The sequence below is a fragment of the Salvelinus sp. IW2-2015 genome, linkage group LG18, assembly GCF_002910315.2.
Source record: "Salvelinus sp. IW2-2015 linkage group LG18, ASM291031v2, whole genome shotgun sequence".
Taxonomy (NCBI): Eukaryota; Metazoa; Chordata; class Actinopteri; order Salmoniformes; family Salmonidae; genus Salvelinus; species Salvelinus sp. IW2-2015.
This window is the reverse complement of record NC_036858.1, coordinates 32016216-32287106: the sequence shown is the minus strand read 5'-3', so window position 1 is coordinate 32287106 and position 270891 is coordinate 32016216. Positions and strand designations below refer to the sequence as shown.

Sequence of the window (270891 nt, the reverse complement as noted above, 5' to 3'; positions counted from 1 at the left end):
CATGGCGCATGGGCTATTTTGCTCATTGTAGTTTGCTTCACGTGGTAATCAGTAGATGCTAGTACCTCTTTTTTTCCACTGGGTGTCACTTGCTCCCTTTTAAAAAACAAGCAGGGCTCTTTCATATAAAAATTCATGATATCCTAAAATGGACAGATGGTTGACACATTGAGTTTGTGAGCTATTTCTCACTGACACAACAAGAAAATGTGCTTAGTACCAGAACAGGTGAATGATTCATTCAGTATTTCAAGCTTGGGCTCTATTTAGACTACTACCTTAGAGCTCTGTATTCCTATCAGGATAGATTTAATCGTGGAGTGGTGCCAGCTTGACTTGAATGTTAACAGGCAGCGGAGCTGTGGAAGGATGGCAGTGGCCTTTCTACACAGGGGAATACATTTCTGCCATATGTCCCTAAAGAGGCAGCTGCCATTGTGGCACAAGCGTTGTTGCCCACACAGACTGAGTTGTCAGTACTCTGCACTCCCATCACCTCTGAAACTGTATCATAATCCTCTCCAAGTCCTTGTTTCATTCCTAAACTGTGACAGGTGACCAAGGAACCAGCCGGGCTTTAGAGAAAGAAGAAATAGTTTTTGGTTCACACTAGGCCCGTCTCTGGCAGTCTTGAGTATCATAACCGCCTGTGTTTATTACAAAGTTAAGACATTCATTGTCATTGCTGCCAATAACAGGCCTTAGAGGAGTAATATCAGCCAAGGAGGGATGTAGCACCTCTCTCCTAAAAAAAACTTGATTGGTCTTCTCAAGTTCACTCGCTCATATTTTATGGGATCTGAATGCCATGGCTGTTTATGGACCATCAGTAAACAGTTCCCATTTGTTTCACATCAGTACCAGTTGACAGAGCACAGTGATGAGGCTGTACCCAGTTGGAGGCACACCATTAGGCTCACGTAGCAAACCATCTGCTTCAGGGATAAATCCTCATCAGCGGTGATTAGGCATAGAATATCTGGCCTTAGGTCAGTGAAAACCACAATGATAGTAAGGACAACTCCACTACCCTGTGCGGCTGCTAGTTTAGGGATTCTCATGTTGCTCCATTTTTTAAAATATAATTTTTGTATGGTCCGATCCCTGACTTTTCAATTGGTAAAATTATATAACTTTTGGTGTGTTGCAACAATGCTATCTTACTGTAACTTGTGTTGCAATGACATGCATGTTACAGAGTAGCTCTCACTCTCTTGTGTGGTGAACCTGAGGAGGGAAACTGTCTGGAGCTCTTTCTTACAGGAAGTGAGGACTCTAGTTTCAGGTTATTCTTGGGATCTCCATAACTTCCTCTGTTGGATATTATGCCATGGTGGGGTCAGGTCACATTTCACCTCTGCCAGTCATGATTTGGCAAATTAAGGGGTTTGAGAGTTGAGGAAATGTTGATGGTGGGATAAGAGCGCTGAGATTCAGGGAAGCTACACGGGTAAGTCGTGAAAATTATGTAAAAACGACTGCAGGTCACCTATTACAGTAGTGGCATGAAGAGCTGAGTCTGCACAATTGGTGGTTGTCTCCTGGAAAATAGAGTTTCAGAATTCAGTTTTTATATTTGACACTTCGTAGCAAAGGGACAGTAGCTAGATTTCCATCCAATTGGCGACAGATTTTCATGTGAATATTCTAAAATCGACAAAAACAGAATGCACATTTTCCCACCAGAAATGTTTCCATCAAATTGACTTGTGTATATCAAAGGCTGTGCGTTAATAATGTAATGCACATAAAATACGTTTTGCGCTTAAATTCCCATGTACTGAATAAAAAACATAAGTTAAATCGCATTTTCAACTCTACTGATGGTTTTGTCACAAAAAAAATGTTATGATATATAGTGAATGTGCTCGCGCGCTCTAGCCAACAGCGCGCTCTAGCCAACAGCTCGCAGATACAGTGCGGGTATAACCTACACATGATGAGATCGTTGTGGACAATTTGAGCGAGATTTTTATTTGTCAAACCGCAGCCAAGCATCTATCATCATGTCACCAGAATAAGACCATAGGTATTTATTGGAAAGGAGTATCGCGCTCACCACCGTGCACTTTCACCACCCTGTGAAATTCATTTTAACTTGTTTAATCTGTAACCTAATAAACTGCAAGCTTTCCTGAGTCGTAGTGGGCGGACCACACAGCATCCCACTTTGTCTAGCGTATTTAGTTTTGTCGACATTTGGAAAGTTTACCGATAAAATTAGCTGTTTCCATCAGGACTGTCGTGACATTTTTTTTTATCCTACATGTACTTTACTCGCATAAAAGGGTTGGATAGAAACCTGGTTTGTGTCAATGGTAAATGGACAATACATTTGTGGTTTTCAGTTGCTTGATAGAATTGAGCTGTCACGCTGTGGTCATGTAATTTAGGGATAAAGACAGGTATGGTACGTGTTCTTAGATCTTCTGTAACTGTTACCTGTTGTTTGTATCATATCTACACTGAAGTGGAAGCATTTGGGCAGTTATACCAGCACTGTGTACAGGAAATAGTTCACAACTTTATTGCACACAATTCAGTATAAAAAAATAAGACTCATTGCAAAAAAGAACACATACACATTCCACAAATAAATTGCAGACAATAAATTACATTTACAACTTCAAAATACAGTTGCGCAAATCCATATTCTTATTCGCTATTACAGATTTAGGATCTTAATTTAGGAAATGGAAGGGAATTTGATTACCCTGTTTTGGGGGAACTTTTCTGCAACGCAGGACATGTAAAACGTGTGTATTTGAAGTTTAAATAGGCGTCTGAAGTTTAATTTCCATTTAGTAATTTCAGACTTGATTTTCCCTCACAAAAATGTCCATTAATTATAATCCACATAATAATTCACATTTCTTGTTGCTGCAAGATTATTTTCCTACTGTAGCAAACTGGCTCAAATTAAGATCCTACATCTGTAACCATCATACAGCAATAGCAGATCAGAATTAGGTTTCAATGTTGACATAATAGACATTACTTTTTACAAAATAATACAATTATAATTTAACAAAGTATATGTTGCAGTTCTTTAGCCAATCATATAAAAAGTACAGTGTTGAAACATGACATGAACTCAGGTAATATTTGTTTCTGTCTGGATGTCTGAATTCTGTACACTGCAGAGCTGTAAGCAGGGAATTTGTTCAGAGGCTGTGATGTCTGAGCCCATTTGGAAATATATGGGCGAATTGCACATCTGCATTCAAGTCTAACATTTTGGCCTAATATTGTGACTACAACAGCATTGACAAATACCGGTACACCAATTTGGTTGACATGGCAAGGGCATTGTCTCGGCTAACATTCCAAAGCTGTCTGTCAGTACGCCTATCTCACATGCAGTTCATGCCAAGTAACCGCAACAGCAGATTTTGAGAATGGACAAATTACACATTAATTGTCCGTGACAAAAGTCATCAAAAAACTTGAGTATATTTTATCGTTATGCACCTCTTACCCCTGTGGTCAAGCAATAATCCGTCAAATTAGGACTATGCTCTTTTTGTTAGGAGTGTCAAACACATTCTCCTACCATTTCTCCTTGAACATACCCACTGGTCTCTTCTTGGTCCTGCGTCTTTCTAGGTATCGATACCTAGATTGGTATGTTGTCTGTATTTTGACTGTCAGTACTGAAGACAATCAGTCATGGAGGCAGGATTGGGATTTAGAGCATGGCTTTCCCTCTGCTGAAAGCAGTCTGTTCTCTGCTCCTGCCCTGTGTTCAGTGCTATGGAGATGGTAAATCTAGCCTAAATCAACTCAGTGTTCAGTTTCTTCTTCTCCAGTTCGGGGGCCGTGGGCGTGTGCAGGAAGCTGATCTTACACTCCTGCTCCACTGTGACTAGGTGGYTCTGCGGGGTCGGCTGGCAGTCTCTGTGTCTCAGCGGGTGCAGGCGGGGGTTGGGACCGCACCGGCAGCTGGCACAGCGGTCCTGCCAAWGCCCCCTCAGCACCAGGCTAGCTGTGAGAGCCACCACGCCCAGCGTCATACCCCCCAGCACCAGCAAGGTGATGAGCTGCACCTCCGACAGGCCAGACGACCCCCACTGGGTCACCACCTCCTTCACAGAGATCTTCAGCARCCTGTCTCCACTATTACTGTTACTGCTGCCCTGAGAATGGTTCCCCCCTGTTGTGATCTGGTCTGGCCTGGCCTGAGTCACCCTGCCCCAGCCCTCTCCTCCCCCAGCCCAGCCATGGGAGCTCCTGATGGGTGATTGGCTCTCTGGGCTCTGTAGGGGAACCTCGCAGGTCTTGCCAGTGAACCCAGCTTTGCAGAGGCAGTGGAAGGTGCTGGCACGGTCCAGGCAGCGCCCTCCGTTGAGGCAGGGCTGACTGGCACAGTCATCGAGGTTGATGGTGCAGAACCGGCCCGTGAAGCCCTCGGGACAGAGGCAGGAGAAGCGGTTGATGCCATCCAGGCAGGTGGCACCATTGGCACAGGGACGCATTAGGCAGTCGTCCATGTTGGTCTCGCAACGCGGCCCACTGAAGCCTGCCAGGCAGCGGCAGGAGAGTTCTGGTGCATAGCCGCTACTGTCCTCACACTGCCCTCTATTCTTACATGGAGACCTGGAAAATAAAAACAGAAGCACTAAAAACCCAGAGGGAATGTTCTGAATAGATTTTCGATGCTGAATTGATTCCTCAACCCAAGCCTTTTCATATGGACCTGGGCCTCCAACTGATTTGTAAGTAAATGTGTGGCGCTTACTCTGTGATGATCACTGTTTACATTCAATCAGGCATTAATTTGGCACCTTAAGACAAATCTACCCCAGAGTCTGTCCCTTTGGCCTGCATGGTTTCCCTGGTAACAGCCAGTGATTTGGGGACTCCATGGAGGCTGTAGTGTAGATAACTTGCTACAATGTGTTTGTTAGTACTAGAGGCCACTCACTTGGCCGACAATGAGCCCATTAACTCACATGATTGCTCTCCAGTGGATACAAATTGAACAGGCTGCTACACGGCCAGTGCCAGTCTGCATGTGTTTGACTGCCATCAGGGGACCGGCTGGGATGCCACAGTCAAAACACACACACTAACACACACACTGAAACACACTCATCGAACAGGCTCTGAGAGAAATACTGATTATCGAAATTCACACACTAGTTTCCCGTGTTATAGTCTGAAATGTCCACTCATTCCTATACACGTGTGTTTTGAGCCACTGGTTGGGATCGAACTTGTTGTTCACAGGGATTTGTTTTGATTAAGACAGAAGCAGTAGGCCTGAGAGAAAATTGTTCCATAGATTGTTTTCTGGTGTGTTGGTAATTGACCTCACCTGCCGATCTTATGACAGGGTCCTGTCTTGTGCTCACAGTTCCTCCCGTAAAATCCATTGGGGCAGAGGCAGGAGTATTCCCCTGAAATGTTTGTGTAACAAGTGGCGCCGTTCTGGCAAGGTGCCTCATTTGTACACACATGGATATCTGAAGCAGAGGAGAGAAGTGGTGAATAAGTACTGCGCTACCACTCACTCAACAAATAAGATTAGAATTGTCGGATACATACAAATGTTTTCTGTCACCTTTGTCGCAGAAGCGTCCCGTCCATCCGGGCTCGCATGTGCATTGCCAGGGTTGGTGACATGATCCATGGACACAGCCTGGCATTCTAACACAGACGTCGCACTGCTGCCCCTCCCAACCCGGGTCACAGCTGGAATACAGCACAGCCAATTAGATCAGCTCTCAACTCTGTAGCCGACACACCCTCATGATCAGGGAGATATACTCTTATATACAGTGGCATTGTCAAATAATGCGGAGCCGCTCCACGATGGACACAGGAGGGCGCCCATACTTAACAAAATAACTTCTGCAATGCCCTGCTCTGTACGGTACTTTATCTGTTATTTCGTAGAAACACTCATATATTTTGAGTGTGACCTTCTCTAGAGAGTGATAAGGATATAGGCTTGACACCAGACAATTGTGGGCCTGAATGATGGCTTTATAGGTTTGGCATATATGCTTGAGAAAGAAAAAGAGAACCGTACACTCTAGGAACTCGGATGCAATAATTGAATAACAACGTCTCGACAGCCAAGCTGTCTACAGCAGGGTATTGTCATATACTGTATGCTTGACATAGTTAACATATTCATATCTGAAATACGATGGAGTCATCACTACCAGTGTACCATCTTTTACCCTGTCAACATATTCAAATATATATTTTTAGAAACATGCTTTAGTAAGATACATATCACTGTTCAGATGCTGTTCAGCGTCGTGTTTCACCTCACCTGCACACCGCATTCTCCTCACACCGACTGTTGGTCACATTACACGTGCAATTTAGAACTGTAAGAGAAAGCAAACACTTGCTTCAGAGACAGATCCAAGATTTACCAGTAATTCCCTGACATTCAGACTTAATAGTTGTCATTAATTAGATATGCCTATTCATTGAACAGATGAATTTTCCTTATCTGTAATATTTCAGCTTTTTGTAAGCATTTACCCCACAGCTGTATTCCTCCAGCAGCAAGCTGGAAACAACAAAATGTTATGCACTATAAAGCTTAATTGAGATCATGACAGTGCTGTCTTTCAAACAGTATTTGTGATGTAGGCAGGTCGACAGAATGTTTTAATTCAGGGAGTTTATTCCTCACAATTCTACCACAATTGCTGAGAAGTATACTGGTGGTTCAGTAATTGTCAAGTCAGAATATAAGCATGTCTGTATGACAGCTGTTTGTGTATTTGAGGGATTTCAGGGCTCGATCGGATGTTAATGGCACTATGACCTCTAACCCAAGACAGATGGTCGTCCACGTGTGTGGTGTTTCCTTACAACATCATGGATTTTTTCTGCCGTTGAAATCCTTAGCCGGGCCGCCTAAGCATTTTTTTAAACATTTTTTGTTGTGTGTGTGTTTGTACAGTACCAGTCAAAAGTTTGGACACACCTACTCATTCAAGTGTTTTTCTTTATTTTTACTATTTTCTACATTGTAGAATAATAGTGAAGACATCAACACTATGAAATAACGCATATGGTATCATGTAGTAACCAAAAAAGTGTTAAACAAATCAAAATATATTTTATATGTGAGATTCTTCAAAGTAGCCACCCTTTGCCTTGATGACCGCTTTGCACACTCTTGGCATTCTCTCAACCAGCTTCACCTGGAATTCTTTTCCAACACTCTTGAAGGAGTTCCCACATRTGCTGAGCACATTTTGGTTGCTTTTCCTTCACTCTGCGGTCCAACTCMTCCCAAACCATCTCAATTGGGTTGAGGTCGGGTGATTGTGGAGGCCAGGTCATCTGATGCAGCACTCCATCACTCTTCTTCTTGGTCAAATAGCCCTTACACAGCCTGGAGGTGTCATTGTCCTGTCGAAAAAAATATATAGTCCCACTAAGTGCAAACCAGATGGGATGGCGTATCGCTGCAGAATGCTCTGATAGCCATGCTGGTTAAGTGTGCCTTGAATTCTAAATAAGTCACTGACAGTGTCACCAGAAAAGCACCATCACACCTCCTCCTCCATGCTTCATGTTGGGAACCGCACATGCGGAGATCATCCGTTCACCTACTCTGCGTCTCACAAAGACATGGCGGTTGGAACCAAAACTCTCCAATTTGGACTCCTGACCAAAGGACTCTTGCTTCTTGTCCCAAACAAGTCTCTTCATATTGATGTCCTTTAGTAGTGCTTTCTTTGCAGCAATTCGACCATGAAGGCCTGATTCACGCAGTCTCCACTGAACAGTTGATTTTGAGATGTGTCTGTTACTTGAACTCTGTGAAGCATTTATTTGGGCTGCAATTTCTGAGACTGGTAACTCTAATGAACTTATCCTCTGCAGCAGAGGTAACTGGGTCTTCCTTTCATGTGGCAGTCCTCATGAGAGGCAGTTTCATCATAGTGCTTGATGGTTTTTTCGACTGCACTTGAGGAAACTTTCAAAGTTCTTGAAATGTTCCAGATTGACTGACCTTCATGTCTTAAAGTATTGATGGACTGTCGTTTCTCTTTGCTTATTTGAGCTGATCTTGCCATAATATGGACTTGGTCTTTTACCAAATAGTCCGATCTTCTGTATTTTTTTAACTAGGCAAGTCAGTTAAGAACAAATTCTTATTTTCAATGACAGCCRCAGCAGATTTTTACCKTGTCAGCTCGGSGATTCGATCTTGCAACCATTCGGTTACCAGTCCAACGCTCTAACCACTAGGCTACCTGCCCCCGCACTGTATTTCTGATCAATTTGATATTATTGTAATAGACAAAAAAAAAGTGCTTTTCTTTCAAAAACAAGGACATTTCTAAGTGACCCCAARCTTTTGAACGATATTGTATACATTGAACTGGGTTTACATTGAACTGGGTTTACATTGAACTGGGTGAAACAGTCATCCAATATGTTGTGATAGAAATAAGGCCATGTTCATGAGGGGAAAAAATGGTCCTCCATCTTAAATGGCACCGACTGTGTGTGTGTGTGTAATAATATCACTTAGAAATTTCCTTGTTTTTGAAAGAAAAGCCATTTCTTTTCTCTATTAAAATCAAATTGATCAGAAATACAGTGTAGACATTGTTCATGTTGTAAATGACTATTGTAGCTGGAAATAGTACCCRCAAAAGCATCCAAGACCAGAGAGCTGTGTAAGGACATCAGGGATACAATTGTAGACCTGCACAAGGCTGGGATGGGCTACAGGACAATAGGCAAGCAGCTTGGTGAGAAGGCAACAACTGTTGGCGCAATTATTAGAAAATGGAAGAAGTTCAAGATGACGGTCAATTACCCTCGGTCTGGAGCTCCATGCAAGATCTCACCTCGTGGGGCATCAATGATCATGAAGAAGGTGAGGGATCAGCCCAGAACTACACGGCAGGACCTGGTCAATGACCTGAAGAGAGCTGGGACCACAGTCTCAAAGAAAACCATTAGTAACACACTACGCCGTCATGGATTAAAATCCTGCAGCGCACACAAGGTCCCCCTGCTCAAACCAGCGCATGTCCAGGCCCGTCTGAAGTTTGCCAATGACCATCTGGATGATCMAGAGGAGGAATGGGAGAAGGTCATGTGGTCTGATGAGACAAAAATAGAGCTTTTTGGTCTAAACTCACTCGCCGTGTTTGGAGGAAGAAGAAGGATGAGTACAACCCCAAGAACACCATCCCAACCGTGAAGCATGAAAGTGGAAACATCATTCTTTGGATGCTTTTCTGCAAAGGGGACAGGACGACTGCACCGTATGGAGGAGAGGATGGATGGGGCCATGTATCGTGAGATCTTTGCCAACAACCTCCTTCCCTCAGTAAGAGCATTGAAGATGGGTCGTGGCTGGGTCTTCCAGCATGACAACGACCCGAAACACACAGCCAGGGCAAATAAGGAGTGGCTCCGTAAGAAGCACTCAAGGTCCTGGAGTGGCCTAGCCAGTCTCCAGACCTGAACCCAATAGAAAATCTTTGGAGGGAGCTGAAAGTCCGTATTGCCCAGCGACAGCCCAAACAGGAAGGATCTGGAGAAGGAAGGTCTGTATGGAGGAGTGGGCCAAAATCCCTGCTGCAGTGTGTGCAAACCTGGTCAAGAACTACAGGAAACGTATGATCTCTGTAATTGCAAACAAAGGTTTCTGTACCAAATATTAAGTTCTGCTTTTGTGATGTATCAAATACTTTGATTGAGTGTGTGGACAGGTGTCTTTTATACAGGTAACGAGTTCAAACAGGTGCAGTTAATACAGGTAATGAGTGGAGAACAGGAGGGCTTCTTAAAGAAAAACGAACAGGTCTGTGAGAGCCGGAATTCTTACTGGTTTGTGGTGATCAAATACTTATGTCATGCAATAAAATGCAAATGAATTACTTAAAAATCATACAATGTGATTTTCTGGATTTTTGTTTTAGATTCMGTCTCTCACAGTTGAAGTGTACCTATGATAGAAATTACAGACCTCTACATGCTTTGTAAGTAGGAAAACCTGCAAAATCGGCAGTGTATCAAATACTTGTTCTCCCCACTGTATATACACACACACACTGGTGTACAAAATATTAGGAACACCTGCTATTTCCRTGAGATAGACTGACCAGGTGAATCCAGGTGAAAGCTATGATCCCTTATTGATGTCACTTCTTAAATCCACTTCAATCAGTGTAGATGAAGTGGAGGAGACAGGTTAATGAAGGATTTTTTTTTAAACTTGGGACAAATGAGACATGGATTGTGTATGGGTACCATTCAGAGGGTGAATGGGCAAGACAAAGGATTTGCCTTTGAATGAGGTATGRTAGTAGGTACCAGGTGCACCAGTTTSAGTGTGTCAAGAACTGCAACGCTGCTAGGTTTTTCACAATGAACAGTTTCTGGTCCACCACCAAAGGACATCCAGCCAACTTGACACAACTGTGGGAAGTRTTGGAGTCAACATGGGCCAGCATCCCTGTGGAACGCTTTCGACACTTTCTGGAGTCCATGCCCCAACGAATTGAGGCTGTTCTGAGGGCAAAGGGGTGCAACAAAATATTGTGTATATTTAAGCARTAAGACACAAGTGGGTGTGATAWATGGCCAATATACCACGGCTTAGGGCTGTTCTTATGCACCACACGACGCAACGCAGAGTGCCTGRATACAGCCCTTAGCTGTGGTATATTGGCCGTATTACATACCGCCCCAACAGATCCACAGATGATACTATCTCTATTGCACTCCACAATGCCCTTTCCCACCTGGACAAAAGGAACACCTATGTGAGAAGTGGGCCTGGGGGCTTTCCTGTCCAAACGACAAGGTAATCCACAAAAATTGTATCCATGTGCATATTACTCAAAGAAACTGTCTCCTGCAGAGGGGAACTAGCGATCGGGAGCTCCTAGCGTTGAAGTTGGCATTAGAGGAGTGTAGACACTGGCTGGAGGGCGCCAAGGACCCATTTCTCAAGTCGGATTTGAAGTCAAAATCGAGGTTAGTAACTGTCAATCTGATGTCCAGAAGTGCTTGGCGTCATATTTGATAATAGTAKGAACTTTCTGCACAAAAAAACATAAATATTAACATGAAAAAGTCACTAAATAGCATCGATGGGTTGGAACTCGTAAGATGTCGGCCTTCTCTACGTTGGCGCCATCCTGACAATACCTTCTTCTCATTGACTCTCCAGGGTTGTGTCCTCAGTCCTCTGCTGTACTCCCTGTTCACCCACGGCTGTGTGGCTTTGCACGACGCCAACTCCATCATCAAGTTTGCTGACGACGCCACGGTTGTAGGCCTGATAACCGACAACGACGAGCTGGGGGAGGTAAGTGAACTAGCATTGTGGTGCSAGGACATCAACCTCTTCCTCAACATCAGCAAAACAAAGGAATATATTTTTGCCTTCAGGAAGCAGAGGAGAGAACACRCCCGATCCACATCCACGGGACTGCATTAGAGAGAGTCAGCAGTTTTAAGTTCCTTGGTGTCCACGTCACCGATGACTTGACATGGATCATCAACACCACCACTCTAGTCAAGAGGGCGCAACAGCACCTCTGCTTCCTCAGACTGCTGAAGATATTCGGAATTCCACCCTGGGTCCTCTCCAAATATTACCCGCTGCACTATCCAGAGCCTCCTCACCAATTGCATCACKGCCTGGTACAGGAATTGCTTCGTCCACGACCGCAAGGACCTCCAGCGAGTAGTGAAGAYAGCCCAGTACATCACTGGGGCCGTGTACCCTCGCATCCGGGACAGATACTTGAAACAGTGCCTGAGGAAGTCCTGYAGCATCATCCCAGCTATGAGCTGTTCACTCCCTTACCGTCGGGCAGATGGTATTGGAGCATGAGGTCTGATATCAACAGGCTCAGAGACAATTTCTATCTACAAACCATCACTGCTGAACACTTAATTAAACTGRACTAACCACCTGCACTGACTCTCCTCACCTTAGCACACATGCACTCACACACGCACACACCCACTCATTTACTCTTTCTAATACTGTTCAATTTAAACACTTTCCCCCCAATCCCTGATACATGTACATATTGCACTGTAAATTGTGCCTTCCTGTATTATACTTATGGTAAAATGTTTCTTCTTTTCTACTGAGCCATGTTTGTATTCTTATCTTTTATTATTTCTTATTGTCGTTGCATTGTGGAGAAGGAACCTACAATAAGCACTTTGTTGGACATTGTCTACCATGTGTATCCTGTACATTCGACTAATAMAACTTGAAACTTGAAACCTTGGGAGTGGGGACGAGGATAGACGAATGCCCACATGATGAGTCACACACTTTGATTTCACTTGGGGTTTTATATGATTCTGACTATGAATTATATGCTATTGGTTTCAGAAAGGTAACTCAAGCTGCATTGCTGAGTTATTAAACATCCCCATGAACTGGCAAGCATTTACTACTAAAGGGATATGTGATTAATCTCTTATTGTCATCAGCTGTTGTTACTAGTTGATTTGGCTGGCCTTAGGCATACCTATGTACTGTCTGTACTTGGCTATAGTAAATAATGGGGGCTTGCCAGGTAGGGTGTGTGGGGTGCGTGTGGTAGCGGTGAGCCGCACGAGGGGAGCGCGTGCAGTGGGAGGAGAGGAATGCCGTACAGTCATGTCTCCGCCCGCACAAACTCTGCCCAAACACCACTGGAATTCACAATCACTCCTTGTCTCACCTCCCACACTGTAGTACTGTACCCGAACCCTGTCACTATATAGAGAGATTTGTAGAGCAGAGTTCTTGCAGTAAAACAGTTATTCTCTTTGTTACCTGAGCAGTAATTTATACAAATTCTTTCTTTGATATACAATAGTACATTTTCTCGTATAACCTAGTCTGGTAGCTTTAGTTTCTCAGCTCAACTGACTATATTTCTTATCATTGTTGCGTCTTCACATCTCAACATTTAGAATAGGGTAGCTTTGGCAATTATATGTACCGTAAGACAATAGAGATATCCTTCAGTTGTGAATGCATACAATGCTGCAGAAAGTCATTGGATTGATGTGGAATTGCAGACATTTTCCATGAACAACACGACAGTTGGCTGCAGTAAGCCCTGTGTCCGTGGCAACAAAGCGGACCTTGAACAATGAAATGCGTTAGCTCATGTATTCTAAACAGGGAAGCTATAAAAAATAAAAATAAAATCCCACAGACAATGGGAATATTGCAGTAAGCTGTTATTTTCAGAGACCTAATTTCTGTTTTTGACATGCAAAAATGAAACTGTGCTCTTTTAAAAGCACGTTTCGTTGAATATAACAACACACTTGTCACATCTTATATGACTTAAGGCTGAATTTAATTAAAACTGACATTAYATATCCGTGTCTATCTAGGAACGTTTTGCAATTTTATATGACCACCGGAAAGAAATATGTTAAAATGCTACTGTGTACGCAAAGCAAGAACAATTTAATTGAGCCTTGATCCAGCCATTTGCTTGTTCTGTACGGCGTCATTAAATGGCATGGAGGATGTCACAGTAGACACCATCAACAATCCTTCAGGTGCCATTTACCCCATGCTGCCAGTGCCTCCGGTTTAAATGAGAGAATATTTCTGTAATTTCTCATCCCTAGTGGTAAAGTTGCGTGGAGGCTCTTTTCTTTCCAACTTTTTTCTGCATGGTTTATTAGAGTAAACTTCAAAGGCTCTTGAAGCACTGTGTGAAGTGTGTTATATCTGGTAGGAAGAGAGACATATTGAGAAATTACAGGGGATGGAAGTGGAACTAGCCTGCAGTTTGAGTTGGACCACAGTGAGCATCACAATGAGTGAGAAGAGTGAGAGGGACAGAGAGGAGAAGGAGTATGCAGGATGGGCGTGCGCCAAAGGCTTGGGTAGCCATACTGCACATATCATGCACATGTCCGTAGGGAGGGAATGAGCATGCCAGGGTAGACGGACAAACAGCCGTCTGATCACTGCAGAGTGTGGACAGACTGATGAGACAAGTCAGCCTGCTCTCAGAGGTCCAGGAAAGTACAGCAGCCCTCCCGCCTGCCTCTCATTCCTGCTGCTGGCCCTGCAGCAAGTCAGAGAAGACTAGTCCCAGCCACTGTCTGCCAGGGAAGCCTGTCTGGTCAGCCCCATTCCCTGTCCCTGTTGTGGGCTTTGTGTGTTTGTAGTAGGTTCCCTCCAGCTCTGCTAAGACTGGAACCATGAAGACACACATGCCCCAACTAGACCCAGGGCTCAGTATCAGCAACAGAATACATCCCGGAAGACTTGGAATCAGGAAAAATTGTCCTAAACTAATCAGTACGAAGTCCCCCAGCTGACTGATTATTGAGCAAGATAACAAAAACTTCTATACAGTATAAACATTGCCAGAATATTAACAATGACAACTGTGTATATGCAGTATACTGTAGTATTGTAGTAACTTATTCAGTTGTCAACTTGTCATTCGTAGAATGCTGGGTGGTGATATCGTATGTATCCAGGCTTTGGACCAGGGCCTTGTCACTAGCTTATGTATCACCAGATAATCATGGGAAATAATGACTGGACCACCAACTGTTAAACACACTGTCCTTTGTTTGGAGCAGTGTTCTTTAAGAGCTTCTGGTTTACCATCTAATCATGGGGGGACAGGTGCTGTTTTCTTCCCCAGTCTGGCCCTCAGGGCCTGCAAGCTGCCCAGTGCTTCTCTGGAGGGGTACTTTACACACCGGGCTTCACTGAGTCTCTTCATGTTAAAACCAGAGGGATCTAAATTTACTCCTGGCCATGAAACTTTATCCCCCCCTCCCATCCTCCCCTGCTCATGCCTCGGCAAGTGCTTTGGTGCCAGTTATACACGCAGCACAGGTTTTGGTTTCCTCCATTTTGATCCCAAGACGGGCCGCGTGCCGGCCGCCAGCCCACGCGCACGTGTGCCCTAAGTCCAGATTAAGGAGGAAGGGGGTGAGGAGGGACGTGCGAGGGGGCACCAGCGTCTGAAGGAGCTGAGAGAATCGTAACCAGATCCTTGAGAAATTAAGGATCATTCAATCTCTGTATCCACTCCAGCTGCTTGTGCCGCTAGAAAAATATTTAGGTAGGACGGCCGAGCAGGGAGCATCAACTGCCTTATCCCATGGCTCCGAGGCTCTTGGCAAGGCTTGAAGACGTAGACAGGCCAGGATAGGCTCTATGACCCTTTATCCTTAAAGCAAACCCAATGGCTATTGACTACTGCTGTAACACAGAGGGCATTCCTGTCTTCTGACACACGTGTCACACCTTTTGTCACAATGCCTCCTACCACATCACGGCTTCCCTTCTCACCCCAGGGGGCGACGCAAAAATGAATCACATTCTTTAACCAGACAGGAATTTCACAGCGAAGGGAGGAGAGAAAAAGCACCTCTGTTTGTGATATTGCACTCCGTACTGAGGGCAGATCATGACTGATTCAAGAACATGATTCTTCATGCACAGACAGCAATGTTCAAAGTTTAAATTGAATTGCGGTTAAGAATCTCTGTACTTCATGCTTTAAACAATGTTTTATTGAGTCTACACATTCGCTGTTTCACACAACGATTTTCTTTCTTTTTTTACGATGAYGTGTGCTTGTTTCTTTTGATTTAAATGATGTATTTAATAATTCTATATCAAACTACTTCTGATGTATGTTTTGAACAGAGTTTTGTTTACTTTTATCAGCAGAAATCGTATTGATCCTTTGGCTTAAACCTGATAGTTACCCAGCATACAGTATCAGATGCACTCACATGCACAGTTGCCAGGGCTTTCTCTCTAGGAGTACATATTCCGTGGGATCCGAAATGATTGACATCCTTGATAAAGATGAGCAAAAAATGACTGGATAAAATAAATAATTCAAATACGGAGCTATATTGTATGCTAAAGAAATGGTTCATTGGCCACAAAATCAACATTTTGCAATGGCCATCCCAGGCTTCAAACCCATTGAAAACCTGTGGTTTGAATTGAAGAGGACAGTCCAGACGAAGGATATCAAGGATCTGGAAGGATTCTGTATGGAAGAATGGTCTAAGATCCCTCCCAGTGTGTTCTCAAACTCATAAAACCTTTTACAAAAAGGCTCAGTGCCGTCATCCAACAAGGTGAGGTATTGAAAGGTATTGAAAACGGGTGTGATTCATTCTGACCCCTATCTTTTTCAGATATATGTTTTTGTAATTTTTTGGACAAATGACAATCGATTTAGCATACAATCAATGTTCTCTCAAAAAAAATGTTGTCACTGAGCTAATTTCAGGTCTGCTGAGTGCAAACTTGAACGTTGTGAATATTCTGTGCAACTTCCGGGGCCCGTTTACTGTGAACACTGAGGTTGTACCTGCTTTAAGTTAGTTTAACAGTGGTCAAGTAGGCTACTGTGACTATTTGATCATAATGTAGGCCTACCAGAGTGGCCTACCATCAAAAACAATGGAAAAAATGCATCCCATAACATTTTAACATGGAAACAGCTGTTCTTTCATTCAGCCTACAGTAGCAGCCAATGTGTAGGCCTATGAGACGTTTGAAAAAAACATGCAGGGCTTGACATTAACCTGTTTATCCACTTGTCCTTCAGACAAGGAGGTGACTGAAAATGTTGTGTAGTTTGATACAAGAAACCACTTCACAAAAAGTGAATGCATCATTATTCCAAATACACTTATTACAGAGAATCAGTCAACTTATGCTACCCTCTACGTATTGGCTACTTAGCTTATTCAAGTCTGTCTCAAAATGCAACACTACCCCTTTAAGACAAAATMAAATAAAAAATACAACTCTTTACCTGACTCACTTTTCAAAGCTGTCTAGGAATTTATACGTTTTGTGATCTTGTAGGAAACAATCACTCCCCCATTGGGGACTACAAATTATCTATAACTGGGCTAATAGCTCGCTAACTACCAAAGGATAKGAACATATGTACAAATGTGCACACGTCGCTACATTTAGCTCTCGTTTTGATCTCAAAACAAGCGCATCTACTCATGACCGCTCACGCTGTAAAAACAGTCCAGTTCAAAGTGAATGGTACAGATCCATATATGGCAATGGTCTATTTGCATATAGGCCTACTGCAGCTCTGATTGGTTATGGCGCTCTGGTCTGTGTAGAGTACAGGCCTGAGTTGTGCCTGTCAATGAAATAGAATCCTACTCCGATGCGTTCTGCCTACAAAATGTTTTCTTGCATAGTTAGTTTAGCATACTACTGTAAGTCTTGCATAGTTCGTTTTGTTTTTGGTATGTTGCATTGAACGTTGATTCAATCACAATTCCCACAGTAAATGATTTATTTCATACAGTCATTTTTGCTCATCTTCATCAAGGGTGTCAATAATTTCGGAACCCACTGTATGTACCATAGGATGTAGGGTACCGATTGACATGCAGCAAATGTCTTACCTTGACCCTCGCATTGGTGGACAAGCAGTAGTACGCAGCAACTCCAGAGCAGCAGCGTGACTGAGTCTCTCAGAGGCATGGTGCAAAGGGGATCTGAAATGGAGCACAGAAGATTCCTCCTTAGGCTTTAGGAGGTTAACCTTGTGCCGATACACAGGACTCGAATGATGGGACATCTATCTTTGGCATGACATAAATCTCTACCATAAGGTAGAGCTTGGCGATATGGACAAAAATACATATCGCAATAAATTGTCTGAATTGATGCGATAACGATAAATAGAACGATACGTTTATAACATTAATGTGCACCACAGTTTTTATCCTTTAAACTACTACTTCTAGTTTGATGATTGTAGCCACCAATTGYCCCATTAACAATCACCCATATTAGCAAACTTGTTTCCTTTCAAAAGTTCACATTTCTGTAGTATAGTTCACATTTCTCTAGTTTAGGCTACTTATCGTAATGAACGATATCAGCAAAATGCCTGCAAAAAGTGATCCGTATGGTCGGTGTCGGTTTATCGTCCCAGCTCTACCATAAGGTGAACATGCTTTGTGGCCACAAAGGGGTCTCCAAAGGTTACAGAACAGGAGTGAGACATTCCGTCGCGGAGGCCTGCAGGTTTATTACATCTTGGCTCATAACTCTTATTCTGCTGTCATCGTTTCGATAAAGGACACTTAACCAGGTGTCCCAGTTATAAATCAGCTCAGACATGATGGCATTCAAGGACAAGGGTTGGTCCTGGAGAGAAACAGCTACAACTGTTGATGCCAACAAAACCTAGTATCATCTCCTTCCCCATACTACTTAGCTTTATTTCTCAGTAGTTCCAGAACTCAGAAGAGGGGCTTTGCTTAGTCAGTCTTTGCTTACTCAGTATCATGCTGTTAGTCAGGAGTAAGTCAGGAGTGCTGAAACACTCCTCCAACTCCTCCAAAGATCAAACTGAAAGAAACCCGATCACCTCGACAGGCAACTGACACTCACTCAATAATTCACAACATTGTGTGAATCTTTAATACTGGACATTTACAACAAGACCACACCACTCCAGTGCCACCTCTCTCTCTCTCAGCACCACCCAACATACAAATCTACCCACTTACCATTATGTCTTCTTGAGATTATTGCAGTGATACTGCATCCAAGGTTACTGCATAAACCTGCTCCTCCAACCGTGTTGCATCGTTGCTATTAGTTACCTATCTGACATGTGACCGTGTTCTCTTTGCTTACAGCAGTCTGCTAAACCATTTAAATGGCTAGAGTATGCAGTGACTCAGGTATATCACATTTGCATAGCCGCCACACAGCACTTGAACTTACATTTTTGATATCCACTTGGCAGTCAGCCGACTCGACCCTATCCAGCTCCATCTAAATGTCTTATCCAGATGAAGGTGCTGTTCTCACTTTTCTATGCAATGGCAAGTTGACCTTTCCAGCTTTCCCTGGAATGGAGCAAACTAAGAGCAAGGGGTCGGGAGCAATAGCTTTCAGCCTTACACTTGGCTCGAGTTTTCATATACTTCTCAGTAATCTCCCAATTGTCATTCTGGGATTCCATTGAATTGCCGTTGTGAATGTGGCTGCTGGGCAACAACTGGCCCCTTCCCTGTTCCCGCTATAGCCTAATGGAACTTTGTGAGCTGCTAATGAGAGCCAACATGGACCCTATTATTTTTTGTTACATTTTTAACCCATTTTTCTCCCCAATTTTGTGATATCCAATTGGTAGTTACAGTCTTGCCCACCACTGCAACTCCTGTACGGACTCGGGAGAGGCGAAGGTTGAGAGCCATACTTCCTCTGAAACACGACCCTGCCAAGCCGCACTGCTTCTTGACGCACTGCCCGCTTAACCCGGAAGCCAGCCGCACCATTCGCCCGGCCCACCACAGGAGCCGCTAGAGCGCGATGGGACAAGGACATCCAAACCCTCCCCTAACCCGGACGACGCTGGGCCAATTCTGCGCCACCTCATGGGTCTCCCGGTCGCTGCCGGCTGCAACACAGCCCGGGATCGAACCCGGGTCTGTAGTGACGCCTCAAGCRCTGCGGTGCAGTGCCTTAGACGGCTGCGCCACTCGGAAGGCCGGGCCCTGCTTTGAACTGGAAACCCAAGAGGAGTTTTAATTCCATAATAGGAGGGCTATTTCCCCATGCCACATTAAATAGCCGCAGTCCATTGTCTTTGATGCGCTAGATTCCATGTAAATGWTGAAGTACGCTGTCTCTTCTGGCTCAAGTGTTGACAAGAATGTGATAAATGTAAATATAAACCCAACAACTGAATCRTATGGATTTGTTTCCCACACTCACAAAAATCTCACCCACTAAACTAACGGTCAAAAGTTTTAGAACACCTACTCTTTCAAGTATTTTTCTGTATTTTGACTATTTTATACATTGTAGAATAATAGTGAAGACATAAAAACTATGAAATAACACATATGGAATCATGTAGTAACCAAAAAAGTKTTAAASAAATCAAAATATMTTTKATATTTGAGATTCTTCAAAGTTGCCACCTTTTGCATTGATGACAGCTTTGCACACTCTTGGCATTCTCTCAATCAGCTTCACCTGGAATGCTTTTCCAACAGTCTTGAAGAAGTTCCCACATATGCTGAGCACTTGTTGGCTGCTTTTCCTTCACTCTGTGGTCAGACTCATCCCAAACCATTTCAATTTGGTTGAGGTTGGGGGATTGTGGAGGCCAGGCCATCTGATGCAGCACTCCATCACTCTCCTTCTTGGTAAAATAGCCCTTACACAGCCTGGAGGTGTGTGGGGGTCATTGTCTTGTTGAAAAACTAATTATAGTCCAACTAAGCCCAAACCAGATGGRATGGCGTATCGCTGCAGAATGCTGTGGTAGCCATGCTGGTTAAGTGTGCCTTGAATTCTAAATAAATCACAGACAGTGTAACTCTAATTAACTTATCCTCTGCAGCAGAGGTAACTCTGGGTCTTCCTTTCTTGTGGTGGTCCTCATGAGAGCCAGTTTCATCATAGCACTTGATGGTTTTTGCAACTGCACTTGAAGAAACTTTMAAAGTTCTTGAAATGTTCCGTATTGACTGACCTTCAAGTCTTAAAGTAATGATGGACTGTCGTTTCTCTTTGCTTATTTGAGCTGTTCTTGCCATAATATGGACTTGGTCTTTTACCAAATAGGGCTATCTTCTGTATACCCCCCTATCTTGTCACATCACAACTGATTGGCTCAAACGCATTAAGAAGAAAATAAATTCCACAAATTAACTTTTAAKAAGGCACACCTGTTAATTKAAATGCATTCCAGGTGACTACCTCATAAATCTGGTTGAGAGAATGCCAATAGTGTGCAAAGCGGTCATCAAGGCAAAKGGTGGCTATTTGAAGAATCTCAAATATAAAATATATTTTGATTTGTTTAACACTTTTTTGGTTACTACATGATTCCGTATGTGTTATTTCATAGTTTTGATGTCTTCACTATTATTCTACAATGTAGAAAATAGTAAAAATTAAAGAAAAACCCTTGAATGAGTAGGTGTGTCCAAACTTTTGAACGGTAGTGTACGTGAAATGTAACATGTACTGGCCTTTCTGACACAAAATCTACATCTATGACAATTAGATCCTTCGATCCTTCCATTTCTCACTTGTTCTCCTTTCTGAAGATACATTTTCCATGTCCCCTATGTGTTTCCCACAGGGATTTGGATAGGGACCATCTCTCTCAGTACATTGATAGAGTCTGGCAGAGAGATGTGAGGGTATTTCCTGTGGGCTCACAGCTAGAGCAGGGGACACATTCTAACAGCAGGCAGCACGTCTCAGCCTGGCTCTTCATCAATCAGATACAGGTCCGACTTCAATAGACCTTCCACAAGATTGCTCTGTTACCTGCTTTAAGTAGATACTTGAGTGCAGCTATCTTGATTAAGACCTACCTTCTGTCCCTTTTCTCCTTTGGCTATAACATAAATGTTTTGTGATCAACGGCTGAATTAAATTCTGTTTTTCCGATCACAGTAATCAAAAACACTTTACCTGTACTTCACCTCACCCGCTCCTGTTCTCACTATATAGTATTCTTAGGTAAATGTTGCTCTATCGCTGTGGTGACTGTAAATGACTGATTGTCTTTACGCTGCGTGTGTAGGAAATAGCCGAGGTGTGAGTTTAGGATCTCCTCTGATATTCTTGGCACCATCATATTCTTTCTTCACAATTAACCCTTTATTGGAAGTGCTATTTGTGTTAGGCTATTTGGAAGTGCGTCCTTATGTCACTGAACCACCAAATGGAGTGTCTAGGATAAAACATCCAGAAAGAACCTCCCTCACAGAATTCAGAATACTGACCGTAATCCAACACTGATAATTGTTGACCATATTGCGTACATGGAAAATTAAATCATAACAAGACCACCGAGGTTGATTTTCAAATGCTAACAGTCATTGATTACTCCACCACTTTGTGTCGAATTCCATCAAACCCACACTGTGTAGGCGTCGAATCAAAATAAGGATGCACTTGGTTTTGTTTCATTCAGTCACTGCGATCTTACTTAATTACATTACTGTACTTGAAATGTGCGTTTTCCATGTAGGTTTGTGGCAAACATGTTTTTAATTCAGTTTTAAGTACAACAAGAAGAGAACAAGATGTTCTTTAAATATGCAAATTGCAGGCCACAATTTAGCATGAACATAAAATCACCATCTAACCAAGATTAGATAACTCACCAAGATGCACACACACATTTTCATGTACTGTATGCCACAACCCTAATCAGCAATTCTGATTCTGGTTTATTTGCTGAACGATACAATATATTGCCTAAAGAAGGTTAAAATTACCTAGAATTGTATACACACACACACACACACACACACACACACCTGTCTCTTATACACATCTAGATGTGTATAAGAGACAGCTGTACGTATGTTACACACCTGTGCTGAAGGTGGTCACCTCACCACTGAATAAGAGTCCTCGGATAGAGCGAGTAGGTACACGTGCTCTCACAAACAGTAAAAAACACATGTTAGAGCTACACAGACACACGTTCAGGAGCAGGCAGCACGTTCAGGAGCAGGCAGCACGGAGGAGTTTGTTGATCAAAAAGCCTGTCAGAGAAACAAGAGGCAGAATAAAGACAGGCAGGGATCCACCTCCTCACTTATCAGCACAGACCTGCCAAGGACCAACTCTTAAAGAGACAGGCACCATTAATGTCTACATCCATTAGACAGCCATCACGTCTAATAATCACCTTTCTTTCTACTCGACAATGGACTCACAAACATAGATTGAGTGATCGATTTCTGTCGCTGTTTCTCAGAATCTCAACCTCCTAGACTAGAGAAACACATTTGAGATGAGTATCGAGCAAGCTCCCTTGTGTGTGCTTCTTGGTATTCTGTACCTCCTAGAAATGGGGAGCTAGTCAGTGGATGCCTGTTGCTGTAGCGACAGATCAGGCTCCTGAGGTTGGACGGTTGCTGTGCCCACACGTTCCACTGCAGGTGATAGTAAGAAAAGGATCATTTTTCAGAGGATTATCTCCACAATATCACAACTGTGTGCCTTAGAAAACAGGCACCTACATGCCTGGATGACTGCCTTCTGCTGACGTGTGTGTGTGTGTGTGTGTGTGTGTGTGTGTGTGTGTGTGTGTGTGTGTGTGTGTGTGTGTGGTGTGCTTGTGCGTGCGTGCGTGCACGTAGTGTACGTCTGCGTGTGTTTACTGTAAATGTGTGGCTGCCTGTTGACAGTGTGTCTTTGTACTTGTGTTTTACTGCATATTGTGAAAGAAAGAACATTTACCCGAAATATGTATTTTATCTTCCATGTCAATCAGAATTCTGTTGCACCTTTCGTGTTAACTTTACTGTCTGGTTTAGTCCAGCTAACGACGGCAAATCATTGTTTTTAAGAGACAATGGTTACAGGCGGATGTTTTTACAAGTGGCTGTAGTCCCATTTCACTTGTAAGAAGCACTGAAAGCCTGATTCTAAATTAAATAAACCACATTATGAAGCTTTGCCAGTCACCCTGGGTGTGTAGCTTGCACATCTGCTGTAAATGGAATTTGACTCCTGGAGCCCACAACAGCTCCTGTGACACATCAATGAATTTCATCCATTTCACTCAACCCAAACAGCCTTCCCACTTGGCAAAAAGTTGTTGAATCAACATTGTTTCCACGTCATTCCAACCCCCAAAAATCTATGTAATGATGAAAATTGATTGGATTTGCAAAAACTTAGCAACTTAAGGTAATTGTTGTCTTTTTTTCACCCAACTTTTGACATAAATCCAATGACAACATTACATTTTTTGTTGAATTCACGTGAGTTGAAAACTCAAGCAAATGTAAATCAAAACTAGACGTTGAACTGACGTCTGTGCTCAGTGGGTTAGTGCTGTCCTGGCTCCCTCTCCGTGTACAAATAATATCCCTCCAAATTCAGATGAATGGAGAAGCGCACTCAACTGTTCTGGTTTCTGCTGCCTGCCTACATTGTGTTTATATTGGGATAATGGCTTGCCTATTGTTGTACCCATCCGACCAGGCAATTTGATATCTACAGTTGAGGGACTCTCTTTTCAGACTGCATGATTATGATGCATCTGCTCCACATGAAAAACAAAAGTAATTGCATTCACTCTGTAGCTCTCTTCAGAGAGTATATGGCTTCTGTTAGTCTTTTATTCTCTAATAAGCCTGCCAAACCCCCTCAATTCTAAATAGCCACATTTGATGTCAATGACTGCAATTTTGAAAATTGCTAAATGAACACTTGCATGCATTACACACAACAAAAAGAGAGATTACAAAAGTTTGTTGTCATTTGTTTTGTTTTTCTCAGTTGTAATGCCTCCAAATGAAAATATGGTCACTTTGTTGTCATTCCTAATCAGCTGAGATAGGAAAACACACGCATTATGTGTGTCCAATATATTGTGCTGTTACCTGCTTTAATTTGGACTTAAATCACATTGTTTTGCCCACATTTCTGGGACAAAATGTATCACTGAGAGAAGTACGAGCCTTCACATCATCAAGGGTTGAAATGTTAAGAGTTGAGCGGCTACTGTCTGTGTGCTTTTCCCATAGTTGTCTTGGAATTACAATTGTTATCATTCAGACTAGGCTGATAGAACACCAGTGGGAAAACTGGAACAGACCTTCACATGCTATTGTCCTGTTATGTAACTCGACTTCACYAGAATACTTGACTTTATTGAATACATTTTCCCGTATGTTCTTTATACATGATGAATGATCTTTCTGGTTTACTCTGGCATTTAAAGTTTTACTATCTGCCCAGAGCTATTCCAATCAAGGTGTGCTCAGGTTACACATGGCGTCAAGCTCAGGAAAATGGAAAGACATTTGTCAGACCTCTAAATCCTCCAGGCATTACAAAAGCAACAGTAATGTMAAAAAAAAAATACTGAATACAAATCAATGTTTATGGAGTTACAGTTGAAGTCGGAAGTTTACATACACCTTAGCCAAATACATTTCATCTAAGTTTTTCACAATTCCTGACATTTAATCCTAGTAAAAAATTCCCTGTCTTAGGTCAGTTAGGATCACCACTTTATTTTAAGAATGTGAAATGTCAGAATAATAGTAGAGAGAATGATTTATTTCAGCTTTTATTTCTTTCATCACATTCCCAGTGGGTCAGAAGTTTACATACACTCAATTAGTATTTTGGTAGCATTGCCTTTAAATTGTTTAACTTTGGTCAAACATTTCGGGTAGCCTTCCACAAGCTTCCCACAATAAATTGGGTGAATTTTGGCCCATTCCTCCTAACAGAGCTTTTGTACCGAGTCAGGTTTGTAGGCCTCCTTGCTCGCACACTATTTCACTTCTGCCCACACATTTTCTATGGGATTGAGGTCAGTGCTTTGTGATGGCCACTCCAATACCTTGACTTTGTTGTCCTCAAGCCTTTTGCCACAACTTTGGAAGTATGCTTGGGGTCATTGTCCATTTGGAAGACCCATTTGCGACCAAGCTTTAACATCCTGACTGATGTCTTGAGATGTTGCTTCAATATATCCACATCATTTTCCTATCTCATGAYGCCATCTATTTTGTGAAGTGCACCAGTCCCTCCTGCAGCAAAGMACCCCCACAACATGATGCTGCCATCCCTGTGCTTCACGGTTGGGATGGTGTTCTTAGGCTTGCAAGCATCCCCCTTTTTCCTCCAAACATAACGATGGTCATTATGGCCAAACATTTCTATTTTTGTCGAACCAGAGGACATTTCTCCAAAAAGTACGATCTTGTCCCCATTTGCAATTGCAAACCATGGTCTGGCTTTTTTATGGCGGTTTCGGAGCAGTGGCTTCTTCCTTGCTGAGCGGCCTTTCAGGTTACGTCGATATAGAACTCGTTTTACTGTGGATATAGATACTTTTGTACCCGTTTCCTCCAGTATCTTCACAAGGTCCTTTGCTGTTGTTCTTGGATAGATTTGCACTTTTCGCACCAAAGTACGTTCATCTCTAGGAGACAGAACGCATCTCCTTCGTGAGCGGTATGATGGCTGCGTGGTCCCATGGTGTTTATACTTGCGTACTATTGTTTGTACAGTTGAACGTGGTACTTTCAGGGATTTAGACATTTCTCCCAAGGATGAACCAGACTTGTGGAGGTATACAATATTTTTCTGAGGTCTTGGCTGATTTCTTTTGATTTTCCAATGATGTCAAGCAAAGAGGCACCGAGTTTGAAAGTAGGCCTTGAAATACATCCACAGGACACCTCCAATTGACTCAATATGTAAATTAGCCTAACAGAAGCTTCTAAAGCCATGACATCATTTTCTGGAATTTTCCAAGCTGTTTAATGGCACAGTCAACTTAGTGTATGTAAACTTCTGACCCACTGGAATTGCGATACAGTGAATTATAAGTGAGATTAATCTTGTCTGTAAACAATTGTTGGAAAAATGACTTGTATCATGCACAAAGTAGATGTCCTAACCGACTTGCCAATACTATAGTTTGTTAACAAGAAATTTGTGGAATGCTCTTGGAGCACTACCATTGGCCCAAGTGCCAATTTCCTCTACAAGGCAGAACGTGAAGAGTTTGCCACTCCTTTGTAATTTCTAACTCCATAGACCTGCCCTGTTACGCACAGATTTGTTGTGAAAGGTAACTCTACTCAGCTTTATAGTATGAGTCACTGCACTGCCACCTTTTATCCCTTTATTTTGGATTTGGAGGGAGAATACAGCGTCTGAGGGAGGAAAAGGCTTCTTGCGTAAACTGAATATCTGTCTTTATTGTTTGGGCAGTGTGGCTCATTCTCCATTTATCAGAACAGGAGTGCCTTGAAAGGCCTCTCCACATGCTATGAGCCTTGGAAGCGAATAATCCAGTTACTAGGAACCCCACCAGAACACTGGTTGATCTTCACAGGGGTCAGTGGCTGCTATGGCAACAGAGGACCGATGCTGCTAACATTTGGGAGGCAGTGCGAAAGAGAGGCCTTTCTGGCCAATCTCCACAAGGGTCTTCGGCATATTGCCTCATCGCAGGGCATGTGGTGCACGATGAGTCATTTCGCTTTCACCTGCTTAATTTTCATAAAGCTGTAAAAGTAATGTCCTACAGAYTTGGAGTCTGACATGCAGTCAATGACTGAGCCCGAGAATCCTTTGGGCCTGATATTGCCAATAACAACCCCTAAGTGTGTTACATACTCCCTGCCTTGGGTTCTGTCAGCTCCTACAAATCACTAGGAAGCATCTGTAGAGCATGGGAGATAGAGAGATGGGATTGTGTGACGGTGATGGAGGATAGAGGATATCCAGCCCTGCACTGTTTCCGMCAGCAAATAACATGATAGAGCCTTGGCAAATGAGTGTCCCTGATACAGGATTTCTGTTGATGTGCCCTGCATGTCTACGTTGGTGTTAATTAAAGGACAATAAATCAAAAGCAAGTGGGCTGACACAAGATCTGTGAGAACAGGAATTGTCCTTACCTCACGTATGCTGTAGACCAGTGGTCCAGTGGTTCTGCAGGTGGTCTGCATTTCTTTGCTGATAAAATAAATAAACTAAAATCGTCCAACAATAATAACAGTTGGTAGTAGGTATTATAAGGAGTTTTACATACTTTTCACAATGCAAATAGTTTATAATAATAACAAAAATATGCCTTTAATTTGTTACATTCACTGGAAGAATGTACTAAATTTGATCACCAAGATACAGTATTTTATGTTAAAATAATTTTGTCGTGATTTGGTTGTCCCTGGAACAGAAAAGGGAACCGCTACAGACAACTATGAAGTAGTTTCTCAAAAATACAAACTCTTTCTCTCACCAGCGCAACTCACAAACCCCCAAACAGACACGCGCACGTGTAGGCTACACACACACCTGCCTACACTAAGCCGTGTCGCCCCCCCGACTCCTAGTCTGGTTTCAGAGAATGCATTATGAGGGCCAGTGAAAGCAGATTATAGACTCGTTGCCTTTTTATTAGGAAGTATTTATTAACTGATTTACTGGCCACTGAGGTCCACTTGTTACGGACACCACATTTGTTTGCCTGTGGCTTTCGATCTGGACAATGGATCCCAAGTGAGCAGAGCAAGTCAGTGGGCTTCAAATATAACTCGACCCCAGGAACCAGAAGCATGTCTCAACAGGGTAAAATACCTGAAACATTAGCATTTTTGCGCTTCATGTCCAAATCATCTTCAAGTAACTTAATTGAGTTACACAATCAATTTCTAAATACTTTAGGATGATTTGGACATGAAGCMAAAGATGTTAATATACAGTTGAAGTCGGAAGTTTACATACACCTTAGCCAAATACATTTAAACTCAGTTTTTCACAATTCCTGACATTTAATCCTAGTAAAACATCCCTGTCTTAGGTCAGTTAGGATCACCATTATATTTTAAGAATGTGAAATGTCAGAATAACAGCAGAGAGTTATTTATTTCAGCTTTTATTGCTTTCATCACATTCCCAGTGGGTCAGAAGTTTACATACACTCAATTAGTATTTGGTAACATTGCCTTTAAATTGTTTAACTTGGGTCAAACATTTCGGGTAGCCTTCCACAAGCTTCCCACAATAAGTTGGGTGAATTTTGGCCCATTCCTCCTAACAGAGCTGGTGTAACTGAGTCAGGTTTGTAGACCTCCTTGCTCGCACCCGCTTTTTAAGTTCTGCCCACAAATTTTCTATAGGATTGAGGTCAGGGCTTTGTGATGGCCACTCCAGTACCTTGACTTTGTTGTCCTTAAGCCATTGTGTCACAACTTTGGAAGTATGCTTGGGGTCATTGTCCATTTGGAAGACCCATTTGCGACCAAGCTTTAACATCCTGACTGATGTCTTGAGATGTTGCTTCAATATATCCACATAATTTTMCTATCTCATGATGTCATCTATTTTGTGAAGTGCACCAGTCCCTCCTGCAGCAAAGCATCCCCACAACATGATGCTACCACCCCCGTGCTTCACGGTTGGGATGGTGTTCTTCGGCTTGCAAGCGTCCCCCTTTTTCCTCCAAACATAACGATGGTCATTATGGCCAAACAGTTCTATTTTTGTTTCATCAGACCAGAGGACATTTCTACAAAAAGTACGATCTTTGTCCCCATGTGCAGTTGCAAACCATAGTCTGGCTTTTTTATGGCTGTTTTGGAACAGTGGCTTCTTCCATGCTGAGCGGCCTTTCAGGTTATGTCGATATAGGACTCGTTTTACTGTGGATATAGATACTTTTGTACCCATTTCCTCCAGCATCTTCACAAGGTCCTTTGCTGTTGTTCTTGGATAGATTTGCACTTTTCGTACCAAAGTACGTTCATCTCTAGGAGACAGAACGCGTCTCCTTCCTGAGCAGTATGACGGCTGTGTGGTCCCATGGTGTTTATACTTGCGTACTATTATTTGTACAGATGAACATGGTAGGTCTACAATTTTTTTCTGGGGTCTTGGCTGATTTATTTTTATTTTCCCAAGATGTCAAGCAAAGAGGTACTGAGTTTGAAGGTAGGCCTTCAGTCAACTTCAGTCAACTTAGTGTATGTAAACTTCTGACCCACTGGAATTGTGATAGTGAATTATAAGTGAAATAATCTGTCTGTAAACAATTGTTGGAAAAATTACTTGTGTCATGCACAAAGTAGATGTCCTAACCGACTTACCAAAACTATAGTTTGTTAACAAGAAATTTGTGGAGTGGTTAAAAAACAAGTTTTAATGACTCCAACATAAGTGTATGTAAACTTCCGACTTAAACTGTAGGTACCGTTGACATGCTTTTGATTGTTGTCACACATGCTAAAAGGTTAGCATTTAACACAGTGGCCAGGTAAACAAAACTTGGATTGTTGTCATACCTTGTCCATAGACTGCGTACAGAAAACCAATACGCCATTTTGTAATTTGGGTGAACTCTCCCTTTAATATACTTAGTCGGTTGCTCTCAGCCTTTTGCCCACAGACACTTTTGCAAGCAAAACACAATGATCTACATTAAATGTGTCTTTGCATTCTATGTGAAATTATTTCAGTTCTTACCTTGTTTGGCAAATCAACTCCTCTCAGTCCTTCACTCTGTAAAAGTAGAGAAAAGCTCTCCCGTAGTGTGCTCTTACACTCCAATCTATCAGTCTGGTGGTGGGCTCCTCTCTTGAAGTGTGTCCAGTCCTYACACCCGCTGGGCAGCAGCCTCCCTCTGGTGGGTGTTGGGTTATTTTAATGTGTGGTGAGCTGCAGACAGGCTGGAGAAGCCACTGCTCCCCCTCTAGCTGGACGACAAGGAGACACACGTCCACCCCACTTCACACCCTCTCTGGCTGCTCCACGCCTCACCCTCTCCTCTGGGTGCAGACCTGACTCTCCAGGCCACACACTCTTGTCACTTCCTCATTGAGCTGAGAGAGAGAGCGAGAGAGAGAGTGAGGGAGGGTCACAGCTTTCTTTCTATCGCCTTTGCCGGATATCTTGTTTGTGGCAGTGTTAAATTAAGTTCAGATTAGATGGCAGTTCCGCACACCTGTGGCTATTTATTGCCCCTCCAAGTGGAAGAAATTGAGAGGAGAAGGAGTGAGAGAAAACAGACTGCAGCCACCAGCTCTCGGGGTCTTTGAACAGAAGTTGTTGGATTGCGCTGGTGGAAAGTTTCTGTCCCCGAGGACGGACGATAAGTGCTCACTCACTGACTCCACTATTTGCTCTCATGTAGCTCACTCACTCACTCACTCCACTATTCGCTCTCCTGTAGCTCACTCACTCACTCACTCCACTATTCGCTCTCCTGTAGCTCACTCACTCACTCTTCCTTTCCAGTCCTCAAACTCTTGCCATCCACGTTCTCTGATTGATTCTGTGTCAGACTGCTCTGGCGGCTGTATGGAATATCAGATAGCTAAGCTGGTTGTGTGGATATTTTTTTGTCCATAAAACACCCGGCAAGTGTTTTTCTGTCAGCGTCAAACCACAGAGGAACCTCAGTTTAAACCTCTAACATTTTCCAAAGCCAGGTCCAGTGTTCATTCAAGGAAAGGAAAAAGGTGCCCAGTATCACCTCAACAGAGAGACACAAGCTTGTCTGACTGGCCTTGATGTCAGGAATCAATTTTTATTACACGGGTCACTCCCCCCCAAAAAAGCAGAGGTCCCGAAGCCCTCTTAATCTGCCAGACATCTGACTATCCGCTTTGTCCCGATCCCTCTGTAAGCCCTCCTGGATAGGTGCAACCACACCACTCTGTTAACTGAAACCGAATAGATGGAGAGAGAGCAGCTGAACTCACATTCGGTTGCCCCACAGAACTCAGGTAAGGTCCTCTTCAGAGAGATGCACAGCCTGAAGTAGTCACCTGACTGTCTGAAAGACACTTGAGACACAATGGCCAACAACTTTGATGCAACAAGTCCGAGCGGCCAGATTTCGTTCTTCTTTGCTCTTTCCAGATATTTGTTTTGAAAGGAGATATCACTCTAGTCATTAACACCCTCCGTCCCCCTGTGTGCTACACGCAGGGAGCGAGAATTAACGTTCCATTGCTGGGATGCTCCGCTCCTGTCACTTTGAGGTGGGCCGGACGTGCCAGTGTCCCCCTGCTGCATTCTGGCAAATGTGTTGCCCGTCCCCTGCCCGAGGCAGAGGCGGGATGGTGTCCCAGGGGATGTGGCCTGTTTGTTGTAACCTAATCCCAGGGCTCATTGTTACGTTGGCTGAGGAGCGCTAAATTTGCTCATGCCCAGTGGTGACTTTGAAATAGCCGCTCATTTAAGGGGGGTTGAAAGGTAACACATTGAACCAGGCGGTGCAGCTGTGTGATGCTTTCTCCCTTAACCGCTAGTAATCTGCACACAATGCGGGGCGCGAGGGGCTATCTGTCAGCATGGAGAGACCTTGATAGCGGAGCTATTGAATGACTCCCGAATATGAGGGTACGGATATGCCCCCCCTGTMTAAAGCCACCTGGCCCGAAACGCTTGTCTGTTTATCTTGGGATGAGAATGGGGCTGAATGGCGGGAGGAGCAAACCACAAACATTCCACACCAGCAGCAGCCTTGACCTGGGAGCAGCTGGGGCTTGGGAACAATATTGCAGGGCCAGCAGGCATCTAAACGCCCTCGGTCTCCGGATGGCCGACATACATTCCGTTTTTTTTTTTTAACATGGCATGTTTACATGCCATGGCTGTAGAAACCCAGAATCTCTTGACTGTATGGATTCAACTCAGGTATCCAATAAGCACTAAAGTCCTCTTAAGCTCTTGTCCCAAGTGCCTCATGCATTATGTCTTTACAGTTTTCACCATTACCAGTTGGAGGGGTTTTGAAGAGCCTGCGTGTCTTTGGTCTGGGTGTCAGGATGCTTTGCGTGCATGCCTCTCTGTGTGGTACGTTGAGGTTAAAGGGATCGTTTGATATCCACAAGGTCATCTGACTCTTGGGGCGTAGATACACGGCTTCATTGCCAACATCCCAAACTATCTCTTTAAGGGCAGGGTTGTGTTATGAGGTCCGAGGCCGTGGGAATGCCATTTGAACAATAGGCTGGACGTGTGCAAAATATATAAGCAAGCTATTTGGATGGTATTTTAAGGAACCGTCTGAGGTAAACACAGTCATGTTGCTGGGCTGTTGAGTAAATCCTGGTATCGAAGATGAGGGTGAAGGTTTGCTTCTGTTCAGTGTGTGTGTACGAACATGCATAGTTGTATACAGTATGTGTGTGAAAATGAAGGAGGATCATTTGGGGCCCTCAGTGACGGGCCAGAGAGCAGTCGGCGTGGTAACTGGAGACACCGCTCCCCAAACAAGGAGACAAACGATCTGATCATCGTGTGTTTGACCTCTTCACCTTGACATGCGCCATTCCACTCCCAGGACAAACAGTGCCTTGCATGATGGATGGCCTCTTAAGACTGCAACAGTTGAGCCCACAAACCCTCTCTTGAGGCAACGAGACTGAACAGCACTATATCCAATTAATGAAACGGAATCATTAGAACAAACTAGTCTGATCCCTCAAGAACCGCCCATTCTGATGCTGTGTTTGAAATCATAATGATCGATCTTGACTTCTCCCGTCTTTTGATTTTCAATGTTCTTTACATGTCATAAACAGTACTACACACACTTGGCTAAGAACTGTCTCACAAGTACCTCTAACCACAATAAACTACGGTATGTAAAACACAGATTGTCAGCCTTTTGTTCGGAAAACACTTCACTTTCACTGTTCTCTGATACCGCTGTTTCTCCCCTAGGGCTGTATAACGACTAAAGAGTGAATAACATCAGCTTTCAATGCAGTCTTCAGCCATGATCAAATATAGATAACTTGTGTACGCTGGACAGATAGCCACTAGGGCAGTGCACAGCGGGAGTAATGTMTACACACACAGAAGAACAGCCTGCACCCTGTTGGCATCTACTATAAGGGGTCTCGAGTCGACACCCGATCCACCCCCAACACCACAATGAGCACACTCCAAGCTGCATTATTAATACCTGCCCAAGAGGTGATAAGAAAAGTGCTTCATGGAATAAAACCAATAAGCCTGTTTGTACGGTGCTGAGCGGGTGTGTGGGAGAGAACTCTGCGTTTTATCTGGATTAGAAAACGCCACGCTGTGTTACTGCTGGTGCAAACAGGAGGAGCAGCAGGACTTCCTTGCTCCCCAGCGGTGCAGAGGTCTTTCAACGTGCAATGTGTGTCTCAGTCCGCTATTACGCGTAATTCAAATTTAGTGAGATGGGTGCTGAGACAACAGTGACAGGATTGCATCATGCCAATATCAACCTTATTTCAATGGTGACTGTATATACTGGTTTGCAAATTGAGCAGAGGGTTAAGTTATTGTGCGTCCATAACATTATTGTGAGTCCAAAGTTGTATGTAGGCCTTCATTTCTTGGATACATTTTAAAATGATCTTAGCTATTATTATGAATATTAAGGCATTGCTATAGGATACACAGAACATGTATTTCAGACCATTTCTCTAACTTGCTTATTAAGGGTGACATGTCTGTGATGCTGCCACCAGGCTGATCACTCACGCAGGGCAACAGTTTTTTCAACTGTGCTCTATGACCACTAGCGATTATTAACATAATTGCAATGGTGTGCAATTACTGAGAATTGTTTCACCAAAGATGCACACAGCTCCTTCCAGACCATTCAGGCATCACAGAGACCGGAGAGGCTAAGAGAGAACACTGCAGGTTAGAGACCCATTTCCATTCATTAAGTGTCCTCCTTACAGAGAGGCTAATTGTTTCTACGAAGGAAATTAATTGATAATAGACTGGCCTTGAGCATGATGCAGTGAGTGCATTGTTGAGCTTCTTGCCATTCTCCTGTTTGCTGGTCTAAGCAAATATCCTGGGWTGGCAATCAAAGTCCACATTAGATATTCCAAATGCATAACATACATGGTCAGTTTGGTTCTTTTTCAAATACTCACTTCGATGTCTCTCAGTGGGATTCGCTCAGCGGATCACTGACTGCTGGGAGAACCAATCACACATCGTCTGTTGAAGACATACAGGTCGAGTGGTGAATGAGGTGAACCCCTTTCCTCTTTAAGGAAAGGGGAAAGGGGCCCACTGTGGAAGAGATTAAGCTCTCCTCAGCACGACTAGATCCCTTTCTTTCTACTGAATGTTCTCCATAGAACTGTGAGGTTAACGCTGCAGAACATAGGACCTCAGCTTGATAGTGTTGAGTACTGACCGAAACTAAAGTTTTGCTTCGAGTAGAATTCATGTTCTAGTCCTCAGTCTCCGTTGGTAGCTCACTGTTGCCAAATCATTTTATGTTTATTTCTCTACATTAAGCTGCCTCCAATGTCCTTTTAGAGAATTTGGCAGTACGTCCAACCAGCCTCACAACCGCCGACCACGTGTATGGCTTCGCGTGGGCGAGCAGTTTGCTAATGTCAACGTTGTGAACAGCGTGCCCCATGATGGTGCTGGGGTTATAGTATGGGCAGGCATACGCTACRGACAATGAACACAATTGCATTTTATCAATGGCAATTTGAATGTACAGAGATACCGTAGGACGAGATCCTGAGGCCCATTGTCGTGCCATTCATCCGTCACCATCACCTCATATTTCCGCATGATAATGCACAGCCCCATGTCGCAAGGATCTGTACACAATTCCTGGAAGCTTGAAAATGTCCCACTTGTTCCATGGCCTGCATACTCACTAGACATGTCACCCACTGAGCATGTTTGGGATGCTCTGGATCGACGTGTGCGACAGCGTGTTCCATTTCCTGCCAATATCCAGCAACTTCGCACATCTATTGAAGAGGAGTGGGACATCATTCCACAGGCCACAATAAACAGCCTGATCAACTCTATGCGAAGGAGAGCTGTGTCGCGCTGCATGAAGCAAATGATGGTCACACCAGATACGGACTGGTTTTCTGATCCATGCCCCTACCTTTTAATTGAGGTATCTGTGACCAACAGATGAATACCTGTATTCCCAGTCATGTGAAATCCATAGATTAGGGCCTAATGAATTCATTTCAATTGACTGATATTCCTTATATGAACTGTAACTCAGGTAAATCTTTGAAATTGTTGCATGTTTTGTTTATATTTTTGTTCAGTGGCTCATAATAGCAAGGGTTTACAGACCCTGGTGGGCCTGAGGGCTCATTCCAACAGAGGTATGGCTAAGAGATTTGCGAGGCAGCATGTTGGACCACCCCTCATACAAATAATATCAGGTTTTCCTGACTGGATGTCACTGCACCTTTGTTGGCGCATATTGACCTCAATGCCAGGGCCTCTGAGGGGTGATGCTGTTAGGACTACCCTGGCTTCGGAAAGCACGTCTGCGATACGGGAGTTGGCCATATTCCATCATGAGACATCGGAACTAGTATTTGAAATAGGACTTAGTGTTACTTGCGTAACGCCGGTTCTATGATAATATGAGTGAGATCTCTCACCGCGTTTCCCTGCTTGCAAGAGCGCAAGGAAGAGAGGCATGCTTGAGAATGACCAGTGGGTGGGCAAGTGGCGCCTTATAAGGAGAAGAGGGGCTCACCTCATTCGCCGCTCGACCTGTCCGTCTGCAACAGACGTTGTGTGATTGGTTTTTCGAGCTGTCAGTGATCCGCTGAGCGAATCCCATTGTGAGACATCTCACTCATATTACCATAGAACAGGGGTTACGCAAGTAACCCTACATTTCTTGTCATCAAAGGGTTATCCCCTCCTTATGTTCGTTCCATCTGGAAGGAAAACGTCCCATTTTACCTCACTATACGGAGCACTATCTGCAGTGTCATGGGAATTTCAGCTAGTGAAATAGATATCAATAAAGTGAGAAGTCTAATCCCTACATTTGATGGTAGACCCTTCCTCTCTTTAATAATCTCCAGGCCTAATCCGTCTACTCTCTTTTATTAATTCTGAGGGGCATTTAGCAGTGCTGCCTTACTCTTAGCTGGAGCCTGTGGTTTGTACAAAGAATTATGGACCCAGCTTGAATTTGTTAGGAGGTGATATTAGAGTTACTTTACTTGTTGTTAATTAAATCTCTATAGACTTGCTATATGTACATGTCATTATTTAATTACTGTTATTAACAGAGAAGTAGACTCTCTTTATTTATGTTTATAGCTTACAGTTTAATCGCCGTTAGTCAGCACCTCCACACAAAATATTTTTTTCTGGGTGTGCGCCAGCTCATGTTTATTTATTTTTATTTATTTAGTATTTTTTATATATATATATATTTTTTAGACTTTTTTAACCCTTTTCTCCCCAATTTCGTGATATCTATTGGTAGTTRCAATCTTGGCCCATCGCTGCAACTCCCCTATGGACTCAGGAGAGGCAAAGGTTGAGAGCCGTGGGCCCCCTCGAAACCCTGCCAAGCCGCACTGCTTCTTGACACAMTGCTYGCTTAACCCGGAAGCCAGCCGCACCAATGTGTCAAAGGAAAAACCGTCCAACTGGCGACCGGAAGTCAGCTCGCAGGCGCCCGGCCCGCCACAAGGAGTCGTTAGAGCGCGATGGGACAAGGAAATCCCGCCTGGCCAAACCCTCCCCTAACCCCCTAACCCAGACGACGCTGGGCCAATTGTGTGCCACCTCATGAGTGCCACCTCATGCTAATGTTCATGCTTTTTTTTTAACAGAGAAGGAGACAACTGTGCAGATAATAAGAAGATGGAGTGAAACTGCAGTGTCCATGAAATAAAGGTTTCAAAACAGCATTTACTTTCAGTCATGTGCAATTGTATATATGGGAGGTCTTCATTATATATAATTTGAGATATTGCACATCAATGTTACATGAGGCACTGTATATAGAGCTGAAACCCAATTACGAAGTGTTGCTTATTGACAGCTTTCCATACAACTATTCAATGCACTGCTTAGAAGTGAAAACAGGTTTCTCCGGAGGCCTAATGACTGATCCTTCATTACTCAGCCTTTGCCCTCCAAATCGTATTAATTGATAGCGTAGATCAGGGATTATCACTGTGTTGGTTAGGTTAGGAAAGTTATGAGGGGAAGGTTGTGACAACAGGTGGTCAATAATCTAATAAACAGTACAATCCCATGACTGGGACATGACAATAGTTAGTTGTTACCTCTATCCCTGTCCTTAACTCACTGTTCCCATTATAGCAGGGAACAATAGCCTACTAAACTGATTGGACTGGAGAATGTGTTAGACCTCATATAGGCGAAGGAGCAGGAGAGCGACAGGATATACATCAAGTGTCTGGTTTCATASACTGCCGAGTGCTGGCCACTTCAAACAAGAGAGAGCTGAGGGCTTTAAATGTGACTGGGAAGAGGATCCAGGAACTGTCTGAAAGAGAGTGTGTGACATAGAACACCATAGTTTGACATGACAGTACGAGGCATGTACCTTCTAAAACCATACAAAAGACCATTCTAGTAAGGGTTGTAGTGTGTTGTTTCTATATAGCGGGTATGGTAACTCACCTCTTAGACATGGGTTTAACTTTCATATGCTCCCTGGCCTGGAACAGATAGCATCAGCCTAATATTAATTTACGGTCAGCTTATGAATTGATGGTCTACGGTATTGTAGTTACTGAGGTATTGATTTYGCATAGCACCAAAAGAGTATGTTTAAAGTGACAGTATTGCTTGATTCTTTTACCTTCCTTCCCCCATGTACAGTATAGGATGAGCCACTATCACCCTCCTGCCCAGCCACCATTACCTCAGACATTAAACCAAGGCCATTTTTCATGGAGATGCACTTGTCAGCCAGTTCACATGTCAGACCTCTGATGTTTCTCTTTATAAATACCCCTCCAGCTATTTAAAAGAGGTGCCAGATTTCAAGGTGGACAGGGTGGTGAGAGGTGCTGCTGTGCTTCTCATGCGTGTTTTCTCCCCATTGACACCACAGCAAGAAGCCTGCGTCACCATCAGACGATGAGTTCCTTTAATAACTGGACACCTGATACACGACTTCTGAAGGAGGGGGCAAAGATCGCCTGTAAGACTGGGTATCAGTCATGCAGATGGTAAACGTTTGGAACAAGGGCAGGGTGACACTGTTGATACACAGAACATCAACCGAGTGAACTCTCCAGGTCTGTAACGGGTTTCGTCCTCGTCTGAAGAGGAGTATGAAATGTCGGACCAATGTGTAGCGTGGTCAGTGTCCATTTTAATTATTATAAAACTGAACACTAAACAATACAAAATAACAAAGTGCAAAATACTGAAAAACCCGAAACAGTCCCGTATGGTGAAAACACTAACACAGGAAACAACCACCCACAAAACCCAAAGGAAAAACAGGCTACCTAAATATGGCTCCCGATCAGAGACAACGACTGACACCTGCCTCTGATTGGGAACCATACTAGGCCAAACACAGAAACAGACAACCTAGACATACAACATAGAATGCCCACCCACATCACACCCTGACCAAACAAAACATAGAAACATACAAAGCAAATTATGGTCAGGACGTGACAGTACCCCCCCCCCCCCCCAAAGGTGCGGACTCCGGCCGCAAAACCTGAACCTATAGGGGAGGGTCTGGGTGGGCATCTGTCCGCAGTGGCGGCTCTGGTGCGGGACGTGGACCCCACTCCACCATAGTCTTAGCCCGCTTAAGTGGCGTCTTTGGCGCGGCGACCCTCGCTGCCGACCTAGAACTGGGGATCCTAATAAAGGGCACCACTGGACTGAGGAGCACCTCTGGACTGAGGCCTGAGCCGCCCTTCAGTCCAGAGGCGCCTGAGCTCCGGACTGAAGGGCAGCTCCGGACTGAAGGGCAGCTCCGGACTGAGGGGCAGCTCCGGACTGAAGGGCAGCTCCGGACTGAAGGGCAGCTCCGGACTGAAGGGCAGCTYAGGYGGCTCCTGACTGAAGGGCGGCTCAGGCGCCTCTGGACTGAAGGGCGGCTCAGGCGCCTCTGGACTGAATGGCGGCTCAGGCCCTCAGTCCAGAGGTGCTCCTCAGTCCAGTGGCGCCATATACAGTAGACAGCTTGATCATCTCTCACGMCGATAATAMTATGAATTGAGGATATTGAATCCTTGAAAAAATAAATTCAGCCAAGTTATTCCTCATAGCTGCTTAACCACACAAATACAAAATATCCCTTCTAACATAAACATGTCCAAAACAAAGACAGTTCTTGATTGATCTGATGATATCATAGTTTAGATGATAGGGTCTATTGTTGCCTCCAATGAACGATGAAGCAGGTGTGACTCAGTCAGTGTTCRTCACACACTGAGCATTAGCTGTCACTTCATCCTCTAGTGAGAAAACCAATTTCCGTCTCCACTCCGATAAACACCTGACGTGTGAAAAACAACACAGCCCCAAAGCATACATGAACCACCAAATATYTCGGAAGTCATGAGGTTAAAAAAACATCAAACAGAGCTGGAGAACGGGGTGTTTATTGAATAATATTCTCTCAGTGAAAAAACGTAACTCRATCGTAAACACTTTTGAGACCTTTATATTTGTCGCGTAGACGTAGTACTGGAGTTGTGGTTTTCCGGACATAGAGTTCTCTGGCTCTCTTGCTCCTGACGCTGTCTCATGGGTCGGCTGCACTCTACAGCAGGGGAGGCACCCGCTCAGTCAGTGGTAGCAGGAGGTGATGAAATGTGTCGCTATTTCAAGTCAGACGTGGGACACTGCCTTTGAAGTCTGAACTTCCCTGAGATTACACTTCTACCCGCGCTGTCATCTTCCACCACTTCACACGCTGTGACACATGCAGCACCCTGGCCTGTACTACACCAATACTCCGTGTAGTCTACTCCCTAGAGTGCTATTCCATCAATAACATGAGCATTAGACAGAAAACAGCACTGCAGACAATCTAAAATAACGGTGTCGTAGAAACCATAATGACAAGAGCAGCTGCTAAAGTCAGGAGTGATTCACTAAACTAATGCACATACTTGCCATCGCTCCCATTGCTCCAGAGAGTGGAGATGGGCTTCACATTGTTTCTAAAGCAGCTGGGGCTGGGGCTGGGCATTGTCTTTCTTCCCACACCAGGATAGTGGACATAATCTACAGCCCACCAGGTCAGGGGTGGGGTGGTAGGGGACTGTAAGGTCCTTGTCATCGTCATTTATAAAAATAGAGCATCACACCCAATCCAGGGGTCCTCACAAACCAGCTGCCTCAGAGCAGCAGAACCTTAATCAGACGGGACAATAAAGGGCAATTTAGGAGCAGATTGCTGATTAGCAGTGGGTTCTGATAACAGGCAAACAGTTGTGTAATGATTACTAATTACTCCCCCCCCACCATCGCTGTGTGGGTAATTGAGGCAAGGATAATGAGTTATTAAGGGGGATTGTGTCCTCAGGGCAATCAAAGATGTTATTGCACTGTCTGTGGGGTTTAGGGGTGACCTCTTTTTGGCTTTTTATGGTTTGGTTTGGCGCTCTGAGGGTATGGCACTTTGGCACACTCAAGAGAATGGTGTTAAGATGAAGAATCGTCAAGATCACTAAACAGAAACTTCGTGCAAATCTAATGATGCTCATCAAGAAATGGTATCAAGGTGAGTATGTGATGTGTCAATGGTGGACATATGCACCCCCACACAAATGTGAACAGTTTCTGAGAGAACTGGGGGAAACGTTTTCCCTTCATGCCAGAGCTGTCCAGCCCAATAGATGGGTTTTGAGTTGAGGAGGCATGGGTTTTGAGTTGAGGTTCTTCCACGTTTCAAGGTATTATCAAGGTCAAGATGAGGCCCTGATCACAGTAACAATTTAGTGTATTAAACTTTAGTGGTTAAGAGTAAGATTAGACAGTCTATTAACCTGGATAGAGAAGAAGAAGAACTGGGTAAGGGATCCTTGTTACTAGTCTGTTGTTTCCAGATTTAATTGAACTTTCCTTGATTTACCTAGTCGTCCTAGGCTCGCATACGCTCTTAGATAAATGGTTATTTGGCTGTCCCAATATGAGAACCCTTATTGGTTCCAGGTAGAACCCTTTTTGGTTCCAGGTAGAAGCCTTTTGGGTTCCATGTAGAACCCTCTGTGGAAAGGGTTCTGCATGAAACCCAAAAGGGTTCTACCTGGAACCAAAAATGGTTCTTCAAAGGCTTATCCTATGGTGATATCTGAAGAACTGTTTTAGGTTCTAGATAGCTCCTTTTTTCTTAGAGCTTCTTCCCACTTACTACACTTTTCGTAAAAATACCATCGGCTACACATATACCTCAAATGTAAACTTGCGTACTTGCTACATCTCGACCACTAACTCGGGAGGTAGCTCACGACGCTTGCCTGACAGTTGCCACCCTTGAAGCAGGGCAGTGTAAACAGAATTGTCTCATTGAGCCAACCCTCCTACACAGTGGCGACCAGTCATTCAGGGCATATTTAATATACCCTGTATGGGCCGATGCCTTACAGGAGAATCAGGTACAGGGAGTCAGACATTTATTCGGAAACAGACATAGAACAAGACAGGAACAGCGTCAGCACACGGGTAACACGAACATATGACAAACAATGCAGCAGTGGATAACAGAGCTGGGGAACTGACAAATATTGGGGAGGTAATAAACAGGTGATTGAGTGAGTCCAGGTGAGTCCAATATCGCTGAAGCGTGTGACGAGGGAAGGCAGGTGTGAGTAAATGATGGTGGCTGGAGTGCGTAATGCAGGGCAGCCTGGCACCCTCGAGCGCCAGGGGGAAGAGCGGGAGCAGGCATGACACACCCTTTGCCTTGATGACATCTTTGCACACTCTTGGCATTCTCTCAACCAGCTTCATGAGGAATGCTTTTACAACAGTCTTGAAGGAGTTCCCACATATGCTGAGCATATGTTGGCTGCTTTTCCATCACTCTGCGCTCCAACTCATCCCAAACCATCTCAATTGGGTTGAGGTAGGGTGATTGGGGAGGCCAGGTCATCTGATGCATCACTCCATCACTCTCCTTGGTCAAATAGCCCTTACACAGCCTGGAGGTGTGTTTTGGGTCATTGTCCTGTTGAAAAACGAATTATAGTCCCACTAAGCTCAAACCAGATGGGATGGCGTATCGCTGCAGAATGCTGTGGTAGCCATGCTGGTTAAGTGTGCCTTGAATTTTAAATAAATCACTGACAGTGTCACAGCAAAGCACCCCCACACCATCACACCTCCTCCTCCATGCTTCACGGTGAAAACCACACATGCAGAGATCATCCCCTCACCTACTCTGCGTTTCACAAAGACATGGTGGCTGGAACCATAAATCACAAATTTGGACTCAGAATTCCACAGGTCTAATGTCTGTTGCTCGTGTTTCTTAGCCCAAGCAMGTCTCTTCTTCTTATTGGTGTCCTTTAGTAGTGGTTTCTTTGCAGCAATTCAACAATGAAGGCCTGATTCACGCAGTCTCCTCTGAACAGTTGATGTTGAGATGTGTCTGTTACTTGAACTCTGTGAAGCATTTATTTGACCTGCAATCTGAGGCTGGTAACTCCAACGAGCTTATCCTCTGCAGCAGAGATAACTCTGGGTCTTCCTTTCCTGTGGCGTCCTCATGAGAGCCAGTTTCATCATAGCGCTTGATGGTTTTTGCGACTRCACTTGAAGAAACTTTCAAAGTTCTTGACATTTTCCGGATTGACTGACCTTCATGTCTTAAAGTAATGATGGACTGTCATTTCTCTTTGCTTATTTGAGCTGTTCTTGCCATAATATGGACTTGGTCTTTTACCAAATAGGGCTATCTTCTGTATACCACCCCTACCTTGTCACAAAGCAACTGATTGGCTCAAACGCATTAGGAAGGAAATAAATTCCACTTTTAACAAGGCACACCTCATGAAGCTGGTTGAGTGAATGCCAAGAGTGTGCAAAGCTGTCATCAGTGCAAAGGGTGGCAACTTTGAAGAATCTCAAATCTCAAATATATTTTGATTTGTTTCACACTTTTTTGGTTACTACATGATTCCATATGTGTTATTTCATAGTGTTGATGTCTTCACTATTATTGTACAATGTAGAAAATAATAAAAATAAAGAAAAACCCTTGAATGAGTAGGTGTGTCCAAACTTTTGACTGGTACTGTATATACGTTTATAAAATKCATTTTTTTTGTTGTTGCCTGTTTTGCATGTTATTTTGACATTAATACGTGTCACAATTTTAAAAAAAAATCCACATACAAACATGGTCTCTTTTTGCAGGTGTTTCAGCCTAGCTCAGTGCTTTCTGTGATTGATGCAACTTTCAACTTTCATCATACTTTCAAAATCTTAGCTAGCAGGCTAGCAGTCATCATCCTGCATCAAGTCGACAATCTACTGGCAAATCCTTTTCACTCCTTGTCATATGAAGAGAAATTATAGATAGAACGTTTCGGTGCTCATCGTCAATTGGACATCAACATTACACAACAAGTTGGAAATCACAAATTCAACAATGAGTGGTTTGGAAGGAATCAGTGGCTTACTTCAAGCATTGCAAAGAAATCACTAGCTTGCTATTCAATGGAGTGTATGTGTGGTCCCAGTCTGGGTTTAAGAATCTCTTTTCCAAGCTTAAAAGGATAAACATTCAACATTGGCCATGCTGTCAATCCCGCATGACGTTGGCTGCTAACAGAACAACTGGAAACTCGGAACTGGGAAATCTCAGACTTCAGTGAGTTCTAAACACCTGGGAACTTGGAAAAAAACAAGGTCCAACCTGAAGATCACTAACGTCATGATTCCTAGTTGTCTTGAAAGTACCATAAATTCAGAGAATGCCAGACTTTGATGACACAATTTGCCCATGAAGGATCATCGCGCCACTTTCCTGTTCAGGTGAGCACATCACAGCAAGGTGAGTCCAAAAATGTATTGTATGCTGTTGCCTAAATTATGTAAAAAGCCATGGAGATATGTATACTAAAGTTCAGAAAGTAATAATCAGTGTATGTTGTGTAGTAAACCGTTAGTAGACCATGTGCCTTACCCTAATAATTAGGTCTCTTTTCCCCTCATAATTTAGCCTACTGTTCTGACTTGGTGTTGCATATTTAGCCTATAGCCTGTTTTAGAGAAATGTCATCATCGAATATTGTAAGAGCTTTCATTGTCTGCTTATGTGCCCCTTTTATTTATTCTACGGTTCTGACTTGGTGTACAGGGAGAATACTGTAACAACGGCCCATGTTCTGAATTCTATCGCTGTCCATTTCTAAAGTCCTGAACAAATAGTTATATTGACTACGTCCGTCCTAGCTCGCTTATTGTCTTAATCAAAAATTAGACAAACTAACAAGGCTGAGTTCGCTGTATGCAGGGTTGCATCGTTGTCACGCCCTGACCATAGAGAGCTTTTTATTCTCTATGTTGGTTAGGTCGGGGTGTGACTAGGGTGGGTCTTCTAGGTGATTATATTTCTATGTTGGCCTGGTATGGATCATATTTAGGCAGCCATTTCCCCTTTGTGCTTTGTGGGATCTTGTCTATGTATAGTTGCCTGCGAGCACTACGTTAGCTGCACGTTTCGTTTTGCGCATTATTGTTTTTCTTTGAGWTTCTCTTCCAAATAAAGAGGATGGAAACATACCACTCTGCATCTTGGTCCACTCATTATAACGAGCGTGACAGAAGATCCCACCACAAACGGACCAAGCAGCATGGCCAGGAGGAGCAGACATCCTGGACATGGGAGGATATTTTGGATGGTAAGGGATCCTGGACGTGGGAGCAGATCCTGGCAGGAAAGGATCGCCTTCCATGGGAGCAGACGGAGGCAGCGAGGGAGGAACAAAGACGACACCGGGGTTCGCGGCCATGACGGAAGCCCGAGAGGCAGCCTCAAACATGTTTGGGGGGGYACACRGAGTGGTTGGCGGAGCCAGAGTTTGAACCAGAGCCAACTCCCCGTACTCACCGTGGGGAGCGTGTGACCGGTGATACGCACTGTGTCTCCAGTGCGCATCCACAGCCCGGTGCGTTCTGTGCCAGCTCCTCTCACTTGTCGTGCTAAAGTGGGTATCTGTCCAGGATGGGTTGTGCCGGCTCAGCGCTCCTGGTCTCCAGTACGCCTCCAGGGTCCAKTACATCCTGCGCCGGCTCTACGCACTGTGTCCCCAGTGAGCCTTCACAGCCYAGTGCGTCCTGTGCCAGCTCTCCGCACTTGCCGTGCGAAGGTGGTCATTTGTCCAGGACGCGTTGTGCCAGCTCTACGCTCCAGAACTCCAGTGCGCCTCCACAGTCCAGTAAGTCCGGAACCTCCAACGACGGTCCACAGTCCGGAACCTCCAATGACGGTCCACGGTCCGGAACCTCCAGAGACGGTCCACGGTCCGGAACCTCCAGAGACGGTCCACGGTTCGGAACCTCCAGAGACGGTCCACGGTCCGGAACCTCCAGAGACGGTCCACGGTCCAGAACCTCCTGAGACGGTCCACGATCCGGAACCACCGGCGACGGTCGGCAGTCCAGAGCCTCCTGCAAGGGTTCGCCAGTCGGAGGCCTCCGGCGACGATCCACGGTCCGAGCCTCGGCGACGAGCCACAGTCCGGAGACACCGGCGACGAGCCACGGTCCGAGTTCCTCCGGCGACGAGCCACGTCCGGAGTCCCCGGCGACGAGCCACGGTCCGGTGCCTCCGGCGACGAGCCACGGTCCGGTTCCTCCGGCGACGAGCCACGGTCCGTTCCTCCGGCGACGAGCCACGGTCGGGCTTCGGCGACATCCCCGCCAGAGCCGCCATTTGAAGATACGTATCCCAGAGCGGAGTGGGTACTTCGCCCCGCACCGGAGCCGCTCCCGACGGTAGATGCCCACCGGACCCTCCTATTGAGTCAGGTTTTGCGGTGGAGTCCGCACCTTTGAGGGGGTGGTACTGTCACGTCCTGACCATAGAGAGCTTTTTATTCTCATGTTGGTTAGGTCGGGTATGACTAGGGTGGGTCATCTAGGTGATTATATTTCTATGTTGGCCTGGTATGGTTCCCAATCAGAGCAGCGTTTATCGTGTGTCTGATTGGGATCATATTTAGGCAGCCATTTCCCCTTTGTGCTTTGTGGGATCTTGTCTATGTATAGTTGCCTGCGAGCACTACGTCGCTTCACGTTTCGTTTTGCGCTTTATTGTCTTTCTTTGAGTTTCTCTTCCAAATAAAGAGGATGTGTCACGAGAGACTAGGTGCGTGAGGAAGAATCAGGCACAGAGAGCATAAGTTCCACAGGAAGAAGTGCACTTAATTACGCACCGAAAAACAATGCCCACAACACAGGGCGCCGAAAAAATGTGGACCAATCCAAACACACAGGTACCAGGTCTGGAGTACGAACACCAAATATCATACACACGTAATCCCGCACAAAACAAGGGCGGGTAAACGTACTATAAATAAGGAAGCCCATCAAGCACACACAAAATAAACACAGGGGCAACTAATAAGACAAAACAAACAGACAACGAAAAAGGGATCGTGGCGGCTAGTAAACACGGTGACGACGACCGCCGAGCACCGCCCGAACAGGCAGGGGAGCCAACTTCGGCGGAAGTCGTGACAGTACCCCCCCCCTGACGCGCGCTCCTGCAGCGCGCTGCCACCGCCTCGAGGGCGACCCGGAGGGCGAAGTGCCGGGCGATTCGGGTGCAGGCGGTGGAAGTCTCTCAGGAGGGAAGGATCCAAAATGTCCCCCACCGGTACCCAGCACCTCTCTCCGGACCGTACCCCTCCCAGTCCACGTACTGTGTACGCCGGGGACCCTCGATGTCCAGAGGGGGCGGAGGGACCTCAGGCACCTCACCTTCCTGAAGGGGACCAGCCACCACCGGCCTGAGGAGAGACACATGAAACGAGGGGTTAATACGATAATACCTAGGAAGTTGTAACCTGTAACACACCTCGTTTATTCTCCTCAGGACTTTATATGGCCCCACACACTGCGGCCCCAGCTTCCGGCAGGGCAGGCGGAGGGGCAGGTTTCGGGTCGAGAGCCAGACCCGGTCCCCCGGTGCGAACACGGGGGCCTCACTGCGGTGCTGGTCAGCGCTCCTCTTCTGCCGTTCACCCGCCAGTCTCAGCGACTCCTGGACGGCTTTCCAGGTGTCCTTTGAGCGCTGTACCCATTCCTCTACCGCAGGAGCCTCGGTCTGGCTCCGATGCCATGGGGCCAGGACCGGCTGGTAACCCAACACACACTGAAAAGGGGACATGTTCGTTGAGGAGTGGCGGAGGGAGTTCTGAGCGAGCTCAGCCCAAGGAACATACCTCGCCCACTCACCTGGCCGGTCCCGGCAATATGACCGCAGAAACATGCCCACATCCTGGTTTACGCGCTCCACCTGCCCATTACTCTCGGGGTGAAAACCCGAGGTCAAGCTGACCGAGACCCCCAGTCTCTCCATAAACGCCCTCCAAACTCTGGACATGAATTGGGGGCCCCGATCAGAAACAATGTCCTCAGGCACCCCATAGTGCCGGAAGACATAGGGAGACCGGGCAACGGGATGAGACGGCAGGACTTAGAAAACCGATCCACAACGACCAGGATCGTAGTACTTCCCTGGGACGGGGGAAGGTYGGTAAGAAAGTCCACCGATAAGTGTGTCCACGGCCGTTGTGGAACGGGGAGGGGCTGTAACTTCCCTCTAGGCAAGTGTCGAGGAGCCTTGCTCTGAGCGCACACCGAGCAGGAGGAGACATAAAATATCACGTCCTTAGCCAACGTGTGCCACCAGTATCTCCCCCTAAGACTCCGCACTGTCCTCTCGATGCCAGGATGACCCGAGGAGGGTAGAGTATGAGCCCAACGGATTAGTTTGTCACGGACCCCCCTCGGCACGTACTGAGCCCCTGCAGGACACGGAGAGTGATGCCCTCTCTATCTCCGCGTCCACCTCCCATACTACCGGTGCCACGAGACATGAAGGTGGAATGATGGGGGTTGGCTCAACGGACCGCTCCTCGGTATCATAGAGGTGGGACGCGGATTTAGTCTCCTCGCTGCCCGGATATACTTGAGATTACGATGGTCAGTCCAGATGAGAAAAGGGTGCTTAGCCCCCTCAAGCCAATGTCTCCACACCTTCAGAGCCTTGACTACAGCTAACAACTCCCGGTCCCCCACTTCATAGTTTCGCTCCGCCGGACCGAGCTTCCTCGAAAAAAAGGCACAAGGGCGGAGCTTTGGTGGCACGCCCGAGCGTTGGTACAGCACGGCCCCGACCCCAGCCTTGGACGCGTCCACCTCCACTATGAACGCTAAAGAGGGGTCCGGATGCGCCAACACGGGCGCATTGGTGAACAGCTCCTTCAGACGACTGAAAGCTCTGCCCGCCTCTGCTGACCAATGCAAGCGCACCGGTCCTCCCTTCAGCAGTGAGGTAATGGGAGCAGCCACCTGACCAAAACCCCGGAWAAACCTCCGGTAGTAATTGGCAAACCCTAAAAACCGCTGCACCTCTTTCACCGTGGTCGGAGTCGGCCAATTACRCACRGCTGTAACGCGGTCACACTCCATCACCACCCCGGAGGTGGAAATACGATAACCCAGGAAGGAAACGGCCTGTTTGAAGAACTCACATTTCTCGGCCTTGCAATACAGGTCATGCTCCAGCAGTCGCCCAAGTACCTTACGCACCAGAGACACGTGCGCCAACTTCGGAGGAAGTCGTGACAGGATGGAAACATACCACCCTGCATCTTGGTCCACTCATTATAACGAGCGTGACAATCGTGTAGGCCTTTGCGTATGTAATTAAAAAGATACTCATACAGTATGTTATCGCTAATGTGTTGATTGATTAATTCCAATCAATAACTTTGGATTAAAATGGCCATGGTAGCCTAGCCACCCAAAGTTTCAATATAAACCAAATTTGATCAAATTCACATATTCTCAGAACACAAATAAATGGGCCCGTTTTAGGTTATAAATACATAGCTTAGGCTATAAAAACATGATGTTACGTTTCCCCTGGCGAAGCCCAGATGGACAAGAGCGCATAGGCTTCTCTAGGCTACCTGCAGCTGTGGTAGGCTACAGTTGATCAGACTTAAGCACAGACTAATTGTGCATGTTGACAAATCACAAGGCATTTTATTTAACAAATTGGTGGCGGTTATGAGCTTCCATATAAAACAGCTGGTTGAGTCACRATTTGCTTTTACCACATGTAATGATTGGCATGATATTGATACAAATGTAGCCTGGTTTGTTGGAAGGTAGGCCTATTGTACTTTTATATTCGTATGAGAGGGTTAATTGTATTTTTTTTTATAGGATAACGTGCTTTTAGCAACTGTGCTTTTGTCTTGAAGCTAAAATGTAATGACTGCATCCTATAGACAAGAAAATAAGCCCTTTAATTGTCTGCACATGCTTGTGAATTGTTGCATTATTGAAAAGTGTAATATGGTTTGGTTGCATTATTCAATAGTGTAATATGTCTTAGAAGAAATGTTTCTGTCATTATTGAATAGTTTGTGCTTACTGGCTAGTGGCTACTATGATATTTACTGTCAATTTGAGCTGTGGACCAAGAATAATGGGATGCCAGCCACAACGAAAGGTAAGGCAATTATTTAATGTGAATTAAAAAGTAGAACTCTCTTTCGCCCCGCCTCAGACTCTGTCATATCTCATAGTGGGAATAAGGGCCTAGTGTATGCTTCACATTAGAGCTGGGATGATAAACTGAAAATTAGCAATACCGATCACTTATCGCAGGCATTTTCCTGATATCGTTCATTGTGATATGTAGCCTACACTAGAGAAATGTGAAGTTTGAAAGGAAATGCATTTGCTAATTTGGGTGATTGTTAATGAGACAATTGGTGGCTACAACCATCAAATCTGTAGTTTATATTTTTTAATTTAACTAGGCAAGTCAGTTAAGAACAAATTCTTATTTTACAATGACGGCCTACCACGGCCAAACCCTCCCCTAACCCGGACGATGCTGGGCCAGTTGTGCGCTGCCCTATAGGACTCACGATCATGGCTGGTTGTGATACAGCCGGGGATCGAACCAGGGTCTGTAGTGACACCTCTAGTACTGAGATGCAGTGCCTTAGACCGYTGTGCTATTCGGGAGATCATTTTTACTATGGTGCACATTAATGTTAGAAACGTATCGTTCTTGTTCTATTTGTTGTTATCGCATCAATTCAGGCAATCTCCCAGCTCTGCTACACATAACAGTTATAGCCATAATGACTAAGGTCTACATTTTTTAAATACAATGCCAAGTCATGCTCTCTTTTAAATGGCCTCCAATGGTGTATTCGTGACTGGTACAGAATCCAATAGCTTATCAGTGTACAAAACACAAGTTGTCTAATATACTATCCCATAAAACATTGAAATAATTAGACTTTCTTTTTTTCATCTGACATTCCCTGTTTCCAGCGCTAAGGTGGAAAGCGAGTCTTTTTTAAATCCTTTAAATCAGAGGGGCCAGTGGCGGTTTGCATGTCTGTAAGTCTATGCTTGTTATTTTCACGTTGAGATTTACAACCATGTTTTTCAATGGCTGAGCAAATTAAAGCAGAGAAGTGTTACTGAGGAGTTCAGCTGATAACCTCTAATTAGTGGCTGTGTCTGACAGAAAATCTGACTTGAAAGAGAGGCATGAAGGAACATAATGAGACAGGTCTCGTCAATGAAACATTTCCTCTTACTGCGTTTTCATTAACCGTTCACATCTGAAGTGCAACATGAAGCACTTCCATGTCTCCATAATGCTTAAAGACTCTCCTCAGTTTTCGTCAAGCGAAAATGTCAGCTGTTGTTTTCATATTAATCGCCGTATTTACAGTGGTGGAAAAAATATCCAATTGTCATACCTGATTAAAAGTAAAGATAACTTCATAGAAAATGACTCAAGTAAAAGTGAAAGTCACCCAGTAAAATACTACTTGAGTAAAAGTTTWAAAGTATTTGGTTTTAAATATACTTAAGTATCAAATGTAATTGCTATAACATACTTAAGTGTCAAAAGTAAAAGTATAAATCGTTTCACATTCCTTATATTAAGCAAACCATAAGGCACTATTTTATTGKTTTTTAAATGTACAGATAGCCAGGGGTACACTCCAACACTCAGACATAATTGACAAAACAAGCATTTGTGTTTAGTGAGCCAGATCAGGGATGAACAGGGATGTTCTCTTGATAAATGTGTGAATTGGACCATTTTCCTGTCCTGCTAAGCATTCAAAATGTAATAAGTACTTTTGGGTGTCAGGGAAAATGTATGGAGAAAAACTGCATTCTTTTCTTCAGCAATGTAGTGGAGTAAAAGTTGAAGTTGTCAACAAAAAAAAAATAGTMAAGTAAAGTACAGAAACCCCCAAAAACGATTTAAGTAGTACTTTAAATTATTATTACTTAAGTACTTTACACCTCTGAGTATTTAAATGTCACTAGATCCAAATACTGATTTCTCCAATAAAAATGTCCTAGATACTGTAGATTTTTGAATTGGTATCATCTTTTGTAGAACCAAACTCTTCCCACTAAATGTCTACCATCCATCCAATGTGTCCAAGATWATAAATACTGCCTCAATCAGTAGACTGCCTAGATTGGTGTGTCAGATGAGCATATTGATCTTCAGGAGAGGAATCTCTGTCACCTATCCTCCCCTTGTGGTTCTGTCTGGTAATGCTAGATATAAAGACAAAATAGTGACTTACCTCTCATTTATTTGAAGGCTGCATAYAACTGTTGTCTCATTTAATCCTATTACAGATGTCCAGGAGTTACTTTCATTTACATTTTAGTCATTTACAGTAGTTACTGCATACATTTTCATACTTGTCCCCCATGGGAATCAAACCCACTACCCTGGCATTGCAAGCACCGTGCTCTACAAACTGAGATACTCGGGACAACTTTCAATCACTCTTCAGTGAAATGTAATGTCTGRGAGCTCTGAAACTGCAATTCAACAATCCCTCTTAGTTTACATTGGTGAATAACGCTTCAAAGAGTGAGGATTGTAAGTAGTGAGTGGCCTTGCCACCACTTAAGCGAAACGGGCATGTTGGTTTTGTGAGCAATATGACGCTCCATCAGAAGCCAACGGGGGAGAAGATCTGGCAGGCCCTATCACTCTGCCCACATTAGTGACATAAAGCTCTGCCACGCTACGCTACGCCCCAGCGGAAGAGGAGCAGATTTTCCCGCTGTGGCACGAATGGGTTTTCCAGCAGCCCAGAACACTCTCCAACCAAGGAAAACAAACATAGCCTGGGGCTGAACCTGCTGGTGTGAACAGGGGAAATGGTAGCTCGCTCTCGAGGTTCAAGTTGGCTCTTCAAAAAAACATTGTACATTTTTCATCATGAGAGTATTGGAATACAAATGTTTGTACTTTTATGTGTGGCACACTAATAGAACCCTTCCTATCCAGTTAACACAAATAACCATCATTGCCTATTGCAGAATGGCTCCTAGTTTAAGTTTGGTTATTATACGTTTGATTAGAATTTGTATTCTCTTTTAAGCATAAAGATAAATATATTGAAAGTGGATGTAAGAACTAAACCACCATTTTAGCAGCTTAGTGCAGGGTTTCCTAAACTCGGTCCTGTGGCCCTCCCTGGGTGCACGTTTTGGTTTTAGAAGTATGCACTACACAGCTGATTCAAATTATCAAAGCTTGATGATGAGTTAGTTGGTTATTTGAATCAGCTTGTGTTGTGCTCGGGCAAAAACCAAAACGAAACCGAAACACTGGCTTAGTGTATTAACACATAATATGCTTTCACCGTCAATATATTCAAAAAGTTGTTGGAGTAAAAACATAAAGCCTGGATGATGGTTCCATTATACCAACACAATGGTTTCCTCTGATGTTTGTAACTCAAACGATTGAATGACCAAAATTACAGGCTGCAGTGTCACCAACAGTGTGCTAAATGTGTGCAGAGTTTAGTTTTCAGTAATACTTTTACAGAGCTTTGTGAAAGGTTTTTGGGCAAGTTCTACCATCAAATTGCATATTGTACATTTACATTTACATTTAAGTCATTTAGCAGACGCTCTTATCCAGAGCGACTTACAAGTTGTATTTGAGAAAGGATTGACCTTTTCATGCAATTCTTTTAAATATTCCTACATAAACAATAGAGAAACTACAGTCATTGAAATGTCTAATCCGCTTCTCTCTGCTGCTCAGGCCGAGGATAGATAGGGCACCCCTCCCCCACCTGTGCAGATTTGAGAGGATTAAGTTTGACAAGGAGACGCACTGGCTACAACGCTCTGGTTTGATGGTTTTTGCATGTGTAGGGGGGAAATTATTCATGCTGACTCTGTGCTTTTAATTCATTAGATTTTTTGTAGCTCCTCCACCTAAAATGCAAATAACTCTCTCCCCAGCCAGCTCCCCGTCATGATGTGAGGCCTGCTGGAGTGCTGTGCCAGTGGACTCTGACCCCTCTGGCGTGAAATGTGTTCTCTACCTTCTGTTCTCAGGTCAGCTGTCTGCTCTTCTGACAGGCAGGTAGAGCATTAGTATGCAACCTCCTGCTGGTGAACAACTTCAACCACAGCTAGCGCATTAGAATATAGAGAGATATGTAACTGCAGGAGCATTGTTTTGTTCTGTTGAGAGATGAATGCAGATTAATACATTTTCTTACTGGAGGGTATGAGAATGTGTGGTTGACAACATTGTTTAAAACATTTCTCAACAATTACTTCTGAGAAAAAGCATAAGTGGGGGGCCTTATATAATTTACCTACTTTAGTCCTATATAATCATAATGTGATTCATAACTCAAAAACKATTTGTATTTGTCCAAATATAGCCTATGCCATTTCCAATTCCTGTGTAACAATTGAGTCAGTGTAAAAAGGTGGGGCGCCTGGAGTGAGCAATCATTGATTAAGTTCACTGAACAGTTTGTTTTGCTCTGAGGAGTGCCCGGCTTTGCTCATGGAACCACAGATGTGTCAACTAGGATCTAAGACTGCCACCTGCTGCTCAGCCTCTCTCTGTAACACAGCCCAGAGGACCCAATGCACTTTTTTCTCCCAACGCTTTGTTCTGGCTCTCTGGCTCACTTTGTCCAAAAAACAAAGATGTCTTTCCTGCTGTATTACTTGAAATATTTGGGGTTTGCTCTGTGTACCCTATCTTTTTAACAAAAGGATGAATTATTGTTTTGTCGTCCACTCTGGATCAATTGTTTTCGATGAATGAACACTAGCAGATCTGAAAGGTTTGTTTTCATTGACTGAGCATCCCTATAGCAAAAATAGCCTATGTTGGGCTTGCCAGAAGATACCGATCCTACCGTTATGCTTGTTTACACTGAGCTGCACTGGGGTCGGAATGCAATCATGGTTACATTAAGACACCATGGAGCCGGTGCAAGACATGGGTCAGAAAATGTACCTTTATCCACACTGCTCCATCGAAAAGATTGAAATACTGCTAGCCTCCTGCTGTGGCTAGCAGCCATTATAGAATGGCACATTGTGTTGAACAACAAAGAAGCTAATTGGCTGACACTGCCATTCCAAAATGGCTGCGGTGGCTACTGCTAGCTAACATGAGGACAGGGCAGTGGTCCGGGAAAACTTGCAGTATTTCAATCTTCTCGATACATGTATCAGTGTGTGGCTAAAGGTCAAATTTGGAGTACAGGTTTGTTATCCCATACCTGCATTGAGGTACGTTTTCCGATCCATTTCTGGCGCCGGCTCCACGGTGTCTTAATGTAACCATGATTGCATTCCGACCTCAGTGCAGCTCAGTGTAAACGACCATGATGGTAGGGTCAGTATCTTCTGGCAGATGTTGGGCAGGCCTCATTTATTTGACATCATGAAGTAGACTATTGGGCACTTTGCTGTAAACATTTAACATTTAAACATGTTAGCCTACTATTAAATGAATGCACTTCAATTGATATCAAAGATAGCACCTTTACTAATAGTGTGTCTAGTACCATGACGCCAGGGGAAATGTATTGAGGAGCCTCGAATGCACCACCAGCTTGATTTTGTTTCATTTGAGGGACCTACGATGTTTTTGTTTGCAATTTTACGTAGTTTAACAAAACTCTTGACATGTTTTAGGTAGGCTATTTAATAATAATAATAATAATAATGGATAAGGAAAATTTATTCTATCCCCAAATGTTATTCCGCTACCAAAAATGTTTAATTATAATAATTTATATGAACTCTCAATTTAATTATACATATTCTCTTTTACAAAAAGTAAATAGATCAAATTCTTTCACTCCTTGACTTTAGAAGGTTGTAGCACAGCTTTTGAATGTCATATATATCATACAGTATATATCCCCCATGTGAATCAGAGTCGCTTCTTGCTCTGGCTTGACTAACCTAAAGCATCGCGGATGAATGCGTTGTTTTAGATCGGTAAAAAAAATATATATATATAGAGTACCAGTCAAAAGTTTGGACACACCTACTCATTCAAGGGTTTTTCATTATTTTTGGAATTTTCTACATTGTAGAATAATAGTGAAGACATCAACACTATGAAATAACACATGGAATCATGTAGTAACCACCCAGCTAGCACATTCATACCAAATGTGATTTCATAGTGTTGATGTCTTCACTATTATTCTACAATGAATAACACTTTTTTTGCCCAGCTAGCAACGAGGCATCGGCCCAGAAGCGGCCCTCTTCCATGGGGCCGGAACTGATTGAATCGGCCCGGACTCGGGTGTCGGATTTGGCCGGGAATCAAAATGAATGACTGCCCAGAATCAGCCCAAGTACATCGGGCTGTTTCCGTCTACCGAAATTCAGCCGACTTTGCCTACATCTTACCAGAATCCCCCCAGAAGCGGCCCGATGCAAATTTAAATAAATGTATACAAAATTACCCGATGTAGTCATTTTAAATATTGCTATTATAAATGTTATACATACAAATTATACCCATCCACAAAAATACTACACAGGATTCTTAAAGAATGGCATTTAAATGTTAATTGTATTTTTTGATCACAGAAACAATGAGAAAATATGGGGAAAATAAATAATGAAATGTTAATTATATAAAGCAGCCCGTGTAATCATCTGCCAGAGTAGCCCAAATCGGCCCGAGCCCCAAGTAATACATTTGGGCCAGATAACTCTCAATGGAATTGGGCCGAGCCCCAACTAATACATTTGGGCCAGATACCTCACACCGGAATCGACCCGAGCTCAATCCCCGCATCCTAGCCATAAGTAATACTGCTGAAGGCGGCCCAGACTCGGGCCACATGACGTTGGACGAGTCTGACGCTCAGCCGAGTGCCCGACTCTCAGCCGGAATCGGCCCAGATCCACTGTGCTAGCTGGGTGGTTACTACATGATTCCATATGTGTTATTTCATAGTGTTGATGTCTTCACTATTATTCTACAACGTAGAAAATAGTAAAAATAAAGAAAAACCCTTGAATGACTAGKTGTGTCCAAACTTTTGACCGGTACTGTAATCATTTTTATTTGTTATTTTGTATCAAGGAAGGTCCCCCCCCACGAATCGTTGGCGCCCCCTAGGTTGGGAACCCCTGCACTAGGCTATAAAGTGCTGCAGCTAGTGCAATTAAGTTGTAAAAATCCACCTGCCAGTCCTTCCCTTAATAGCCTATTTTGAACGTCAGGACGCTCAGTACGTGGGGATTCCTAAGGATTACCCAGTGTACCCCGCGGGTAAAGATGGCGATAGAAGAGGGTAGGAGATCAACTTTATCCGTGAACAATCGTTGCTGAATGTCGGGTTGAGAGAGAATAAACCGTTAGTTACCGATTGTGTAGTTTAATGGCTAGCCACCTATTTCACTGTCATTCGTGAGTCCAGACTACGCAACGTGATCGAATAATCGAGTTGTGCCAGTGCACGAGCTTCCTTCCTTGCGACCAAACTGCAGAGTCCGTCCTGAGAAGAGCGGATAAAGTTTATTACGGATCTGACTCAACCCTCTGTTGACGCTGATTTTTTTGTTGTTGATTATTTGGCGTAACAGTCGGACACTAGCTAAACAGGTAAGATTGAAGTTTAACTGTCTGTTTCTAATAATGTAAACAAGCTATCGTTTTGTAGATATCTGTGAACAGAAGTCGATACAACCTTTGAAGTGGGCCACACAGAATCGAACTCGACAATGGGTATTGACATTCGCTATCGCGTGACCGTCAATAATAACACCAAATCGACGATGGTATTTCTTAGCTAGCTAAATTGTTAACAGTGATATCAGASAACATATTAGACATTTTGTTTTAACTGGATAAATCATTTGCAGCAGCTGTAAATCATTGAATGGGACATTATCGCAGGTTGTCGTGTGTAAACCAGTATCGAGAGGTGCCTGTTTGCATACCCATATAGCCTACTGTTTTTATGATTTGACCGGATCCATAAATGCACCGTTTAATGATATTGATGACCCTGAGCTTGGTGTCATGCCAGTATGTTGTCAATGCATCGCTATCTCATTTGGTTAAATAATATGCCCTCAGATTTGCTGGCTCTGATTCGGCCAAATCGTTTGATCTAAGCACCTGTCATTTTTTTCACTTTGAAGAAAACCTCATGAAATGCGAGGTCTGGAGACAATTCATTATTTTAATGTTGAAATCAGAACTTTCATGTTCATGAACGCATAAAAAAAAAAAACATTTATTCCCGAAGAAGCAATAGAGGCGCATTTGTAATTTTTTCCAATGTTGCCTACAAAATGTCAAGCTGTTAGCTTCGGGATATAGGCTAATGGACAATCCTCGAAGCGCTTTAGTTTTGTTAGATTCTCCTACCCGAGGTATAACAAAGCACAACCATGTTTTTCCATATAAGGTCTCCCATATATGAAATGGATGGTTGCAGAAAAATGTTTTACAGTAAAAGTGATTAAATGTATAAATATTAGCTGTCCCCCCTTACATTTTTCAATCTTTACTAAAGACATGTTTTGAGTAAAGCCAGTGTGTCTGTATGCATATGACTCAACACTGTACACACCAGCTACTACCAAAACTGAAATGACTGCAACAATTAAAAAAGAGCTGCAGTTAGTTTCGGAATGGGTAGCAAGGAATACGTTAGTCCTAAATATTTCCAAAACTAAAAGCATTGTATTTGGGACAAATCATTCACTAAACCTCAACTACATCTCGTAATGAACAATGTGGAAATTGAGCAAGTTGAGGTGACTAAACTGCTTGGAGTAACCCTGGATTGTAAACTGTCATAGTCAAAACATATTGATACAACAGTAGCTAAGATGGGGAGAAGTCTGTCCATARTAAAGCGCTGCTCTGCCTTAACATCACTATCAACAAGGCAGGTCCTACAGGCCTGAGTTTTGACTACTGTTCAGTAGTGTGGTCAGGWGCCACAAAGAGGGACTTAAGACAATAGCAGTTGGCTCAGAACAGGGTAGCACCGCTTGCCCTTAAAAGTACATGGAGAGCTAACGTTAATGACATGCATGTCAATCTCTCATGGCTAAAAGTGGAAGAGAGATTGACTTCATCACTAGTTGTTTTTGTAAGAGGTATTGACATCCATGTATACCCCACAAGACATGCCACCAGAGGTCTCTTCACAGTCCCCAAGTCCAGAACAGACTAGGGACATTTTGAAGAGACTATATATATATATATTATTAATAATAATAATATATATTTTTTAAATATAATAAATACTTTTTTTATATATATATTTTTGGGGGTAATAATGACAATTACAACACTGAATGAACACATATTTTAACTTTAATATAATACATCAATAAAATCAATTTAGCCTCAAATAAATAATGAAACATGTTCAATTTGGTTTAAATAATGCAAAAACAAAGTGTTGGAGAAGAAAGTAAAAGTGCAATATGTGCCATGTAAGAAAGCTAACGTTTAAGTTCCTTGCTCAGAACATGAGAACATATGAAAGCTGGTGGTTCCTTTTAACATGAGTCTTCATTATTCCCAGGTAAGAAGTTTTAGGTTGTAGTTATTATAGGAATTATAGGACTATTTCTCTCTCTACGATTTGTATTTCATATACCTTTGACTATTGGATGTTCTTATAGGCACTTTAGTGTAACAGTGTAGCTGTTTGAATGATGTCTGAGTATAACCAAACTCAAATGGCAGGCAAAAACCTGAGAGAAAATCCAAACAGGAAGTGAGAATTCTGAGACTGCTCAATGTTCAACTCATCGCCGATTCAATTCCCTGTAAGATATGGATCTGTTTGCACTTCCTACGCCTTCCACTAGATGTCAACAGTCTGTAGAACGTGGAATGAAGCCTCTAGTGTGATGTGGGGCCGGATGGGACGTGTTTCAGTCATTGGTCTGGCAGAATGCCAGTTCCTGGTCACGCGCTTTCCTCATGATATCGCCTTGCGTTCCATAACTTCTACAGACATGAAGGAATGCTCCGGTTGGAACGTTATTGGATATATATGATTACAACATCCTGAAGATTGATTTTCTACTTAGTTTGACCAGTTTATTCGACCTGTTTATATAACTTTTTCCAAAGTTTTCGTCCGAGTTTSCCTGCATCTGYGCGAGCGTTTGGACATGTGCACTAAACATGCTAGCAAAAGTAGCTACTTAGACATAAGTAATGGACATTATCGAACAAAACAACGATTTATTGTGGAACTAGGATTCCTGGGAGTGCATTCTGTTGAAGATGATCAAAGGTAAGGGAATATTTATGATGTAATTTCGTATTTCTGTTTACTCCAACATGGCGGAGAAATGTTGTTTTTATCTGAGCGCCGTCTCAGATTATTGCATGGTGTGCTTTTTACGTTAAGTTTTTTTGAAATCTGACACAGCGGTTGCATGAAGAACAAGTGTATCTTTAATTATATGTAAAACATGTATCTTTCATCAAAGTTTATGAGTATTTCTGTTATTTGACGTGGCTCTCTGCAATTTCTCCGGATATTTTGGAGGCGTTTCTGAACATGGCGCCAATGTAAACCGAGATTTGTGGATATAATGCACATTATCGAACAAAACATAAATGTATTGTGTAACATGATGTCCTATGAAGATCATCAAAGGTTAGTGATGAATTTTATCTCTTTCTGCTTTTTGTGACTACTATCTTTTGCTGGGAAAATGGCTGTGTTTTTCTGTGGCTATGTACTGAGCTAACATAATTGTTTGGTGTGCTTTCCCCGTAAATCCTTTTTGAAATCAGACATGTTGGCTGGATTCACAACATGTGTAGCTTTAATTTGGTGTCTTTCATGTGTGATTTCATGAAAGATTGATTTTTATAGTAATATATTTGAATTTGGCGCGCTACATTTCTTTCTGGCGTTTGGCCAAGTGGGACGCTACCGTCCCACATATCCCAGAGAAGTTAACTTCTTGACGCTAGGAGGCAGAATTTTTATATTTGGAAAAATAACGTTCCCAATGTAAACGGCCTATTTCTCAGGCCCAGATGCTAGAATATGCATATAATTGACAGATTAGGATAGAAAACACTCTAAAGTTTCCAAAACGGTCAAAATATTGTCTGTGAGTAAAACAGAACTGATTTTGCAGGAGAAAACCTGAGGAAATCCAACCCGGAAGTGCCTCTTATTTTGAAAAATCCCTGTTCCATTGCCTGCCTTTCCTTAATTTAAAGGGATATCAACCAGATTCCCTTTCCTATGGCTTCCTCAGGGTGTGAACAGTCTTTAGACATAGTTTCAAGCTTTTTATTCTGAAAAATGAGCGAGATTTATCAAATCGCGTCAGTGTCCTTGATTAGTTCTTGCGTGTGAAAGTTGTAGCTCAACATTTTATTTCTGTCTTCTATTGAATAGTTTACCCTCCGGTTGAAATACACTGCTCAAAAAAATAAAGGGAACACTAAAATAACACATCCTAGATCTGAATGAATGAAATATTCTTATTAAATACTTCTTTACATAGTTGAATGTGCTGACACACCAATCACACAAAATATCAATGGAAATCAAATTTATCAACCCATGGAGGTCTGGATTTGGAGTCACCTCAAAATTAAAGTGGAAAACCACACTACAGGCTGATCCAACTTTGATGTAATGTTCTTAAAACAAGTCAAAATGAGGCTCAGTAGTGTGTGTGCCTCCACGTGCCTGTATGACCTCCCTACAACGCCTGGGCATGCTCCTGATGAGGTGTCGGATGGTCTCTGAGGGATCTCCTCCAGACCTGGACTAAAGCATCCACCAACTCCTGGACAGCCTGTGGTGCAACGTGGCGTTGGTGGATGGAGCGAGACATGATGTCCCAGATGTGCTCAATTGGATTCAGGTCTGGGAACGGGCGGGCCAGTCCATAGCATCAATGCCTTCCTCTTGCAGGAACTGCTGACACACTCCAGCCACATGAGGTCTAGCATTGTCTTGCATTAGGAGGACCCAGGGCCAACCGCACCAGCATATGATCTCACAAGGGGTCTGAGGATCTCATCTCGGTACCTAATGGCAGTCAGGCTACCTCTGGCGAGCACATGGAGGGCTGTGCGGCCCCCAAAGAAATGCCACCACACACCATGACTGACCCACGCCAAACCGGTCATGCTGGAGGATGTTGCAGGCAGCAGAACGTTCTCCACGGCGTCTCCAGACTCTGTCACGTCTGTCACATGTGCGTGTGAACCTGTTTTCATCTGTGAAAAGCACTGTGCGCCAGTGGCGAGTTTGCCAATCTTGGTGTTCTCTGGCAAATGCCAAATGTCCTGCACGGTGTTGGGCTGTAAGCACAACCCCCACCTGTGGACGTCGGGCCCTCATCCCACCCTCATGGAGTCTGTTTCTGACCGTTGAGCAGACACATGCACATTTGTGGCTGCTGGAGGTCATTTTGCAGGGCTCTGGCAGCGCTCCTCCTTACACAAAGGCGGAGGTAGCGGTCCTGCTGCTGTGTTGCCCTCCTACGGCCTCCTCCACGTCTCCTGATGTACTGGCCTGTCTCCTGGTAGCGCCTCCATGCTCTGGACACTACGCTGACAGACACAGCAAACCTTCTTGCCACAGCTCGCATTGATGTGCCATCCTGGATGAGCTGCACTCCTGAGCCACTTGTGTGGGTTGTAGACTCCGTCTCATGCTACCACTAGAGTGAAAGCACCGCCAGCATTCAAAAGTGACCAAAACATCAGCCAGGAAGCATAGGAACTGAGAAGTGGTCTGTGGTCACCACCTGCAGAACCACTCCTTTATTCGGGGTGTCTGCTAATTGCCTATAATTTCCACCTTTTGTCTATCCATTTGCACAACAGCATGTGAAATTTATTGTCAATCAGTGTTGCTTTCCTAAGTGGACAGTTTGATTTCACAGAAGTGTGATTGACTTGGAGTTACATTGTGTTGTTTAAGTGTTCCCTTTATTTTTTTGAGCAGTGTATTATAGATTATTTATGTTAAAAACAACCTGAGGATTGATTATAAAAACGTTTCACATGTTTCTACGAACTTTACGGATACTATTTGGAATTTTCGTCTGCCTTCATGACCGGTGTGGATTACTGAACATAACGCGCAAACCAAATGGAGGTTTTTGGATATAAAAATCATCTTTATCGAACAAAAGGAACATTTATTGTGTAACGGAGTCTCGTGAGTGCAAACATCTGAAGATCATCAAAGGTAAGCGATTAATTTGATTGGTCACGAAAGTCAGAAAAGCAATCTACATTGCTGCTAGCTGTTCGTAATGTTTTGTCTAGTGATCGATAAACTCACACAAACGCTTGGATTGCTTTCACTGTAAAGCATATTTTCAAAATCTGACACGACAGGTGGATTAACAACAAGCTAAGCTGTGTTTTGCTATATTGCACTTGKGATTTCATGAATATAAATATTTTTAGCAATTATTTTTGAATTTGGCGCTCTGCAATTCAGCGGTTGTTGATGACAATTAACCCGCTAAAGGGAACCGTGCGCCAAGAGGTTAACTGACTTGCCTAGTTAAATAAAGGTGTAAAAAAAAAATTATCTGCAAAATCGGCGTCAAAAATTACCGTTTTCCGATTGTTATGGAAACTTGAAATCGGCCCTAATTAATCGGCCATTACGATTAATCGGTCGACCTATAATAAATACAAACTCAAACCATGAAGAASAATGCCTGACAGGAGGGACTCATGTAAACGTCTGAAATATCAATTATTAATATTTATGCTGAATGTAAACTTCACTTTTTGGTAGCTGTTCAATAGACAACTTTCCAAGTCAAATATGCTCTCATTCAGTGCTGTATGGTCCTGCCTGACAGAAATGCATAGTCTCACATGTTTTTTTGATGTTTTGGCTATTGTAATCAGGTCTATGGCAAGTGTGCTCATACTGAAAACTGTATATGCGTTATGTTTAGCCCCTACTTGCATTTACGTTAGGGGAACCCCCTAGATTTGAATCCAAATCCAATATGSTGTCTAAAATACAATATGGCTGCCCAATTGCCATTTAAATGGTGGTTTAATCACCTGTATATGTAAACATTGTAAATGGGGTGGGGGGGATTTGTGTACTGTACTTATGACCTGTACTCACGGCTATTATCGTGTACTTCAACTATGTTAGAAATCCAATATGCCCACCATATACACTCAAACACCTTTGTCTGGATATATGTATAAAAAGGCAGCAGACTGCTTGGCATGGCAACACCAAGTATTCTAAGTCACAAGCCTCTTTAGGGATCAACAATATAAACACAAAAATGATTTTACGGAGTTAGTTCATATAAGGAAATCAGTCACCTGAAATGAATTCATTATGCCCTAATCTATGGATTTCACATGATTGGGAATACAGATACCTTAAAGGTGGGGGCGTGGATCAGAAAACCAGTCAGTGTCTGGTGTGACCACCATTTGCTTCATGCAGCGCGACACAGCTCCTTTGCATAGAGTTGATCATGCTGTTGATTGTGGAATGTTGTCCCACTCCTCTTCAATGGCTGTGCGAAATTGCTGGATATTGGCGGGAACTGGAACACGCTGTCGTACACGTCGATCCAGAGGATCCCAAACATGCTCAATGGGTGACATGTCTGGTGAGTATGCAGGCCATGGAAGAACTGGGACATTTTTAGGTTCCAGGAATTGTGTACAGATCTTTGCGACATGGAGCCGTGCATTATCATGCTGAAACATGAGGTGATGGTGGCGGTTGACAATGGGCCTCAGGAGCTCAAATCAAATTTTATTGGTCACATACACATGGTTAGCAGATGTTAATACGAGTGTAGTGAAATGCTTGTGCTTCTAGTTCCGACCATGCAGTAATATCTAACAAGTAATCTAACAATTTCACAACAACTACCTCATACACACAAGTGTAAAGGAATGAATAAGAATATGTACAGTGGTGGCCAAAAGTTGAGAATGACACAACTATTAATTTTCACAAAGTCTGCTGCCTCAGTTTGTATGATGGCAATTTGCATATTTTCTAGAATGTTATGAAGAGTGATCAGATGAGTTGCAATTAATTGCAAAGTCCCTCTTTGCCATGCAAATGAACTGAATCCCCCAAAACATTTCCACTGCATTTCAGCCCTGCCACAAATGGACCAGCTAACATCATGTCAGTGATTCTCTCAAATCAAATTTTATTTGTCACATACACATGGTTAGCAGATGTTAATGCGAGTGAAGTGAAATGCTTGTGCTTCTAGTTCCGACCATGCAGTAATATCTAACATGTAATCTAACCTAACAATTTCACAACTACTACCTTATACACACAAGTGTAAAGGAATGAATAAGAATATGTACATAAAAATATATGAATAAGCGATGGCCGAACGGCATAGGCAAGATGCAGTAGATGGTATAGAGTACATTATATACATATGAGATGAGTAATGTAGGGTATGTAAACATTATATAAAGTGGCATTGTTTAAAGTGGCTAGTTATACATTTATTACATCCATTTTTTAAATTATTAAAGTGGCTAGAGATTTGAGTCAGTATGTTGGCAGCAGCCACTCAATGTTAGTGATTGCTGTTTAACAGTCTGATGGCCTTGAGATAGAAGCTGTTTTTCAGTCTCCCGGTCCCCGCTTTGATGCACCTGTACTGACCTCGCCTTCTGGATGATAGCGGGGTGAACAGGCGGTGGCTCGGGTGGTTGTTGTCCTTGATGATCTTTTTGGCCTTCCTGTGASATCGGGTGGTGTAGGTGTCCTGGAGGGCAGGTAGTTTGCCCCCGGTGATGCGTTGTGCAGACCTCACTACCCCCTGGAGAGCCTTACGGTTCTGGGCGGAGCAGTTGCCGTACCAGGTGGTGATACAGCCCGACAGGATGCTCTCGATTGTGCATCTGTAAAAGGTTGAGTGTTTTTGGTGACRAGCTGAATTTCTTCAGCCTCCTGAGGTTGARGAGGCGCTGCTGCGCCTTCTTCACCACACTGTCTGTGTGGGTGGACCATTTCAGTTTGTCCGTGATGTGTACGCCGAGGAACTTACCTTTCCACCTTCTCCACTACTGTCCCGTCAATGTGGATAGGGGGCTGCTCCCTCTGCGGTTTCCTGAAGTCCACGATCATCTCCTTTGTTTTGCTGGTTATTTTCCTGACGTCACACTCCGAGGGCCCTCACTTCCTCCCTGTAGGCCGTCTCGTTGTTGTTGGTAATCAACAGGAAGTCAGGAAGTCCAGGACCCAGTTGCACAGGGCGGGGTCGAGACCCAGGGTCTCGAGTTTAATGACGTGTTTGGAGGGTACTATGGTGTTAAATGCTGAGCTGTAGTCGATGAACAGCATTACACAGGTATTCCTCTTGTCCAGATGGGTTAGGGCAGTGTGATTGCGATTGCGTCGTCTGTGGACCTATTGGGGCGGTAAGAAAATTGGAGTGGGTGTAGGGTGTCAGGTAGGGTGGAGGTGATATGGTCCTTGACTAGTCTCTCAAAGCACTTCATGATGACGGAAGTGAGTGCTACGGGACGATAATCATTTAGCTCAGTAACCTTCACTTTCTTGGGAACAGGAACAATGGTAGCCCTCTTGAAGCATGTGGGAACAGCAGACTGCGATAAGGACTGATTGAATATGTCCGTAAACACACCAGCCAGCTGGTCTGCGCATGCTCTGAGGACGCGGCTGGGGATGCCGTCTGGGCCGGCAGCCTTGCGAGGGTTAACACGTTTAAATGTTTTACTCACGTTGGCTGCAGTGAAGGAAAGCCCACAGGTTTTGGTAGCCTGCCCATACCATAAACCCACCGCTACCTTGGGGCTCTCTGTTCACAATGTTGACATCAGCGAACTGCTCACCCACACAACTCCATACACGTGGTCTGCGGTTGTGAATACGGTTGGACGTACTACAAAATTATCTAAAATGATGTTGGAGGTGGCTAATGGTGTTGAAATTAAAATGATGTTGGAGGTGGCTAATGGTGTTGAATGTTAATTTCTTTATCTTGCAACAGCTTTGGCATTGTGTTGTGACACAGATGCACATTTTGGAGTGGCCTTTTATTGTCCCCAGTACAAGGTGCACCTGTGTAATCATGCTGTTTAATACGTTTCTAAATATGCCGCACCTGTCGGGTGGATGGATTCTTGGAAAAGGAGAAATGTTCACTAACAGGGATGTAAATAAATTTGTACACAAAATTTGAGATTTGTTTTGCTTATGGAACATTTCAGGGATCTTTTATTTCTGCTTATGAAACATGGGACCAACACTTTACATGTTACGTTTTTATATTTTTGGTCAGTGTACATTGTTCGGTGCACTGTTATCCTGTTTGGTTTGAGCTGGCACATTTTCTTCCTCCAGACAATCATGTCCACCATCCTGGCTGTCTACCCTGGAGTTGCCGTACTTGGTGACATTATGGTGTATGGGGAAGATGCAAGCACATAAGGCAGGTGTTCGCTACAACGAACCAACACAAGCACTCACTGACAAAAATGCCATCAACTTATTGGGCCTTCACATGGCATAGGAATTGCACATCTCCAATGTCAATTCCACTTTGAATCGCCCAAAATTGTCCTTGATCGGCCCACTTCACCACCAGGCTTCCCGTCAGCCAGCTACTAGAGACACCATGGAACTAGACATTTCTGGCGTGCATTGTACTCATGTACCTTTTTTGCTACCAACCATGGCTAGGGCTGTGGCGGTCAAGGTATTGATAACATTTAAAAGGGTCCTTGATCACTTTCTACTCTGAAGACGCTTTGTGAATACGGGACCGGGAAGAAAGCTGTTGCCCAATACCTTGCACAGCAGTCTTTCACCACATGACCCTAGTTATTACAGTCAATGCTTATAAACTGAGTATTTGTATGTGAATTTCCATATTTCAATGACACTAACAAAAGGGTTAAATTGTTTAAAAATATCTCTTGACCATGGCCTTATTTCTATTACAGCATATTGGATGATTCTCATTCATATTCCCTTCACCCAGTTCAATATAACATAACAGTGATATGTTTAGGCTACTACATGATACTAAAATCTTCCCTATGAGGTTGTTACAACCTAGCCTATGAATGAAGTTTACAACGTAGGTGCACACAGGTCGAGAGACAAATATGAGGTAGCAGTGACACATTCATTATCGCTTTGCACACTCTTGCCTGCACCTGATATAGGGTGTATATTGTTTTTTTTTTCAAGTCAAACAGTTTGCRATAGTTTGACTATGATTGGTGTTAAAACATTTCTAATTAAATTATTAAATGAAATCATACTCTACCTTAACCATAATGTATTTAAAAATGCATTGGTTTGTTATGAAAAAGAACGCTATTAAACATTTGCATTTAAAGTATAACTTTTGAATGTWTATAAACAAAGTGCATAAAAATATAACCATTCAAAACGAATACAATCTGAACAGCATAATAGAATATTGCACCATATCAAAGAAAAATAMCAATAACAATGTGCAAAACTGCAGCATCCCACTTAAAACATTAAACTGGTCCCTCTTTTCTCTCTTCTTTATTGCCATGTTATAACCAGCAGCACAGAGCGATGCTGACCATATTTTGCTTTTGAGAGATTAGCATTCAGAAATGCAAGCTGCCTCACTTTCGAGGGGCTGATGCGATTTCTTCTCTCAGTAATTATTTGTCCTGTTTTCGAGAAGACCCTCTCAGAGGGAACGGATGTGGCCACTATGCAGAGTCTCCCTGTCATGACTTTAACCGTGGGTAGCCTTGTTCTTCCACCAGCTCAGAGGATATGCAAATCTTTGGAGGGGCTCCTCCAAATAGGATCGGACCTCCATTATGGCATCTGCTGAGRGATTCCTTCATGCTGCATCCTCAGTTGCTCTCTCGTCAAACAGCATCCAAACAGCAGACGTTTGGGGCACTACTGCTGGTGCTTCTGCTCATCTGATCCCTCTTCCTGTTGCCCTGGTGCCTGAGCCAGCTGACTGCTGGGGATGTCCCTCCCTGCTGCTGAGCTTATTCTTTGAAGAGCCTCATCAATCGCTCTGGCATCACTGAAGGCTAAATTCTTAAACCTGGGGTCAAATGCAGCGGTTTCTGATAGCACGTGGTTATATTCCATTCTGTGGAACTTTCTGTCCATTGATGAGCATGGGGTGTCCATCAACTCTGTCACATGTCCTGTGGTTACATTTGCTTCTCTCTGGCGGCTGGCTGTGATTCGCTGCATACCCTTACACAGGAGTGTCGTTTTTGAGGCTGTCACATAGCTGAAAAGAGAACAGTAACTTATTATTTTTTTGTCTACTGATACTACATTCTCATCTACTGCTCATATACATATATAATACTGGATTAAATAATGATGTAGTAAAAAATGCTTACTCTACCTCTCTCCACTGATCTCCACAGTGACCTGCTCAAAGGGTTCCAGGACTCTGCACACCTCCACCACCACCTCCCATTCCTCTTGGGTCAGAGCATCAGCAGGTGCGTTGACAATGGCCAGGGTAGAGATGATAGCATCCTTTGACTCACAAAACCGCTTCAACATATAAAATGTTGAATTCCACATTGTAGTGCAGTCTTGTTTTAGGCCTCAGCTCAGGCATCCCCATCTGGTGTTGTGTAGACTTTTGTTTTTCAGCACCTACTGTGTTCCCGTCGAAGTATTCCACAGCTGCTTTCACTTTGTCCACAGTGGGCTTCATCACCTTCAGAGCATCTCTTACAATCAGGTTGATTGTGTGGGCTAGACATTGATGATGGGTCCATTTAATTTTTTGGTGGGGTTATGTTAGCTGCATTGTCAGACCACTTTTCCATCTACTTGCAATTCTCTGGCCACTCTTAACAGTTCCTCTGCCAAGTTCTCTGAGGTGCGTCTGTCGCTGAACTCAAAGCAGTCCAGAAGACAGCTAGACATCGAAAAATCTTCAATGAAGTGACATGTAACCGACATGTAAGAAGTGGTTACCCTTGATGTCCAGCAGTCAGTGGTAAGGCAAACTGCAGTAGCTTTTTGGAATCTTTCCCGCRCTGATGCCTGTGTGCTCTCATACAGTTGTGGAATAAGGGATTTTGAAAGGGTTTTCCTGCTTGGAATTGTGTACATTGGATTTAGATTATTGCTATAATTTCTAAAACCTCTGTCCTCCGATCAAAAATGGCTGGAAATCAGTGGCAATAATTTTAGCCAATGCAATATCAATTTGGCCTGGTTTTGCTGCAGACATACACCTTAGCATAAACTGGTCCATAGAAGACTGCGTTGCTGTGCGTTGCAGAGTAGGCCTACTTGACCGAGTGGATACATCTCCACGTGTGGGGGTGCTGGCTCTACCACTATGACTAGCTAGCTTCACAGTTGGGTGCACATTTCGCATATGCCGGTGTAGGTTGTGCGTAGAACCGGCTTTATACAATTTTGTTTTGGCAAATTCTAAGCTGTGCTCTAACATTGTCTACATTATTAAAATGCATCCAAATGCTACTTGGCTTCCGACTCATTTTCCAGCTGTTGTTTTCACAGCTGTCCTTCCTCYCTCTCCTCGGATGCTAAGTGTGTGAGTGAGTTGGCTCGGCCCTCCCTCACGCATCTTTGGTTCATTGGTTGAAACTGCGTGATTGACAGGAACAACAGGTGAGGCTGTTAGTCTGAGCAGACAGTCRGAACGAATGTGTGCGCTTGAGCATTTAGGCATATATACAGTGGGGCAAAAAATTATTTAGTCAGCCACCAATTGTGCAAGTTCTCCCACTTAAAAAGATGAGAGAGGCCTCTAATTTTCATCATAGGTACACTTCAACTATGACAGACAAAATGAGAAGAAAAAAATCTAGAAAATGACGTAGGATTTTTTATGAATTTATTTGCAAATTATGTTGGAAAATAAGTATTTGGTCACCTACAAACAAGCAAGATTTCTGGCTCTCACAGACGTGTAACTTCTTCTTTGAGAGGCTCCTCTGTCCTCCACTCGTTACCTGTATTAATGGCACCTGTTTGAACTTGTTATCAGTATAAAAGACACCTGTCCACAACCTCAAACAGTCACACTCCAAACTCCACTATGGCCAAGACAAAGAGCTGTCAAAGGACACCAGAAACAAAATTGTAGACCTGCACCAGGCTGGGAAGACTGAATCTGCAATAGGTAAGCAGCTCGGTTTGAAGAAATCAACTGTGGGAGCAATTATTAGGAAATGGAAGACATACAAGACCACTGATAATCTCCCTCGATCTGGGGCTCCACGCAAGATCTCACCCCGTGGGGTCAAAATGATCATAAGAACGGTGAGCAAAAATCCCAGAAAACACACGGGGGGACCTAGTGAATGACCTGCAGAGAGCTGGGACCAAAGTAACAAGGCCTACCATCAGCAAGGGTATTGAAGATGAAACGTGGCTGGGTCTTTCAGCACGACAATGATCCCAAACACACCGCCCGGGCAACGAAGGAGTGGCTTCGTAAGAAGCATTTCAAGGTTCTGGAGTGGCTAGCCAGTCTCCAGATCTCAAACCCCATAGAAAATCTTTGGGGGAGTTGAAAGTCTGTGTTGCCCCAGCAACAGCCCCAAAACATCACTGCTCTAGAGGAGATCTGCATGGAGGAATGGGCCAAAATACCAGCAACAGTGTGTGAAAACCTTGTGAAGACTTACAGAAAACGTTTGACCTCTGTCATTGCCAACAAAGGGTATATACAAAATTGAGAAACTTTTGTTATTGACCAAATACTTATTTTCCACCATAATTTGCAAATAAATTCATTAAAAATCCTACAATGTGATTTTCTAGATTTTTTTCTTTTATTTTGTCTGTCATAGTTGAAGTGTACCTATGATGAAAATTACAGGCCTCATCTTTTTAAGTGGGAGAACTTGCACAATTGGTGGCTGACTAAATACTTTTTTGCCCCACTGTGTGTGTGTGTGATTATATATATATATATATATATATATATTATATATATATATTTTTTTTTTTTCATTCTTTAAAAATATTTATTCAATCTTTTTGATTATATATATATATATATATAATATATATATATATATATTATATATATATATATATATATATATATTTTTTTTTTTTTTTTTTCATTCTTTAAATGAATTTTATTCAAATATTTTTGATTATTTATATCTTAATTGAAATATTTTTATAAATAGATTTGGCTCTTCTGATATGCGAGCCGGCTCCCAAAAGACTTGTTCGCGTACAACCCATCACTAAATGTAACTAATTCGTTAGTAAATCCACTACATTCATGCAGTAACGTTGGTGTATAATCAGTAAGCGGTTACACTGGCGGGCCCCGGTGGCAATAAATTAGTAATACCAAAAGCTTACCTCGACTTGGAAGAGTTCCAGTGTTGTGTTGGAAAGTCATAGCCACCTAACTAACATAGCATCCCTCTGTTTGAGCAGGGTGTTTCAGTAGGCTAAACTAGCTAGCTGTATTTGCTAGCTAAGTAACTGAAAGTGTAAAAAATGACACTCTTGCTTTTACTTCATTTTGGTAGAAATGAATTTGTTAAACTGTTCGTCTATTGTCTTTCTGAGTCAACTACTCRCTACATTTTGAWACACTGCAGTGGTAGCTAGCTGTAGTTTATACTTTCAGATTAATTCTCTGATCCTTTGATTGTGTGGACAAAAAGTCAGTTCATGTTGCAAGAGCGCTGATAGGTTGGACATTCTTTGGAAGTTTTATTGACTTACACAGTAATTATGACAAGGGGGTGAGAACCATGAGCCTCCTACAGTGGTTCCTCTTTTAAAAGTTGTGAGCTTGCACCGCGGGACTTAGAGGTACTCAGCGTCACAGCTTCATTGCTCCAGACCACCACAAGGGGGAGTTAGAGTACTCRTTATGCATTTGGGTCCCAAGGTTTTTATTTGACCAATCATATCGAGTGGTTCCAATGATGAATTTTGACGCGAGCCACCYTTSCCTTGTGGCGTTCTTCAACAAAGATGGCTGACACAACATTATGGTACCAGATGTAAGTTGTATTGTCATAATGAGTCGAGCAAAAAATKTACAATTGAGAGGAATATGTTAGTTAATGTAGAGACAAACGTTTGTGCATATTTTTTTGTCAGTTAATTTACGAAAATCACTATTTTAGCAAGTTATCTGACTAGCTAACATTAGCCTGCTACCTAGTGTTAKGAGAATGAATTTGTAATTMGTRTTTTAATGTTTTAGTGACTCTTGAGAGAACCAGCAAACCAGGCTGTCGTCTTGTGAAACAGTGGATGTAAAGAATCTAGCTAGCTAAAGCATTTACTGCARATTGAATGTACAATTGTGTAAGCTTGCCTTGCAATGCAGCTGAAGTAACATAGCTAGCTAACTATTTACTTGCTTATTGTGTAGTGGAGGATAAAAATAACTAAGCCTATGGATGTGTAGCTAGCTACAGTATGTAGCCGATCTGTGTATGGACCCTAAAACGTTTGGTATGAATATTAGTTCAGAACCTATGAACCTCAGCTATCAAAGTTGTTGTATCAACTTCAATTCTGAATGGCATAAATTAAGCATATGGATAGAGTAGAATATAATATCTTTATTGTTCCAAGGATGCAAGTCCTATTTACACATGTACTGTAGTTTACCACGCATGAGATTCCCACATTTTAGCCTGTACATTGAATATATTCATGTACTCTTCCTTGGCAACTAAAGGTGCGGTTCAGGTATGAATCTCAGACATTCTTTTTCAGTCATATCAAAATCCATTATTTGAATGCTGTGTYTGCATGTATGTATTACAATTATACACTTCAACAGTGTTTACCGCTCCTGGAACATCAATGATTACACATTGTAACTATGCAATAGACTAGAAACATGATTGATTTGTAATTCATATATACAGAAGAAAAAAAACTACGCATATCTAACTCCCTTCACCTGCATTAATCTGAGGACACAGGATAGTATTTCAATGTGATACTTAATTTCAACCAATGTGAAACGCTTTATTGAAAGAAGTTCATTATCCAGGTGTTATAAATGCATTATAATTATGATAATTGTAATATTATAAATACAAGTTCAATCTGTACTTCAATGCACATATGGTGTGCATTATTAAACGAGGACGAAAGACGAGGTGTATAAGACCGAAAGGGAAAGAGGTAAGAACAGCGGCAGACAGCATATGATTAATGAATTACAGTGCTACCCTAATATTCTCTCAGTTCATCACAATTGCGGTGTCTCCTAACCAGCCTTGAGCCCCCAGTTGGCCCAAAGGTTATCTTAAGAGCGGGTGAGGTGGCGATGACGGGACTGGCTTCCTATCTCACATCAAAACATACCTGCAGATGAGAGAGCATGATTTAAGCCTTGTTTAAAAAAAAATCTAACACGGTCAGTCATCTTAAATCAGGAGGTGAAATGCAAAACTGACCTTGGATCATTAACTCTGGGACTACTACATCTGTCTGTATTTCTATGTAAAGCATCTCTTTAATAATATTTCCTGTTGACCCGACCAAGTGACATCTCACCTATGATCATGCTGTGCCCTCTGTCAGCCAGGACAGATGCGGGAGGGGTTCACCAAAACCGCTGGGATAACCTTGAGGGTTTAGGGAGGAGAGGGATGAAGTTAAGAAGAGAGACTKTTATTGTGTGTGTGGGGGGTCTCACCTGGTGTCCACACTAAGTGGCTACAGAGCACTTTATGCTGAAAAACAGACACATGAGGACAAACAATAGAAGATAATGTCAATAGGTGTCTGCGTCACATACAGTATCTTCTATCGGAGTGTACCTGAAACATTTTAAATATAGAGGGCTATGTGTCTCAGCACTTGGTTATTGCAAGGCTAACTCCAGGGAAATTGTGACTTGGCAGCAACAGATAGTCCAGTGAAAATGGCTGTGTTTGTGGTGTAAATCTGAAAATTAGCAGCTGACATCTTAAGGGTTTTTAAATGAATGCAGGTGAGACAGGTTCCATGTACAACAAGACAGGCAGAGAGAAAGAGAGAAAAAGAACACAGAACAGTTTAATTACCTCTGCTTATGGACACTTTTGCCAGCAATAAAGCTCCCAAAGCTTCCATCTGGCAATATCTACATTTTGACCCCTTGGTCAGCTCGCTCTCTGAAAGTAAAGAAAACAACTTATTTGTTATTGATAGGAAAACAATAACTGAGATATGACCGTTCAATCTAAAGCAGCAGATGTCATTTTTAGGATACGTTAATACAGCCCAGTGCGGCTTACCTGAGATGCCATCTTCGTAGTTGTCCGCTTTGACTTCCTTTGTGTCGGAAAAAGGTTGTTTTCAGAATATTTTTAAAAAAAATTGAAGATAAAGGTTTTGCTCTCGACCAAAAAGACACAAATGTACCTCTAGCATATAACAATTTGCCTGTGAATAACCACACCTTCATACAAACATGCTACTGTATGCAGAATTCTTGACGCACAACTGAAGATGCTGCCATGTCCTGCCAGCACGCTCACAAGCGAGCCACTCAGGAGCAGAATGATGATGCGTGGAAGAGGGAAAGGAATGAGATGGGAACAGCTATTTGTTGCAAGTTGGGGAGGAGAGCTAATAGCTGTACAATAGACTATTCAACCTTTACTAAAGAATAGTGTAATAGCCGAGCTAGGTGTGAAAAAAATATATAATAATAATCACAGACCAGATTTGCCCTAACGACCAAGAGATAGCTTGCTACTCAATGTAATAATAAAGTAATTACTTTTCAAATAAGTTACCTTACACTTTATGTTGGCTGACAATTTGTTAGCTATGCTGTTCTTACGAACCACATAGAATATCATTACAGCAGTATGTACCGGTATGTTAGCTACCTAATGTTAGTAGTTATACAGTATATTAACTATAGGCTATTTAACTACCCAACGTTTATTGACTTGATTATTCTCGTCATTCTTAGCTTCGATAAATGGTATAGTCGTTGTGCTTTCTCAATGGACATTCGGGTGCTTTCGTATATTCACTCTGGCTATCTATAGGCTGGATAATAGAACGAGTCAAAATTCACCCAAGGCTGAAAAACGGCTTAAGGACGTTGGCTAAACTGGAACACTAGCGCGAGCCCATAGCAAATTAATGAAATCGAACGTTTGCAGAGTCTGTTTTGACTGGAGTGATGCTATTTCTGGTCTAGCGATCGATGACAAACGAGCTCGCTGCCCAGACTTGCATAATTACAAAGAGGAGATTATCCTGATTTTAAAATGGTGCACGTGTAACAGTTTTGCTTCCATTCCTCTCCTCATCCCTACCTGGGCTCGAACCAGGGACCCTCTGCACACAGACAACAGCCACCCTCGAAGCATCGTTATCCATCGCTCCACAAAAGTCGCGGCCCTTGCAGAGCATGGGGGACAACTACTTCAAGGTCTCAGAGTGAGTGACATCACCGATTGAAATGCTATTAGCGCACACCCGCTAACTAGTTAGTCATTTCACACCGGTTACACCTGACTTGAAAAAAATCTAAATATACACATTGCGAGATATTTGGCAAAATAGGCAGACGTGCCTATATTTCCCCCATAGGAAACAATGGGAAGACTGCAGAGTTCCAATGTTGTTTTTATAGTTAAAATGTAAACAAAAATAAAGTGAACATGTCTCATTGCCAGCAATAGCGAAGCAGGCATTGTGACATTGAACAATACGCTGGGAATAGAACGTTCGGAAGGCGAGGTGGTGCTCAATAGAACTAATAGGAGCTGTCAGGGTGAAAAATGCCCTAAAATAAGGCCTGCTTTTTCGCGATTACTTCTAAACGACGGCAAGCAGCTGGGAAATATGCTAATATTATGAAACTGAACTCTACATTGAACTAGCTTTTATCAGAAAAAGTTCTTAAATTGTGTCCAGCCTACGATCTACACAGATTTCTGAGCACTCTCGTCTGAGTGTACCAGAGCGCAGAATAATTACTTTACGAGCGCTCGACACCCGTTGAATATGGCCGGTGTCAGTAATCGTCGGGAAAAAAGCGTAATTGTTTCCAGCAGCACATTTACAGTCACCAACGCTCTGGTTAAAACAAACTGCCTTACCACCTCTGCTAGGGCGAGTAAAATGGTCAGAGTGGTCTCAGTTGTGTCTGGAAGTAGCTAGCCAACGTTAGCTTGGGTGCTTGACTGCCGTTGTAAGGCCAGAACACTCGAATCAACCCTACTTCTCGGCCCGAGCGTCCAGTGTGCGCTCCGAGAGCRAAACGGTCTGAATTTACAAACGGACAGTTTTTCTTCATAAACATTGATAAACGATACAAGTGTTAAGCATGTAATTATAGATAAACTTCTGCTTAATGCAACCGCTGAGTCAGATTTAAAAAATGCTTTACGGCGAAAGCACACTGCGATTATGTTAGGTCAGCTCCTAGCCACAGAAACCCATACAGCCATTTTCCAAACAAGAGGTGTCACAAAAGTCAGAAATAGCATTAAAATTAATCACTTACCTTTGATCTTCATCTGGTGGCACTCCCAGGTCTCCATGTTAGACAAATGTTTGTTTTGTTCGATAATGTCCCTCTATGACCAAAAACCYCCTTTTTTGTTTGCGCGTTTTGTCCAGTAATCCGAATGCAGAAGGCGCGAGCACTAATTCCAGACAAAGTTTTTATAAAGTACAATAACAGTTAGTAGAAACATGCCAAATGATGTTTAAAATCAATCCTCCGGTTGTTTTTGTCATGAATAATCAATAATATTTCAACCGGACAAAAGCTTCGTCAATAGGAAAGGAGAAACAACATTTACATTTACATTTAAGTCATTTAGCAGACGCTCTTATCCAGAGCGACTTACAAAAATTGGAAAGTTCATACATATTCATCCTGGTCCCCCCGTGGGGAATGRACCCACAACCCTGGCGTTGCAAGCGCCATGCTCTACCAACTGAGCCACACGGGATCAAGAAAGGCGCGTTCACGATCAGACGCATGGCTGATGAATGGAAATTTCCACTGGCCACTGATAGAAAGTGCTGTATGTCCCTCATTTTTCAGAGTAAAAACATGAAACAATGCCCAAAGACTGGTCACATGTTGAGGAAGCCACAGAGCTTGTGAACTGGGTCATAAGTCTTTGTATGGTGGATAGGCTTACAATGGAAAAACAGCCTTTCAAAATAATAGTACTTCCTGGTTGGATTTTCCTCTGGTTTTCGCCTGCCATATCAGTTATGTTATGCTCACAGACATTATTTTAACAGTTTTGGAACCTTTAGTGTGTTCTATCAAAATCTACTAATTATATGCATATCCTATCTTCTGGGCATGAGTAGCAGGCAGTTTAATTTGGGCACGCTTTTCATCCAAAATTCCGAATGCTGCCCCCTACCCTAGTGAAGTTAAAGGAGGAACCACTGTAGGTTTTCTATTGAAGTCAATGTACCCAGAGGAGAACAGAAGCTAGATGGCCTCCGGCGACTACACCATGGTGCTACCCTGCAGAGTGCTGTTGAGGCTGCTGTAGACCTTTGCAAAATAGTGTTTTAATCAGTTATTTTGTGACGTGATTATATTTAGTATAATTTTATCAAAAAATTGTAACTTTATTTATACTATTTTTATTTTTATGAAATTCACTGAGGTGGATGTCCTGCCCTGCTCCCCTGTGCTTGAAAAAGAGCCCCTCAACTCTGACCTACCACTGGCCAAGGGCCTCCTGCCTAACCTTTTATCGCAGTCACTCTGACAGGGAGTTACTCCAGGAGTAGGTTGTTGTATGGTGCATAGGGCTTCTCCACTTCTTATGAAAGTAGTATTAGCTCTTAAAATGGTATAATGCAATCTAAAGGAAAACATTACATCATGGCTTACTGACATGGAGTGCTCCATGTTTCCTGCTGACAGTCATACATCCTGCCTATTTAATTTTTTTTTTTTGCGGCCTGTGATTGAGGCCGGGCTGATTTTGCAGGCCAACTGCTTCAAATAGGGTGATTAGCCAAGGTAGCCTAGCTAGCTAAATGATAACCACATTAATTCTAGAAGTATTGACTCTATTGCTTAATTCAGAAAGTAGGCTTCACCTCCGAGTTACGTCGGTAGGCATTAGTTCGCTAGCTAGCTAGTGTGATCTTTCTAACCAACATGCATTGTTTCTGACATGCCACCACCCTGCTTAACATCTGACAGATTTTTCGCCACTGTAGCTAGTTAGATAATGGTTTGTGATAATTACAGTTCATTATTTAGCTAGCTAAGAGTAAAACGACTCCTTCTTGCCGACTCCAGTCTATAGGTCTTCTAGGTTCAAAACAATATGACTAGTCCGGTGCTTCATTATCAAAAGAAACCGCTCACACACTGCCATCTGGTGCAGGCAGTCAATGGCTCAGCGTTCCAAAAGTATTCACCTGAATCTACGTCAAGCCAGGACAACGTTCAATGTTGAGTAAGGACGCTCACCTGACTACGCTTAGAAGTAGGCCTATAGGCTACCTGGCCTGCGTGCAAATGTAGGCATATAAATGTGCCCGTAGTATTTCTGATTGGCTTAACGCACCACCACTAATGAGCTGTGGAACTTCTCAAAGTAATATTTTCTTCACCCCAAACAGCAAGCAAACAAAGTCCTGTTTTAACACCCATTGAAAATGACAATAGTTCCTCAGTGTAATTAAAAAAAATCTTTCCAGCTCTCCCTTTCGATAACCACTCGGCGTGAAAGGGAACAATGTCATGCTCAGATCCAGTGGAAACATCATAAAATGGGCCTATCAGTGCTTGACTTGGACTGAAATAGGTTCCTGTACTCATTTTGGGTGCTGGTACTGTTTATATTTAAGTGCAGGAGCTCCACAATACTTTTGAGTTAATGTTCTATAAGAGGAACAGGAGCTCAAGCAGTAGAACAAGCACTTCTTCTTACGCAAACAGCCTACAGCTGTGTCTCTCCCGAGCTCAATTGCATGGGAAACGCTGAGGGCCAGGAATATTTTATAAGATGTTGCAAGTTAGCTAGCACAAGGTTCGGGCTGGACTCCTCGTGTAGCCCCTTACCGGCTACTTCAGGAGAGTAATGGCAGAATTGATTGGTCGAAAGAACAGACTACTTTCGGTCAACTAAAAATGTTTTTAGTATGGGACAGCCCTACACTGCCCCAATTTCTCACTTTCCCTTATGTGTTCTTATGTCAACATGCTGGAGGAAATTAACAATTTTAAGTACTATGTATTTTTCCTGAAATCTATTTAGGTGGTGCATTTATTCAATCATGCTTGTCGCTGTAGAGAGCAGTAGTCTAGCTCTAGCAGAAGTCTAGGAAAATCCTACTAGTGGCCAATGTATCTGTTGGCTAATCATTCATCACATAGCTTTAAAAAAATGTTTTTATTATTATTTTACCCCTTTCTCTCCCCAATTTTGTGGTACCCAAATGGTAGTTAGTCTTGTCCCATCGCTGCAACTCCCGTACAGGCTCGGGAGAGGCGAAGGTAGCTTCTTGACACAATGCCCCGCTTATCCCGGAAGCTAGCCACACCAATGCGTCGGAGGAAACACYGTACACCTGGCGACCGTGTCAGCGTGCATTGCGCACATTATCTCGCTCTTCTCCATACTGCAGCGGAAAGGCACTGCAGCGAGAAGGCTGCTGTCCTTGCTGAAGCTGCAACAGAATTTCATCCGTTTAGTTGCTTTCTTGTTTCTTACTGAAAGGTTCTGTTACCGAAATCCCTAATTTGTTTCTAAAAAAAACATTCCCTCAACCCTTGCTCTCTTTATGTGAAACATGCAAGCATTGTATTCATGTGACCAATAGGGCCTGACCTATAGCCTATCATAATCACATCAATAAATTGGTTATAACAAACTCTGAACACAGTAATGTCGACAGCAAAATAGACGTGGAGGAAGTGAAGAACTTGAAATGGGCGAATGTTTACTGGTTGCTAAGGAGGGAAAGGGGAAGTCAGATCTGTAGAAGACATTTGACTTAGTAGTGGAAGCTACTGGAGATCAAGATAAAGGTGGATATAGGAGCAAACGTTGCGTGAGTATTATGTGTGCCAAACAGTTGCTGTTAGATTACATATAATTTTTTCGGACCATTTGGAGCAGTGTAAACAACACTAAATAAGTATACCAAAGAGTCTTTTCTAATGTAAAATAACCATGCAGTACCAGTCAAAAGTTTGGACACCTACTCATTCAAGGGTTTTTCTATTTAMATTTTTGTTACTATTTTCTACGTTGTAGAATAATAGTGAAGACATAAACTATGAAATAACACGCACATGGAATCATTTAGTAACCAAAAAAAGTGTTAAACAAATAAAAATGTATGTTCAAATTGCCACTCTTTGCAATGATGACAGCTTTACACACTCTTGGCATTCTCTCAACCTGCTTCAACTGGAATGCTTTTCCAACAGTCTTGAAGGAGTTCCCACATGCTGAGCACGTGTTGGCTGCTTTTCCTTCACTCTACGGTCCTACTCATCCTAAAACATCTCAATTAGGTTGAGGTTGGGTCATTGTGGAGGCCAGGTCATCTGATGCAGCACTCCATCACTCTCCTCCTTGGTTAAATAGCCCTTACACCACCTGGAGTTGTGTTGGATCATTGTCCTGTTGAAAAACAAATGATAGTTTCACTAAGCGCAAACCAGATGGGATGGCGTATCGCTGCAGAATGCTGTGGTAGCCATGCTGGTTAAGTGTGCCTTGAATTCTAAATAAATCACAGACAGTGTCACCAGCAAAGCATCCCCACGCCATAACACCTCCTTCTCCATGCTTTACGGTGGGAACCACACATGCGGAGACCATCCGTTCACCTACTCTGCATCTCACAAAGACACGGTGGGTAGAGCCCAAAATCTCACATTTGGACTCATCAGACCAAAGGACAAGTTTCCTCCGGTCTATTGTCTATTGCTCGTGTTTCTTTGCCCAAGTCAGTCTCTTCTTATTGGTGTCCTTTGGTGGTTTCTTTGCAGCAATTTGACCATGAAGGCTTGATTTCACACAGTCTCCTCTGAACAGTTTCTGTTTAGATGTGTGTGTTACTTGAACTCTGAAGCATTTATTTGGGCTGGTAACTCTAATGAACTTAACCTCTGCAGCAGAGGTAACTAGTCCTTTCCTGTGATGGTCCTCGTAAGAGCCAGTTCCATCATAGCGCTTGATGGTTTTTGCAACTGCGCTTGAATAAACTTTCAAAGTTTTAGACATTTTGAGGATTGACTGACCATGTCTTGAAGTAATAATGGACTGTCGTTTCTCTTTGCTTATTTAAGCTGTTCTTGCCATAATATGGACTTGGTCTTAGCCCTATTTGGTATATGTTCTGTATATCCACTAGAGGTTGACCGATTATGATTTTTCAATACCGATACCGTTTATTGGAGGACCAAAAAAAGCCGATACCGATTTAATCAGACTTTTTATATATATATTTTTAATAATGACAATTCCAACAATACTGAATGAACAATGAACACTTTTATTTTAACTTAATATAATGCATAAATAAAATCAATTTAGTGTCAAAAATAATAATAAATAGTTTAAATCATGCAAAAACAAAGTGTTGGAGAAGGAAGTAAAAGTGGAATATGTGCCATGTTGAGCGGTGGTAGCTGCAGCTTGCTGCTGCCTACCACCGCTCAGTCAGACTGCTCTATGAAATCATAGACTTAATTATAATATAATAACACACAGAAATACGAGCCTTAGGTCATTTAATATGGTCGAATCCGGAAACTATCATCTCAAACAAAACGTTTATTCTTTCAGTGAAATACGGAACCGTTCCGTATTTTATCGAACGGGTGGCATCCATAAGTCTAAATATTCCTGTTACATTGCACAACCTTCAATGTTATGTCATAAATATGTAAAATTCTGGCAAATTAGTTCGCAACGAGCCAGGCGGCCCAAACTGCTGCATATATCCTGACTCTGTTGCACAGAACGCAAGAGAAGTGACACAATTTCCCTAGTTAAAAGAAAGTAATGTTAGCAGGCAATATTACCTAAAATATGCAGGTTTAAAAATATATACTTGTGTATTGATTTTAAAGAAAGGCATTGATGATTATGGTTAGGTACACATTGGTGCAACGACAGTGCTTTTTTCGCGAATGCGCTTGTTAAATCACCCGTTTGGCGAACTAGGCTATTCAATGATAAATTAACAGGCACCACATCGATTATATGCAAAGCAGGACAAACTAGTAATATCATCAACCATGTGTAGTTAACTAGTGATTATGTTAAGATTGATTGTTTTTCATAAGATAAGTTTAATGCTAGCTAGCACTTTACCTTGGCTCCTTGCTTCACTCGCATAACAGGTAATCAGCCTGCCACGCAGTCTCCTTGTGGAGTGCAATGTAATCGGCCATAATCGGTGTCCAAAAATGCCGATTACCGATTATGAAAACGTGAAATTGGCCCTAATTAATTGGCCATTCCGATTAATCGGTCGACCTCTAATACCCATCCTACCTTGTCACAACATAACTGATTGACTCAAACGCATTAAGAGGGAAAGAAATTCCAACAAATTAACTTTGAACAAATCTCACTTTTTAATTCAAATCCATTCCAGGTGACTACCTCATGAAGCTGGTTGAGAGAATGCTAAAAGTGTGCACAGCTGTCATCAAGGCAAAGGATGGCTACTTTGAACAATCTAAAATTAGATTACAATATTATTTTTCTACCTGTTTTGAACAGTGTAAACACGAAATCAATTATAACTAATACCAGCCTGTTCTAATGCATTTTCTTTGTAAAACCATTATTACAGCATAGCAAAGATCAATTAAAAACAGCCAAGTCTGTAATTGCTTCATCCAAGATTTTGCTGTTGCATGAGTCTTGGTGCACACGGAATCAGTAGGATATTAAACAAACACTCAAACAGGCAACAGAATCAAGATCAGGATGATTTGTAAAGCCAGGCACATTTTAAGTTAGGCTATTGATTATAGACCTAAATAAGTTGTTTTGCTCTTAATTTTCTTAAGCCCCATTTGCACGGKTCTAGTATTACTATAGAACGTCGGTTTTGTAGTTATTACCCCACCATGTCCGTTTTTCCAGTGGATGCTTCGACGGGATTGTTTTACCAAAACTGCTCCTGTAATTATTTTTTTTCCTTTTTCAAAATGGACCATTATGACAAGCCTGGAGGCTGTTGTAGGCGTGAAAATATTTCAAATGTCTAGGGATAGCCTAATGGCCTTAAATTCAGAGAAAATTTAAATAATAATAATACATATCAATAAGAACCATGAACTGTAACCTATGGAGACATTTTAATTACCTGATGTATTTGGAAATGTATCAATTTATTGGCACAATATCATCCACTTCATCTTTTACAAGAGATGTCACTAGGAATATTGATATTTGATAAAACACTTCATTCATCTGTTTTAAGTATACATTCCTTCCCATGTTCTGGGTGCAGCACCTGTTAGTCTGTAATATCCCTCAACACAGGGATGACGATTCACACGGGATACGTATTATCAGAGTAACGTTACCTGGGCGTTTGCAGAAAAGCAGTAGGTTTTTAGGGCTGGGGGGATAACCTTCCTGCCAAATAAAAATTACTGACGTGGCAGATTTGGATGGGACTGAAATTACGGATGTGGTGATTTGTGCTCGTGCAAGTAATTACGTTACTTGAGCTCCCCCAGTAAAACGTATCCCTTCCGAATAGGGTTTAAGACAATTAGGGTAAATCGTATTCGCACAGGACTAGTATTACTAGAGGACGCTGGTTATGTAATTTGTACCCTAGAATGTCCATTATTCCAGAGGACGATTCGGATGGGATTAGTTTTTTCCGAACTGCCCCCTGTAATAAAAACAAAATCCCAGTAAATTGACAGGAATGACGGAAGCCTGGAGTTTCTATTTCTAGGCGTGAAGATATTTAAACAAGTCCAGGCGATAACAAAACATCTTTGGTGTAGTGTCGCCGTAATATTTGAATTGAGGAAGTGTGATCATTAGGCTATTTTAGCGATCCGCAGTAGACGTCCTAAATGGATGCGAAAGTGAATTTATCATTTCCAAAGGTTTAGGTCAGTTGTATGCTGCTTTGCGATCTATTAACAGCAAGAGTTACATATAAATATGCGCCGTTTATTTTTTATTTTTACTGATGCATTTGGCAATATTAAATTAATACGCACAAAACCTATGAACAAAAGCATTCACTGTGAAAGTTGAGATATGAAGGGCCGAAATGTAAAGGCTACGCGCAGCACTTCGTTAAATTGATCGAATCTGTTTTCATGCTCAAACCGTGAGCAACACCTGTCAAACTCACACATTTCTATTAACCCAGGGATGTCGATTCGCACGGGACTAGTGTTATCAGAGGACTTTGGAGTTTGTCAAAAAAACAGTAGGTTATTCTGGCTGTTTTTTTTACTCTCCTGCCATGTACAAATTACTGACCTCGCAGATTTGGATGGGACTAAAATTACAGATGTGGTGTTTTGCGCTTGTGCACATAATTACATTACCTGACCACCCCCAATAAAACTAATCCTGTCCGAATAGGGCTTAAGGTCAGGGCTGTTAACTCATCTCTGCTTCTGGTGCTGCTTTATTGTCATAAATCCCAATATGCTGGTTCATTTTGCGATTTATTCGAATTAGCACTTTTCCATATGTTTGCTAAGGCGCACTGAAGATTGTTTAAGAACTGCGGTCAGCGACCATATGCATCGCGGGAGAAAGTGCATTTGTTATAAAATAATATTCGATTTATTAGTGTTGCACCATTATTTGTACATAATATAACCTTATACAGTTTCTGTATCATGTGTCTGAGTGATGGACTGTGCCATCCCCATGGCCTCGCAATGGATTAGTGCACTGAGACTGGCGCCAATCAGACGTGTCCTGTCCACCATGATTATTTTTTTTACAATTGCGACTGCTCAACGAAAAATCTTGGTTGACCAACAGCCTATCACCCAGTCGACTAAATGGGGTCTATAACATGGATCGGATGCACACTTCATGTGGTGTGCTGAAGGATGTATCTGACAGTGTGGTTTTGGCTGGCTAGGCTAATGCCATACAAATTTTATTAAATGGTTAGCGGATACAATTTTGTAAAAAGTGGACCTTGTTAAAGTAGTTTAGTGAACTTAGTACAACAACCTAGCGACATAATCAAGAGATTCTTGCTTCTTGGGACATTTGTATGGCCTAACTGACGTTAGTGTGAATGCAAAGTGGGCAGCACTTCTGTTATCCTATGTGTCTGCTCCAGGAAAGAGAGGGGAGGCTAAAGAGCTGTCAACACTGCTCGGTGTCTCTCCTGACCTCTCTCCCCTGAGAGGGAGCCTCTGCCACCAGTTCCAGAGAGCTGCAGCCGGGCTGAGTACTCCTCACTCTGGGGCCCACGTGGCAGGCACACACTCATGATTTGTGTGTGTAGTGGTGGAAGGATGAGCTTGGTAGTTCAATTGGATAAATCCAGCTTTGAGAGAAAGCAGAGTGGTTATTTTCAGGATGAGTGTGGTATGGTAATATAGAACTCTGTTTGGGTTTTGGAGAGAGGGAAGGACTTTTTAACTATGCAAGTCAGTTAAGAACTAATTATTATTTACAATGACGGCCTAGTGCGAGTGAAAAGACGTTGGCCTATAGGCCTAGCCAAACACGGGATTGTTCTGCGTGTTCATTGTTAGACCTGAGCGATTCTTCAAATGAACATCAGAGTATAGCCGACACCTGGCAGCTGCTCGCTGACAACGCCACACTCGAGCTCATCTCCCGCCTTCTCTCATCATTTTTTATTCAAAGACTTAATTGGAGCTTGTAAAATAAAATGGTTCAACACTGCGTGGAAATGAAATCTGTTGCACGTGTGTGTGTTAGAGGAGAGCTGTGTCGGGAGCCTGTGCTCATCACCATGCCTCCTCCTGTTTTATTGAAGAATATTTGTTGCAGAAAAACAAAAGTCTGTGGGGGCAGTCTTTGTCATAAACCAGACATTCGAAGGCGAAGTCGTGGGTTGGACTTGGTAATAGAATTTGAGACTGATTTATATCCGCGATATTAATCATTTTCTGGAGACAGCGGAACTGTAATGTCTGGGGCAGTGGATTTCAGCTGAATTGGAGCCACCCTGACTACTGCACGATGGTTCATCATCCCTGCCGCTGGGCATTCAGAAAGCTGCTGCAAGCGCATGGAGGTGACGTGGACACTGGACAGTCCCTGCTGTTTACCAGAGAGCTCGGCAGACAATTGTTGATTTGTTGTGTGTGAAGGGGGAAGAGCCAGGGGGCTGGTGAAAGGGAGGCTATTCTCTGGGACACTCTTAGCCATGTGGAGCGAGTTGCCCCTCAGTGCCCCCATTTTGGTAGAATGCACTTCAGAAAGCAGCTCCAGGCGATTTATTGTGCAAATGTACCCTTCAGCCACATGCTCCTATTCTCATCCTGTCAGGACTCTCATTCTGTGTGTTTGCTTGAATCCAATTATCTGTGACGTGCCACATACTTTCCGGTTGGTCTGAGGTGAATAACAAATCGGCTCTAAGTCAGTGGTTCCCAAACCTTTATACAGTTGAAGTCGGAAGTTTACATACACTTAGGTTGGAGTCATTAAAACTAGTTTTTCAACCACTCCACACATTTCTTGTTAACAAACTATAGTTTTGTCAARTCGGTTAGGACATCTACTTTGTGCATGACACGTAATTATTCCAACAATTGTTTGCAGACAGATTATTTCACTTATAAATTCACTGCATCACAATTCCAGTCGATCAGAAGTTGACAAACACAAAGTTGACTGAAGGCCTTTAAACAGCTTGGAAAATGATGTCATGGCTTTAGAAGCTTCTGATATGCTAATTGACGTCAATTGGAGGTGTACCTGTGGATGTATTTCAAGGCCTACCTTCAAACTCAGTGCCTCTTTGCTTGACATCATGGGAAAATATAAAGAAATCAGCCAAGACCTCAGAAAAAAATTGTAGACCTCCACAAGTCTGGTTCATCCTTGGGAGAAATTTCCAAATGCCTGAAGGAACCACGTTCATCTGTACAAACAATTGTACGCAAGTATAAACACCAAGGGACCACGCAGCCGTCATACCGCTCAGGAAGGAGACGGGTTCTGTCTCCTAGAGATGAATGTTCTTTGGTGCGAAAAGTGCAAATCAATCCCAGAAGAACAGCAAAGGACCGTGTGAAGATGCTGGAGGAAGCAGGTACAAAAGTATCTATATCCACAGGTAAACGAGTCCTATATCGACACAACCTGAAAGGCTGCTCAACAAGGAAGAAGCCACTGTTCCAAAATCGCCATAAAAAAGCCAGACCTCGGTTTGCAACTGCACATGGGGACAAAGATCGTACTTATTGGAGAAATGTCCTCTGGTCTTATGAAACAAAAATAGAACTGTTTGGCCATAATGACCATTGTTATGTTTGGAGGAAAAAGGGGGAGGCTTGCAAGCCAAAGAACACCATCCCAACTGTGACGCACGGGGGTAGCAGCATCATGTTGCGGGGGTGCTTTGCTGCAGGAGGGACTGGTGCATTTCACAAAATAGATGTCATGAGCAAGGAAAATTATGTGGATATATTGAAGCGACATCAGTCAGGAAGTTAAAGCTTGGTCGCAAATGGGTCTTCCAAATGGACAATGACCCCAAGCATACTTCCAAAGTTGTGTTAAAATGGCTTAAGGACAACAAAGTCAAGGTATTGGAGTGGCCATCGCAAAGCCCTGACCTCAAACATATAGAACATTTGTGGACAGAACTGAAAAGGCGTGTGTGAGCAAGGAGGCCTTACAAACCTGACTCAGTTACACCAGCTCTGTCAGGAGGAATAGAACAAAATTTACCCAATTTATTGTGGAAGGCTACCTGAAACGTTTGACCGTTTAAAGTGGTGATCCTAACTGACCTAAGACAGGGAATTTTTACAAGGATTAAATGTCAGGAATTGTAAAAAAAAAAAAAAAGTTTTTAAATGTATTTGTTTAAGGTGCATGTAAACTTCAGACTTCAACTTTAGTCCCGTACCCCTTCAAACATTCAACCTCCAGCTGCGTACCCCCTCTAGCACCAGGGTCAGCGCACTATCAAATGTTGTTTTTTGCCATCATTGTAAGCCTGCCACACACACACACACACACACACACACACACACACACACACAGACTATACAATACATTTATTAAACATACGAATGAGTGGGTCTTTGTCACAACCCAACTTGTGGGAAGTGACAAAGAGCTCTTATAGAACCAGGGCACAAATAATAATTTTGCTCTTTATTTAACCATCTTTCATAAAACCTTAATCACAATTTTCAATGAACAAATAACTCACCACAGGTTCATGAGAAGGGTGTGCTTGAAAGGATGCACATAACTCTGCAATGTTGGGTTGTATTAGAGAGAGTCTCAGTCTTTAATCATTTTCCACACACAGTCTGTGCCTGTATTTAGTTTTCATGCTAGTGAGGGCTGAGAATCCACTCTCACATAGGTACGTGGTTGCAAAGGGCATCAGTGTCCTAACAGCGCAATTTGCCAAGGCAGGATACTCTGAGCGCAGCCAATCCAGAAGTCTGGCAGTGGCTTCTGATTTTAAATTATAGTTTCACAGGAGCGCTTGTTGCAATTTTGATGAGGCTCTCTTGTTCAGATATCAGTAAGTGGACTGGAGGCAGGGCATGAAAGGGATAACGAATTCAGTATTTTGTGTCATCCGTTTTGGGAAAGTACCTGCGTAATTGCGCACCAACTCACTCAGGTGCTTCGCTCTATATCACATTTGATATTGTCCGTAAGCTTGTTCATTTGCACACAAAAAATCATACAACGATGGAAAGACCTGTGTGTTGTCCTTGTTAATGCAGACCGAGAAGAGCTCCAACTTCTTAGCCTCAATTTTGTCCCGCACATTGAATATAGTTGCGGAGAGTCCCTGTAATCCTAGATTCCGATCATTCAGGCGAGAAAAACCATCACCTAGATAGGCCAGTCGTGTGAAACTCGTCATCATGCAAGCGGTCAGACAAGTGAAAATAATGGTCATTAAAGAGAACTTTAAGCTCATCTCTCAATTTAAAATAACGTGTCAATACTTTGCCCCTTGATAACCAGCGCACTTCTGTGTGTTGTAAAAGCATTACATGTTCGCTGCCCATATCATTACATAGTGCAGAAAATACATGAGAGTTCAGGGTCCTTGCTTTAACAAAGTTAACGTCTTTCAAGCTGTCAGGCATTCCTTTGGTAGCAAGGGCCTCTCGGTGGATGCTGCAGTGTACCCACGTGGCGTCGGGAGCAACTGCGTGTACGTGCGTTACCACTCTGTCTCCCTGTCATGGCTTTTGCGCCATCAGTACAGATACCAACATGAGCAGCAGCTACGTTTGGCTACATACAGACCGTTAGTGGAATTCCCGCGAGAGAGTAACGGTTACTGTGATTGGATCTTTAATTATTTGACTAGGCTACTAGAGGTCGACCGATTTAATGATTTTTTTAACACCGATACCGATTATTGGAGGACCAAAAAAAGCTGATACCGATTAATCTGCCGATTATATATTTTTTTATTTTTATTTTTATTTATTTTTTATTTTTTTTTAATTATTTTAATTAAAAAAAAAATATATATATATATATATATTTTTGTAATAATGACAAATACAACAATACTGAATGAACACTTATTTTAACACATCAATAAAATCAATTTAGCCTCAAATAAATAATGAAACATGTTCAATTTGGTTTAAATAATGCAAAAACAAAGTGTTGGAGAAGACAGTAAAAGTGCAATATGTGCTATGTAAGAAAGCTAAYGTTTAAGTTCCTTGCTCAGAACATGAGAACATATGAAAGCTGGTGGTTCCTTTTTAACATGCGTCTTCAATATTCCCAGGTAAGGAGTTTTAGGTTGTAGTTATTATAGGAATTATAGGACTATTTCGCTCTATACGATTTGTATTTCATATACCTTTGACTATTGGATGTTCTTATAGGCACTTTAGTATTGCCAGTGTAACAGTATAGCTTCAGTCCCTCTCCTCGTTCCTACCTGGGCTCAAACCAGGAACACATCGACAACAGCCACCCTCGAAGCAGCGTTACCCATGCAGAGCAAGGGGAACAACTACTCCAAGTCTCAGAGCGAGTGACGTTTGAAACGCTATTAGCGCACACCCCGCTAACTAGCTAGCCATTTCACATCGTTTACACCAGCCTAATCTCGGGAGTTGATAGGCTTGAAGTCATAAACAGCGCAATGCTTGAAGCATTGCGAAGAGCTGCTGGTAAAACGCAGGAAAGTGCTGTTTGAATGAATGCTTACGAGCGTGCTGGTGCCTACCATCGCTCAGTCAGACTGCTCTATCAAATCATAGACTTAATTATAACATAATAACACACAGAAATACGAGCCTTAGGTCATTAATATGTTCGAATCCGTTCCGAATCGTTCCGTATTTTATCTAACGGGTGCCATCCATAAGTCTAAATATTCCTGTTACATTGCACAACCTTCAATGTTGTGTCATAATTACGTAAAATTCTGGCAAATTAGTTCGCAACGAGCCAGGCGGCCTAAACTGTTGCATATACCCTGACTCTACATGCAATGAAAGGAAGAGAAGTGACACAATTTCACCTGGTTAATATTGCCTGCTAACCTGGATTTCTTTTAGCTAAATATGCAGGTTTAAAAATATATACTTTTGTGTATTGATTTTAAGAAAGGCATTGGTGTTTATGGTTAGGTACAGTCGTGCAGCAATTTGTGYTTTTTTCGCAAATGCGCCTTTGTTAAATCATCCCCCGTTTGGCGAATTTGGCTGTCTTTGTTAGGAAGAAATAGTCTTCACACAGTTCGCAACGAGCCAGGCGGCCCAAACTGCTGCATATACCCTGACTCTGTTGCAAGTGACACAATTTTCCTAGTTAAAAGAAATTCATGTTAGCAGGCAATATTAACTAAATATGCAGGTTTAAAAATATATACTTGTGTATTGAGTTTAAGAAAGGCATTGATGTTTATGGTTAGGTACACGTTGGAGCAACGACAGTCCTTTTTCGCGAATACGCACCGCATCGATTATATGCAACGCAGGACACGCTAGATAAACTAGTAATATCATCAACCATGTATAGTTAACTAGTGATTATGATTGATTGATTGTTTTTTATAAGATAAGTTTAATACTAGMTAGCAACTTACCTTGGCTTCTTACTGCATTCGCATAACAGGCAGGCTCCTCGTGGAGTGCAAAGTAAGGCAGGTGGTTAGAGCGTTGGACTAGTTAACCGTAAGGTTGCAAGATTGAATCCCCGAGCTGACAAGGTAAAAATCTGTCGTTCTGCCCCCAACCCAGCGTTCCTAGGCTGTCATTGAAAATAAGAATGTGTTCTTAACTGACTTGCCTAGTTAAATAAAGGTGTAAAAAAACAATCGGCCAAATCGGTGTCCAAAAATACCGATTTTCATAAACTTGAAATCGGCCCTAATTAATCGGTCATTCTGATTAATCGGTCGACCTCTATAGGCTACCTGTATTTGACATTGTTTTGTTATTTCGCTGAACACTTGATGGTTTAATTTTATTTTTGGCAGTGAAACGAGGCTACTCAGGCAAGAAAAAAACCTCACCCAAATGTATAGCCCCATTGGAAAATATAAATGGAAATACCTGCTGTAAGTGATTGAATCTGGATCTTAACATCACCAAAGAATCAGCGACTGCTTTTAGAAGTCTCGAGGCTAGTTGTTTTTCCATCTTCTTACTATCCAGTGATTTGTTTTCTCCATGCTCATTATTGCTCTGTGATCACCTCTCCCTTCCTCATTCACATCTTAAATGCTTCTCAGGCATTATTAAAAGTTAGTTACTTGTTCCGTATTTATAACCTGTTGAAATGTCAGTGAAAGGTCGTCACTTCAGTGGGGTCTCCTGATGTTGTTAAAGCATTGTTTTTCTATTAAAGTGTAAACCTGGAATAACTCTTTTATTTTGGGGAAAAACTGAACAGAATAAGGCAAACACACACACGGTCTCTCTTAATCTGTTGATTACCTGGTAAATCCAGTATTTCAAACTGAATGATTTATCTAGATGTTTTACAAATTTTGTGAGTATTTGAAATGGATTGTTGCCCTGCTGCAGTATTTTTACAATGACCTACAACCACAGCCATTCAAAATGCCCCACTTCTCCATACCCCTTCCATCAAGCCTTCCCTCTCTTATTCCTGCCTCTTACCTTCCCTTGAGTTGGTCCTGGCTGGCTGTGTCTCAGTGAGTCAGAGACTGGAAAGCCTTAATCCTCAGCACACAGTCACCTAAGCAGGCCTTAGCTAGCTAGGCTAACAGTGTACCTCTCTGTGCCTGCCACTGCTACCAGCTGCCGGCATCCTGAGATGCTCCTTGAATGACTGCCTGTGTGGCCAGGCTGCTACTGCAGTATTGGCAGCTAGGACTGGTACAATTACTGTGTAACCGATGGGTTATGGATGAAGACCGTCATGATAACCGACTAACTGTTTGAATTTTTGTGTGTGTGTGTGTGGAACGAACAGCTGACTGAAGTCTGGACTGCTGGGCATTCATGCGGTTGAGTCCCTAAAGCCGTATCATGGACTCTTAATAACGTGATTAAAATAGTTTTGCTTCTTGCTGAAACAAGAAAACGAGTCCTCGGTTGCCTAGGCAACGCCACACACAATGGAGCAGGAGCACACTTAGAAATGTAATGAATAGAACGGGCTTGGAACCTTTAACATGCCGACCAGACCGCATGCGATCGGCCGCCAACATGCGCAAGTTGATTTTGTCCACCCACACCAGATGCGATCAGGACACGCAGATTGAAATATCAAAACAAACTCTGAACCAATTATATTAATTTGGGGACAGGTCGAAAAGCATTAAACATTTATGGCAATTTAGCTAGCTAGCTAAATCTAAACATTGGGTTGTTATTTTACCTGAAATGCACAAGGTCCTCTACTCTGACAATTAATCCACAGCTAAAACAGTAAACAGTTGACTTTATATGGCAGTTGGCAACAAACTTTAGGTGCATTACCACAACCGACAGGAGTGTGGACCTTAGTTCATCTTTCAATCACCCACGTGGGTATATGCTCCTAAAAACCAATGAGGAGATGGGAGAGGCCAGACTTGCAGTGCGTTGAGCATCACAAATAKAACCAAATAATATTTTAGCGCATGGCCACGCAGACGCTCGCGAGCAGTGTGGATGCGTGGCCCTCCTTGGAGCCCTCCTAGATGTCCCGATTTTATTTTTCAAGCATGTTTGATTTTATCGGCACAATCTGTGATGCTTCTGTAGTGTGAGATGTGCAATGACAACTTTTGACAACGCTGATCAACAATAGCCAATGAGAGAGCGCCATAGAAAAAGCCAGTGAGATGATTTCGTTCACCCACAATGTGTAGACTCTGGTGCAGTTGTAATGCCCAGTGACTCACTAGGGCTGAAACAGCCACCTGACCTCTCATGGATCCAGTGCAGTAAGACTGAGGTCAGTCATTCTAAAATAAATGTGAAGTGATTACCACTCACCCTTACAAGTGTATAGCAATGGGTTTTGTACACAGACACGCGCACACACAGTATCACTCTCCAGGGAATCTTCGTTTCCATAGTGAATAGCATATACTTCATTCTCCTCGCCTGCAGCAGTTGTTGGCCTTACATAGAGAAAATGAAAAATAATTTACAGGCACTCCTCTCTCTCGTGCAGAGTCTTTTCTTCAGTCCATCTCTTCCTCTACTACGGTCCTGTGTCCTGCCAGGCACTGTAGCCTCCGCAAGCTTTATTCAGACATCTTCATAGCTGAACATGGCTGAGTCATTTATAGCTCAATATTTTATGAATATTATTTGTTCTCCCTGCCACACATGTGGCTTTAACGATTTCCAGCTCCCTAGAGTGTTTGTGGGAGCACTTTGTCTGTGCAACCTGGTCTTTTCATTATGTACACAGCTAATGCTCCAGAGAATATAGAGATGGCCAACATTAACTTTTTAATGAGACTCGGCGTTTGTTTTTCTTGAGCCTGCCTTGAAATGAAAAAGAATCATGCAATCAGAGGATGTTGTTTTTATCAGCCTTTTGTAGGCCAATTGGCAACTGTTTTACCCTTTATGATTTATCGAGAATTTTATACTGTTCTGTGTTCACTCGCTTGGTTGGTATTGGCTAGTTGTTGTTGTGTGTGTGTGTGTGTGTGAGACTTGTTTTGCCAGTGCCTTGTGACGGGCAGAGGAGTGGGTCTGACTAGGGCTGGTACAATTTCCTCCCAACCGTTGGTTATGGATGAAATCCATTGTAAACGTAAAATAATATAAATTAATTGTGTGTGGAGCGAATCGGTTGGGCATTTTTGCGTCTGTTTGTTTCTGTGGTAATGTGGACTGTTAACAACGTTATGAAACTTTGTTGCTCCTTGCTGACACAAGCAAGATCTTGTAGCAAACTAGTTTTCGGTTGCCTAGGCACCCCCCCCCCCTGCAGCAGCACGCATAGAAATAGAATTAATAGAACGGGCTTGGAACCTCTAACCCTGGTCCTTTTAACAGTCAAACTCATGGGTACGCTGCTCGCAATGTCTGACTGGTATTGCGATTCAGTCATTTTCAGGGTAATATAGAATGTTCATTTGATTGATGTTAACTGGTGTGTGTGGCTGTTGCAATGGAATGTTTTTAACCGTCATCCAAAATGCCATGATCGTCACAGCCCTAGGTCTGACTCCAGAGTAGGAAAATAAAAGGAACTGCTTTAGCAATCTGCTCTGGATTAGAAGTGTCCATGTCCAATATTCTCGGTGGCCTCGAAGGGATTTTCAGATTTTCCGTTTTTATATGAAGTGGCGGTAAAGACTAGATGCCTCCTGGGGGTTTGCCTGTGATATTGGACTACTGATGAAAGGAGCTCAATCGTGTACTGCCCAGGCGGCTTTGTATCAGGAGTGTGGACTGGCATGCCTCAACAGAGCACCATTCCGATGGTACCGTGGGAGAGTTTCAGCTAGAGAGGGAGAGAGTCGGAGAGAGGGAGCCTGTAGCTGTCTTTGTCTGCTCTTCCACCAGTTTGCCCCCTGCAGCGTCTGTGAGTCCGGGACTGAGGATTTAAGATTCTGTCGGGTTTGTGGAATTCTGYGTTTATTTGGAAGAGCAGGGGCTTCATGTCGTTTGAGGCCATCACCTAAATTCCTTAAATCCTCTCGTACTAAGATACACCAGGTCCAAGCCCTCTTGRAAACCCAAAACAGAGTAAAACCCATTCAACATCAGTAATGATTGGTAAAAAAAAATTGTAGCGGCTTCAGGGTGTTTGTTTTCATCCACCTCAGAATTAAATTAATTAAAGCAGAAATACATTTGCATTCCCTGATAATATGAATAACCTAATTTTGGAAGCTCTGTTTATAGGCCTACATACATAACTAAATAACCAAACGAACATGGTGTGTACCAGCAGGGGTTTGGCAGGCACAGCAAGCTGTCTGACAATGTTGTATTTTGCCTTCTATGTGGTCTCCACCCCCAGTATTCAAGCCCCTACAATCTTCTAGGGCTGGGCRGTTAAATGTATTTGACTATATACCGGTATTGATGCACAGACCGGCTTGGATGTTTACTTGACCTCCTATAACGGTATTTTAATGTTTGCTTTGTTAAATGTGATAAGAGGTGAAACTCGAAAAATGATGGCAATTGTCTTTTTTTACCGCCAGTAAGAAACCTCTAACAGCTGAGAATGGCTAAGAGCTTCACGAGCACAGAGAGACAGATCCACGGAGGACGCAATCTCTATTGCACTCCACACTGCCCTTTCCCACCTGAACAAAAGGAACTCCTACGTGAGAATTCTGTTAATTGACTACAGCTCAGCGTTGGGTCACCATGGTGCCCTCCAAGCTCATCACTAAGCTAAGGACCCTGGAATTGAACACCTCCCTCTGCAACTGGATCCTGGACTTCCTGATGGGCCGCCCCCCAGGTGGTGAGGGTAGGCAACAACACACCTGCCACACTGATCCTCAACATGGCTCCTTAGGGGTGTGTGCTAAGTCCCCTCCTGTACGCCCTGTTCACCCACGACTGCGTGGCCATGCACGACTCCAACACCATCAAGTTTGCTGAAGACATGACGGTGGTAGGTTTGATCACTGACGACGATTAGAAAGCCTATAGGGAGGAGGTCAGAGACCTGGCAGTGTGGTGCCAGGACGACAACAACCTCTCCATCAATGTGGTCAAGACAAAGGAGCTGATCGTGGACTATTGGAAACGGTGGCCGAGCCTACATTCTCATCGACGGGGTTGTAGTGGAGCGGCTCGAGGGCTTCAAGTTCCTTGGTGTCCACATCACTAAGGACCTATCATGGTCCACACACACACCAACGCAGTCATGAAGAGGGCACGACAACGACTATTCTCTCTCAGGAGATTTGGCATGGGACCTCAGATCCTCAAAATGTTCTACAGCTGCAACATCGAGAGTATCTTGACTGGTTGCGTCACTTCTTGGTATGGCAACCGATTGGCATTCGACCGCAAGGTGCTACAGAGGGTAGTGCACTGACTCTCTTGCACAGGCTCGATGTACGCTCACTCGACTAACCACAGATTCACACATACTACACTGACACTCCAAAACACACACACGTTCACATTTCTTCACACACTTCACACACGCTGCTGTACCTCTCTTTATTAGCTATGCATAGTCACTTTCCCCCTACCTATATGTACATATTACCTTGACTAACCCGTACCCATGCACGTTGACTCGGTACCCCTTGTATTAGCCTTGTTATTGTAACTTTTTATTGTATTACTGTTTTTCCTTTTTAGTTTATTTAGTACATGTTTCTATTTTAAACCTCTACATTGTTGCCTTAGGGCTCGTAAGCATTTCACGGTAAGGTCTACCTACGCCTGTTATGTGATATAAAACAATATATATTTCCGTGAAGAGCTTGTTTTCATGTTTTCTTTTTGGTCTAGTCACAGTTTCTAAACCTTTTATCTTACGTATAATTTCACAAGCCCTGAATTCATCAGATTATTGCTGACTGTTTGAAGTGCATTGTACAACAAAGCTTATTTGGAGAGAAAAAATAATATATAATTATATATATWTTTTTTAAAGTAAGCTTTTAGCAGATGCTCTTATCCAGAGCAACTAGGGTTAAGTGCTTTGCTCAAGGGAAAATCGACAGAGATTTCACCTAGTTGGCTTGGGGATTTGAACCAGCCACCCTTACTGGTCCAACGCCTAGTTGAAGTTTTATTGAGGAGTATAAAATAAAAAACATTAAGATAAGTTAATGTAAAGAAAATGTAATGTAAAACGTTATATTTTTTTAATGCGTCATTATCAGGTAAGTTTCACTTACCTACAAATGTGCAGAGCAGCAGCACTGCATACAGAAACAATCTTTGAAACTGGAAGTTAAAATGATATCGCACAGCCCAACTACACATACCTCTGGAAAATACAGAAATAATGTGAGATCACTCAAAGTAGTGTCAATCCTGTTGGATTGTGTTTATGGTTTACATACCAAATGTCGATTTCTTTGTAGAGAAGCCACTGCTGCTTTTATCACATGGAATGGCAGCAGCTTTCCATCAAAGTGTTTGTGTCCTGGGTGGCTTCCTGGTAATACTATTGCATTATCCTCTGCGTAGTTGTTGAAGTTCACCACTCGCTGCAAGTCCTCATGCTTCAGGTGTAAACTGTGCTTTCTTGGGCCAGCTCTCTTTTTGATGGGAGTCATTAGACCATTCTCCTTGTATGATTGGTGGAGTAGAGTCAGGCATGTTCTACTGATGCTGAAAGACAAATTCCGGATACAAATATTTTGGCATTATTATACAATAGATAGCCGTAATCACCTTCAGACACACCTGACTAACTTGATGGGTCTTGTAATCATCTGGCGAAGTGGAGTCTTGTTTAGACATGCTAGCTAAACAATGAACTATAATCCTAATCCATAGAGTACTAGCTATGCAAACCGATTGTCATAGCTAGCTAAAGTTAACCAAATAGGTTCAATGTTAGTTAGCTAGCTAACATTAGGCTAAAACTAGCACAGCGAAATGGCATTCTGAGTACATTACTACACACCGATCATAAATGTAATGTTAGCTAGCGAGCCAGTCATCTAACGTCAGCTAGCTAGCTAACAGTAAGCTTTAACTTGCAATGAAAACAACTTTCTGACAAAATTAGAAACACATATCTGAAACTGTAGCTAGACTCTTACCCATAAACATGGATGAATGCTTCACATCAGACTGCAACCTCTTTCATTAAATAAGATGTCGTTTCCGTTTTGTTTGACCCGTTGTTTGAAGTCACTCTGGTTCATACTGGCCGTGTGCAATTCCATAAGAATTATCTGAAGCTATAGCCCCCACCCAAACTCTGACCATTTTACTCACCCTAGCAGAGCTGGAAAGGCTGTTTTTCATGTTATCCAGAGTGTTGGTGACTAACTGTGCTCCTGGCAACAATTTATTTACGCTTTTATGCCGACGTTTACTGACACCGGCCATATTCAACCAGTGTTGAGCGTTCGTAAATTCATCAGTTACTCTGCGCTATGGTACACTCAGACGAGAGTGCTCTGAAACAGTTGTTTCAGTGATGTCTATTGATATGGTTACTTGCATACTAAAGTCTTAAATTAATACGCAATACATAAAAAAAAAAAAGCTGCGTTAGACAGGATTACCCTACACATACTGACCAGTTTAAATAGACAGAAGCGGGCTATATGGCAGACCAATCCAAACTCATCTCTCGGCATGTCTAGCCCACATCTCAGCCAAACATGGCCAGGGGGAAGGTTGCCCACTTTTTCTGTGGCTTAACCAACTAGGCTCGTAATTTAAGTTGTATTCATATTTACAGATGGCATASAAGTTTGTTATTAAGGCACATGAAAGTTCACATGTTTGAGTAGTGAATCGCGACATACACCTAGTTTCCTGAAACGGGTCACATATGACAGAGGAGTGGTCTGCTATATATATATATATATATATATTTTAATGAAATAAGTAGGTGCTTCGTCTGGCTCTCTCTCCTCAAACACTGAGCTATAGGCTAGACTGCCTAATGTTACTCCTCTAATTCTAAAACAAATAAAATAAAAATTCAACCGGTCTTTCACCTCTTCTGCTTCTCTTGCCCTGTGTCTTTCTCTCATTCTACTTCTTTGTTCTCTCACTTAATTTTTTGCCCACTTTCCCTCTTAATCTAAATGCTCATATTTTGGAAATTATACGTCTCCTTTAAACTCTGACATCACAAGCTGTTGTAACATCTGTTGAATGTCTTGATCAAAATACCGTCCTTAGAGCAGTCACTGTGAAGTTCCTCCTGTTTCCACTAAAGATTTAAGAGAGGCACTAGAAAGGACAAGATGGTGGAAGAGGGAAAGAGTGGGAGAGAAGTAGAAAAACTCAACATACTGTAAGTCTAATTGGGCTTAAGGCAGGTGTGTTTTGGTGTGTAGTTATAAAATGGTGCTGTGTGCCTATTTTCACTMAATTTTCTGATAAACGGCATGAGCCAGTGCAGGTAGGCAGTGTTTGTTTGCTATTTCAGTGTCGGGTAATGAAAGAGAAACATGAGTTCACGCCTGGATGGGAGTCACTATCATGTCCTCGGGCTTTGGATGACATTGCTCAGGTAGATCAGCTTCCCTCCACTGCCTTTCTAAAAAGTGATACAGCATTCTCCTTTTCTCCCCCACTGCATTCCAGCAGAATGGTTCCTCTGGGCTGGTTGAATTGACCTGTAAATAAATATGTACTCTTCCATGCTATGAGTTTATTTTTTATTTTTTTTATTTTTTCCCTCTCTCTTTACAGACTAGCATGTTCACCAGGCTCTGATAGCCTTTGTTTATTTTTTGTGTTTATTTCCAATTCATAGGATACTGCTCTTTGTATAGTATGTTTAACATCTGGACAGACTGGTAATGTTGATACTGTGTTGAGCGATTGAGTGACAGACATGGTATTAGGCTACACTCAAATGCCCATTTTATAACATGGTATGCATGTATGTATTTTTCTTCAACCTTTTATATTATGGTCTCACTGTTGGCCCTCACATGCAATGACGAGGGAGGTTTTCATTAATTATAGAAACCTTTTTACTTTGACATTTATGTACTTTATATTATTTCCATCGTAATGGCAGGGCACTTCGGGCTGGTGATGGATTGCACACCAGGCCGGAGCTGGTGTCTCGGATAGGGCTGTTACGATGACCGTATTATCAATCACATTTATTTATAAAGCCCTTTTTACATCAGCAGATGTCAAAAAGTGCTATACAGAAGCCCAGCCTAAAACCCCAAACAGCAAGCAATGCATATGTAGAAGCACGGTGGCTAGGAAAAACTCCCTAAAAAGGCAGGAACCTAGGAAGAAACATAGAGGAACCAGGCTSTGAGGGGTGGTCAGTCCTCTTCTGGCTGTGCCGGGTGGAGATTATAAGACTACATGGCCAGATTACTCTTGTTCAAATGTTCATAGATGACCAGCAGRGTCAAATAATAATAATCAGTGGTTGTAGAGGGTGCAACATCTCAGTACCTCAGTTGGCTTTTCATAGCCGAGCATTCAGAGGTCGAGACAGCAGGTGCGGTAGAGAGTGAGTCGAAAACAGCAGGTCCAGGACAAGATAATAGGTCAGGGTTTCCTAGCCACAGGCAGAACAGTTGAAACTGGAGCAGCAGCACGAGCAGGTGGACTGGGGACAGCCAGGAGTCATCAGGCCCAGTAGTCCTGAGGYCAGCCAGGCAGAGACGTCAAGGGCGGTTTGTCGCTCCAGTGCCTTGCCATTCACCTTCGCACTACTGGGCCAGACGACACTCAATCATAGGACTTACTGAAGAGATGAGTCTTCAATAAAGACTTAAAGGTCAAGACTGCGTCTGCGTCTCTCACATGGATAGGCAGATCATTCGATAAAAATGTAGCTCTATAGGAGAAAGCCCTGCCTCCAGCTGTTTGCTTAGATATTCTAGTGACAATGAGGCCTGCGTCTTGTGACCGTAGCATACGTGTAGGTATGTACAGCAGTATGTACAAATCGGAGAGATAGGATCAAGCCCATGTAATGCTTTGTAGGTTAACAGTAAAACCTTAATCAGCCCTAGCCTTACCAGGAAGCCAATGTAGAGAGGCTAGCACAGGAGTAATATAATGTGTTCTAGTCAGGATTTTTTGTGTTCTAGTCAGGATTCTAGCAGCCGTGTTTAGCACTAACTGAAGTTTATTTAGTGCTTTATCCGGGTAGCCAGAGAGTAGAGCATTGCAGTAGGCTAATCTAGTGACAAAAGCATGGAATAGCTTTTCTGCATAAAAAGTTCTGCTTTAAGCAAACTTACGATGATGGGGGGGGGAAATCTGTCCTTGAAACAGTCTTGATATGTTCGTCAAAAGAGAGATCAGGGTCCAGAGTAACGCCGAGGTTCTTCAGTTTTATTTGAGACGACTGTACAACCAATCAGATTAATTGTCAGATCCAACAGCAGATCCTTTTGTTTTTTAGGATCTAGAACTAGCATCTCTGTTTTGTCCGAGTTTATAAGTAAAACATTCGCTGCCATCCACTTCCTTATGTCTGAAGCACAGGCTTCCAGGGTAGGCTATTTTGGGGCTTCACCATGTTTCATYGAAATGTACAGCTGTGTGTCGTCCGCATAGCAGTGCAAGTTGTCATTCGGAAACACAATGTCATCACCAAGAGGTAGAATATATAGTGAAAACAATARTGGTCCTAAAATGGAACCTTGAGGAACTGCAAAACTTACAATTGATTTGTCAGAAACGTACAATTGATTTGTCATACTCAGAGACGAACTTATATCTTTCCGAAAGATAAGATCTAAACCAGGCTAGAACTTGTCCGTGTAGACCAATTAGGGTTTCTAATCTCTCCAAAAGAATGTGGTGATCGGTGGTTTCAAAAGCAGCACTAAGGTCTCGGCGCACGAGGACGGATGCAGAGCCTTGGTCTGATGTCATTTACCACCTTCAAGAGTGCTGTCTCAGTGCTATGATGAGGTCTAAAAACAGACTAAAGCATTTCATATATTTTTTGTCTTACCGCCACAACGGAGGTCATGAAGGCAGTCAAATTTCACGTGACCGTTTAGTCACGGTAATTAGGCTTCTCCAAGCTATGATGCTTCTGATGGTCATTCATAGCCTACCAAACTTGCTAACTGCCTGGTATTCAGCACTCTATTGTCCCTCTAATCACTCTGACATCAATGTAGTTGAGAAATCTAATCAAACACTTCATCAGAGCSCATAAGCTCATGTTGCTCAACATTTCTATAGGCTATACAATTTCCTCGAGAAAACAGATATAAAAGGAGGCCTACTATATTTATTTTTCTACTTTCCTAATATTAAGCAAATATTAAGCACATTGCTTCTCTGTACAACAGGAGTATAGCCTTACCTGGCTGGCATGAAAATGAACCACATGAGAAGCGTCCTCTATTCGGCCCTGTTTCGAGACACGTGCAGCATAATGGTCCATTCTAAATCAAAACGAATTTCACACATACTGTACAGTACCAGTCAAATTTGGACCCAGCTACTTATTCAAGGGTTTTTATTTATTTGGACTATTTTCTGCATTGTACAATAATAGTGAAGACATCAAAACTATGAAATAGCACACATGGAATCATGTAGTAACCAAAAAAGTGTTAAACAAATCAAAATATATTTGAGATTCTTCAAAGTTGCCACCTTTTGCCTTGATGACAGCTTTGCACACTCTTGGCATTCGCTCAATCAGATTCATGGAGTAGTCACCTGGAATGTATTTCAATTAACAGGTGTACCTTGTTAAAAGTTAATTTGCGGAATTTCTTTACTTAATTTGTTTGAGCCAATCAGTTGTTGTGACAAGGTAGGGTGGGTATACAGAAGATATGCCTATTTGGTAAAAGACCAAGTCCATAGTATGGCAAGAACAGCTCAAATAGGCAAAGAGAAATGACAGTCCGGAAAATTTCAAGAACTTTGAAAGTTTCTTCAAGTGTAGTTGCAAAAACCATCAAGCGTTATGATGAAACTGGCTCTCATGAGGACCGCCACAGGAAAGGAAGACACAGAGTTACCTCTGCTGCAGAGGATGTGTTTATTAGAGTTACCAGTCTCAGAAATTGCAGCCCAAATAAATGCTTCAGAGTTAAAGTAACAGATGCATCTCAACATCAACTGATCAGAAGAGACTGTGAATCAGGCCTTCATGGTCGAATTGCTACAAAGAAACCACTACTAAAGAACACCAATAAGAAGACGAGACTTGCTTGGGCCAAGAAACACGAGCAATGGACATTAGACTGGTTGAAATTTGTCCTTTGTTCTGGATGAGTCCAAATTTGAGATTTTGTCCCCACGTGTAGTTACCACCGTGAGGCATGAAGGAGGTGTGATGGTGTGGGGGTGCTTTCTGGTGACACTCAGTGATTTATTTAGAATTCAAGGCACACTTAACCAGCATGGCTACCACAGCATTCTGCAGTGATACGCCATCCCATCTGGTTTGCGCTTTGTGGGACTGTCATTTGTTTTTCAACAGGACAATGATCCAACACACCTCCAGGCTGTGTAAGGGCTATTTGACCAAGAAGAAGAGTGATGGAATGCTGCATCAGATGACCTGGCCTCCACAATGACCCTACTTCAACCCAATTGAGATGGTTTGGGATGAGTTGGACCACAGAGTGATGGAAAAGCAGCCAACAAGTTCTCAGCATATGTGGGACACTCCTTCAAGACTGTTGGAAAAGCATTCCAGGTGAGGCTGGTTGAGAGAATGCCAAGAGTGTGCAAAGCTGTCATCAAGGCAAACACTTGTTTTGGTTACTACATGATTCCATATGTGTTTTTTCATAGTTTTGATGTCTTCACTATTATTCTACAATGTAGAACATTTTCAAAATAAAAACCCTTGAATGAGTAGGTGTGTCCAAACTATTGACTGGTGCTGTATATTATTTAATATATGTAAAGACCAGATTAAGTCAAGAATGATTTGGGTGACAATATTAGCCTTTAACTGTGAATGATGCCCAGCTAAAGGCAATCAACAATGCTGTGAGTTTCAAGTTTGGGAAGGTAATATTCACCTTTAAATACACCTTTTATAGTAAAAGCATTATATGCATTATTACATTTGCGGTCAATTTTGATAATGGTGTTTTCCAGTTAATGGAACATTCGTGCTTATAACCTACTGCCATGTGCGCATTGCTGCGCTTATGTGAATAATTAGCCTAATAGTTTATGACCATTTTAAGCTAAACATTCTGAACTGTTGCGTCACCCTCATTGCATCAAAAAGTTTGATGCTAGTGGTTGTATTCATTTGGGATCTATCGCATCCCACAACTGTCCCAGACTGTTTGGTATATTTATTTCTCGCATAGAATAGGTCAACATTTCTACTATGGGGATAGTAGCTTGACATAGGCTTGTGCTTTTGCTGTTCGTTAGGCCTTCTCATCTTGTTGGCTGACGAAAAGTAAATGTGGACAGGTTCTTCCAAATATTTTTATTTAACCTTTTATTTAACTAGGCAAATAAGTTAAGAACATTCTTATTTACAATGACAGCCAAACCCCAACCCGGACGACGCTGGGCCAATTGTGTGCCGCCCTATGGGACTCCAAATCACGGCTGGTTGTAATACAGCCTGGAATCAAACCAGGGTCTGTAGTGATGCCTCTAGTACTGAGATGCAGTGTTTTAGACCGCTGCGCCACTCGGGAGCCCTTAAAGTAATTGAAGAATGTGGGCATCTTCAATTTGCACCTCGGAATTGCATAAGGATGTGATCAGTTGCATCACCGATGTCTCTGTCTTCACTTGTAGCCTGTGAGAAAATCCGATCATGTGATGTGGAGCCGTGTGAGTGAGATGAGAGGTGCTTCGGAGCACGCATGGATTTTTTTTAGGGTTCGTTAAGGCCACRAAGAGGATGCCGCCGGGAAATTCAAGTCATTATCAAGTGCTTCTCAAATTGTGAATAAGAGACTGAAATTGTGTGTACAGCCTGTGCAAAAATCTAAGCAGAGCTCATGCCTTTCAAGTGACTTTTTTCAAAACATCATTAGTTGCATCATGCAGCCTTAGTGTATTAAAAATCAAAACATATAGCCCAACATTTGTAGAACATCTAAAGTTACATTAATAACTCTAAATTAAGCAAATACGTGTACCTATTTCTTTGTTAACCGCTCAACACAGAATAGCTGCACCCTCTAATTGTTTGGAGAAAATATCCTCTATTTTATTCAGCTTTGTTAAATTCTATTCTTCATACTATAGATTAATGCCACAGAATTCTAAGCGAATCTTGTCTGCTAAATGAACTAGTGTAGCCCACAGCAATATGGCATAGCCAGATCAGGAATTAACATAAGGACAACACAGAGTATTCTGTTCTTCTAAAATAGAAGTCTAAAACTGTCTACAATAAATAATGGATTTATTGTGAAGATGTAGGCTATAATACATGGATTTATTAGACTTTTTAAAATGTAGATGTTCCAATGGTCTGCATCAGTGGCGTGTAGGCTGTGTGGCAGCCAGGAGATGCTAATTGTTAATTAACCGTTAATTAACCGTCAATTACTGTGAGACCGACAGTTATTTGCGTGACAATCACCAGTTGACGAAGTTTTGTGACTGCCACAGTCTCTGACATTTTATTTTTGCAGTCTTTTCCTTTCTCAGCCTATGCAAGACCACTAGCTTATGTTATTTGGTTAGCAGTTTACTGACACAGGACATGGTTAACTAAGGTTGCCAGTCTAAAAGCATTTCATTCAAAGGTCGGTGATGGAGAATAACCCCCTTTGGATGACAATACTGGAGGAAACCCTAGCTACATCAGAATAACAGACGGTTAACAGTAGAAAGTAACAAGCTGTCTGTGCGTTTTCAAGGGGTGTGTGTGTGTGTTTTAACTGCTTTGTCTGCTTGTCTGTGCTGCCCATGACCACTGAGTCAAGTGCCCTCTAGATGCCAAGTCTCGACACAAATGGCGCAAGCTTCCGATTTGAAGACTCATCATGGAAGAAGAATCGCCTTTTAAGTCGGAGGACTGAAGCGTGCCGGTTTCAGCTCCCTGCTCACTGCTGCAGAAATTGATTTGGTCCATTTCAGTGGTTGTGTGAGAAGCATGCATTTTTCCCTTTCCATCCCTGTGGTTTCCTTCCAGTGTTTGAGCCTGTATAGCTCTGCACTCACCTTCTTTTAAGGCTCTGCTTTGGTACCTGGCTGCAGGTAAAGAGAAGGCAGAGCTGAGCCGCAGTATAGGGCGCACTGAAATGAGAATGGGAATACTCACTAATCCCAGGCTAGAGCCATCTCTTATGCCTGTTAGCCTTTTTTTATTTTCTGCTCACTGTAATCCCTGACTTCTCCTCCAGAGCCCAATATTATAGGTCTGAATCAGAATGAAGTATTTGAAGTGTATTGCCAAACATCTCATACCACAAACAACCCAGAGCCGCTACAGAAGGTACAGCTATCTGCCAATTTTGCCAAAGATATTATACCATCTCCAAAGGTCCTGAACTCATCACAATGAAACTAACGTATTGCTCCAAATGGAAATGTATGCAAACTACTTGTTGCGTCCATGTTTCTTTAAATGCATAATAAAGTTTCTTTATAACTTAGTCTATCAATTTCATACAGTAGAATATCCCCATGTGAGCTAATATTACCCTGAGATTCGTATAAACCTAACCTGATAACCTAACCTGACAGTCCTACTGTCTCTTGCTATTGGCCACTCTCCCACCCTGGCATAGTTCTGCAGACTGGAGGTGTCTGCTTTGTTTGCGTGCTTGTGAAAAACGACTAGATACCACTTGTAAGTAATGTAAACTAAAATAAGTGCTGTCCATGTCTGCACAAGGTCGTGGCCGCCTGTTTGCAGTTATTTATTAGCGTCGTCCCGGGTGCCTGCAGGCTGACCTCGGTTGAACAGCGTTTCCCCCGACACCTTGGAGCGGCTGGCTTCCGGTTTAAGCGGGCGGGTGTTAAGAAGTGTGTTTTGGCGGGTCATGTTTCGGAAAGACGCATGACTCGACCTTCACCTCCCGAGCCCATTGGGGAGTTGCAGCAATGAGACGAGATCAAAATTGGGGAGGTAAAGGGGGTAAAAAAAAWATATATATATATACGATGCCCATAGTGGCTGTCTCTAGAGACGAGGGCTCTGTTAGAAGTTTCTGTCTTTGCCCAGAGGAGACGGGAGCAGAGGGATGAACAGAGGTTGTTACTGATTTAATTAAGACTGCTCTCTTTTATTAGCTGTCAAACTTGAGAGCCGAATTACCATGCATGAACATCACTTCAGCACTGCTTTTGAAAATTGCACTGTGCGACGCCGTGCCACTTGTGAGGCTGCTGTGTAGGCTAATCGGCATCCCTGTGACTACTGTCCCCGCCTTTGTGAACTAAACCTAAACTCTTAATGGTCAGTTAGTGGGGGGGGGGGGGGGGTTATTTTTTGTTTTTCTCCCATGCAGTTTAGTACTCTGCTGTGCCACTCTACTTTTTGAGTTGTGGAGAATTGGAGATTGAGCGCTATACTGGGATGGAAATGGAACTCTTGCAAATCATATCTCTAGTTCCATAAATAAATAAAAAGTAAATTTAATCAGTGACGTCTGCCTTTCCTCGGGTTCTGACTAAGACCCTCATGGACCTTTTTTAATATAAGGATTGTGAATAATTTAGCTGTCTGATTCAGAAGTTATATATGTGATTCATGTTAATACCAAAGTCAAGTGTTGATAATTTGTGAGAGCTTCCTGGGCTCTACAGGTGTGAGGAATTCCACATTCTCATTCAAAATAATGAGGTATGGAAGCAGCAGCAGACCAAAGCAGAGGGATCTTTAGGATTCAGAGGCAGCCAGACATGAGCCAAAGGCTGGCTTTATGCTTAAACAGTGGTATTCTTTCAGATCATGATCGTTTTGTAGGGATTGAAAATCGGTCATTTTGAGAATATGTCTGAAATTCAATCTTTGAGAAGGAATGAGATGTACTGGGCCTGAGCATCAGGTTATCCAGGAGGGGATAAATCACCTGGCCTTTCTGGTCAAACCACATAGAGCCAGTCACCTAACCAGACCTTGGACCCCCGCAAGGAGTCTGTGGAATGGTACAATTGCTGTGGCTACAGCAATTAGGGAGTGTCTAACTTTGTATTACGTTTAGAAATGGCCCAGCTTCTAATCATGATTAAAGGATGGTACTTTCACTGGATGAAAGAGCCAGTGCCTGAGCTTCACAGATGCAGCTTCGAGTTGATAGACTTGTTAAAATGTCCATTTTGGAGTGGTAGCTTTTAAGATTCTGCTGGTCGTTAAAAACGCAATGGAGTAGAAATGCTAACCTTCTCACTAATTGTGATCAGATGACTGGATCTGTGGGCTCCTGAGCAGAATATTAAAACGTAAAGTGTTCATATGAGCAAAATCTCTCAAATGTATCATTGCCTCATTTCTATCAAGCCTAAAATAAACTGTACATTGACATATGTTCTGCTGTGTAAGACATGTATTCTTTGTACACTCTTCCTGCATTAGTCTTGAATAATTGAGGAGGAATGATTGTTTAAGATTTTACCATGAACTAATTTGCACAATGGTTTGGCTGTTCAGTTGGTCAAATCAAAGTTATTTGTCACATGTTTCGTAAACAACAGGTGTAGTCTAACAGTGAAATGCTTACAGGCCCTTCCCAACAATGCAGAGAAAAAATAAATGGTAGAAAAATACAAAATGAGTAACGATAGCTTTGCAATATACACGGGTACCAGTACAGAGTCGATGCGTAGGGGTACGAGGTAATTGAGGTAGAAAGTACATGTATGAAGGGATAAAGTGACTAGGTTACAGGATGCATAATAAGCAGCAGCGTATGTGATGAGTCAAGAGTTAGTGCAAAAAGGGTCAATGCAGATAGTCCTGGTAACTATTGGTTAGCTACACTGAACAAAAATATAATCGCAACATGTAAACTGTTGGTCCCATATTTCATGAGCTGAAATAAAAGATCCCAGAAAAAGCTTATTTCGCTCAAATTTTTGCACAAATTTGTTTACATCCCTGAGCATTTCTCTGTTGCTCATTTCTCCTTTGCCAGGATCCATTCACCTGACAGGTGTGGCATATCAAGAACCTTGTGCTGGGGACAATAAAAGGCTGTAGTTTTGTCACAAAACACAATGCTACAGATGTCTCAAGTTTTGAGGGAGCGTGCMATTGGCATGCTTACCGCAGGATTGTCCACCAGAGCTGTTGCAGAGAATTGAATGTTCATTTCTCTACCATAAACTACCTCCAATGTCRTTTTTGAGAATTTGACAGTACGTCCAACCAGCCTCACAACCGCAGACCACGTGTATGGTGTCGTGTGGGCGAGCGCTTTGCTGATGTCAACGTTGTGAACAGAGTGCCCCATTGTGGCGGTGGGGTTATGGTATGGGCAGGCATAAGCTACGGACAACGAACACAATTGCATTTTATGCCGTGACGAGATCCTGAGGCCCATTGTTATGTCATTTAACCCGCGCCATCACCTCATGTTTCAGCATGATCAACTCTATGCAAAGGAGATGTTGTGCTGCATGAGGCAAATGGTGGTAACACCAGATACTGACTGGTTTTCTGATCCACGCCCCTACCTTTTTTAAGGTATTTGTATTCCCATCATGTGAAATCCTTCTATTAGAGCCTAATTTATTTATTTCAATTGATTGACTTCCTTATATGAACGGTAACACAACATGATTTTTTTAATGTGCGTGTTTTGCCCTTTTTCTCTCCAATTTCGTGGTATCCAATTGGTAGTTAGACTTGTCTCAGCGCTGCAACTCCCGTATGGACTCGGGAGAGGCGAAGGTCGAGAGCCGCGCGTCCTCCGACCTGGAAGCCAGCCGCAACAATGTGTCGGAGGGAAAACGCTGACACGGACGACGCTGGGCTAATTGTGCGCCGCCCCATGGGTCTCCCGATCACGGCCAGCTGCGACAGAGCCTGGACTCAAACCAGGATCTCTAGTGGCACAGCTAGCACTGCGATGCAGTGCCTTAGACCACTGCGCCACTCGGGAGGCCTTTTTTCAGTATATTTAACTAACTATTTAACAGTATTATAGCTTGGGGGTAAAAGYTGTTCAGGGTCCTGTTGGTTCCATACTTAGCGCATCGGTACCACTTGCCATGCAGTAGCTGATAGTCTATGACTTGGGTGGCTGGAGTATTTAACAATTTATAGGGCCTTCCTCTGTCAGCGCCTGGTATAGAGKTCCTGGATGGCAGGGAGCTCGTCCCCAGTGATGTACTGGGCTATACGCACTACCCTCTGTAGCGCCTTGCGGTCGGATGCCAAGCAGTTGCCATAACAAGCAGTGATGCAGCCAGTCAAGATGCTCTCAATGGTGCAACTGTAGAACTTTTTGAGGATCTGAGAGCCCATGCCAAATATTTTCAGCTTCTCAGTGCTGCCCTCTTTCAGCCTCTCTACATTCTACAATAGTARAATGAATTGAATGTAGGCGTTCTAAAACTTTTGACTGGTTGTGGGAGTGTGTTTTTATTTGTTAGCTTGTTRTACGGTACTTTTTTGATACTTGAACTTGAAAAATGGTTTGGTACTAGCATTTTTGTCACGTTCGGTACTTCTGTCAAATGTCTCACGGATCAAGTCTGTATCAGCGCAGCCAGTGCTCCGTGCTTGCTCCACAGACTCATTGCAAGCCTGCACTGGGAGTCTGGGCTGCATCATGTTTAGCTCCACACTCAGGCTGCACAGAAGTTAACACATTTGAATAATGAGACCCTGCATGTTGAAACTGTTCATTACTGTTTGCAAAATAATGTCCATACAGGTTAGAATAACTTCACAATGCAAGAAGATACCGGTGGCTTCCAGCTTTTGTAGGCCAAGTTTCCTGGCTAGCTTACAGCCGATACTAACACCTTCACCACCCTAGTACTTTGTTTGTGATATGAAAACTATAATGCAAAAAATAATGATTTTCAAAGCTGATTTCCATCAAACTTTTCATTTAATCGTTCACCCTCACGTCTCTCCCTCAGGCAAAGATTTATCGCCTCAGCGAACTGAGGGCTCCGACAGGCCGCACACCTCTAGGATCGTAAATGACGTCTTAAAGAGGGAGCTTTAAGCACTTTTATAAAATAAGCTACTTCTAAGCAAATGTTGTTGATCAGTACAATTTAAACTCAGTGCCACATGGAAGGGGAACATATTGTTTGTCATCTGTAGCGCCATCTAAATCAACCTCAATAACTCAATGCTCCTATTGCATATGCATTCGCCTGTATTGTGAATAGGCTTAGGGTACATCTTGATTTACCCAGTTTATCAATAGAGCTTTACCATTCAAATAAAGTATTACCATTATGTTATGTAGTTAGGATTGGTATAAAAAAAAAAAGTCAAATTGAATTTATTGTGTAAAACATTTAAAAATGCAATGATATTGAACTCAAAAGATGCCCAACGATTGAACAGAGCAGTAGCTGAGTTTGTCTGGATCAAGTGCCATTCTGTGACTTCGGGTAATATGCCGTTTTTTGCAGTGGTATGGTTTTGATATTGAGTATCGCGATAATAAACCTGGTCTCGGTATTGAAGTCAAACTTCTGGTATCGTGACAACACTACATGCTTCCCCATTAATACAGAGAAAACTGCTCGTTTCTAATCCAAACAGTTCAAAATGACTACTATTTAGAATGCAAGTATGGGTATTCGGACACAGCCATTGACTTGACTGTGAACATCGTTTTTCAAAACACTGCTCTACTTGTAGGCTACATTGTACAGAGTTCTCTGACACAAAATGTTTCAGAATGGCATATTTTATCTTTTGGTTTAGCTAACAGGTTGCTTAGCTTTTGGGCATTGTTAGTCAAGTCTTATCGTGAGAAAGTTGAGCTTCAATGTAATTGTCAAAGGAAAATCATAATTACCGTAGTCTAGATTGTATAACCACTTTATGGGAGTAGTTCAAAGCTTAAAACTGTATTAAAGTTTCTTTCAACATGGCAGTAATTAAACACACCCGTCAGCCTCTTGGTAATAGTTTCCCTGGGAACTGTGTTTGATTTATTGTTTTCATTTGTGTTTTAGTATGTCATTTTCAATTTCCTCCAAATGGCACGAATGATAATTATAGATGTTGAAAATCCAATTTTTATGCACAAAAGGTTGATTGCGTGGTGGTTGTGACCAGAAGATGAATACCAAGGTGATGGGAGACAATACATTATGGTAAAATACAATGAAAGATTATAGTTAAATGAATCTAGCAAGTAAGCCTATGTACTAAGGAGGATGTTGTGTAGAAATGCACTGTCAGTCAACCAGTGACTCAGTTCTCTGCCACTGTGTGGTTCATGTCGGAAGCCTGGTGCCATATGCTCCGCGGGGAGACAGGAAGCCATGGCCTGAGAGTGAGGAGGCTACCACACATCGCGCTGACAGCTCCCAGACCCAGCCGAGTGCTCCCTCTGTACCACAGCCCTAATGCCCCGATGAGTCAAACATGTCCTGGACCCTGGCCGAGGAACTGTTGACACTATAGTATGGAAGACTACAATGACTGCATATGCCATTGATGACGAGACACACATTCCTATGTGATGACTCGATAGCACATTGAAGCCAAATTTAAGTTGTTTAAGATGGCGTCTCATGGATCAGTTTGAGCTACTCCAGGAAGTGATGTTGCAGGCTCGCCCTCATTGATGAACTCCAGTTGAAGGCCAACCGGGGTAGTGCAGGCTGCGATTAGCGACTAAATTAACTTCTTCTGTTTGCAATAAATAAAAATCAGTTCAAGGTCATCTTTTGTATTAAAGCAACTATTGGTACCTTGATTGTCTAAGAAAGCATATTTTATTTAAACGGATTGACCACTAAGCTTGCCATTTTTCCATTCACTAATGGGGGATCTGGTTTTCAGCAAACAATGCCTGCAGTACCGTGGTCGCCCTTTAACTTTCGTGGCTTCATTGAGAGGGGGTAGTCATTTCCCTTCGAAGACTCAGTCACACCTCAGAGGTGTGTCCACTGTGTCTGTCCAGGCCTGTCTGTCCATCTCTGAGTCTGATGTTCTACGAAGCACAGAATTAGAGATGATGGGATTACACGTCACAYGGTTTAGCATAGACAGACCTGGATTGTGGGAAGGGATCATAGGGCCGGGGTCAGGTGAGACAATATGGTGCATTCAGGAAGAAAAGTCCCATGGCAGCTCTCGCTTATGGGCCCCATTTTAATTATCTCCTGTCTTCTCTCTGCAGTCTCCCAAAAAGCAGTTAGAAAGAAATGGTTCATTACTAAACTGATTTTTTATGCAGATTTATCCATTTCGATGCAGATTGATCCATCACATGTGTGATATTTACAATTCCTCTTCATGTCTCCAATAAAGCAACATGGATTAACTAAATCCACTTTGCTGTGGAGGTCCGGGCATGCACTCCAGGAGATTTATTTTGTAGAACAACTATGACAAGGTCACTTCTGGTGACTTAAAAAAAAAATGCATGAAAATGTAATATGTTGACACAATCTGAAATATAGAACTGATGCGTGGCCCAGCAATGTAGCGAGATGATTAGGAGCAAGCGGTGGCTGTGGCTCTCCTTCGTGCCACTGCTCGCACTGTTTGCTACAAATATACAGTACCAGTCAAAAGTTTGGACACACCTACTCATTCAAGGGTTTTTCTTTATCTTTCTATTTTCTACATTGCAGAATAATAGTGAAGACTTCAAAACTATGAAATAACACACATGGAATCATGTAGTAACCAAAAAAGTGTTAAACAAATCAAAATATATATTTTGATTCTTCAAAGTAGCCACCCTTTTCCTTGATGACAGCTTTGCACACTCTTGGCATTCTCTAAACCAGTGTTATGAGGTAGTCACCTGGAATGCATTTTAATTAACAGGTGTGCCTTTATTTCCTCAATGCATTTGAGCCAATCAGTTGTTGTGACAAGGTAGGTGTGACAAGGTATACAGAAGATAGCCCTATTTGGTAAAAGACTCAAGTCCATATTATGTCAAGAACAGCTCAAATAAGCAAAGAAACGACAGTCCATCACTGACTGACCTTAATGTCTTAAAATCTGCAAAATTCCAAGAACTTTAAACGTTTTTTCAGAGTTCATCTGACTCTGGGTAAGTAGAAAAATGCTCATTGCCAAAATCTTACAGATCCCTTTTAAAAGCATATCTCTGCAGATACATATATATATATATATATACAGTTGAAGTCAGAAGTTTACATTCACTTAGGTTTGAGTCATTAAAACTAGTTTTTCAACAACTCCACAAATTTCTTAACAAACTATAGTTTTGGCAAGTCAGTTAGGACATCTACTATGTGCATGACAAGTCATTTTCCCAACAATTGTTTACAGACATATTATTTCACTTATAATTCACTGTATCACAATTCCAGTGGGTCAGAAGTTTGCATACCCAAAGTTGACTGACTGTGCCTTTAAACAGCTTGGAAAATTCCAGAAAATTATATCATGGCTATAGAAGCTTCTGATAGGCTAATTGACATCATTTGAGTCAATTGGGGGTGTACCTGTGGATGTATTTCAAGGTCTACCTTCAAACTCAGTGCCTCTTTGCTTGACATCATGGGGAAAATCGAAAGAAATCAACCAAAGCCACAGAATTTTTTTAAATATCTCCACAAGTCTGGTTCATCTTTGGGAGCAGTTTCCAAAACCCTGAAGGTACCACATTCATCTGTACAAACAACAGTACGCAAGTATAAACACCATGGGACCACGCAGCCATCACACCGCTCAGGAAGGAGACGCGTTCTGTCTCCTAGAGATGAACGTACTTTGGTGCGAAAAGTGCAAATCAATCCAAGAAAAACAGCAAAGGACCTTGTGAAGATGCTGGAGGAAGCTGGTACAAAAGTATCTATATYCACAGTAAAACGAGTCCTATATCAACATAACCTGAAAGGCCGCTCAGCAAGGAAGAAGCCACTGCTCCAATTCCGCCATAMAAAAGCCAGACTAYGGTTTGCAACTGCACATGGGGACAAAGATCGTACTTTTTGTAGAAATGTTCTCTGGTCTGATGAAACAAAAATAGAACTGTTTGGCCATAATGACCATTGTTATGTTTGGAGGAAAAAGGGGACGCTTGCAAGCCGAAGAACACCATTCCAACCGTGAAGAACGGGGATGGCAGCATCATGTTGTGGGGGTGCTTTGCGGCAGGAGGGACTGGTGCAGTTCACAAAATAGATGGCATCATGAGGTAGGAAAATTATGTGGATATATTGAAGCAACATCTCAAGACATCAGTTAGGAAGTTAAAGCTTGGTCGCAAATGGGTCTTCCAAATGGACAATGACCCCAAGCATGCTTCCAAAGTTGTGGCAAAATGGCTTAAGGACAACAAAGTCAAGSTATTGGAGTGGCCATCACAAAGCCCTGACCTCAATCCCATAGAAAATGTGTGGGCAGAACTGAAAAAGCGTGTGTGAGCAAGGAGGCCTACAAACCTGACTCAGTTACACCAGCTCTGTCAGGAGGAATGGTCCAAATTTCACCCATTTTATTGTGGGAAGCTTGTGGAAGGCTACCCGAAACGTTTGACCAAAGTTAAACAATTTAAAGGCAATGCTACCAAATACTAATTGAGTGTATGTAAATGTCTGACCCACTGGGAATGTGATGAAATAAATAAAAGCTGAAATAAATAATTCTCTACTATTATTCTGACATTTCACATTCTTAAAATAAAGTGGTGATCCTAACTGACCGAAGACAGGGATTTTTTACTAGGATTAAATGTCAGGAATTGTGAAAAACTGAGTTTAAATGTGTTTGGCTAAGGTGTATGTAAACTTCCGACTTCAACTGTAGGTACTCTGACAAATCAGGGCTAACTTACTTAACGGTCTCTGCCAATCACAGAGAGCCATTGAGAGGTAAAGACAAAGCTATGGGGAAAAAAAGGCTCTCCGGGGTTAAAATGTGAGCTAATGCGGGTTGGAGAAGGTTCACAGTACACCTTGTACACCTTGGTTGAAGCGGAGATTAAAATCAATACTGGAGCCCACATGTAACCGATTGAAGTCTTAGAAAATCAATTTTCGGCACTGCAGTGCATTGGGATATAATAGGCTTCAGCATGTTTTTCATTGGGATTAATGGGCATGTTTGGGCAAGCTGCACAACTTTGTGGAGGCTGTAAAGTTCACCTCATCCTCAAACTCTGTCTTTCAGATTCATTTAAATGGGTCAGAGAGACCATGCAAAACACCAGTCATCAGTCAGGCCTAACACATACTGAAACGTCCAAAGCTGGGATAAGAATAACAGCATCAGGTGGAACGTCACCCTAAATGTCAGCAGCTTTCTTCTGACTGCAAGACACAGTGCTCTTGTTCACCTTAGGCCTACATGGTTAAAGCATAGGTCATCATACAAAAGTGAGCGGGGTGTGAATCAAATCGTACAGTGTTATGCATGTGGGGGAGTGGCAAGGAAATCTGCAAATCCCTTTAAGTACCAACAAGGACACCACAAGAGAACACGATTAATTTCAGTCATATTGGATGTAAAGGAGTAGAGTTCTCAGCCCGAACCCGACGGGGCCCGATGGTCTGGGCCTCAAATTCGGAGAATTGATTCGRGCAGGGCAGGTTTTGGGCTTGCTGCACTGTGTAAAAAAATATATGAAAAAGACTGCGTGTCTTCACACCTTTTACTCCTGCTTTCTCGCAGCAACTAACAGTGCCAAGATTCCAAATTTGTCTGGGCCAGAGAAATGTGACCATGATGAAACATTTTTTTTCTGATGATTTGAAATGTTTCAAATTGCGATATGAATAGGCTGGAGTGCACACGGGAGAATGATGATCCATGAGACCACGACAGATCGCACCTCTCGGATTTAAGGAGAAGACCATCATTTAAATGGCATCTGCTAACGCCAATACATCCTAATAAAATACATCCTATGACTGCCCTGCAAATGTGCCTTGCTGGACCTTCTAAACTATCAAAAGTCGACTATTAATTGATCCAAAAGTTTTCCTCAATCAGGCATACGCTTGCAGTTATTTCAGAGTAAAACATGCCTTTAAAAACAAGGAGCTTTTGTTTAATTATTCAAATGGTGGTTTGGCAGAAAATCTAGTTATTGTTTAATTACTCAAGGCTCCCTTTGTTCTCCTAATTCATTTTCAAAATACATTTTTTGATTGTATTTAAAAGGCATGAATGAATAGTATGCTGTGTAATGACATGAATGAATGAGTTACGTTAAAGAGATGTTCTGGGACTTTGGCAACGACATAAGTCTTTTTTACAACCTTTTGATTTGGGCTGGATGTGTCAATGTGTAGTTCATACATTAATAATCTATGAGCAGAATTACTGTCTGACCTCAATTAGCCACGAAATCCCTAGTTTGAAAGCGACTGCTGTCTGGAACCTGTGTGGTGTCCTTTTGAGTACTGCAAGCTTGGCCCACATGGGCTAGCCCCCTAATAATTAAGAGTTCCAGCCAATGAGCTTCAGCCCCTCGTCATTTGAGTGACAGCTAGCAAGATGCACATTAACAAGTTGCACAGTGAAAGAAGGGTGGCCCAGGCATGCCCAGCATTATCCAATGAGATTGCATGGCGGGCCCAACGGCTCAGTGACACAGCAGAGAGGGAGAGAGGGCAATGAAGTACTGCCCATATCTGCAAATACTGTATTAGTGCACATATTTTACTTCCTGGATAGCTCCCATGTGTACACTCGCAAAGGCCGCAAGTCCACTCATTATGCGTTCATTGACTTGAATGGGGATGCCCATTCTATTAGGTTTACTTCAATTCCAGCACATGCAGTGAAGAGAAAATGTGTAAATTATACACGCACAATTGTTTTTGCTATTCTAATGTTTATTTCGGGGACTGCCGTCATTTGGATGGCCAATTACAGTCATCCAAAATTCCATGGCCGTCATAGCCCTAGTGGCAGCAGCACGGGGACCCGTTTTGTCTTGAGCAATACTTTAAAAACTCTAAAGTATGCAAATATTCCAGAAATACAGGACGCACTCCCACAGCTTGATGGTGGATAGATTATATACGGCTACTTACTATAGCCTATAGGCCAACGCGAGTCGAGCAAAATAATACACTTGATTTAGTCTACATTATTGCATGCTAAATGTTTCTGATCAGTGAAATAATAATCTGTCTGTAAACAATTGTTGGAAAAATGACTTGTCATGCACACAGTAGATGTCCTACACGACTTGCCAAAACTATAGTTTGTTAACTAGAAATTTGTGGAGTTGTTGAAAAACAAGTTTTAATGACTCCAACCTAAATGTATATAAGCTTCGGACTTCAATTGTATGTAAACTACTGGCTCTTGTCTCCAGGAAAACATTTATCCGGGGTCATTGGCTACTCTTATTTCATAAATGTTATGCAAATGAAGGATTAGAAATCCCATTATATCCTAGGTGAGCCTTAATTCAATTGGAGGTGAGAAATATAGTCTGGTTTACTGTATTTATTGAGCTCAGCCTGGGGTATTAGTCACGCTCTTGACAGGGCGGTTTGGCTCATGTGACCTTACTTTGAACAAATGAGTTTATGCACTCACTGCAGGGCTCATCCAAGGGAACAATGAAGTAGCCCAAATGTTAAACTTTATTTTAACCACCCTGCATGCTGACATTATGCAAATGTCACCCATTCATTTGAAGTCAGAGAAAAGAGCAGGAAAAAGTCAAGGATGGATGAAAATACTCATTCTGTACTGTATTATTTACTGTAGAAATGTACRGGTTTGATGACATTTTTAGACGTTGTCACTTAAAGGAAAATTCCACCCAAAAACTAGGTTTTGGTATTTGTTTCATTAGTCAATTGTTGACATAGTCCCAAAATGTTTTGCTTGTCAGCAATCAAGATGTCAAAATATAGAACTTTCAAAATACAGAAAACTGTTTGCAAAAATGTTTTCTGTATTTTGAAAGTTACTCTGGATCTCTGTTTGAAAGGTACTGCGGTTTCTCTTCTGTTTGGTTCTAATTCTCAGAGTAAAAAAACTACGGACACTATGAAAGCTTAACCAAGTTTATTCTTCCCAGAGGATCAATACGGCTGCATTAGACAAAACATGTTTCCACCACAAGTTTTTAAACGTCCCATTTTCAGTACCCTGTCTTTCAACGATAATTCATAAAAATCCAAATAACTTCACAGATCTTCATTGTAAAGGGTTTAAACACTGTTTCCCATGCTTGTTTAATGAACCATAAACAATTAATGAACATCCACCGGTGGAACGGTCGTTAAGACACTAACAGCTTACAGAAGGTAGGCAATTAAGGTCACAGTTATGAAAACTTAGGCCTTTCTACAGACTCTGAAAAACACCAAAAGATGCCCAGGGTCCCTGCTCATCGGTGGGAAAATTCCTTAGGCATGCTGCAAGGAGGCATGTGATGGCAACAACTGCCCGAGTTACACCAGGAATGCACAATCCCTCCATCAGTGCTCAGACTGTCTGCAATAGGCTAAGAGAGGCTGGACTGAGGGCTTGTAGGCCTGTTGTAAGGCAGGTCCTCACCAGACATCACCGGCAACAATGTCACCTATGGGCACAAACCCACCGTTGCTGGACCAGATAGGACTGGCAAAAAGTGCTCTTTGACGGGTCACGGTTGTCTCACCAGGGGTGATGGTCGGATTCGCGTTTATCGTCGAAGAAATGTTCCTGCAGGCTCATCCTTGCAGGTGCCTTGGTGGAAGAGTGGGGTAGCCTCCGCTCAGAATGATTAACATTCACAGTTAGGCTTATGGCCTCTGTTCTACATGCACTCTATTTCCATCACAACATAATGCCATTCCAGCTGAAGCTGTTGGCTTCCACTTCAGCTGGAGCTGCTTTTAGTTTCTCCACTTTATCCTTCTGGTTCCTAAGAGAGTGATAGCATAAGACTTGGAAAACAACAAAAAAACATAACAGTATTAACAATGTGGTAAACTATGCATAAGTATATATGCATGAAAACCAAAGTCTGAGACCATGACATTTCCCACTCTCTCTTCACCTGACTCTATGCCTCCAGGATACTTTTCTGCTGGATTCCACAAAAATGAAAGCCCTAAAAAGTCTCCTCATGCTTTCGCCCAGTCTTCCCCTTTCTGGCCCCAGGTTCCAAGAGGTGTTCCCAATCCATGTCATTTTCACTTTGTTCCCCATCTCCTCCATTGCCACCTGATAGGCAAGTGCTTATCCATAATCAACGCTACATCCTCTTGAGGTAACTCAGCACTTTATATGCTTTGACATGACATTTGAAAAACAGCCCCTCCCCCCCCCCGTACTCCCATCGCCATCGGTCTCCCAGTTACCAATTCATGTGGCACGAGTCCTCATAAACTGATATCCCAACAATGCTTCTAAAATAACCCCTGCTACTACTAACATGGCCCATGAATATAGCCTCCTTCAATTACTGTCCCTACAGCGACTGCCGTGAGAATAACTACTACATGTAATCTGTCAAGTGTTCGCCGGCTGTTTGAAATTGGGAAAGAGATTAATGTGTTGGAAGTATATCCAACCGAACAAAGCTCAAACCACCTTTGATGCGACTAGAACTGGGGAAAGAACCGTCCATCCATTATGTTCTATGCCCATGTTATGCTGGTCCCCATGCCCTCTCCTTCATTTTCATCCTTGGGTGTTATCGCAAAACACAGACTATGAGCCTTGTATGCAATTAATTGTACCGTCTCATCCAGCAATCTCTATGTATCGATGCGATTTAACATAAAAATTCTGATGACATGGTAAAACAAAAGGGAACAAAAAAAAGCCTTCATGGTTGATTCAAGCTATCATCTAGTGAGTTCTACTTAGAGATTAAGTTTCTAGAGCCTTCCTAGGCCTAATACATTTTAGCAGTGCCCCCACCCCTCACCGTTTGAAAGCAACTCTCTCTCGCTGTATCCGAATCATAACTAAATCATTTTATAAATTATCCAACCCAAATTCAGAATGCCAGTTCTTAGTGCTTACTTTGAGTATGACTTGAATTCAAGCTTCTCAACCTAGCACACATCATCCCTGTTAGAATGTACATTTTCTAAACTGAACATTTTATTGCCGGTAATAACTCTTCTCATTACAGGTCCCCTTTGGCCCTGTTTTCCTGTCGCAAGTGGCCTGGTAATGAAAGATCGGCATCTCAATGCATACTTAGTCTAAATTGTTTGCAGTGTGTAGACCTTCTCCCGGCACTTATCATTCTAGCGTATAGTTGAAGTAAGAAGTTTACATACACCTTAGCCAAATACATTTAAACTCCGTTTCACAATTCCTGACATTTAATCCTAGTAAAAATTCCCTGTCTTCAGTCAGTTTGGATCACCACTTTTATTTTAAGAATGTGAAATGTCAGAATAATAGTAGAGAGAATTTTATTTCAGCTTTTATTTCTTTCATCACATTCCCAGTGGGTCAGACGTTTACAAACACTCAATTAGTATTTGGTAGCATTGCCTTTAAATTGTTTAACTTGGGTCAAACGTTTTGGGTAGCCTTCCACAAGTTTTTTTTGGCCCATTCCTCCTGACAGAGTTGGTGTAATGGAGTCAGGTTTCCTCGCACACACTTTTACAGTTCTGCCCTCATATTTTCTATAGGATTGAGGTCAGGGCTTTGTGATGGCCACTCTAATACCTTGACTTTGTTGTCCTTAAGCTATTTTGCCACAACTTTGGAAGCATGCTTGGGGTCATTGTCCATTTGGAAGACCCATTTGCGACCAAGCTTTAACTTCCTAACTGATGTCTTGAGATGTTGCTTCAATATATCCACATCATTTCCCTTCCTCACGATGCCATCTATTTTGTGAAGTGCACCAGTCCCTCCTGCAGCAAAGCACCCCCACAACATGATGCTGCCACCCCCGTTCTTCATGGTTGGAATGGTGTTCTTCGGCTTGCAAGCCTCCCCCTTTTTCCTCCAAGCATAACGATGGTCATTATGGCCAAACAGTTCTATTTTTGTTTCATCAGACCAGAGAATATTTCTCCAAAAAGTACGATCTTTGTCCCCATGTGCAGTTGCAAACCGTAGTCTGGCTTTTTTATGGCGGTTTTGGAGCAGTGGCTTCTTCCTTGCTGAGCGGCCTTTCATGTTATGTCGATATAGGACTCGTTTTACTGTGGCTAAAGATAGTTTTGGACCCGTTTCCTCCAGCATCTTCACAAGGTCCTTTGCTGTTGTTCTGGGATTGATTTGCACTTTTCGCTCCAAAATACGTTCATCTCTAGGAGACAGAATGCGTCTCCTTCCTGAGCGGAATGACGGCTACGTGGTCCTATGGTGTTTATACTTGCATACTATTGTTTGTACAGATGAACATGGTACCTTCAGGCGTTTGGAAATTGCTCTCAAGGATGAACCAGACTTGTGGAGGTCTACAATTTTTTTATGAGGTATTGGCTGATTTCTTTGATTTCCCCATGATGTCAAGCAAAGAGGCACTGAGTTTGAAGGTAGGCCTTGAAATACATCCACAGGTACACCTCCAATTGACTCAAATGATGTCAATTAGCCTATCAAAAGCTTCTAAAGCCATGACATCATGTTCTGGAATTTTCCTAGCTGTCTAAAGGCACAGTCAACTTAGTGTATGTAAACTTCTGAACCACTGGATTTGTGATACGGTGAATTATAAGTGAAATAATCTGTCTGTAAACAATTTTTGGAAAAATGACTTGACATGTACAAAGTAGATGTCCTAACCAACTTGCCAAAACAGTAGTTTGTTAACAAGAAATGTGTGGAGTGGTTGAAAAACGAGTTTTAATGACTCCAACCTAAGTGTATGTAAACTTCTGACTTCAACTGTATGTCAGAGCATAACAAACATACTGTTACTGTTGAAACCATTTTCAAAATTAGTTCATACTCCCTTATTTTACTGGCGACCTCTCGGAAGAGTTACCAGATCAGGAAGTTAGCACCCTAACCCATCCGGGAATCCCACACTCCATAAATCCCAATCTTGTGAAATTTGTATCGAAACATGATCAAAAAATGAAATCAGCAATTCACATATCACAATCAATTTGGAGTAACTGTCATCCCTATTTAACATATATTTTTCCATCTCTATGCAGACTGAACAAAGTGAATTTGTATATTTACCCAAAGACCAGGACCCCAGGGAACTGGTAACTTTCTTTTCAAACACATGATTCACATTGTGATTCAAAAACATGTTAAATCAAAAATAACCGCATTCGAAATAACCAATCAACTTGGAATTACAACTCTTGATAACTCCATAAGGAAATAATAGTATCTCATAAAGCAATGGTAAAATCGAACAGAAACTGGTGTTTCTCATTCATTTTATAATTAAATCCCACCTGTTTCTATCATTTCTAATGAGATTGGTCAGGCCTTACCAGAAAGTCAGGATACAGGACATTCGACACCATTAAATATTTCCTCTCCCTTTACTTTTCCTGTCCTTCAGAAACCATTTAAAAACCTTCCAAACATTTCCATCCTTCTGCATACCCAATTTACAACTGAATTGAAAAGACCCCATCCAAAATAAATCCTCCGTATCAACACCACTAATGCATATTTGTAACCGGTAAAGTGTGTTTTTGTGTGTGTGAAACCGTAGGTCAAAAACACACATGAACAAGCCTCACTTATCTGGAACTCCATTTATGGCCCACTCCATAATTTATGTATATTTTATTTAGTATGTACTATTCTCCATAACCACCGCACCACAATGTTCATGAACTTACAAAAAAATATTAAGTTCATTTTAGTTTTAGTAACCCCTTTGCTAATTCCTCGTTACCTTTCCACCCTTTCGTACATTCTCAAAATCTATTTCAGAATAAAAATACACAAAATGTCTCGATCCCCCAAAAAAGAGTGTTTGGACAGATTATTTTAAATTTGTTACCTCTAGAATTCATTCCACCTGGCATTTCGCCTAGATTCTTCAACCCAAAATATGTTTTCCTGTGTCAATTTTAGCCAATTTCTCATCCTAAGGAATCCGTGATATTTGATCCCTGGCCTCATATTGAACAGTTGGGTAAGACGTGATCTCATACGTGTTCCTTCAACAAGAAACTGTAATCTCTATGAGCCGCTATCGATCGAACCGAAGCTATACACCGAGATGTGACTTTTCCTCTCCTGCTACTCTCAAAAGGATTTGTTGTCGCTCTTTTGAAAAAGATGCAAACGCTTGTTTAGCGGAATTTCCTTCGAATGCAGCAGGCTCCAGTATCACCATACACTCATTCTTCCAATGTCCGATGCTCCCTGTTTTAGATGTGAGATTATCTCCTTACGCTTTGATGTTTTGTCGCTGCGTTTCTTTGTCTTACCTTGGCCATTGAAACCACTGTTAGTGACTTTCACTGTGCCTGTATTAACCCCTCGCACGTCTGCGAAGTGAGCGGATTTATATTCCACTCAAACATCTTGCTCTATTTCATCCTCAACCCCCACAATGGTCGTTTTGATCACAGGTTTCAAACCTGCCATCAAAGCCGGAGTACAAATTCTATCAATGTACTCACGTACCCAGTCTTTTTGTAGCTAAGTACCTCTATTAATTCCCCATATTCGAGCCGAATTGGTAGAATGCTTGTGCGCTTCTTTCAGTGACTCCGTTGCTTTTTTAAAATCCTCTAGCTCCGCTTGGAGAAATCAAGTCTGTCGCCATATGAATAGTTATTATTCCCAAACTGTGTCTAGGGTGTTTTATATTTCTTCATTCCCGTCTATAATACACACCACCTATTAACTATTTTCTAAGGTAGCGCTACCCACTTCCACGGATAATAATTAATTGGTCACGGTACTTAACGCCTTGTATTAAAACCTATACTATAGCGTCTGCAAATGTATTACTGGAGAATACGGATGACTTAATGTCTTATTCCAGTATTGTGCCTCAAATATCACTGTTGTTGATAACCCACATTACCAAAATTATTCACACTTGTCTTCCTGTTTCCACATAATCTGTCATGGTTCTCCACCCAACAGGGCATCTAACCAACCTCTCTTTATTGCTACTGCTAATACTCGTAACTCAGTGTTTGAATATCTTATTTTTCATTTTTTTCATTTTTATTTTACTCACTAGCTTCTAGAACTGCCCCTACACTGTATTGTCACTCCTGGATCTCGCAGAGGAAAACCTCCACTCGGGACCTGTCCTTTTGGAACCTACCCTGCACCAGATATTTGCGACCGGTCATTACACAATGGGCCTACCGAATAAACTCAGGCTCTCTAGGTCCGTGTCCTATAATTGTTCAGCCTACGATTCTCATCTCCCCAAGATGTCAAAATGAGTGGAAACAGGTGTCGGAACTGTGCCTTCCTTGTTTGTTGCCAGCTCCAGCTCCACTGATCTGGACTCTCTGGTTTGACTACAAATCGTGGTAAACCCTGCTTGCAGCGCCAAGTGTTTGGTTCTAATTCTCATAGTAGAAAAGTCAACGGACGTTTTGAAAGCTTAAAAAATGTTGTTCTTCCAAGAGGATCAATACAGACAAAACATGTTTCCACCACTACAAGTATATGTACTCCTATTAGGCACTCCTCCTTCTCTCCAATCCTTACATCTATTATGGTTCGACAGGAAGACAAAGTAATAGGGTAATAAACCATAATTTCTCCCTTAAAGGGATCTGACCTGACCTCAACCCCTCATTTGCCTAATCCAAAGATGTCCACCCATATCCCTACAGCAATCCTGTGACTTCCTCCCGTCCACCCAGCACATTCCAAAGCCATCTGGCTCCTACAGATAACCATTATCTTCTGATGTAAAAACCAGTCTCTAGGATAGCAATGTTCCAAGTTTACCCCAGAATCCAACACTTCCAGACAAAGTTCAATCCAAGCAAAAATGTATTATCAAGGCTAAATGTATTATCAAGGCCTTCTCCTTTCGCGTCGGATTCTGACAAATAGAGCACAGCGAGTCACTTTGAGAAGGCACAGTGGCTGTCTAAAGTTATATATTTTTCTCAATAGAATCCCCACGATCATTCTAGAGTAGAAGAGGAAGCTAGCTAGTGTGTGGCAGCAGTCAGTCAGTCAGACTGTGTAGGAGTGAATGTAAAGGACAGAGAATGAAACAGACTCCCTTATGAGGTTTGCTTCGCACACACTGTCCCCTGAGCCCCAGCTTCGTCTGGCTTGTTACCGAAACAGTATCCGAAGAGTCGGGAGATTGACAGCCCAGAGGTACTAACACGGCTGTGTTTTTCCATCCACCTTCTTTTGTTTCAGGTTATCAGTAGTCCAGAGGTTCACATGCCAAGAGAGAGAGGACGAAGAGGAAAAGAAGAGGGGACACACTCAGGACGATGAGTCTGGAGCACGCAGCATATACTCTTAAAGGTGAGGGGCTATTCATACGCGATTCTCTCTATAATCCTGCTTTCGTTCTCTCCCCCTTTCTCACTCTCTCTCCCCCTCTTGCTTGCTCTCTCTACCTCCTCACAGACACACCACACACACACACACAAAGTATGCTTTCCATCCATTACTCTCTGTCCTTGGTTTTTCTCTCTTCTGTATGAAAGATGCACGTAATCACTCCAATTATACTGCTAAAATACACATTAATTTCCCTTCTGCACATTGTGGTGTTTCTGTTTTGTGAATTGCTTTTAAGTTAAGTTTAGCGTGGCACACAGTGAACCTCTTGCTGTTTGGATCTTCTCCTATGGTTTCCGCAGGGAAGAATGCTTTTCACTCGTAGGTTTGAAATGGAGCCGGTTTAAACAGGTTTATTTGTTCATACAAGAGGATTATGTAATGGTTTTCTGTTTACTTCATGTAAATGAGACCGACGAGCCACTTCTTTTGTAAATGTTTGGTCTTTCGTTGTTGCGTTAGTACAGTAGCTCCATCCTTATTATAATGGTGAGCCACCCAGGTTATAATAAGTCAGCCACCCAGGTTCCACCAAGTCAAGAGTCCTCAGTGGGACGTAATGACTTGGGTTATTTTTCTCTCTCCCATACGTGACGTCCTAGTATTTTTTTGTATTTTTTTTATATATCTTTTTCCATGGGCTCAGTTATATGAACCGTAGCCATCTCTTCCTCCATTAAATTATTCAAGCTTCGCCCAAACAACACTGAACACGGCCATGTAGAGCACACCATCGCCCAGTCCAGGTGCTTGTTAATAATAGAGCACTACCCTCACCTCAGTGGAAACATTTGTTCATTTGGGTTTTTGCAAACAACCCTCACTAGGCTCGCTTTATATGGAGCTGCATTTTCATTAGGCCAATTCAGGTGGCTAGTGCTGAGCGATTTAGTGCTTTTTGAGGTCTGTTTGATATATATATATTTTTTTAAATATGGTTTTTCGATGTTGATTGTTTTTTATGTTTTTTTACATTAAATGCACTATGCATTATGTGGGTTGAATGTTGTAACACAGAATAAAACAATACAAGTCCCATTAATGTAGTTGACTGTCTATTACTGCTTCATCACTTAACCATAATTTATTAACATTACTTTAATAAGATATTTCAGTTGTTGTGTATATTATGTTTGTTTCATTCCAAGTCGTCTCATCTCTATAGAGCTGCTGCCTAGGCTGTCTGACAAATCACTATTTTAGTAGTTCTTCAAAGTAAATAACGCATACTTTTATGACTTCTGAATACCAACTATTAATGACTTAGATCACGTATTTTCAGGTGGAGATGCATCTGCTCTCTCTCTCTCCCTCGAACACGTGTTCTCTTCTCTCCCTCTCCGTGTCTGCCCCACACCGACCGGACAAGTAGGCACGCAATGGTTTATGGTGATTATAGTTAATTACCACATTTTCTGCGCTCTACTATGTGGCATATTGGCCTGTTGGAAACTACAACTCCCTACTACATCGCGTAGTTCGAGCTTGAGCCAATTCATCTTTAGAGAAACTGCGCATTGAGCTGACCAGAAAAAAACGGAACAAAATGGAATTCAAATAATTGAACCGATGTTGGTCAATTAGCTGTTTAAAAACCGAAAGATTGCTGAAATGTCGGTTAATCGCTTAGCACTACTGAGTACACAAGCTGTGTGCCTTCATCTCGCCCCTAAATCCACCCAATTATTGCCTCGGCACCAACAGCTGCTCTAATCGGTCGCTATATTGGGTTGATGAGGCAAAATGGCGGTACAATCAATGAATTAAACTTTGTTAGTCGAGCACACGTTTCACAAAGTAATTTGTTACAGGAAGTTCAACAAAGCCAAGGCCTTAACCTCCCAAGAGCAAGCCTAGGGCCTTAGAAAAACTCTCCCAGAAGAAAGGAAGAAACCTGGCAAGGAACCAGATATAGGGGAGAGTCCATCTCCCTCGATTCAGCTGTTCAGGTAATGTCAGTTAAGGTCAGCCAATTGTCCTCGTTAAAAGCAGTCAATAGAAGGCTGAAAATAGAAGGATGTTGGACAAAGCAGGGTGACCACTGGTAACTGGATGCTAGACATGGAGTTAAGAGGCATGGAACGAGACACATTCGCACAAAATGACAGCAGGGGTTTTGCACCGATAAGGAGGAGCAACGTCCCATCAGTTATAAACAGAGTGCTGCCAGGGCAGAGGCATAAGAAACACATCACCGTTAGGGTTCTCCTAAATCAACCCACTGTTCAGAGTGGCCGTAAAGATGTCTCTTAAAATAATAATAATATTTCTATGGCTCATAACATCATAAAGCTCTATGGTAGTGCTCTTCCCATAGCTGTGCCCTTAGGCTGTGAGCCTAATTTAGATTTTAAAAATGGAATCTGATTCCTTAATGTTGACTGGCTTGTTCAATAGTAAATGAGCCCTTAAACACTGTGGGTGACCTTGGAGAGGAAGACACTATGGCTGTGTTTAGACAGTCAACACAATTCTTATATTTTTGTCACTAATTGGTCAATTGCAACAGATCTTTTCACATTAGCTCTTTTCCAGAGCTGATCTGATTGGTCAAAAGACCAATTAGTGAAAACAAGATCAGAATTGGTCTGCTTGTGTAAAAGCAGCCTGTGTTCCATTTTTGCCTAGTCTGTAATCATCATGATTTTCAATTAAGTAAAATATCACACACTGCTGTGTACCCCTTTTTAGAATCAGCCCTCTTTACTGTCTCTGGTCCTCAGATAAATATTAACCCCTGTTGGTTAGCCATGGCACTGTGAAGATTTTATTCAAACATGGAATACTTTATGATGAGTAATGGCCTTGCTGTGTCTCCTAGCCTGTGGGGCAAATACGGATGATGGTGGTCTGAGGTAGTGCCATTGGAGAGTGTGAGACTGTGTTGGAGCTGAAGTGTGTGTGCGCGTACGTGTTTGCACTTTGCAGACTTGTGTGTAGCTGTATGCACGTGAGGCTGTAAGCGCGTGAGGCTGTATTCAACAGCACCACAGGCAGATTGTCACGCATGGCTGGCGGCCATAGCACAGGCCTTCATGTGTTATTCTCTGCCACATCCCCCTGCAGGGCTTGCTTATCCACAGCAAAAGGCCCTGAACGGCACAAAAGAAAGAGCACTTTTACACTGAATAAATATTGTATTGGATCAGGTCAAGGCAGATACAGACTCTGAGAGAACAGAAGAGGCAGTGGCAAATATTTAACTGGAAAGCTGTAGTTGCCAGTAAAACATTTAAAATTTGTTTTACGCTGGATTTCTTTAGAAAAATAAATAAATAAATAAATATATAGCCTTCAAGAGATCTTACAACAATATAAAACACTCGCTGTGTTAAACTAGATTAATCTCCATTTAAACACACGCTACCTGACACCAATATTTACATTTTGTGCGGCCTTTTAAGCGTTCTAGTACAGTTAAATAGTTGAAACGCACACACTGACCAAAAAGTTATTTTGTTGGCATTTTACGTATGTCCCCATTACCAGTAAAACATAATCAAAACCTATTTCTTTCACTTACTTGCTGTGCTGTTTCATTGTTCAGTCGTTTCATTCTCAACCAGGATTTCATCATACATGTCAAGCAGTGAAGTTTCACCTCTGTTTGTCACGTGCGCCGAATACAACCGGTGTAGACCTTAGAGTGAAATATTTACTTACAAGCCCTTAACCAACAGTGCAGTTAAGTTAAAAAAAAAAAAGGTATTAGGTAAACAATAGATAAGTAAATAAAAAAATAAAAACACAGTAAAAAATAACAGTAGCAAGGCTATATACAGGTGGTACTGGTACAGAGTCAATGTGCGGGTGCACCGGTTAGTCGGGCTATTTGAGGAAATATGTACATATAGGATATGTTAAAGTGACAATGCATAGAGGATAAACAGAGAGTAGCAACAGCTTAAAAGAGGGGTTGTTGGGGGGGTGGCAGGAAACAATGCATAGTTCGGGTAGCCATTTGATAAGCTGTCGTGGGTCCTCTAACTCGGTGCGCACTGTCACTGTGTCTGTTTCCGTCTTCCATCCAGCTGTGTCTAACACTTCACCTGAACTCCTGTTTCTAGTCTGCATCGAAGTAGCGGTCCAGGTACCTAGCATCGAGGATGGTGGCGACACAGTAAAGACACTGTTGCCGAGAATTGAATGTTCATTGCCCCACCATAAGCTGCCTCCAATGTCGTTTTAGAGAATTTGGCAGTACGTCCAACCAGCCTTACAAACACGGACCACGTGTAACCACGCCAGAAATGCACATCCGGCTTCTTGACCTGCGGGATAGTCTGATACCAGCCACCCGGACACCTGATGAAACTGAGGAGTATTTCTGTCTTATCTTAAAGCCCCTTTGTTTGGAAAAACTAATAGTGATTGGCTGAGACTTTCTCCCAAGTGGGTGGACCTGGCTCCCAAGTGGGTGGGCCTATGCCTTCCCAGGCGAACCCATGGCTGCGCCCCTGCCCAGTCATGTGAAATCCATAGATTAGGGCCTGTTGAATTAATTTCAATTGACTGATTTCCTTACATGACCTGTAACTCAGTAAAATCGTTGACATTTTTGCATGTTGCGTTTTATACTTTTGTTCAGTATATAACTGCCACCAAATCAACGGTAATTGAAGATCAGAAAAGTGTAGCACTGAATGTTGTGGGAAGAGTCCTGCTATCAACCATGTGTGAATTTCCACTTGTCACACTGCTCAATATTTGATTGAACATTTTCGTGAGGGGGCCTCAGAACAGTTTTGAGTGTGTGAAAAGTTCTTGGATTTTCAGTGACCCATTTTTGAAACCCGTTATCATTGTGAGCAATGTCACTCAAATCCCAGTGGACGTCATTACAGAATGTTTGTAGGGTTGTCTCAGGTGAGTGAGTCCCCTGGTGCTTCACGATTCTAGAGGAGGGAACCCAGCATAGCAGCACATGCACGGAATCCTTTCTATCACGTGTGAAATGAAATCGCTAACTATTGGCTACTTTTCTCTAACCCTTTGATCTAAATTCAGCCTGCTCCTTTGTGTGTTTCAGAATGCCTGTGACTTAGGAACCTGTGGATGAGGACATCGCTGGAATAACTCAGAATTTGGGTATGGCTCTTATTTTCATAGAATCATTATATCTAGATTTATTTCAGTACAATATGTTTAGTTGTGTGGGTTTAACAAAATAAAATCACAGTGCAGTTATCACAACCATATTATGTACCCTGTTATAGCCTAACTAGACGATAGGCTATAAAGTTGTGTAATTGAAATAAAATTGGAGCGTAAGAGGCGAACTTTAGGTTACTTTGGTAAATTTGCGAGGAATGCAAGTCAAGACGTTGCGAGAGAGAGATTACCAAGAATTTTTACAAACCTTTTATTTAACTAGGCATGTCAGTTAAGAACAAATTCTATTTACAATGACGGCCTACCGGGGAACAGTGGGTTTAACTGCCTTGTACAGGGGCAGAACGACAGATTTCTACCTTGTCAGCTCGGGGATTCGATCTAGCAACCTTACTGGCCCAATGCTCTAACCACTAGGCTACCTGTCGCTGCGAAATATACAGTGCATTCGGAAAGTTTTCAAACCCCTTGACTTTTTCCAATTTTTTTGTTATTCTAAAATGTATTAACTTTTTTCCCCTCGTCAATCTACAATCTACACCCATAATGACAAAGCAAAAACTGTTTTTTAGATTTTTTGCAAATGTATTAAAAAAAAATCATATCACATTTACATAAGTATTCAGACCCTCTACTCAGTACTTTGTTGAAGCACCTTTGGTAGTGATTACAGCCTTGAGTCTTCCTGGGTATGACGCTACAAGCTTGGCACACGTGTATTTGGGGAGTTTCTCCCATTCCTCTCAGAAGATCCTCTCAAGCTCTGTCAGGTTGGATGAGGAGTGTTGCTGCACAGCTATTTTCAGGTCTCTCCAGAGATGTTCGATTGGGTTCAAGTCCGGGCTCTGGCTGGGCCACTCAAGGACGTTCAGAGACTTGTCCCGAAGCCACTTCTGCGTTGTCTTGGCTGTGTGTTAAGGATCGTTGTCCTGTATGAAGGTGAACCTTTGCTCCAGTCTCAGGTCCTGAGCCCTCTGGAGCAGATTTTCATCAAGGATCTCTCTGTACTTTGCTCCGTTCATCATTCTGACTAGTCTCCCAGTCCCTGCTGCAGAAAAACATCCCCACAGCGTGCCAGGTTTCCTCCAGACGGGACGCTTGGCATTCAGGCCAAAGAGTTCAATCTTGGTTTCATCAGATCAGAGAGTCTTGTTTTTCATGGTCTGAGAATTTGTAGGCAATCGAATAAACCCCCACTACCTTTTATTCTGCTAGCAAACGTGCAATCTTGGGAGAACAACGGGACATTCAAAACTGTAATCTTATGCTTCACGGAGTCGTGGCTGAACGATGACATTATGAACATACTCGCTGGTTATACTCTGTACCGGCAGGATAGAACAGCGGCGTCTGGTAGGACGAGGGGCGGCGGACTATGCATTTTTGTAAATAACAGCTGGTGCACGATATCTAAGGAAGTCTCGAGCTATTGCTCGCCTGAGATAGAGAGTATCTCATGATAAGCTGTAGACCACACCATCTACTTAGAGAGTTTTCATCTGTATTTTTCGTAGCTATTTACATACAACCACAGACTGCGGCTGGCACTAAGACAGGATTGAATGAGTTGTATTCCGCCATAAGCAAACAAGAAAATGCTCACCCAGAGGCGGCGCTCCTAGTAGCCGGGGACTTTAATGCAGGGAAACTTAAATCTGTTTTTACAAATGACTAGATCAATAAAATAGTGGTCAGATGAAGCAGATGCTAAGCTACAGAACTGTTTTGCTAGCACAGACTGGAATAGATTCCTCCGATGGCATTGAGGAGTACACCATATCAGTCAATGGCTTCATCAATAAGTGCATCGAAGACGTCGTCCCCACGGTAACCGTACATACCCCGTACATACCCCAACCAGAAGCCATGGATTACAGGCAACATCCGCACTGAGCTAAAGGCTAGAGCTGCCGCTTTCAAGGAGTGGGACTCTAACCCGGAAGATTATAAGAAATCCCGCTATGCCCTCTGATGATCCATCAAACAGGCAAAGCGTCAATACAGGACTAAGATCGAATCGTACTACACCGGCTCTGATGCTTGTCAGATGTGGCAGGGCTTGCAAACCATTAGACTACAAAGGGAAGCACAGCCAAGAGCTGCCCAGTGACACGAGCGTACCGGACGAGCTAAACTACTTCTATGCTCGCTTCGAGGCAAATAACACTGAAACATGCATGAGAGCATCAGCTGTTCCGGAAGACTGTGTGATCACGCTCTCCACAGCCGATGTGAGTAAGACCTTTAAACAGGTCAATCAATATTCACAAGGCCGCAGGGCCAGACGGATTACCAGGACGTGTACTACGCGCATGCGCTGACTAACTGGCAAGTGCCTTCACTGACATTTTCAACCTCTCGCTGTCCGAGTCTGTAATACCAACATGTTTTAAGCAGACCACCATAGTCCCTGTCCCCAAGAACACGAAGGTAACCTGCCTAAATGACTACTGACCCGTAGCACTCACGTCTGTAGCCATGAAGTGCTTTGAATGGTTGGTCGTTGCTCACATCAACACCATTATCCCAGAAACCCTAGACCCACTCCAATTTGCATACCGCCCCAACAGATCCACAGATGTCATCTCTATTGCACTCCACACTGCTCTATCCCACCTGGACAAAAGGAACACCTATGTGAGAATGCTATTCATTGACTACTGCTCAGCATTCTACACCATAGTGCCCTCAAAGCTCATCAATAAGCGAAGGACACTGGGACTAAACACCTCCCTCTGCAACTGGATCCTGGATTTCCTGACGGGCCGCCCCCAGGTGGCAAGGGTAGGTAACAACACATCCGCCACGCAGATCCTCAACTCAGGGGTGCGTGCTCAGTCCCCTCTTGTACTCCCTGTTCACTCATGACTGCACAGCCAGGCACGACTCCAACACCAAGTTTGCCGATGACACAACAGTGGTAGGCCTGATCCCAGACGAGACTGCTTATAGGGAGGAGGTCAGAGACCTTGCCATGTGGTGCCAGGACAACAACCTCTCCCTCAACATGATCAAGACAAAGGAGATGATTGTGGACTACAGGAAAAAGAGGGCTGCGCACGCCCCCATTCTCATTGATGGGGCTGCAGTGGAGCAGGTTGAGAGCTTCAAGTTCCTTGGTGTCCACATCACCTACAAACTAACATGGTCCAAGCACACCAAGACAGTCGTGAAGAGGGCACGACAAAGCCTATTCCCCTTCAAGAGACTGAAAAAATGTGGCATTGGTCATCAGATCCTCAAAAGGTTCTACACCTGCACCATCAAGAGCATCCTGACTGGTTTGTTCACTGCCTGGTATGGCAACTGCTCGGCCTCCAACTGCAAGGCACTACAGAGGGTAGTGCCAATGGCCCAGTACATCACTGGGACCAAGCTTCCTGCCATCCAGGACCTCTATACCAGGCGGCGTCAGAGGAAGAGCCAAAATATTATCAAAGACTCCAGCCACCCTAGTCATAGACTGTTCTCTCTGCTAATTACCTCAACTAACCGTCTGCCCCGCACATTGACTCTTTACCGGTACCCACCTGTATATAGTCTCGCGATTTGTTATTTTATTGCAGCTCTTTAATTACTTGTTACTTTTATTTCTTATTCTTATCTGTATTTTTTTAAACTTCATTGTTGTTTAGGGCCTCGTAAGTAAACATTTCAATGTTGTATTCATCACATGTGACTAATAAAATTTGATTTGAAGACAGGAGAAATACTCCAGATATAAGACTGACCCTAGCCCCCCGATACACAAACTATTGCAGCATAAATACTGGAAGCTGAGACCGGAGGGGTAGGGAGACACCGTGGCCCCATCCGATGAAACCCCTTGACAGGGCCGACCAGGCAGGATACAAACCCACCCACTTTGCCAAAACACAGCCCCCACACCACTAGAGGGATATATTCAAACCACCAACTTACTATCCTGAGACAAGGCTATATCCCACGAAGATCTCCCCCACGGCATGAACCCAAAGGGGGCGCAAACACGGACTCAGGTGACGCACCCCTCCTAATGTGCAAACATTTCTATAAACCTGTTTTCACTTTGTCATTTTGGGGTATTGTGTGTAGATTGCTGAGGAATTGTTATTTATTTCATACATTTTGGAATAAGGCTGTGAAGTAACAAAATGTGGAAAAAGTCAAGGGGTCTTAATACTTTACAAAGGCACTGCATGTGCACGGTTCTTTCTGCCGGCACCCTCCCCTCTCTCCCTTGCGATGGCTCGCCTGCTCTTTCTCTTTGCTTATGATGCGAGTGTGTTAAGTTTTCATTCTGTGCTTGTAGAATTTCCTATTCATTGATGATAGGCCCTGCTGTACTGAAGTTGCAAAACATTGCAAGCCAAGAAATTGTGAGATACAGCGTTTGTTTGCCGATAGATAGGCCTAGTACATGGTTCTGACGCTGTCTGTCTGGTGGCCGACCTGCCTATACTGTGCCCCTCCCCTCTCTCTCCATCCCTAGCTAGCTTGCTATGAATGATGCAGGTGTTTGTTCTTGGAAGTACGGCAACTAATCAGTCTCCTCCCTACCCAAAATACTCAATCTTGGGAGTCAATTCCTTGTGGACTCGAATCTTGACACTCAGAAATGGGAGTCGACGTGCAAGAAGTTGGAGTCAATTATTTTGGAGTCGACTCTCCACCCACTACATCATCGTTGTTAACAGTTGGAAAAATGGCAGAGAAAGGCAAGCGACAGCAGTGAAGTCCTATATGGTATTTCTATGAGAAGTTAAATGAGGAAATGTAAACTTTGCAGTAGTGATGCACCGATATGACATTTTTGGCCGATACCAATATCCAATATTTTCCTTGCCAAAAAAAACACGATACCTATAACCGATATTTAAAATTTAAGCGGCCTTTTAAGCATTGTAGTACAGTTGAATAGTTAACACACACACACATGGATGCAGAGGTCTAAGGCACTGCATCTCAGTGCAAGAGGCATCACTACAGTCCCTGGTTCGAATCCAGGCTGTATCACATCCAGCCGTGATTGGGAGTCCCATAGGGCAGCGCACAATTGGCTCAACATCGTCCGGGTTTGGCCGGGGTAGGCCGTCATTGTAAATAAGAATTTGTTCTTAACTGACTTGTCCACTCAAATAAAGGTTACACACCACACTGACCAAAAAGTTATTTTGTTGCCATTTACGAATGTCCCCGTTACCAGTAAAACAATCAAAACATATTTCTTTCAATTTACTTGCTGTGCTGTTTCATTGTTCATTTGTTCAGTCATTTCATTCTCAACCAGGATTTCTATGGAACGCCGTTTGGGTCTTTGCGTGTCAATAAAGATACACTATTTGACGTGTCAAATAACACTATTTGACCAATCAGGACCTGAATATGACAGCACGTCACAATTTAACGCGTTCATTAATTTTCTACGTAGTTATTGCACATTGATTACGCTATCACTCGTATTTCATATGTCACAACGGTTCATCGATAAGTATGCTAGGATGCTAGCTCATGGATGCAAACAATGTTCTTCCCCATAAACATAGAAAAACGACAATTTGTTATAGTAGCATAGCTAGGTGTCATCTAAAATAACCCTAATTTATAAGACAGTTCTTATTTGATTAATGGTGGTCGGACCCATCTATGTGAAGCTAGTAGACTTTGCGGTTAGCATTCAAAATCAAAGTATGGTATAATTATACTATTTGTATTAATTTGCATCACTGTCAATTATATACTCTTATTTTGAAGGAAAACCGTAAATGCCACTACTGTGCTTAATCCTTATTGTGGCTAGCTTCACAACACATAATCCGGTCCGTTCGAGCATCACTAGCCAGATGAAGCTAGCTGGCTGCTTATAACGTTAGCTTTGGGCAAAAGGGTTAAGTAGCTGGCTAGCTATTTATTTTCATGAACTGAAGTTCATTTTCAATAGGTGAACAAGTGGCAACCTAGCTAATACTTACCCACAAGGATTCCTAAATCATTGCTAAGAATAATGAAAATGACTGCAGTTTCTACTGGTCATTGTTTTCAGGCTGGTTGTAGGTCGTTGTTTTCAGGCTGTTTGTTTTGGTGCTAGCTAGGTACCAAGCTAAAGCTAGCTAGCCCAGAAGTTGCGGTAGAACAAATTATGCTTTATTACCAGCACGGTATTGTAAACACATTGTTTGTGGCCGGTGTTTGCTTGTTTGCAGACTTTTTGTACAGCTTTGACAGTGCTACTGTATATTATTTGACACGCAATGACCCAAACGGCGTTCCATAGTATGTATGTTATGAAGCTAATAGCAGTGACTTTATGACTGTGTAACTCCAGTAGGGCAACGTCTGAAAAATAGCTCACTTGGTAGTGTGTACCGGTGCTCGACCAGTCGGCGAAAGCCAACATCACCCACGACAGAGAACGGTTGATTGTCAAGGGCAATGAATTCCATTATCTTGGCTTTAATGGATTTCGCCTTTGAGTTGACTCGCTGAAATTGTCTTACTCTTTCAATTGACTGCTCGACTTGTTGACTGCTCACTCTACACAGCAGACATTGTGGGCTAGGTTAGGAATGCTGTGTTGTACGTGTAACGCCAAATTTTTACGTGGCGTCATTACGTCATGTACCTACATTATATAGGTATCCACGTCAGCTTTGACATCGGTTTTGCACATCGGCGTTAAACTAGACATCGGGCCGATGTTGGCATTTTTAGCTAATTTCGGCCGACTCAATATGTTCACCGATTATATTGTGCATCCCTACTTTGCAGTAATGGTAGTACAGGTGCAAGGCTTAAACCTTTTGAAAGGAACGCAGTGTGAGACCCAAACCGTTGCTGGCAGCAGGATTGTGAATTGAGACATGGAATTTTCTGATCTTTTCGTATGGTTTTGATGAAAAACTGATGATAGAAAAATGGCGGTTTAAACACTAAGATATTTTCCATTTGTCACATCCCTAATATGTATCTGCTCCTGTTTGTCATTATTTTAAGGTGGAAGAGCTGTGTTTTCCCATAATGATGATGCCGTTTAGTTTTTTTTAAGTCCTTTTAGAAACTGGGATCTTGTGGTGTCTTTTTTTAATGATTAAAAAATATATATATTTTACCTTACTTATTTTACCATACTTAAATAAAACAATGAATGTTTTATGGTGTGTGAGTGTTGCGCCTTTTCCTTTTCAATGATGTTGGCTTGTGGCATTTATTTAATGTCTTGCATGTCAGTATCATCATGTATCAGCTCAGAATAGCTTGTTAGATTTCATGTCATGTACACAAAAGTATGTCAGTGACTAGGCTTTGCTATAGTGTGGTATAGTCAATTTGACTCTATGTTCTAAATACCGCTGTACCTGCTAGCAATCTAGTATTGAGATGTCATCCTCCTTTAGCTCAGATTGCTTAATCAGAATCCTTTCATTTGATGTGCTGTAATTTCAGACATACACTCACGGTTCCTCTACCTGACTGGCTCTGTGCTGTAATTGCGTCTGATCATTCATTCCAAGGCTGATTAACTCATGCACTCATTTTACCCAGAGACCCCCTGTGGCTCATTCAAATACTGTCTTCAGGTAAATGGCATTCCAAAATGTTCATGTTCCAATTGAGGGCTGTCACCTTCAGATTCACTGTCGGTGATTTCATCTCTGATGAGCTGAAGTTTGACTTCCTTTTATAAGATATCGTAAACGTGGCCTTAGTCGGTTATAATAATGGTGTTTTTCAGGCAGAGCTTTAACTTAGAAGACCCATCTGAGTGATTCCGCATGAAACCAGGACAGACAAAAAATACTGATTTTGGGTGATTTTCACAAAATGTAATGAATTGAATGGTCATTTGGAGGAAGGATTGTTGACGTTTGACATTTTGTATCTAAAAGCATAATTGAGAAATAATTCATCAAAGTTGGCATATGACATTTTGGCCTTACCCAGGCCTCCTTTTAGACTCCATAATGTTTTATCTCTCTGCAATCTTACTCCATGCCGTTGACCTTCTGATGTTGTCTGTATTCTAGCAACGCAACATTATATAGAATTGGAAAACAAGACATAGCGATGATTGGCTTCCCTCCATCTTTTTTTGTTTTTGCTTGCCCGGAAAAAATTACAGGCAGAACTATGTTTCATGAGCGGAAGATAATCAAGCAAACATCTGCTCCTCAGTTGGCAATGGTGGTTGTGTGAAATTTGCATAAAGTAGAGCTCAACTTTTTCTATTGCTCTGCTATTAGGGTTCTCGCCGCTCACCTTCCCACAATCCCCTGCACATTTCTCAGCGTGCCCTCGCTGAAACTTAATGGGGGCAGTACTTCTCTTGCTGACGCCGTGTCTGGTAAAAACACGCTGTTAGACTGAAGAGGGGGTTGAGACCTTACTATATTCCACAATAACGTTTTCCTAATCATTATTTATTTCAGAATGCCCATCAGGGATACAAATGGTTGTCCTTCAATCTACCTTTTTTCTATCTGAACCTCTTAAAATGATTTCTATGGCTTACACTGCAATGAGTGCATCAGACTGGCATAAGCAACATGTATAATGGATATAGAGAGGACTACAGTGTCCTAGTCTGTGCTGGCAGGAAGCATAGGCAGCTCTATGGTGTTTCTCCACTCACTGGCAATTGGATCCACAGGGCTATAGAGTGACTCAGCGGAAGCCAAGTTATCAATCAGAATGGATATAGTGACGCGTCCTTCTCTTGTTCAGCTTAAGCTTTTTAGTCATTTATGACCACTAGTGTGGGTGTCGGTGTGCCTTTGCTCCTAAAAGTGCCTTCCGGTGCATCAGTGTGTGTTTGTGGTCCATGGTTTAGAATTTGGGAGGAAATGAATCCACACCCCCTAACGAATGTGGCTTGTTTTCACATTCTAAACTTAGCCCACTATAATCAATTCTGCCAGCCCGTGGACTGGAGTTTAAGAGTTCCTCTATTGGAAACATACTTCTGCTTGTAATCAATCGTAGGCTTGAGGGCATGCTCAGATTTTCCTCTCTTTCTATTGCACATACACACATACTCTGCAGGCAGAATTCTGAGAGCAGATATTTTAAAAGCCCTCCACATCACAACACATAAATTGACATGTGTATGATGTTCATTTGAAGTGGCATCCCAAACCCCTCCCTCCACTCTCCACCACTAACAGTCTGCACCAGGCAGCCACTTTCTTTACTGTCCAATGCTGCTGCTCTCAAAGCCCTATTGATTCAAACCACTTTTTCGTTGCAGCCACTTTAGGAGAGAGCGAGAGCGGCAGAGTAGAGAGCCAGGGAGAGAGAATGGTTGTGTGAGAGAGGGAGAGAAAGACTGGGGAACTGGACACAGACCTTTACAGCTGGCTTTTTGCACAGAGCAGGACTCAGGGTTGTTGCTACTTCCACCGCATCTAATGCTTGTCTCCTGGCAGGAATAACAGAACGGACAGACAGACGGACGCTGAGCGCCAAGGATGACGAGCGCTGCCCCGGCCAGGAAGCCGTACCGCAAGGCTCCGCCTCAGCACCGCGAGACACGCAACAGCCTGCCCTTGTTTCGAGAGGACCTTAGTGGGAGCACGCCGCCTGTCCACACCGCTGGCCCCAACCTGCCTGACCCCTGCCAGGTAATTCGCATTCCAAACCATACCCCAGGTTTTCAGCGATCAAGGTTCACAGACCCCTACCCGAAATGCCCAGTTAGTCCTGAGGGCCGCAATATATTCTCCCCCTCCTGGTCTCTGCTCTCGGACAGCGAACTGGACGTCTCCAGCCTGTCCAGCCTGGAGCTTACCGTCCTGCCCCCACCCCGCATCTTCAGCCATGGAGGCATCACCGTGGGCGTCACTGCCAACCAGACAGCCAGGGATCTACAGGGGATGAGCCACTTCTTGAGCCACAGTGAGGGCTTACTCGCCCTATCTGGAGACGAGGACCTCAGCTCAGAGGACTCCCAGCGAGGTGGCCACTCCGCCTCCATAGCCCAGTCCAGTCGTAGCATGGAGCGCTCGCTGGCCTTCAAGGACAATGCAGAGATCCTGGTGCCCAGAGGTGGTCAGCACCACCAGCAGACATCCTTCCAGAGACCGGCCCTCCCTCCTAAGGGGATCCTAAAGCAGCCCAACCAGCTGGGCGCCCACTTCTCAGACCTCAGGAAGTCCAAGTCTGTTGAAATGCTGGGCCAGAGCCGTGGCCGGAAACCCGAGAGCAAGTCTCTGGACAGGGAGACTGAGAGGAAGGATCTGGGCAAGACCTCTTCTATCAGACAGGTTTCCCCATCTTCCACTTCATCCAGCTCAGCGCCCTCAGAGAGAAAGATACAGTTTCTGGAAAATAAGCTGAAATTCTCCAACTTCCTGAATGATGTCACCACTAGGGTCATCTGCCCTGCCAGAATGCAGATGCTGGGTGGAAAAAATAAAGAGGCCCCAAGACCAGCTAAGGGTAACCAGTACCAGGCACAGAATGCCCCCCAGACTCCTGAAGTGAAGAAGCGAGGAGCCGAGAGGAAGTCTGAGAAGAGCCGGCCGTGGGACGAGTGGTCCTCGGCGCTGAACAGGGACAGGCCTTCTAGGAAGGACAAAGAGGGCCAGCCCAAGACCTGGCGCATCCCCCTTAGGAAGGACAGCCCCGACCAGGATGGAAAGAAGCGTAGGGCAGACCCTCTCAGGGCAGACCCCCATCGAGAGGGAGCAAGGCCCAAATCGGAGGGGCCCATCTACAGTCATGTGGGGGGTGGAGGGGACTCCAGCTCCCGACGCAGCAGTGAGACTGATTGGGAGGACAAGAGTCGGCAAGGGGACCATCACCAGCAACAACAGCACCAGCCCTCTCAGCTGGAGACCAGGACACAGCACAAAGACACTATGAGTAGACCCACAGCTAAATACATGCCCCAGCCTCCTCACTCTGAGAGGGAACAAGTGACAACTGTATCACAACACAGCTCTTTTTCAATTTTATCACAGATCAAGGTATGTGAGGAGAATTTCTCCTTCTTTCCCCCGTTCATTGTTGTACACCTTCCAGAAAAATAATTGGAAGCCTTCTCAACCAATTTCTGTGTATTGTGTCGAGAGATGATTCAACCTGCGAGTTGCTTAGCTACAACTCTCGTTATATTATAAATAGAAATGACATTCGCCATTAACTGAAGGTAAGTCATCTCCCTAGATGGCTTGAAAGAGCGTTCAAGTGGCATTCACTAGCCAGCGTTCTAGTTCAATTCAAACTGAAAAGTTCAGTCTTGTGCAGCTGTGTCATGTGAGTCTATCATTTTACTTTTAGATATCTTTATTTTATTGCACGGTATTCTGCTGTAGCTACAGTTGCAGCCAAATATATTGACACACTTGCACTTTTCTTAAAAATATATATATTTTTTTTAAATAATTTTTTTTTAAATAATTAGAAATGGAAAAATTTGTTCTCATCTTGTTATTCGATTGTCAACATTGCAGAACCAATTTTATTTTTGTTAACTTAAGACAAATGGACACATTTTTTGGCAACCCGGAGCTAGTACTTGGTTTCACAGCTTTTGGCCAAGATAACTGCCAACAAATGCTTCTTGGAGTCACCAATGAGCTTGCTGGACCTTCCTACCGACAATTTTGCCTACTTTTCTGCAGCAAACTGCTCTAATTCAGTGTTGGAGGGGTACCCTCCACAAACTGCTGTTTTCAGCTCTCGCCATAGGTTATGGACTCTCCTCTGGCCACTCCAGAACAGTCCAATGTTTTTTATTGAACTATACCAGTGTGCTTTTGATGTTTCTTTGGAGTTGTCCTGCTGGAAGACCCACAACCTTCAACAGACAGCTTTTGGACACTAGGTTGAACATTACACTCAAACACCTTCATAAGTGGCTGATTTCATGATGTCTTGCACACATTCAAGGCCCACAGTACCAGAGGCAGCAAAGCAACCCCACAGCATTGTCGAACCTCCCTCATGTTTGATTTTAGGGAGGGTGTTAATTTCTTTGAATGCTTCATTTGGTTGTTGGTTAACTTAGAAAGACCCCACTGTGGAAGGAGACACAAGAAAGCCCGATTGATGTATGAAACCCACCTAAACCAGCCTAAATCCTGGGGGAAATGTTCTATGGACCAATTCAACTAAATTCAAGTTCTTTGGCTGTAGAGATCAGCGCTGTGTTTACTGACGACTAAATTAAGCTTTCAATTTAAGAAAAACACCCTCCCTACAATCAAGCATGGGGGAGGTTCGATAAGGCTGTGGCGTTGCTTTGCTGCCTCTGGTACTGGGTGCCTTTTAACATGTGCAAGACATGAAACCAGCAGATCATGTGTTTTGGGGTCCTGTGTTCAACCCAGTGTCCAAAAACTGGGTCTCCATTGATGGTTTTGGGTCTTGCACCAAGCCAACGACCCCAAACACACATCAATGGTTCAAAAAGAGATGCTGGACTGTTGGAGTGGCCAGCAAAGAGTCCAGATCTGAATCACATCCATAACCTATGGCAAGAGCTGAAAACAGCAGTTGGTGGAGGGCACACCTCAAACATTGAAGAACTAGACCAATTTGCTGCTAAAAATCTGCAAAATTGCCAGTAGAAAGGTGCAGCAAGCTCAAAGATGGCTAAAAGTAGAGTTGGTCTGCTGTTATCTTGGCCAAAGGCTGTGCAACCAAGTACTAGCTCCGGGGTGCCAAAATGTTGCCCATGCAGTTTGTCTTTATTTTCTCAATTAAAATAGTCAATTTAAGTTTACAAAAATATAATTGGTTCTGCAATGATGAAAATCGAATAACAAGGTGTGGGGACCAAATGTTTTTTTTTAAATTATGCCTGTAACGATTATTCTTAATTATTAAAGTGCAATTATCCTACAGAGATGAGACTACCATATTCTTAAATATAATGCTGATAACTAGCCTCTTAAGTGCTGTAGATGTGCAGATGGACCCTATGTGTAAACTGATGGCTTTTTTAGTTGGCAGAATGACAGGGGCTGTCAAATTGATTTCATAGCTCCATGAGGCGTGTACGTATTGACCTATGCAGCTAAGAGAGACACAATTTAAAATTCTGCCCTGGCTGCTCATCTCTAACCCTTTGGCTTCAACAGAAATGTGGCTAACACTGTGGCTACCAAGGAATCTGTGCAGTGCAAAATTCTTTATTATAAACATAGAACCTGTGTACAATTTCTGCTTCAAGTTCTACCTTGAAAGCCAGTGATTGTTGACATTGTGGATTGTTGTCAGAGTGCATCTCAGCTTTTTCCAAGGTCTGCTCACTGCCGGTCTCGCTCAATGCCTCAAGGTTGTAGATAGCCTTTTTAAAAGTAATTACCAATGTTTCCCCCATATGGCAGAGTTTGCCAGGGCAGCTGAGATTTTATGTGTTGTTTTTCTTGACAATGCTTTGACAATCTCTTTTGTTGCAAACATATCCACAATGGCCAAATTTAATGGGATGTTTCTGTTGTTGCAGGACTCCTTATCAGATGCAGACAGGATCAAGTAAGTGGTTATTTTATATCCTCATGCTTACCTTGATAAATATATGTTGTATTTTCTGTGAAATACTTCAGCCACAGGATTGAAAAATACCCACATTTTGACTTAGTTTAATGAAACAGAAAAAAGTGAACTTATGCATGTCTTGGAATGGTTCTTTGGCGATGGGTTTCTGTGTCTATTTGCCTGCCTCACTTTGAGCCCAGTGTTGACACCTCTACAGTGTACTGTATAACTCAATCTTTACTGTGTGGGAAGCTGTAGCCCTGGGTGGCATGACCTGATTGGCAGTGGGTAGATAGGCTGCTTATAGTGAACAGCCAGGTTGGCACCGAACCATGGCCACCCGTTCACTGGAACCCCCCCCAGCTGCTCCGGTCGAGACGCTTCCTGGGGAGAGGGAGCCTGGCAGGCTACTTTTACATGTAGTCCTCTTTAAAACAGCCGATCCCAGTCCTCTTTAAAGTGAACTCTGGGTTGGGCCTTTCGAGTGGCGCAGCAGTCTAGGGCACTGTAGTAATGCCGCAGGGCTAGAGGCGTTACTACAGACCCAGGTTCATTCCCGGGCTGTGTCACAACTGGCTGTGGCCGGGAGTCCCATAGGACGCCGCACAATTGGCCCATCGTCGACCGGGTTAGGGGAGGGTTTGGCCGGGGGGGCTATACTTGGCTCACCGTGCCCTAGCGACTCCTTGTGGCAGGCCAGGCGTCTATAGGCTGACGCCAGTTGAATGGTGTTTCCTCTGACACATTGGTGCGGACTGGCTGGCGGGTGTTAAGGGTAATTTTTTGGGAGGACTCATGACTCCCCCCTTCGCCTCTCCTCAGCCCGTTGGGGAGTTGCAGCGATGAGACACGATCGAAATTGGGGAGAAAAAGGGGGGTAAAAAATCAGCTAAATAACTAAAGTCCTTGTATTCACACTGCCCTTGCCTTTATAAGAGGACTCGACTCTTTTGCCAGTTCACTTCACCTATTTTGTGGTCCGAGTCCTCTTTGCATTCACGTTGCTATGTTTAGAGAGGAACCAAGATCTTTTTCCAACATCCACTCAATGTACTGTGGGTTTTTACGAAGTGCAGGACAAGCCATTCCATCAGAATGTGTTATGGGACAGCTAAATATACCTACTTACAGTGCATTCGGAAAGTGTTCAGACCCCTTTGACTTTTTAATTTATGTTACAGCCTTATTCTAAAATGTATTAAATATGTTGTTTTCCTCATCAATCTAAACACAATACCCCATAATGACAAAGCGAAAACAGGTCATTAGAAATATTTGCAAATGTATTAAAAATTAAAAACAGATAGGTTATTTACTTAACTATTCAGACCCTTTGCTATGAGACTCGAAATTGAGCTCTGGTGTATCCTGTTTCCGAACATGGGGTGTATTCATTGGCCAAACAGTGAACTAAAACAAGAGTTTCTATTGGACAAATTCAGGTAGGTTTCTCCCCGTTCCGTCTGCTTCCGTTTAAGAAATGCTTCGCAACAGAATTTGCATAATGAATACGACCCTGCATATCATCTTCTCTCTTTTGTGGCACCGATGTGAAGGGTTATGGCAGGGGAAATGGTGTTGCAGTAATCTAGTGTGTATGCGGGAATAATGACAAGGGAACCTGCGGAGCTTTGTGTTCACATTGCCTAAAACATAGGGAACCGGACCATGGAATTCAAGTGAAACGAACTCTCGAGATGGTCTCAGTTCGGTTTGCTTCGTGGGCTCTTTTGACGGGTCTGAGTTCCTTTTGGAGTCTTCACGCTGCACAAAGAAATAAGCGAATCGCACCGAGTTCACAAAAATTGGCTGAAAGTGACCAAGTGTGAATACGCCCTCAGACACCCAGCCTCTGCGTCAGTAGCACGGAGGGGGAGGGGAGGGAGGGTTCATAGAGATATGGGAGATCCCATCTGGTGCGATGATGACTAGGCCCTGCGGTGTGGTCGGATGGGCGCTGCACAGGTGGGCGAATGGAAGAGGAGCAGGTTGCTGTTAGCGCCAACATCTGTCAACCACACCGCCCTCCTCCCTCTCCTCCTCCCACCCCAGACTGGGCTCAGAGTGAATCTGTGTGATCAGTGCCATCTCCCTGCCGGACCTCCCTGAGAGCCTCGGCAGTCCAGGCTGTGAAAGCACACACCTGCTGCTGCCACACAGCTAATGATGAGTCAAAGCAGAGACCGACCACTAGTTCTAGTTACAGATGGCACTCTCACCTCCATCAGTCCTCCTGTCCTCCTCCGCTCCACTTCCTTTCCCACAGGAATCCCTATACTCAGCTAATTACTACTAAATCTATCAAGTGTGTGTGTGACAGTGCCTGTGTTTTTGAAGTTTCATCTTATCCTCTCATAGTGAAGTCTAGCGCAGTCTCTGTCTCTGTGGTACGCTACACGTGAAGTGCCCTTTGGTGTCAGTGAACAAGCTGTGACGTGCGCGCTAGGGTAAATGTTGTCAGGCCACTATCCACACGTATGGGCATCAGACCGCAATGCTTAATGAATTTCCGCTGACGTAGCGGCTGTTGGATCCTCCCTCCCTCTCTCTTCCCTGTGGTGGGAAATGCTGGTAAGCTGCTTTGTGGCACACAGGCAACATAATCGATTGGCCTAGATGCCCCTGTGCTCGTGTGGGATGTTGAATAATTCTGTGCGAGATGACCTGTGTCTGACTGAATACAACCGGACCTGAGCTGAGTGCTGCTGTTAATGAGTACCGCCCAGTTGCCCACTCTTGCCCTGGAATTCCTCAAGGCACCAAGCCTCTACAGAGGCTAGAGCTTGTTCTGTCTCCCCAGTAGTAGAGCGGTTTTGTCATGCTGAATCTTGGCTGTTGGTCTACTGCATATGCTGCAGAGGACTGTGAGGAGCAAATCTCCCAACATGTGTTTCTCAGATGAATGGGATTACCGACACGTCGATTGACAGACAGATCTTCCTCCTCTCTCTCCCTCCTTCCATCATACCCCTCCGAATGGGGAACAGGTCAGAAAAGTCCAGCTCGGCCAGGAATTGTTTCCCATTCTCCGCTGGAACCTTGCTGTACCTCCAAGTTTTAAATGGCCTCTGCCTCTCGACCAGCCATGCTCAACTATGCTTATTTTAATTAGAGGCGTTTTGTTTACCTCTCTTTCCATATGCCGGGTCTTATTTTCTGTTTGGTTGACTAGACATAACACACAAATGCATCCTTCCAGCCTTTATCTCGAGACGTGTACCTGTTGTATTCTGTCACTCAGTGTCAAGTTGTGACTACCATGGGATAAGGGGCCTATGAAAGACAGATAAGAAGTGACAGTGATGAGATGACTGACGATGTTGTTGCCATGAAGCAGTCAGGGAAATAGACATCAGAGGCCTAGCGATGGCTGTCGTTCTGTTGGCCATCCTAAGCGTTGCTGTTGGGTGTTTCGCTGTAGGCCTATTGCAAATGTTGTTGTTTTTTGTTACATTTTTGATAGCATTTCACATTTTTTCAGCTCACTATGATGCACACGCCTACCTCTCTGATCACAAGGACAAAGTTTAATGCTTGTAAAAAATAAAATAAACTGGCCTCTGAGAACATCTTACAATCTCAGTCTATCAAATTACTTTCTGAAAGCTTTTGAATCTCTGTTTTCTCTTATCGCAGTTATTTCCCCAATGTGCGTTTGCCACTCTCCTCCACCTCTTTGTTGGCTCCTGTGGAGCATCTCAGTGTGCAAGGCTGTTAGAGCTGTTTGTAACACAGCCGAAAAAGTATCCCAACCACTGTGGACTCGGGTGCTAGGTTGTCTGAAATTGACCCTTTTATGCTGTGACATGCTCATTTTGCTTTGCTGTTGTAAATCATCCAGGTTAGAGCCAAAGTTCCTGATACCTTGCTTTTATATACACACTGTGCATTAGTTGGCAGGAGTTGAGTTCTGTGCAAATCTTGTATTGTACCATATAATGCATCTACATTTTTCCTCAATGCTTACATTTACAGCAGAATAGAGTGGAAAGCTTAGCTTCTTATAAAGGTCAACGGTCAAATAGGAGGCGCTTATATTTGTAACCTGTGCGTTGTGAAATTAAAATGTTGCCGTCATTGACGCTGACCCTGGAGCAATTGGGGTTACGTGCCTTGTAAATCGACAGATTTTTCACCTAGTCGACTCTGGGATTTGAACTAGCAACCTTTCTGTTACTGGCCTAACGCTCTTACCGCTAGGCTATCTGCCGCCTCACACTGTGTGCTTAGGGTCGTTGTCCTGTTGGAAGGCGAACCTTTGCTCCAGCATGAGGTCCAGAGCGCTCTGGAGCAGGTTTTCATCAAGGATTTCTATTACTTTGCTCTGTAAATCTTTCCTTTTGATCCTGACTAGTCACTAGTCAGGGAGCTACAAAGGAAGGAGCAGGACCTTGGTCAGCTCCAGTCCCTGCCCGCTGAAAAATATCCCCACAGCATGATACTGGCACCATCATGTTTCACCGTAGGGATGGCCAGATTTCATCCAGACATGGCGCTTTGCATGCAGGCCAAAGAGTTCAATTTTGGTTTCATCAGAAAATAAAATCTTGCTTCTCATGGTCTGAGAGTTCTTTAGGTGTCTTTTGGCAAACTCCAAGCGGGCTGTCGTGCATTTTTACTGCGGGGGGGCTTCCGTCTGGCCGCTCTACCATAAAGGCCTGATTGATGGAGTGCTGCAGAGATGGTTGTCTTTTTGGAAGGTTCTCCCATCTCCACAGAGGAACTCTGGAGCTCTGTCAGAGTGACCATCGGATTCTTGGTCACTTCCCTAAACAAGGCCCTTCTCCCCTGATTGCTCAGTTTGGCCGGGCGGCCAGCTCTAGGAAGGGTCTTGGTGGTTCCAAACTTCTCCCATTTAAGAATGTTGGAGGCCATTGTGTTCTTGAACCTTCAATGCTGCAGAAATATTTTGGTACCCTTCCCCAGATCTGTGCCTCGATGCAATCCTGTCTCGGAGCTCGATGGACAATTCCTTTGACCTCATGGCTTTGTTTTTGCTCTGACATGCACTGTCATCTGTGGGACCTTATATAGACAGGTGTGTGCCTTTCCAAATCATGTCCAATCAATTGAATTTACCACAGGTGTTCTCCAATGACTTTGTAGAAACATCTCAAGGATGATCAATGGAAACAGGATGCATCTGAGCTCAATTTCGAGTCTCATAGCAAAGGGTCTGAATACTTATGTAAATTAGATATTTATGGTTTACATTTTTAATATCAATCAATCAAATGTATTTATGAAGTCTCAATTTCTAAAACCAATTTTTGATTTGTCATTATGGTGTATTGTGTGTAGATTGAGGGGAAAAATATTTAATCAATTTTAGAATAAGGCTATAACGTAATAAATTGGGGTCTGAATACTTTCCGTATGTGTTGTGTACATGCATACTGAGCACACATACTTATCTCAAGCAAACTTGTACAGGATTACAGGGTATTACCTAATCAAAAGAGAACAATCGCGCTCGCCCAGAAGCTTGGCTGTTGCGTAAAACCTGCAAATTCAGACAAATTAAAAGGGTTTGCGCTCAAGATGTCGCATAAAGCTTATTCTATGCTTTTCATTATTTTCACTGCAACAGGGATAGCATACACAGACGTTTCGGCTTTACAGCCTTTAGTGTGTAGGCACAATTTTATTTTTATTCAAAACAGCATTTGTAAAGAACAACAGATGAGCAGCAGGTCCTTCTGATCACGGTTGCCATTCATCTGCCAATCAGGGATGTGGCTTTTCTGGTCTACCTGTATAGAAATTAGTCACAAAGAAATAGAGTTATAGGGTATGGGAGTTGGCACAAAGGGCAACTCAAATCATTACCGCCCCCGGTGTTTGCTCACCTAATTACATCATATCAATTCATGAGCCAGCCCACCACAAAGTACAGTTGCAAAGAAAAAGCCATATCTCAGACTGGCCTATAAAAAGGAAAATATTAAGATGGGCTAAAGACACTGGACAGAGGAATTCTGCCTAGAAGGCCAGCATCCCGGGGTCGCCTCTTCACTGTTGACGTTGAGACTGGTGTTTTGCGGGTACTATTTAATGAAGCTGCCAGTTGAGGACTTGTGAGGCGTCTGTTTCTCAAACTAGACACTCTAATGTACTTGTCCTCTTGCTCAGTTGTGCACCGGGGCCTCCCACTCCTCTTTCTATTCTGGTTAGAGCCAGTTTGTGCTGTTTTGTGAATGGAATAGTACACAGCTTTGTACGAGATCTTCAGTTTCTTGGCAATTTCTCACATGGAATAGCCTTCATTTTTCAGAACAAGAATAGACTGACGAGTTTCAGAAGAAAGTTCTTTATTTCTAGCCATTTTGAGCCTGTAATCGAACCCACAAATGCTGATGCTCCAGATACTCAACTAGTCTAAAGAAGGCCAGTTTTATTGCTTCTTTAATCAGAACAACAGTTTTCAGCTGTGCTAACATAATTGCAAAAGTGTTTTCTAATGATCAATTAGCCTTTTAAAATGATAAACTTGGATTAGCTAACACAACGTGCCATTGGAACACAGGAGTGATGCTTGCTGATAATGGGCCTCTGTACGCCTATGTAGATATTCCATTAGAAATCAGCCGTTTCCAGCAACAATAGTCATGTACAACATTAACAATGTCTACACTGTATTTCTGATCAATGTGATGTTATTTTAGTGGACAAAAAAATTGCTTTTCTTTTAAGAACAAGGACATTTCTAAGTGACCCCAAAGTTTTGAACGGTAATGTAAGTTTGATAGATTTCTTGACCATTTATAGGTGAATAAAGGTGGATTCTGGAAGGCAGAATTTAAATAGGAGTCTGTGTCAATGTTTATTGACAATACACTTGATGCCATTACGGCTATCATTGAAAGTAAGTATATAGTTTACAGAAAACTTGATTCTGTTTTTGTTGTCATTTATTAAGTAACTGGTTTCTGTTTAAACTTGTGTTTTGAGCTTTATCAAGCCAGGCATCAGGGTATCCTCTCAAGCGAAAATGCTCAAGGAGAGGGCGATAACTATCTGTAGGTTTTCTGTAAACTCTAGTACTTGTTACAAAAGCGACAATCTATATCTAAGAAATCTATGGTTAATGCTATTTTCCATAGTGAAGGAAATTGTTTGATTGTAGTTAAGAAGTTCATTTAATTTCGGAACCCGTCCAGATCATAAAGCAATCTTCTGTATATCGGGTCCAATATTTAACATGATCTTTGTAAGGATTATTTTCATGAATAAAATCCAATTTGAATTTTCCCAAGATTGATTTGCGTTGTTGGAAGCTAATGGAGTTCCCGTTGCTGTTTCTAAAGTCTGTAGGTAGTGATATTTTTCAAATAGAAAATAGTTTTTAGTAAGCATTAGTTGTGCAAGCTCAATTATGTAATTTGTAGGCACATTGCTTAAGCGGTTGGAGAGGAAGAATTTGAGGGCCTCATCATTCGCAATATTGGTGTTATGGAAAACCAGGGGCCAGCAGGCCTCTACAAAGGAAGGAGCAGGACCTTGGTCAGCTCCAGAGGGCTCGAGAGGCCAAGGTGAGTCGGCGCCATGGACAGCTCTACAGGCACCAACTGGGTCTGGTGATTCATGGAAGACGCTGTAACTCAGCTGGTGCAAGCCCAAAGCCTCCTTGCCCATCAGGAGGCCTTCACACAGCTTAGCCAAGCCATGGTTCGGCCAAATCGAATGACGGAACCAGTCAAGATTCTCGCCAAGCTAATTGCTGAAGATGACATTGAAGTTTAGCTAGAGGTTTTTGAGCGCACCACAGAGAAAGAGCGATGTCCCTAGGAGGACTTGGCTGGCAAAGTGGCCCCTTTCTGACTGGAGAAGCCCAGAAGGCCTGTAGGGACTTGGCACGGGCGGATGTCGACAACTATGCTGCTCTGAAAACTGCCATCTTGGCCCATTATAGGCACAACCATTCCACTCCTGGGCCTATGATGGCCACGCCCCGGTAAGACCTCAAATAGCCGCGCCGGTTAGATTAACTAGTAGTTGGCTTACCACGTGGGACGGGCCATCAGCTATAGATCGACTGGTAATAGACAAATGTATCCTGCCCACCGACACAAAGCGCCATGCTGCCCAGAGCAACCCCCGTTAGTTGATGCCCTGCTTGCTTTTAATAGAAAATCACCAGGTTACTGTAGAGGTGTTTGCGAAGGACAGAGCCCAGTAGGCCTGAAGTCAAGCCCGAACCAACGCGTGGTAGAAAGGGAGACACCTATTTGAGCCCCGCTTCAAGACGGCCTCCTATTACTGAACCCAGATCACCCCCGAGGCTCGGCTGCTTGTTAGCGGGAGCCAGAGAAGGTGTTACAACTGTGGCCAGAAGGGATACCTGGCCTGGAGCTGCCCGGGAAACGAGTCTTTGCCGACGGCCAGTCACTACCTGCTGGGCCCATGAAGCAACTGCAGCCCCCCAGATCCTAAAGCAACGGGTCTCCCGCTGTCTTATTTTATTGTGAGTGTCACCTCTCCCCTGACTCCCCTGAGCTGCTACAGTATATAGCTATGAGACATCAAGAGCAACTGTTTGACTAATGGATAAATGTGTAAGTCCACATAACGAGACACTTTCTGTTTGGGAGCCAGTACCTGAAACGATAGGTCTTAATGGAGGGTCTGTGGTTGATTTGTGTCTAAACTGTAGGTTTTGGGACAAAGATATTTAAATTCCTGTTCTGTCAACCATTTATTTTTGTAGTCATTTAACGAGGACTTTATTACTCGAAAATCTGTTTCTTGTAACATATTTTTAATCATCCAACATACAAATTTTTCGATATACATGTTGGTATTAGAAATCACAATTCCACCTCCCTTATCTGATCTCTGTATCGTTAAGTCATCAAGAGCGTTGTTTGTTTTTTTTACTCCTGGAAACGTATTGTTTACGTTGTAAATGTGGACTTTCACTTTTGGATTTGTTGGATGTCAATTACATTTCCTACCAGTCTGCAGAATTTACTAACTGATGGGTTATTTACAAAAGGACTGAAGGTACTGGGTAATACCCACAGACTGTGCCAAATACCAATTTTCTGCCTGTTACTCAAACCTGTGCCCTGAAAGAGCCCAGAAGAAAGCGTGAAATCCTGTGTATATTTATAGAGTAAAACGTTGGTCGCCCCCCCACCAACCAGAACATACCATAAATCATTGATGTTCTCTTTTCTTGAGCCGTTCTGGTTGGCATGCGTGTCTGCATGCGTGTGCGTTCCTTCCCCTCTCTTAAGCAGTAGACTTAGTGAAGAGGACTACCCTCTGGCTCTGGGAGTGTCAGGATGGGACCTCACGTCGATTTTAAAGATTTAGTGTCCGCAAGCTGTTAGGTGTGGAAAAAGTCCAATTGATCTTTGCAGACGCAGCACGGCGGAGCAGACAGCGGCGTGAGGGCTAATTTGATTCCACACGGTCACACCCAATCACACCCTGTCACAGGGTAACGCACCTGGATGCTGCTGATGTGGTCTGCCTAATCAATTGCCTGGCTCTCACAACCTAATCTGAGCCTACTGTAAGTCACAGCCTAAACGTAGGTCAGTGGACGGTAGTTATGAGCTTTCTGCTGCTAACTAGCTGGCCGTATCTGCATATCCTCCTCTCTCCTCCTTTCTCCCTGCTTTCTTTGTGCTTTTTATTGAGCTATCTGTTGTTGCTGGTTGGATGTGTCAGTGACGTGTTGAAAAAAACATGTGGTCTTGTTTTAACCGCTGTCATGCATCTGAGCCAGATTGGACAGACTCTGAGAGAACTGTGGTTTTAATAGACGTGTGCAGCCAGCAGTGAGTGTGTGGCTGGATGCTGCGTGGTGTGATGCGCTGTGTGGTGACAGGATTGGGGACATTGGGTTGTGGCAGATAGCAGATGTGTCCTGTCCCATGTCAGCTGCTCCGTCCCCCCAGCATCCTGACAGTATCTCCCATTAAATCCACAGACACACTAGGACAAAGGGACCTGGGCAAAGTCAGGCAGTCACCCAAGACACAGGCCGCTCGCCTCCCCGCTGCAGACACACACAGAGGGCTGTGGTCAACCATGTGCTCTCTCTCGCACACCCAAAAAATTTGTATGTCATAAATATGCATGCACCAGCAAAAGGAATGACTTTCTATCGCATACCAGTTTTCCCTTATTATGCTTATCATAGTTGTTCATTGTGATTTTTCTTTATTTCCCGTTTTGATATTTTGTCAGTCGCTCAAATTCAGTTTGTCAGTTAACTGTGTCTCCCTGAATTCTGTGGCTGAAGCAAGTTCTCATGGCTCTCTGTTCGTCTTGTCAGTCTAGTCACTGTGAAATACGATACTGTCTGTGAATCATTCCGCTGCACCTGGGCTGACTGTCTCCCCCCCCCCCCCCTCTCCACCCGTCCCTCCCCTCCAGGATCCTGCAGCAGCAGAATGAAGACCTGCGCCGGCGGCTCTCCCACACCACCCACAAGATGGAGGCCATGGAGACGGAGTTTGAGACCAGCCGCCACTACATGCGGGAGGAGATGGGTCGCACCCGCGACGACCTGGAGAAGATGAGAGACAAGTTCCGCAGGTGACGAGTTCGACCTCCCTCGTATTCTGAGCCAGTTGTCAGTGTCATGGAAAGCGCTCTCACTATCTCATAACACAGATAATATTCCCTTACACCGCGCTCACTCACTTCCTCTCCCCACCACACTTTTTTCCCCACACAGAAAGATTAAATGAATACCTTCCCCGGCAATCAATTTTTAATGAATTTGATCAAAGCTGTTGAATTAATGAGATCTTAGCTGTCTGATTATGCATCTAGTTGTTACTTTAATTCCCTCAATCTCCGGGCATGTTGGATTGCCTATTTGAGAATGTTATGTTAAGTTTCTGCCACATGGAACATTGCCAGGAAGTCTGTGCTGTTTTATCTACACACAAGTTGTCTGGATGTTGTTTGGGTGGTGGTCCATTCTCAATACACACGGGAAACTGTTGAGCGTGAAAAACACAGCAGGGGTACAGTTCTTGACACAAACCGGTGCGCTTGGCACCTACTACCATACCCTGTTCAAAGGCCCTTTAAATCCATGTCTCAGTTGTCTCAAGGCTTACAAATCCTTCTCTAACCCGTCTCCTCCCCTTCATCTACACTGATCTGAAGTGGATTTAACAAGTGACATCCAATAAGAGATCATAGCTTTCACCTGGATTCACCGGGTCAGTCTATGTCATGGAAAGAGTTCTTCATGTTTTGTACACTCAGTGCATATCTATATTTCATAATGTTGTTGTTCAATCGGAGGATGTTGCCCCAGGGCTCTTCTGTGCCCCACCACACTTTCTCTGTCAGCCCCAGGTGATAACACCAGGCCTTCCTCTACAATATATGGCCACCAGTCTTTCAGAACCTGATTTAAAAGCAAATGCTTCTCCTACATATTATTATTCTGGTCTGCTGTGTTTGCTTTCCCTGGCGATGCACTTGCAACCCACCTCCCAGCTCTTGATTAAGAAATTCATCTTTACACATCTGCTGGTCTATCCAGTTCATTCTGAAGTAAAAGGCAAGCCAAGTCCCATCTGTGTTCAACTTGTAGCTTGTTAAATGATGATTTACATTATTCTCCGTTTACAGTTAACGTTTAAAAGCGTATTGACAGATCAAATAGATTTGAGTTTAACACTAGAACCGCTAAAGCTGTCATTTGGACTTTTCATGATAAAAAAAAAAAAGAAGTGACTTTTTCTAAGTAAGTCTATATAACACACGGTCCTTGTTAGAATCTTAATATCACAAACAGAACTGGAGTTATAACCAGTTTTAAGAGGGCTTATCATTTTTTAAATAGTGCCTGCCCCTCTCCTTCTCCCTACAGTTGCCGTGTCCAGTTGATAATCACCCCAATAATTGTTTCGAAACTGAACCTAAACTATGCCTAAACTAATTTCACACATATAACAACAGATTAAATAAATGAAGTAAAGTATGATGGGGGAGAATGGGTGAGTTGATGAGCGAGGGGAAGCGAACAATGCAGAATTATGTAATCACCAATTGGGAATGAAGAACAGGGTGGGCCATTCTATTATATTGGTCTATTCAGATGTTTATCTCAAAATGGTATGTACCTTATATCAGTCCATCAAATCCAAGCAGTCTTTATCAGTCTACTCTGGCCTACGTGGAGTACGTCATTTACAATGGCGAGAAGACCAAGACGAAAGCACATGCCGTGTTAGCGTCGCTCCAAACTCTGACTGAACTACTGACGGTGGGGAAGAAATGAATCATGACATGTCTGATGATTATTCATCTGATTCTGAGCCTCAGCCTGAACATACACCTCCGAGGCCTAAGGGCAAAAAAAATCGAGTACGTTGCGCCTCGAAGATGCGCCCACCACCAAATGAAACGGGGAGATGGGAGAGAGGAAGAGACGGTACCGTTGGATAGAACAAAGTCAGTGACGACGCCATGGGCCGATTATCAGCACAAAATGTCACCACTGACAGAGAATCCCCTACATCGCAAGCAAGTAACATTAGCACTGCATTCACCAGCTGTCGTTGTTTGTGACATGAGCTGCCAATAATTGATTATTATTCATAATGTGCTTTTGTACTGATTTTCACTTTTATCAAGCACACTTGGCACTTATGTTTATTGATGTTGTCATCGCTTGGCTGCGCGTCTTGCTGACCGTGCATGTTGGCGGTATTATTTTCATTTTTTTTTGTATAAAAAAGCTGTTACAGCATTCCATCACACATGCGTTCTGTTTCATAGTTGTAACAATGGCACTCCACGAATAAAATGTATTGAACGCTTGAATTTTTAAATTTTTTACATAGACTACAGTAACATACATTTATTTTTAAAAAGCTATTGTTATTTTAGAAGAAATAAAATCGGATTCTGATGTTACCTAAGTAAGTTAAAGGTAAAAAAAAAATTAAGCACAACCAAATGATTATTTTTGCTATAGCATATATGAATAACACTGTTAGAATTTTGCAGTCAGAATGGGTTCGAAGGGGGTTCCCTCGAGGCCCAGCGATTCTAGTGTTAATGGCAGGAAAAAAATAGCCAACAAAATGACAAGCGTGTACTGGTGGGGGGTATGCCTAATTCATATTTTAATGAGAAAATAAACTGTCTCGTGGGCCTCCTGAGTGGCGCAGCGGTCTAAGCCACTGCATCACAGTGCATAAGGCGTCACTACAGACCCAAGTTCGATCCCGGGCTGTATCACAACCGGCTGTGATCGGGGGTCCCATAGGGCGCCGCCCTAATTTGCCCAGTCCGGGTTAGGTTAGTGGAGTTTGGCTGGGGGGGGGCTTTACTTGGCTCATCGCGCTCTAGCGACTCCTTGTGGCGAGCCTGGCGCCTGCAGGCTAACCTCGGTCGTCAGTTGAACTGTGTTTCCTCCAACACATTGGTGCGGCTGGCTTCCGGGTTAAGCGGGCGGGTGTTAAGAAGTGCGGTTTGGCTGGTCATGTTTTGGAGGACGCATGACTCGACTTTAGCCTCCCGAGCCCGTTGGGGAGTTGCACGATGAGACCAGATCGAATTTGGGGAGAAAAAGGGGATGAAATACAAAAAGAAAAGAATGAGATTGTAAAGCTTATGTCATTATGAAGTGAAATGGTATTGATCAATGAGGTTCCCACCACCACACAGAGAAGGGTTCTAGGCTGACCTTTTTTACAAGGAGCAGGTGTGCGCTTAAGTTGAAAAATGTAGGCGCACACAAAGAAATTTAGGAGCACAATGAAAAATAGTTGAGGTAATAAAGCTAGAGTCCTTAATTTTTCAAGGCGCACTGGTGCTCCTAAATAAAAATTCCAGGTCACGCAGCAAAATATTTAGGCGCTTTATGCGCGTAAAATTGTAGCGCTGTAGAGCCCTGCTTAGGAAACTAAAACTCTGTCAGAGGCAGGACACAGGTCTGCAGCTAATGCTGGTTAACAGAACTTGGCGGGAAAACCATTTCCCGATTGGGTGTCGGGTGATAATGTTTGCCATTCTGTTTCTTATGCACAAGATGTCTTTTAAATCGTAAAATATGTTGCATCCATTTGAAATATTTTCCAATACATTTCCCATATCTTTCTTTATATGTAAATGTACCATTTCGTTTTTATCTTGCGGTCAACATGTACAGTGGGGAGAACAAGTATTTGATACACTGCCGATTTTGCAGGTTTTCCTACTTACAAAGCATGTAGAGGTCCGTCATTTTTTATCATAGGTACACTTCAACTGTGAGAGACGGAATCTAAAACAAAAATACAGAAAATCACATTGTATGATTTTTAGGTAATTAATTTGCATTGTATTGCATGACATAAGTATTTGATACATCAGAAAAGCAAAACTTAATATTTGGTACAGAAACCTTTGTTTGCAATTACAGAGATCATACGTTTCCTGTAGTTCTTGACCAGGTTTGCACACACTGCACACACACAGCAGTCACATTTTGGCCCACTCCTCCATACAGACCTTCTCCAGATCCTTCATGTTTCGGGGCTGTCGCTGGGCAATACGGACTTTCAGCTCCCTCCAAAGATTTTCTATTGGGTTCAGGTCTGGAGACTGGCTAGGCCACTCCAGGACCTTGAGATGCTTCTTACTTCTTACGCAACTCCTTAGTTGCCCTGGCTGTGTGTTTCGGGTCGTTGTCATGCTGGACGACCCAGCTACGACCCATCTTCAATGCTCTTACTGAGGGAAGGAGGTTGTTGGCCAAGATCTCACAATACATGGCCCCATCCATCCTCCCCTCAATACGGTGCAGTCCTGTCCCCTTTGCAGAAAAGCATCCCCAAAGAATGATGTTTCCACCTCCATACTTCACGGTTGGGATGGTATTCTTGGGGTTGTACTCATCCTTCTTCTTCCTCCAAACACGGCGAGTGGAGTTTAGACCAAAAAGCTCTATTTTTGTCTCATCAGACCACATGACCTTCTCCCATTCCTCCTCTGGATCATCCAGATGGTCATTGGCAAACTTCAGACGGGCCTGGACATGCGCTGGCTTGAGCAGGGGGACCTTGCGTGCGCTGCAGGATTTTAATCCATGAYGGCGTAGTGTGTTACTAATGGTTTTCTTTGAGACYGTGGTCCCAGCTCTCTTCAGGTCATTGACCAGGTCCTGCCGTGTAGTTCTGGGCTGATCCCTCACCTTCCTCATGATCATTGATGCCCCACGAGGTGAGATCTTGCATGGAGCCCCAGACTGAGGGTGATTGACCGTCATCTTGAACTTCTTCCATTTTCTAATAATTGCGCCAACAGTTGTTGCCTTCTCACCAAGCTGCTTGTCTATTGTCCTGTAGCCCATCCCAGCCTTGTGCAGGTCTACAATTTTATCCCTGATGTCCTTACACAGCCCTCTGGTCTTGGCCATTGTGGAGAGGTTGGAGTCTGTTTGATTGAGTGTGTGGACAGGTGTCTTTTATACAGGTAAAGAGTTCAAACAGGTGCAGTTAATACAGGTAATGAGTGGAGAACAGGAGAGCTTCTTAAAGAAAAACTAACAGGTCTGTGAGAGCCGTAATTCTTACTGGTTAGTAGGTGATCAAATACTTATGTCATGCAATAAAATGCAAATGAATTACTTAAAAATCATACAATGTGATTTTCTGGATTTTTGTTTAAGATTCCGTCTCTCACAGTTGAAGTGTACCTATGATAAAAATTACAGACCTCTACATGCTTTGTAAGTAGGAAAACCTGCAAAATCGGCAGTGTATCAAATACTTGTTCTCCCCACTGTATATGGAAAAACAGCTTTGTCAGTTACTGTTCATGTGCATTTTGAATTGGTTTTGCTCTGGGGTGCAGTAATGTAAAAAAAAAATGCACATGTTTAAGTCAAGACTCCAGGAAAAAACACATGGCTGCTTATTTCAAATCCCCTGTGTGTGTGTGGAATTCAAAAGCAATCATCCCAGTTTATCTCCAATCAAGAGGCGTCTCTTCCTGTTTTTTGGTCAGAGCAGCCAGTCACTTTCAATTATCCCTGCAGTGTTTCCATCATAAATCGGAGCATGAGGCTACATGCCTATGCGGGATGCGCAGGTCCATACTAGATGATCACACATTTCAATGCGGCCTCAGCAAAGGTAATGGTTCAATTGGATCACCGTTGTTTAATGAGTATGCTCCACTCCTATGTCCTATCTGATTATCACCGAGCAGCACCATTACACGGATGCTTTTAGAGATCACGCTGCATGGAGAAAAGGCTCTGGGAATGAGAAGCCAATTGTTGTATTTACGACTACAATTTTACCCAACCCAGGAGCAGCCTTCACATGTGAATTACTCTCTGAGGACTTGATTTAATTTGTTTACGGCAGCCAGACTATTCAATTCGACTTCTTGGTGGATCTATCAAGTGACTTTAATTGCTCTGCCTATTTTTTCTGAATTCCATCAGCTCTAAATAAAATTAATCACTATCCTCTGAACACTGAAATACAGCGGGAGTTTACCACTGTGGTCTCGGTGGGAATCAGTGAGCTTTGCTCAAATGTGTTTATGAATTTTTGATTGGGACAAAGAGAGCGAAAATCATCGGTGGTGATTTGCAGTGAACACTTTTTAATTAGTGAGGAATGAGAAGGATGTGCCAGAGGGTAATAAGAAATGCTGGTGTTATTGAGAGGGAATTATGTCAGTCAAATCCAGGTGTTTTTGGAGTATGAATCCAATTGATACGCAATGGTAGCGCTGATACATGCTGGACACTGCAATAGCTTTAGTGTCATTGCAGTGGGGTTGTAATCAGGGCAAGGTTACACCAGTGTGTGTGTCCTTATGCAATATTGTTCGATCGATGAATCAATCACTTGGCCAGTTGGCCCGGGAGAGGCAGTTGTTGTAACATGTCCACATCTGCATGGTCAAATGAGCAAACAGTATGGCTCAGGGCAGAGAGAGGAGATGAGACTAACAGGCTAGAGAGGATGGCCCTGGTGCACTGTGCAGACCTCACTACCGGGGAAAGGATCACAAGCTGCTAGACTGTGGCCTTGTAATCCGTTCTCAATGGGAAGAGTGACGGGCAGAGTGCTTTGTGAGCATCATCGGGGTGCTTTTTTTTTGACACTTCTATTGGATTTCAGATGTTGGATTTTCAGTCATAGTCCTGAATCATATGCTCCGGGGTTTCTGTGAGATGGGGTTTGAACCATACAAAGGTTAACAAAGGCAAAATTACTAATATAACAATGGACATAGAGAGGTGATTAGAAATTACTGGTATTGAAAGATTCGCAGGTTGGTATTTATTGTTGTGAAACTTGCCCTGGTGGCAGCTCTGCAGTAGGTACACTAGCTGGCACAGCCACAAAGTCATGAAATCTGATTTGAAACCTAACCTTAACCACACTGCTAACCATAATACCTAACCCTTATCCAATTTTGACTTTGCAGCTGGCCCAACTAGCGGAAACCACTCAGTTCTACTCGCAGGGCAAGATTCATGACGATAAACGTCAACCTGCGAAAGATTCATGACACCTTTCAAATACAGATTTTCTAAAAAAAAATTGGGGGGGTGTTTCTTTGTTCAAGAAGTCTCACATGGAGTTGACTTGCACGTAATTTCTCATGAGTCACACTCACTGAAAGATTTCACTGAAAGCAGTGTGCTTTGGTGCCCTGAACTTCCTGATTCCCACACCTCTTTACTGTTGCTCACCATTACACATTGTGAGCGTGACTGATGATGATTGTGCACCACCATTATCCTAATCAGGGGTTGTAAGCTATTTCTATAGAACAGGAACATCAATACCTGTACAGTACATGCCTGCAGGGCCCATCTCATCCATTAAAAGCAAAACTATGTGTAAAATTGTTACGTTGCCATTTTAGCGCTTTGAATTTCTTCTGCATCATAATTGCATTCGGCATAAAATCCACAACCTCTCATTTTAGAGTGGAATTTATCTAGCAAATTTAGGAGGCAGTGGATACTGGATACAGTGGGAAAGTAATTGCCCTTGGCCCTATTGAAATGGGTTTAGTTCAGACTCCTCTCTCCCCTTTCCTCCCATCTCTCGTAATTTGTGCCGAAAGTCTAACCTGTTGAAAAACTCAGACGGCGTCATTAAATGCTCTGAGAAAATTCATACCGCTCTGCTGTTGAATGTGAATGGAAATAAACCAAACTAAATGTACGGGTATGTGACTGCCAAAAGAACAGTATCCGTACTTCAGGACGTGCCCATTTTCTGGTGCCTTATTGCGGCAATAACTCTGGTCTATATGGCCAGTTTCTTTAATTTATTTGACGACCAGTCTGAGACGAGACGCACATGAGAAGACAACGCATCATCTGAACTATGATGGGAGTTGATTGCATACATTTAAAAAATGATTATTTCTTGTTTCTTGTTATTTCTAAGTGTTTGAAGAGTTCTTACTGCAGTGCTACGTTCTGTACCAGTGGGCTCATATCAGTCAGCAGCATACCATCTGTGGATTTCCGATTTAACCTTTCTATCTGTAGGCACTGCACTATTAACTGAGACACATTCTGTTTTCTGCTCTTCTCCACAGACTGCAGAACAGCTACACTGCCTCCCAGCGGGCCAACCAGGACCTGGAGGAGAAGCTTCATGCCCTGGTAACCTTTCACCTCTTTCAGCTGTCCTCTGAGCTTTTTATATAGGTTTTCATTGGTCAATACACATTACGTGTTCTTCTGGTGACTACTTTTGAACGGAAACCTTTACGCACAACTTGTACCATGAAGTTAAAGGGGCAATCTGCGGTTGCTACATACATTTTTGAATTTTTTTAATGAATGATATGTAGTCTCTACATCTACTTATGCACATATGAATGAATGATACGTATCCATTGATTCTTTAAGAATATAACTTATAAATGCCTCATTAGCTTAGTTCAACTGTCATACCACATCAGAACCCCAAATACATGTTTGCATTACTCCAATGTTTGTAAACAAACAGTATGGCCTCAAAACATGGTTAAACTATATTTTTGATATCATGGATGGTCAGTCCTTCCATTCATAGCTCAAAATATTAATTTTCCTTTTGACCTTACCCTGGTCAAACGTATTATGGAATTGCAAACACTACAACTTCCAATTGCAGGTTTCTATGTCACTGAATTTCCCAGTATACCAGGTCAGTGGATCTATTCTGTATTGGGGAACAGTCTTTCCCATACAGCTGTGTGTGTATTATCTAAAGTGCACTCTCATGCCATTATCCCACACCTGTCAGACATTTATGTTGCAGGATTTTGTTTTGGAAGGTTCTGTGGTACAGAGTGCTGCAAGGGATTAGCACGGAGGGAATTGACTTAATTGCCAAATTATTCTATCACGCATGTCTCTGCCAGACCCCTTGGGAAATGGGAAGGTCCACAACTCTGCTATTCCCTGTGGCAGCACACCAGGGAAAACCTGTGTGCGCGCACGTTCCAAACCCACCACAAGTGACAACTATGGAATTTATGTGCAAAGAGAGGGACAGTTGTATATATTCCCACAATGGCAAATCCCAGACCGTCCCTTTAAAACATGGTTAATTATGTATGATGCTTGTTATAGGTTTATCGGGAGATTCACAATATGACTCCCCAACCATACATAACAAACATGAATTCACATCATCATTGTTTCGCCACTAACATCAATCATGTATTAAATATCAGGACATAAAGTATGCGTGGATGTTAGATGTGCGCTGCTGTCCCCACACGTCTGATGGTTGTTTGATTAGCCTCTCAATTCAATTGAAATGTGCTTTATTGTGGATGACATACTGATACGTATTGCCAAAACACAATGTTACAATAGAACTAGTCATTAACAATCGAAAATAAAAAATCAACAGGTCTTGGAAATCAACAGAATAATACTAACAATGTTAATTGGGAGGGGTGGGGGGAGGGTATTTGTGTGTCGGTGTGTGAGTCGGTGGTATGTGTGTGCATACTTTATGTCCATTCTTTCCAATCACATTGTCAAAGGAAACGTGCCCCCTGGCCCAATGTTGTTTTCCCATAAAATGTAGATGGACTGTCAGAATAGTTTTTTTAGATAGATAGATAGATAGACAGACAGACAGACACAGTTGAAGTCGGACGTTTACATACACTTAGGTTGGAGTCATTAAAACTCGTTTTTCAACCACACCACAAATTTCTTGTTAACAAACTGTAGTTTTGGCAAGTCGGTTAGGACATCTACTTCGTGCATGACACACGTAATTTTCCCAACAATTGTTTACAGACAGATTATTTCACTTATAATTCACTGTATCACAATTCCAGTGGGTCAGAAGTTTACATACACTAAGTTGACTGTGCATTTAAACAGCTTGGAAAATTCCAGAGAATGTAATGGCTTTAGAAGCTTCTGATAGGCTAATTGACATAATTGGAGGTGTACCTGTGGATGTTTTTCATGGCCTACCTTCAAACTCAGTGCCTCTTTGCTTGACATCATGGGAAAATCAAAAGAAATCAGCCAAGACCTCAGAAAAAGAATTGTAGATCTCCACAAGTCAAACGCCTGAAGTTACCACATTCCTCTGTACAAACAACAGTATGCAAGTATAAACAAATGTTGTGGGGCTGCTTTCCTGCAGGAGGGACTGGTGCACTTAACAAAATAGATGGCATCATGGGGAAGRGAAATTATGTGGATATATTGAAGCAACATCTCAAGACATCAGTCAGGAAGTTAAAGCTTGGTCGCAAATGGGTCTTCCAAATGGACAATGACCCCAAGCATACTTCCAAAGTTGTGGCAAAATGGCTTAAGGACAACAAAGTCAAGGTATTGGAGTGGCCATCACAAAGCCCTGACCTCAATCCCATAGAAAATGTGTGGGCAGAAGTGAAAAAGTGTGTGCGAGCACGGAGGCCTACAAACCTGACTCGGTTACACCAGCTCTGTCAGGAGGAATGGGCCAAAATTCACCCAGCTCATTGTGGAAGGCTACCTGAAACGTTTGACCCAAATTAAACAATTAAAAGGCAATGCTACCAAATACTAATTGAGTGTATGTAAACGTCTGACCCACTGGGAATGTGGTGAAAGAAATAAAAGCTGAAATAAATAATTCTCTCTACTATTATTCTGACATTTCACATTCTTACAATAAAGTGGTGATCCTAACTGACCGAAGACAGGGAATTTTTACTTGGATTAAATGTCAGGAATTGTGAAAAACGTGAGTTTAAATGTATTTGGCTAAGGTGTATGTAAACTTCCAACTTCAACTGTACATATCACACACACACACACAGTGCCTTCAGAAAGTATTTGCACCACTTTACTTTTTCAACATTTTGTTGTTTCAGCCTGAATTTAAAATAGATAAAATGTAGATATTGTGTCGCTGGCCTACACACAATAAATACTCCACAATGTCAGTGGAATTATGTTTTTAGAAATGTTTCAAATTAATAAAATTAAAAATTAAAAGCTGAAATATTTTGTTCAATAACTATTCAACTCCTTTGTTATGGCTTTAATGTTGTTCCCTTTAAGCTTCGCTTGTGCGCAGTCGCGCACTTCCTCCAGGACTGCCATACAGAAGAAATGCGATGCCACGCGGAGACGCATTCATTTGCACTATATAGATCAACTTTTTTTCTGTGCCTGAATCAACATTACAGTGCATTCGGAAAGTATTCAGACACCTTGACTTTTTCCACATTTTGTTACGTTACAACCTTATTCTACAATGGATAAAATACATTTTATTTACTCATCAATCTACAGACAATAGTGTGAAAAGTGGAGAGGATTTCAGAAATGTTTGCAAAAGTATAAAAAAACGTAAGTATTCAGACCCTTTGCTATGAGACTCGAAATTGAACTCAGGTGCATCCTGTTATTATTGATCATCCTTGAGATGTTTCTACAACTTGGAGTACACTTGTGGTAAATTCAATTGTTTGGACATGATTTGGAAAGACACACACCTGTCTATATAAGGTCCCACAGTTGACAGTGCATATCAGAGTAAAACCAAGCCATAAGGTCGAAGGAATTGTCCGTAGAGCTCTGAATCAGGATTGTGTCGAGGCACAGATCTGGGGAAGGGTACCAAAACATTTCTGCAGGATGGAAGGTCCCCAAGAACACAGTGGCCTCCATCATTCTTAAATGGGAGAAGTTTGGAACCACCAAGACTCTTCCTAGAGCTGGCCGCCCAGCCAAACTGAGCAATCGGGGGAGAACGGTCTTTGTCAGGGAGGTGACCAAGAACCCGATGGTCACTCTGATGAAGCTCCAGAGCTCCTCTGTGAAAATGGGAGAACCTTCCAGAAGGACAATCATCTCTGCAGCACTCCACCAATCAGGCCTTTATGGTAGAGTGGCCAGACGGAAGGGTATGAATACTTATGTAAATGTATTATTTCAGTTTTGTATTTTTTTTTATACATTTGCAAAAATGTCTTAACCTGTTTTTGCTTCGGCATTATAGGGTATTGTGTGTAGATTGATGTGGGGGAAAAACGATTTAATCAATTTTAGAATAAGGCTGTAATGTGGAAAAAGTCAAGGCGTCTGAATACTTTCCAACTACACTAGACACTGAAGTAGCTTACCAAGACGACACTGAATGTTCCTGAGTGGCCTAGTTACAGTTTTGACTTAAATCGGCCTTGAAAATCCTAATGGCAAGACTTGAAAATGACTATCTAGCAATGGACCAACAACCCCACAAGACGTCCTGAATACTTTCCAACTACACTAGACACCTGAAGTAGCTTACCAAGACGACACTGAATGTTCCTGAGTGGCCTAGTTACAGTTTTGACTTAAATCGCCTTGAAAATCTATGGCAAGACTTTGAAAATGACTATCTAGCAATGCCACAACAACGCCCACAGAGCTTGAAGAATTTGTAAATGTACAATCCAGGGTGTAGAAAGCTCTTGGAGACTTACCAGAAAGACTCACAGCTGTAATTGCTGTCAAAGGTGACTCTACACATGTTTTGACTAAGGGGTGTGAATACTTCTTAAATGTTATTTTCAATAAATGTGTGAATTTCTAGAAACATGTTTTCACTATATGGTATTGTGTGTAGATGGGTTGAGAAAAATAAATACATTTAATCCATTTTGAATTCGGGCTGTAACAACAATCGTGGAATAAGTCAAGGGGTATGAATACTTTCTAAAGGCCCTGTGTCTGTGTGTGTATGCATACAGTAGTGTATCTATGTATGTATGTACACTGCTCAAAAAAAATAAGGAACACTTAATACAACACAATGTAACTCCAAGTCAATCACACTTCTGTGAAATCAAACTGTCCACTTAGGAAGCAACACTGATTGACAATAAATTTCACATTGCTGTTGTGCAAATGGAATAGACAACAGGTGGAAATTATAGGCAATTAGCAAGACACCCCAAAAAGGAGTGGTTCTGCAGGTGGTGACCACAGACCACTTCTCAGTTCCTATGCTTCCTGGCTGATGTTTTGTCACTTTTGAATGCTGGCGGTGCTCTCACTCTAGTGGTAGCATGAGACGGAGTCTACAACCCACACAAGTGGCTCAGGTAGTGCAGCTCATCCAGGATGGCACATCAATGCGAGCTTGTGGCAAGAAAGGTTTACTGTGTCTGTCAGCGTAGTGTCCACAGCATGGAGGCGCTACAAGAGACAGGCCCAGTACATCAGGAGACGTGGAGGAGGCGTAGGAGGCAACAACCCAGCAGCAGGACCGCTACCTCGCCTTTGTGTAAGGAGGAGCGCTGCCAGAGCCCTGCAAAATGACCGTCAGCCGGCCACAAATGTGCAATGTGTTCAGCATATGGTCTCACAAGGGCCTCTGGGAATCCTATCTCGGTACCTAATGGCAGTCAGGCTACCTCTGGCGAGCCACATGGAGGGCTGTGCGGCCCCCAAAGAAATGCCACCCTCACACCAATGACTGACCCACCGCCAAACCGGTCATGGCTGGAAGGGGATGTTGCAGGCAGCAGAACGTTCTCCACGGAGTCTCCAGACTCTGTCACGTCTGTCACGTGCTCATGTGGCTCAGTGTGAACCTGCTTTCATCTGTTGAAGAGCACAGGGCGCCAGTGGCGAATTTGCCAATGCTTGTGTTCTCTGGCAAATGCCAAACGTCCTGCACGGTGTTGGGATGTAAGCACAACCCCACCTGTGGACATCGGGCCCTCATACCACCCTCATGGGAGTCTGTTTCTGACCGTTTGAGCAGACCCACATGCACATTTGTGGCCTGCTGGAGGTCATTTTGGCAGGGCTCTGGCAGTGCTCCTCCTGCTCCTCCTTGCACAAAGGCGGAGGTAGCGGTCCGCTGCTGGGTTGTTGGCCCCTCACGTCTCCTGATGTACTGGCCTGTCTCCTGGTAGCGCCTCCATGCCTGGACACTACGCTGACAGACACAGCAAACCTTCTTGCCACAGCTCCGATTGATGTGCCATCCTGGATGAGCTGCACTACCTGAGCCACTTGTGTGGGTTGTAGACTCCGTCTCATGCTACCACTAGAGTGAAAGCACCGCCAGCATTCAAAAGTGACCAAAACCATCAGCCAGGAAGCCATAGGAACTGAGAAGTGGTCTGTGGTCACCACCTGCAGAACCACTCCTTTATTGGGGGTGTCTGGCTAATTGCCTATAATTTCCACCTGTTGTCTATTCCATTTGCACAACAGCATGTGACATTTATTGTCAATCAGTGTTGCTTCCTAAGTGGACAGTTTGATTTCACAGAAGTGTGATTGACTTGGAGTTACATTGTGTTGTTTAAGTGTTCCCTTTATTTTTTTGAGCAGTGTATATATACATATATACTACCGTTCAAAAGTTTGGTGTCACTTACAAAAGGCCTTGTTCTTGAAAGAAAATCAGATTTTTTTTGTCCATTAAAATAATATAAAATTGGTCAGAAATACAGTGTAGATATTGTTCATGTTTAAATTACTAGTGTAGCTGGAAACTGCAATTTTTTTCTGGAATATCTACATAGGCGTACGGAGGCCCATTATCAGCAACCATCACTCCTGTGTTCCAATGGCGCGTTGTTAGCTAATCCAAGTTTATCATTTTAAAAGGCTAATTGATCATTAGAAAACCCTTTCGCAATTGTTAGCACAGCTGAAAACGGTTGTTCTGATTTAAAGAAGCAATAAAACTTTCCTTCTTTAGACTAGTTGAGTATCTGGAGCATCAGCGGGTTTGATTACATGCTCGATTACAGGAGGTGTGATGGTGTGGGGGTGCTTTGCTGGTGACACGGTCTGTGATTTATTTAGAATTCAAGGCACACTTAACCAGCATGGCTACCACAGGATTCTGCAGCGATACGCCATCCCATCTGTTTTTTGCTTAGTGGGATTATCATTTGTTTTTCATCAGGACAATGACCCAACACACCTCCAGGCTGTGTAAGGGCTATTTGACCAAGGAGAGTGATGGAGTGCTGCATCAGATGACCTGGCCTCCACAATCACCCGACCTCAATCCAATTGAGATGGTTTGGAATGAGTTGGACTACAGAGTGAAGGAAAACCGGCCAACAAGTACTCAGCATATGTGGGAACTGTTGGGAAATCATTCCTCATGAAGCTGGTTGAGAAAATGCCAAGAGTGTGCAAAGCTGTCATCAAGGCAAAGAGTTGCTACTTGGAAGAGTCTAAAATATATTTAGATTTTTTTAAACTCATATTTGGTTACTACATGATTCCATATGTGTTGTTTCATAGTTTTGATATCTTCTCTATTCTTCTACAATGTAGAAAATAGCAAAAAAATAAAAACCCTTGAATGACTAGGTGTGTCCTGTATATACACTAAGTAGTAGCCAGTTTATTATGTACACCACCCCGTTCACGGACATGGTTCGCTCCTGCAGACAGTGAGTCACGTGGCCGGGGTTTGCTGTATAAAGCAGGCAGACCGGCCTCCTGGGCTTTTCATGAACGACATTGTCTAGTCTTTACTGAGAATGGTATGACAAACATCCAGTCAGCGTCAGTCCTGTGGGCGAAAATAGCTTGTTGATGAGAGGTCGAAGGAGAATGGCAAGAATTAAGCTGACAGGCGGGCCACAAATAGTCATATAACGGCACAGTACAACAGTGTGCAAAACGGCATCTCAGAACGCACAACTCGTCGGTCCTTGAATTTGGCGAAGTGGCATGAGTTTATGGGCCCATCCAGCCTGATGTCAACGGTACAGGCTGGTATCGGTGGTGTAATGGTGTGGGTAATGTTTTCCTAGGTCCGTTCGTACCAATTGAGCAACCCTTCCATGCCTGAAGCAATGAGGCTCTTCTGGAGGCAAAGGAGGGTTTGACCCGGTACTAGATGGGTGTACCTAATAAACTGGCATCGGGGTGTATATAACTGTGATCCTTTGCTGGTGACTGTCGTATGGTCCCCTGTCCCCTCTGATAGCTGTGTGACAATCAAAGTCAAGCTGCACTGTGTTACTAGGGAAAGACCAACTATGTTGCTGTGAAACTGCCAACTCTCTGCATGGCATGTGATCTGAGTAGAACTACAAGCAGTTTCCCTTGACTGCCCGTTAACCAGAGGCTAGCCCTCCCAGAATGGATTCACACCACATAGGCCTATTTACTGTCGTATTATCTACCAACATTCTACTGTCTGATTTTAGTCCAGCCCTGCTGTCAGTGTAGAAGAGGTAGCTAGCAAAATAGATGATAGAGGATGAATGGGCTGGTCGGAGCTTTGAAGATGGGACGGTGTGTGTGTGGGGGGGGGGGACTGGCCCTGATGTGAGGTAATCTCTTTTAACTGGCCAGAGGATTACTCTGCCCAAAACATGCTCTGTCCCCACACTCACTCGGTCAAAGGTGGCCTTTAGCCAGGGGATGGGCAGTTGAAAGAGTATCGGTGTTTTGTGTTGCTGGCCTAAAATAATTTTGAATACTCGCATCTTAGCGTGAAACGGGGTTGAAGGGGAAAAGTTTGCGGTAATTGTTCCAATTACTGGTTGTTCTGATACTCAACACATTATTTTCAAAGCGATTGACATACTCCAGACAAACACAACTTAGTTAGACATTTTGCCAGTGCTTATAAATTTAACGAGCAGAATAGTTCAAAATGTAGTACTTCTATTCAATTATAAGTAAACAAATTGCAAACCTTGAATCGAGTACTCGCGGTCACCCCTAGTACACAGCTTTAAAATCCTCCTTCCTCATCCTTGGGGATTCCATTATTTTTGTGTTGAGCCTAAATTGATGAGATTTCCCAGTTCTCTTTAGAGGTCTATTGATAGTGTGATTGGGAATAGGCCTAAATTGGCGAACAGTTGAGGCCTAAAATTGCATGCCTGTTTCAACATATTCTGACGTGTTGCGGTAGAGGAGTTTGCAATCAGGAACCTTATTAGCCGATGAAGCACTGGCGATCTCGTGTAAAAGAGACCAAAATGTCCTGTCTTGTTGTCTTTGTTCTCACCAGCCGTCTGTCTTATTTTTTTTTTCTGTCTTTCTCTCATTCTCTTCCTCTCTCTCCTCATGCTGCCGATTCGTGACGGGCTGTCTCATCATCAGGCTGCGATCAGTCAAACCTGGGTCTACGCAGTTGCGTTATCATTCTTTTTCTCTCCCGACTACCTCCCCCATCACCCCCCCTCCGATCATTTATTACTGTTGTCATTTTCATTACTGCTCTGCTTGTTGTTTCTGAATAAGAAGTCTCTCCATCCTCCTGTCTTGTCCTGGCAAACTGCTCCTAGATGTCCCGCTGTAGATCATCCTGTCTGTAGCGCTGCTATGGGGGGTTGAGGTTGGGGGGGAAATAATGTGTTTCTCTAGGTGTGCCTAGCGGTTCAAACTTTACTTTTCTAGTGTCAAGTCCCCCACCTCTCTATATATCCCCTTTTTTGAGTTACTGTAGGCTTGTTATGCGCTGCTGCACAAGTGCTGTAGTAGAGATCACTAAGGTGTTTTATGGCCGTGTCTTTGCCCAGTTGAGCTGCGTCTCTGCATGGCAATGAGGCGCTGACTGGCTTCTTTTCTCTGTGCTTTTATTTATTTATTTTTCTCCTCAGACTCTCCAGTTGAGAATATACCGTACAGATAATTGGTTCATTTTTGACATGGCAAGCAATGGAGCAGGAGCTACAGTCTGGGTCTCATTCTGTGTAAATGTCTCACAGTAACTCCCTTTCTCACTGATTCTCTATCCTCTCTTCAAGCAGGTGTGATTTAATGTTAGTGGCTATAGCCTATCCCTTGGTGAGGATTTGGATCTGAAACAACCGGACAGAGCTCTGTGCCGGCTTCAGTTAACATCCAGTAAATTTACAATATGTCAGTTATAAGCTGCAGGTAGGCCCCCCCCCGAACAGAACAGCAAGCCTGATCAGGGTGGCGCTCGGCTGGTGGGCTTACAGGGTGTCGGTGCAGGTCCAAGCCACTCGCAGTGGGCTCGCTGGAGGCTCTAATGAACCTGTGGTGAATATTAATGCACAATATTGATGTATTCCAAATTCTTGTCCAATCTGGACCTGCTCTCGCTTACTAACACAAACGCACTACACATACACACGCAGGAGTCACAGAATCTGGATCCGCACTCTTAATTGGTTTGGAAGTTCTCCAGCTCGGGTTTGGGGGATCATTTGCTCCGAGAGAATGTTCAGAAGCACAGAGAAAACCGGTGGTTTGTTTTTCCAATTTGAAATAGGGAAATCTTCTGTTGTTCACTCAAATTGACAGGTGTATTGCACATATAGTGTGAGGTCCCTACTGTACCAAGCACAATTTGTAGGCTAAGTCTTACTTAAAGGATAGTCACCACAGCTACTCAGGACCACGGGCTGTTCCTGTGGTACCTCTGAAATCAGAGACATCTTTTTATATTAGAGAATCCCTTAAATCCTGATTTATAACAATACATCAGATAATGTTAGCGCTGAAGCTACAGAGAATTTGATCAATTGTTGCCTGTCATGGCCCTTCCGTAATCTACCTGTCACTCACCTAACTGTATAATAACTGAAGCGATTCGCTAGCCCTCTAAAAAAAATACAATTGGCATGTCACCTGCCCAGGTGTTTTCCTAAAGTTATCGGTCGTTTTTCCCTTAACATATTGCATGGGTGAGTAGGAGAGGGAGTAACTACATATTAGGGGGACTCGGCACAGACTCAGACCCAGAGTCATTTGAGTTCACACTGTGTTACTTCATAATGTGCTATCGATCTGTTTATATAGGACACGTCCTGCCCCTGTGTGTTTTTTGTTCTCTAACCACACTGCTGAGCTGAGCGGAGAACAAAAGCAGCAGCCTCCGTCTGTGCTGCTGTGTCAGCTAGCGGAGAGGATGAAGGAGGAGACATGCTTTAACTTTAATCAATGAGGAAATCACTCATGTGTACTTCAGAGGAGGCCGGTGGGAGGAGCCATAAAAGGACGGCGTCATTGTGATGGCCGGAATGGAATAAAATCGAACCGAGTCAAACGTGTGGTCCCCATGCGTTTGGTCTGTTTTGATACCGTTCCATTTATTCCATTACAATGAGCCCGTCCTCCTATAACTCCTCCCACCAGCCGCCTCTGGTGTACTTACTCAAACAGAGAGTCCAGCAGCTAGTGCACCGCTACATTGGCTATGGTTATCCCTGTGTGAATGATGCGTGATGCTGCTCTCTAACATTATTCTCCCCTCACCATTCTCGTTCTGCAGCTCCGTAAAGTGGAGAGGGACAAGAAGACAATGGACCAGGAGATAGTGGAGCTCACCAACAAACTCCTGGACGCCAAGAACACCATTGACAAGCTGGAGGAGTTGAACGTGGGTGTTATCTCACGGTCCCTCTTTGAGTTATCGCATGCCAGATATTAAGTTGTGTATAATGTAGGACCACGGTGTGTGGTAAGATTAAGACATTAAGCAGATCAACCACACCGTTCTGCGAATAAAGTGTGTCGGAGTGTTGTGTGAGAAATGGCCTTGTTGATTCTTCTCCCTGACAGGAGCGCTATCGGCAAGATTGCAATTTGGCCGTGCAGCTNTTGAAGTGCAATAAGTCCCATTTCAGAAACCACAAGTTTGCAGATGTAAGTATAGCTCTGATCGTTTAGTGGAAATGATTGAGGCTTGTATATAAAACGTATTCCACTTGTCACAGTGGCATTGTTGGAGCTTGAATGTGTTTTTCACTCCGTAGTGACACTCTTGGATGTGGGAGAGGGAGAAATGGGGAGAGAGCGGTCACCTGGGTGATTTAAAAAAAAAGGCTGCTGAGCTCTTTACATGTGTTGTCTGACCCTGGCGTCAGAGAGGACTAGGCAAAGAGAAAAACAAAGAGAATCAAAATTGGATAAAAAAGCTGAGGTTTGCCTGCCCACTTTATCACAGCTTGTGTGTTTGAGTGCTGTACATCATAGTATTGATTGCCCATGTGTGTACAATACAGTGCATTCGGAAAGTATTCAGACATCTTGACTTTTTCCACATTTTGTTACGTTACAGCCTTATTCTAAAATTGATTAAATAGATTTTTTCTCTCATCATTCTACACACAATACCCCATAATAGCAAAGCAACATTTTTGCAAATTTGTTCAAAATAAACATTGACATAATTATTCAGACCCTTTACTCAGTACTTTGTTGACGCACCTTTGGCAGTGATTACCGCCTCAAGTCTTCTTGGGTATGACGCTACAAATCAAGTTTCAAATCAAATCAAGTTTATTTTATATAGCCCTTCGTACATCAGCTAATATCTCGAAGTGCTGTACAGAAACCCAGCCTAAAACCCCAAACAGCAAGCAATGCAGGTGTAGAAGCACGGCGGCTAGGAAAAACTCCCTAGAAAGGCCAAAACCTAGGAAGAAACCTAGAAAGGAACCAGGCTATGGGGGGTGGCCAGTCCTCTTCTGGCTGTGCCGGGTGGAGATTATAACAGAACATGGCCAAGATGTTCAAATGTTTATAAATGACCAGCATGGTCAAATAATAATCAGGAGTAAATGTCAGTTGGCTTTTCATAGCCGATCATTAAGAGTATCTCTACCGCTCCTGCGGTCTCTAGAGAGTTGAAAATAGCAGGTCTGGGACAGGTAGCACGTCCGGTGGACAGGTCAGGGTTCCATAGCCGCAGGCAGAACAGTTGAAACTGGAACAGCAGCAAGGCCAGGTGGACTGGGGACAGCAAGGGATCATCATGCCCGGTAGTCCTGACGCATGGTCCTAGGGCTCAGGCCTCCGAGAGAAGAAAGAAAGAGAGAAGGAGAGAATTAGAGAGAGCATACTTAAATTCACACAGGACACCGGATAAACAGGAGTACTCCAGATATAACCAACTGACCCCAGCCCCCCGACACATAAACTACTGCAGCATAAATACTGGAGGCTGAGACAGGAGGGGTCAGGAGACACGTTGTGCCCCATCCGATGATACCCCCGGACAGGGCCAAACAGGAAGGATATAACGCCCACCCACTTTGCAAAGCACCAGCCCCCACACCACTAGAGGATATTTCAACACCAACTTACCATCCTGAGACAAGGCTGAATATAGCCCACAAAGATCTCCACCACAGCACAAACCAAGGGGGCGCCAACCCAGACAGGAAACACGTCAGTAACTCAACCCACTCAAGTGACGCACCCTCCTAGGGACGGCATGAAAGAGCACCAGTAAGCCAGTGACTCAGCCACTGTAATAGGGTTAGAGGCAGAGAATTCCAGTGAGAGAGGGGAACCGGCCAGGCAGAGAGACAGCAAGGGCGGTTCGTTGCTCCAGAGCCTTTCCGTTCACCAGACTACACTCAATCATATGACCTACTGAAGATAAGTCTTCAGTAAAGACTTGAAGGTTGAGACCGAGTCTGCGTCTCTCACATGGGTAGGCAGACGTATTCCATAAAAATTGAGATCTATAGGAGAAAGCCCTGCCTCCAGCTGTGCTTAGAAAATTCTAGGGACAATTAGGAGGCCTGCGTCTTGTGACCGTAGCGCACGTGTAGGTATGTACGGCAGGACCAACTCGGAAAGTGATAGGTAGGAGCAAGGCCCATGTAACGCTTTATAGGTTAACAGTAAAACCTTGAAATCAGCCCTTGCCTTAACAGGAAGCCAGTGTAGGGAAGCTAGCACTGGAGTAATATGATCAATTTTCTTGTTCTAGTCAGGATTCTAAGCAGCCGTATTTAGCACTAACTGAAGTTTTATTTAGTGCTTTATCCGGGTAGCCGAAAAGTAGAGCATTGCAGTAGTCTAACCTAGAAGTAAAAATGCATGGATTAAATTTTCTGCATCATTTTGGACAGAAAATTTCTGATTTTGCAATGTTACGTAGATGGAAAAAAACTGTCCTTGAAACAGTCTTGATATGTTCGTCAAAAGAAGATCAGGGTCAAGAGTAACGCCGAGGTCCTTTACAGTTTTATTTGAGACGACTTTACAACCATCAAGATGAATTGTCAGATTTAACAGAAGATCTCTTTGTTTCTTGGACCTAGAACAAGCATCTCTGTTTTGTCGAGTTTAAAAGTAGAACGTTTCAGCCATCCACTTCCTTATGTCGAAACACAGGCTTCTAGCGAGGCAATTTTGGGGCTTCACCATGTTTCATTGAAATGTACAGTTGTGTGTCATCCGCATAGCAGTGAAAGTTAACAGTATGTTTTCGAATGACATCCCCAAGAGGTAAAATATATAGTGAAAACAACAGTGGTCCTAAAACGGAACCTTGAGGAACACCGAAATGTACAGTTGATTTGTCAGAGGACAAACCATTCACAGAGACAAACTGATATCTTTCCGACAGATAAGATCTAAACCAGGCCAGAACTTGTCCGTGTAGACCAATTTGGGTTTCCAGTCTCTCCAAAAGAATGTGGTGATCGATGGTATCAAAGGCAGCACTAAGGTCTAGTAGCACGAGGACAGATGCAGAGCCTCGGTCTGACGCCATTAAAAGGTAATTTACCACCTTCACAAGTGCAGTCTCAGGTTGGCACACCTCTATTTGTGTAGTTTTTCCCATATTTCTCTGCAGATCCTCTTAAGCTCTGTCAGGTTGGATGGGGAGTGTCACTGAACAGCTATTTTCAGGTCTCTCCAGAGAAGTTCGATCGGGTTCAAGTCCGGGCTTTGGCTGGGCCACTCAAGGACATTCAGAGACTTGTCCCAAAGCCACTCCTGTGTTGTCTTGGCTGTGTGCTTAGGGTCGTTGTCCTGTTGGAAGGTGAACCTTTTCCCCAATCTGAGGTCCTGAGCACTCTAGAGCAGGTTTTCATCAAGGATCTCTCTAATTTGCTCCGTTAATCTTGGGCTATCGAATTGCGCAAAGGTCTAAGGCACTGAATCTCAGTGCTAGTGGCGTCACTATAGACCCTGATTTGATTCCAGGCTGTATCACAACTGGCCGTGATTGGGAGTCCCATAGGGCGGCGCACAATTGGCCCAGCATCGTTAGGGTTTGGCCGGGGTAGGCCGTCATTGTAAATAAGAATTTGTTCTTAACTGACTTGCGTAGTTAAATAAAGGTTAAATAAAAAATAACTTATCTTTCCCTCGATCCTGACTAGTGTCTCAGTCCATGCTGCTGAAAAACATCCCCACAGCATGATGCTGCCCCCACCATGCTTCACCGTAGGGATGGTGCCAGGTTTCCTCAAGATGTGACGCTTGGCATTCAGGCCAAAGAGTTCAATCTTGGTTTCATCAGACCAGTGAATTCTCATGGTCTGAGAGACCTTTAGGTGCCTTTTGGCAAACTCCAAGCGGGCTGTCCTGTGCCTTTTACTGAGGCGTGGCTTCCGTCTGGCCACTCTACCATAAAGGCCTGATTGGTGGAGTGCTGCAGAGATGGTTGTCCTTTTGGAAGGTTCTCCCATCTCCACAGAGGAACTCGAGAGCTCAGTCAGTGACCATCGGGTTCTTGGTCACCACCCTGACCAAGGCCCTTCTCCCCTGATTGCTCAGTTTGGCCGGGCGGCCAGCTCTAGGAAGAGTTGGTTGTTCCAGACTTCTTCCATTTAAGAATGATGGAGGCCACTGTGTTCTTGGGGACATTTAAGGCTGCAGATCTGTTTCTCGACACAATCCTGTCTCGGAGCTCAACGGACAATTCCTTCGACCTCATGGCATGGTTTTTGCTCTGACATGGACTGTCAACTGTGGGACCTTTATATAGACAGGTGTGTGCCTTTCCAAATCATGTCCAATGAATTGAATTTACCAAAGGTGGACTCCAAGTTGTAGAAACATCTCAAGGATGCTCAATGGAAACAGGATGCACCTGAGCTCAATTTCAAGTCTCATAGCAAAGGGTATGAATACTTAGGTAAATAAGGTATTTTTCTTTATACATTTTTGCACATTTATCCTCGTTTTTAAACTGATTTTGCTTTGTCTTTATGTGGTATTTTGTTTAGATTGAGGTAAAAATGTATTCTATCCATTTTAGAATAAGGCTGTAACGTAACAAAATGTGGGAAAAGGGGAAGGATTCTGAATACTTTCTGAGACTTTCTTAGTCTGGAACTGCTATTGATAGCAATGATGTCAGCAAAACTCGAAGCACCCCTGTCTCTGTTCCCACCTCTGGGTGAGATTTTCTGGGTGAGATCAAGAGCTACTGAGTGCAGAGCCTGCTGGGTAATCAATACATCAGCAAACAAAGGACTTGAAGTCAGTATGATTAAAAGAAATCCATCGAAACCAAAGTGTTGTGCTATGACTAAGTCTCTTCAATTTAAATGTTTTTCTCGAGTGTAAAATCCATTTGATTATTATTTCTCCCCTAATTTCACTCCCTAAGACTCGATTAAAGAAAATGTTTTCGCTACGTGCCAATTGTTTTGAACAATGCCATTACGAAGTTCAACATGGATTATGAAGGACGAGGCTCCTCTGGGCATCACGTCCATGACCAACAAATGTTTCAAGTTTTACTGAGTATGTTTACATGCACACTAATATTTCAATATTAAATATATAATGGCAGTAGGCAGACTATGGAATAGTCATGTAAACACCTTACTCTGCTTAATCGGCGTAAGGTCAAAATCGAGGTAAGCATACGCTGATTAAAACACCTGGTTTTCTCAGCAATCTTTCAAATTATTAGGAGATGTACACACCTTAATCAGTGTTCCAGCTGTGTATTTGATCAGAGTATGTGCTAGCACCAGCCGAGTGAGCCTCCCTCCTTTGGTGAATTCGGAAACAACTGAAAAGTATGTGTAGTAGAAGTAGTAATCACATACAAACTTCATATGTGACCGACCGGCTCGATTCGGTCTTATGTAGCAACATTTGAAATGGTATTTTTTACATAAAAATAGACAGCATCATACACTGTAGTTGAGAAACAATGGGAAAGTAATTTTGCTTTGAAAGTTGATCAACTAGTAACCCCACTTTTGAGAAAATGGCCCTTGAATGTTTTGGTACACCTACTGGAGAGCTCTTATTTGTCTACACCCATTCAGCATCGTTCACACCATCTTAAACCCATCTCATTAAGGATTCACATTGTGAGGCCATGTGGTAAATACACGCTATATCACATAAAATATTTGTCACATGCATAGGATACAGAAGGTGTAAATGGTACAGTGAACTGATTACTTGCATAGTAGCAATATCAAAAACAAAGTGTCCAGATAAAAATATTTTATCATTATTAGATCACGCTTACCTGACACACTTGTCTAAATTGATGGGTCATGTGAAGGAAATTCTATAACCACCCCCCAGCTACATCTAGCTAAGTATGGGTCACAATTGTCTAGACATGTACACATATTCATGAAATACAATAGATGGCTGTAATCACCCCCAGACATACCTGGCTAATTTGATGGGTCATGCAGTAATCTGGCCGAAGTGGAGTCTTTTGTTTAGACATGTCGCGAGCTGGCTAAAAAATGAACCGGCATAATCCCAACTCATATTATTACCAATACAAACATTGTCATAGCTGTAGTATGAATCTGCAGGTAGCTAAAGCTAACAAACTGGGTTCAATGTTAGCTACTAGCAATGCAAATGGTTTTCTGATTCGAATAATATTACTACATATTACTACATACATACAAGTTAACATTTGCTAACTAACTAACAGCACGCTTTAACTTTCTGACAAAATTAGAAACTTATACCTGAAAATGTAGCTAGACTCTTACCCATATACAGTTGAAGTAGGAAGTTTACATACACTTAGGTTGGAGTCACGAAAACTCGTTTTTCAACCACTCCATAAATTTCTTGTTATCAAACTATAGTTTTTGCAAGTTGGTTAGGACATCTACTTTGTGCATGACACGTAATTTTTCCAACAATTGTTTACAGAGAGATTATTTCACTTATAATTCACTGTATCACAATTCCAGTGGGTCAGAAGTTTACATACACTAAGTTGACTGCCTTTAAACAGCTTGGAAAATTCCAGAAAATTGTCATGGCTTTGTCATGGAGTCAATTGGGGGTGTCCTGTGGATGTATTTCAAGGCCTACCTTCAAACTCAGTGCCTCTTTGCTTGACATCATGGGAAAATCAAAAGAAATCAGCCAAGACCTCAGAAAATAAATTGTAGACCTCCACAAGTCTGGTTCATCCTTGGGAGCAATTTCCAAATGCCTGAAGGTACCACATTCATCTGTACAAACAATAGTACGCAAGTATAAACGCCATGGGACCATGCAGCCGTCATACCGCTCAGGAAGGAGACGCGTTCTGTCTCCTAGAGATGAACGTACTTTGGTGCGAAAAATGCAAATCAATCCCAGAACAACAGCAAAGGACCTTGTGAAGATGCTGGAGGAAACAGGTAGAAAAGTATCTATATCCACAGTAAAACGAGTTCTATATCGACATAACCTGAAAGGCCACTCAGCAAGGAAGAAGCCACTGCTCCAAAACCGCCATAAAAAAGCCAGACTACGGTTTGCAACTGCACATGGGGACAAAGATTGTACTTTTTCGAGACATGTCCTTTGGTCTGATGAAACAAAAATAGAACTGTTTGGCCATAATGACCATTGTTATGTTTGGAGAAAAAAGGGGGAGGCTTGCAAGCCGAAGAACACCATCCCAACCGTGAAGCACGGGGGTAGCAGCATCATGTTGCGGGGGTGCTTTGCTGCAGGAGGGACTGGTGGACTTCACAAACTAGATAGCATCATAAGGAATGAAAATGATTTGGATATATTCAAGCAACATCTCAAAACATCAGTCAGGAAGTTAAAGCTTGGTCGCAAATGGGTCTTCCAAATGGACAATGACCCCAGGCATACTTCCAAAGTTGTGGCAAAATGGCTTAAGGACAACAAAGTCAAGGTATTGGAGTGGCCAACACAAAGCCCTGACCTCAATCCCATAGAAAATGTGTGGGCAGAACTGAGAAAGTGTGTGCGAGCACGGAGGCCTACAAACCTGACTCAGTTACACCAGCTCTGTCAGGAGGAATGGGCCAAAATTCACCCAACTTATCGTGGGAAGCTTGTGGAAGGCTACCCGAAACGTTTGACTCAAGTTAAACAAATTAAAGACAATGCTTCCAAATACTAATGGAGTGTATGTAAAATTCTGACCCACTGGGAATGTGATGAAAGAAATAAAAGCTGAAATAAATCATTCTCTCTACTATTATTTAGACATTTCACATTCTTAAAATAAAGTGGTGATCCTAACTGACCTATGACATGGACTTTCTACTAGGATTAAATGTCAGGAATTTTGAAAAACTGTTTAAATATGTTTGGCTAAGGTGTATGTTATCTTCCGACTTCAACTGTACATGGATGAACGCTTCACGGCATACTGGAACCATTTAACTTTGTAGCTACATCTTGTTTGTCACTTCGGTTTACACTGACCGTGGAATGTGCAGAAGGCCCATTACTTTTTCCACCTGATCTGTCGATAGTGGCGGCTAAATTCAGGGCAACAATGTTGAGAAAAGTAACAAAACTTTTGTTGTTCTCGATGGATAATGTTAGATCTTTCAAAAATGGCGCGGTGGAAAGGACTGTCAACACATACTGAACAGCTCACGTTATAGACAGAAGCACGCTACATGACAGACCAATTGTTCTTCTTGCAAAGCATGTAAACGTTTTTATCGAGCTATTATATTAATCTTACTATCCACAAAAATAGCATTAGTGTACATTTAACCGTACTCAATGTCAGATGCACAAATACAGTGAAATACTGTAGTGAAAGCAGTAGACATGTATAGGTAAGGTGACTAGGCATCAGGATATATGATAAACAGAGTAGCAACAGTGTATATGATGATTGTATGTGAGTGGTTGTGCGTAGAGTCAGTGTAAATATGTGTGTGTGAGCAAATGATGGCGTGAGTGTTTGTGTGTGTTATAGTGTCAGTGTGTGAGTGTTTAGGGCCCTGTGAGTGTGCAAAGAGACGGTGCGAAAATAAAATTGTTTGTGTAGCCATTTAGTTATCTATTTAGCTGTCTTATAGCTTGGGGATACAAGCTGTTCAGGAGCCTGTTGGTGTCAGACTTGATGCACCGGTACTGCTTGCTGTGCGGATGCAGAGAGAACAGTCTGTGGCTTGGGTTGCTGGAGTCTTTAGCTGTTCCGTGCCTTCCTTTCACACCGCCTGGTATAGATGTCCTGGATGGCAGGGAGCTCGGACCCAGTGATGTACTGGGCTGTCCGCACCACCCTCTATAGCGCCATGCTATCGATGGCAGTGCTATTGACATACCAAGCAGTCATGCAGCCTGTCAAGGTGCTCTGTGGTACAGCTGTATAACGTTTTGGGGCCCATGCAAAACCTTTTCGATCTCCTGAGGGGAAAGAGGCACTGTCGCACCTTCACGACTGTGCATGTGGACCATCTTAAGTCCTTAGTGATTTGGACACCGAGGAACTTGAAGAAACTGGGATGATTGAGTTTGTGTGCCATAACCAGCCTCTCAAAGCACTTCATGATTACAGATGTGAGTGCTACAGGGTGGTACTCATTGTGGCATGAAGCCTTATAGCATTTGTCTGGTAGAGAGGCATCATTGGGCAGCTTGGTCTTCCTTTGTAATCCGTAATGGACTGTAGCCCCTGCCACATGCAGCAGGCATTGGAGCCTGTGTAGTATGATTTTACCTCCTATATTGTCCTTTTGTTTGTTTTAATGACTCTGCGGAGGTCATATGTGGACTTCTTGTTCCTGTCCTCATCCGTAGCCTCAGGGTTGTCTGCGATATCCCTGTGTGCAGTAGCCCTGTCCTTTAGCGCCAACCTCCATGTTAATCCAGGCTTTTGATTGGGGAAGCAGCGAACCTTCACTGTGGGGACAACGCCGCCGATTCGTTTTCTAATGAGGCCGATGACAGGTGGTTAGCTCGTCAATGTTATATCGGCGGAGTCTCGAAACATATTCCAATCAGCGCTAGGAAAGCAGTCCTGTAGCAAAGTCTCTGATTCTGGTGACCATTTCTCACGTGAGCGAGTCACTGGTGCTTCCTGTTTGAGCTTCTGATGTACACAGGAAGCAGGAGTACAGAGTTATGATCTGATTTGCCGAATGACGGCCGAGAGAGGGCCTTGTATGCTTGCTTGTGGGTAGTATAACTTCTCACGAGTCACCAACCCTGATCCGGTAGCACCCCCCACCCCACTGAGTAGCATAGCTAGCATAGCGTCACAAGTAACTTGTAGCATCTAAATATCATTAAATCACAAGTCTAAGACACCAGATGAAAGATACAGGTCTTGTGAATAAAGCCACCATTTCAGATTTTTTAAATGTTTTACAGGGAAGACACAATATGTAAATCTATTAGCTAACCACGTTAGCAAAGGACACGATATTTTTACTTCCAACAGCTTTTTCCTGCGTCAGTAGCTATCACTAATTCGACTAAATAAAAATATATATAGCCACTAACCAAGAAACAACTTCATAAGATGACAGTCTGATAACATATTTATGGTATAGCATAGTTTTTTTTGGGAAAAATGTGCATTTTTCAGGTATAAATCAGTTCTACATTGCAGCTGCAATCTGAAATAGTGCTGACCCAGCCAGAACAATTACAGAGACCAACGTCATATAACGAATTACTCATCTTAAAACATTTCAGAAAAATACACAGCGTACAGATATTGAAAGCCCAACATCTGGTGAATCCAAACAATATTTCAGATTTATGAAATGTTTTATAACGAAAACAAAATGTAGCGCTAAATTAGCATAGCTATACCAGGCAGATTCGGCTAGGCGCCCACGGCCAGTTCACATGCACAACAGATATGATATAACATCGTAAATTGGGTCTTACTATGGCTGATCTTTCATCAGAATGTTGATCAAAGTGTCCTTTGTCAAGATGAGTCGTTGGTTCCGTTCAGAATTGTTCCTTTCCCACTCCATTTAGCACAGGTACCGGTCGAGTGGCACGGATCTCTCAAACGTAAATAAATTCAGACAACGGAACACCACAAAACTCCCGAAAAAATTCAAATAATCTGATTTAACTATATTGAAAAAACATACATTACGATGATCTGGTCACATGTATCAAACAAACTTCGAGACGGAGATAGTTTTCATCCATAATGGCCGCACAACAGAAGACAATCGCAGCTACAAGTCGCACGATTTAGACAACCGGAAGTTGTCGGTCACGCCAAAGAATTAGCTCTCATTTCACGTCAGTCCCAGATAAACAAGATATTTTTCCTCTGACGTCCTCTTGACACCCAGAGGAAGGCCAATGAGGTGTGTTTCGGGTCATAGGGGGCACGACCATATATAGGCAGAGCGTTGAAGCTGGCATACACATCTTGCTTTTTTCTTCTTGGTCATGGAAAGTGCTGTCAAATGACTTCTGTATCACTCAGAGACAAAATTGAAACGGTTTTAGAAACTAGAGATTGTTTTCTTTCCAATGGTATTATTTATATGCATATAGTAAGAGCAATAATTGAATAAGAGGCAGTTTAATCTGTAGAGCAAATTATGCTAATGGGAAAATAGCACCCCCTGTATTCTCAAGAAGATAACAGTGGTCTAGGTCTTAATCGCCCTAGTGGCGAAGAAGACTTGTTAATTGGAAGTTGGGCATCACATGTTAAACATTGCTGTCAATACTATCATGTTGGTTGTAAGAAATGAACAACTAGTGCTTATGTCTGGATACACTTGATTTGCAGTTAAGATTTGAATTACATTTAAAATGTAACAGTTTATTTATCATTCAGTTGAACAAAAAGTATAAACTCATAGACGCCTAATTTTAGTGCCAAAGTCCGACCCTTTTCAGTGAATTGTAGTTACATCATGGTCTGCACTACCTGTGATATTAACAATCCAATCCCTCTCAGTAAATGAGAGACAGTGTTTGAATGTGCGCCTTAGGGATTTAAGTTATTTTCCCTCGTTCATTGATCCACAGGGCTACCTGCTGCTCGAACTCCTTCAGTTAGTTAGTGTATGAATTGACGGTGCCGTCTTAATGCCTGATGCTCTGGTCTCCAGTGGACTATTACTGCCGATGTGACAACCATGCTGTCGCTGCAGGGCAGCCAGGGGGCTATTTTTAAGGGATGTATAATTCTTGCCTGAATTCATACACTGCTCTGTTCGCTACATACTTCAGTCCGAGACTGCCATCGTTGAAGTTGTTTGTGTTGATGTCAAAATGAGGGGTGTTGGACAAAACAAAGTCATCTCTGATTAGATCATGTCTAACTAATCAGAGGATCAAAGACACATTTTCACAATGCAGCTTTACCCACGTGTGTCTTGGCTGTGGCCCAACCCATTGGTTTCTGGGAGGTTCAGACTAATTGCGGAGAAGAAACTAACGTCTGTGGGCGTGGCGTTTGGCCGGAGCAAGGAATTTTGGCAGCCAGGCAAGTGTAATTCATCTGAGCAGAATGATCTCCCAGTCCTGCCATAATTGAATACTGCTGGGAAACCCAACAATCTGCCACAAGCTGCAGATCTGTTCGCACACCTCATTTTATTCCTTTGTTTTATGATCAGTTTATTTATTTGGGAACTATTTTATTCTCTCTCTATTTGTCAAGCATTAGTTGAAAGAGTGAGCGTTTTGCTTACCTGGTGGTTCTACACCAAAGGCAACTTTTGTACTTAAACACACATTTCACATGATCTACTTTAAACTTCTCAAGTATTCAAATGCATCCAGATTCAGCAGCTAGTTCAAACACTTGCTGATTGCGTGTACTCATGCCCTTATTCAACAAGTGAGCTAGCAATTTACCCCCTCATTTTGTCTGAGCTTGTGAGACTGATTTTGTTATATACAGTATATGCCACTTACTAGAAGCTTTTTCCCCATGCGACATCCCCCTAGAGTCTAAGTCGGGGGGGGGGTTTAAGATGGTCATACCAAGAATCATCAGGCTATTTGATTTAGAATTTTAGGAGCCCTTTAGGTGTGTGTGTGTGTGTATATTAAAACATTATTTGATGGAACATTGAATCAGGCTTTACTGCCATTAGCCCATAGAAACACATTGAATAACAGATTCATACATGGAAAAATAGATAGTCAACAAAAAATATCTAAAGGACGTTTGTTTTCAAGTCTCTCTCCTATATCTGAGCGATATAAGATCATGAAACTACTTTTTAAAAAGTTTTACACATATTTAACCCCTTTTTTATATGCACTAAACTACCTCCATACTGCCATTCATTTTTCAAACTGGTACCGGGCTACATTCAGTCGAGGCTTGTGGGCGTCCTAGAGCAAAACAACCGTTCGGATGCCAAACATGTTTTCATGGCCAATTTTCGGGACGTCTCATGGTCTGACAAACACTGCTGTAGCTCTGCCACCTTTCACCGCATATGGGGCCGGCGGAGGCGGTGAATTGAGACGCAGCCCATGCAAAACTGAGATCTCTACTTTAAACAGGCAGATTTGTATGTGGATTTTTTTTATTACGCTAGTTAGATTCTCGCGGGGCCGTGGACATCAACTGTGGGGGGTTTGGTACAATGAGTGCATACATTTGTAGCATCTTGGCATTTCAAACATCTTAGCACTGCCAGCGCCAACCTCTTACCAACTAAGCCACTCAGGACCTAGATGAAAACATAGTCGCAGAAAGTGGTAGTTCTTGAAATGGGTCTACAGACTGAGATCCAATTGCTGCAGTGAGCTATTTTTGCAAATACAAACAAGTGAAGAGTCTTGAAGATGACATATTTTTGAAAATCAAAGCATTGGCCATAAGGCAATGTCCCCTTGACAGTCCTTATCCATTATGAGAGAAAAAGTAAGACCGAGAGGAAGCATGATAAAAGTACACCAAAGGGAAACCTGGATAACCATGGTTATAGAGTCCTCCTTGCAAAAGATCTGGCAGTATGGACATGGAGAGGCAAGCAGACAGGCAGGCGGGCAGAGAGACAAACAGGCTGGCAGGCAGAAAGCATTGAGTCATCCTGTGTCCAAGTGAGCTGCTCCCTAGGAGGGGGTTGCAAAAGTAGCCGTGTATACAAATCATCTTATCAGGCAGGCAGCAGCCATCTGTGGGAGATTTGATGGATTCTGAAGATTGGCTAAGGAAACACAAGTCAATTATACAGCATGGCAGGAGTTGCCCAGCAGCCCAGTCCTGAAGCTTATCACTAGAGTGGATTGGCTGTCTGTGAGCACCAATTCACACTGCTGCACATGTGATTGTTCTAAGAAAGCTATGCTTTTGTCTCCCCAGGCATTATGCCATATATAGTATACCCACTTTGCCTCAAACTGTTCCTCTGTTGTGGAGTTTATGCGTATTGATATAATTTGCAGTGAGTAAGCAGTTAGTACAATAGCATGTAAAATGACCATGACTGAGGCCATCAATGGACCCATGCAGATTTGCATCACAATGGTTGTCTGCGGTGCTTATAATAATACAGCCAATGTTCTATAGGAAAGAATGGTGCTAAAAAAAAGGTCTCTCACTCACTGAAGAATGAAACACTTCTTGCTACAGCTATTGTGTGCCTTTTTAGTTCAGGCTCTATAACACAGTACTGTACAGTCGTGGCCAAAAGTTTTGAGAATGACACAAATATACATTTTCACCAGTCTGCTGCCTCAGTGTCTTTTAGATATTTTTGTCAGATGTTACTATGGAATACTGAAGTATAATTACAAGCATTTCGTAAGTGTCAAAGGCTTTTATTGACAATGACATGAAGTTGATGCGAAGAGTCAATATTTGCAGTGTTGACCCTTCTTTTTCAAGACCTCTGCAATCCGCCCTGGCATGCTGTCAATTAACTTCTGGGCCACATCCTGATACACATTGTTTGTCCACCCGCCTCTTGAGGATTGACCACAAGTTCTCAATGGGATTAAGGTCTGGGGAGTTTCCTGGCCATGGACCCAAAATATCGATGTTTAGTTCCTCGTGCCACTTAGTTATCACTTTTGCCTTATGGTAAGGTGCTCCATCATGCTGGAAAAGGCATTGTTCGTCACCAAACTGTTCCTGGATGGTTGGGAGAAGTTGCTCTCGGAGGGTGTGTTGGTACCATTCTTTATTCATGGCAAAATTGTGAGTGAGCCCACTCCCTTGGCTGAGAAGCAACCCCACACATGAATGGTCTCAGGATGCTTTACTGTTGGCATGACACAGGACTGATGGTAGCGCTCACCTTGCCTAATCCGGACAAGCTTTTTTCCAGATGCCCCAAACAATCAGAAAGGGGATTCATCAGAGAAAATGACTTGACCCCAGTCCTCAGCAGTCCAATCCTTGTACCTTTTGCAGAATATCAGTCTGTCCCTGATGTTTTTCCTGGAGAGAAGTGGCTTCTTTGCTGCCATTCTTGACACCAGGCCATCCTCCAAAAGTCTTCGCCTCACTGTGCGTGCAGATGCACTCACACCTGCCTGCTGCCATTCCTGAGCAAGCTCTGTACTGGTGGTGCCCTGATCCCGCAGCTGAATCAACTTTAGGAGACGGTCCTAGTGCTTGCTGGACTTTCTTGGGCGCCCCTGAAGCCACCTTCACAACAATTGAACCGCTCTCCTTGAAGTTCTTGATGATCCGATAAATGGTTGATTTAGGTGCAATCTTACTAGGAGCAATATCCTTGCCTGTGAAGCCCTTTTTGTGCAAAGCAATGATGACGGCACGTGTTTCCTTGCAGGTAACCATGGTTGACAGAGGAAGAACAATGATTCCAAGCACCACCCTCCTTTTGAAGCTTCCAGTCTGTTATTCAAACTCAATCAGCATGACAGAGTGATCTCCAGCCTTGTCCTCGTCAACACTCACACCTGTGTTAATGAGAGATTCACTGACATGATGTCAGCTGGTCCTTTTGTGGCAGGGCTGAAATGCAGTGGAAATGTTTTTGGGGGATTCAGTTCATTTGCATGGCAAAGAGAGGGACTTTGCAATTCATCTAATCACTCTTCATAACATTCTGGAGTATATGCAAATTGCCATCATACAAACTGAGGCAGCAGACTTTGCGAAAATGTATATTTGTGTCATTCTCAAAACTTTTAGCCACGACTGTATATAACCTTTGTGTCCACATGGATGTGATACAGGAGCTGCTTGTAAGCTCATCATGAGTTTGATCGCTATACGTAATTGGGCAGAGGTCAGGGGTATGTCGTGTAAAATTCTGACCAGTAGAGAAGACACCTGGCAGCCCTATACAGTTGTATTGATCCTGCCTGGCCCACCCCACTGACCAGAGGAAATGAAGGGGAGGCGGGCGTGCCGATCGTTGCTCACCAGGATCGTTAGGGCATCAGCGAGCGGGGACTGTGGAATCACTTATTCTCTCTCTGCCCATTTTCCACATATCAATATCACAGCCTTGGCTCGTCACACCCAGTATCACCGTGATAGAAGGGCCCTAGATGCCAACCTTGTTTTCTTTACTTCCTCTCCTCACTTTCTTTCTTTCTCACCCCCCTTCAATTATCTCATTGGAGGTGAGCCTTTTATTCTCGTTCTCTCTGCTTTTTGTTCCTGTGAACATGGAGTCAGGGACAAGGAGACATTTGGTGGCCAGGGAAGAAAGGCAGCAGGAGACGGTCTCCTTCACAGCGCCGACTGAAGTTTAGATAGATCCCACTGTTCTCTTCCATTCACATATCAAGCATCAGACACCCCAGTGATGTCTAACCTGGCAGCCGTGTGTTAGTGTCATTAACTGCTCTTACACAGAGAAACTGATCCACTACAGGATCACATCAGCTCTTTTAGAAATCTTCTGGAACTGTAATTGACAATCGGGACGCCACTCGTATCCCACTGAGATGTACCGCTTTCTAATTTGGATCGGAGCACAAAGTCCTTGCATGGGAGAGATATGAGTGCTAAGTCTTTGCCACTCGGTTATTAGGGAAAGTTAAAGCTTAATGCATTTGACATGATAATCTAAATACTCCCACTGCGAGCTCTTAAAGTGGAATCACATGCTGTTTAAAAGCGCAGCAAGTCGGGAAAGATTTGTCAGCCCTTGTGAGATGCCGATTTTTAAAGGCCCAGTGCAGTCAAAATGTGATTTTCATGTGTTTTATATATATATTTCCACACTATGAGGTTGGAATAGTTCTGTGAAATTGTGAATATGATAATGCCCTTTTTAGTGTAAGAGCTGTTTGAAAAGACTGGCAAGAATTTCAGCCTGTTTTGGTGGGATGGAATTTACATGACCAATAAGAAAGAGTTCCAAAATTCTCTGCCAATAACAGCTAGTTTTCAGTTTTCCCCTCCCTACTCAGACAACTCCCAGACAGTCCTAGCAAAATTCTTGCTAGAGAAATTGCTCTTTGCAAAGAAGCTATTTTTGTTTTCTTTTTGACCATTTTAATTGAAAACAATCATAGTACGGTACTTAATTGTTACCTAGAAATGATTTGATATTGAGATAAAAACAGCTGCATTGGACCTTTTTTTAAGTTGTTCCAGTTAATTGAGGGAATTGGGAGAGACTGCAGGTGGGAGAGTTGTTCTCATTATTAAGTAACATGTTTTCTTTACAAGTTACATCTAATATTAAGTACTTTAGTGTTCCAAACTCCATTCTGTGTTTGACAAGCCTGTGACTTTTGATTTTAACATGATGTCTTTGCCCATCTGTGAAACCTGTCACGTTTTGTATTCGTCTTCTCTTGTCTTCCAGCTGCCCTATGAGCTGCAGGACATGGTGAACAAGCACATGAAGGCCAGTCTGCCGGGTAAGAGTTCCCAGGGGGCCCAGGGCCAGGACTCCGACACCATGAGCCTGACGCCCGCCGACGTGGTGCCCACCTCAGTCATTGCCCGCGTCCTGGAGAAGCCTGAGCCTCTGGTGCTCAACTCTGCCCAGTCCAGCAGCAGCGCAGGCCGGCCCCAGGCAGAGGACGTGTTTGTGCATGTGGACATGACTGGGCCCCAGGCAGGAGGAGGGGGTAGAGAGAACGGGGGTCCCGGTCACAGCAGCAGGGCCCCAGCCCAGAGCAGCCAGGCCCAGGAGCTCCTCCAGCAGAACGGCATGTGTCGGAGCCAGAGCAGCCTGTCAGCAGACGGCCAATCAGGAGAGGAGGGTAGAGAGGGTGGTGCCTTCGAGAAGCTCAACCCCTACCCAGCCCCCCCTCCGCCTCACCCCCTCTATCCCGGCCGCAAGGTGATCGAGTTCTCCTCGGACGACAAGGTGAAGATCCCCAAGAACAGCCCCCTGCCCAACTGCACCTACGCAACACGCCAGGCCATCTCCCTCAGCCTGGTGCAGAACGACGAGGAGAACGAGCGCCAGCGCACCGTGCCAAACAGCCCCGCTGTGTCGGACGGGGGCTGGCGATCCGGGACGTCCTCCTCCTCAGGGGGAGGGGGGCAGCGTGACCCCTGCCGTACCCCTACTCAGCTGGACACAGCAGACCCCCTCTCCAATCAGTCCAGCCCCTTCAGCAGCCCCCCTCAGCCCCCCAGCGCCTTTGCCAGCTCAGGTAGCTCCGAGGAGGACCTGCTGGCCAACTGGCAGCGCATGTTTGTGGAGAAGATGGCACCATCCTCTGAGGGCACCCTGGTCAACCGCACCTCCTTCAGCAGCGAGACAGTCAAGGACCTGGAGGGGACCCGGACCAGCAAGCCAGTGGGCGGGGGTTCCGACAGGGGGGCACTACGGGGGGCCTACTCGGACGGGGAGGAGGGGTCCTCCACCCGCAGCTGGACAGCAAGCCGAGAGTCCAGCCTGGACACTGACACCAGCAGCATGGCTGAGCTCCGCACCAGGAGGGGGCATTACGGAGCAGACTTCTCCACAGAGGAGAGAGAGCAGCTGCTGATGGCCCTGGACCCACTGGACAACGACCGAGACAACACCAGTGGCGACACCGTGTCAACGGCCATCACTGTGGAGACCAGCCCGGCGGAGGCCAAAAGGAATGATTTTGTGGACGAGACTGAGTCTGTAGGCAGCTCTGCAGAGGAGAGAGACATCCTGCCACAGGACTTCCCCGTCATAGCCCCCCGGGTCCTGGCAGGGCTAGAGGACTACACAAAGAACACCACTCCCCTTCCCGCAAACTCCTCCACTTCCACCCCCGGCCGACCCCTGAAGAGCCCAAAGAGGATGGGAGTCCACCACCTGCACCGCAAAGACAGCCTGACCCGGGCACAGGAGCATGGTAACCTGCTGGACTGAGACTACGGGACTTTACTCCTCTCACTTCATCTGTCATCTGACAGACTAACTCTTCAATGGTCTGTGGACTCTTTATCTTACCAGAAAAGAGAGCGATGATTCGTGTCGGTCCTCCCTTTGTCCGTGCTGCCGTCTCTCATGAGTTTAGTCAGGAAATACACACATTCTCTAGTAACCACATTCAAGAGCTGACTGTTCTTTAGAAGATATGTGCGATGCCTGGCTGCCGGTTGAATGGTCAAGTTTGCGGCGTTCTTTCCTTTGTTTTCCACTGTAAACCGCAATCTCCTCCAGTAGCAGAACAAAGGGTCCTACAGGGGTTTCTGAATGAGGTTAGTTTTCTGTCTCTCAAACACTCCAAAACTGTTGCAGAGAGGAAAATGGAGCCATGCAGAGCCTGGTGTAAACATCCAGCCAGTGTGTGTTCTCATGGAACAGCCCAGATGGTGCAAAGTTTCATCTCGTCACTTGAGATGATCGGCGATATGCAGGATGGATGGAGTTGTTGCCTTCTCCCTTGTTTGTTCTCTTTTGCCCTGGATCCCCCGCTCCCCCCTAGAGAAATGATATGTCATGCAGGAATCTGATAACATGAGAACTTTACCTCCATCTCTGAATGGTGAAGAGGGCAAGCACTTGCAAGCGCATGCTGTTGTCTGGTGTGAGTGGATGGTGGAACGGACCCCCACACAGACTCTCAGTGCCTATCCCTCTCTGTCTGAGGGGGTTTCTAACCCCCCAATTCCCAGAAAATATATATTCTGATGCCCCTCTGAAGAGTCTGAAGTGTGCAGCAGTCTGTTGAGCACCCACTCTTAAGGGCTCTCTTCTCTATAATTGGTCACCTACACAAGAACTAGGAAGGTCACCCTCAAAGAATTCCTGAAATTGTAGGTCTGACTCAAGTTTATTTTCTCAATAACACATACAGTTTTCATTGATTTGTCTTTCTATTATCGTAAGTGTTACCTTTTATTTCTTCAATCGCTTCTTCATTCAAATAATTTTGATTTTTATGCAACTTTTATGGCTGATGTCTGGACATATTATGACGTTGATGATCTACTCTCTCACTTTTATTCTGTTATTGATCTGTCATTGGATTTAGTCATCTGTATTTTCATTTCAAGAAACAAACAGGCCTATAGTTCTATTGTTAACTCTGGTACTTTACATGGGGTATTACAAAGGAAGACCTAAATGGCATGAAACACAGTGTTTTTCAGAAGAACCACAACAATCTTCAAGGCATTTTTGTGGATGTGTTTTGGAAATATTCACTGGGCCCTGGGGGGGGGGAATAAATCTCCTTGTGTACCACTTCTGTTAGCAATGTATTCAGTAACAACAGTATGTTTCCAGAATATCAAAGTGACAAGGAATAATCGAAGGCAAAAGGTCTGCATGGTATGACAGGGCTGGTTGATGATGAGATTTTTGGTATTTCTTTACCGTTGACAATTTCCTGGAAAGTATTTTTGTTGGTGTACTACTCAGTCTCCGTTGTGGGGGTTCACAGAGGATGTTATACTAGTAACTAGTAAACTGTGAAGAGGAGAATGATTTGACATGTTTTCCTCTGTGTTCAGCCAACCTTTTAAGTATTTCATCAGTTTGCTTATCAGATGTCCCCACCCCTAGATATTCTGGTCGATAGTTCAGATCAATTGAAAAAATGCAAAGTTGTTTTAATCTTTGGCTCTTTCTAAATACAATACCTAATCTGGAATGTAATCATGGCTCTACAGTATTTGCCGTTTATTTTCGCTATAGGTCCATTTTCATCTACATGCTTTTGTATGGATAGGAAATGTGTGGTTCATTCAAGAGATTATAATTTTTGATTTTATGGATTGATTTTTGATTGTGTGCAATGTGTTCCTTTTGGACTTTCATTCGGTCCAGTATATTCAATTCACTTACCGTTCTGTATTTAGCAATGTTGAATTTATGTCTTAATTGTAATCCATAAAATGTGTTCAGCATCAGACATGCTCTATGTACAGTTGAAGTCGAAGTTTACATACACTTAGGTTGGAGTCATTAAATCTCGTTTTTCAACCACTCCACAAATGTATAGTTAATGTATAGTATACATCTACTTTGTGCATGACGCAAGTCATTTTTCCAACAATTGTTTACAGACAGATTATCTCACTTATAATTCATTGTATCACAATTCCAGTGGTCAGAAGTTTACATACACTAAGTTGACACTGCCTTTAAACAGCTTGGAAAATTCCAGAAAATGATGCCATGGCTTTAGAAGCTTCTGAAAGGCTAATTGACATAATTTGAGTCAATTGGAGGTGTACCTGTGGATGTATTTCAAGGCCTACCTTCAAACTCAGTGCCTCTTTGCTTGACATCATGGGAAAAATTGTAGACCTCCAAGTCTGGTTCAACCTTGGGAGCAATTTCCAAACGCCTAAAGGTACCACGTTCATCTGTACAAACACCAGCCGTCATACCGCTCAGGAAGGAGATGCGTTCTGTCTCCTAGAGATAAACGTACTTTTGGTGCGAAAAGAGCGACTCAATCCCAGAACAGCAAAATACCTTGTGAAGATGCTGGAGGAAACAGGTACAAAAGTATCTATATCCACAGTAAAATGAGTCCTATATTGACATAACCTGAAAGGCCGCTCAGCAAGGAAGAAGCCACTGGTCCAAAACCGCCATAAACAAGCCAGACTACGGTTTGTAACTGCACATGGGGACAAAGATTGTACTTTTTGGAGAAATGTCCTCTGGTCTGATGAAACAAAAATAGAACTGTTTGGCCATAATGACCATCGTTATGTTTGGAGGAAAAGGGGGAGGCTTGCAAGCCGAAGAACACCATCCCAACCGTGAAGCAAGGGGGTGGCAGCATGATGTTGTGTGGGTGCTTTGCTGCAGGAGGCGGACTGTGCACTTAACAAAATAGATGGCATCATGAGGCAGGAAAATTATGTGGATATATTGAAGCAACATCAAGACATCAGTCAGGAAGTTGAAGCTTGGTCGCAAAGGAGTCTTCCAAATGGACAATGACCCCAAGCATACTCCAAAGTTGTTGCAAAAATGGCTTAAGGACAACAAAGTCAAGGTATTGGAGTGGCCATCACAAAGCCCTGACCTCAATCCTATAGAAATTGGTGGCAGAACTGAAAAAGCGTGTACCAGCAAGGAGGCCTACAAACCTGACTCAGTTGCACCAGCTCTGTCAGGAGGAATGGGCCAAAATTCACCCAACTTATTGTGGGAAGCTTGTGGAAGGCTACCAGAAACGTTTGACCCAAGTAAACAATTTAAGGCAATGCTACCAAATACTAATTGAGTGTATGTAAAATTTCGACCCACTGGGAATGTGATGAAAGAAATAAAAGGTGAAATAAATCATTCTCTCTACTATATTCTGACATTTCACATTCTTAAAATAAAGTGGTGATCCTAACTGACCTAAAACAGGGAATTTTTATTAGGATTAAATGTCAGGAATTGTGAAAAACTGAGTTTAAATGTATTTGGCTAAGGTGTATGTTAACTTCCGACTTCAACTGTAGCTTTAGTACATAATAAGGATGATTGACTGAGGCAAAAGTCTGCATTTTCATTTATGTAATTGTTTGGCTTTCTAATGGATCTTTGATTGTGGTTATGAAGTCGGATACTGTCCTGCTGTTTTATTGATCCCAGATTGACAGCTCACAGTGAAAGACCTTCAGTATAAGGCAGTAATCCAGTATGAATGCCTCATGCAGTGTGTGTTCTTAACTCTCTGAGTCAGACTCTGCTTGTATTTGTTCATGCAACACTCTGTGGGCTGAAGACAGTGTAATATCATATACGGTGCATTCTGAAAGTATTCAGACCCCTTCACTTTTTCCACATTTTGTGACGTCACAGCCTTATTCTAAAATGGATTAAATAATTTTTTCCCCCTCATCAATCTACACCACAATACCTCATAATGACAAAACAAAAACAATTTTGTTTGCAAATGTATTAAAAATAAAAAACTGATCTCACACTTACATAAGTATTCAGACTCAGTACTTTGTTGACGCACCTTTGGCACGATTACAGCCTTGTATGACGCTATAAGCTTGGCAAACCTGTATTTGGGGAGTTTCTCCCATTCTTCTCTGCAGATTCTCTCAAGCTCTGTCAGGTTGGAGGGGAGCATCGCTGCACAGCTATTTTCAGGTCTCCCAGAGATGTTCGATCGGGTTCAAGTCCGGGCTCTGGCTGGGCCACTCAAGGACATTCAGAGACTTGTCCCGAAGCCACTCCTGTGTTGTCTTGGCTGTGTGCTTAGGGTCGTTGTCCTGTTGGAAGGTGAACCTTCGCCCCAGTCTGAGGTCCATGACACTAGGCATTCAGGCCAACGAGTTCAATCTGGGTTTCATCAGACTGCTCTGGAGCAGATTTTCATCAAGGATCTCTCTGTACTTTGCGCCGTTCATCTTTCCGTTGATCCTGACTAGTCTCCCAGTCCCTGCCGCTGAAAAACATCCACACAGCCTGGCCACTCTACAATAAAGGCCTGATTGGTGGCGTGCTGCAGAGATGGTTGTCCTTCTGGAAAGTTCTCTCATCTCCACAGATGAACTCTGGAGCTCTGTCAGAGTGACCATCGGATTCTTGGTCACCTCCCTGACCAAGGCCCTTTTCCACCGATTGCTCAGTTTGGCCGGGCGGCCAGCTCTAGGAAGAGTCTTGGTGGTTCCAAACTTCTCCCATTTAAGAAGGATGGAGCCCACTGTGTTCTTGGGGACCTTCAATGCTGCAGAAATGTATTGGTACCCTTTCCCAGATCTGTGCCTCGACACAATCCTCTGAGCGCTACTGACAATTTCTTTGACCTCATGGCTTGGTTTTTGCTCTGACATGGACTGTCAACTGTGGGACCTTATATAGACAATTGTATGCCTTTCCAAATCATGCCAATCAATTGAATTTACCACAGGTGGACTCCAATCAAGTTGTAGCAACATCAAGGATGATCAGTGGAAACAGGATGCACCCGAGCTCAATTTCAAGTTTTATAGCAAAGGTTCTGTATACTTATGTAAATAAGGTATTTCTGTTTTTTTTATTTGCAACAATTTCTAAAAACCTGTTTTCGCTTTGTCATTATGGGGTATTGTGTGTAGATTGATGAGGAAAAACTTTATTTAATCCATTTTAGAATAAGGCTGTAACATAACACAATGTGGAAAAGGTGAAGGGGTCTGAATACTTTCTGAATTGCCTGCACTTACATTTCGAAGACAAATTAAATTATCAAAGATGATAAATGCAACTTCATGATTACGACTGAGGGCTTTTGCCAAGTACTGTGTTTCCACAAGGTTAGAAAAGATGCGCCAGTAAACTCTGTCCATACAACATTATAAAAATGCCCTCCCTCCCACCTAATTCTGATCTGGAAACAAGGACACCACCTACAAATGTTCATCCTTGATGTCTCTTGAGCCTGCCTTCTCACTATATATGTATAGATGTGGGTCTTAGTCCCCCCCTCCCCTGTTTAAACCTCTATTCTTAGACCAACAAGTAAAAGCCACATATCAAGGAACTGGCAACATTGTGCTGTAAAGTACTGTGCCGCCGCCAGTCACTGGAGTCATACGAGGTAACTGTGTTCCCTCCCGAGCGATATGAGTCACCAGATCCCGGTATAAAAGTCTCTCCACATACTATATCCAACACGCTGAAGGCTTTCTGCTGCACTCCTGGGCCCTGAATAATTCAACGCCATTTTCTTCAGTGTAAACGGACCGGGACCCTGGATTGCGGGCCCCCCAAATCCACACGGTTCACGTCACTCCACCCTCACACTTTTTAAACCTCTTTTCTTTTGCTTGCAGTCTGCTTATTGGTCTTTTTCATTAGTATAGATGAAGTGTTAATAGCCCATAATTAAGAGTTGTAACAAGCCCTTTACTAAATTATTCATGTTTTATTACCCTCAGAAATAGGTCTCTAATACTTCAAAAGGAGGAGAGTAGTCTGTCATGGTCTTCAACATGGACATTTACGTTTTGAATATTGCATGGGCTCATCAGATAGACAAGGTTTCGTGCAAATACAAAAACGGAAATGAAAAAAAAAAAGAGGGAATTAAATGTGCAGGCTCTAATGTACTAAGCAGTATAAATAGGCCTTTATATCTGGTCTCCTGCAACTTTAATGACTCCTCTTTCGTGAATATAATTGAACACATCTCTGCTGACGCGTCGCTGCTTTGATCCAAGGTCGCCTTCCCAAGACGCTCCACTCATGTGGAGCCTTTTTAAATTTAGTCTGAGAAATGTTGAAAAATGTCGGCTTCGTCACTCCTGTTATCTGATGCGGTGGAATAAACACACTGGTCATGACTGTAATCCCTCTGTGACGGTGACCTTTTAACAGGTAGCTAGCTCAGTTATTTTCACTCTATAGGTTTTAGTCTGAGCATGATTTAAACAGCATGCCAGTTGGTTCACAGGAGCCGTGTCTCCATTGTGACAGTGTTGAGACAGCGCCAGGGGTTTATTGGAAATATTTATCATCTGCAAGAATATTTGAACTGGAGTGTAAAGTATTCCATTATACAATTAGAAACCCCTGGCTCTACATATGAATACAGTGACGGGGTTTTACTGTGTAATATCCCACACAGACGGTGTAATCACACAATCTGAGCTTGATGACAAAGCCAGTCCCTGCACAAGGGAGGTGTCATTGCAATGAGATGGTTCAGGAATACTAATAAAGATGCTGTCACTGTCTTCTCACGTCAATATATGCCTCCATTGTTGTTTGTTATTTACATCTTATTCATGTCTACATGTATGGTGTTGAGTCGTTGAATTCTCCCATTGACATGAATGAAATGCATGTTATATGCCAGGGCTGCCCCAAACCCTCTTCCTGGAGATCTACTGTCCTGTAGGTTTTCAGTCCAACCCTAATTTAGCATATCTGATTCAGCTAGTTAAGGTCTGGTTGAGCAGCTAATTAGTAGAATCAGGTGTGTTAAATTAGGGTTGGACTGAAAACCCACAGGACTAGATCTCCAGGAGGGTTTGGGGCAGCCCTGTTACATGCCTAATTCAGCACTTTATTTTATTTGGCTGCAGGTGAATTTTAATGTATATAAAATTATGTATCCAGTGTTTGTGTGATTTGTGCTTAATGGGGATAAATACTGGTATACCTATAACTTTTTTGATTCTAGGAGACACTGCAGTCTGTGGTACCTGATGGACGCCATTGCGAGGAGACTGTTGTAGGGTCCCAAGTCCAGACTCACCCAACCCTGAATCCAGTTCTGTTGCTGGGTTCATTCACACAAACCATGTCTATCAGTCTTGCATGGAGTTAAGTGGCAATCTGATTATTCTCTCATACTGAGAAAAGTGGGCTCCGTTGTGTTTTTCTTTGGTTGAATATTCATCACACTCCCGATGCAGTGCCTGTTCTTTCATGGCTTTGTAGATGTCCTTTCTTTTTTGTGTGTAAGCGGGCTAAAAATGTTCTCCCTGTTAAAAAATGACTTCAAAGACAATATTATACACAAGACTGTTAAACCTGTACTAATTTTATTTTCTGAATTTGTAAACTGATGTATATTTTAAAACAAATAAAATATTTTAATCTTTACTTTTGTGGTCTGGTTATGTAAGGGGCATGTAGCCATGGTTGTTAATTTAGGCAATGTTACGTCAACGCTTTGACTTTCAACGATATGACGTGCCACTTTTCCCTTGTAAGATTAGAACTCTTATCCAAGGGTGCCCCCTTCTGATAATAACTGTCATCCCGGACTTGCAATTGAGGAACACTTTCAAAATGTTAGTCCAGTTGGAGGTTGAGGTTTCCCCTCCAATGATTAACTGATATGAACACAAACATACAAACCAAAAGACTTTACCCTCTTGTGGTATGTGTGAATGATTTAGACGTTATTTGGTAGACACTTACCTTTGGTAAACACTCAAAGGTTCAAACCTAGGTGATTAGAGCTGCATCAAAAGAATACAATCTAGTTTCAGCTCAGATCCGATTTCATTGTCTGAGAAAGGGGACAGCGACGAAAAAGGAACCCTAATCTAATTAAACGCCTGTATTAGACAGGAGATTCTTCACCTCACAGAGGCATCTGATTGCATAGCAGACAATCTTATGTATTGCAGCTTTCATGTTTGGCATGGTCCAGCAGTGAAACAGACTGCCTCCCTGTGGGCATTCTGTCCTCCTCTCTATAGGAATCTCTTTGTGTGGCATCCAATGATGTTGACTGCAAGAAGGTCAACAATCTGCTCATGAACAACACGTCTGTAAGAAGCCTACCTACAGCTGCCGTCAGTCCATCACATTGATATGATAACATTGAAACTAATGGCTGTGCCCTTGATGCCAATTGTATTATGCCACCAGGTGTTGGGCCCTCGGAGCACATGTCCAGCGAGGGGTTGCGTATAGTGATACACTGGAAAACAGGCTTCTGTTTGTCCTGATCACTTAGCAACTTGGGAAATTGATCTGAGATGTCCATTAATTATGGATATATGTTTCCACTCATTATTTAGCTGTCCTATGGGAATGGAGTACTTTTTATTTATGCTACCCAACATCAGAAACCTGCCTCACTGGATTACTCAGTAGATCAGTGATAGATAAGATAAGTGTGCTTGGGAATTGATTACCAACCAAACTGAATGTGAGTTGTGGAGAGTGATTGATTTACGCTTACATGAGAATGTGCTGTTCTGCAACGTGCATCGAAATGAATGGCCTCTAATTCCCGCTCTCTATTTCTCTTTCATGCAGAGATTCTGTATCTTCGAAGCCTTCATGCCTTAACGTGTTGTCCAAAACATCACAAAGAAAACAGATGCGTTAATATATCAATGATAATAGAATATAGAATGTCATAATAACGTAGTTAGAGTTATGTCCATAACGTCACCGAACACACTGGAGAGAGACGGTAAGATGTATTGATGTCAAGGTTTCTTGCAAACCTCAATAGAATATCATAACTAACGTAACGATATGGGCCAGGCTAGAAATGCATGTAGGCACAAGGGGCTCAAACAAGGGGATTTGATGGGGATAATGGCTGTCCTAGTAAGCACCACTTTGACTGAAGGCTGTGGGGATGATGAGGATGGGGTCAATGTATTATATAGGGCGAGGAATGAGAACACTGCTGCATTGTCATGGTGTGATTTTTGCTGATTTACCATGGGCTCTCATGCTCGTTACATTCAATTCCGATGTTCTGTATGTGACGTTTAAGTGCTGATCCCAGAAACATCCTGTGGCTATTCAATATCAAAATCGTGTTCATATGAGGCATTAGTATAGCATTCAGTGGAGAGAAAAGGCCATTTAGGTCAAAGGAAAAACAGTTTTCAGTGAGCTACTGTTCAGTGCTATACAGGAATTGTCATGCCAATATGTTAATTGCATTCATAAGTAGGCTATTCCAATCAGGAAATAACATAAGAATCCAAATGTCTTTAAGAAGATGTAAACAGATTTATTCTGACATCACATCAGACCATCACAACAATCCTATCTAGTCAATCTATCAACAGACTTTCATTGCTTACATAAACCTTTAAATAGGAACTATAAATAGACTGTACATAATTAAAATAAATAATTCCCTATTGCCTATAAGACACTTTGTGTGTGTGTGTGTTAAGGATTTTGTGCCTGCTCCAAAACGTATTCTGTTGCTACAGGTCATGCAAAAAGTGTGATTGATTGCACACTACCAGGTGATACTGCAACTCTATTACGTACAGACTAGCAGAAAGAAAAGAGGTAAAAAAACAAAAAAGGTAGGAAGGCTGTGGAATCACATCTCAGTCTCAGCCAGTAGGCTCTCACCTAGACCTGACGTCAGCAGGACCATCTGGGGGTGGGAGTCTGCAAAGGGCAGAGACAACGGAAACGAGTTTAGGACTTCTACAACTCTACGACTAGCCTGGTTGCTAGCTCTGTTAGTGCTTTATCCAACTCCTTTGTCCTTGTAAGGGATGACAACGAGCAAGTTGGCCAAAGCACACACAGATCTGACCATTGGTTGTTCCCCCCCAATTCTACAGATTGATTGAGTCATAATTTTGAGGTCATCACCTACACCGATGTTTCAGGTTTACAGACGCTTATTATACTAAATGATTTATTTATAAATCTGCAAGTCTCCAGAACAGAGCGCCCCAGTGGAACTGTCCTGTCTAGAATATGACTAAGATGGGACAGGGAAGGAGAGCATATTGGTTGGCCAGGTCAGCCCTTACTGCTGTGGGGGATCCACGCGGTTTTCTCCCTGGTGGGGATGGCAGCGCTGCCTCGTGCCTCGCCCTCCTTGTCGTCCTCCTCCTCTCCCTCGGAGAGCAGGTCGGAAATCTGCTGCTGCAGCTCGGGGCTGATGGCATTCTCAGCCAGGACCAGCACGCGCAGACAGGTGGGGTAGTTCTCCACCATTTCGAGGAAGACCTGAAGGTACAGGGGAGGGAGATTCTGTCATGAAGCACAGACAGTAGGGGTTGATAAGAAAACTTGATGGGTTTGTAGGTGTAGGTAGTTCTGCTTGCCAGTGGGGATTGATATTCCAGGTTATGAACTTACATTTAAGTGGTTTGTTTTTCTTGAATTACTTCCGCACGTAACAAGTCACTGCAATCCAGTGAAGTGCGGTGGCGAGGTAAGCACGGGCTATTATCAAAGCAAGATTTACTCACAAATAAACCTTGATGAAGCCCATGTTCACTATACAACGGAACTCCAACAACCAGTGGCATAGGCTACTAACCCGAAATTGACAAACAATTTTCACCAAATGTAAATACCAATGTAGCCAAAATAAGCAAGCGATAGCCTCCGATGGCGGCATAATGCATATCTGACAAAATGACACACTGCTCAACTCAGCCATACAGTACGTCGATGTAGCATCCACAGTTACAACTGATAGGTGGCCAGTGGCGACACGTCATGCAGGGCAGGTGCATGTTATTTTGGCATTAATACATGTCACATATCAGTTTGCAAACAATGTAAAAAATTAAGGCGTATACAAACATGTTCTCTTTTTTTGCTTTCTTGAGTAAGGCAGCTCCTAAAATGCAGGTGTTTCAGCCTAGCTCAGTGCTTTCTGTGGAGGTGGGGCAGCCAGACGAAAATGTGGAGCATAGGGGTTGGTAATGTTCTCTAGTTGCGCCGTGATTGGCTCAGTGTTCTGTCACTCATGGGGAGACTACGTCACCGTACAATCTACGGGTAGAGGTAAAAAATTCAAGCCCCTTGGGTGCTACCATTGAGTGACATTAGAAGTGGCCATCCAAGAAGGCTCAAGGTCATTGGCCACAGATAACGTGATTTGACGTAATTTTATATCTACATTAGCTTTGATTGGACTGATCATGTCAACATCATACTTGAAAAATCTTAGCTAGCAGTCATCATTATGAATCAAGTCGACAACCTACTGGCAAATCCTTTTCATATGAAGAGAAATTATGAATAGAAATTATAGATAAAATGTATCGGTGCTCATCGGCCATTGGACATTACAAAAGAAGTTGGAAATCGAAAATTCAACAATGAGTGTTTTGGAAGGAATCAGTGGCTAACTGCAAGCGTTGCAAAGCAATCACTAGCCTGCTATTCAGTGGAGTGGGTGTTTTTAAAAGTCTGGGTTTAAGGGTTTCTTAAAAGGATAAACATTCAACACCATGTGACAGAAAAGGTTGAATACATTGGCCATGCTGTCAATCCAGCATGACTTCTGCCGTGTTCAAAACAACTGGAAACTAAGGAAATGTGAAATCTCAGACTTCAGTGAGTTCAAGACTACTGGAAACTCGAGCTCCAACTGGGAAAATACATTTTGAACAGTCATCTAACTCGGAATTCCAAGTCGGGAACTCGGGCCTCTTTCTAGAGCTCCGACATGAAGATCACTGACGCCATGATTCAACCTTGTTTTTTTCAGTTCCCAGTTGTCTTGAAAGCACCAAAAATCCAGAGAATGCCAGACTTTGATGACAAAATTAGCCCAGGAAGGACCGAAAAGGGAGAATACTGTAAGAATGGCCCATGTTATAAATTATATTGCTGTACATTTCAAAAGGGCTGAACAAATAGTTATATTGACTGCGTCCGTCCTAGCTCGCTCATTGTCTTAATTGAAAATGACGGATTGCCTCATATCTGCTAGTCTCTTTATGACTTATCAAATCAAATTTTAATGGTCACCAGCAGATGTTATTGCGAGTGCAGCGAAATGCCTGTGCCATAGCTTGTACATATCAATTGTCAGTAGAAATCATATTTGTTTAAGCAAGACAGCCATATCAGCTTTGTTTTTTTAAAAGGCAGTAAATGAGGCTGAATGTACTGTTTTGCTGTCAGACAAGGCTCCGCTGATAGCCAGGTGTAGCAGTGGTAAGGATTCACTCCATGGTGCTGAAAGGAAAGCTCTGTTGTTGGGACTGCTTTATGTAGGCCCTAACTGTTTGTGGGCACCGTTTGTCACCGTTATAGAGCAACTAATGTATTGTTTAGTGTTGTGTAGTGGCTTTGCTGGCCAGCATCCCACAAAACACCAGTCTCAATGTCAACAGTGAAGAGGCAACTCCGGGATGCTGGCCTTCTAGGCAGAGTTGCAAAGAAAAAGCCATATCTCAGAATGGCCAATAAAAAGAAAAAGAAAAAAAACAGACACTATCGAGAGGAACTCTGCCTAGAAGGCCAGCATCCCGGAGTCGCCTCTTCACTGTTGACATTAAGACTGGTGTGATTGCGGGTACTATTTAATGAAGCTGCCAGTTGAGGACTTGTTAGGTGTCTGTTTCTCAAACTAGACACTCTAATGTAATTGTCCTCTTGCTCAGTTGTGCTCCGACTCCTCTTTCTATTCTGGTTAGGTCCAGTTTGCGCTGTTCTGTGAAGGGAGTAGTACAGTGGCTTGCGAAAGTATTCATCCCCCTTGGCATTTTTCCTATTTTGTTGCCTTACAACCTGGAATTAAAATATATTTGTGGGGTTTGTATCATTTGATTTACACAACATGCCTACCACTATAAAGATGCAAAATATTTTTTCTTGTGATACAAACAAGAAATAAGACAAAAAAACTGAACTTGAGCGTGCATAACTATTCACCACCCCAAAGTCAATACTTTGTAGAGCCACCTTTTGCAGCAATTACAGCTGCATGTCTCTTGGGGTATGTCTCTATAAGCGTGACACATCTAGCCACTGAGATTTTTGCCCATTCTTCAAGGCAAAACTGCTCCAGCTCCTTCAAGTTGGATAGGTTCTGCTGGTGTACAGCAATCTTTAAGTCATACTACAGTTTCTCAATTGGATTGAGGTCTGGGCTTTGACTAGGCCATTCCAAGACATTTAAATGTTTCCCCTTAAACCACTCAAGTGTTGCTTTAGCAGTATGCTTAGGGTCATTGTCCTGCTGGAAGGTGAACCTCCGTCTCAGTCTCAAATCTCTGGAAGACTGAAACAGGTTTCCCTCAACAATTTCTCTGTATTTAGCTCCATCCATCATTCCCTCAATTCTGACCAGTTTCCCAGTCCCTGACGATTAAAAACATGATGCTGCCACCACCATGCTTCACTGTGGGGATGGTGTTCTCGGGGTGATGAGCGGTGTTAGGTTTGTGCCAGACACATTCATTGATGGCCAAAAAGCTACATTTTAGTCTCATTTGAGCAGAGTACCTTCTTCCATGTTTGGGGAGTCTCCCACATGCCTTTTGGTCGAACACCAAACGTGTTTGCTTATTTTCTTCTTTAAGCAATGACTTTTTCTGGCCACTCTTCCATAAAGCCCAGCTCTGTGGAGTTTATGGCTTCAAGTGGTCCTGTGGACAGATACTCCAATCTCCGCTGTGGAGCTTTGCAGCTCCTTCAGGTTTATCATTGGTCTCTTTGTTGCCTCTATGATTAATGCCCTCCTTGGGCAGCCCTCTCTTGGAAGGGTTGTTGTTGTCCCATATTCTTTCCATTTTATAATATAGGATTTAATGGTGCTCCGTGGGATGCTCAAAGTTTTGGATATTTTTTATAACCCAACCCTGATCTGTACTTCTCCACAACTTTGTCCCTGACCTGTTTGGAGAGCTCCTTGGTCTTCATGGTGCCGCTTGCTTGGTGGTGCCCCTTGCTTAGTGATGTTGCAGACTCTGGGGCCTTTCAGAATAGGTATATATATACTGAGATCATGTGACAGATCATGTGAAACTTAGATTGCACAGGGGTGAACTTTATTTAACTAATTATGGGACTTCTGAAGGTAATTGGTTGCACCAGATCTTATTTAGGGGCTTCATGGCAAAGGGGGTGAATACATATGCACACACCACTTTTCCGTTTGGAATTTTTTGAAACATGTTATTTTTTTCATTTCACATTTTGTGTATGTCCATTACATGAAATCCAAATAAAAATGTATTTTAAATTACAGGTTGTAATGCAACAAAATAGGAAAAACGCCAAGGGGGATGAATAATTTTGCAAGGCACTGTACACAGCATTGTACAAGATCTTCAGTTTCTTGGCAATTTCTCGCATGGAATAAATAGCCTTAATTTCTCCGAAAAATAATAGACTGACGAGTTTCAGAAGAAAGTTATTTGTTTCTGGCCATTTTGAGCCTGTAATCGAAACCACAAATGCTGATGGTCCAGATACTCAACTAATCTAAAGAAGGCCAGTTTAATTGCTTCTTTAATCAGGACAACTGTTTTCAGCTGTGCTAACAATTGTAAAAGGGTTTTCTAATGATCAATTAGCCTTTTAAAATGATAAACTTGGATTAGCTAACACAACGTGCCATTGGAACACAGGAGTGATGGTTGCTGATAATGGGCCTCTGTACGCCTATGTAGATATTCCATTAAAAATCTGCCGTTTCCAGCTACAATAGTCATTTACAACATTAACAATGTCTACACTGTATTTCTGATCAATTTTATGTTATTTTAATGGACAAAAAAATGTGCTTTTCTTTCAAAAACCAGGCCATTTCTAAGTGATCGCAAACTTAAAGTGACCCCAAACTGTTGAACGCTAGTGTATATATAATAAGGTTCTAACAAAATGTTCTTAACAATCAAAATGGCTGAAAAATGCATAAAACATAAAAAAAATGTCTCATCAAAAATGCATTGTACATTTTGTAACTTTTTTTCATTTAGCAGATGCTCTTATCTATAGAGACTTATAGAAGGCGCAATTAGGGTTAAGTACCTTGCTCAAGGGCACATTGGCAGATTTTTTCACACAGTCGGCTCGGGGATTCTAACCAGCAACCTTTTGGTTACTGGCCCAACACTCTTAACCACTAGACTACCTGACGCAAAGAGATGTCTATTCTCACGATTCAACAGTAACATAACCCACAAATTGCAAAGGAAAATGCATTTTGGCCTACCTTTACTTATAAAGTATGGCCATTAGTCTGGTGAACCTCTCAGTGACAGCATTGTAGAAGTCACAGCAGACGCATCCCCATTCCATTTTCACACTGACACAAAAAGTCATTCCCATTCCCATTATCCACAATGCAAAAGTAAATGTCTCAGATGTGTAAAAGCCTGGGTAAAAAGTATTAATTGGTAATGACGTTTCTGATAAGTGGACAGTCCAGTACTCACTGTTTGCCTACCCAACAGCTAGCAGAGTTGCCTGTCATGTCACGTTTTGTCACTAGAGCTCCTGAATGCTTCCTCTGTCTGGTCTTAACTTTCACTATAGTAGACGTTCCACTCTTCGAGCCCTCCAAACCGTGTGTTCAGGTTGTTTTTGCTAGCTAGCTTTTCACAAAGCAACAGCGTAATGGCATTTTGGTACACCAGAATTACATTAATTTCCAATGAAACGCTGCATTTGCCTTTCAGCATTGCGTTGCAGAGGCAGTGCGTTCTGTGTGGTGCATACCTTGGATTTATCGAACGTATGGGTCAAACTGTATGTGTTCACGGCTTGGCAGAAATGGTAGCAGAAGGGGAATGTTGAACTTTTGTTGCACACATATACAGATGATGCTGCATAATATTTTGCGCAATGACGCTGTCGGTGTGATCAATAACGTTAGGCGATACCCACAACATGTTAAGGCAATACGCATGCGCAAAATATGAAATCGGCTCAATGCAACGAATTATGCTTCGAACACACTGACAGTGTTTTTGCGCAAAATAGTATGCAGCATCATCTGGACCACACCAACGCACTGCAACTGCCTCTGCAACGCTGCAAGGCAAAGGCAGTGTTTCATTGGAAATGAATGCAATTCTGATGAACCAAAATGCCAGGACACTGTCGGTGTGTTCGAAGCGTTAAGCTACTTCAAGCTAGGCAGAGCAGTATGCTGACCCTATCCATTAACAGTGACTGGAGTCAGGAACGGCTGTGGCATAAACAATTTGAATGACTGGAAATGAAGGCATGAATACCCTGGCGCCTTTCCTGAGATTTTGAGCATAAAAACCACCAGAATCATTGAGAAAATCGTTAGATGAGAAAAAAAGAATTATCATATTTTTAAATAATTGTATTTTTCATTTGGCTTTTCATAACAGCTTTTTTTATTAGATTATCACAGAGTAAGCACCGCCTGTCCTGCCTAACCTGACTACCCTGCCTGCTTCAATGTCAATACATATATGTATTTATTTGCTCGGATACACAGATTTACTCAGATTTAGTATCTGTCTTAAAAGCTGTGTACAAATTGTTTTTCTTAGTGTGAATTACATGTAAAGCCAGTCTCTTTATAAATCAGCTAGCTTTAAACTGGAGAAGGACCAGCTAGAAAATGAATTAAACGTTTTGAAATGGATAAGTTGTCCATAAGGGCAACTATCCGAGATTTGCTATCCGAGATCCTTGGGATTTCCCTACACCATTGAAGTTGAAATGTAAAATGGTTAAGGTTACGGTTTAGGGTAGGGACATCCCAAAGATTCCAGATAGCACTAACCGTACGTAAACCTTGAGCACTTTTCAATAGGCAGTAAACAGGCCACAGCTGGCGAAGTGCTTTGTGGGAGAAGAGTATCTTCCCACAGCTGGGAGTAAGCACATCTTCACTGCAAATGAGATTCAGTGTCATGGATCAATAACAGTGAGAATGTGAGAGGGAGACATGGGGCAAAACTTGATTGCATATTCCTCACGTCCTCTCTCCTCGCCTCAAAACCCATTGGAGGAGCAGGTTGGAGGGGAGGGACCTCGGGCTTTCTCATCCAATGGGCTTCATCTCCTAAGAAAGTGGACTGACTTCAAAATTAGACCATCATAAGAAGAGGTCTCTGCTATGACGACTGTTCAGTTGGGTGATTTGATATGCAGCGGCTTCAATTAGTGGATGTAACTCACAGTTAAATCTACAAAATAAGTGGGATGGCAAAATGTAAATGTTTACATTCACATTAAAGGTCATTTTTAAAAGGGATTGTAAGAGGGTAGGTAAAAAGCTAACTGATTAACATTTCTGAAAGTAAATGAAAGTCCATCAAAAACGATATCTTTCAACTGATGATTGGCATGAGTATTGCTGGAAAATGGCACCACATTTAAGGGTCATTGAACATTAATTAGGTAGTGAGGAACGTAAACCAGATCATTTAGAGTGAAAAAAAGAGTATAACTCCCCTAATAGAATGAGTTTTAAGTCATAATGAAACTACATCAGATTTCTTCTCACTGTCTTTGTAAATGTTTTTCCACACACTCTGTGGTGCTGATGACGTTGCTCTGGTGGTGGTGATGTTGATGATGTTACAGACCTGTGCTGACTGATTTGTGAGTCCTGTTCCCTCCAGATCCAACACCTCCAGAGTTCTGCTGGACGCCACAGCCACTGCTAGCATACCTGCAATCTGGTCCCCTGGAACCCCAACACAACCAAAACATGAGTGAGTTCAGAAGGTGAGTCTGTCAATTGAGCATTACAGAAAGCTGATTGATGTGTTTGTTGTCATTGACCCTGAACGACAGATTTGGACCGGACACAGATTAGTAACTGCATAATCAGTTAATTTATTCCTAAAGCATGAAGCAGATAAAGTATACACTATGTTTCGGCTTTCACCTTCATCAGGCATATGCACATCATTTCAACATGATACCTATTGTAGCAACCCTAACTCAACACCTAGCGACCTCATGAAGGGGTTTGGATATCTTGGCGTAATGGCTAAGGTTGTTGGGTTGAAAGTAGCTAGAGCCGGCCGGGTTCGAGTCCCGTATTCCGTACATTGGTGTCAGAAGTGGGATGGTTTCGATTAGTTTATTAGGATACCCATGCACATGCAGCAGCTACTCTTCCTGGGGTCCACATAAAACACAAAAATACATGATAAAGTACAGAACAGTAATAGACAAAAACAACATAAGATATTACATTTAATTCAAAATAACAACATTGGCTCAAACGCATTAAGAAAGAAAGAAATTACACAAATTAACTTTTAACAAGGCTCACCTTTTAATTGAAATGCATTCCAGGTGACTACATCATGAAGCTGGTTGAGAGAATGCCAAGAGTGTGCAAAGCTGTCATCAAGGCAAAGGGTTGCTACTTTGAAGAATCTCAAATGTGAAATATATTTTGATTTGTTTTTACACTTTTTTGGTTACTACATGGTATTTAATAGTTTTGATGTCTTCAGTATTATTCTACAATGTAGAAAATAGTCAAAAATAAAGAAAAGCCCTTGAATGAGTAGGTGTGCCCAAACTTTTGACTGGTACTGTAAATATTAGGAGGAGCAATGTCGGAGTGGCATTGACTAAAATACAGTATATACTAATGAAATTATTTATATATATATATATTCATATTGTTATATACAGTACAGTTAAATTAGATCTTTAGAAAGAGGAACGGCTATGATAAAATATCAGGTTTTTTTTAGCTAAACTTGCTTTTTGCCTGAGTATCCTCTGGTGGCAGACCATTCCAGGATGACATGGCTCTATACATAACAGAGTGACGCATTAAAAGTGTTTTTGGTTTGGGTATTGTAAAGAACCCCATAGTGGCATGTCTGGTGTGGTATGTAAATCTGTTTGAAGTGTATGCAAATAGATTATACAAGTGGTTAGGCATTTTCAACACAAAAATGTTTCTTAAAAAGACTAATAAAAGTAGTACATTTCTCCTAAACCAAGAAAGACTATCATGCATGTTGTTGATGTTAGTTGTGTGTGTGTAGTTAAGGGCAAGGCGTGCTGCTTTGTTTTGAGCCAGCTGAAGCTTTGCCAGGTCTTTCTTTGCTGCACATGGCCATATTACCAGCAGAAGCGGTGCGCGGGTAAAATCACTGGGTAAAAAAGCTATTTTACAACCTTTGTTGTAATAATTGTGTTGTTTGCTCTATAACCCACTCGTTCATACACCACCGTGATATACAATAAGGCAGTGACAACAAAAAGAAAACAGTGACACAGTGACAAAACCGGAGAGAAACATCTGTCCGGTGAAGTCCACAAAGCAAATATTTCATGTGACCAACAGTTATTTCACCTGTAGCATTGTCAAGCATGTTAATGTTTGACAGTTTACTCATCAACTACTGATTTAGAACCACAGAGTTACCGCAAGTCAGCACAAAGACAACAGGCGCACTGCCTCCGCTATTCCACCTCCGCTATTCCAGCACCATTTAAACATCATCGAATCAACAAGGCTATAAATGTTTAGTTTAATACACTGAAAACAAACTTAAAGATACCAAAACCAGGGGCGCAACTTTGGTTTTAGAAGTGGGGGGGGCATATTTTTTTTTCTAGTTGGATAAACACTCCTAACAGCCTAACCGACCGTTCGGAGGCCTCCGCATATGGTCCTAAAGCACACCATTGCCTCGTTTTGTATTACATTTCAATGATAAAACTGGGGGGGGGGCAAAAATGTCATTTCAGCATTTTGGGGGGACATGTCCCCCCTGTCCCTAGTGGAAGTTGCGCCCCTGCCAAAAACTATTTAATCCAATCAATGTTGCTAAATATCATGTGGCTGTCCATGCTAATGATTTCCGTCTGTGTGTGCACGCGCAAGTGTAACAAAAAACGTTGACACCTATTTGTAGTCTAGTTGAACGCTCTCTTTCATGTTGGCAAAACGGTCTATGGCTCTGTCATACAGTACACTTTCAGTTTGTGTTGTCCAAGGCTGCCGAGCTACAATGCTTGCTAGCCAAACGTCCTCGCATGAGCAACAAAGTCCAAATCCCCATTTCCATCCATGGCTAAGGAAAGGGACGATTTAGCGAGCTAGCTACTGCAGGACATCAACACATACAGAACCTCTACCCATCTTCGTCAAAATATGACTTGACCATGATACTGACCATCCTATGTTACTCCTAGTTCAGCTTCTTCAACGTGTTCAATGGTCACATGCTTTGTGCACAATTCCAGTTGAGGTTTAGCTCTAAGAGAATGTTTTGAACCAAATACTATGCTTTTGGTTTTAGATGTATTTAAGATCAGTTCATTGTTTATTACAATATATCAAATGGTGCCCGTGAGGCCATTCGAGAGGCGGTTCACGTGAGGGACTTGGTATAGAAAATAGTAGGGACACGCTCTCCCGAAGAAAGGGGGTAGTGCAACCACCTTAACCCAACACCTAGCGACATCGTAGAGGGATTCGGATCTCATGGCTTAACAGCTAAGGTGTTGGGTTGGCAGTAGCCAAACTCGGGGTTGAGTCCTGGTTGGGGCTACCCCCAAGTAATTAGGAATGTCATTGACAACCCATATTTCAGTTGGATGAAATGGAATCTGAACGTTTTATACCCTGTATACTTGCTCCAAAATGACCATAGACGTATAATTCTGTATCAAGTGTGCTCTCTAAAATTCAATCTAAACTTAAATGTGGACAACATGACTGCGTTCACACAGGCAGCCCAATTCTGATATTTTTTCCACTAATTGGTCTTTTGACCAATCAAATCAGAATTGGGCTGCCTTTGTAAACACAGCCTATGTTCCTAAAATGACCTCCTTTCCTATTTCTCTGTAGTGCAAGCAGCCAGGGCGTTGTCATGGAGACACACCTGAATAATTAAAATAAAAAATGGTAATGCAGGAGGCAACTGGCCCATAAAATGGACGTCTTTGGTATCTCAGGATTGTTTCACCTCTGAAAAAGTTCCATGACACAAAATGACACAAAAGTTATTTTTTCCAATACTTGAAGTTCACAAAAGTTCATATTGATTATCCAAAGTTAACTGAGATGCAAATCTTTTTATGGCAACACTTGTGGTTGAGGGCAATATTCATAAAAAAAATGTTAATAAGAATCTGATTCCTTTTAAGCTGATTCCATATTAAGAAACTCACCGATATAAAGTACAGTAATTGGTTTTGTGTCCTGGTGATTGGTTCTTACCCAGGGGGTTGTAGTCCAGGTTGAGGACTCGGAGCTGGGAGCTGTGGGCCACAGCAATGGCCAGGCGGGCCCATCCCTTGGTTGTGATGCTGGGGTTCGCACTAAGAGTCAGCTCTCTAAGCCCTGTGGGACAGGCTGTCCATCACCATCAAATGACCATCAACTGAGTATAGGCAGAGCCGCATATAACCATATATTATAAGTATTATACTCCATTATCGTGTAACTTGAGTCTAATTGTTAACACTAGATGCTTCAGAAATCACACATAAGCAAATGTCATGCTACATAAAGGACGGCAAAAGACCATTGTGACAGATCTATGTCGTGTTCAATAACAACTTTATGAATGTTCTATAAACCCTTTATGAGTTGTACTTTTGTCTGGACTGTATTTTCTATCATCAAAAAATGCGTTTCCCCACACACGCACTTGGAGAGGACTTCTACACTAGCCATTTTGTTTCCAACCACTGTACCCCAGCAGGCCAGGTTCAGAGTCTGACAGCCCAGTAACAGTGAGAGCAGTGTCGAGTGGCTGTACCTGATTTGGCCCCATCCGGAGGCAGCATGGCACAGATGAGCCGCAGTGCCTCATCCCCCAGCATACAGTCCCCCAGGTCCAGAGACACCAGTGAAGGGTGAGTGGACAATGCAGTGTTGAGTGTGACCAATCCTGCATCTAGGAGGGGGCTTCCATGGAGACTGTGGCATAGGAGAGAGAAATGCAGAATATCAGTCAATACAAAAGTTCCAATGAAGACCATCCACTTAATTCACCTTTCAATCTGGATAAGGCATCATCAAATTGACATCAACTTGAGTTCATGCTCATGTGCATAATCATGGTAATTTGGGTCAGGTCCCCCATTTAATGTCATGGAGAGCTTTTACTGGATCACAAATTGAGGGACCCATACTGATTACAATTAGTTAATAGACTACAGTAGCCATATCAACCACTAACATCAACCAATCAATCAGTCAGACCGACACACCTTATTCATTGTGATCTACGAGGCTACTTACAAAAGGGTCTGGATCGATCTGTTTGTCTTGAGTGCATCTGCGAGATGCTTGGTTCGGCTGATGGTGGAGACCACGCCGAGGTTCATGTTGAGTTGCGCCAGTGAGTGGGACTCCGCCACACCACGACACACCCGTCCAAAGTCACGGTCCGAAAGCTGACATCCCCTGATAGACAGAAGCCTCACACTGTTCTCTTTCAGGCTGTCACAAATATCCTTGATCTCAGCTCCCGACAGTGTCTCTCCCGTTATTTGAATAGAACCTGGTAGCATTTTGGTAAATGTGTCTACTAGGCTACATGACATTCAATGGTTGTGCCCAGCTAAGAAATACGTGCATTTTAAGCATAGGCATACAACTATCCAACGTCGGTAGGCTGTTAAATGACATCTCAAACTCAATATGCTATTGTTTAGGATATACGATATTTACCACAAATCTGCAAGGCTCTCAGTGTTGCAGCTGGTTTAATTGAACATTTCTTATTAGGCTATGGATAGGGGAAAAGCACGCACGGTGGGTTTTCTGAAGTTAAATCGATCATAAACCCCATGCGCTGTTACAAGCCCTGACATCATAACCTACTGCTACAATGTAGCTAAATACTTAGCGATTCTTCTTCTGTACCCCGCAGGCCATGGATTGATACATTCGTCGATACATACTAGACACGTTCAAATAAAATATAATGTGCCGTTTTCCAGGTCCTCATGCATAACAAACGGCTTGCGTTCCTGTCATGTTTAGAGCTTCGGTTTATAGCGCTGAAGCGAATGCGATCGTTAGTTTGCCACGGTTGCAGTTATCGGGTTATGCACACACTTCTCGATGTCATCAGAAACGGCATTGCAATAGTGACTGTCACATGTTGTTCTCAATTAGCTTACTATACTAATGCAGTCTTCCTCATTCAGGGCGCGTGCGCGCACCCTCTTCCCCGAAGCGTCTGTGTGGCTGCAGTGACCTCAGGAAATATTGCAGGGCTGAGCAAACGTTTCTCCAGAAGGAAAAATGCAAGTCGAGGGCAAAGATGGCCGTGATCTCAATACAGTATGGCTATGGCTATTGATCACGTGCAGTGCTGGTCTGCCCTGCCCAAATACATCACCTGGCTGTCTATACCACACCCAAAGCCCTTGGTCTTTACATTGGATTTCCTCAAATTAGTGCGTAATGTAACATGATCACCAAATAGATAGGCATGTTATAAAACTTTTCCCAATTAAAAGGTTTTGAAATATTACCAGAATTATTACACTACATTGTGTTTTTACTTTAGCAGTAAAAGTACCTCAATAGGCCTATAATAAACTCTCATGAGAACCGTAACCTTCCATTGCACTGTTCTCTGGGTCAAACACACAATGGCCCCTTAAATAATATATATGCAATGGATTACTGAATAAACCAAGCCTGCTCTACCTCATTGATAGTCACCCAGGTTGAGGTGCTGGAAGCTGAGTATTGAGACCCTCCTACTGTGCCACTCTCATGTCTCCTTGCAGAGCCAGATCCCACAGCTCCCCTAGTGAGAGGAGAGTGAAAACGGAGAACTAATGGAGGGCATGGCTATGCTGCATCCAAGTCTCCATTGTTCAATGTTGGAAATAATTCACCTTGCCATAACCCATTTATTTATACATTCTACAGTCAAACACAGAATTTAATTTCTCCACTGACAGAGTACTGTAAAACACAGGGACAGGGCAGTGTTTAAGTCCTTTCATCAAGTTTGCAGATGACACAAAAGTAGTAGGCCTGATTATCTGATTAACAACAATGATGAGACATCCTACGGGGAGGAGGTGAGGGATGTGGCGGAGGTGCCAGGAAAATAACCTCTCCCTCAACGTCAACAAAACAAAGGAGCTGATCGTAGACTTCAGGAAACAGCAGAAGGAGCACCCCACTATCCACATCGATGGGACCGCAGTGGAGAAGGTGAAAGCTTCAAGTTCCTCGGCGTACATATCACTGACAATCTCAAATGGACCACCCACACAGACAGTTTGGTGAAGAAAAGCACCCTCTTCAACCTCAAAAGGCTGAAGAAATTCAGCTTGGCCCGTAAGACTCTCACAAACTTTTACAAGTGCACAATTGAGAGCATCCTGTCAGGTTGTAAAACCACCTGGTACGGCAACTGCACCGCCTGCAACTGCAGGGCTCTCCAGAGGGTGGTGCGGTCTGCCCAACGTATCACCGGGGCCACACTGCCTGCCCTCCAGGACACCTACAGCACCCGATGTCACAGAAAGGACAAAAAGATCATCAAGGACATCAACCATCCAAGCCACGGCCAGTACATATGCATCAAAGCTGGGACCGAGAGACTGAAAAACAGCTTCTATCTCAAGGCCATCAGACTGTTAAATAGCCATCACTAGCTGGCTACCACCCGTTTACTCAACCCTGCACCTTAGAGACTGCTGCCATATGTACATAGACATACGATCATTGGTCACTTTAATAATGGAACACTAGTCACTTTAAAAATGTTTACTCATTTCATATACTGTATTTTAGTCAATGCCACTCCGACATTGCTCGTCCTAATATTTACAGTACCAGTCCAAACTTTTTAAAACAATTTTCTACATTGTAGAATAATAATGAAGACATCAAAACTATGAAATAACACATATGGAATCATGTAGTAACCAAAAAAGAGATAATCTGTTCACCTACTCTGCGTCTCACAAAGACACGGCGGTTGGACCCAAAAATCTCAGATTTGAACTCATCAGACCAAAGGACAGATTTCCACCGGTCTAATGTCCATTGCTTGTGTTTCTTGGTCCAAACAAGTCTCTTCTGATTATTGGTGTCCTTTAGTAGGGGTTTCTTTGCAGCAATTCGACCATGAAGGCCTGATTCACACAGTCTCCTCTGAACAGTTGATGTTGAGATGTGTCTGTTACTTGAACTCTGTGAAGCATTTTTTTGGTCTGCAATTTCTGAGGCTGGTAATTCTAATGAACTTATCCTCTGCAGCAGAGGTCACTCTGGGGCTGCATTCCAAACACTTAAGACACACCCTCTCCCCTCAGCCCTCAAACTAAGTGGACACTTCTGATGACGTATCATGATGTCTAACGAGTATACACTTGCAGTGTATGCCCGGAAATTGGTCCCTCGTTCATCCCGCGAAGATTTTGTTTTCAGCCAACGGTATCTTGTGGGTGCTTTATATGATTGCATGTCTACTTAAATTAAATGTATAATTATTAATATACGCCTACTGTATGATAGCGAGCAAATTAATGATCTAGCTAACGTTAGCCTGCCTAGCTGGAACTTCTGAAGATGGAAAATGTTTTATTTCTACAATTTCCAAAAACGAACCAAACAAAAACATCATTATTTTTACGAGACGTGTTTGTGCCGTCATGTGCATTAGTGGCACAATTTCTAACTTATTTGCATTTGTTTTTACTTACACTTGTATGTTGACTCCATATTGACGTTGAGGTTTTAAGTTTTGGCTGACTTTTCTTAGCGGATGTACAATCATCGCAAATTGAATTATGGGGCGTTTCAGGCCCCCGAAGTGAACATAATTGTACACTCGCAAACTCCATAAAACATTAGGGCTGAGGGGCTTACGTTGCAGACTTCCCTTGCTTGGACTGACGACAAATATGGCCGTGGGGATTCCCCCAAGGGCATAAGGTGAGAGTAAGTGGAGGAGGGTGTTTCTTTTATGAGTTTGAAACGCAGCCTGGGTCTTCCTTTCCTATGGCGGTCCTCATGAGAGCCAGTTTCATCAAAGCACTTGATGGTTTTTGAAACTGCACTTGAAGAAACTTGAAGTTCTTGACATTTCCAGATTGACTGACCTTCATGTCTTAGAGTATTGATGGACTGTCATTTCTCTTTGCTTATTTGAGCTGTTCTTGCCATAAAATGGACTTAGCCCTATTTGGTAAAAGACCATCTTCTGTAAACCACCCCTACCTTGTCACAACGCAACTGATTGGCTCAAACGCATTAAGAAGGAAATAAATTACACAAATTAACTTTTAACAAGGCACACCTGTTCATTGAAATGCATTCCAGGTGACTACCTCACCTGGAATGAGTGTGCAAAGCTGTCATCATGGTGGCTAGTTTGAAGAATATCAAATATATCAAATATATTTTGATTTGTTTAATACTTTTTTGGTTACTACATGATTCCATGTGTTATTTCATAGTTTTAATGTCTTCACTGTTATTCTACAATGTATAAAATAGCAAAAATAAAGAAAAACCCTTGAATGAGTAGGTGTGTCCAAACTTTTGACTGGTACTGTATATATTTCTTCATTTTATTATTTTACTTTTAGATTTGTGTGTATTGTTAGATACTACTGCACTGTTGGAGCTAGGAACACAAGCATTTCGCTACACCCGCAATTACATCTGCTAAATATGTGTATGTGACCAATAGCATTTGATTTGATTTATTCAAATGAGAAATGTAGGCCTATCGGTGTTGTCTCCAGGTGTGGTCTCCGACATTAACTAGCTATTGGTCACAGGGGGTCAATCTGAACATTGGGCTCTGAGTGCTTTGGCAGGACCTTGTCCCCACACTCACACTTCTGCTCTCCTCCTTGCTCCAGGCACTGTGCCAGCACTCCTTGTTGGCCAAACGTTTTAGATGCGTATCAGAAGAACTTGCTCTTCTGATAGGCATCTAAATCATTCTTCATGAAGGCCACAATTTTGCCATCCACCATGCTCTCCTGTAGAGCTGTGAGTGAGAACTTCATGACTGAAAGATGCCACGTGTCCCTGAAGAACTGATTAAGGGTCAGCTGGATGAGGGTTGTTTCTCAGGCTGAACTGTAATCTTCTTGAAGGAGGCCATTTCTTTCCTGAAATGCCAGGGTCACCTGGTAAATACTGGTTGGTCCACATTGGTGTTTAGTAGCCACTGCAGATTGCACTCTGGGGCCTTCTTCTCTTGCTCCTTTCCTCTGGTGCATTCTTCTCTTTCTCATCTCCATGGTGAACCTGACATTTGACCTTTGCTTGTCTATACAGGTAACAATCTCTCCAAGAAATCAGTTCTTCATACACAATTCTCCACAGCTGATCAGCCACTATCTATGTGGCTCTCCCAGGAGAGACATATTGTCTACTCTACAGTAACCATTATACTATTCAAACTTGAAACTATCCATCCTCTGAAAACAATTCTTATAAAGCGAGTTATTGCAGGATTTCTTGATTTTGTCTTGAGTATGAACATAGACACAACTAGTTGGGGGGGGAAGCAACTCTCACAGTCTCACGTCAGAATTAAAAGTTCATCCATGTTTCTCAAACGTCAGATTCCGAAGTGTTTAAGGTTAAGTTTAGGCATTAACTCCAAATGGTTAAGGTAAGGGTTAAGGATCGGTTTAAAACAAACATAACTTTCTATCACTGGATTTGAACTTACAACCTCTGGAATCGGAGGCAGATGCTTACGCCCATCTTCCATCCCCAACACCATACCAAAACATACTTTAAGGTAACAACGCTCACTGTTACCCCTAGTGGCCGGTTTCCTCATCTCCTTGACGTCCTCAGACATGGCTGAACATCAAATATTGACTTGCATCACGGGTGACCTGGCTGTTTTTTCCCCCCAGGGTCAGTGTTAAAAGACGTGTCTTAGGTCGATAAAGTTTATTTCCATTGTATCTTTCTGTACAATAACCCTATAAATACATTTTCACATGTAAAATAAAAAAAGAGGTCACCTTGCATTCCACCCAAAAACAATGTTGTTAGGAAGTACAAATAATGCACAAAACAAATGATTGGATGAAACAAAAGGTGCTTAGAAGGAACAATATTCATAAGATAACGCACTATTACATATCTCATATGACATGTCAACTGCATTTCTCGTTATTTTTTCTGGTTCGGTTATTAAAACTACAGACAATGGATGTGCATTGTGTAAAACAAGAGATGAAACTCTAATTTACCCCATATCATACATGATAATAAATCCTTCGAAAAACAATAGAAGGCACCACACACTGCTTTAGAACCTTCCTCCCATTGAACGTCTAGAACGTTAAAACATCAATTGATGTTATCGCCATAACCCGTGTAACAAAGCCTACAAGAGGAGAGAAAGTGTCGAGTTGGAGATGAACTGGTCTTAACATGAGTACAAATGCAAACAGCTGGGAATCTTAGTGCACTCATGCTGCTTTAACAAATACAAGACCCCTATGAAAAGGTGGAGGCAATTTGCTATCGTTTGAAAAGAGTCACAGCACCAGCATGACATCTCACTCCATCATTTAGTTCTTTTGATTAGGTACAATATAAACATCCAGGGTAAGCATGTCATTTCCCATGGAGAATGAAAGTTGTAAGAGTTGTTGTGAACTGATGGCGATGCGTTTACTGAGACAATGTTCATGTTTAATGATGAAGGTCAAATGTCAACTGTAACCAGCCACCATAATGGTCTTTGACCTTCACTTCAGTCTGTATTACCTACACAACACCACCACTGTGGAATTCAGGCTCATGAGCCTGTGGTATCATCTTTGATGTTGGACACACCATCACTGTGACTGTAGGATAACACCAAGGGTCTTCACTGTGGCATTCACAGCATTCATAGCAGCGGTGGCCACCACAGGCAAATCTCTAGCCACTCTCTGGATGGGGGGCATGTTGGGTCCTTCCAATGTGTCCAGGATACCTTCAGACAACATTTTTTTTAAACAAAATGTCAAATTCTTATTTATTTAATCATACAGAAATTCAAGACCCAGTTTAAGAATATACCTTTGAGGGTCTTTGAATAGAAGCAATTAAAATGTGTTTAAAATTGGACCAGGGGAGTCAACTCAATTACCCGAGTTCACGTTATTGGCTTTCGTTACTCTGAAAGACGCATGTCCACTGCAATGAAATACTTTTGTGGATGACCTCATTTTATTAGTCTCTCTCTCTCTCACACACACACACACACACACACACACACACACACACACACACACACACACACACACAGTACCAGTCAAACGTTTGGAAACACTTACTCATTCAAGGGTTTTTCTTTATTTTTACTATTTTCTACATTGTCGAATAATAGTGAAGACATCAAAACTAAAGAATAATGTAGTAACTGTCGTTTCTCTTTGCTTATTTGAGCTGTTCTTGCCATAATATGGACTTGGTCTTTTAGGGCCATCTTCTGTATACCAACCCTACCTTGTCACAACAAAACTGTCTCAAATGCATTAAGAAGGAAAGAAATTCCACAAATTAACTTTTAACAATGCACACCTGTTAATTGAAATGCATTTCAGGTGACTACCTCATGAAGATGGTTGAGAGAGTGCAAAGCTGTCATCAAGGCAAAGGGTGGCTAGTTTGAAGAATCTCAAATTCAAAATATATTTTGATTTGTTTAACACTTTTTTGGTTACTACATGATTCCATATGTTATTTCATAGTTGTGATGTCATCACTATTATTCTACAATGTAGAAAATAGTAAAAATAAAGAAAAACCCTTGAATGAGTAGGTGTGTTCAAACTTTTGACTGGTACTATATATATATTACATATATAGCGAGAGATCGCTCGATCCTGGGTCACATACAATACGCAAAACAACAAAACTAAAGTGTCCTAATTGCACACACTTTGGGTAGTACAGTTCCTTCAAAAAGTATTCACACCTCTTCACTTACTCAAAAAAATCACACCCGTCTGCACACATTACCCCATACTGACAAAGTGAAAATGTTTTTAGAAATGTTTGCAATTGACATAAGCATTCACACCCCTGAGTCAATACTTTGCAGCGATTACATCTGTGAGTCTTTCTGGGTAAGTCTCTAAGAGCTATCCACACCTGGATTGTGCAACATTTGCCCATTATTATAAAAAAATATTATTCAATCTCTGTCAAAACTGTAACTCGTCCACTCAGGAACATTCACTGTCTTCTTGGTAAGCAAATCCAGTGTATATTTGGTCATTCCATTTATTTTTTTATCCTGAAAAACTCCCCAGTCCTTAACAATTACAAGCATTCCAATAACATGATGCAGCCCCCACTATGCAAGAACATTTGAAGCGTGGTACTTAGTAATGTGTTGTATTGTATTTTCACCAAACAGAATTTCTTTGCCACATTTTTTGGAGTATTACTTTAGTGCCTTGTTACAAACAGGATTCATGTTTTGGAATATTTGTATTCTGTACAGGCTTCCTTCTTTTCACTCCGTCAATTAGGTTAGTATTGTGGAGTAACTACAATATTGTTGATCCATCCTCAGTTCTCTCTTATAACAGCCATTAAACTGTGTTTTTAAGTCACCATCCAAAGTGGTGCTCAAAGGGATATTCATTGTCTGATTTTTTTATTTTTACCTATCTACCAATAGCTGCCCTTCTTTGCAAGGCATTGGAAAACCTCTCTGGTCTTTGTGGTTGAATCTGGTTTTGAAATTCACTGCTCGACTGAGGGACATTATCGATAATTGTATGTGTGGGGTACAGAGATGTGTGGGGTACAGAGGTAGTCATAAAAAAAATCATGTTAAACACTATTTATTATTGCACACAGAGTGAGTCCATGCAACTTATTATGTGACTTGTTAAGCACATTTTTACTCCTAAACAAAGTGGTTGGATATTTGACTCAAAACATTTCAGCTTTTTATTTTTAATGAATTTGTCAAAAATAAATAAAAAACATCCACTTTGTCATTATGGGGTATTGTGTGTAGGGAAGTGATACCTCTACACCTGAATCCATTAAGAGTCTCAAAGTAAGAGAGCTGATCTAGGATCAGGTCCACTCTATATTCATTATGATTTAAAAAGTCAAAAATGATCTCAGATCAGCACCCCTACTCTGAGACGCTTTATGAAAGGGGCCCTGGTTTGCTTAGTAAGGAATCTTACCTTCAACAATCTTGTGATAAGCGAAGTGCAGGTAGAGCAGAAAGAGCATATGCAGAGCACCCAGTGTTCCACAGAGGATGAGGCGTGGGGTCTGTCCCACGGTCCGAGAGATGAGAGCAGCCACCTGAGAGAGAACGAGAGCGAGGGGTAATGTGAGCAAGTGGGACAGACTGACTATCACTGACATAGTGGGCACGTTCAAGCGGATACAGTTTTTGCAACGTTTGTTGCATTATGGGGATATAAATTGCCCCGACTTGCACCTACATGTCGACTGCATGAAATGTACAAAAATCACGTGATCAAAGGTCATGAAGTTGACTGCAGTCTACTGCAAGTTTCTGCAGTTGCTCTTCGCCAACTTTATCCTGCAGCCATCGCCTGCATTGTAGAAGGCTCTATTGTCAACCAGTCATTACAGTATTTTTGTTTGACCCACGCAAACCTGACCAAAGACATGACTGAAAAGGGAACCAACTTTGCCACGATTCATGTAAGCCTATACAGTGGTTATACAGTGCCCTCAGACAGTATCACACACCTTGACTCATTTTGTCGTATTACAGCCTGAATAGCCTGGATTTTTTTTCACTGGCCTCCAAATAATACAACAACCTAAACACAAGGCCAAATCTACACTGGAGTTGCTTACCAAGAAAGTGAATGTTCCTGAGTGGCCGAGTCACAGTTTTGCCTTAAATCTACTTAAAAATCTATGGCAAAACCTGAAAATGGTTGTTTAGTAATGATCAACAACAAATTTGACAGAGCATGAATAATTTTGAAAAGAATAATGGGCAAATGTTGCGCAATCCAGGTGTGGAAAGCTCTTAGAGACTTACCCTGAGACTCACAGCTGTAATTGCTGCCAAAGGTGCTCTAGGTATTGACTCATGGGTGTGAATACTTAGGTAAATTAGATATTTCTGTATTTCATTTTCAAAAATTTTTAAACAAAATCTAAAACATGTTCTCACTTAAGTCTTCATGGGGTATTGTGTGTAGATGGGTGAGAAAAAAATATATTTAATTCATTTTGAATTCAGGCTGTAACAACAACATTTGGAATAAGTCAAGGGGTATGAATACTTTCTGAAGGCACTGTATACAAAATGAATGTGATATTTGAGGCTCTCTCCCACTAATTGATTGTTAAACGTGCACACATGATTTCAGTTTGTGAGTGTGTAATATGGGGGTTGGAGACATGTTTATTTCAACATTATAAAGAAAAACTTTTCTAACCAATGGCAACACTGCCATGTTGATCTGAGCCTTGCTGTTGGAAAAACCACATTAGTGTCCGTCTTTCAGCTGTCGCGGTTGCACCTCCCCCGACTTCGCTCCTCGACTTTTCTAGTTGGTTGCTTTAGCCTGACCACTCAAACGTGCCCAGTGTGAACGTCAGCAAGTGTCAAGGGGCTCTTGGGACTTGTAGTAATTGACCTGCTTATTTACCATCCGCAGTGTGGAGAGCCCTCCTACGACCAGCCACAGGATGTAGAACAGGGAGTGGAAGTGGACGTTGTAGGTGACGAAGAGAACCACGCAGTGTCCGAAAAGACCATAACCCTGTTGGGGGCACATAGAACAGACAGTGACATTTCACACTGCATTTATAACAGACTGATTACACAGGGATGCTGTGAGGGAAGTGATGGTCATTGTTGACTCACAAGCAGAGACAGCGTCTGGACCATGGTGATCTGGGCGTTGCACAGATATGCCAGGAAGTATATGAAGGAGGAAACTCCCAGCCAGTAACCGAAGCACGTCCCTATGGCTGTGCCCATCAGAGTACCCTCTCTCTGTCCAGGGAGGAAGAACAATGTATTAGGTCTAATCAAGGTCAGATAGACAACAAACAGTGGCTTCAGAAACTAGTCAAACCCCTTGACTTATTCCACATTTTGTTGTTACAGCCTTTATTCAAAATTGATTAAATATGTTTTTTTCTCACCCATCTACACACAATACCCCGTAACGATCAAGTGAAAAATGATTTTTTGGAAATTTGTGTAACTTCATTGAAAATGAAATAGAAATACATAATTTACATAAGTATTCACACCCATGAGTCAATACTTTGTAGAATCACCTTTGGCAGCGATTACAGCTGTGAGTCTTTCTGGGTAAGTCTCTAAGGGCTTTGCACACCTGGATTGTACAATATTTGCATTTTTTCCCCTAAATTCTTCACGCTGGTTGTTGTTGATCATTGCTAGACAGATGTTTTCTTTTTTTAAAGCCAATTTAAGTCAAAACTGTTGTATTGGATTGGCCCCAAACATAACACTTTGTATTAAGGACAAAAAGTGAATTGTTTTGCAGGATTACTTTAGTGCCTTGTTGCAAACAGGATTCATGTTTTGGAATATTTGTATTCTGTACAGGCTTCCTTCTTTTCACTCTGTCAATTAGGTTAGTATTGTGGAGTAACTACAATGCTGTTGATCTATCCTCAGTTATTTTATCAGTCATTAAACTCTGTTTTAAAGTCACCATTGGCCTCATTGTGAAATCCCTGAGAGGTTTCCTTCCTCTCCGGCAACTGGGTGACTGGGTGTATTGCTACACCATCCAAAATGTAATTCATAATTTCACCATGCTCAAAGGGGCATTCAATGTCATCTTTTTTATTTTTACCCATCTGCCAACAGGTGCCCTTCTTTGCAAGGCAGCATTACATACTGCTCGACTGAGGGAACATACAGATAATTTTACGTGTAGGGTACAGAGATGAGATAGTCATTAACAAATCATTTTATTGTCTATAGTGAGTCCATGCAACTTATTATGTCACTTGTTAAGCACATTTTTACTCCTGAACTTATTTAGGCTTGCCATAACAAAGGGGTTGAATACTTATTGACTCAAAACATTTCAGCTTTTCATTTGTAATAACTTTGTAAAAAAAAAATAATCTATTTTTATGAAATGGGGTATTGTGTGTAGGCAGTGACACAACATTTTTATTGAACCAATTTTAAATTCAGGCTATAACACAACAAAATCTGGATTAAGTCAAGGAGTGTGAATATTTTCTGACGGCACTTATCACAATTCGATGGAGATCTACAGACAGTTCCTTGGACTTAGTTCCTTCTCTGACATGCACTGTCAACTGTGGGACCTTATATAGACAGGTGTGTTTCTTTTCTAAATCCTGTCCAAACATTTGAATTGGCCACAGGTGGACTCCAATCAAGTTGTATCGACGTCTCAATGATGATCAAAGGAAATTGGATGCACCTGAGCTCAATTTGGAGTGTCATCGCAAATAAGCATTTAACCACATGAGTGCTATATGAGCAGTCATTTATATCTTTGAGCAGCAAAAGCTGAACAGATGGCTTTTGGTTTCATAATGTCGAAAGGGTTTTGAGTTGATGGCTACCCCCATTTCCAGTTTTAATTCATCTACCGTCGGTATCCCTGAGCTTCATAAGAAATGTTCATCTATACACACTGTATATTAACATGCATTTACAAAGCCGGTATAAGTTGAGCTCTCTTACAATAACTGTTCCTGATGTCTTCATTCCATGCAGGAGGATGGCCACCAGCGTGAACACCAGCATCATGGGCCCATAGAGCTCCCCAGCAATCTTCTATAGTTGGAAAATAGGAGCAGGGAAAACATTTCATATTTCCCTTTAATTGGCTAGGTAAGCGCCCGAAAGCCTCTAGATTTAAATCTCCTCTCGGCCTGTGAAAATAGTACGGGAAAAGAAAATGCCACTCACCTGTGGAAAATGTATCATGCGGATGGGTATCATTGATTCAATCAACCTCGGGTAGAAAAGAGGAGGAAATGTCAGGAATCTTGTTTTAAAATGTGACTCCGCGAGACTATTTTACGAGTTACACGTTGTGATTACAAGCACATTCGTGACCGACTCTCACCTGTTCCTGACTTGCATAGGCTCTACATCAAAGTACGGCCGGAGAATATCTATGTTGGCATATAGGTTGAAAGCTTTGGAAGCCTGACGCTTTCCTGCTTGCCACACCTAAGAGGGGACGGGACGACTGCAACATTAACCAGACAAGGCTATTGAGATGTAACTTATAATATCGGGTTATGGCAAACGCCCATTTTCATGACAAAGGGAATGTTGTGTGTGACAGGTTGTTGCCCATCATAAAGCATCACAAAGTACTCTCATCTCACCTCATCTGCCACCTGTCTCCTCAGCTGGCCCTTGATACCCTTCATGCCCAGAAACTCGCCATCCTCTCCAGTCTCCTCTTCAGTTGCTTCCGCCTCCTCTGCCACCTCTTCCTCCTCCTTCATGCGCTGGTGCATCTCCCCCATGTCCTCAAAGCTGGAGCCTGATGTGTCATCCATGTTCTCTATGTCAATCACTGCTGACCCAGTGCCCTGGTAAGACAGTTTATTAGATATAACTACTGTACATCCACGTATGTGAAATGACGTTTGACAAGCAAATTGTCAATGTTTCCTTTGACACAAGTCAGTCACCACGTGAGACGAATAAGAAAGAAACAAAAAGGCTCTTTCCAGTTTATGGTCAGCTAACTAGCTACCCCGGTTCATAGACTATAACTGTAGTATCTTCTGAGCCCGGACATTTGAGCTAAACATTAACACGCATCGCTTGCGGTACGGCTTTGGAAACATATCAGCAAGAAATCATTAAAAAATATGTTTTAAAAAGGTTACATTACTACACGCCTTTATAGGGTTAGGGTTCCCACGTGGCCATGTTTCTGTGCACTACGTGTGCCAATTGGCTGTCTGTGCCTCTGAACACTGTGTGTAACGTTAACGTTAAATGGAAGACTGATGCTAAAATACTGTCGGCTGAAACCGGTTAAGTGTACAGTAAGTGTGTTTATGATTTGTGAAATGATTTTGCGAGAGGGATTTGTTTGTTTCTAGAACCGTACCTCAATTAACCCTCCTGTTGTGTTCGTTTCATGTTAATTAATTCTGTGTCCCCTGTCCAAAATGACCGCCCCATTATAGCGGATTATAAATCCATATCACCTAATGTTGAGTTACATCTTTTTATCAACTTAAGTTCTTGTGAACATACAAGTTTTGAACTTCTATTTGCTATTTATGGCCTGTAGGCCTCATTGACCTGAGCTCATAACTCGTTTAGTAAAAAAAAAAAAAATTATGAATGTGAATTATTTTGACTATAACAAATACTCAGATGAAACATAGTGCTATTTATCACAGACTACTTTGCATCAAAGTTTAACAAGGACATTTGTTTTGAAACCATTTCAAATGTTTAAATAGAGTCACAAAATAACATCTGTGTTCCTGGTCAAAACTGACCGGTATGATTTTATTAGTAAAGAAAGGACATAGGCCCAAAACTACACATGAAAACTTTACCATATTACAAAATGAATGTCTGAGCACATTCAAGAACAGTATTACTAACAATCAATGGCGGTTACATTTTGTGTGTTCTCATGTACATGTTGGCCAATACGTGGTGGTTGATGCATGTGCCTTGCACATAATGCTCGTTTTGACAACTCTTGTAGCACACAGATTGCACCTTTTCCTTCTGTCTCTGGCAGACGTAGATCTTGCTTCTGGCCCTTGTACATCTCTCACCAATCCAGCAGAGGATGATGTTAGAGGAAGGTGTTGGCGCCTTTGAATGAGGGATGCCACCATGGCTTTCCCCAACTCTTCTAGGAGTAGTTTCCTCTTGAAGAATTTCCCCTGCTTCAAGCCTGGATTCACTTCCATCCACACCACAAAGGCGTTGTAGACCGACACGTCTAGGATGTTGAAGAACACCACCATCGGCCAACGTGCCGTCATCCTCTTACAAGCGTATGGGCCAGTGACCTGCAAAAGCGCAACAATCAGTGAATAAAATAATGAGTACATACAAGTGATACTTCATGTCTTGCATAGTAACGTGAGAAATTGCATCAAAGCATCATTTTAATTGATCACATCTAAAACATATTTACATATTCAAATGAATATAATTGACTCCATATTGTTCAAAGTCAATGAGCCTTTCACCAAACAATTTTTAATGGTGTAGATAAAACAATCTGGTAATAGAAAAATAAAGTACATGAGAAAGATAAAAAGTAACATACCTTATCAAGGTTGTCAACTCCCCCTTTGTTCCTGTTGTAATCCAGGACAGCGTTGGACTTCCTGTCCTCCCTGGTACTCACAGCGGCATCCCTACGCAGAGTTGTCATCAGGAGCACATTCTTCTTTTTCTTCGGGCAGTAGGACACAAGAGTGTGTGTATCGGTGAAGGCAAACTTAGAGGAAAAAAGCGATCCCTGTCCTTGGTAGTGAGTGAGGCAAATGAGGCTTGTTCCTTCTGACCGTCCCCACCATGGTCATTTTTGGGGGGAGCAGCTCCTGACCAAGAGCATATGAGGTGAAGAAATTCACGTGTTATGTTGTGCCCCTGGAGACCTGCAGTCATTTCCAGGACCACCCGCTTCCCCTGATTCCTTTCCGGAACACCGTCAGAAGGCTTCCCGGTGTGAACATGCATGTTCCATGTATAACTTGCCCAGGCATCACATGCTGCCCATATCTTTATTCCATATTTAGACTGTTTGCTTGGCATGTACTGTTTGAATGGGCAGCGTCCCCTAAAAGCGACCAGACACTCATCCACTGTGATGTCTGGACTTGGGTTATAGATGAGTGGCAGGCGCTCCACCCACTTGTGCCAAACCTCTCTGATAGGTGCCAGCTTGTCTTGTTGACGGCGGCCTGGTCTTGTATCACGGTTGTCGTAGCGAATCAAAAATAATAATTGCCCGACCAGACTCTGCATCCCATAAACTGGTGGTATGTTCGTTTCTGGATCTGTACACACCAGCCAAAATCAAGAGATCCACGTATGCTTGGACGTCTGTCCGGGTCTACCTCGTTCCAGTTGTCTTTGTAAACGCTTCTCCCCTCCAAGTTGGTCATGTTTATCACTATAGTTTTGATTGACTCTGTCAGGAACAGTTCGAAGCAGGATTTTGTCATCAACCTGGGATATGGCGTATCTCGTTGGCCCTAGGGTCATCCTGATAACATTTTCAGCCGACAGCCAACCTCTCCTCTCAGGTGGGGATGCAGACCAGGACAAATTTCCATTCTTTGACCAGAATGTAACAACCTCAGCAGGGCCCTCTTCCTCATCACTGGATTGTTCCACATCAGTTGTCTCTTGGTCTGGATCATATTCTGTGTTGTCTACAACTTCTGACATTTCCTCCTTTAACTTCACTGTCAGTGTAACTTCACTGTCAGTTTCCTGGCCTCTCTCCTCCTCACCAGTGTCATGATCAAAGATATGATCAAGAGCCTCACATAGTGTATCGTTTGGTCATTGTGCTGCCACAGAATGAATTGTGAGCAAGGCCTCAAAAAAGCTTTATATACCAGAGCTGCAAGAAAAGTTTTATATATTATTGAAACAATGTTGCGATTGTTTGTGAGAATGCCAACAGGTGTGGATCCTGTGGGGGAAAGATTCTATTGGGGAAAGGTTCCTGTGGGGTTTGCCATGGAAGACAAGAAGGGGAGTGAGGTGTGTGTGCTCAAACACACATGCATGTGGGGGTCTGGTTGAGGAAGTGTGTCCATCTGATGAATGGGCGTGTGTCCATCTGATGAATGGGCATGTGCCTGAACTCAATTTTATACACTAATTGTAGTCTCACCCATTCATTTCTAATGACCGGTCATTTTTGACCAGGAACACCAAAGGTGTACAAAAGTTAAATAAAACACCCAACATTTTATTAAAATCATCTAAATGTATTTTGTGTGTTTAGATGCCCTATGTGGACAAAGTCATGGAACCGTATGACAATCAGATTAAATGAGCTAAATGAGCGGCAGGTAGCCTAGTGGTTAGGGCGTTGGGCCAGTAACCTAAAGTTTGCTGAATCTAATTCCCGATCTAGCAGGTATCCCTGATCTAGCAGGTAAAAATCTGTCGTTCTGCCCCTGAACAAGGCAGTTAAACCACTGTTCCTAGGCCGTCATTAAACAAAAATAATAAAACTAAATTTTTCAGAGAGTACTTGTAAATCGGTCCAATTCGGCTGGAACACAACAGGAGGGTTAAGAATTATTCACGTTTAGATGAGCCAATTCGCCTTAAACGGAACATGTAGCTATGGTCCTTTGACTAAGGAGTAACGTTAGGTTAATTTAGCTAGTCCATTATTGGGCTAGTTTACTAACTACCACAACATTGTGGGACAAGTGCCCATTTTCAGTAGGATGATATGTACTGCAACACTAAAGTCCGATGTACAGTGATGTTATCAAATAAGTCGATACATATTAAGCATTTTCTTGGATAGCTATAGCTAGCTTCTAGCTAGTATAGTAGCGTTACCTGGATAATGTTGTCATCAAAACCGCCCCATGGTTCCGTGTTTTTGTTTCCATCAGACGAAGCCATCTTTTAGAGCAAGTGAACGTGTTCTTGATTTCTTGTAAAAAATGTAACTGCACTTTCAATCTCACATACAACCAACGAATGGTTAATTATAGCATCAGAGGTGCTTTAAAGATAAACGTTTGTTCCCAAATGCATTAAGCTGCCTGGTAATATTCCACGCACAACAACACGTCTTGCGTACGACGTGGACACTTCTCCTTTGTGTGAATTTCCGGCAGACTAGATGCTTTTTGGCGTATTGCTGCCCTTCTCAGCCCGGAGTATGCATTACACATTGTGACAAAACGAAAAATACAAATTTCATCACCCATAACCCTGCAACTCTAACACCAACACACGCCCCTTATTCCACTACTTCGCCAAGAAACCAACCTTGCTAAAACACAAACTATTCAGGTCACTCAGTTCTGGCCTACTACTTACTGGTATCCTCTCATGATACCTTAGCCCACCATCCTCTACTTCCCTCACCGCCTCAGCAAATGACAATCTGCACTGCTCGAACCTGGGCAACCTCAACCTCTCACAGGACATTTCTGATCCCCAGCAACATTGGCTCCCCCACAATTGAAACTCACTACTTTTTCTTCAAACTACACACTCCTTTGTCTCATGCCTCGGAATCTTCAACCTACACACTGCTGCTACATGACCATAACCTTGGCACCTGAAACATCAAATGGATTCGGAACAAACGCTATCACGGCATAGCTCATATATCCTAGCATGACTTTCAGGCAAACACTCAATATCAAAACTCAAAAGGATAGACGCTGAAGGCACTGAAGCCTTCCCCACACCTGTCAACCCAGGTTGTTCCTTTTCACTTTTGTGGGATTCGATCTCTGAACTCCCACTATCCGCCTCCATCTCAAGATTCTCAAGCGATAAAGTAGATTTAAGAAATTCCAGTTGGCTTGTATTCCGGGGACGTAGGTTTATACTAAACGCCATTGTTATGCCTTCACTTCATCCGGTCTTCTCTTCCTGTCCTCAGACCCACCCGTGATCGTGGACACTTTTTCTATGGGATTATGGCGGTCCACAAACAACGTTAGAGGTGCATGTCTCCACCTACTGGATGGGTGGAAAACGGATCAACTTTAACGGCAAATTTTTAAAATTTATTTTACCTTTTATTTAACTAGGCAAGTCAGTTAAGAACACATTCTTATTTTCAACGACAGCCTAGGAACAGTGGGTTAACTGCCTTGTTCAGGGGCAGAATGACAGATTTTTACCTTGTCAGCTCGGGGATTCGATCTGACCACTAGGCTACCTGCCGCTCAAATAATAGGGAGAAGAGAAGAATGTGGGGAAAAACACACATATATATATATATATAAACAAAAATATAAACGCAACAATTTCAAAGATCTTACTTACTGTTCATATGAGGAAATGATCAGACATCCCAAACCATCTCAATTGGATTGAGGTCAGGTGATTGTGGAGGCCAGGTCATCTGATGCAGCACTTCATCATTCTCCTTCTTGGTCAACTAGCCCTTACACAGCCTGGAGGTGTTGGGTCATTGTCCTGTTTGTCCTAATAGTCCCACTAAGCGCAAACCAGATGGGATGGCGTATCACTGCAGAATGCTGTGGTAGCCATGCTGGTTAAGTGTGCCTTGAATTCTAAATAGATCAGACAGTCTCACCAGCAAAGCATCATAACSCCCCCCCCCCCCCCCCCCMAATGCTTCATGGTGAGAACCACGCATGCAGAGATCTTCTGTTCACCTACTCACAAAGACGGTTGGAACCAAAAATCTAAAATTTTAACTCATCAGACCAAAGGACTTGTTTCTTGGCCCAAGCAAGTATCTTCTTCTTATTGGTGTCCTTTAGTAGTTTTTTTGTTGTTGCAGCAATTCGACCATGAAGGTCTGACTCATGCAATTTCCTCTGAACAGTTGATGCTGATGTGTCTGTTACTTGAACTCTGCGATGCATTTGTGTCTTTGGCATCATTAAAAGTGAAGACTGCTATTTTATCAAATCAATTCTCTGTAATTATTATTAATTGATTAAACTAATCATGTAAATGTAATTAACTAGGAAGTCGGGGCACCACGGAAAATCTTCAGATTACAAAGTTATAATTTTCCGAATATAACTCTTCAGATATTTTAATATGATAAATTAGTCTAATATTAATGAATTATTCTTTACCTCACGTCAGTCGCATTCCAAATGACGTAAATTGTTGGTTATCTGCACGAACCCAGCATTTACTGTAAATCATCCATACACCAATTGGCCTAATCATTTATTTACTAACTAACTAAATAATCACAGAAATGCCTAAACAAACAAACAGTAGATATTGGTTACTAACAAATGATAGGGAAGATTCCCTGGTGGGCTAAGCCGATATGACGGCTTGGTGGACAAAGGGGGTGTGAACTGAGAGAGCGGGAAAGACAGTGGATCACTACACACAGTGGATAATTATATTAATTGAAATTCTAATCCTTTGCACATGAACGCTCGCTCATTTGGGAATAATTGCAATCAATATATTTACACCAATATGTCGCTGTCTTCTCTGTTGGAATCGTCAGTCCGTCTGCTGGAGAGTCAGTTCATCAGAGTTTCTGGCTACTCATGGTGGCGGCTCCTGATAGTGTCTGTTGTAATGGATACGTCAGGCGTCTGTTGGGGTTCATTCCTTGGTCCTTGTCAATCATTGGCTCATTTGTGAAATTAGCATTCAGACAATATCTTCAAGTAAATCAATCAAAAACCTTTATTAATGCAATTGCAGACAGAAGTTGACAACAGGAACATAGCAGTAGCTTCTCTGAATTTATTAGCATTGTCTACTGTCACACAAGATCAAAATGTCAAAACCAGACAGTGGTTACTTCTCTTGATCCAGTTTCGGTCTGACTCAGACCTAGACCGTTTACACATAATCCAAAATATGGATATTGTTCAGTTCTCAAATTCTGTGATGTAATAGAAGTTCTACTGTGAAACTCTCTCCATACTGCATGGCCAGGGAAGGAGAGTCTCCGCCAGGAATTTATGACCTGAGATAACAACCTGGGTGTAGGAGAGAGTGAGAGAGGGGGAAGCCACGATCTATACCCAGAAAGGGCCACGTCATGACACATTTATTTGGGCTGCAATCTGAGGTGCAGTTAATTCTAATGAACTTATTCTCTGTAGCAGAGGTAACTCTGGGTCTTCCTTTCCTGTGGCGGTCCTCATGAGAGCCAGTTTCATCATAGCGCTTGATGGTTTTTGCAACTGAACTTGAAGAAACTTTCAAAGTTCTTAAATTTCCGGATTGACTGACCATGTCTTAAAGTAATGACAGACTGTCGTTTCTCTTTGCTTATTTGAGCTGTTCTTGCCATAATATGGACTTGGTATTTTACCAGATAGAGCTATCTTCTGTATACCCACCGTACCTTGTCACAACTGATTGGCTCAAACACATTAAGAAGGAAAGAAATTCCACAAATTAACTTTTAACAAGGCACACCTGTTCATTGAAATGCATTCCAGGTGACTACCTCACCTGCCATGAGTGTGCAAAGCTGTCAAGGCAAACTGTGGCTAGTTTGAAGAATCTCAAATATATAAAATATATTTTTATTTAACACTTTTTCTGGTTACTACATGATTCCATATGTGTTCTTTCGTAGTTTTGATGTCTTCACTACTATTCTACAATGTAAAAATAAAGAAAAACCCTGGAATGAGTAGGTGTGTCCAAAACTGGTACTGTATGATCAAAAGTATGTAGACCCCTGCTCGTCAAACATCTCATTCCAAAATAATGAGCATTCGAATTCATCCCAAAGGTTTGATGGGGTTGAGGTCAGGGCTCTGTGCAGTTTATTCAATTTCTTCCACACTGATCTCAACAAACCTTATATATATATATTTTTTTTACTACCCCTTTTTCTCCACAATTTTGTGAAATACAATTGGTAGTTAGTCTTTTCTCATCGCTGCAACTCCCTTAGACTCGGGAGAGGCGAAGGTCGAGAGACATGCGTCCTCCAACACAACCCTGCCAAGCCACACTTCTTCTTGACACACTGCTCGCTTAACCCAGAAGCACCAATGTGTCGGAGGAAACACCGTCCAGCTGGCGACCAAAGTCAGCTTGCGGGCGCCTGGTCCGCCACAAGGAGTCGCTAAAGTGTGATGAGTCAAGGAAATCCCGGGCGGCCAAACCCTCCCCTAACCCGGACAACGCTGGGCCAAATGTGTGCCGCCTCATTGGTCTCCCGGTCACGACCAGCTGTGACACAGCTTGAGATTGAACCCGGGGCCGTAGTGACGCCTCAAGCACTGCAATGCAGTGCCTTAGACCACTGCGCCACTCGGGAGGCTCTGACAAACCATTTCTGTATGGACCTTGCTTTGTGCACAGGGGCATTGTCATGCTGAAACAGCAAAGGGCCTTTCCCAAACTGTTGCCGCAAAGTCGGAAGCACAGAATCGTCTAGAATGTCATTGTATACTGTAGCATTAAGATTTCCCTTCACTGGAACTAAGGGGCCTAGCCCGAACCATGAAAAACAGCCCCAGACCATTATTCCTCCTCCACCAAACTTTACAGTTGGCACTACGCATTCGGGCAAGTAGGACTGCCAGATGGTGAAGCGTGATTCATCACTCCAGAAAATGCGTTTCCATTCCATTCCATACCATTTTTATGCGCTTCTTGCTTCAGCACTTGGCAATCCCATTCTGTGAGCTTGTGTGGCCTACCACTTTGCGGCTGAGCCGTTGTTGCTCCTAGACGTTGCCACTATACAATAACAGGAGTTGACCTAGGCAGCTCTAGCACAGCAGAAATTTGACGAACTGACTTGTTGGAAAGGTAGCATCCTATGACGGTACCACGTTGAAAGTCACTGAGCTCTTCAGTAAGGCCATTCTACAGCCAATGTTTGTCTATGAAGATTGCAAGGCTGTTTGCCTGATTTTATACACCTGTCAGCTGTCAGCTGTGGCTGAAATAGCTGAATCCACTAATTTGTAGGGGTGTCCACATACTTTTGTATATATAGTGCATCTTGCTGTGCTTTGTAAACGCAGATCAAAAATGCTTCTTATTATAGTTTCTGCTTTGCATCAGACTAATTTTGTGCTTCAGTTGCACTTCTTCACTCAGATAAATTCCCGAATTGCATTAAAATCAGCAGACAGCACTCTGACTGTGTAGCTACATTTCTCCGGTACTTTTCTCTGGTAAACTGCAAGATTAACTTAGAGAAAAATATTAGGAAATGTAGCTGGCTGCATTCTTTCTATGGTAATCATTACAAATATGATGGTCATGGATAATTTTTTGCAAAAAAGTCCTTGCTTTTTAATTGTAAGCTCATTTACTTGTGTGGCTGCTAGCCAAATAGCATAGCACTTCTGTTGCCAGCCAGACCTGCAGCCACTGGTGTTTGAGCCAGCACCCCAACCCACACTGCAGCTAGTGTCTCGTCTAGACCAGCCATCACTGGATTTAATTCCAGTGCTGGTCCCTAGACTACCTTCTGCCCTTGCAGACCTGCTTGGCTTGGACCTGATGCCCAAGCTGACTCGCTAGCTAGTGTCTCAGTCGGGGTCCAATCGAGCACCTTTCCTGGACCTAGCAGCAGCAGATACTGTGAGCAGGTCGTCCCTCACTGCCCGCTCCATCCATGCCACTGAAAGGGTGGAGACATGGGGAGGCAGGGCTTACAAGCACCAGACATCACGGGCGGCGAAGATGACACAAGGCTGCGCCGCCGCACAAGGATTTTCTTGACATTTAAAAATGTACTTCATACATTTTGGGGTGGCTTTGTAGAAAATCCCCTCTCTTAGCCTCCATTCAAAGACACAAGCTCTGAGACACTTTACACAAGCAGAGGTACTGGGAGGATGGACTTTCCATTTTTTACAGAGCTCTGCACCCCCAACTTTCACACCTTTGCTCCTGGAACCAATGACCGTATATATGAATGGACAAAGCCATTGATCACGTGACATGATTAATTCCTATGTGAAGACTCAATGAAGTCAGTTAAGATGGCGTCTCATGGAGACATAACATGCATAGTTTGAGCTACTGCAGGAAGTGATGTTGCAGGCTAGCTCAGTGCTGCCACCTCTAATTGATTAATGAGAGGGGGCAGCACCTCCCGGCTGGCTCGGCCCTCCCTTCCTGCTCTGAGTGACTCAGAACAGAGCTACGGGCAGCTGAGCGAAAATTGAGAAACTAAACTCCTGGAGGACCTATCATCCTTTCACTCCCTCCTCTCTACCTTCTCTTCCTCTGTGTCCACTGCTAAAGCTACCACTATACATTTCAAGCTTATGCCTCTAACACTAGGAAACTCTCTTCCACCTTCTCCTTAGGTCTTTTCCTCCACCCCCCCCCCCCCCTCTCTGTGAACGAGTTTGTCAACCACTTTGAAAAGAAGGTTGACGAAATCTGCTATTCATTCACTCAGATATTGAGTCCACTGGTTTCACTCACAAGAAGACTACCCTACACCTTGGCCTCTTTCTCCCTCTCTCTCAGATGAAATCCTGCGACTAGTGAGGTCTGGCCGCCCGACAACATGCCTGCCAAACCCCATCCCTCCTCCCTTCTCCAGACCATCTCTGGAGACCTTCTCTGTCCTGGCACCCCAATGGTGGAACCAGCTTCCCCTGAAGTTAGGACAGTAGCGTCCCTGCTCATCGTCCCGAAAACATCTGAAACCCTAACTCTTCAACCCCCCAAATAATAAAAAAATATTAATTAACCTGAACCAGCACTTGCACTTGATTCCCCCCCCCCCCCCCCCCCCACCCCTCCATTTCTAGCTCTGACTCTACTGATACTACTTTATGAGGAAAAATGTACTTTCTATTCCTGTGATATGTGGTTGTCCCACCTAGCTATCTTAAGATGAATGCACTAACTGTAAGTCGCTCTGGATAAGAGCATCAGCTAAATGACAAAAAAAATTATGTAAAAGGCAGACTGCAGGCTGCCATTAGCAACTAAATTCTCCTTAACTTCTTCTGTGTGCCATTTTTTTTAAATGATCGGTTTAAGGACATACAATGAGTATACAAAAAATTAAGAACACCTGTTCTTTCCATGACAGACTGACCAGGTGAATCCAGGTGAAATCTATGATCCCTTATTGATGTCACTTTTAAAATCCACTTCAATCAGTGTAGATTAAGGGGAGGATACAGGTTAAAGAAGGATTTTTAAGCCTTGAGACATGGATTGTGTATATCAGAGGGTGAACGGGCAAGACAAAAGATGTAAGTGCCTTTGAACTGGGTATGGTAGTAGGTGTCAGGCGCACCGGTTTGTCTCAAGAACTCCAACACTGCTGGGTTAACGCTCAACAGTTTCCTGTATGTATCAAGAATGGTCCACCACCCAAAGGAAATCCAGCCAACTTGACACAATTGTGGGAAGGATATGAGTGTACATGGGCCAGCATCCCTGTGGAACACGTTCACTACTTTGAAGAGTCCATGCCCCGACGAATTGAGGCTGTTCTGAGGGCAAACGGGAGGAGTGCAACTCAATATTAGGAAGGTGCTCCTAATGTTTGGTATACTCAGTGTACATCTGGTGTATTAGAAACAATTATTAGTACCATGATTGTCTTTAAAACCATTTTTTTTATATACACGAAGATTGACCAAGATTGACATTTTTCCATTCACTTCAGTGGCTTCAATGAGAGGGGGCAGTCGTTCTCCCCTGCCTGGAACATTCTGTTGCTATGGGCAACTCTGCTGAATAAGTCAGCTGACAGATGTCAGTGAAACAGGCCTGATCCTAAAGCACACTGTTCCCTTGTTTTTTTATCACATTCCAACGATAAAACTGGCGGGGGCAAAAATGCTATTTCAGAATGTGGGGGGGGCAAATTGATCCGACGGATGGCAGCCCTCATGGCCAAATTATTTTTTACACGCTAGCCTAGCAACAGTAGCTTAGCATACTACTGCTAGCTGTTATTGTGTATATACTGGTATATTGTATGCTATGCTAGCCCTCCTGTGTAATATGCTACCATTACTGCTATGTAGCATGTTAGCCCACTAGCCCTAGCTATTACACCTATTGCTCTTACTATACTGTATACTATAGTCTTAGTGCCCTGACCATACTGTGCATATATACGGTTTGATCGTGTGTTGTGTTAGGCTATACATTGGTAGCTAATAGTAGTAGCATATGTGCCATTTCCTGCTGTTTCCTGTTTACATATGTAGCTATTTATGCCATATCACAATACTATTTACTATACAGTTATTATTCATTCTAGTGCTACCGTTATGCATAGCCATAACAGACTGTGCACTGTGTAATACATGCACTCTATTTCTGTTCTCTATACAGAACAGAGAACCACTTCCACGACTAGTATATCCTCCTTATTTGCTGTGTGTGTGTGTCTGTTTGGTGTGTGGCAATAAAGTGTGAATTGTATCTCTGTCTCCTGCTGGTCATTATCAGTTCTCTTACTGGGACTCTAGGACAATTGCAACCTATCAAAAATCTAAACTGGCAGCTCTTTCGAGACCACCACCCATTTGTGGAGCTCTTTCTCAGGCTGTACTTGACCAACATTAGAACGGGAAACTACGTGTAATAGGGTATGGGTCCAGAACTCTAACTCCAGCAGAGAAAAACGACCACCGTTCTGGCAAACTTGAGTTTTTAGCGCTGAAGTAGGCGATCTGTGACAAGTTTAGTAACCACCTACCTACCTTTACAGACTACTACCCATTGACCTATGTTCTGAGCACAACAAGACTCAATGCAGTAGGTCACTGCTGGGTCGACTTCCACTTTGACTTTAAGTACAGATCTGGGAAGAAAAATGCAGACGCTGACATGCTGTGACATTGTCCTGTCAATCTCCACAGCCACGTGGGTGAATACACGAAAGCTATGCTACCAGAAGTCGGCTCAAATCAAATTTTAGTTGTCACATGATTACTTACAACAATAAAGATTTTTTTTTTTTATAATATAAATGCCTGGACTTTTAATTTGAGAATATCTTATACAACGGGTTAAAGTTCTGTGTAGTAACCCCAGGTGTAAAACAGTAAATAATCAAATCAAAGTTTATTTGTCACGTGCGCCGAATACAACAAGTGTAGACCTTACAGTGAAATGCTTACTTACAGGCTCTAACCAATAGTGCAAAAAAGGTGTTAGGTGAACAATAGGTAAGTAAAGAAATAAAACAACAGTAAAAAGACAGGCTATATACAGTAGCGAGGCTATGAAAGTAGCGAAGCTACACACAGACACCGGTTAGTCAGGCTGATTGAGGTAGTATGTACATGTAGATATGGTTAAAGTGACTATGCATATATGATGAACAGAGAGTAGCAGTAGCGTAAAAGAGGGGTTGGCGGGTGGTGAGTGGCGGGACACAATGCAGATAGCCAGGTTAGCCAATGTGAGGGAGCACTGGTTGGTCGGCCCAATTGAGGTAGTATGTACATGAATGTATAGTTAGTGACTATGCATATATGATAAACAGAGAGTAGCAGCAGCGTAAAAAGAGGGTTTGGGGGGGGCACACAATGCAAATAGTCCGGGTAGCCATTTGATTACCTGTTCAGGAGTCTTATGGCTTGGGGGTAAAAAACTGAGAAGCCTTTTTGTCCTAGACTTGGCACTCCGGTACCGCTTGCCATGCGGTAGTAGAGGGGTGGCTGGGGTCTTTGACAATTTTTAGGGCCTTCCTCTGACACTGCCTGGTTTAGAGGTCCTGGATGGCAGGCAGCTTAGCCCCAGTGATGTACTGGGCCGTACGCACTACCCTCTGTAGAGCCTTGCGGTCAGAGGCCGAGTAATTGCCGTACCAGGCAGTGATGTAACCAGTCAGGACGCTCTCGATGTTGCAGCTGTAGAACCTTTTGAGGATCTCAGGACCCATGCCAAATATTTGTAGTTTCCTGGCTACTTCTCAAAGTATTCAATTGTCAAGAGGATTAAAACAAGGCTGTTTATTATCGGCATATCTATTTATGATGGACAGCATCTCTAAGCCTGAGCGAGATCTTAGAATCGTCCAGCAGCAACAAGGACACGGAAGGAAAGGAGAGTGAAGAGGAGAAGGAGGTGCTAAGGGTGGTCACGTCACCATGGTGTCCTACCTCGTCAACAACCCCAACAACATACTGTCGGTCCCCGCACCAGACCTACAGTATCTCAGCTCACACACCCACTCCCATGACATCTCTCAGGTAGGGACCGCTGGATGACTAACATACAACTACTCTACTTCTACAAACATGTTTGTTTATTTGTCTGGATGGAGTTGTATTGACATTAAGTTGATACCAAATATACTTTTGTAATATCTCCTTACATCTTACCGAACCCAAACAGGCTCCAAGAGTTCCATTCCTAGCCCTGGCCATGGTGGAGCCAGACAGAGTACCCTCCAACATCACAACACCTCTACCCATCATCACAAAAAGGTCAGTCCAACAGCAAATATAGGTCCAACTTTGATAATTCCCAGACCAAGACGACAACTAGACATCAGTTGATTGCACAAGGCATCAACGCGTTATAATGATTACTGTAATTTGGGATGCTAAAACCTTGTAGCTAACTAGTTGTATTGTCCTGTGTGGCTGTCTCCGGAAGCTCCAAGCTAAGGCTGAGTCCCCTACAGCATAGCCGCATCACTGCAGACGGTCTAGACAGACCTGCCACCTGTACCAGCTCCTGGAGTGCATTATGGAAGAGGCGGAGGGCAAGCTGAATGAGCTGGGCCTATGTGAAGGTCTTACATGTGTTGACTAATACTGCTTTTTTAAATAACTTTGCATGGGTGAGCTGGATAGATGACACACACCACTTCCTCAAGCTGAACTGGAAGAGGTAGCTGCAGCTACAGTATGGTCCATTTTGTGTCTTCAACAGTTTCCAACACTGACAGGAAAAGACATGCACTGCTGTGAAGGATCCTGCCTGACACAAATACTTCAAATGGCACAATTACATAAGAGGCTGTCTGTTTGACAGGTGTTTATCGAAAGGAAACCACAAGAACACTATCCCTCACAAGATAGACTAAAAACAGTGAGTAAAGTGATTGTTTGATTGAAACAGTTTTATCATAAACTAATAATTAATTACATGTTGACTACATGCAGTATTTTATGTTACCCTTTCCTGATATGATTTAATAAATGCTGACTGCTGTCTCTAGGTTAGTCTCGTCTGGCACAAACACTTAAACCGAGTGGCACTGCGGTCTAAGGCACTGCATCTCAGTGCTAGAGGCGTCACTACAGACCCTGGTTTGATTCCAGGCTGTATCACAACCGGCCGTGATTGGGAGTCTCATAGGTCGGCGCACAATTGGCCCAGTGTCGTCCGGGTTAGGGTTTGGCCGGGGTAGGCGGTCATTGTACTTCGAATTTGTTCTTAATTGACTTGCCTAGATAAATAAATGTAACAAAAAAAGCTGTCATCAAGGCAAAGGGTGGCTACTTTGAGGAATCTAAAATATAAGATACAGTTTGATGTGTTTAACACTTTTTTGGTTACATGATTCCATATGTGTTATTTCATAGTTTGATGTCTTCACTATTATTCTACAATGTAGAAAATAGTAAAAATAGAGAAACCCTTGAATCAGTCGTTGTGTCCAAACTTTTGACTGGTACTGTATATCTTTGCCTTGACAATTTTATGACATTCCCCCTTTTTATATTACTATTGAAATAAAATATTCGTTCAAAAAACATGACAAATTGTGAGAATTATTTAAAAATTAGAAATGCAGGACTTATTTTGCATGACTAATCAACACTTATTTTGAAATCGGAAAAGAACAGAATTTGATTTTTTCATTAAAATAAGGCACTATAGAGCACCACAGTGGAGGTGTCATGATAATACCCATAAAACGTAGCTGTCAAACAGGGAAATGGTTCCATTCTTTTTCCACCATTCATTTGTCCCACAGAGGATTTTATAAATGCTTAAAATAAGGGCTGTGTTTCGTGTAGGCTGTCGTGACTTTACTTTCATTAATCTGATGATTAAAATTAATCATGTAACAATTAACTCATTAGGAATTGGGGCACCACGAGCGGTTCTTTAGAGTTAACATCTCCCGAATTAAACTCTAAAGGTCTTTACCTATCACATCCATAAACAGTCAACATAATCATAACCTCAAATTATATCATCATTCTGAACAGTCGTAACCTCCTGCATCTGCAAAAAAAACAGCCTTACTTATGATTCAGTCCTACACAAATTGGTTTAATTATTTATTTACTAGTTAGCTAAATAGTAACACGGGATAAACATACACACTTAATACAATAGAAACAGGTCCCTAGCGGACTGACACAATATGGCGGCTTGTTACAAAGAGATGGAGAGAGACAGACACTTAACGTTGGTACATTTTAGACACTACTCTCACAGTAATCATATACTTTACACACAAACCACAGCCTATTTGGAGTAAGGAATCATGAATGTATTTACCTGTAAATGTCTTGGTTCTTCGCGTATTTCTGTCAGAGCCAGGCCTTCTTGGAGAGGGTGTTGGGCCTTTTCACGGCACGCTTGTAAGGCTTTGATTGTCCAAAAGGGGTCCCCACCACCTTGTTATTTTTCCATTCGCTCTGGAAGATGATTCTTTGAAGATTGACACGCCTGGCTAGCCTACGATTCCCAGTGGGGTGATGAGTAGTAAAATATGATGGTTTGAAGAGAGTAGTAGAATGGTCCACCTTAATTTAGCTTTTCTAGATACTTTACTTAGGACATCTAATCAGCCATACCAGTGATTGTCTGGGAGATTACGTTATCGTCTCTACCTCGTGTTGAGATTGAATTCGAACCACTTGGACGTGAGCTGCAGCTACACATCTCTCTGGTCTGAAATTAATTCTTAACCCATGGTTTTATACAGTTTGTTCAAAAGGGGGTGGTTCGTGAGGCTGACACGCTCTCTGACCTCACTCAAGTGGGTGGTGACTACTTGTACAAAGTTATAGAAACAATTTCCTCTCATAGTTTCTAAGATCACATCACTCTCTTAACAAAAACACTCATGTTTCGTATCTCATACACAACTTCGTAAATGTAGTGTATATACTTTTCAAGTTACAGTATTTCCTTTATAAAAAAAATTATGACATCACAAAATAACAACCAAAATGACATAACTTTTTAGATAGCCTTTGACCATTCCCCACATTCTATGTTAGAAATATTGTTCCAGTATTCGCTTTAGAGCGTGTTAGAGTTTTGGCGGGAAAATGTCTGTGAAACAAAGACATATTCCTGTATGAATTTGGAGAGGGATGTTCTCTCCTTGACTTACAACAGGGTGTGGGCTGTCAACCCCCTCCAGCGCCAGCCAAACACCCCCCCCCCCCCCCCCCCCCCAGAGAGAGGTCTGGTTGAAGTCATCCCACTGCAAAGCTGATCCAACCCATCCGGATCCTCACAGGACAGTCATGACAAGGCTTAGCCTGGCGTGATGTTTTGATAACCATGCATTATCACTCATACTGTGGTACTTTATTATTGTGGTCGAATTTCCCCTACCCTGACTGACAGTCCCCTCACCATATCACCCTCCCCTGTCCAATCCCCCTCCAACAGAGACAGGACTCCTTCACCACCTTTAAATACCCAGACCTGTCACTAATCAGTGTGGTAGACCTTACCATTTCAGTTTGCAAGTGTTTTGTTACAAGACACCTTATTGCTTGTAACCCTTTCCTTTGTGTATTTTGAATGTGTTTAGGACCAAGAAAGTTTGTTCTTATTTCTTAATTTAGATTATCATTTGATTTAGAACATTTACTGTTTGTTTGCTTTATGCATTTCCTTTACTCATGTTTAAACCTATTGCCTAAGTTTCTTCACTGTAAAATGATTTTAATGTTAGAGATTCATGAGTATATTCGTTTATCTGCGTATGGTTTATATGAAATCACTACCATGTATGTTTTTTGTTTCCTAGTTAATCATTCCATCCTTACATCCTCAATCTTGTTGTCATTATCTTCAATTCAACTGAAGTAATAAACTGGGCATCAGCCCTTTGAACTGCAAACCACCATCTGTGTTTTAATGGACACCACCATGATAGCCCTAACTCAAACCAACAGTTACAGCAAGATGCAGTCCTTTTACCACCACAACTGTGATCCGTTTTTAGAATTATTTAGAAAATAGGAAATTGCTGGAGTTTTTATTTTGGCATGACAAAGTGAGGGACACTAATTTTGAAATAAGGGCTGAGGACTGCCTTGTGGTGGTTGAGGCGCATCTACAGCGGGCGTGGGGTCTCTGTTTGCAGATCTTCACAGATGGATCAAGGGACCCAGGCAGTGGGAGAGCAGGGTTTGGGATGCGGCTGTCTGATGGAGCTTCAGTCTTTGCTGAAATGCTAGCACAAGTGTGGGCATTGGGATGGGGGGGAAGAAGTGGGGCATAAAAGGGTAATTTTGTGTTCAGACTCTGCTGCTAGCCTGGTTCCGCTGAGAGAAGGGAAGTCAAAGTCATGTCCAAACCTGATAGAGCTGTTGGTGGCACTTTAGGTAGGGGGAAATGAGGCACCAGATAAGGCAACTCTGAAGAGAGAGGTAGATCTGGTGGTCCTGTTGGGGGGTGCTGGAGGGGGGATAGGAGCATCGAAGCATAGGGGTTGACCCAGGAGTGGCAACATGAGTGGAGGAACGGGGAAGGCACATCTTAATTCTTAAGAAGGTCCATAGGTATCTGGGGATGGAAAGGAGGGCTGAGGTTCTGTTGACAAAGCTGAGGTTGGGTCATTGTGGGTTATTGTTACTGGGGAAACACCCAGAAAGGAAGAGTGAGGAATGTGGGGAGGTAGACTTAAGCATGTCCTCTTATATTGCAGGTGGTATGCTGAGGATAATTCTCTGTGAGCTGGCTGAGTTGTATGTAACCACATTTTCGCTTGTAACAATTTTGGCCTCAAATGACAGGCAGCGCGAAATAGCAAGGAAGCTGTTGTTTCTCTATTCCACCGGCCTGCACCTACAGGTGTGAAGCTATTCAGATATTTATATGTATAATTCGCACTCCGATTTGAGAAAGGCAGCAATACAGCGTCTAATAGTCTGTGGGAACGCAAACTCATGGATCTACATACAAAAATATTGTGGGTGGAGTAAATCCTCTCGCTTTGCCTCTTTCTGTCTGGTTTTACCAACGATATGTATAAACCCTGGATGACTAACGGGGATGCTGTATTGAATCCACCGCGGAGACATCTTTTTTTATTTTACCTTTATTTAACTAGGCAAGCCAGTTAAGAACAAATTCTTATTTACAATGACGGCCTACCAAAAGGCCTACTGCGGGGAAGGTGGCTGGGATAAAAAAAAAAAAAACATAAATATAGGACAAAACTACATAAAGAGAGACCTAAGACAACACCATTGCAAGGCAGCAACACATGACAACACAGCATGGTAGCAGCACAAAACATGGTACAAACATTATTGGGAACAGACAACAGCACAAAGGGTAAGAAGGTAGAGGCAACAATACACCACGCAAAGCAGCCACAGCTGTCAGTAAGAGTGTCCATGATTGAGTCTTTGAATGAAGAGATTGAGATAAAACTGTCCAGTTTGAGTGTTTGTTGCAGCTCGTTCCAGTAGCTAGCTGCAGCGAACTGAAAAGACGAGCGACCCAGGGACCTTTGACAGAATGTGACTGGTAGAATCTTGGCACACCTCAATTGTAAAACATTTTAGAAGCTATAGAAAGGCATTTATTAATGTCTACATTCGTTTTTGACACGTTTATTCTTAGGCATTGTTTTACATTATACTGTGCGCTAAACATAAAATTAAACATTTTCCTTTGTATTTTTTTTGTAATGTTACTGTCCCCACTACAACAAAATACTTATTTGTAATTTTGTCCTTAACATTTCATTGAATTACTGTAGAATTCGATTCATTCCTATGGAGGATGCTCCTACTAGGAAGTGCCAATATGGCCGACCGGCGGCTTCAAATCCCCACTATAGACAATAGATATGCAATCCAGGGTTTATGTTTTTCCCGGTGAAAAGAGGAGCAGTTGACTTTGCCGGGGTTTATTATATTTTTAAAACCACTGAGCTAGTTACATCGATGTCTTCTAAGTCAAAAGTGCAATACAAGGGGAAAAGGTAGGTGCTGCCGGTGGCATGTAAACATTTAGCTACTAAGTAATGAAACAACGGCAGCTGTCTAACTCTGTTAGCTGTTTTAGCTAACGACCTTTGCGCATACAAATTAGCTAAGGTGAAGTTAGTTGCTACAATAATCCTAGCGAGTAGCTAAACGTATTTCGACTTCATTGAGCGGGCAAGCTGTATGAAACAGCCAAGAGACTGCATTTGTTTAAGTATACTAGGTATCTATAGATAACATGCTGGTAATAATCGATAGTGTTCGGCGTTATCTGGGATCCCTACCCTCACCCAGGCAGTGTTTCGCCTCGTCCTGGAGGTGAACATTTCGTAACATCCGCAATAATATCTGCTACACACGTAACGTTATGTGACAAATACAATTTGATTTCATTATTTTTGCCCTAACACCAGATTCCACCAATCAAATGTTTAATGAGTTGATTAGTGGAATTAGATGTGTAGTGTTAGGGCAAAAATACAAATGTGTACCCTTTCGAGACCCCAGGATCAGGATTTCGCTACACGCGCAATGACATCTGCTAACCATGTGTATGTGACCAATACAATTGGATTTATATCACTATAAAACACCGAATCATGATCACTATGGGAAAATTAGCAGCTGTTATATTTGTGCATTTTTTACATTCATATGAAATAGTGAGTCTGGAACTCTTCGCCTTTCTGGCGGTGGCTGGCACTGGTAACTTGAAGTGTATTTCCAACATGGAAAATCATTCGTGTGTTCATCGCGTATTGGGCCTGTACATTTTTGAGGTTGTGTGACAAAAGCTGAAAAAGATTCGCTTGTCTGTCTTGAACCCACTTTTGAAGGGCCCTTCTCTTTCTACTAGTGGTGGTGTACGTGTGGAATGCGAAACTGATGTAGGTTGTTCCATAGAAATATAATAAAGGGTTGCTCTGCGCACTATCTGACGGAAACAACCTATGACGTAGCAACCAGCCTTGGTTCGTGGCTTGATAAATAAATTGCACATGAAAGCAAACAAGGGAGCTACATCAAAGGATTTAAACGGAGAGATATCACTGGAGACCCAGCAACACAAGGTAGCTATAACCTTAGGAGTTCGTGGTTGACGTTGTACGTCTGTTTTTCAAGAATACGCCATGTTCTTACATGGCCAACTCAACGATTCGAGCCTCGTCGAGACAAGCGCCTCCATTTTTACCGGAGTTAACGTTACATGACATTTAAACCCGCATAAATGTATTGACCAACCGGTTAATTGTCAAAGACGGTACTGTTTTAAAATGAGAAGCACTGACATGTTGTCCTATAATGATCAAAGAAAAAGTAAAACCAGCTGCCTGGTGAGGGCTTACTTTTTTATAACAAAAAACGTCTCGAAAGCTTCCATTTGTATCAGTTAACGTTACTTTGTTGCAAGAGATCATTGCAAGGGACTGGTTACATGCTATATATTAGCCGATCAAAGTCAAGGCCAGAGGTAGGAAACTCGATTCACTGGTGGGACGATTTTTGTCGAAGCGAATGCATGTTTGGGGGGCTGGATCATAGTTGTCAATTTGTAGTGAACAAATTATTATAATTATGTCCAAAAAGAGATTGTATTTGAAAATAACAATAATTTCATCATAACATGTTTGCATTGAGATACGATCACATACGTCTTTATGTGGGAATACTTGGGAACCGATATCCTAAATTAAACTAATCTGTCAAAAACCCAGCACGATGGCTATGACAGGTAGTGATTGAGCAAACATTTTAGGATGCGGTTTTGTGGGCTCAATAATGACAGAGCGAGGGATATTATGTGAGATACCTCAAAGCTGGTGTTGGGCTGAGTCAACAAGAAGCTATGAGACCAATTCAAACTAATAGCCTATCCTAAACATTTCTTCCAACTTAATGCCCTTACTAAAATGAAAAATTTTCGGTAGTCTCCACACATGAATGCTAGTGATTAACAGTATACAGCACTCAGTATATTTTGAAGTATAGTAGGATCTCCCTGTGGAGCCTGGACCCTGATCATGAATCTGTTGGTGGTCACGGTGACAATTAGTCTACTGTAATAGTAGAATGCACCTTGTTTAATTTCTTAAATCTGATACTTACTTTCCCCAAAATTCTCTCTGTTTGTGTTAAGAGATGGAAAGCAGAAGTGAAAATGGAGAGGGAGCAGGAAAGTGAGAGTTTGTGGCGGTTTCACAGCAAAAGGGAACAGAAATGTAACTTCAGTGCTGACAGTAACCTATTTCCATTCCATGTAATATTTAGACTAGGGGAAGCACTCACTTTACTAGTGCATAGCCAATGAATTTAGTTGATTGTTCAAGCGCAACCCCCTATTCGGCTCACAGTTGATCCCTGAAAGCAGACAGTAGTTCACTGAACAAAGGGAAGATTTAAGTCTTTGGAAAGAAAACACAAAGAAATGCTGTTCTGTCAAAGTAACATAGTATGTCTCAAAGGCTAACCCTGTAACAACTGTGCCTCTGCAGAATGTTTACTGTGGAGGAGCGAGAGAAGGCCACCCTCGGGCAGTGTGTGCAGGCCCGCTGTCAGCTGGAGGAGGCCATCGGCGGGGTGACGAGGGCTGAGGTCCAGCTCAAGGATAACTCCAGAGAGGTGAGTCGGAAGACCCTTGGCCCCACCCAGGAATGACACAGTTCTAGTGGCTCAGGAGGAACCATCACTGGGTCAGTCTTTGTGCTCCGGTTATGTCAGGACATACAATGGGCTCTATGTTCAAAACAAAGTAGTTTTCAAGGATTTAGGACAAGCACCATGGTCAGTCACCCCAGGCCTCAGGAAGGCAGATGGCTTTTGGGTGTATGTTTTGATGTGCTGGGAAGCCTAGTACACCTTGGCAGGGTAATCATTAGTATTCTACAAAGTGATCCATGGCATTATTGTATGTCATAACTGTGGCAGACAGGCTAAGCCCTGATATGTTAGATGTGTTGTTAAAATGGGTCTTTGTCCTCCTGTCGTGGCCACAGTTAATGATTAGTATGTGGCTCATGTTATGAGGGTAAGAAGGGGAACCGGAGAGACCAATAATTGAAACATGACCACGGGATAGAGTTCCCCAGATCTGCCTTTTTTATAAGGCAGTAGCAGGGGGTGAGGCTGGTCATTGCAGTCGGAGAGTACACCGACAGCAGAGCATCCACTACTGCAGAGCAGCTCACTTCTCACTGCGTCTTAGAGAATCATTCAACCTTTTTCTGACTAACCAGCTGAGGAATAGGTAGATCCTTATGTTATTGCCCTTATGCTTGGAGCAGATTGCAGATGGGTGTATAGGTCGGTGTGCTGTCTTGTCTGTGCATCTGACCTTGCTTAGTGTCAGCAGCAGGAGATTTAAAGAAGCTACTCAGCCCTTGAGTGTTCTGTATCAGATCTCAGGGCAATGACTTGACAGCAGTGTTTGAATTTGTGTGCGTACGGATTCTCGTATGCAGATTATTATAATATATTTTTTTACTGTTTTGCTAATTTCTCTTGTGTTTACAGGTGAAGTCCCAGCTTCAGACCTGTATCAGCAGACACCTGGAGTCTATGCGTTCCCGTGAGGTGTGGCTGCTGGAGCAGATTGACCTTGTGCAGCAGCTAAAGGGAGAGGCTCTGCAGGCACAGCTACATCAGCTTCACTCGGTGAGTATTAACCCAGGTGTCTGCACACTCATTGCAGGATTCTCTGCACTGCACAGTGTCTGCTCAGAAACCTCTGAAGGTCCAGTTCCATTTTGTTTCTTACTTCAGTGACCACCTCTTCGTGTTAATGGCGCCAGGTCTGACCTTCTTCTCCTTTTCTCTCCCTCTCTCTTTTGCCCACAGCTCCGGGGCCAGTTTGACATTCTCATCCATCAGCTGGGAAACTTCAACAGCAACGACCTGGCCAACCAGCTCACCGGCTGCATGGAAAAGTACGAGACGGCACAATGGCCTCTGTCTTGGATCGAATGTGGTTTGGGAGTCCGCTTAAGACGTGGCGATTGAGCGATCATTTCAGCCTTTCTGCATTTGCTTCCATAATACCTCTATCGTTGTCAGTTAGACTTAGTCACAGGTTAGAACCTGAAGCTTGGAATGTGTTAGTAGAGGATGACGAGATGTGTGGGGTGAATTTTGGGTGGACTACTAAAATGTCTCTCTGTTCAGGTTATCTTCTCTGAACCTGACTCCTGAGGAAACCCCTGAGATGAGCTTCCAGGCTGACACTCGTTCCCTGCGCCAGGCCATCACCTCCTTTGGCACCATTGCCACCCAGGTACGTGACCCACTGGGAGCTACAAGCAGAAATGCACACACGGCTTAGGTTTACTAAAGGTATATTTCCTAGGTTTTTAACATGTACATTTTTATATTTAATATCAGTTGTAGTCTAGGAAAGAGTGTTAGAAAAACAATTTCTGATGTTCTTTGTGGAGGTGTACAATTGCATGCTATCAACATGCTGGGGGAAATCTTGGGGATTGGAGTTTTGAGGTAACCTAGTGATTCTACTGGTAATGCTGTCCTAGATGACTGACTGCCTTGTGGCCTAGTTCCTCGATCCATGTTATGTGTTAGTGCTTCTTACATAATACCCTGACATCTCCCACTGTCACTATTGATATAATGTTCATAACTTCCCTTTCATTTCCCCAGCACGTGGAAGGAGGCCCTGTGCTGAATATCGCCTCTCAAGGCTCAAATGCCAGCGAGCGACACTGGCTTCAGCAGGGTTGTCCAATCGCAGCTAAGAAACAGGTTTGTACCTTGATGATGTCACAGATGACACTTTTCCATCTAAAGCGGTGGTGACTCTGGATTGCTTGCACGGGGTCCCCACCCCCACAGAAGTACACTGTACTGACATGTCCACTTGTTTTTTGTTTGTAGAGGGTGGAGTCTGCACCTCTTGCCGACTGGCTCCTTGGAAACCGTCCAGAGACTACCGCCCCAGTTGGATACCACTTGAGCAAGAACCCACAGGATTGGTTGATCACCCGCAGGGATGTTCAGGTGAGAGCAGATGGCGGGAATTTAACTTCTTTGTGGCCTTAAGTCTATATCGAATCTGTGCCGAGAAACAGGTGAACTTTTAATTTACATTTACCACATCTAATTTCACATAAAAACCCACTTGGATTCCATTTGAAGTTAATAAGTCAAAATAGTGTTGACATTTCGAGTTGCATGGCTGATTACACCGACTGTTTTCTTTTTCCTCTGTTCTCCAGTCAACTTGCCCCATGGCCCCCTTTGACTTCCTTAAGGCCTGGGGCCAGCTGAATGATCTGGAGATGTGGCTACAAAAGACTCCCATCAGAGAGAGAACCAGCTGTAGCACCAGCAGCAGCTCAACCTTCTCCATCGAGAAAATCGATGAGTCTGAGTTAGACATGGCTCTGGAGGAAGAGGTGGGCCAAGAGGAAGGGGAGGAAGAGCGGGCTAAGACGGATGAACTGAGCGACTGGCTCATCACCCCGGCATCTGTTGCCAAGGAAACCACCAACAAGAGCTGCCAGGCATCTGAACCTGACAGGTGGAAGCAGATCTTCAAACCTTTCCAGGAGGTCTTCTCCTCCAGCGAGTGGCTGCTCAAATCTGACTGCGGATCGTGCTGTGCGACCCACACCAAGCCTGTGGCGATTGAGAACCTGGGCAATCTCTTGTGCCTGAAGACCCTCCAAGCCTCAGCAGCCATCACCCCCGCCACCACCACACCCCAAACCCCCAACACACCCAGCTCTGTGGAGATCTGGCTGCAGCAGGCTATTCCAGTACAGCAGTCGTGCAAAGCCAACGAGTCCTGCTCCAGCTACTCTCAGTGTGTGTGTGACAAGAACTGCGGCAAAGAAGCCCTCTGCGCCTGGCTCCTCAAGAAGGAGGGTCGGGACAAGAACGGGGTCTCTGTGGACAAGAACAACCCCAGCAAGCAGTCCATCCTCGAATATCAAGAGCAAGAACAGAATGTTCAGGCCATCCTGGAGGCCTGGCTCTACCCTAGCGAGCCTCGCAAGACCATGGGCTCCACATCCCCAGTCATGTCATCCCTCTCAGCCTGGTTGTCTCCACCAGCCTCCCAGGGTGAAAAGGCCAGCATGGAGGAACACAGCTCCCAGTTCAATGGCCCCAAGTCAGAAAGTCCTTTAAGCAAACCACTGCAGCCAGAGTGCTGGGTTTTACCTGAGAACACACACAGTAGCACCGCTGCCACACCAAGTCAGGAGACAACAAAGGAGCAACCCATCATAGAACCAGAGGAAGACAAGTGGCTTCTACGCAAGAGGGCCAATGCTCAGGTAAGGTTATGGATCATGGACTGATAGGACAAACTCGTGTATAGTAGTCTTTGTAATACTTTTTTTTGGTAATCTGTGAATCTATTTAAGCCTCAAGTAAAAGCTGGGTCACTGACCATACTGTGTTCCTTGGTCTGATTTCAGGAGCGACTTGCCCCTCCCACAGTATGTGATCTATTTTCCTCTATGAAAATCGGTGGAGACAAAGAGAAGTGGCTACACAGGGTCCCTATACAGGTAAGAATCTTAATAGTCCCTAAGGGGTGCACCTTTTGGGTATTTGCCGTAGCACTACAAAGCTGATTCAAATAATCAACGCTTGATGATGAGTTGATTATTTGAGTCAGCTGTGTAGTGCTAGGGCAAAAACCAAAAGCTGCACCCCTTGGGGTCCCTATGACCGAGTTTGAGAAATGCTGAAAGAGTCAGTCGTATTTCTCTGAACACCAACATGGGATTATTTTGGCCCATTTTGTTCATTATTTGTTCCTGGATTAATTGGACTTCCTTTCCCCGTCTTTTCCAGATGTGACAAGTATATCCAGTAGTTTTTTGAGGAGCCACTTCAATGCTGATCCTCGCACACAATGTCTTGATTCGCCATTTCCTCCAATTCTCTTCTGGGACTGGGCTTTTTTTCTTTTCCTTTCCTTTGTTGTCATGGAAATATGCCTCCCGCCGCCAGTCTGAAGTAGACTGGGGTTACTGGAGCTACTATCATTATCTGATTGTTCTGAGCATTTAGGTCTGATGGAATTCTGTGAATTTGCCTTCTATAGTCACAGTAGAGTTGTCAATACCTTGTCAAGCTAGCAAGATTAGCCTTGGGCTCTAAAGCGAATCCGCAATGTGACTGAGAATCACTAGTCCCGAAAGGACCAGCTCACATGAATATGTAACATTATTTTCCTTTAGTTTGGGGGTGATGTGAGGCAGGAGGTTTGGGTGTGACAGAAATAAGAGATTTGAATCAACCATATTTTAGGAACACTTGTTTTTATTGAATGCGGTGAAGGGTTCTCTAATGTATGTCACTAATATGAATGGCTGGTCTTTGTAGTGACTATTTTTGTAGTGACTTTGTAGTGGCCATTCTCTTCATTGTTATGTCTTCTTCTGATCTTACAAGCTAAACCTAAAGGCATTGCCAAATACATCTACCCTTATTGCACTACCATAACTCTATAGTTCTGGTTTATGTGCCTAAAGTTTGCTTCATTGTATTTAGCGGATACATTGTGAAAACAGGGTCGGCTTGCCTCCTATATATCACCTGTGTGTTGAGATTTTCACTGCTGTGCAAGTGTTTTCATGTTACAAAAGATGCAAGCTGAAAACGTGCCCAATATCGAGTTTCCATTGATATGACTTTCGATTGGCTGAATCCAATGAAGAAAACATCTACCGCGTAATCATTTTAGTACCTATCAAAATAACATGTATTGATGGCCTTTTGATGTGTATGTCTTTCTGCATAATACCTCTTTAGCTGTCTCTCCATAGTGCTTAGAACAAAGATTCTTCAAAATGTGTACATGGCTCTCTGCGAAGGAGAGTTGGAGAGGAGAAACACCATAGACGGACGGGTTGGTTGTTTAGCAACAAAACCGACGGGTGCGCAACTATGGGGCAAAACAGACGGGGTTGGTTTAGATTGTATTTAGTCTCAATGTTTATTGAAAACCAAATACATTTGCACAATGAGCACATCTCTCAAATACATAGTTACATTTGTTGGTTAGCTAGCGAATTTGAGCCATATTCGCTTTGACATGAAATCAGTCAAAACACCTCAAAACAATAAATGGTATAAATAAGATACGAGCCACCTACGATTCCCCACATGGCAGCTTTGTCATTGTTGCTAGCTATCTGACCAGTCATAATGTGCGGCTTCCGGACACATCGATGCGCACATCAGTTTCTTGACGTCAGCCAACCCGTCTATGGTGCTCGATGAATGGTTCTAGTGTTTGATACTAGGACTTGGCTTTTCAGTTCATCTGGTGTGCCTGTGCAAATGCTATGATCACGTGTGTTCTGCTCTCTGGAGTCATGCCTGTACCATATTTAACTCTTAATAAAAACAAGTAAACCTTGAGCGCTGTGGTTGGACTTCCTCCTTTCGGAAACCTAGTGTTGCGATTGAACATTTATTGCCCAAACCAAGTTGCAAGCATAGGCTGTTAGTCTTGAGAAATGCACAGTGCAGCATTATCCAATGTTGTGATGATGCCAAGAATATTTGCTGCTGTTGCAATCCGAGTTGTGGATTAGATCAAACCAGTTGCAGCAGTCTTCCCATGATTACCGATGACCGACATTAGCCAAGGATCAACCCAAATATAGATTTTGCTTTGATTACTATTCATTTATTAACTTTCACCTTTTGAGCTAGAAAAGGGAAGACATTTGTTCTCCTTTGAAAAAGCAATGAATCATATTGCTTCTGACATATGATTACAGTAGTGATGAGCAGAACAGACTTAATAGCCTCCTTTTCCTCTTGTTTACATCTTTATCTTTGGCATGTCAGGTGAAATCACAAGATGGCTTGGTAAGACATTACGGGGTAGGTAGTCTAGCAGTTAAGAGCGGTGGGTGAGTTAAAAAAGAAATCTGATGTGCCCTTGCGCAAGGCACTTATAACCTTTTGTCTTAAGGGTAAAAAATGACCTGCCACTGTGTTTAACAGCAAAGAACCCCCTAAATGATATTTTTTCAACTTCAAATTTGGTGACTTATTCTAGAGTGACCCCAACATTAGAAAAAGTGAAACATTGCCTTCACATTTCCATGAAAGCTGTACACCACCAGGGTACAAAGATTGTCTAACAGGCTGACTACACCGCTCGCGTCGCGTGTGTGAGCGGTGCAAAATAAATTTAGACATGCATGTTATTCAATTATTGCACCCACAATGCTCACGCGCATAGAAGTCAGTTCTATTTGTGACGCAGATCACGCTGCAAGTCCTGCCTCTCCCATTTCCTCATTGGTTTATAGAAGCAGGTACCAACGTGCCATCTCCTCATTTGGTTATATCCACATGGGTGACTGAAAGATGAACGAGGTCAGTGGCGGTAATGCACCTAATTTATGAAAGTTGCCAATTGCAATATAAAGTCAAGAGAAGAAAAAGCCTGGAAGGAAGAGAGATGACTAGAAACAATTCGGTTGACCGTTTTATGTGTGGATTAATTGGTGGAGTAGAGGACCTTGTGCATTTCAGGTAAAATAACTCAATGTTTATATCCCAGGACAAATTAGCTAGCAACAGCAAGCTAGCTAAATAGGACAAATTAGCTAGCAAGTGTAAGCTAACTAGCTAAATTGGTCTGGCTCTGGGGTCATCTCTCCCTGGTACCATATAGAACAGAAACATTAACCCATGCTCTGGAATGCTCTTTAGGTTTTATCACCCAAAAGACATCGTAAATCTCCTGTCAGTGTTATCTCCCAGAGGCCCATCCTAAGTAGAACACACACACGATAGTTATAAGAATACTCTATTCTGTTGCATAAAACAACCATTTGATGCAATAAAAGTATTATAACAATCTTGCAAATTTCCACCATAATAGGTAACTCTTTGTCCACAACATAGCAGGGGGTGAAAGCCATAACACATGTTTTTCCAGCAGCAGACTATGATCGATAATGTCAAACGCCGCACTGAAGTCTAACAAAACAGCCCCCACAATCTTTTTATTATCAATTTCTATCAGCCAATCATCAGTAATTTGTGTAAGTGCTGTGCTTGTTGAATGTCCTTCCCTATAAGTGTGCTGAAAGTCTGAAAGTAAAATAGCATTTTATCAGGTCAAAAACCATTTTTTCTCAAAACTTTACTACGGGTTGGTAAAAGGCTGATTGGTCGGCTATTTGAGCCAGTAAAGTTGGCTTTACTATTCTTAGGTAGCGGAATGACTTTTGCTTCCCTCCAGGCCTGAGGACACACACTTTCTAGTAGGCTTAAATTGAAGATATTGCAAATAAGAGTGGCAATATCGTCCGCTATTATCCTCAGTAATTTTCCATCCAAGTTGTCAGACTCCGGTGGCTTGTCATTGTTGATAGACAAATGGAATTCGAAATTACAATTCTTGTCTTTCATAATTTGGTCCGATATACTTGGATGTGTAGTGTCAGCGTTCGTTGCTGGCATCCCATGCCTAATCTTGCCAATGAGAAAATCATTAAAGTAGTTGCCAATATCAGTCGGTTTTATAATGAATGAGGCATTTGATTCATTGAATGATGGAGTTGCCTTTTTTCCCAAAATGTCATTGGTGTTAACTATCATTCTTTGTCACTTATCTTTGTTTCATAGTATAGTTTCTAATTATATTCAGTTTAGTCACATGATTTCTCAATTTGTAGTACATTTGCCAATCAGTTGTGCAGTCAGACTTATTTCCCATTCCTTTTGCCTCTCAACCATACCATAATTTTTTTTTAAAAAGCTAACTGCGTCTCGTGAATTCATGCAAAAACAAGTTAGGTATTTATGTTAAACAAAGATTTTTATTTTAACTAAAACAAGTGTTTCCAGTATACAGTGTTCAGCTGCACACTCTGATGACGTCAGGAGAATGCAGCAAAGCTAGTGGAAGAAAATGTTCCTGATGGCAAGACCTGAAAATGGTTCTGTAGTAATGATCAAAAAACAATTTGACAGAGCTTGAAGACTGTTGAAAATAATAATTGAAAAATGTCGCACAATCCAGGTGTGGAAAGCTCTTAGAGACTTACCCAGAGAGACTCACATCTGTAATCGCTGCCAAAGGTGCTTCTACAAAGTATTGAGTCAGGGGTGTGAATACTTATGTAAATGTGGTATTTCATATTCAATAAATTCGCAAAATTTTCAAAAAACATGATTTCACTTTGTCATTATGTGGTATTGTGTGTAGATATGTGAGAAAAAAAACACATTTAATACATTTTGAATTCAGGCTGTAACAACAAAATGTGGAAAAAGTCAAGGGGTATGAATACCTTCTGAAGGCACTGTATGTCTACAAAGGAAAAAGGATATATTTTGGGGAAATGTTTTGACTGGTCCATCCTCCAGTTTTTCTTAAGTTGGTCCCAGTTGTTGTACAGGTCATATAGACCTGCCGGCCAGGCCCCCTCACGCTGTCACATGTACATCACCTATAAAACACACAAACAGTGTGTGTATGTCATATCACAATCACACATAAGTCAGATCTAACCGGCCTACACTGATATCAAACCAACAATGTCATACACTGACTTATAAACAGTGACCAAAACTAGAGGTGTCAGCAGTCAGTCAGGGGAATTCTAGTACCACAGAGACATCTGACAGCTGACCATCCCTCTCACACCACCAGGGGAAAAACAGACAAACACAATAGGACGAAGACATGAGGTATGTTTCCACAGTACATTCAACACGGACTATTGACAAAGGCATAGTAAAAGGCCAGTTTGTTTGTGTGAATTTTCACACACACCTTGGGAAACTGGAAAGTACATACAGCTAACAACAACAGTGGTATATGTACTGGTTAATTCGTGGAACCTTCGCTATCACGATGAGGTGCTCATCAGCACTAAGCGTGATTTCACACAGATACATGGGAAAGTACATAGGATCAGATTAGTGCGGGAATCAGGTTTGAATGGCAAAGCATACAATGAGAAGCCATTGCTATGGGCACACAGTGGCAAACATATCCAACAGTCTTCAGAGCGTGAGAGGGGAGTAGCAGTTGGAGTATGCCTGTCCCTGGCCCCATTCAGCAGCAGGGGATAAGACTGATAAAGTTCTCTCATACTGCAGTCATAGGGCCCACACCCACTACCAGCAGCCCCAAGATAAGGGTTTATAGGGCAGTATAGGTGCTATGTCACCATGGCAGGGAGAGAGAGACAGCTTGAAATACAAAACACCCCACTTACCCAACCCTGTAGGGTCCATACAAGCGCAGCCCACACCCATGGGTGCGAAACATGCTGTCATTGTCAAAACACACAGTGGATTGAACGACTGCTTCTGGACAATTTCCATAGCACCGGGAAATATATATTTTTCTTCTTGAAGAATTTAAATCCTTTCATTACAGGCTATGGAATAGGTTTGGGCATACAATTATTACTTGTTTTTCATTGCGTGTCAGGATTGTTATTCATATCCCACATATGACACTGAATCACTACCACTACTATTAAGAGATTTCCCAAATGAACCACTAGTCTGAAACCAAGTTGAATGTGAGGCAGACTCATGCATCAGCACAATAGGATAACGTTACAACAATGCAGGTTGGTTGTCAGTAGCCACAGAACAAAATAACACAGGGGCCAAAAAGTCCACCTAGCTATGTTTGTCCTACTTCCCTAAGGAATGGGACACTGAAAAAAATGAGCTGCATGTCCACACGTTTACCTGAAAGGTTTGGTGATGTATAAGCAAGTCAAGCAAATGCACACATTAGGTATGTGTGAGGGAACACAGACACAAACCTTCACAAAGACACATGCAAAGCTCTCATTCCAAATATATCGTAATCTCTCCGACTCCATAATTCTTATTATATCGATCAGATTCCATCTGAGTGTTCTCACTGGTCAAGATCAGAGCAATAGATAGAGAGACATGACTCTAGTCTAGACAAGACACACCAGAACTGAAAACAACAGTCACTTCTTCATTCGATTCAGGTCCACTGGACACATTGGACGAGTGCAATCATAGGCATTTAACACCTCAGTGAGCAAGATATTCTCAACATGGCCTTAGTTTGACATTTGACTCAGCAACACCTTTCCAATGACACTAAGGGGTGATCAGCAAGGCTTTAACAGAGACGGAGAGAATATAAGCAAGAGTGAACGACCCTTGCAAATGTATAAAAAAAATCCCAAACTGAAATATCACATTTACATAAGTATTCAGATCCTTTACTCAGTACTTTGTTGAAGCACCTTTGGCAGCGATTACAGCCTCGAGTCTTCTTGGATATGACGCTACAAGCTTGGCACACTTGTATTTGGGGAGTTTCTCTCATTCTTCTCTGCAGATCCTCTCAAGCTCTGTCAGGATGGATCAGGAACGTCGCTGCACAGATATTTTCGGGTTCAAGTCTGGGCTCTGGCTGGGCCTCACAAGGACATTCAGAGATCTGTCCCGAAGCCACTCCTGTGGTGTCTTGGCTGTTTGCATAAGGTCGTTGTCCTGTTGGAAGGTGAACCTTCACCCCGTCTGAGGTCCTGAGCGCTCTGGAGTAGGTTTTCATCAAGACCTCACTGCACTTTGCTCCGTTCATCTTTCCCTCAAGCCTGACTAGTCTCCCAGTCCCTGCCACAGAAAAACATCCCCAAAGCATGATGCTGCCACCACCATGCTTTACTGTAGGAATGGTGCCAGGTTTCCTCCAGACGTGACGCTTGGCATTCAGGCCAAAGAGATCAATGGTCTGAGAGTCCTGTAGGTGCCTTTTGGCAAACTCAAAGAGGGCTGTCAGGTGCCTTAAACTGAGGAGTGGCTTCTGTCTGGCCACTCTACCATAAAGGCCTGATTGATGGAGTGCTGCAGAGATGGTTGTCCTTCTGGAAGGTTCTCCCATCTCCCCAGAGGAACTCTGGAGCTCTGTCAGAGTGACCATCGGGTTCTTGGTGACCTCCCTGACCAAAGCCCTTCTGCTCAGTTTGGCCCGGGCAGCCAGTTCTAGGAAGAGTCTTGGTGGTCCCAAATGTCTTCCATTTAAGAATGATGGAGGCCATTGTGTTTTTGGGGGGCTTCAATGCTGCAGAAATGTTTTGGTACCCTTCCTTCAGATCTGTGCCTCGACACAATCCTGTCTCGGAGCTCTACGGCCAATTCCTTTGACCTCATGGCTTGGTTTTTGCTCTGATATGCACGATCAACTGTGGGACCTTGTATAGACAGGTGTGTGCCTTTCCAAATAATGTCCAATCAACTGAATTTACCACAGGTGGACTCCAATCAAGTTGAAAAAAGGATCATCATTGGAAACAGGATGAACCTGAGCTCAATTTCGAGTCTCATAGCAAAAGGTCTGTTTTTAATTTTGAATGAATTTGCAAACATTTCTTAACCGGTTTTCGCATTGTCATTATGGGGTATTGTGGGTAGATTGATTAGGAAAATATTTTATTTAATACATTTTCGAATAAGGCTGTAACGTAATATTTTTGTGGATAAAGGGAAGGGTTCTGAATACTTTCCGAATGCACTGTATGATCGGCCACCTTTACCACCCTCTTTATAGCTGAATCCCGTTGTGGTTCCGATGACTGTGCATTTAGTTGAGTGTCCTTAACTCCCTTGGCTGATAACATACCCCCTCCCCCTCCCAGTGATAGAGGAGTGTAGGCCAGTGCCAGATTTTTAAGAACTCCCCCTTATTGAATCCGGAGCAGTGCATGCTCAGATAATTTATGTTGGCAGCAGAGTTGCCCTGTGTAGATACTGTCCATTTAACAACAGCTGGTAATTAAGGCCTAGTGTCCCTCCAGACAAACGGAACCAGTCTAACCAGAAAGTGGTGTCTGCAACGACCTCTCTCAATCACATGAGCGGTGGAATTTTAAGTGGAATCTAATCAAGAAAAATGGGAAGCTGGTAAAAACCGACATAAAGCATCAGGTTGTCTTGGTCAACCACACCAGAAAGTCCTAGAGGGGTATTTTCCTTTAGCTTCCTCTAAATAGAGCACGCTAGGGGAAAATATATAGAAGTGTTAATGTTTAATTACAAGTGCCAAAGATCACTTTTACTGCAGCTGACAATGTATTTCCATACTCAAAACAGTAACACGGTTGTCTGACTATTATGTTCAATACCAGCACGTAAAGTTTTTTGTTTGTTTTACGAAGACCTCTGCACATTTCCAATGTGAGTCACTAGTTCTACTGTATGAGAACAGGCATTTTCTTCTTCACAACAGACCTGAAATACAAAAATGAATGCCAGGGCTATGGATTTCCACTAGATAAAAGCCACAAAGTCAAACATTTGCTCTTTGGTCTATTTAAGGTTAGGGTTAGGCATAAGTTTAGCAGTGTGGTTAAGGTTAGGTTTAGAATCCAATTTTAATTAGATACATTTTAGAAATGGGTGGGGTTTAGCCATAATTATGATTTTGTGGCCATGCTAACCCCTTTACACGTGTAAAAATGGGCCTATATGGAGAGGGCCAAATTGAAATGTTCCTAACAGAAGAACTATAAAAAGCATATGCATGACCATAGTAGCACATTTAATAAGAACACTTTGGAGATTATGGGGGAAATTATCACACCAAAAGGTGAGGACACAACAATTTACCTGACACAAGACTGAATCCAAACGTTACGCTGTTGATTTTTGTTCATTTGACATTTCTGTACTTTTCACAGCATTTGCCAATAACTGAAAATACTCTGGATACATTCAGTAACAACATATGAATATTCATTGACATTTTAGAGTAGGTGCAATATAAGAAAAAAAATATTACAAGGGTTTGAGTGAGGTCTAACTGGTGTTAAGTGGCCACACAGCTCTCCAAACTGTGCACAGTTTCTAAGTAATTTCAATGCACTTTAATGACTCAAGGAAAGAACCTTCAACTTGCTCAATCCAAAAATGTTACATTATAATCGCAATCTGGGTCAGGTGGGCATCATTTGAAAGCGTATTCTATTGCCAACAATTTCTTTTCTTCATAATACGACAAACATAGCCTCATTCCTTTAAGGACACCCCAGGGTATAGTGCATGTCATACTGGTAACTGTGGATCAAACATAGCGATCATAAACATTGATACTGCTAGAAACATAAGAATTTCACTTGGGACTCATCCGATGGCATTGAGGAGTTTACCAAATCAGTCACCGGCTTCATTAATAAGCGCATTGATGAAGTCGTCTCCACAGTGAACGTACATACATATCCCAACCAGAAGCCATGGATTACAGGAAACATCCGCACTGAGCTAAAGGCAAGAGCTGCCGCATTCAGGAAGCGGGACACTAACCCAGCTGCTTCTAAGAAATCCCCCTACGCCACATTGAAGGTCCCCAAGAACACAGTGGCCTCCATCATTCTTAAATGGAAGTAGTTTGGAACCACCAAGATTAGAGCTGGTCGCCCGGACAAACTGAGCAATTGGGGGAAAAGCGCCTTGGTCAGGGAGGTGACCAAGAACCCGATGGTCACTCTGACAGAGCTCTAGAGTTCCTCTGTGGAGATGGGAGAATCTTCCGGAAGGACAATCATCTCCGCAGCACTCCACCAATCAGGCCTTTATGGTAGAGTGGCCAGACGGAAGCCACTCCACAGTAAAAGGCACATGACAGCCCGCTTGGAGTTTGCCAAAAGGCACTTAAAGAACTCTCACACCATGAGAAACAAGATTCTCTGTTCTGATGAAACCAAGATTGAACTCTTTGGCCTGAATGCCAAGCGTCACGTCTGGAGGAAACCTGGCACCATCCCTACGGTGAAGCATGGCGGTGGCAGCATCATGCTGTGGGGGATGTTTTTCAGCTGCAGGGACTGGGAGACTAGTCAGGATCGAGGGAAATATGAACGGAGCAAAGTACAGAGAGATCCTTGATGAAAACCTGCTCTAAAACACTCAGGACCTCAGACTGGGCAAAGGTTCACCTTTCAACATGACAACGACCCTAAGCACACAGCCAAGACAATGTAGGATTTTCTGAATGTCCTTGAGTGGCCCAGCCAGAGCACGGACATGAAATTGATCTAACAACTCTGGAGAGACCTGAAAATAGCTGTGCAGCAACACTCTCCACCCAACCTGACAGAGCTTGAGAGGATCTGCAGAGAAGAATGGGAGAAACTCCCCAAATACAGGTGTGCCAAGCTTGTAGCGTCCTACCCAAGAACACTCAAGGCTGTAATCGCTGCCAAAGGTGCTTCAACAAAGTACTGAGTAAAGGGTCTGAATACTTATGTAAATGTGATTTTAAAAAAGTATACATTCGTAAATATTTATAAAAACCTGTTTTTGCTTTTTCATCATGGGGTATTGTGTGTAGATTGATGAGGATTTTTTTTTTTCCATTTTAGATTAAGGCTGTAATGTAACAAAATGTGGAAAAAGTCAAGGGGTCTGAATACTTTCCAGATGCTCTGTATGTGAGAATGCTGTTCATTGACTATAGCATTCAACACCATAGTGCCCTCTTAGCTTATCACTAAGCTAAGGAACCTGGGACTGAACACCTTCATCTGCAACTGGATCCTGGTCTTCCTGATGGGATGCCCCAGATGTTGAGGGTAGGCAACAACACATCCACCACACTGACCCTCAACACGGGGCCCCTCAGGGGTGCGTGCCTAGTCCCCTCCTGTACTCCCTGTTCACTCACGACTGTGTGGCCGCGCATGACTCCAACGGGATCGAGGTGGTGTCACATTTTAAATACATAGGGATTTTAAATACTTAGTGATAATTATTTACTCTAACCTTTCCTTAAAAAAATATATAAAAAGTATATGGAACAGCAATACGCAACCTGGTAAATGTTTTATTTATCAGAAACCAAATGTCAACAGATGTACCAAACTGTACATGCATTCAATGATTTTGTCCCATCTCTCGTACTGTGTCACAACCTGGTCACAAGCTAGTATCACAGCAAACCACTTCAAAAGCTCTAGAAACAAACTCTGAATGTGCTGGACAAAAAACCAAACACCTTTCACCACTGCAATATCAATAAGAAATACCACCTGCTGAGCTTTGACAGGTTCTTATGCCTTGCCGACACTTCTCTGCTTATTAAGATCACTCCTGACCTTTCCCAGCCACTTCAATTTGTCACATATTGCATGTACAATACCAGGACAACAAGAGCTTCAAACAGAGGAGCCTTCTCATCTCAGTTTTAGGGTCCACCAAATTTGTCCAGACAGCTTTTTCAGTCGGTGTGTCTAGACTATGGAAAAACCTGCCAACCAGTGTCAGAGAGTGCAGTACCTTTGCTAGCTTCAAGGCAAACCGGGAAAAGGTGGCTTAAGGCAAACCAGTCATGTGAACATTAAGACATTCTGACTCTTAAGAAGTCAGATAATGTAAGACCAAGGGACATTTAAACTCTGATGTAATATTAGCATTATATTGTCCATTGTTCATATTTTGATAGATAGACACTCTAGATAGATAGATTTTAATAGTGTGCTATATTGTAGTATTGTATTGATGTATTAATGTTGATTGTTTTCTGCCCAAGGACTGCAGATGGAAATTTGCTATGTAGTGAAATCTGGTGCAATGGCATGTTATACATGGTCCCTGACAAATAAACAAATAATAACACAAATATTAAGTTTACCGACGACACGGTGGTGGTAGGCTTGATCATTGACGATGATGAGACAGCCTATAGGGAGGAGGACAGAGACCTGGCAGTGTGGTGCCAGGACAACAACCTCTCCCTCAACGTCAGCAAGACAAAGGAGCTGATCGTGGACTACAGGAAATGGAGGGCCGAGCACACCCCCATTCACATCGACAGGGCTGAAGTGGAGCAGGTCGAGAGCTTCAAGTTTCTACATCACTAAGGAGCTATCACGGTCAAAAGACACCAACACAGACACGAAGAGGGCACAACAATGCCACTTCCCCCTCAGGAGGCTGAAAATATTTGGCATGGGCCCTCAGATCCTCAAACAGTTCTACAGCTGCACCATTGAGCGCATCTTGACTGGCTGCATCACCGCTTGGTATAGCAATTGCTTGGCATTTGATTGCAAGGCGCTACAGAGGGTAATCCAGAACATCACTGGGGCCGAGCTCCCTGCCATCCAGGACTTCTATACCAGGCGGTGTCAGAGGAAGGTCCTAAAAATTGTCAAAGACTCCAGCCACCAAAGTCGTAGACTGTTCTCTCTGCTACCGCTCGGCAAGCAGTACCGATGCGTCGAGTCTGGAACCAACAGGACCCTGAACAGCTTCTACCTCATACCGCTGCATATCAACAAGGAACTGTTACCAAAAGTATGTGGACAACTGCTCGTCAAAGATCTCATTCCAAAATCATGGGCATTAATATGGAGTTTGCTGCTATAACAACCTCCACTGTTCTGGGAAGGCTTGCCACTAGATGTTGTAACATTGCTGCGAGACTTGCTTCCATTCAGCCACAAGAGCATTAGTGAAGTCGGGCACTGATGTTGGCCGATTCGACCTGACTCGCAGTCTGTGTTCCAATTCATCCCAAAGGTGTTTGATGGGTTTGAGGTCAGGGCTCTATGCAGGCCAGTCAAGTTCTTCCACAGCGATCTCGACAAACCATTTCTGTATGGACCTCGCTTTGTGCACGGGGGCATTGTCATGCTGAAACAGGAAAGGGCCTTCACCTAACTGTCTAGAATGTCATTGTATGCTGTAGCGTTAAGAGTTTCCACTGCGCCAGAGTCCAATGGCGGCGAGCTTTACACCCCTCCAGCTGACGCTTGGCATTGTGCATGGTGATCTTAGGCTCGTGTGCAGCTGCTCAGCCATGGAAACCCATTTCATGAAGCTCCTGACGAACAGTTCTTGTGCGGACGTTGTTCAAGAGGCAGTTTGGAACTCGGTAGTGAGTGTTGCAGCGGAGGACAGACCATTTCTACGCGCTACGTGGTCCTAGACGTTTCTGCTTCACAATAACAGCACTTGCAGTTGACCAGGGCAGCTCTAGCAGGGCAGAAATGTTATGAACTTACTTGTTGGAAAGGTGGCATCCTATGACGGTGCCATGTTGAATGTCACTGGAGCTCTTCAGTAAGGCCAGTCTACTGCCAATGTTTGTCTTTGGAGATTGCATGGCTGTGTGCTCGA

At 42.9% G+C, this 270891-nt stretch overlaps 5 protein-coding genes and 1 long non-coding RNA gene across 14 annotated transcripts in view; 2 read left to right on the top strand and 4 right to left on the bottom strand.

The window, feature by feature from the left end:
- Window positions 1-2511: 2511 nt before the first annotated feature.
- LOC111978801 (protein delta homolog 2) lies at window positions 2512-31581 on the bottom strand. Of its 3 annotated transcripts, none has more exons than XM_024009045.2 (6): window positions 30008-31581; window positions 17410-17502; window positions 6284-6341; window positions 5564-5694; window positions 5318-5465; window positions 2512-4596 (listed from the first exon to the last, which is right to left on the bottom strand). In XM_024009045.2, exons 2-6 carry the CDS (start codon window positions 17486-17488, stop codon window positions 3774-3776), a joined length of 1239 nt encoding a protein of 412 aa, XP_023864813.1. In that variant the 5' UTR covers window positions 17489-17502; window positions 30008-31581; the 3' UTR covers window positions 2512-3773. The 3 variants fall into 3 exon arrangements, with proteins under 3 accessions (XP_023864813.1, XP_023864812.1, XP_023864814.1); XM_024009044.1 differs by lacking the exon at window positions 30008-31581 and adding an exon at window positions 22372-22540; XM_024009046.1 differs by lacking the exon at window positions 30008-31581 and adding an exon at window positions 18526-18581.
- A 25491-nt stretch (window positions 31582-57072) lies between these two features.
- On the top strand, window positions 57073-202397 carry LOC111978368 (tight junction-associated protein 1). Of its 3 annotated transcripts, XM_070448428.1 has the most exons (11): window positions 57073-57464; window positions 69270-69347; window positions 127416-127526; window positions 132595-132653; window positions 142079-142273; window positions 146107-146135; window positions 156528-156689; window positions 164688-164754; window positions 175829-175936; window positions 176119-176202; window positions 193263-202397. In XM_070448428.1, exons 5-11 carry the CDS (start codon window positions 142121-142123, stop codon window positions 194760-194762), a joined length of 2103 nt encoding a protein of 700 aa, XP_070304529.1. In that variant the 5' UTR covers window positions 57073-57464; window positions 69270-69347; window positions 127416-127526; window positions 132595-132653; window positions 142079-142120; the 3' UTR covers window positions 194763-202397. The 3 variants fall into 3 exon arrangements, with proteins under 3 accessions (XP_070304529.1, XP_023864157.1, XP_023864156.1); XM_024008389.2 differs by lacking the exon at window positions 69270-69347 and having other exon boundaries at window positions 142088-142273; XM_024008388.2 differs by lacking the exon at window positions 69270-69347.
- A 1877-nt stretch (window positions 202398-204274) lies between these two features.
- Window positions 204275-218317, bottom strand: LOC111978418 (leucine-rich repeat-containing protein 73). Of its 3 annotated transcripts, XM_070448427.1 has the most exons (7): window positions 218103-218317; window positions 217216-217380; window positions 216731-216891; window positions 216187-216321; window positions 212567-212667; window positions 205052-205250; window positions 204275-204677 (listed from the first exon to the last, which is right to left on the bottom strand). In XM_070448427.1, exons 2-7 carry the CDS (start codon window positions 217299-217301, stop codon window positions 204607-204609), a joined length of 753 nt encoding a protein of 250 aa, XP_070304528.1. In that variant the 5' UTR covers window positions 217302-217380; window positions 218103-218317; the 3' UTR covers window positions 204275-204606. The 3 variants fall into 3 exon arrangements, with proteins under 3 accessions (XP_070304528.1, XP_023864246.1, XP_023864247.1); XM_024008478.2 differs by having other exon boundaries at window positions 217216-218317; XM_024008479.2 differs by having other exon boundaries at window positions 216187-216309; window positions 217216-218316.
- A 4869-nt stretch (window positions 218318-223186) lies between these two features.
- LOC111978268 (protein YIPF3) lies at window positions 223187-234779 on the bottom strand. The gene is made up of 9 exons (XM_024008234.2): window positions 234512-234779; window positions 230311-230520; window positions 230043-230149; window positions 229883-229928; window positions 229655-229747; window positions 227813-227944; window positions 227595-227708; window positions 226137-226260; window positions 223187-223915 (listed from the first exon to the last, which is right to left on the bottom strand). Exons 1-9 carry the CDS (start codon window positions 234575-234577, stop codon window positions 223776-223778), a joined length of 1032 nt encoding a protein of 343 aa, XP_023864002.1. The 5' UTR covers window positions 234578-234779; the 3' UTR covers window positions 223187-223775.
- A 15237-nt stretch (window positions 234780-250016) lies between these two features.
- On the top strand, window positions 250017-257844 carry LOC111977760 (nuclear receptor coactivator 4). Of its 3 annotated transcripts, none has more exons than XM_070448426.1 (10): window positions 250017-250111; window positions 253263-253389; window positions 254281-254421; window positions 254605-254693; window positions 254929-255037; window positions 255418-255519; window positions 255652-255774; window positions 255993-257057; window positions 257202-257294; window positions 257584-257844. In XM_070448426.1, the coding sequence occupies exons 1-10, from the start codon at window positions 250041-250043 to the stop codon at window positions 257587-257589; spliced, it is 1926 nt and encodes a 641-aa protein (XP_070304527.1). In that variant the 5' UTR covers window positions 250017-250040; the 3' UTR covers window positions 257590-257844. The 3 variants fall into 3 exon arrangements, with proteins under 3 accessions (XP_070304527.1, XP_023863132.1, XP_023863133.1); XM_024007364.2 differs by lacking the exon at window positions 250017-250111 and adding an exon at window positions 250639-250766; XM_024007365.2 differs by lacking the exon at window positions 250017-250111 and adding an exon at window positions 251710-251840.
- A 4121-nt stretch (window positions 257845-261965) lies between these two features.
- The window catches only part of LOC111978630 (uncharacterized), a 12292-nt gene continuing 3366 nt past the window's right edge, over window positions 261966-270891 (bottom strand). Inside the window, exon 4 of the long non-coding RNA XR_002879195.2 lies at window positions 261966-262217. This is a non-coding gene — a long non-coding RNA (uncharacterized lncRNA). The remainder of the gene's footprint in view (window positions 262218-270891) is intronic.

What these genes read in the sequence shown, in the direction of transcription:
- LOC111978418 (XM_024008478.2), bottom strand. Translation starts at nt 217,520, where the DNA reads ATGTCATGTAGCCTAGTAGACACATTTACCAAAATGCTACCAGGTTCT. An exon ending in TCACAAATCAGTCAGCACAG is followed by an intron (nt 205,251 to 212,566) that starts GTCTGTAACATC and finishes CTGTACCTTCAG; the next exon opens with GTCTTCCTCGAAATGGTGGA. An exon ending in CGCGTGGATCCCCCACAGCA is followed by an intron (nt 204,678 to 205,051) that starts GTAAGGGCTGAC and finishes TGCCCTTTGCAG; the next exon opens with ACTCCCACCCCCAGATGGTC.
- LOC111978268 (XM_024008234.2), bottom strand. Translation starts at nt 234,577, where the DNA reads ATGGCTTCGTCTGATGGAAACAAAAACACGGAACCATGGGGCGGTTTT. An exon ending in TTGATGACAACATTATCCAG is followed by an intron (nt 230,521 to 234,511) that starts GTAACGCTACTA and finishes CTGTCTTACCAG; the next exon opens with GGCACTGGGTCAGCAGTGAT. An exon ending in TCCAGACGCTGTCTCTGCTT is followed by an intron (nt 227,709 to 227,812) that starts GTGAGTCAACAA and finishes TGCCCCCAACAG; the next exon opens with GGTTATGGTCTTTTCGGACA.
- LOC111977760 (XM_024007364.2), top strand. Translation starts at nt 250,648, where the DNA reads ATGTTTTTCCCGGTGAAAAGAGGAGCAGTTGACTTTGCCGGGGTTTAT. An exon ending in CTCACCGGCTGCATGGAAAA is followed by an intron (nt 254,694 to 254,928) that starts GTACGAGACGGC and finishes CTCTCTGTTCAG; the next exon opens with GTTATCTTCTCTGAACCTGA. An exon ending in GCAAGAGGGCCAATGCTCAG is followed by an intron (nt 257,058 to 257,201) that starts GTAAGGTTATGG and finishes GTCTGATTTCAG; the next exon opens with GAGCGACTTGCCCCTCCCAC.